Source organism: Carettochelys insculpta, chromosome 10, assembly GCF_033958435.1.
Source record: "Carettochelys insculpta isolate YL-2023 chromosome 10, ASM3395843v1, whole genome shotgun sequence".
In the NCBI taxonomy this organism is placed as follows: Eukaryota; Metazoa; Chordata; order Testudines; family Carettochelyidae; genus Carettochelys; species Carettochelys insculpta.
This window is the reverse complement of record NC_134146.1, coordinates 11,997,508-12,285,865: the sequence shown is the minus strand read 5'-3', so window position 1 is coordinate 12,285,865 and position 288,358 is coordinate 11,997,508. Positions and strand designations below refer to the sequence as shown.

Below are 288,358 nucleotides of genomic sequence, written 5' to 3'. Positions count from 1 at the left end.
AGTTTGTTTGTTTTCACTCGCAACATTCCTGTAGGCCAGCGACTGCAGGATGGCAGTAACCTCGGGTTATCCTGCCGCGCTGTAACTAGTGAAACTGTCCCAGCCAACCTGAACGCTGCTGTGGGCTGCTATTTAATACCGCGAGAAGCAATTTGCATTTCAACACGTAACCGATTGCAGGAGTTCAAGAGCTTCCCTTGGAGCTGGCTGCGATTGCAGATGAAAGAAATAAACCACCAAATGGCGAAGTCAGAAGAAGCGGGTCTGTCCCACCAAAACTCACCTAAGAAACGATTTTGTTCGGCTTTAAAGTGCTCTTTCGTTTGCAACGTGCTCGGTCCAGCTCGGCGCCCGAGGGGCGGAAATCCCGAGGTGGAGAATTCAGTCCAGCCTAGGGAATAAGAAGCAAAACTAAACAGGGTGCAAATGCACCAGGGCAAAGGGGTGACCCGGCCCGATCGACGCGCGTGAGCAAACCCCAACGAATTGCAGCGAGAGTAGGGCCCCCCCGCAACCCGCCGGGCCGTGCGAAGCCCCTTTACACCCGGGCTTGCAGTTTAGCCTCGAGCCGAGCGGAGCCCCGCAGCATCGGCCTGAGCCTGCGCTCCGCGCGTGGGGATCCGCGCAGAATCGGGCCCCTCGGCCACCCCCCCGCTCGGGTCCCTCGCTCGCCGGGCTCTCAGGCCGGTGCCTCGGCGGGGCTGGAGCTGCGGGTGGGGGGCTCCCGCTCGAGCTCGGGGCACTGCGGCTCGCGCACGCCGAGGGGCCGCAGCCGTGGCACTGCCGCGCCGCCCCGCTCGGCTCCTGCCAGTGGCCGGGGAGCGGGCAGGGGGTGCGCGGCGCGGCCCGGCCCGGCCCGGCCCGGCGAGCTGCAGAGCGAGGAGCGCACGGCCCCGGAGCCGGCAGCGGGAGCCCCGGGCCCGGACTCACCCCCGGCCTGTGCGCGGCGCCGGGGAAACCCGCCGAGCTGCGCCCTAGCGCCTGCCTCAGAGGTGCGGCACAGCGGCGGGGCGGGCTGGAGAGGGGCGCACCGGGCGCTCCACGGGCGCGTGGTCTGTGCGCTCGGGAGCCGGGGCGGGACCGCCCTCAGAGAGAGAGAGAAAGTGTCTGTGTGTCTGCGTGTTTCTGTGTGTGTCTCTGTGTGTGTCTGACTGTGTGTGTGTGTGTTTGTGTGTGTCTGACTGTGTCTGCGTGTTTCTGTGTGTGTGTCTGCGTTTCTGTGTGTCTGACTGTGTGTCTGTGTCTGTGTTTGTGTCTGTGTGTGTCTGACTCTGTGTGTGTGTCTGTCTGTGTGTGTCTGACTGTGTGTGTGTGTCTGTGTGTGTTTCTGTGTGTGTGTCTCTGTGTCTGTCTGTCTGTCTGTGTGTGTGTGTGCCTGCGATTACATATATACTGTCAAAGCAAAAAGCAGCCCAGTAGCACTTTAAAGTGGGTCTGTCCCACGAAAGCTCATCACCGAACAAACTATTTTGCTAGTCTTTAAAGTGCTACTGGACCGCTTCTTGTTTTCCTAGTGTATAGACCAACACGGCTGCCTCTCTGTTACATATATACTCTGTGTGTGTGTGTGTGTGTGTGTGTGTGTGTGTGTGAGTGAGTGAGATTACATAGTGTGTTGAATAGTAACAGAGAAGCAGCCATGCTAGTCTATACACTATCAAAACAAAAAGCAGTCAAGTAGCACTTTAGAGACTAGCAAAATGGTTTATTAGGTTTATTATTAGGTTTATTACCTAATAAACCATTTTGCTAGTCTGTAAAGTGCTACTTGACTGCTTTTTGTTTTGATGTGGAGTGTGTGTGTGATTACATATACGGAGGGTGTATGTGTGTGATTACATATACGGAGGGTGTGTGTGTGTTATTACATATACAGTGTGTGTGATTACATATACGGAGGGTGTGTGTGTGTGTGTTTACATATATGGAGGGTGTGTGTGTGTGTGATTACATATACAGTGTGTGTGTTATTACATATACGGAGGGGGGGGGTGTGTGTTATTACATATACAGTGTGTGTGTTATTACATATACGGAGGGTGTGTGTGTGTGATTACATATACGGAGGGTGTGTGTGTGTGTTATTACATATACAGTGTGTGTGTTATTACATATACGGAGGGGGGGTGATTACATATATGGAGGGTGTGTGTGTGTGTGATTACATATACAGTGTGTGTGTGATTACATATACGGGGGGGTGTTTACATATATGGAGGGTGTGTGTGATTACATATATGGAGGGTGTGTGTGTGTGTGATTACATATACAGTGTGTGTGTTATTACATATACGGAGGGTGTGTGTGTGTGTGTTTACATATACGGAGGGTGTGTGTGTGTGTTATTACATATACAGTGTGTGTGTTATTACATATACGGAGGGTGTGTGTGTGTGTGTGTGTGTGATTACATATGTGGAACTGTCTTACCCGCAGGTGACACGATAACTGGCCCTGTGGAGCGGCTCCCAAGGGTACTTTAACAGCCCCCAATCTGAGCGTGCGGATGGCTGTCAGTTAGCGCCGGGCGCTACTGCCCTTCCCGCCCGTTCCCGTCCCGCCGTCACCCCTCTCTGCGCTCGCTGCAGGCAGCTCCGGCCCAGAACGTGCCGAGGTGGTTTTCCTCCCGCTGCTCCCGGCCCCGTCACCGCTGGCTTTCAGATCAAGGCGCTGCGCCCTTGCCCGGGGGCGGACGGGCCACGCCCGTTCCCTCGCCACGCCGCAGCTGCGGCGGAGGTCTCTGCAGGGACTGACCGCCCCCGGGTTCGCTTCGGGCGGGATGTGACTCACGCTCCCTGTCCTTCCCCCGGGGCAGGGGTCGGCTGCAGAGCGGGGGCCGGAGCCGGGAGCGCTGCAGCAGGTCGGGCAGGTTCCCCCCCGGCTCGCTGGCGCCCAGAACCGGGCCGGGATCTGCTCCGGCAGAGGACAGCGCGAGCGAGGCCGCCCTGGTGCTACACTGGCTCTGCCGCCGCCCGGCCGCTCCCCCGCGGGTCCCAGGCCCATTTCTAACCGGGCAGCGGCGCGTCCCCTTCCTGCCCTGCCCGGCACGAGTGACCCTCCCCGCGCCCACACCTTTGAGCCGGGGCCCGGAGACCACCCAAGCGGGGCAGGGCTAGAAAATAACCCCACAAAGAGGCTCCGGGGGGTCGCGCTCTGCACACGCGGGGCGGTGCGGGGCAGGCGGGAGAGGAGCCGTCACGCGGGGTGCCCAGAGGCTCCCGCAAAAGGGCAAAACATGACATGACATGACGGGTGTTCCCCGGACGAGTTTCCCTCCAGCCGCCCGCGGCGCACCGCACAGCTCCGGGGCAGTACTGCCGCAGCGGGGAGCCCAGCGGGGTGGCTGGTTAACACTCGTGCTCTGCATAGGCGCGAGCTTCGCTGATGCGCTGGGACCCGGGGCCAGCTGCGAACCCGGCAGCTGGTGCGGGGCAGGCGGGAGAGGAGCCGTCACGCGGGGTGCCCAGAGGCTCCCGCAAAGGGGCGAAACATGACATGACATGACGGGTGTTCCCCGGACGAGTTTCCCTCCAGGTGTGTGCGCTCGGCTCTGCCGGTACCGGGGCGCCCCGTCACCGCAGCCGGGGCGGGACTCCTGGGGCCGGGAAAGCGTTACCGGGCCCTGCGCGCCAGCGGGAGCCTCTTGTCGCCTTCCCCCGCTGCTCGGGACCGCAGGGCCCGCTGGCCAGGACCTACGCGAAGCGGCTGCGATCCAGCCCCTTGGCTGCGCGGAGCAGCGGCCGGCAGCTCGGCCGGGCTGCGCCGCGTGTCCCGGCCGCTCCCCGGGACTCCTCGCCGCGCTCCGCGGGAAGGGCGCTGCCCGTCCCGAGCCGGTTCGAGCCGCGCTTGCCAGTCGCGCTGCCCCGGGGTGGACTTCCCAAGGCCCCAGCCAGGCCAGGGGCGCAGCCCTGCATCCCGGCTCTGGCGGCTGCACCGCGGCGGGGCGGAACTCGGCCGCTGCAGGGTTGAGAGTCTCGCCCTGGCCGGGAACCGCTCGCAGCGGCCGCGGTGGGTTTGACCCTCTCCCGAGCACAGCGGCCGTTCGCCGGGATCGCTGCATCTGCCGCGCGTGTCTCCCCTTCCCCGGCCGCAGAACCCGTTTTCTCCCGGAGGAGCTCAGCCAGGGCCCGGGACAAACCCTTCCCCTTCGCACGCTCTGCTCGGCGCGAGGTTCTGCGCAATCCCCTGCCCGGGCGCTGCGCCTGGCTGCCGGCGAGCGGGGCTGCGCTGCCCGGGACCAGGCCAGGTCCGCTGCTGAAGGCTTGAATGCGGGTAGAAATGCCCCGCTCCTCCGCCCGGGCTCGGGACCCTCAGCCCGGCCCGCCGCGAACCTGTCCGGCCGCTGCCCCCTTAGTTCTGCCCTTACACAAGCCCCGGCTAACGTGGCGCAGGGGAAGAGCGCGACCGTGGCCGGCGAGCGGCTCTGCTCACCCTCACCCCTCCGGCAGCGATCCGGCCACAGCGAAGGCGCTGGAGGTGCCAGGTCTCTGCCGGCCTCTCGCCAGCGGCTGCGGTAGGCGCATCCTGCGGCCCCGACTGACGCCTCCCAAGCAGCCACCCTTGCTAGGGGCTCACTCGCGCCCAGGGCGCCGGCCTCTCCTTGCGGGCAACCTTTACGCGCATCTCGCAGAGCTGGAAAAGACCTGGGCGGGGGGGACCCAGTCCCCTTTTCAGTCTCTGTGCCCCAGGCCCCTGAAGGGCCGAGCTCAGCCCTGCGCTTTGCAGGCCGGTGCTCTCCCCAACCCTCTGCGTTTAGGAGCTGCCGGCAGGTACCGTGGGCAACGGTGACCCCCGCCTGCGCCAGGCTGGGCGCGCCCCAGGGCTGCTCCGGCTCGGTGGGCGGTGAAATCCCAGCTGGAGGCCCTGGGAAAGAAGAAATGCCCGGGAGAGCCGAGCGCCCCACTCCCGTGACCCCGCGGGGCAGGCGACGACACACAGGACCGCGCTGCTACGCCTGACCCCGCAGCAACCGCCGGCCGCCCGGCCTGGGTGGGCCCGGAATGGACAGCCCGGGCGCCGGGGGCTCAGCGAAGCCAGGCGCTCGGAGCGCACCGCCGTCCCCCGGCTCACTCCCCTCCGGGCCCCGGGAACGCGCCTCTCTGAGCCCCGTGAAAAGTCCCGCCTCGTGGGCTTGGGAAGGCGCCCGAGGGCGCGTCCCGGGGAACCGGATCGCGGGGCATCCTTGGCCGCATGAGCGGCGCAGTGGCCGAGTGGCGCTCCAGCGCACACGCGTGCGTGGCGGCACTGGCTCTGCGGGGTGCGGCCGGGACTTCGCACTCGCCTCCGGAGAGCCGACTCTGGCCCCAGCCCGCGGGCTTGTCCCGAGCGCCCCCACCTCTCCGCGCCCGTGGGCCTCCAGCGAGGCGGGGGGCGTCTCCAGGCCGCCAGCCCTGCGCCTCGCGTGGCGGGGGAGCTGTGCCCGCAGACGGGCCCCGCCGTGGCCGGCGGGAGAGCTGCAGTGTGGACGCCCGGCAGAGCGCAGTCCCCGCAGCAGCCGGCCGCTCCCTGCGCCTAGCTCCCCCGCAGCGCCTTGCGGGTCCCCGCAGGGTCAGGGCGGGAGGGCTCCGCGCCTCTGCCCGGCCCCGCAGCTCCAGCCGCCTCGGCAGCCTGCACACGTGCCCGGGCCCGGGGCAGCGGGGTCTTCCCCGGCCCCTCGGCTGCTGCCCTGCGGCTCCTGCACGGGCGGCGGGACCCCGGCCGGGCCGGGTCCTTCGGCCTCCGCTGGCTGGGCGCCGGGCTCTTCCCGGCCGCGGAGACCCGGGCCGGCCGCGCACCTGCCGGGGGTGCGAGTGACTGAGATGGGCCCCCGGGCGCGGACCCACGTGCGCCCCGTCGGGCCCCGCTGGCGGCCGCGGTTGGTTCCACGGCGGGAGGGGGAGGGCGGCAGGTCACTGCCGGGGGCGCCCCGCGCGGCCGGGCCAGGCCCCCCCCCCGGACCCCCCCGGGCAGCTGGCGGGTGCGACGGGCCCTTCCCGGAGCGCGGCCCCCCCGGTCGGCTCAGAGGCCCGTGGGCGGCGCGGGGGGCGGTGAGGGGGGCCGCGGGGGGACCGTGCTGGGGGCGGCGGGAAGGGGACGGGACAGGCGAGGGGGGGCGGCGGGGGGCGGGGGGACCGTGCTGGGGGCGGCGGGACGGGGACGGGCCGGGCGGGGGGTGGGGGGCCGCGCTGGGGGCCGGGCCGGGTTGGGGGGGGGGGCCGGGCTCCTGACGAAAGCGGAACTCGCAAATCAGAGGCGAGCGCTCCCCGGAGGGCGCCGCCGCCCGAGCCGCCGCGGGCCCTTGAAAACCGGCCGGGCCGGGGGCGGAACCTCCCAGGCGCGGGCACCCGCCTGTCTCCGCCAGCGCCGCGCCGCGCCGGGCCGGGCCATGGCCAGCTACGCCGAGCCCGAGGGGGGCCCTGCGGCGGCGGCGGCGGGCGGCGAGGCGGGCGCGGAGGCGGCGCGCAGCCCGGAGCGGGCGGAGGCGGCGGCGGCGGCGCAGAAGCCGCCCTACTCGTACGTGGCGCTGATCGCCATGGCCATCCGCGAGAGCGCCGAGAAGCGGCTCACGCTGTCGGGCATCTACCAGTACATCATCGGGCGCTTCCCCTTCTACGAGCGCAACAAGAAGGGCTGGCAGAACAGCATCCGCCACAACCTCTCGCTCAACGAGTGCTTCGTCAAGGTGCCGCGCGAGGGCGGCGGCGAGCGCAAGGGCAACTACTGGACGCTGGACCCCGCCTGCGAGGACATGTTCGAGAAGGGCAACTACCGCCGGCGGCGCCGCATGAAGCGGCCCTTCCGCCCGCCCGCCGCCGCCGCCGCCGCCGCCTTCGCGCCGCCCAAGGGGCTCTTCGGCGCCGAGGGCTACGGCTACCTGCCGCCGCCCAAGTACCTGCAGCCCGGCTTCGTCAACAGCGCCTGGCCGCTGCCGCAGCCGCCGCCCGCGCCCGGCGCCTACGCCTCGTGCCAGCTGGGCGGCGGCGGGGCGGGCGCGGGGGCCGGCGGCGGCGGGGTGGGGCCCCCCAAGGGGCTGCCGGCGCCCGCCGCCTCCTACGGGCCCTACTCCCGCGTGCCGCTGCCCGCCGTGGTGGGCTCCTACAACGGCGTGGCGCACCCGCAGCTCGGCCCCGCGCCGCCCGCCGGCCCGGCCCCCAACGGCGCCGGCCTGCAGTTCGCCTGCGCCCGCCAGCCGGCCGAGCTGCCGGTCATGCACTGCTCCTACTGGGAGCACGAGGCCAAGCCCGGCGCGCTGCACGCCCGCATGGACATCTAGGGCCCCGCACCCGGCGGGTCCCCCAGCAGCCGCGGGAACTGGGCCGAGGCCCGGGGATTTCTCCAGCCCGGGGGAACGCGGGCTCCGGCCTCCCGCCCGCAGCGCGATCGCCCGGCGCCACCGAACTGCACCTTCGCCTCCGGCCCGGAGAGACTCTGGCAGCCCCCGCGTTCGGCCGCTGCGCTTCGCTCCCTTCTCCCGCGGGCTCGGTCCCGACGTGAACCCGCCTCCCTCCAGCCGAGCCGGTTCCGAGGTCTGCAAGCGGCTCCCTGCCGCGGGCCGGGACCAGCCTCGCCCTGTTCCTGCCCGCCCCGGCGCGGGGAAGTCGCCAGTACCACCTCCTCCCTCCTCGCAGCATTCCCGCGCCCCCGCGCAGAGCCACCGTCTCCAGCCGCCGCGGGAGTCTTAACGGTCCAACATGCAAAACTTTGCGGGGCCAGCAAACGGGACGGGGCCCGGCCCGGCGCAGAGCTGGCGCCGGCGGGGGCCTGGGCCGAGCGCAGACCCCGGAGATGCGCGTTGTTTGCTTGATGTCGGTACCCAGGGCGAAGGACCGAGCCGTGGGGCGCGCACAGAGGCGCGCAGCGCTTTCAATGTAGCCGAGAGGCGCCGCGCGCGTTTCTTTTCGTTGTTCCCCCGCAGAACGATTAAACTTGTCTCTTTCCCGTAGCCAGAGCCGGATCCTGCCCGCCCGAGCGGGTGTGCAAACGCGCGGGGGCCCGAACCGGAGCGGAAGGGAGCCAGGCGCGGCCGGGGTGCGGGCAGGGGAGCTCGCGGGGCTTTCGTGCCCTGCCCGGGGTTGCTGCTGGAACAGGCAGGGAAGTCAAAGCGCGGCGCGGCGCGGCGCGGCTCGGATTCAGCCCCCGGGGGCGCCGGCGGGCTGCTGCGGTAGCGGAGGTGCCTGGCCGGCAGCTCCCCGCGGCTGGGCCCTGCGGGGAAGCCGAGGCGCGGAGGGCGCAGGAGTTCCCGGGCGGCGGGGAGGGCAGCAGCTGCTGGCGGCCGGGGCAGCGCGAGCGGGGAGCAGCGACTCCCCGACAGTGACCCGGCGGCGGCGGTCGGGGCCGCGGCTGCTTTATTGGTGCTTCCACCAGGGCACGAGCCCCCGCGCCGCGGCCCGAAATGGCAGCCGGGGCGCGACTGGCTGAACCCGGCAAAGCGGCGCGGGCTCCCCTCTCCCAGGCCTCCCGTTTCCCCGGCGCCTCCGCGAGCGGCCCCCTCTCACCTCGGGGGACGTAGCGCCGGCCCCTCGGGAGCTGCCCGCCGGGGCTGGGAGCCTGGTTCCCGGCGTGCAGCCCCGTGGCAGGGTACCGGCCCGCCGCGGGGCTCAGCCGCGTTCGCTGGGCCGCCCAACCTGCCGGCCCGGGGGATACACCCAGCGCAGGCCCCAGTCCCTGCTCCTGTCCCACTGGCTGCGCCGCGGCGCGGCCCGGCCCGGCCCGGGGCCAGCGACCAGCCGCCCCCGGGCCCCTTGGCGCCGCAGGGGCCGAAGGCGGGGAAGGCCGCTGCGGCCTCTGGTGGGGGCGATCGGAGAAAACGGGGGGACAGAAGCCCCGCGGGTGTCACTCCCCGGGCGCGGCCCTGGCCCGGGAGCGCGGGGTAGGAGAGCGGCTGGAGACACAGGCCCGGGGCTACCACGGGACGCGCGGCCGCAGCCAGCGGCTTTTGCAGGATCCCAACGCCCTTCGCTTCCGAAACGGCGCCCGGGCCGCCCCTGCCCGGCGCTGGCTTTGGACGTGAAGCGGGAGAGGTGGGGCTCGATCCCGCGCTTCTCACGCAGGCCAAGCGCCCCGGGCCGGGGGAGGCCGCTCGGCCAGAATCAGGCCCCCCGCTGGGGCTCCGGCCTTCCCGCTGGGGGCGGGGGGCGCACAGCGCGGGGCTGCGAGGAAAGGCCGGAGACCTGGGCGTGCTATGGGCCCGATCCCGCGCCGGAGGGGTCCCGCCGCAGCCGGTTTGCAACGAGTTTGGCCGTAGGCGGTCGCGCCCGGGGCCGCAGAGAACCGCCTGGCCTCGGGGCACAGGGAGCGGGCTCCGGAGCAGCACCGGTGGGGGCGGGTGGGGCTCCGGGGCCCGCGTGCCGCAGATCTGGAGGGGAACAGCCGGGGGGGTGGGGAGCACAGAGGTGCTGCGCTTCTTGCGGGCCGCGCTGCCAAGGGGTCCGGGCAGAGCCGGGGGGGGCCCCAGGGCGCCGGAGGCCACCGAGCCGCAGCCCGGGCCGCCCCGCTTCTTGTGCCCCCGCCCCCCCGCATACACGGGCCGCTCCCCCGGCCCGGCGGCGCTCGCCTGGCTGCCCCTGCCCCACAATGTCCCTCGCGGAGCTCCGGGCCCGCGCCAAAGCCGGCGGCAGCCGGCGGGAACCCCGGGGCGGGACCCAGGCTCCCAGCGCGGAGGAATTCCTCGCTTCGGCCCGACACGCGCGACCGCAGCCCCACGCGCTGCGAGCAGCTCGCCGGGGCCCTTCCGGCGGCGCTTCCCCCTGGCCTGCGGCGCGGGGCCGGGGCCGGGGCCGGGGGCCGCGCAAAGGGCGTCCGGCGCGGGGCCAGGCGCGCACGCAGTGGCCGGGGCCGAGCGGCGCTGGCTCGCCCCAGGGCGCAGGTGGCCGCAGCTTCTGCCTCCAGCCCGGCCACAGGGTCTCCCCGGGAGAGTCGCTTCCCCGCGGCCTTGGCTCCTGGCAGCGCCCGGTGCGGCCCCCGCGCTCTCCCACCCAAGCGCCTGGCCTGGGACGCGGCGCTGCGCCGGCTCGGGAAGCCCCAGGCTCGGGTCAGGGCCGACCGAACGCCGGGGGCCCCGAGACTAGAGCGCGGGGCGCGGCCGCGGGCCCTACCTCTGTGCGGAGCCCCGAGCCCGAGCCGCGGCGCGCAGGTCTCAGCGCCTTCCTGCGCCCGCTCGCGGCTCCCTCGCACCCGGCTCCTCCGCAGACAGAGCCGTCCCGGGCCCCGATGAGCTTTCGCGGGACTCCCCCAGCGCTCGGGGAGCGGCCCAGGGAGGCTCGCCACCGCCTCCCCCCGGCGCCGGGCTCGCCTCCAGCGGGGGTGATGGCGCGCCGGGGAGAGCGGTGGGTCCTTAGGGGCAGCGGGTGGGTCCTGCGGGGGTGCTTAGGGGCAGCGGGGAAGGGGCTGCGCCGCAGGCCCCGCTCGGGCGGGCTGCCCCGGGGGCTGTGCCAAGCCGGGTCCCAGGCGGGGCGGGGGTGAAAGCGGGGCTCTCCTCGCGGGCCCCGGACCTTGCAGCACCCGGGGCTCCCGCTGCTTGGGAAGCGGCACCAACCGCTTCCGAGCCAGGCCCACGCACGGGACGCCCTGAGCCCCAGCCCGGGAGCAGCGCAGCGGCGAGTTCGCCTAGCAGCGGTGACCCGAGCCGAGCCGGGCCGGGCCGGGCCGGGCCGGGCCGCGCTGTGCACCCGAGGCGGCTGGGTCAGTGTGTAGCTCCGAGAGCAAGTCCCGGGGCACCTGATAGAGCGACAGGTACTTTGGGGCAGAAGCGTCCGTGGGCACAGCCCAGGTGCGCGGGGTGCCAGAGGGGTTTGCTGTGCCTGAGTTCTGCAGGGGATCGCGTGGGTCCCTCCTGCCCCGGGAGCTCCCACCCTTTCCCCAGCTGGTGCTCATCGGAGCGGCCGGGCCCGCGGGCTGAGTTCCGGGAGTAAAAGGGGCGAGCGGCCGGTACGGGGGAAGCCCAAGGGGGCAGGGAAGGGGGAGCTCAGGCTGCCCCGGGAGCTCCCTGCGCGGCTGCACTCCCGGGGCGGTGTGTGGCGTGGGCGCCCCCCGCCTCCCTGCAGGGCCTTTGGGTGAGACGCGGCACACGCGGCCTGGCGCAGCTGCGAGGCTGGGGGCTCCGGAGCTGCGGGAGGGGTCGCCCCGCAAGCGGCCTCTCCGGCTCTGCTGGGTCCCGGAGCCGGTCGGGCCCATCTCCGGCCGCTGCTCCGGGCGAGGCTTGTTTTCACCCCCGATTACACCGATCCCCTCCCGCCCCCCGGGATCCCAGTGGCTGCAGCTTCTCCAGCCCCAGACGCAACGCGGGCCCCACTCGGCGTCACCCCGCTTTCCCCGCAGCCCGTTCCCGGCCACCGCCCCGAGTCGCACCCGGGCCAGGCCTTGGCCTGTCCCCTGATTGAGCCGCGGAGGAGCCCGCGGCGTGCGAGCGATCCCCGTTGGCTGAAGCTGAACCCCGCCCCGGCGGCTGCCCCCGCATGGGAAAAAGTGGGAGCCCCGCGTGTGCAAAGCCCCCGCCGCCGGGAAGCGTGACAAGGAAAAGGGTCGGAGCGGATGGGGCCGGGCAGCGGGGCGGGCTGGTCTCGGGGAAATCGCTCCCCACGCGGGGAGGGACCGCAGAAATCCCGCGTGGACCTCAGGTACGGGGCAGGGTGGACCGCTCGGGGGGCCCCCCGGTAGCTCAGAGCCGGGCCTTAGACCTCGTCATGGCGCAGGGCAGCGCCTCTTGGCAGGCGGGCAGGGAGGGCTTTGCCGGTGAAACGGCCCCGGAGGGCCCGTCCTTCGCCTCTAGCCCAGCCTGTGCCCTGCAGCAGCCCGGCAGCCTCGCCTCGGCTCCCCCGCGGGCCAGGGAGCGGCAGAAGGGCGGCGTAAGCCCCGCGCTGCCCCTTGTTACTCCGCACGGCCGGGAGGGATCCCCGCTCCCGTGGAGCAAGTAGCAGAGCCCCGCGGTCCTCGCTCGGGCACGGCTCCCGCTGCAGCCCCGGCGGGCCGCTCGGGCAGTGTTAAACCAGCCCCCGGGCGCGCCCCGCTCTCGGCGGAGCCCCGGCCCGGGCTAGCTGGAAAGCCTAGTGCCAGGGGAGCGAGCAGCGGGGTGAGGGCAGGTCCAGAACAGCTCGTTAGACGCCGCGGGTGGTGGCGGGGTCGTTACAAAGAGAGCGGGTGAGAGGGAGTCAGCCTGTAGCACTCAAAGGGCGTGAAATCCTTTGTCTTCCCCCACGCGGCTAGGCCCAGAGCACCTCTGCAGCCAGCCAGGGAAACAGGACCTGAAACGCTGCTGGAGCGGGAAGGAATGTACTTAAGTACAAGTTAGGCCTCCCTTTGGAGAATACTCGAGTAAACTTTCAGCCGCGGGCAGGGGACACGCTAAAGTATAAGTTACAGCGTCCCTCTGACAAGCTACTGCAGTAAAAGTCCACACAGCAGCTAGTTTGTATTCCAGTCTCCAAAAGGGAAAGCAGCTGCACTTTTACTCGAGTACTGGAGCGGTAGCGGCGTTACTCTGCATCCGCAAAACCCCCCAGCTCTTACGGAGGAACAGGTTTTGGTGGGCATCTGATGAAACGGGTCTGGGCCCTTGACAACGGATGTTCCAAACAATGTTAGTTTACGGGGTGCCACGGGACTGCTCCTTCCTTTTACTCAAGTAACTTTTAGGGTGCCTTTCCCACCACCGCCGAAGGTCTGAAGCTCTTCTAGGACTGACCCCAAACTCCCCTGGAAGCAAGGGGAGTTTGTTCTATAGGAGAACTGGGCTCAGGATAGCCAGGCCGGGATCGGGCCCCAAATGCCTGAGCTCAGCTGCCCCACGCCGGGTACTACTAGCATGAGTGAGGGTTGACACATTGCAGGATCAGCACCCGCCAGGGCAAACCGCCTAGAAGCGGGGCTGGGGCGACGCGGCCCCGGCGCTCCGCAGGACATACGGGGGCGGGCGCCCTCAGGCGCTCGGCGATGCCTCGGATTGACCTAGCGGCGGAGACCAGCTAAGAGCAGACCCGCAGGCCCCCGTCTAGTGACTGCGCGGGAGAAGCCGGGCTCGAGGCCCGATCCCGCTTCCGGCCCGAGGTGCGGCCCCGGGCGGCTAGGAGGTCAGGGCTGGCGGAACTCTCGGTGCCCCCCGCCCGAGTTGGCAGCAGCGGGGGACCGGATCCCCGGCCCCACCCGTCTCCCTGGGCAAGAACGCGAGCGGCCGGGGAGCGCTGGGCAGTGGCGAGACACCCTCCCGCTCACAGGACAGGCGGCGGCAGCTCTGAGCCGCAGGCCCTTCCCTGGCAAGCCCACGAGAACGGGCCGGGCCCCCAGGGCCTTGTGAGACTGGCTGGAGAACTGACTTCACGTGCCGGCCCGCTCCGGCCCTGCCTAGCGCCACACCTCCCCCGGGCGGGGAAAGCACCGGCCGCGCCGGAAGTAGGGCACGTTCGCCTCCAGCTGTTCTGGGAGCGACTCCCCATTGGCTGGGTGGGGTTGATGTCACCGCGAAATTAAGGGCGGGCCTGACGAATCACGTCTCCAGTACGTCAGTCGCTCAGCGGTACGTAGCAGCCTTCTGGGGGGAGGGGCGACGTGAGACCCGTGTGAGCGCCTGTCTGTGCAGAGGGCGGGGCTGGTCCTGCCGCCGGACGCGGCGGGGTGGGTGGGACTCTCGCGGTTGTGCGGCGCCCCGCGGGGAGCGGAGCGTCCCTTGACGCACAGAGGTTGTGCTGGGTTCCCAGCCCCGCCCCCGCGCAGCTGGCGGCCCCGCCCCCGGCGAAGGGCCAGCGGAGCTAGCGGCGGCTTCGCCCGGATGAGGCGGTGGAGGCTCCCCGCGCTCCCCTGCGGCTCGGCCGGGCAGCCAGCGGCGGGTCTCCTTGGTCGCGGCCAGGCCATTGCCGCCCTCCGGGCCGAGGGGCCCGATGCGCGGCGCAGTGCTACCGCAGGGGGCGGCAGAGAGACGGTCCCAGCGGCGGGCGGGGCTCTGCTGTTGTCTGGGGGGCGGGGAGCGAGCCGAGGGGCCCCGGGGTTGTATCTGGGTGCCCGCGCCCGAGCCCTGGCTCCGGCGTCTGCCCCCAGCGCCACCCCGAGCCCGGCGTATGCGGGGGAGGGGGATGTGTGAGCTGTGCGCAAAGGGACCCAGGAACAGGCGTCCGGCGAGATCCGGGCAGCGCGGAGCCCGAGCCAGCCCGGTTCCAACCCAGAGCGCGGGGTGGCGCGGGGGGGGTGTGTCAGGGAGGAGGGTGCGTGTCAGAGAGGGGTGGGTGTAAATGCCTTCGCTCCAGCAGTGTCTCAGTTTACCGAAAGCCGAGGCCCCGGGGTACAGGCATATTCACATATCCCCAGCTTTTTCTTTTAACTCTTTTCGTGCCAAAGCGCAGCATTAGCCCCCCACCCCACTCCTCTTGTTGCAGTCACTTCACTCCCTTCCCATGTCCCCTTCACTCAGGGCACAGAGAATGAATCACCCTCCGCACCTCTGCTCCTCACTGTCCTGCGGGGCAGACGTCCCAGGCCGTGGGGGCTTTCCTGGGGGGAGGGTTCTGGGCCTACGCTCTCTGTTGCCATAGTTCACTGTCATCCTCCATTCCCCCGATTCTGTGCTGTGGGGGGGTGGTGTTCTGTGGGGGTTCCTGAGTTTGCTACTGGTGGGCAATACAGGACAGTTTTCTGTTAGTACTAGTGACATGCCATCAGCCTTCCCTTTGCCTTGCCAGACGGAGTCAGCTCAGCTGTCTTTATGAGGAGTTGTTTCGGAAACCTGAAAACAGATTCTCCCCTTACCCCCTTGTTTTTTCTCTTGCCCCATCTGTTTTCAGACAGAGGTTTGAGAACAATCAAACAAAACAACAACAAAAAGTTGGGCTGTTGGGAGGGGTTGACCCTGATTGTTCAAAGGCTCACTGTTCTCTCAGGGATAGCCCACCCATGGCAGTTGGGTCACTGCAGTTACCTGAGCTTAAGGGATTTAGGATCCCTAGATTCAATTCCCAGTTCTGACCCCAAGCTGTGGTGTGATTTGGGGCAAGTGCATTAGGCCAAACTTTTACACGAGGCCTGGGGTAGAACCATCAAATCAGAATTCTAAGGCTGGAAGGAACCGCAGGAGGTCATCTAGTCCAGCCCCATACCTAAAGCTTCTTCACTGTCCTGTGGGGCAGATGTCCCAGGCCATAGGGGCTTTCTTGGGCTGGAGGGTTCCAGGCCTCGGCTCCCTGTTGCCACAGAGCCTGGAGTTGGAGGCTGATAATTTAGAAATGCTCAGTAGCCAGTTTGTACCCACTGTGCTGAGTTCTCCTGAAAGCTGGCCCTGTTGTTTCTGCTTCCCGAATCTGTGGAAGTGGGGTAACATTCCCTATCTCTTGTCCATTTAGACCTTACCCAGCATCAAACACAATGGGCTTCTAGTCTTCATTCAAGCCTGTACCTGCTACTGCTCCATAAATATAAACAGAATAAGGGTGGGCTACAGAAAGGGTTTGACTCTGGAAATGTCAGGGAATGCTGGCCAAAGGAACCAATATGCAACGTTTAAAATATGGACACATTCCTTTAATTTTTTCCTCTGCTGGCCACCCACTGCGAAGTGGGAGAGGGTGCCTTTCAGAAACAAACACCAAAACAATTACTCAGACTGACCTAATCGAATGATTTTATTTGGGTCCTTGAGCTGAACTGAAAACAACTGCCTCTTGTGATTGCACACAGGGTATTGGGGAAAGTATCACCGTCACCATTTGGGAAAAGTCCAAAGAATTTCATGGGACTAAGTCAATAGGATTCCACAGGCTTGTCTCCGCAGGGCAGCAATGCACACTACCAGGGGTTGTGTTACTGGGCTGTGTGAACCCTGCTGGTGAGCACTAAAGGTTTTCTCTTGTGCTTTACTGCAATATTGTCTGAAACAGAGGTGTGTGTCAGAGACGGGTGTGTTAAAGTATAGCAGGGAACTTTCAAGCACACCAGAAGGGTATATATGGACCAATTCACGTGCAACATGTTAGAGTGCTTTAGAAAACACACGCAGCAGGGTGCATTGCTGTGCTCCATACACAGGTCTTGAATGTCATGATGGAAGATCAAACCAGAAACCTGCAAGCGGGGAGTTCTTATCCTTTACTTGGATGGAGGGTTTATTTATTTATTTTGTAAAGTTCAAAAACCTGATGTGTGTGTATTAGTCAAATAAGGTCCTGCAGGATTTGGACACGGGGTGGAAAGAAATTTATTCAAAATAAACTGCACATTGCCTCTTGCAGAAAGTAGTTTTCAGTGAACATTAGTATTTATTCCAGCCACCCTGGAAAAAATAGTAACTTATGGTTGAGGGCCTTAAAAAATCCCTCGATAAACAGCATTATTTAGACATCAAACATTATGCTCCAAGCAAACTTTAGTGTTTTTCTGATATGTGTATCTTTCAGAATGGACATTCTCTGGTGAGAAAAGAGTTAAGATAGAAATAACATGAATGCACAGTGAAATGTAAGAACTGCCATATTTTCCCTTAGGCTGTCCAGCTCCAGGCATGCATAGGATCCCTTTCAGGAAATCTCATTATTGGGGATTTCACACTTAAGTTAATTTTACTGCTGCCTACAGAGAGCACTGAGCCTCTGACATGGGTCTGCATCCTTGTGGTCTTAAGTGTTTTGAAAAGTGCAAAGAAGTGAGCCAAAATGAATTACATTAAATCAACACTTAGCCAGCTATAAAACTTGCAGGTGGACACGCTTGTTACCCTTTGACGCGCAGGGCCTGATCCAAAGCCCAGTGAAGCCAATGGAAAGATTCCTATTGACTCCGATTGGCTTTGAATCGGGCCAGTGAGAAAGGTAAGCTTTTTCTCTTATGAATAGGTTAGCTAATGTAGTTGGGCATAGATAGCTTCTCTAAATAGAGGAATATTTCAGATTCAGGAAACAAAATAATAATTCATGGCAAAAATAAAATGGTGACTAGAAATGCAATGCTTTATTTCTTGTAAATGATTTTTTTTTTTTTTTTTTGGTAAAGGAACATAAGCTTAAGTAAATTGATTACAGTATTAATGGTGTAATGCAAGATAAGTAGGGCATGTTATGGTAGTATAAAGGTGTGATGCAAGTTAAGTAGTGTGTGTTATATAAGGCTGTGGGGATCACTTTATTGACAATAAAGTTTAACGTTTGTCAGCTGGCCAAGGGTAGGCAAAACACAAGTAAAATGGTTAAACTGTCTTTCAAGGGGGATGTTCGCTATGGAGGAGGAATTTTGAGAGGTATTAAGCAGTTGCCATACCTGAAGTATTTTCAGGTGCTACACCTGCCAATATTTATTATATTACTCACATTTTCCTACTTTTACCGTGCTGCCTTGTCTCCTTTTGTTGTTTTGAAAGAAAACGACAGAGGACACTGGTAAGTTAAACACAGGCTGCTGTCAAATGCCCCAAATCAACAAGTGAACTAGAGACCAATAATTTGTCACTGATCTTTCGTGGAAAAAAATCAGACATAAGTGAAATTTTTTTTAAAGTTAACCACATCCCTCTCCAGGCAAATCGGTTCACCTTAGATATGGTGAAAAGGTGACATAGACACTGTTTGGGGAATAAACCTAATCAGTGCCCTCTGCTGTTTTTCATGGCACCTTACCGACTAACAGACATTTCGGAGCACAAGCTTTCGTGGACAAAGAGCTGAGGAAGCGGCACTTTACCTATGAAAGTTTATGCTCCAAAATATCTGTTAGTCTATAAGGTGCCACAGGACTTGTTGTTTTTGAAGATACAGACTAACTCATCTACCCATCTGATATTTGTTTTTCATGGTGTGTTATTTCTTGTTTATGATTGTGTGGCCAACTACTGTTTAATTCATAAAAATGTTTATGATTTTTAAAAGTTTCATGCACTGTAGCACAAATGATTATTCCTCTGAAAATTCCTGCTTAAAGAGCATTATTCATTATTTTTAGTATAAAATTCTCCTCTTTCAAAATAAACCCTTGCAGCACAGAGGTGACCAGTTGCATTCACTTCTAGCTTGTTTGTTTTAATCACCATTCTTGCTCTGTTTGCTAAAAATACACATGTTTAAAAATAGGTTGCTGGTAATCCCTCTTTTCTTCTCAAGTCAGATCACCGGGAAGTGGGAGGGCCTTACAACTAATTAAGGTCGGCAGCTGGGGCTTCCCGTTAATATCACTTGGAAATGTATGCAACTGGTGCTTTAATTTGTGTTATCATCACCTACTATATTTCCCCGGCAACAATCTAATGTCACCAATGTGAGATTAGAAGATCATAGCTGGATCCAGCAGAAACAGAGCTTTGAGTGCAAAAGCTGTTTCTATAAATCCAAAAGATACATGCAAATTAACTAGCAAAATAAATTACTTTAATGTTCTTTCCCCCGCCATTAAATGTTCTGTCTCCATTTCCTAGCGTGCCTTGAAGATGGTCTGCAAACAGTGAAAAGTAATAGGAAATACTGAAAGCATCGAAGGATTTATTTTTAATGCAGTATCATCAAATGTTTATTTTTTTGCAGCAACAACCTCCTCCCATTGTGCCCTAAATCTGCTGTCCCACAAAATGCCATGTTTTCTTTTTTGACTGTCCCACCAATTACAATCTTCTTTGGGAATCCTCCAAATTCGCCTTTTTTGACAAACTACTGTTCTCCTCAGCCCAGCTGAGTGAAGTGTCGGCTGGGACAGTCACGAGTTATCCTGGAACAGAAATGGAAACCACTTGTTTAAACACCCTAGAGTCCTGAGAGTCTACAAACAATCACAGAAAGGGATTGATTTTTTTTTTTTTAAAGTGAGAAGAGAGTAAGGGGATTATAGAGAAGAATGTCTCTTTGGGCTGCTACAAGCACCATAAGATTTCATTTTATTTTTCCCTATCAGCTTTTCCATTCCTTGAGGAACAATTTTCAGCATCTGAATCAAAGAGCATTATTTCAATTTTGTTTTGTTTTGTTTTGTTTTATTTCAGCCTTTTTTCCTGTTTTCATTTAAAAAGTGACAGATTTGATAAAACCCTCAACTGTTTCCCATTAGAGGGGGAGAGTTCACCAGTGTCTCTGTCTGATGTTCCACATTACGCATTGTAGAGTTTACAGCAGAAAATACTCTAAGTAGTTACAGTTGGTTTCATGTGTAAAGTCTTTATTTCTTTATCTTTCTGAGTTCTGGAGGAGGGATTCGAAGGAATATTCTGGAAAAGGATGAGCAGCTTTCGGTTGCACATACTTACACCTAGACATCAGTGGGCCAAATTTTGCTCTCATTTACCTGAAGTTCATTAAATTTGATCCACCAGGTCCAATTTTTGACTGGTCTATGATGCAAAAGGAAGATTTTCAAACTAATCATCAATGTTCACACCTGCAAAGTGTACAAGGGCCCGTACATTTCTGACTAACGTGGAGCCTTATTATAGCAAAATCCTCTTCTTACTGAAATTACCTCCCTGTAGTCAGATTTACAGTTTGCATACTGTGATGCTCTGAGGTCAAAATCCACTACTCCCGCGTGTGTGCTCCTGCGTACACTTTAGGAAGCATCAACACATTCTAATGAAAAGGGAACAAACTTAAGGAAAGTCCAGCAGTCTGTACTTTCTCCTGTGTTTTTCTGCGAAGTAGTGGTGTGACTTGAGTGCCCACAAGATGTAGAATTCCCTCTTATTCTAGCGTGGACAGCACATGTAGCTGAAATTGAACTTCTCGTTGCAGTCCTACTAGTGGATAGGATGATCTTTGGGTGGTCTCAAGCATAAAGGCTTATTTTGGTGTTGATGTTTTGTTAAGATTTTCTTTATTTTTCTTCAAATGAGTAAGTCTGAAATGTGTTGCCTTCATAATTTTGAACTCAGAAAATATATGTAATGATGAGTTAGTTATAGCCTCTGTCCCAGCCTTTCCCAGACTAATTTGGCCGTGGGACACTTTTGGGCTTGGAATATATTAACAGGACACATACATGCTGGTCCAGGGGGGCGGGGGAAGTTTATATTAAAAAATTGCTGCAGGTAATGCCCAAAAGTTGATTGAAGAGTTAGTTTTTTAAATGTCTTTTGTTTCACAAAGCACAAAAAATACCAGACAAAATTACCTGAATGAAAAACTAATGTCCTTCTGAGAGGAGGATAGTTAGCAACCCTATAATTAAGTATACAAATTAAAAATTAAGTACAAGCCCAAAACAAAACATCCATATCGTAGCCAAAGGGAAGATGGTTAGTGTTGTTCTTTTGTACAAAAATAGGAAGGACTGTTCTTGTTTAAAGCTTTAAAAAATTATGAAAAAGAAACACAAAACAAATTAGGTATGAAAAAAATATTTTGAAATTTTGTGTGTTATTTTTACAGAAACTACTGAAAAATAAAAATAAGTAGCATTTGACAAGGGATTTAAATGGGAAGAGTGTTTTTGCATCTCTGTTTCAGCATGAGTTGCACAATAAAAACTATATAGTAGTATCGCTGGGCAGAGCACCATGTAGACATAGCCATAGTGGGTAGACAGCAGGCTTAATACCAATATAATAGTGGACCAGCATCTAATGAAGTGAGTCTGTGCTCATGAAAGCTGATGCTGAAAACTTTTCTGTTAGTCTATAAGGTGCCACAGGACCCTTTGTTGCTATACTATTATGAATGCATTATAAATATTATCAAAACAAAAAGCAGTAGTATATAGTGTATAGTGATAGTGTATAGACTAGCACGGCTTCCTCTCTGTTATTATAAATATTAATATACCTGAAATCTAAATACTGTTCAAATACCTTCATAGTTTTGCTACACAGCTCATTTCTTATTTAATATTTTAGAAGGAAATTTTTTCACGGCACACCTATTCACATGGTGTGGAACACCAGTGTTCCATGGAACACAGTTTGAAAAACACTGACCTATGCAGACCTATGGGCTGGGTCTACACGGCGCTCTGCCCAGCACTGCTGCCAGCAGAGCTATGCAAAATGAGCTTCTCGGAATTGCAAATGGCGTGCCATTTACATGCTCCTGAAGCTCGTTACCATAGCCCTGCGAGAGTTCGGCGTCGGCAGAAGCGGGGACGCGGCAAAGGCCATGTGGACATGCTTCTGCCAGCTAAACCCCCCTGTGTCACCCGTCCTTTATGACTCAAACATTTGAGGCATAAGGGACTGGCGACGGGGGGGCTTTAGCCAGCAGAGGCATGTCCGCACGGCCTCTGCAGTGCCCCCCCTTCTGCAGATGCTGAGCTCTTGCGGGACTATGGTAACGAGCTTCAGGAGTATGCAAATGGCATAGCCATAGTGGGTAGACAGCAGGCTTAATACCAAGAAGAAGAAATTCTTCTTCACTCATTGCCAGATTAACCCATGCAACCCATTGCCAGCGGATGTCGTAATGGCCAAAAGTTCAGAATAGGTCTATCAGTGGTTATTAGCCAAATTGGTCAGGAATACAATTCTGTGCCCTAGGCATCCCTAAATCCCTGACTGTCAGCAACCAGAAAGGGGAGATAGGGATGGATCATTCCAGGCTCGCTGTTCTGTACTCTCCAACCCTCTTTCCTCCCCTGCCAGCTGTTGGAGACAGGATACAGGGGTAGATTAACCATTGATCTACACCAATATAGCATTTTTTATTCTCTTAGGCTATGTCTACAGTAAAATGTGGTTTCAAAAGGGCAGCTTCGAAAATGCACTTTGAAAGACGGGCTTTCGAAATGGAGCAGCCACATAGCCAAATGCGGATTGAAGGACTGACCCACCTTTTCGAAAAAGACCCTCCACGCATCCCAGGGTGCCCTTTTGAAAGTAAAGGGCCATGGAACACCATAGGCAGGGTCACATGGTGGACAAGCCCTTTCAGGGCCATTGCCAGCTGCTCCTTTAAAAGGCCCCTCCCCAAGGCCCTTGCCCTGCACATGCTGAGGGCTAGTTAGCTGTCCTAAGGCAAGCACAGGGAGAACGTCCAGGGGAGGCACCATGGGTGGTGGTGGTGGGGACCTGAGCAGGTTCTCCCCAGCCACCCATCCAGGATATGGCCAGAGCACTGGCTTCAGGTGGCCACCCTGCTAGCCACCATCCTGGAGGCTGTCCTCAGGGCTTAATGCCCTCCCCGAGTCCCTTGGCCATCCGCCACCTGTGGGGCTAGCCCACAAGTATGGACTGGTGGGACTGGCTGGTGCTGGAGGACTGGAGCGATGACCAGTGGCTGCAGAACTTCAGGATGACCAACAGGACATTCCTGGAGCTGTTCCACTGGCTCGCCCCAGCCCTCCAGCACTGTGACACCCACACGAGGCCTGTGCTCCCCCTGCAGAAAAGGGTGGCCATCACCCTATGGAAACTGGCCACCCCAGACAGCCACTGATCTGTTGGCCATGAGTTTGGGGTGGGCAAGGGGACCGTTGGGGCCATCCTTAATGGGGGAAGCCATGCTAGGATCACACTCCCACCACAGGCAGGGGGAGGCCCCCTCCGAAAAGGAGCACCTTTGGGGACTGGGGGTTCGCCCCCAGCAAGGACAGGGGAGAGGACAGGGATGAGGCACCTGCAGAGGAAAGGGGGAAGTGTCCGGAGGAGGGATGGCCTGCAGGGGATGGGGGCAGGGACAGGGCAACAGGCATGGGGGCGGGTGGGCATGCAGTTCCCCTATCCAGTCACAAGCGCGTTCTCCCCTCACACCCTGCAGGTTGTCTGAGTCATCAACAACATCCTCTTTGGCAGCTCATCCATGTTGGGGGCCTCGACGTTGCTGTCCCTGGGTTTGAGGAGTTGGGCTTCCTTACCTGCTTCAGGGTGCAGGACGGCACCCACATTGCCATCCAGGCCTCGGAGCACAGCCGTGGAGCCTGGGTAAACCACAAGGGCTGCCACTCTGTGGTGCTGCAGGCACTCGTTGCCACCAAGGGCCGGTTCATGGATACCTGCATGGGCTGGGCTGGCCACACCCATGACTTCCGGGTGTTCCGGAACTGATGGCTCGGCCGCTGGATGGGCAAGGGGACCTACATCCCCCCGTGGGAGCTCCCTGCTGGGGACACCCACGATGCTATTGTGGCTGGTGTGATCTACCCCCTGCAGCCCTGGCTCATGCAGCCTAGCCAGGACGTTTTTAGTGAGCAGTTCAACCAGGCCCTGAATACAGTTAAGTGGGTGTTTGACTTCCTCAAGAGACACTTCTGCTGCCTCCTGACAAGGCTGGAGGTGGGACTCCCCAATGTCCCAGCAATGTCCCCAATGTCCCAGCATGCGGCACCCTGCACGACCTCATGGAGGTGAAGCATGAGCCCTTTGTGCAGGGGTGGGCTGCTGAGGATGGCCACTGATAAGAGCAGGAGGCTGCCGCCCTGTGCCACCAGGCCCAGCAGGAAGGGGTGTGGATGTGGGAGGCCCTGCATGAGGCCTTTGCCTGGGAAGCACAATGACCCCCCCCCACCTACACCCCCCACCACACACACACACACACACACACACTCCACCACCATCCCGCAAACATACACAGGGGACACGGCTGAACAAGAGTTAATGTTTAACTTGCCATATACTGGAAACCTGTGCATCTACGTAACATTTGGAACTATGTATGGGGTGGCCTGGGGTGGAGGGGGGGATGGACAGCAATGCCCCAGGTGGGCTGGGGGTTGGGTTGAGGGATGTTAACCCTTAATGGGGGGGTGAGGGACGGGGTCCCTGTTGCCCCCATGAACCCCTACCCCAACCCTGCGCCCAGGGTTCTTGTCATGGCTGGGCTGAGGCTGGGAGCACAGGGAGGTAGGGGCGTTGCTGGGCTTCAGTGTGCGTTGCTTCTCTGGGGTCCACATGTGGGGTGCAGGGGCAGGAGGAGCTGCTCCCACACAGCTAGTCCTGGCCAGTGTTACGTGTGCCAGTTGGAGGAGGCCAGCCAGGTGTAGGTTGGTTGGGATCAGGGCAGCGAGGTTGAGGTCATGGTGGGGCAGTGCGTGGGGAGGAGGCTGCGGGGACAGGACAGGGGAAGGTTGGCAGGGGGAAGAGGGGATGGGGCCAGGTAAAGGCGGGCTTGGCACAGGTGCAGGGGGGCATTGTGGGAGATGCTCATGTGGGGGCAGCAGACAGGGCCAGGTGGGCTGTCACAGCCTGGGTGAGTGCGTCCAGGTTGGCCGCCACCCTGTCCCGGGCCTGCCACTCCATCACGAGCCACTCTAGCAGCATGCCCATGGGATCCCACAGGGCAGAGATGTGCGTGGGGTCCCCCTTGTCCTCCTCCTGGCGCTAGTGGCGCTGGCGTATGACCCAGTGGTGGCTCTGTGCCATCCCTGGTCAAGGTGTGGGCCACTCGACCTTGCCCTCCATGGTGGCGCTCCCTGGCCTGTGGAATGGAGGACCAACTTCGACGGAACGGCCCAGTTCTTTCAAAGTTAATTTCGAAATACCACAGTTTGCGTGTAGCCGCTCCACGGGGAATTTCGAAAGAGGCCCTTCTTTCAAAGTTCTTTCAAAAGTACTGGCTAGTGTAGATGCAGCCTTAAAGCCTATTGGTTCCTCTTTTAATGTTTGAAATCATGTCAAACTTAGCCTACTTTTTGTGTGTGCGTTCAAGTAGATTTATGTACGTCTGACTGTAAAAATATTTTAGAGATTGGAGAGATCATTTTCCAGCAGCAAAAGACTGGATTGTTGCCCATTATGGGACATGGACACAGCTGCTTATAAGATGTTTTGATTGTGAGAAAGTAGTGAGGACTATTATGATGGATGGAAATTTCTTTTCGTCTGCATAATTTTGAAACTTCTGGATCTCTTGGGAGCTTGAATTGTACCTTGTTGCAGTAGTCCTCTCGCGTTCCTAATTTCACCTTCACTTCTTTCACACACCTTTCTTTTATCTTCGATAATACTTCTGGCTCTTGATACTTTATAGCAGGGGTCAGCAACCTCTGGCATCAGTGCCAAGAGTGGCATGCGAGCCAATTTTCATTGGCACGCAAGGCAGGAGCTCAGCCCCGCCCGTCCTCCCGCATGCAGCTGGGAGCTTGCTCAAAGCCATGCCACCTGTGGGTGAACAAAAGACCAGCTAATGCTACCAACCACCACCTAAAAGGTAAAGTTCTTCCTCTTACTTTATTTATTAATGAAGCTGTTGTAAGTAGGACTATTAGTGACTTTAAAAAGTATCACCAGCACTCCAACCGTACGTAGAGGCCCAAAGGTCAAAGTTCAGCCCTCTGCGTCGGAAAGGTTGCTGATCCCTGCTTAATAGTGTTAGGTGGCAAAAATGCACCATACTTGATGATACTCTTTCTGATACTAGGTCGTCCGTCTCACACCCTTTTTCTTGATAAGTAAATCTCTTTTTAAAAACTCACATGTCTTAATCCTAACCCCCTGTCTTTGCACCAGCCACAACATGTATGTCTGTGCTTTAGCAGTGTGAAAGTTTAAGATGGAATTTTCAAAAATGGTGAGTTGGCCTAACTGTGTCCACCTAGATTGCTCTTGAAAATTGCTCGCACAAAGTTATCCATTAACAGAGAGATAGCCGTGCTAGTCTATGTACTATCAAAACAAGAAAGCAGTCCAGTAGCACTTTAAAGACTAACAAAATAATTTATTAGGTGATGAGCTTTCATGGGACAGACCCACTTCTTCAGATCATAGCCATACCAGAACAGACTCAATATGTAAGGCACAGAGAACCACAAATAGTAATCAAGGTTGACAAATCAGAAAAATATTATCAAGGTGAGCAAATCAGAGAGCAGAGGGGCAGAATGGTGGGGGGGGCAGTCAAGAATTAGCTAAAGCAAAGTAGGTAAAAGAGCCCCTATAATGAGCTAGAAAATTCCCATCCCAGTTCAAACCACATGTTAATGTGTCGAATTTGAATACGAAAGAGAGTTCAGCAGCCTCTCTTTCTAAACGGCTGTGAAAATTCCCTCTATTCGGTACTGGTGAGGCCACATCTGGAATATTGTGTCCAGTTTTGGGTCCAAGTACGAAAAAGATGTGGATGTTCTGGAGCAGGTTCAGCAAAGGGCAACAAAAATGATGAGGGGCTGGAGCACATGACCGATGAGGAGAGGCTGAGGGATTTGGGCCTATTTAGTGTACAGAAAAGAAGACTGAGCAGTTATTTAATGAGAGCCTTCAGCTTCCTGAAGGGGTGCTCTGAAGAGGATAGAGAGAAACTGTTCTCAGTGATGATGGAGGGCAGAAGAAGGAGCAACAAAATACAGAATAATCCAACTGCGCACTGACAGTGTAACACTACGCCGGAACCACTCTATTAATTGATATAATGTGAATTCCGATGTTCCCAAAATATAATCAACAATCTCCACTTGCTTACAAGGGAAATTGCACATTGTGGAGCCCAGTGAAACATGATACAGTGAAATCTTATTTATGAAGAAGTGAGATGAGAATCCTTTATTCTTTTGGCCTTAAATTCATCCATGATACCAAGGCCAGAGAAAGGACCTTTGCATTGTTGAATTCCGTTCGGGGCGTGCGACAATTTGCTTGTACACCTGCTTGTGATGGAGACAGGGTCTACGTATCAGGCTGGCTCCCAGAGTTATAATGGGGCGGGCATGGGACAAGCATGGGGAAGAGCTGCAGGTTCCATTTTCTGTGGCTTTTGTGGTTCCAATATCCCATTCAAGGGGCCCAGAGATGCTGCAGCCACCAGTCCTGCATCCTGACTGTTGGGCGAATGATGTCAATTTTACCTTCGTGATGATAAATGTCATATAGAAAGACATATGACTGTGCTCCCAGGTGACCTAGAACCCAGCCACTTGTCATTAATAGAGCCCAATTGCTCAGGTTTTATGCTGGTGTAGTGGATTTCGCTCTCCATGCATTATACTATGGAAACTTTAAATCTGCTTATCGGGATGTTATCTTATGAAGAAGAGGTCTTTGCTATAATAAGGCTCATGTTAGTCAAAATATATGTCTCCGTGTTTTCCCGTATTTACTAACAGTTCTTGATTTCAAAGTTGAGCTGCATAGGGAGTGATTTTCGGAAGTGCTGAGTGCCCACAATTCTAACAAAATAAAAGGGGGCTGGGGGGCTAACACCTCTGAAATTTTGGCCCAAGGCACCATAGTTTGGGAATCCAGGCTCAGAGGTTTCCTTTGAAAAGTTGGCATGCAGGAAATGTTTTTGTTTCTCTTATAGCCATTGTTATTTATTTTTATTGTGGTAATACTATGAGGCCCCAAGCTAGATTGGGACCCCAGTTTGCAAACTTTTAGTGAGAGACACGCACAAGGCCACCACACCTGCAGCTATCCTGGTAGGCTATTGCAGAAGAAGGGCTTGTTGGGGACTTGAACCTAGGACCACTCACCCACCAAGTGAGAATCAGACCCCTAGACCAACAACAGTCCTTGTCCAAAGATTGTAAACTCAAAGTAGTCCTCAAATATTTTTTTCAGCTTATTACTTGTTTTTCAAGTTAAAGGAAACTTTTGCTTATGAGAAACACAAAGCCTACATCTACATGAGAGGGTTTTTCCAACAAAACTGGGCTTTTGTTGAAAAAAACCTGCCGAGCATCTACACACAAAATGCACTTGGTCAACAGACTTGACAAAACCTGGCACATCCGCCAGCAGCGTTGTGTCTCTCTGTGCTGAGGAATAACGCCTTTGTTGCCAGTTTTCTGTTGACAGAAAAGCCATGGAGATGCCCGGGGGGGCTTTTGTCAACAGACAGGGCTCCGGTTTGCCAGGCAGCCCTGTTTGCTGAGCTTCCAGTTGACCATTCTCGTGAGGGAGCAGCTGGACAGTCTGGCCACTCTCCATCAGCAGAGTGGATTGCTCTTTCAATCCTGATTTGTGCACTGGCCTGCTAAGCCCAGGGTTGTGAGCTCAATCCTTGAGGGGGCCATTTAGGGATCTGGGGCAAATAGATTAAAACAAAAAAGGATGGTGTTTGGCCCTGCCAAAAGGGCTGGGGCCTAGACTTGATGACCTCCAGGTGTCCCTTCCAGCTCTACGAGGTGTGTGCGTGTCTGCTTTTGTGTGTGATCTATCAACAGAAGTTTTCTGGGCAGATCTCTTCTGACAATAACTTCTGTCGACAGATCACTGTAGTGTAGATGTAGCCAAAGGGTCTGCTTCTCAGCGGGTATCAGTCACTGCACGGAAATTTACGAAGTTCTACTACATTGGTTGCAGATCTGGGCTTATATTAGTTCATTCCCTTAGCAATGACTCCTTTGCTAGACTATCCTCTGTATCACAGCATTAACTAGTAGAACAGCTGTGATGATAGGTTTGTACTTCCTGTACTGGATCTGCCTTCTCCCGGACAGATGAAGGGCATGATGGTTTTTTGGTGTCTATTACATTATATTCAGAAACCAAAAAGAAGATCCATCTTCTGGAAACCTATTAGGGGGAAAATGCCATAAGAGCAATTGTGTGACATGATTAACGGGAGACGCACATATGTACATTGCGCCCCAGTGGATCTGACACAATATGAGAATTATTTTTCTATATCACTTACATTACAGTCAAAATGTCAAATGAGCTCTATGTGGCAGCAGCCAAAAGGTTGGGAGTGGGAGGAGAAGTGGTCTCAGAAAGTCTCAGTTATCCCTTGAAGCTATATTACAACATCTCCTGCTCCTAATTGAATCAGTGTGAGAACTTTCCCCCCTCCACTTAAATCAGTCCAGGTCTCTGCTTCCCTCGAGACGCATGCATCTGATATGAAGAAGAATGCAGGCGACACCACCACCTCGGGTATGATTTTATCATTCTGCTCAGCACTTTAACTGCTCACAAAAGAAACTTTGCTCCTTACCGTTCCCAATCCTTCCCTCCCGTGATAGCTTTTCCACCAAGGGCTGATCCCACAGGCCCTGCTGAGCCAAGAATGCAATAGATGAGTCAATGTGAGCTTTGCCGGAGGAAGAACTGCTACATCTGAAACTAAATCACAGTGAGGTGGGTAATGTTTTCCAGTAAACTTGCTGGGAGTAGCCTAAGAACCTGAAAAGTATTAAGTAGGCACTGGGAGGGTTGATGATGATGATCCCTCTGCAGGTTGTGGCTGCTAAATAAATGAAATGAGTCACATCCAACTAGCTTGTCAGGAAAGAAAATCTACAGCTCATTCGAAGAGCAGCAAGTGTCAAGGACAGCAAATGAAAATGGCTATGAACTGTCAAAGGTGTGGTTAACTAAAGAACAAAACAATAGAGAGAAGACGGACATCAAGCTGGGAGAAAGGGTTGTTTGGTGCAACACAGGTATCAGTTTTTGGATCTCTGTTGGATGTGACTTTGATGGAAACATCAACTTCTTAGTTAGGAAGAGCACAGCCTGGCTTGTGATCATGTAGAGATAGGAGTTTGGGCTCTGGGGTTCTGCCAGGCTGTAAAGTGGAGCTATCTCACTAGGGTGTTGAGGATTAATTAAAATCCATGAGGGACTTTGGGAACCTCAGATGTCAATTGTTTGATGTATTTTAAAAGTGTCATTATTATTAAGTAACATAAAATTAAATGTCCTCTGAAACCCAATGACAATTGATATCCAAACACACACATCTGTTATATGATGAGTGGGTAAATACTCACATATGCAAAATAACGTATTAGTCACAATAAATATGGTTCGTTTACTAAATACATAGGATGAATCAGGATTATGAAGACTTTGAAAAGGTCCTTGATCTATGTGTATACTGCTCTCTGAAATGTCTAGATACATTTACTGATACAATTAAAAACTGATAGGTTGCCAGGGTCATTAGACTTAATGAAGTATGAACAAAGTGGGTGACTGGAAATAAAATAGAAGAGTTCCAGCAGGAGTAAAGAACACTACATAGATAATGTGCTAACTAAGGGTATGTCTGCACAGTAGCATTGTTTCCAAATAAGCTATTCTGGAAGACAGTGTCTACACTTGCATTCCTCTTTCGAAAGAGGCATGCAAAGAAGGGCAATCAAAAACGCAAATGAGGTGCAGATTTACGTCTGTTGCCTCATTTACACATTCTTTTGAAAGAAGAAAAGCAGTGCAGATGTGTCTCTTTCGAAAGTAAACCCCATCTTTGAAAGACCCCTTCTTCCCTCCTCTGAAAGCGGAATGCAAGTGCAGACACAGCTGAAGAGCTATTCTGGAGTATCTTATTTTGAAATAACGCTGCAACACCCAAAATGCATTTCAAAATAGTATTAGCTATTTCAAAATAGAGCATCTACACACATAGGCTACGTCTACACGTGCACGCTACATCGAAATAGCTTATTTCAATGTAGCGACATCAAAATAGGCTATTTCGATGAATAACGTCTACATGTCCTCCAGGGCTGGTGCTGTCGACGTTGAACATCGACGTTGGGCAGCACCACATCAAAATAGGCGCTGCGAGGGAGCGTCTACATGCCAAAGTAGCACACATCGAAATAAGGGTGGCAGGAACAGCTGCAGACGGTCACAGGGCGGACTAGCGCTTCCGGGACAACAGCTAGCCACTCCCTTAAAGGGCCCCTCCCAGACACACTCAGCCTGCACAGCACGTGGTCTGCAGAACCATAGGCACGCACACCTCGAGTGACGCAGGCATGGACCCCCAGCAGCAGCAGCAGCAGCAGCCAGAGATCCACCCAGCTGCCCCTGTAGAAGCAGTGCTTGCCCTGCTCAGTGCCATGCAGGAGGCAGCTGAGCACATCCTTGCCACAGAGGAGGAGCTGCCCGCAGGGGAGGACGACGCAACCCCAGCCCTGCAGCACCCTGCCCCCACACCCCCCACCTCATACGCCGCCGGCTGTGGAGCTACCCCACCAGCACCAGCTGGTGGAAGCGGCTGGTGCTCGGAGAGTGGGACGACGACCGCTGGCTCCAGAACTTTCGGATGAGCCGGCAGACATTTCTGGAGCTACGCCAGTGGCTCACCCCCGCACTGAGGCACCAGGACACCTTCATGTGGCGTGCACTCACTGTGGAGAAATGGGTCGGCATCGCTGTCTGGAAGCTGGCCACGCCAGACAGCGACCGATCCGTGGGCCAGCAGTTTGGCGTGGGCAAGGCCACCATCGGGGCTGTCCTCATGGAGGTAAGAGGACCCACGGGGGGAGGGGGAGGGGAAGGCAGCCCTGGCAGGGGAGGGCAGGGGAGGGAAGGGGATGGGGGCCCTGGCAGGGGAGGGCCACACACACCCTGCACACCCCTCATTGGTGCTCTCCCATGTCCTTCCCCTGCAGGTCGTCCGCACCATCAACGCCCTGCTCTTCCACAGGCTCGTGAGGCTTCGGGACCCGGATGCCGCCATCGCAGGCTTTGCCACCCTGGGCTTCCCCAGTTGCTTCGGGGCTCTGGATGGGACCTACATCCCCATCCGCGCCCCGGAACACAGTGGAGGACGCTACTTAAACAGGAAGGGCTACCACTCAGTGGTCCTCCAGGCCTTGGTGGACAGCTGGGGCCGTTTCCTGGACATTTATGTGGGCTGGCCTGGCAGCACCCACGACGCCCGGGTATTCCGGAACTCGGGCCTGTGCCACCGGCTGGAGGCGGGGACCTACATCCCCCAGCGGGAGATCCCTGTGGGGGACACCACCATGCCCCTCTGCATCATCGCAGATGCGGCATACCCCCTCCGGCCCTGGCTCATGCACCCGTACACGGGCCACCTGTCAGCCAACCAGGAGCGCTTCAACCAGCGCCTGAACCACGTGCGCCAGGTGGTAGAGTGCACATTTGGGCGCCTCAAAGGGCGCTGGAGGTGTCTCCTCACCTGCCTTGATGTGGGCCCCACCAACATCCCCCAGATTGTGGGCGCGTGCAGGGCCCTACACAACCTTGTGGAGAGCAAGGGGGAGGCCTTCTTTCAGGGCTGGGCTGTGGAGGCCGGCAGGGCCGATGTGCAGCCACCCGCTGCCCCCAGTCGCCAGGTGGACCCCGAAGGGACCAGGGTCCGGGAGGCCCTGCGGGCCCAGTTTGACGAGGCCGCGGGGTGAACGCTAGCAAGCCCCCCACTGCACCCCCCGCATCATCCACAACACTCCCTGCCCCTACGCCCACACCACAGAGCACCCAAGAGCACCCCCCCAATTTTCTTGTAAATAAAAGCAGACATTTGTTTGTCAAATCAAATATCTGTAGAACTCTTATTATTATTATCAAGACTAACTATTTACAGGCAAAATCAAACTTATATAATATATATGTATTATAAATAAGGATAAGATGAAAGGGGAAGACAAGGAAGGGGAGAACTATGTACATGGGGGGGCAAGGATCAGCATAGCAACAGGGGTCTAATATAAAAACTATTTACAAAATAACATTAAACTGGGGGGAATATATACAAAGGGGGAGAGGGGGCTACGTCCTGGGCTCCACACCCCCTAATGTCCAGCGCTGGGGGTGGGTGGCCGCGACCCACGCCTCAGCCTCAGCCCTGGCCGGGGCTGGCTGGGGGCCGGGCGGACCGGTAGATATGGCCGGTGGGTGTCAGCTGGCCCCAGGTCCCCCTCGGCAGAAAGGCCCTCGGTGGCGGGTGGCAGTGCGACGGCGGATGGTGCAGCGGGTGGCGCAGCAGGTGGAACAGCGGGTGGAGCAGGCAGGGCGGGCACAGCAGCGGCCGGCACAGCATGAGGGGCTAGGTAGTCGGCGATACGGTCGAAGGTCCGCATAAAGGCCTCCCATGCCTCCTGGCGCCAGGCCAGCGCCCACTTCTGCAGCTGAAGGCGGCGTTCCTCCACCCGCAGCCGCTGCTCGGCGATCTCCAGCTGCCGATGGTGAATGGCCAGCAGCTGGGGGTCCGTCGCCGTCGGGTGGTGGTGCTGGGTCCACCGTCTTCCCCGTCGTGGGGCTGGTTGGTGCTCCACCGAGGGGCTGGCCTGGAGTGATGGCCCCGGTGGGCTGTCCGGGACCACTGACACCTCGCCGGCGCTCTCCGGTCCTTCCGATGGTGCAGCTGCGGAACACGGGGGGGTGGGGGGGAACAAGAGTGGAGACAGCCGTTAGTGTGGGCCCCGAGCCGTGGCCCTTGTCCCCCCACCCCTCTGCTGCTGGTTCCCCATCCCCGTCCCCGGGAGATGCTGCTGCTGCTGCTGCTGCTGCTGCTGCTGCTGCTGGGTGTCCCACCCCTCCCCCCGGGGGACCCTAGAGGTTCCGTTCCCCCAATCCCCGAGGATGGGGCATGGCACTGTCGTGCTGGGGGGGGGCAGGGGCTGATGCACTCTTCTGGGGGACATGCCACTGCTGTCCTTGGGGCCATGGTCATCTGGGCATGTGGAGGGCCCTGGTCATATCTATTACCCCCGCCCCTCAACCCCGGGGGTGTTCACCAGGGGGGGTACATACCTGATGGTCCTCTCCCATGGTCAGGGTACACCCGGTGGGCAGACGCCTGGCTGGAGGTCCGCGATGGGATGGCGATCTGCAGGCCGGCGTCGCTGGAGGAGGACTCCCCCTCCTCCTCCTCCTCCGGTGGCCCGGGGATGGGCTCCTGGGGGGGTCCCCGGGGTGCGGGGCTTGCCTCCGGGGCGGACTCTGCCTCCATGGCCTGCTGGGGCTCCTTGGCCGAGGTATCAAGAGTGGCTGGAGGGGAGGAGGTGTGCCGGGGGCCCAGGATGTCCCTGAGCTCCCTGTAAAAGGGGCATGTGACGGGGGTGGCTCCAGCTCGGCCGGCCGCATCCCAGGCCCGGGCGTAACCCTGCCGCAGCTCCTTCACTTTACTCCGGACATGATCCGGAGTGCGGGAAGTGTGACCCCGGGCAGCCAGGTCCTCGGCCAGCCGAGCGAATGCATCCGCGTTCTGCCTCTTGCTCCCCATTACCTGGAGCACCTCCTCCTCGCTCCAGAGCCCCAGCAGGTCCCGCAGCTCGGCCTCCGTCCAGGAGGGGCCCCGCTGCCGCTTCCCCGCCTGGCTGCTGGGCTGGGAGCCCTGGCTCCCCTTGGGGGGGGGGTCCCCTGGGGGCGCTTGGGGGGCTGGGGGGCGGCCATAGCTGCGGGTGGGGGTGTGTGGGCGTGGAGGAGCGTGCAGGCTAGCCATGTGGCAATGCTGCTGCCTGCACGCTCTCTCAGCTTCCTGCACAGGAAGGCAGGGGGCGGGGAGCTTTAAGGGGCCGCTGTACGCGGCCACCATCAAGCTCAGGGGCTGGGCAGAGCGTCTCTCAATCCCCTCAGCTGATGGCCGCCATGGAGGACCCCGCTATTTCGATGTTGCGGGACGCGCAACGACTACACGTTCCCTACTTCGACATTGAACGTCGAAGTAGGGCGCTATTCCCATCCCCTCACGGGGTTAGCGACTTCGACTTCTCGCCGCCTAACATCGATGTTAACTTCGAAATAGCGCCCAACACGTGTAGCCATGACGGGCGCTATTTTGAAGTTGGCGCCACTACTTCAAAGTAGCTTGCACGTGTAGACGCGGCCATAGAGTCTATTTTGCAATACAGCCATTGGACACACTAAAACCAAATGGGAAGAAGGGGCTTTCGAAGAGTAGCGGTCCTTTCGAAAGGCCCCTGTGTACACAGGTGGTGTGCATTTTGAAAACGGCACTTTTGAAACACACACTGCCATCATTATGCTAATGAGACACTGCGTATTTATGGTAGTGCCTCATTAGCGTCTGCCGAAGTGGCTCATTACCATGCCCCTTCCAAAACGCGGGGGCTAGTGTAGCCAAGTCCTGGCTAAACAGCCCCTATTTCAAAATAGCTATTTTGAAATAGACACTCCTCCTTGTGGAATGATATTTACCTGTTTTGAAATAAGCCAACCAATATCTTGAAATTATTTCAAAATAGCAGTTGCATTGTGTAGACACTAGGATAGTCATTTTGAAATAAGGGTTGTTATTTTGAGATACCTCTGCTGCATAGGCATCCCTGAGGCTGCATCTACACAGCCCCCTCTCTTCTGGAAGGGGCCTGGTAATGAGCAAAGGGGAATATTCAAAGTATTTCCAAGGTCTGAGGAGTAAGGGGGCTTTCAGAAGTGGGGGTTCCTTCCAGAAGGGCCCCAGCGACATGGATCGGCAGCTTCTGGAAGAGACTCTTCCAGAAGTGAAATCTAATGGGAATGTGCAAATGAGGTGTGAGACATTTAAATCTGCGCCTCATTTGAATATTCCCCTTTGCTTATTACCATACCCCTTCCAGAAGGGAGGGTGCTGTGTAGTTGTGGCCTATAAGAGTAGAGAAACCAAAAGTAGAGAAGGGATGGGCTGCAAGAGGGAAGCGGAAGAGAGGAAAAAGGGAAGAGAAGAGTGGGGGAAAGGAGAGAGAGAGAGTGAAACTAGCAATATTAGTAATATTTTGCACCTACAGTAGTTGGCAGCTTCCTCCAGAGGCTCTCAAAGGCCTTCGCTAGACTGACAGAAAGGGAAGGCCCAACGATGTCCTCTCAAGCCATACACAAAAAGGCTTTTTTTGCCTGGGTCTCACCTGGCCTGGCCTCGAAAAGCCAGAGGAGCTACGTCTGCCCCTTGGTTCCCGCTTTGTCAAGCAGCAGTGCGGAACACCAACTGGGCAGGCTGTGCAGTGTATTACCTTTCCATGGCCCTGTCTTCTCAGGCCATCAGTGCTGCTTGAGGGCCCCAGCTTTGACCCCATGAAAAGGAGCAATGCCCAGTAGAAGAGTGTACAGCAAACTCTGCAACTGGAGCCTCAGAGGATCCTGCCCAGTCACTTAGCTGGGGTGTAACCCAGAGAACAGACCCAGGGAATAGTAGATGAGGCAGAAATGCAACACAAAGTGACGTACAGAGGGCAGTTCCTTTGGAGGAAGCTCTCAAGGGCATTACTTGCCTGTGCGAATTCATAGCCATAAAGCCACTACATTTTTCAGAGTTCTACTGTGCTGCTGCTGCTGAGTTAGCGGCTGCCTGCTGCCAACACTCATGCACAAACGGTTGTTTGTTGGGTTTCCATTCAGAAGCAGGGAAATACACACACAGGTGCAAACATTTGCAGAACCAAGCACCAGCACACATCCAGGGCCTGCATGTGCTCAATGTGCAAAAGTCCCCAGTGTTCCCAGTCCTCCAGGTGGTCCTGGAGTCTCCAGGAATCAAAGATGCACCTTTGAATAAAGAATCTGCCATGCAATGAAGCCTCCATTTGCACTGGCAGAGGTACACACAGAACCTCTCCAGGAAAAAGCCCACCGCAAATAAGAGGAAGACACAGCGTACAGGAGAAGTCTATACCTGCTCGCAGAGCCTGTCACACTTTTATGTGTAATGTGCTGTTTTATTTTTAAAAATTGAACTTCTCTTCAAGAAACACCCACAGCTGTGTGTTGTCCTGGACATTGGTTAGATATCTGACAACCATGGCAGCGATGTGACTCCTAGCCATAGACGTAACCCTTTTGGTCAGTTACACTCTGGAGAAGCTTATGATAAAGTCACTAAAGAAGCCCCATTCATTTCAGTGGGTCTTCCCCTGACACATGCTTCTCAGTGGAAGTATGTGTTTCAGAATCTGCCCTTTATTAGTGGACAATAGAAACAAAATAAACTCTTTCCTGCATTTTTACATTTTGTGGCTTGTGTTTCCAAATCCCTTATGTCTTTCAACCAAGATAATTTCTCTTTAATTTTTGTTTTTCTAATGTGCAAAAATGTCTAGCTTTGCTTGCCCCATTTCTGCTGTGCCTTTAAGAAATGTGATAGAAATATTAGCACTTCCCCTCAACCATCACAGCAGTTCTCACCATTTCCCAGTGGTCCCATTGTGCTGCAAGACAAGAAAGAGAACCTTAGATGTTTAAAATTCAACAAGGTCTCCTTGCTTGTGGGGAACTGAAGAGGAAAAAAACCTCCCATTCAGTTGTAAACAAAGTAAAAGGAAGTGAGTTGACTGTCCACTGGAAAGTCCAGGATTCTCATGAAGTACGCCTTAGTTCAGTTGCGAGAAATACTCCCCTGCCAGAGTACAGAATTCTGCTTTTCAGCTGGCAACGTTAACAGGAGGCTTTATCAACGCAACCCTTTTGTGCCTTCAGTTTCCTCAGTGTAAACCAGGAGTCAATCTCTGGAAGACAATGGAATTACTTCAGAGTTACATTTGGCCCGTAACATTTAAAGTGAGGGCTTGTGCCCTTTGAAGTAATTGGGGCATGCTAGCTGCAAGAGAAAGCATATTAAGCTAACATCTGCCAAACAAAGATCTGCAGTTGGACAAGAGATGGATCAATAGCTGTAGACAAGCTTCTCCTTTACTGGTGAGGTTATTGCTAGTAATAGTGTCTCATAAGCCTTATGAGCCCTTGGTTTCTCTCTGCTCCTTCCTTTCAAACTTTTGGCCTCACCACTGACTCACCCTTTCCAGACTGTGGTTATCTCCTTACCATTTCCCCCTCCACATCCTGCTATAAGGTTTCTACTTCCTATGTCCAGCCACTACGAAAGTTCTTGTGCCTAAGAGGAAAGTCAGTAGGAGTAGATCTACTACCCAGACCCACTACGTCAATTTGGCTGATTTATTTATCCCTAAAAAACAATAAAAAGTTCTAGCTACAAATCATGATAAAGCTGAAGGAGAAGATGGAAAGAAGCAAACAAAAATATTTTTAAATGGCCTTTTTCAAAAACCATTATTAATGTTTGTTTGTTTGTTTTAAAAAACACCCTTAACATAAAAGTTTCAACCAAAAATAACACCACATGGAGACCTAGAGGACAAGCTGTCAAAATTAAAAACGATCTAGGTCTTTAATGAACTGTGGTGTAAAATACAAATAGCAAAATACAATACTGAATTCTTATTCTGATTTTCATTCCTTCACCCAGAAAGACACTGGATCTGGGGAAACACCGATAAACTGACTACGAATAGTTTTAAAATGAAAGGATCAGAGGGGTAGCCGAGTAAGTCTGTATCTTCAAAAACAACAAGAAGTCCCGTGGCACCTTATAGATTAACAGACATTTTGGAACATAAGCGTTCGTGGGCAAAGACCTGCTTCATCAGATGTTGTATCTGTTAGTCTATAAGTTGCCATAGGACTTCTTGTTTTTAAATGAAAGTGTGTAATGTGACTAATATAGTCACTTTGTCTGTGTCTACACTACAAACTTACCTCAAAGTTAATTTCGAAGTAAGAGGCTACTTCGAAGTAGCCTGCAGAGTGTCCACACTCTTTCCCTTACTTCGAAGTTAACTCTGAAGTAAGGGAGCCCAGCTTCGACGTCGCTACTGCATTCCTAGGAGTGAAGTAGTGCCTTACTTCGAAGTTTAACTTCAAAGTAGAGTGTGCGTAGATGTTCTACACCTACTACCTCAAAGTAAGGGGTCCGCCACGGAGGCACCCCCCATCCCCTGGAGCAGGAAGACACTCTGGCCAGCCCAGGCAGGGCTCTATGGTCCCTGCCAGCCACCTTAAAGGAAGCAGCTCCCCAGCAACCCCAAGCAGGAAGTTGACACGTGCCGCAAGCAGAGGCAGCATGAGCTCTCCCTCGGATTGCCCCTGCTTGAAGCACCAGCCAGCCTCTGCACCCCCTGCCCACCATGACGGCACGCCAGGATCCCCCTGTCCTCCCAGGGGTCCCGGACGGGGTGTCCGAGGGCTCACAGTGCCTGGGCAACGGCCATGCCAGGAGGGGCCCCTCCTGGACCAAGGGAGAGCTGAAGGACCTCTTTGTTCTGTGGGGGGAGGAGGAGGTCCTTCGCCAAAGTGGCACCCACCAGCGCAATGCTGAGGCCTTTGACCGACTGGCCAGTGGCCTTGCCACCCAAGGCCACCCCGACCACACCGGCAGCATTTTGCGCATAAAAGTCCAGGAGCTGAGGCAGGCACACTGCAAAGCCCGCGATGCTGCCAGCCGGTTGGGGGCATGGCCCATGCACTGCCTGCACTACAGAGAGCTGTACCCGCTCCTGGGGCCAAGGGAGGCAGCTCCCCTGGAGCACCGTGTGAACATCACTGGTCCCCCCACCGATCCCCCAGACAGCAGCGATGAGGCAGGCTCCTCTGGCACCACCAGCCCCCATGCAGGGACCAGCCCACCGAGACTGGGGGAGATGAGGAGGGCTCCAGGGATGGGACCTTCATCATCGTTCTCTCCTCTGGGACACCACGTCAAGCTTCATCCAGCAGAGCCTTGCCTGAGTCCCGGGAGGTCACAGCTGGTACACACGGGGTGCGCAGCATGTCACAAGGGCTGGGGATGCCCCCCACAGAACAGCCCCGCAGCCCACACGCCTGGGGATGGGGAAGGGGGAGGGAACATGGGCTGACCCTAGTCAGGTGGGAACCTGTGGACATCCAGGATCCCATGGGGCTCACAGGCCATTGGGTGGCAGGGAAACAGGGTGGGGACCAATGGAGCAGAGGCTCGGGCCCTCCCAGGCTTGGGACCCAGCATTCATGGGCCGTCCCCTTGTCCCCGCAGGTCCATTGTTGGGAAGCCGCCATAGTCCACTGGAGTGAGCCACAGTTGCAGGGAGCCTGGAGGCCACCCCATCGCCCCATCCCACATCCCCCTGCGGCCGTGGCCCTGGCCGGGCCTCCCAGAGACAACACTGGAGGGATGAAGAGGTGGCCGCCAACTGGGTGGTTGTGCGGGAGATGACTGGGGTGCTCTGGGACTGGCTGGTGATGGAGCGGGATGTGTGGGTGTGGGTGTGGCTGACTGGCAGCCTGGATGCTTGGCCACCTGCCTCACCCAACCTCCCACCCCCTCGCCAGCCCGGCCCACAGCTGCCCCTCTGGCAGCTGCCCACCCACATCACGCTGGCTCAGTGGCTATTGGCTGAGGCAGCCGCACCTGGCCGAGCCCCACTGCCCCCTTCCCACACACCCTGCAGAGGCTGAGCCCATGGGACCCCCCCACCCCAGGCCTACCTCTCGGTGGTCCCAACCCCATTGTAGCCCCTCAGGGGGCCCCAGATCCAGGGTGGTAGGGCAGCCACGGCCAATGCAGCTTCTGGCCTCCCCTACCCCTGGATGACTGACCCTTGTCCCATCCCAGCCCCTCTCCCAGTTCAGTCCTCTCACATAGCCCCCCTGCTTGCCCCCTGTGGACCGTTCCCCCTGCGCACTGTAAATAGTTTCACATGTTGTTCTGTTTTGTTGTTCAATTACATTTATTGCCCAAAGTAAAATGCATTGTTCCCACCCTAACCCCGTGTCCCTGGTGTGTGGTGGGAGAGTGGTGCCGGGGGGGGAAGTGGGAGGGATGCATTCAATGGAGGAGTGTGAGCAGTGGTGGAGTGGTGGGGCCTGCGGTGTGGAGTGTGGCTGGGAGGGTCAGGTCAGGCCCTGCGTGAAGGCCTGACACAAGGCCTCCTGGACCCTGACCCCATCCCTCTGGACCTCACATCATGGGGCAGTGGGTGGTTGTTCATAGCTAGCTTTCAGGTCTGCGGCCCAGCCCTGGATAAAGGGCTCCTGCCAACCCTCTGCAAGGTTTTGGAGGGCACAGCAGGTGGTGACGACCAAGGGCATGTTTGGGAGGCTGACATCCAGCCTGGTGAGGAGGCTGCGAAACCTCCCTTTCAGCCCCCGCCAAACACCAGCTCTACTGTGCCCCTGATATGGTTGAGGCAACCATTAAAGGTGTCCTGGACCAGCATGGTGTATCCAGTATAGGGCTGCATGAGCCACAGGTGCAGCGGGTACGTGGCATCAGCCATGATGTAGGGGGTGTCCCATGGGCGCTCCCGCAGGGGGACAGATGTTCCCTCCTGAATCTGGCATCCCAGCCATGAATTCCGGAACATCTGGGTGTCATGGGCCCTGCCCTGCTACCCCATGCACATGTCCAGGAAACAGCCCTTCATGTCCGCCAGGTCCTGGAGTACCACCGAGTGGTACCCCTTCTTGTTAATATATGCACCCCAGGTGTTGTCTGGAGCCCGGATTGCTGCATGCCTCCCATCCAGATCTCTGAAACAATTGGAGAAGCCCAAGTCCATGAACCCGGCAAGGGCGGCATTCAGGTCCCCCAGGGTCATGATGCGTCACAGGAGCACCATGTTAATGGCTCGGATGACCTGCAGGGGGGGGAGAAGGAAGATATATTCATGAACACCTGACTGGGAGGCCCTCCTGCCCCCTATCTGCCGCGCTCCCCCTTCCCCCCCCTTAACCCCCACCCCAGGGTGGGGCCATGGTGGGGCCAGACTTACCTCGATCAGCACCACTCCGACAGTGGCCTTGCTGACTCTAAATTGGTGGCCGACAGACCATTGGCTGTTGGGGGGTGGCCAGCCTCCATAGTGCGATGGAGTGGTGGCTGCATCCAGGTGTCCCAGTGCTGGAGGACTGGGTCAAGCCAGTGGCAGAGGTCCTCAAATGTCTGCTGCATCATCCTGAAGTTCTTCAGCCACTGCTTATCATCCCAGTCCTCCAGCACCAGCTGGCCCTACCACTTGGTGCTGGTGGCAAAGGCCCACTGGCACTAGATCAGCAGGGGTGGGCAGGGGAGAGGCAGCAGGGCAATGGCCAGGGCCTGGAGTCTGGGTCCCATGCAGGCGACCAGCCGTACTGCTAAAACAGCAGGGCGACCAGCATGGCCAGCTGGCTAGCCAGGTGGAGTGGACATTGTCCTCAGCGAGGGCGTGAGCAGACATGGTCTCCGGCTCTTCTCCCCAGCATGTGCTCTGCTGCTGTCCACAGCCTGTCAGCCTTGAATACCTGTAGGGTGTGGGAGTTGGGAGGGACCTTTAAGGGGTCGGCTGGCTGTGAGCCCAGAAGGGCTTCTCGGCCATGTGACCCCATGCCTGCATCAAGTAGGGGGGAAGCCTACTTCAAAGTAAGGCAGGGAGCTTTTTGTGTGTAGACGGTCTACTTCGGAGTGCTTACTTCAAAGTTATTTTGTAGTGTAGACATGGCCTTTGTAGAGATTGTTTATAATATCCCCAATATTTTGGTTAACAGAGAAATGCTGTAATTAATTATCTTGTGTATAAAATATGGGGATTTTATCTGAAGTAAAGGTATAATTCAGAATCATATTTTATTTGCTTTCTTTGGAAGGTAAAGTTAGCTGGGCCTAACATGGTTAGGTGGAGAAACCTGCTGTTAGATATCTAATGACACAGATTTATGGTTTCATCCTAAACCTTCTGAACTCAGTGGACGTTTAGCTCAGGAATGTAAAGCACAGCTTGTTCAGCAGCCTGTAGAAATGGCTTAGCTTTGCTATCAGCAAGGTGAAATGCAGCATCCTGGAGAGCACACATAGCTGCTTTCTGCAGGGTGGATTGTGTCCTGCCTGGAGAATATACGACAGCTCAGGTTAAAAACTTGTGTACGTATCAGAAACACTGACGTGTGACATTAGTCATGTTTGCTTGTTAAACCATGAGAAGCAAAATCTGAAATACACATAGTGTTCATGCAGTGTATTGTAATGCCCAAGTATGAAGAAAACCCCATGAGCCTCACTCCTTGGATACAGGAACAGCTCAGAGAGTTTAGTTCTCCATTAGTATACGGTGTTTCTTGGTGAGGGAAGGATGAGGAAGATCTGGAAGTTATATAAGGGACTTAACTGCCAAAGGAAGGAGTAAAAAAATATATATATATATCTCTAGATTGAAAATAGTACAAGATGCAGATCTGACACCAAGGCTGTGTCTACACTAGCACAAAACTTCGAAATAGCCATGCAAATAGCCATTTTGAAGATTACTAAGGAGGCTCTGAAATGCATATTCAGCACCTCATTAGCATGCCACGAGCCACAGCTCTTTGAAATTGCCGCATTTCACTCCTGCGCAGCTCGTCCAGATGGGGTTCCTTTTCGAAAGGACACCACCAACTTTGAAATCCCCTTATTCCTATCAGCTTTTGTTTTTATTTCTATCAGCTGTGGCTATTTATAATTTCAGTATTAGAAAGATGAGGGAGTAAAGCGATATGGTGGGGTCCGCAGGCTGTCTGCCAGTTGAGGTGTAGAGCTGTAGACTGACCATTCACTTAAAGAGATACAATCCAGGCTGTTGACTTCAAGTTTTCCCAAAATGAAAGTCAAAATGTAGGCTGTGTCTACACTTACGAAAATCTTCAAAATGGCCATGCTGATGGCCAAATCGAAGAATACTAATGAGGTGCTAAAATGAATATTCAGTGCCTCATTAGCATGTCACCGGCCACGGCACTTTGCTCACCCGCGGCTCAGCTACGCGGGGGTCCTTTTCGAAAGGACCCTGCAAATATTGATATCCCCTTATTCCGATCAGCTGGGACGCCTTGAAGTCAACAGCCTGGATTTTTCCTTGTGTATGTATCAGCTGATAGGAATAAGGGGATTTCGATGTTTGCAGGGTCCTTTCGAAAAGGACCCCCCCGTAGACGAGCCGCACGCGAGTGAAACGCTGCACTCTTGAAGTGCCGCGGCCAGAGGCATGCTAATGAGGCCCTGAATATTCATTTCAGTGCCTCATTAGTATTCTTTGATTTGGCCATTAGCATGGCCATTTTGAAGTTTTTTGTACATGTAGACACGGCCTTAATGTTTGCAAACATGCCTCTTTCCAAACCCATTGCCTCTCTGTCTTAATTATATGGTAGTTAATTTACCTCTGCATTTTATATTCAGTCTTGTTTATGGGACATGTGATCAGATGAGATTTGTACTCCTGCCCTCATGAGAGCTTGCCCGGACAGTGTTAAGAGCATCACAGACACTGCTGTGGACAGTCTTGCAAAGGCCAACAAACATGGCAGCCATTTCCCTCCTTCCCCCTCCAGGTCTCCTGTAAAAGGAGTCAGCCTGCATGTCCTGCATGGCCCTCCGCAGGGAAAGGCTCCACCTGTCTCCTCAGATGCCTTCTTTTAACCAAGAACATCTAGCCACTAAAGGAGTGGCCAGGCCTGCCAACAGGTCCTTTTGTGGATTAGCATTGGACAACATGCTACAGTTCTCAAGATACTGTTGCCTTGGGCAATATTTACTAGCTGTTTCCATTGGCACCAATGTCTGCATAATATATAATCAGAGTAAGGTAAGACCCCAACAAAGTCATGTGTGTCATAGCATGAGAGAAACTACCTGTACCAGTTGACTTCCTTTAGGCCTCATTCTGCCCACAGTTGGGTTTGCGACTCAATCAAGCCTGGCTGTGAGGGGCAGAATTTGGCTCTGGGTGAGTCAGTCTGGGAGGTGTGGAACGGGGTGTGGCAGTCACAGAGCACTGCAGGTAAGCTACAGTATATAGTGCCTCTTGACCAAAGGCACCCAGCACTATATAGTGAAGTCTACCTGGACACAAATCACTGTACAGCCAGCTGTGTCTGCAAATTTCATACCTCCAGTGGCTTTTCTTATGCCTCCCTTGCATGCTCTATGCCTGACTTCATTTTTCAGGCAGCACACATGATATAGTGAAAGTCACCCAACTTTAGTCATTTTCCCTCAGGCGAAAGTCACTAAATTTGGTGTATGTTGCCGGGGTGAGGAGTCCTGTGTCGTGCTTGCTACCTGTTTGACACCTCCTGCCTCCGACAGAAGTGAGGAATACTTGAAATGAAGAAGTAATGTGAATGTTTGAAAACTTCAAGGTGAGAACTTTTCAGTTCCAGATCTATCAAACTTTATAGTGTCTGTCTAATTGATCATTCCCATCTTTATAGGCTGTGTTGCTTTGAATATCAAGGCACTACACCTAACTAGCCTTATGCCAAACTACTAAGCTTAACAGTTTTTTAGTATTAGCAAAAACTAAAAGCATTTGCGAATGATGGCCAGCTCTCCATAGGTATTGGCACACAACGGCTATATCTACACTAGCCCCCACTTTTCAAAAGGGGATGCTAATGAGCATATATTATTAGCATTATAGCAGCCGTGGCACTTCAAAAGTGCCACTTTCTATCGCATGTGGCTCGTCTACACAGAGTCCCTTTCAAAAGGACCCTGCATGCTTTGAAATCCCCTTATTCCTGTTTGGTTAGAGGATAAGGGGATTCTGAAGCGTGCAGGGTCCTTTTGAGAAGGACCACATGTAGACAAGCTCCGCACGATCGAAAGCGGCACTTTTGAAGTGCCACGACTGCCATTATGCTAATGAGGCACTGCATATTTATCACAGCGCCTCATTAGCATATCCCAAAATATATCATTAGCATTCCCCTTTTGAAAGGCGGGGGGCTAGTGTAGACATAGACATGTCTATCAGGGATGGTCTAGCCAGTATCTGGTCCTGCCATGCGAGCAAAGGGCTGGACTCAAAGGCTTCTCAAGGTCCCTTCCAGTCATAGTATTCTATGATTCTATGTTTGCATTTAAAGATCTTAGCTCTTAGGAATCAGAGCTTCAACTGCAAGCAACTTTCCCCATTTCAACAGTGCTGGTGCAATGTTTGCAGTCAGAGAAGAAGAAAGTTGGGGAGCAATCCCGGCTTTCTCTTTTGGCTGCATGGCTTCCACAGAGGAGAATTAGGACATAGGATCTTGGGCTGCTGTGAGATGATCACAGAATAATTAAGGATGAAGCCTGCACTCACGATGCAGCTGGATAATTTGTGATTTACACCTGGAAATGGCAGGCTCAGAAATGACGCCAGGTTTCTTATCCCTTACAAAAAGTGAGAATGTGAAAGAAGACACAAACCTCTTCATGCCAATCTCCTCTATCTACCAGCAAGACTTCTGGCTGCATCACTCTGAGGACAGAGCATACTGTTTGGCTGCGTCTACACTAGAGGGTTTTTTCGACAAAACCTGGGGGGCATCCACACTACACCTGCGTTCTGTCGATCGTAAACTGATGGAATGTGGCACTTACGCTGACGGCCTTCTGCTCCTCCCCCACGAGGCAGAAAGCCTGTCTTGACAGAATCTGTCAATAAAAAAGCCACGTGGATGCTCTGGGGGTACCTCTGTCGACAGACCGGGCTTCTAGGTCACCGGGCAGCCCTGTCTGCTGTGCTTCCAATTGGCCGTTCTGTCGAAAGAGTGGCCGGGCAGCCTGGCCACTCTGGCTACGTCTATACGTGCAGCCAACATCGAAATAGTCTATTTCGATGAATAACGTCTACACGTCCTCCAGGGCCGGCAACGTCGATGTTCAACTTCGACGTTGCTCAGCCCAACATCGAAATAGGCGCAGCGAGGGAACGTCTACACGTCAAAGTAGCACACATCGAAATAGGGATGCCAGGCACAGCTGCAGACAGGGTCACAGGGCGTACTCAACAGCCAGCCGCTCCCTTAAAGGGCCCCTCCCAGACACAGTTGCACTAAACAACACAAGATCCACAGAGCTGACAACTGGTTGCAGACCCTGTGCCTGCAGCATAGATCCCCAGCTGCCGCAGAAGCAGCCAGAAGCCCTGGGCTAAGGGCTGCTGCCCACGGTGACCATAGAGCCCCGCAGGGGCTGGAGAGAGAGCATCTCTCAACCCCCCAGCTGATGGCCGCCATGGAAGACCCAGCAATTTCGACGTTGCGGGACGCGGATCGTCTACACGGTCCCTACTTCGACGTTGAACGTCGAAGTAGGGCGCTATTCCTATCTCCTCATGAGGTTAGCGACTTCGACGTCTCGCCGCCTAACGTCGAAGTTAACTTTGAAATAGCGCCCGACGCGTGTAGACGCGACGGGCGCTATTTCGAAGTTGGTGCCGCTACTTCGAAGTAGCGTGCACGTGTAGACGCAGCTTCTCTGTCTACAGAGAGATCCACTTTCATGTGTGGCCGCAATCTGTCAACAGAAGTTTTGTGGGAAGATCTCTTCCAACAAGCAACTTCTGTTGACAGATCACTGTCATAGAATCATAGAATCACAGAAGAGTAGGACTGGAAGGGACTTCGAGAGGCCATCGAGTCCAGCCCCCTGCCCTCATGGCAGGACCAAGCACTTTCTAGACCATCCCTGAAAGCCATCTATCTAACCTCTTCTTAAATAGCTCCAGTGATGGAGATTCTACCACCTCCCTTCGCAATTCGTTCCAGTGTTTGATCACCCTGACGGTTAGGAACTTTTTCCTAATGTCCAACCTGAACCTCCCCTGCTGCAATTTAAGTCCCTTGCCTCTTGTTCTATCCTCAGAGGCAAGGAAGAACAAGTCCCCTCCCTCTGCCTTATGACACCCTTTTAGATACCTGAAAACTGCTATCATGTCCCCCCTCAATCTTCTCTTTTCCAAACTAAACAAGCCCAATTCTTTCAGCCTTTCTTCATAGGTCATGTTCTCTAGACCTTTGATCATTCTCGTTGCTCTCCTCTGGACCCTCTCCAATTTCTCCACATCCTTCCTGAACTGCGGTGCCCACAACTGGACACAATACTCCAGCTGAGGCCTAACCAGCGCAGAGTAGAGCGGGAGAATGACTTCTTGTGTCTTGTTCACAACACACCTGTTAATGCATCCTAGAATCACGTTTGCTTTTGTTGCAACAGCATCACACTGTTGACTCATATTTAGCTTGTGATCCACTATAACCCCCAGATCCCTTTCTGCTGTACTCATTCCTAGGCAGTTCTTTCCCATTCTGTATGTGTGACACTGATTGTTTCTTCCTAAGTGGAGCACTTTGCATTTGTCCTTATTAAACTTCATCCTGTTTACCTCAGCCCATTTCTCCAGTTTATCCAGATCCTTTTGAATTATGACCCTATCCTCCAAAGGATCATCTGCAAACTTAATAAGTGTACTTTCTATGTCAATATCTAAATCGTTAATGAAGATAATGAACAGAACTGGTCCCAAAACAGACCCCTGCGGAACCCCACTAGTTATACTTTTCCAGCAGGATTGAAAACCATTAATAACTACTCTCTGGGTATGGTTATCCAGCCAGTTGTTCACCCACCTTATAGGAGCCCCATCTAAGTTGTATTTGCATAGTTTATTGATAAGTATATTATGTGAGACCATGTCAAATGCTTTACTGAAGTCTAGGTATACCACATCCACCACTCCACCCTTATCCACAAGGCTTGTTATTCTATCAAAGAAAGCTATTAGATTGGTTTGACATGATCTGTTTTTACAAAACCATGCTGGCTGTTCCCTATCACCTTACCACCTTCCAAATGCTTGCAGATGATTTCTTTAATTACCTGCTCCATTATCTTTCCTGGCACAGAAGTTAAGCTGACTGGCCTGTAGTTTCCCGGGTTATTCTTTTTCCCCTTTTTATAAATGGGTACTATATTTGCCCTTTTCCAGTCTTCTGGAATCTCCCCCATCTCCCACGATTTTCCAAAAATGATTGCTAAAGGCTCAGATACCTCTTCTATCAGCTCCTTGAGGATTCTAGGATGCATTTCATCAGGCCCTGGTGATTTGCAGACATCTAATCTTTCTAAGTAAATTTTAATTTGTTTTTTTCTTATTTCAACTTCTAAACCTACCCCTTTTTCACTAGCATTCTCTATGTCAGGCATTCCTTCAGATTTCTCAGTGAAGACCGAAACAAAGAAATCATTAAACATCTCTGCCATTTCCAAATTCCCTGTCACTGTTTCTCCCTCGTCACTGACCAACGGCCCTACCCTCTCCTTAGTCTTCCTGTTGTTACCAATGTATTTGTAAAAAGCCTTCTTGTTTCCCATTATGCCTGCAGCCAGTTTGAGCTCATTTTGTGCCTTAGCCTTTCTAATCTTGCTCCTGCATGCTCGTGTTGTTTGCCTATATCGTCCTTTGTAATTTGTCCTAGTTTCCATTTCTTATACGATTCCTTTTTTATTTTGAGATCATGCGAGATCTCCTGGTTAAGCCAAGGCAGTCTTTTGCCATGTTTTCTATCTTTCCTACGCAGCGGGATAGCTTGCTTTTGGGCCCTTAATAACGTCCCTTTGAAAAACTGCCAACACTCCTCAGCCGTTTTTCCCCTCAGTTTAGCTTCCCATGCAACCTTACCTACCAGCTGTCTGAGTTTACCAAAATCTGCCTTCCTGAAATCCATTGTTTCTATTGTACTGTTTTCCCTTCTACCCTTCCTTAGAATTGTGAACTCTATGATTTCATGATCACTTTCAACCAAGCAACCTTCCACTTTCAAATTCTCAATAATTTCACCCCTATTTGTTAAAATTAAATCTAGAACAGCTTCCCCCTGGTAGCTTTTTCAACCTATTGGAATAAAAAGTTGTCTGCAATGCAATCCAAGAATTTATTGGATAGTCTGTCCCCTGCTGTATTAGTTTCCCAACATATACCTGGATAGTTGAAGTCCCCCATCCCCATCAAATTCTGGGCCCTGGATGATCTTGTTAGCTGTTTAAAGAAAGCCTCATCCACCTCTTCCACCTGGCTAGGGGGCCTGTAGTAGACTCCTAGTAGGACCTCATCCTTGTTTTTCACTCCTCTGAGTCTAACCCAGAGACTTTCAACCCGTCCATCTCCTACGTCCATCTCCACCTCTGTCCAAGTGTGTACATTTTTAATATACAAGGCAACACCTCCTCCCTTCTTTCCCTGTCTGTCCTTCCTAAGCAGGCTGTACCCTTCAATACCAACATTCCAATCATGAGTATTATCCCACCAAGTTTCTGTGATGCCAACGATATCATAGTTGTGTTCATTTATTAGTGCTTCCAATTCTTCTTGTTTATTTCCCATACTTCTTGCATTTAGACGTAGCCTTGTTTATTTCCCATACTTCTTGCGTGTAGACATAGCCTTAGTCTTTAAAGGGCTACAGGACTGCTTGGTGTTTGTGTTGCCTGGGTGAGCTCCTTGTTGGATAAGTACACATCCAGGGCCATAGCCAAAACAGGTGAGTATAATCCTGGAATCATCCTGACTAGAGCTGGTGGAAAGGTTTTGGTGAGAAATGCTGAGTCATCAAAACTGATCTGCTTGTGGGAAAGGGTTATGACAAAGTTCCCATTTTGAAAACAATTTGGAAAAAACAAAAAGATTGCTGAAGTATCCCATTTTGACAGTCCAAAAGGAAAGTGTTTTTGTTTGAAATGGCTTATCAGTTAGAAATTTAAGTTCATTTACTAGGGGGAAGCCGACAGGTGTGGAGGCACAGGTGGTTTGGACGGTGGCTTCCCTCAGGGCAGGATCTCTTATTGGAGATTCTCTATGTCCTAATAAGGAGAGAATGAAACATGCTAAACAAAGGTGGTATCTGATGAGGAACAGTCAAGTATAACAGAGTCCCTTTCAATCACATCATGGAATGGCAGGCAGCTAAGAGTGACAAGTTCTTAAAGTGCTTATATACAAATGCTGGAAGGTGAGCTTGAGTGCCTCATGCTAAATGAAGATATTGATATAATAGGTGTCACAAAAACTTGGTGGAATGAGGATAAGCAGTGGGACACAGTAATACCAGGGTACAAGATTTATCAGAAGGACAGAAGAGGTCATGCTGGAAGTGGGTGGTACTATACGTTAAAGAAAGTGTAAAATCAAATGAAGTAAAAATCATAAATGAATGAAACTCTTCCATAGAATCTCTCTGGGTAGTAATCCCATGCTTGAATAGTTAGAATATAATAGTAGGATTATATTACCGACCACGTGACCAGGATTGTGATAGAGACCGTGAAATGCTCAGGAAGGTTAGGGAGGCTATCAAAATTAAAAACCCAATAATAATGGGGGATTTCAACTGTCCCCATATAGACTGGGTACATGTCACCTCAGGACAGGAAGCTGAAGTAAAATTTCTTAACACTTTAAATGACTGCTTCTTAGAGCAGCTAGTCCTGGAACCCACAAGAGCAGAGACAATTCTGGATTTAGTCCTAAGTGAAGCACAGGATCTGGTCCAAGAGGTGAATATTTCTGGACCGCTCGGTAATAGTGACCATAATATAATTAAATTTAACATTCCTGTGGCTGGGAAAATACTACAGTGGGCCAAAACTGTAGTATTTAATTTCAGAAAGGGGGATTACACAAAAATGAGGACATTAGGTAAATGGAAATTAAAAGGTATAGTACCTAAAGTGAAATCCCTGCAAGCTGCATGGAAACTTTTTAAAGACACCATAATAGAGGTTCAACTTAAATGTATATCCCAATTAAGGAAACGTTGTAAAAGAACCAGAAAAGTGCCACCGGGGTTAAACAATAAACTAAAAGAGGCAGTGAGAGACAAAAAGGCATCCTTTAAAAAATGGAAGTTAAATCCTGGTGAGGAAAAGAGAAAGGAACATAGACTCTGCCAAGTGAAGCGTAAAAATATAATCAGGAAGGCCAAAAAGAAATCTGAAGAACAGCTAGCCAGAGAGTAAAAAATTAATACCAAAATTTTATTTAAGTACATCAGAAGCAGGAAGCCTCCTAAGCAACCAACAGGGCCACTGGATGATCAAGAGGCTAAATGAGCACTCAAGGATGATAAGGCAATTGCAGAGAAATGATTTCTTTGCATCAGTTGTCAAGGCTGAGGATGTGAGGGAGATTCCCAAAGTGGAGCAATTCTGTTCAGGTAACAAATCTGATGAACTGTCTCAAATTAAGGTGTCATTAGAAGAGGTATTGGAACAAATTGATAAACTAAACAGTAATAAGTCACCAGGGCCAGATGGTATTCACCCAAGAGTTCTGAAGGAACTCAAAAGTGAAACTGCAGAACTACTAACTGTAGTTTGTAACCTGTCATTTAAATCAGCATCCATTCCAGATGACTGGAGGATAGCTAATGTGATGCCAATCTTTAAAAAGGGCTCCGGAAGTGATCCTGGCAACTACATGCCAGTCATTCTGACTTCAGTACCAGGCAAACTGGTTGAAACTCTCGTAAAGAACAGAACTGTCAGACACATTGATTAACATAATTTGTTGGGGAAGAGTCAACACAGCTTTTGTAAAGGGAAGTTGTGCCTCATCAATCTATTAGAATTTTTTGAAAGGGTCAACAAGCATGTGGACCGGGGGGATCCTGTGGATGTAGTTTACTTAGATTTTCAGAAAGCCTTTGACAAGGTCCCTCTTAAGCAAAGTTAACTGTCATGGGATAAGAGGGAATGTCCTCTCTTGGATTGGTAACTGGTTAGACGATCAGAAACTAAGAGTAGGAATAAACGGACAATTGTCAGAATGGAGAAAGGTAAATAGTGGTGTCCCCCAGTGGTCTGTGCAGGGAACAGTCCTATTCAACATATTTATAAATGAGCTGGAAAAAGGGATAAACAGTGAGGTGGCAAAATTTGCAGACGACACAAAACTACTCCAAATAGTTAAGTCCCAAGCAGACTGTGAAGAGCTACAAAAGGATCTTAATAAATTGGGTGATTGGGCAACAAAATGGCAGACATAATTCAATGTTGGTAAATGCAAAGTAATGCACTTTGGAAAATATCATCCCAAATATACATATAAAATGATGGGGTCTGACTTAGCTGTTACCACTCAAGAAAGAGATCTTGGAGTCATTGTGGATAGTTCTCTGAAGACATCCACTCAATGTGCAGCAGCAGTCAAAAAAGCTAACAAAATGTTGGGAATCATTAAGAAAGGAATAGATAATAAGACAGAAAATGTCATATTACCTCTATATAAATCCATGATACGTCCCCATCTGGAATACTGTGTACAGATGTGGTTGCCCCATCTCAAAAAAGATATATTGAAATTGGAAAAGGTTCAGAAAAGGACAACAAAAATGATTAGGGGTATAGAGCATATGCCATATGAGGAGAGATTAATAAGACTGGGACTTTTTAGTTTGGAAAGAAGATGATTAAGGGGTGATATGATAGAGGTATATAAAATCATGACTGGTGTGGAGAAAATAGATAAGGAATTGTTATTCACTCCTCCTCACAAAACAAGAACTAGTGGTCACCAAATGAATTAAAAGGCAGCAGGTTTAAAACAAACAATAGGAAATACTTTTTCACACAAGGCACAGTTAACCTGTGGAACTCCTTGCCAGAGGATGTTGTGAAGGCCAAGACTATAATAAAGTTTGAAAAAGAACTAGATAAATTCAGGGGGGATAGGTCCATGAATGGCTATTAGCGAGAGGCTGGACACGGGCGACAGGGAATTGATCACCTATTCTGTTCATGCCCTCTGGGGCCCCTGGCATTGGCCACATTCAGAAGACAGGATACTGGGCTTGGTGGGCCTATGGTCTGACCCAGTATGGCTGTTCTTATGTTCTTATGTTCTTCATTTACAATAAAAAGTAGGAAAAAATAGAAAGGTTGAAACCAAGACAAAATGCTTTGAAATGAGTGAAATAACATTTTGCAGTTGAATTGATAGTTTTCCCCCAGACTTTCAGTTTAGGAAAATTGTAGACATCAACTTTTTGTCCTGATTCAGGATGGACAATTTTAGGAAATCACAAAAATTCTTGCAGGACAGGAAAACAGTGTTCCACCCAGCTCTAATTATCCACTTGTGATCCATGTTTTGTCACCTGTTTAGATAGCATATAAGCAAGAAGGCACTTTTTTCAATACAGGAAATAAGAAAGATCCCAGAGGGACCCTACATGTCAGTTCATTGCACATGAATGCCCATCACCATGAATTGACTCAGATATTCTTGGTTGGGGCTTGGCTGTATTGCAGAGTTATTCCAATCACACGAGCATCACCACCAAGGGTATATTTCGGTATAACAAAAGGGATTGGGACTAGTGAAGCAAAGAACCTTTTCCAGTCCCCTCCTGCACTGTCACAGGAAACATAGGGATATTCACCAGCATGAGGGGAACCTCCCCCTAGTTCTGGATTCAGTATCAGCTCTGGAGTGGAGGGGAGAGGGAGAGAAAGAACTGAGTTTACAAACCACAAGAACTGTTCTTGTTTGCAAAATATGCTTCTGCTAATACACAAAGGCTGTGGCCACACTAGCCCCCTCCTTGTGGACGGGGCATGTTAATGAGAGATTTCAGCAGATGCTGATGAGGTGGTGACATGACTATGCAGCACCTCATTAGCACAATACCAGCTATGAGCGATTCGAAAGTGCCACTTTTGGAACGCTGCTGCCCATGTAGACAGGAGCCATTCGAAAGGAACCCGCTGATTTGGAAGCCTATTTGGTTTTAGGCAAAGCTCACCAGCAGTGGGGGCTGCCTCTGGGGGATGCCTGGGAATGAGGCAGGCACCCAGCAGAGGAGCTCCCTGGTAATGGGTCTGCTGCCTTGAGATCCCAGGTGCCAGGGAACAGGAGCCCCACAAATACTGGACAATTTGCCCATTTTCTTAAGAAAGTCTGGACACCTGTGAGACAGCTTAAATAAGGGACCGGCCTGGGAAAAACAGGACAATGGTCACCCTACACTTTTATGGAGACTGACTGAGTTATGTTGGTGGCGCATTGAAAAGAATTGTCTGACCGATCCTTCCCCAAGCCCACAGGCCACCTCTGTGCAGCCAGGCTGGGTGATGACAGTCAAAAGTCTAGCAAGTTTGGGACGGGGCAGTAAAATCCTTTTTTTGTAGACCCACCAAAAATGCTGAGGCTTGTGCTGCTGATTAACATTTCCAGTCCTTTGTGAGGCTAGTTGAAGTGGCTGCTCTTTGCTCAGGCAACGGCTGGGGCATGGTCACCGCTGCGGCCGTTGCAAGGAGGACTCTCCTTCACTTTCCACCAGCCCTGCAGGAATCATAGGGCTGCTCAGGCAGTTCTCAGGCCTGCTGTCCTCCACAGCAGTGTATGCAGAGGAAGGACACTAGAGCCGTGTCTACACGTGCACGCTATTTCAAAGTAGCAGCACTAACTTCGAAATAGCGACCGTCACGGCTACACGCGTCGGGCGCTATTTCGAAGTTAACTTCGACGTTAGGCGGCGAGACGTTGAAGTCGCTATCCTCATCAGGAGATGGGGATAGCGCCCTACTTCGACGTTCAACGTCGAAGTAGGGACCGTGTAGTCGTTGCGTGTCCCGCAACTTCGAAATAGCTGAGTCCGCCATGGCGGCCATCAGCTGAGGGGTTGAGAGACGCTCTCTCTCCAGCCCCTGCGGGGCTCTATGGTCACCGTGTGCAGCAGCCCTTAGCCCAGGGCTTCTGGCTGCTGCTGCGGCAGCTGGGGATCCATGCTGCATGCACAGGGTCTGCAACCAGTTGTCGGCTCTGTGTATCTTGTGTTGTTTAGTGCAACTGTGTCTGGGAGGGGCCCTTTAAGAGAGCGGCTTGCTGTTGAGTCCGCCCTGTGACCCTGTCTGCAGCTGTGCCTGGCACCCTTATTTCGATGTGTGCTACTTTGGCGTGTAGATGTTCCCTCGCAGCGCCTATTTCAATGTGGTGCTGCACAACGTCGAAGTTGAACATCGACGTTGCCAGCCCTGGAGGACGTGTAGACGTTATTCATCGAAATAAGCTATTTCGATGTAGGCTTCACGTGTAGACGTAGCCTAGGAGGCATATTCATGCAAACCTTTTATTAGTGTAGTTCAGTGGTGTCCAAGAGCAATTTAAGAGATTGCCACAGCCCCCCCACCCCACCAGGCGCTGCGCACCCCAGCCACGCACCGCCCCCACCAGCCAGATTACTCACCAAAGCCACGCTGGGCTACACAAGCTGCCGCAGGGCTGATGCCACACCGTGCGAGCTGCGCCAGGGCCGAAGCTACACCAGGGCCAAAGGAGCAGCCTCCAGCACTACCACTACGCGCCTGTCCCACCACATGGAGGGAAATGTGCGTGGAGCGGCCAGAGGGGCTCTCCATGTGTGCAGATCCCAGAGTTGCCTTTGCCAAACTCTGCGGTGGAGCATACTGCACACCACAGGTCTAGTTGTTCGATTTTATTTATTACATCTTTAATCCTTTCACAGGGCAGATTTATGCACTGGATCCTTATGTTGCCTCTGTGAAAAGTACCTCACAGGAGGCTGAAGTAATCAGAGAAGAGCTTAGCTCTCTTTTTACCACTATTTCCAATATTTGTTATAAAATTGTAGTTCTTCAACTGCGTTTCACTTTTCCTCCCGTTTCCCTGGCTCTGCAGGACCTTCTTTTTCCTTTCTTGCCTGGGCAGCTGGCTGCTTCTGCTACAGATTTGGTCTAGTTCCAGAGTCATTTTCACTCCACTTTCTAAACAGTACCAGGAGCATTCCATGTTTCCTGCTGAGGCTCTCACCCTGCAGGAAGCCTGCCAAGGCCGCAAAGAACCCCAATTATTTGTTATTGTAGTTCCAAGTGGTTGCCCGGACCAATCTGCACTTAGCTGTTTGCAACGTCAGGGACTTTGTTTAACTGCTTGGGGCCAACAAGAGCATGTCTTCTCATAGAATCATAGAATACTAAGACTGGAAGGGACCTTGAGAGGCCATCAAGTCCAGCCCCCTGCCCCAATGGCAGGACCAAGCACTGTTTAAACCATCCCTGACAGACTTCTATCTAACCTGTTCTTAAATATCTCCAGCAATGGAGATTCCACAACCTCCTTTGGCAATTTATTCCACTGTTTGATCACCGACAGTTAGGAACTTTTGCCTAATGTCCAACCTGAACCTCCCCTGCTGCAATTTAAGCCCATTGCCTCTTGTTCTATCCTCAGATCCCAAAAAGAACAAGTTTTCTCCCTCCTCCTTATGACACCCTTTTAGATACCTGAAAACCGCTATCATGTCACCCCTCAGTCTTCTCTTTTCCAAACTAAACAAGCCCAATTCTTTCAGCCTTTCTTCATAGGTCACATTCTCTAGACCTTTAATCATTCTTGTTGCTCTTTTCCGGACCCTCGCTAATTTCTCCACATCTTTCTTGAACTGCGGTGCCCAGAACTGGACACAATACTCCAGCTGAGGCCTGACTAGCGCACAGTAGAGCAGAAGAATGACTTCTCATGTCTTGTTCGCAACACACCTGTTAATGTCTTGGAGAGGAAGAGACAGCTTATTCTCCCTTTCCCTTGCAACCTTTGCCTGTTTTTCTCCCCCTTCACACTCCTTTAAAATTGTCGCTACCTGCCCCTGAGCTGTGCAGGTTTAAAGCTAGCCTGCAGCTCACAGTGCCATTCTACTGAAACTCAGCCTGGCGGCTTCATTAGTGCTTCCAAGCCCCATGGCCAGGCTGCAGAGGTAGGCATTACTTTCTCTTTCCATCTCTCTCGAGACAGAGCTTCAAAAGAAGCATTGCTGTGAGGCTCTGCAGCACTGGAGAAGGAGCCGGGCTGAACCAACACACAATGTTACTGCACCCACTGAACTGGGAGCTAACTCCAATCTCCCCATTCAGCTCGTTGCATTAACAGTCTAACCTGAGGCTATGTCTCCACTAGACAAAGAAGTCGACCACCAATATGCAATTTATTTACACCAATTGCTATAACCAACTTATCAGTGGTTGGCTTCAGTGCCTGCCTACATGGAGGAAGGTCAAAGGGAGCATTTGTATTGTCAACCTTCCTTAATCCTCACCATTCCGAGGGATTCCGGGGTCTAGCCCAAGGTAGCTGACAAGAGATGGGACATAGAAGGGCTTCATGGAAATGTGGGTAGACAAGTGGGAGAGGAATACCAGCCTGGAATGTCATTGCAGCTGAAGCCTGTAATATTGTAAGAGCAACATTTTTATATCTACTCTAGCAAAAATGTTTTATAGAAGATGGGGCAAGACAGATAACTATAAAGACTTTTTTGTCTTAACACAACATATTTTCTGCAGGAGAAATAGGGGTTTTCCTTTTCTTTTTGAACATCAGGACTTAGCCATAGAGTTGTTGCAGAGCTGAGGTCACCCAAAATGTAGCTTCAGACATTGGGTCCCCCATCTCCATATTGAAACTATCTAGGCCACCAAATGACTATCAGAAATAATGGCTTTGAATGTTACCATCTTGTGATGCCTTAGAATGAGTAACTGTCAACAGTTATGAATGTGTAATTTGAACACATACCTTTATACTGGTAGATAAAGCTCTGTATTTGTACAAGTCTTTGCAGAATCAGAACCTAAAAGTGGAAAGATTCTGGATCCCATAATTGCCTCAGCCCCCTTCCCCACCCCATCCATAAGAGAATCTCTCTCAAAGAAGTGCTAAGATATCAGGCTCCTTGGACACTGTGTGGAACCCTCTAAAACTGGTACTGGACTGTCACCAATCCAGTTTGACCCAGCACATACCCCTGTGAGTGGCTGTAGTGTTGCAGATCTTACTTGATCTTCCTCTTGCCCAGGGTAACAACAAGGCTAAATAGCCAGTGCAGTGCTCGGGAAAAGCCAATGCAGAATATATACAAAACTTCATCCGCAACATCCCAGCAGAGTGACAAGGTCATTCTTAGTCAATGTCCCCACCTGCAGCCAATGTTCATCTCAACCAAGGCTCCTGCTCTACAGGCCTCAGTTCCAGCCTCTGTCCTGGCTGATAGGGATGAGAGGCAGTGGTGGAGCTAGTGGGCTGCAGGCAGGAAACCATCCCAGAGTGCCCCCCTGCCCTTAGGCATAGTGGCTGTGCATCCATATTATATGATTGACAATGGAGGTCTACTATGAAACACACAATAAAACAAGCAGTCCTGTAGCACCTTAAAGACTAACAGTATTATTATTAGGTAATGAGCTCTTGTGGGTAAGACCCACTTCAGCAGATTTTGGAGCAAAGCCAAGAAGATGGTGTATGTGTGGTGACAGACCACTGCCTGGGGACTACAGAATTCTGCAGAAAGGCAGGTTTAGTGGGTGGTGGAGGAATGCTTTCCTGTTTCCCAATGAAGGCAGACAGCTGGGAGCCTCATTAACCATTGGCCACAGCTGAGTCTAATCAGCGGTCATTGGACAGCTGAGGCCCTGCACTCCCTATAGAAGGCTCCCCGTAGCTGGTTGCATGGGGGAAGGTTTTGGAAGGTGCGCTGAGGAGCAAGAGCGAGAGGTACCTCAGGGAAGCGTGAAGTAGCCCAGGGTTAGGTTGCTACATCGAGGCAGGGGTGAAGGCCCTGCCAGCGGCTTCCTGACCTTGTAGGGACCCTGGGCCAGAGTCCAGGGTAGAGGGTGGGTCTGGACTCCCCCCACCCTTCCCCAGAGGGATTACTCCACTGGAGCAGGTGTGGGTCTGCAAGGGGACTGGCTTTATCCTCCCCACTCTGGACTTGCCTATGATGAGGATGGCTCGCTAAGCGGAGACTCCTGCCTTTGGAAAGGCCTGGGCAGATCAGGGGTCTCCGTGAGTCTCTGAGGCACAACAGAGAAATGCCAGGAAGCGCAGGGCCCTGCAGGGGCTGACAAGGGGCTTTGTCACAGTGTGTATACATAGAGACAGAGAGCCGGGGGTGGGCCAAGAAGAGGGAGTGACCAGTCATTATATAGGACCTGTGGAAGGAGTAAATTATGTGGGTTTGAAGTGGACATCTGTTAATTACATGAGAAACCTCGCACAGATACTATGACACAGATTTCCTTCCAGGGCTGGAACCTGGAATACCACATTTTAGAAACCCAGGAATGTAGCTTATGGCCACGAGATGGCGATAATTACTCTTGGTAAGAAACTGTTCAGCCTTTCAGACAGGTCATTTTCTTAGACTTGAAAGAACTGAGCTGAGGAAAGAAAATCTATTTTTATTTTCAGACACATTGGAAAAAGGTCTGTGTGTGCAGGGCCCAGAGATGAAGTCAATTCTGGTTCAGGTTCAGATACATTTTTGAATACTCTGACTTTTGTTTCAGACTCCTTCATGCCTAGACTAAGGCCACATCTGTACTAGGAAATTCTTTCGGAAAATCTGGCCACTTTTTGAAAGAATGTGTGACACAGCCACACACGCAATGTGCTTTTTTGATCTGCAATGGAAAGAACGCGACTTTTCTCCCAGCAGCCCTCTTCTGCTCCAAGATCAGGATGAGCGCCTCCTTTTGAAAGCTTCTTTCAAAAAAACCCATGTGCAGATGCTCTGTGGGCCCTTTTTTTTAAAAATCTCATGGTGCCAGATTTTTTGATCCCTGGCCCATGCTTTCAAAAGAGTGGGGGCTGTTGGATGGTCTCTATCGAAACAGCGGATCAATCTCCTGATCTGCTTTTTTTGTGTGGCTATGTCTACACAAGAGACTTTTCCGGGCAAAATTGGGCTTTTGCCTGGAAAAACCACGGAGCGTGTACATACATAACGTGCTTTGTCGACAGTTTGTCAACAAAACCCAGCAAATCGCCAGCAGCATTATAGCTCTCCCCATTCAGGTATAATGCTTTTCTCGACAGTGTTCCGTCAACAGAACAGCCATGTAGATGTTCCGGGGCAATTTTGTCAACTGACAGGGCTTCCAGTTCACCAAGCAGCATTGTTTGCAGAGCTTCTGGTCAGCCATTCTGTCGAGAGAGGGCCCGGCAGTCTCTCTGTTCTCTGTCAACAGAGCGAATTGGTCTTTTAATTATGTGTTGATGCAATCTGTTGACAGAAGGTTTGCCAGGAAATCCCTTCCAACGGTGACTTCTGTCGACAGAGGCTTTTCATGTAGGTGTAGCCTGTGTGGATTCACTCTTTCAGTAGAAGATCTTCCACAAGAGATATTCCAGAAGATCATCTTTCTAAAGATCACTGTAATGTAGACGTGGCCTAAGAAAGTACTCCGAGGCAATCCTTCCTCAGCCTGCAAACACATGATACAGAATTTGATTGATGGATAACTATTCTCTACTGTGTGGAAATTTATACTTGGCTGCCTTCAGAGATTACTGGCAGATTGAAACACAGTTAATTGAATAAACCTTTGCACCTGCACTGCCTCACTGTATTTGTTGAGGTCAACACAGCAATATCATAGTAAGTGATGTGCAAAATAATTTTTTTGTTTTGGAAGAAGCTGCATTTTCATTCAAATTCTTTGATTGCATTTATTATTGATTGAGCCTTGGCCATGTGTGTGTAACTGGGGTACTTTATCTTAGGGATGTGAAAACTTCAAATGGACAGGTGTTGATGCTTATCTCTCCCACCCAATTTTTTATATTCCCTCCCTACAGGCTCTGTCTCCAGACCCCGTTGTCCACAAACCAAACTCTTCTCTCTTCAGTGGTGTCCATGCTCTCGTCCTTCAGTCCGGTTCTTTTTTGTCTTCCAGTCTGATCTCCCAAACTGATCTTCTGCCCACCCCTGTTATAATCTATTTTCTGGCTGATACCCTCACTTAGAAACAAGTGACTCTCTGTCTTTATCCCATCATCCCAGCATAGTTGGGGTTGATCTGAAATCTGGGCCACTGTGCACACTGTATTTTTCCTGAGCTACTTTTTAAAAACAATCAAAAAATCCAGGGCCTGTCAGTGGTTTTCCTGTCAATTTCTACATCTAGAAAATATTTTTTTAACTCAACACTCACCCCAGAGGAAAGATTTTTTTTTAACTCTACTGACCACATTTAAGGGCCACGTAAGCATGTATGGCTGTCAGATACGTTCACTGGAAAAACAGGAGCAAAACTTGCTCTCTGTTTATTGGCGGCGCATGCCCTCATTCCTGTGCACATAGCTTTCTACTGAATGAGTTCATTGTGGTAAGCACCCAGAAGCTATGTGGGCATTTAAGCCCACAACTGCACTGAGAATGACACTGGATGTGCTGGAAGAATCAGTAAACACAAATCAACAGTAAAAAGTTAAAAGAGAAAGGGCTCCCCCTGAGAGTTTGTTACTTATAACATTCAGCTTTGATTTGAAAAATAAATTCAGTGGTTTGGCTCTTCATTTTTAGGGACACACAGCTGCTTTGGAAATATTTGAAAACAAATTCTATAGCCCTGGATATAGCTACTTGAAATAAATTGTCATTTCCTTGCACCACATGAGCTAAGAACTCACTTTCTCTGCATTGATTTATACCTCGCTTGGAACTCCATTATTTATGTAGGAAATGTCCTTTTACTGCATCACAGCTGAGATGTACCTTTGATAATAGATATTTCATCTGCTTACACAAAAATATAGCAATGCATGAGATCAGATCAGATCTAGCTCCTTCCTAGATCATGTCCTTCCCCTGGTAGTGGTCATGACAGGACACTTCTGAAGATGGTCCAAGAAGCCTAGCAATGGGAAAATATAGAATCATAGAACAATAGAGCTGGAAGAGGCCTGAAAAAGCCGTTGAGTCCAGCCGCCTGTTCTAAGCAGGACCAAACCCATCAGATCAGCCCAGCCAGGGCTTTGTCGAGCTGAGACTTAAACACCTCCAGGGATGGAGACTCTACTACTTCCCTGGGTAGACCATTCCAATGCTTCACCACCCTCCTAGTGAAAAAGTTTTTCCTAATGTTCAACCTGGACCTTTCCAACCACAACTTGAGACCACTGTTCTGTGTTCTGCTGTCTGTCACCACTGTGAACAGCCTCTCTCCAGCCTCCCTTCAGTAAATTGAAGGCTGTTATCAAGTCCCCCCTCAGTCTTCTCTTCTGTAGACTAAACAGTCCCAATTCCCTCAACCTTTCTTCATAAGTCATATGCTCCAGCCCCCTAATTATTTTGGTCGCTCTCCGCTGGACCCTCTCCAGTGTATCCACATCCTTCCTATAACTGGGGGCCCAGAACTGGACACAGTGCTCCAGATGCGGCCTCACCAAAGCCGAATAAAGAGGAATAATCACTTCTCTGGATCTACTGGCAATGCTCCTCTTGATGCAACCTAATATGCCATTAGCTTTCTTGGCTACAATGCCACACTGTTGACTCATGTTCAGATTCTCATCCACTACAACTCCCGGGTCCTTTTCTGCAAAACTACTACCGAGCCAGTCGGACTCCAGCCTGTAACAATGCTTGGGTTTCTTCCGGCCCAAGTGCAGGACTCTGCACTTGTCCTTATTGAACCTCATCAGATGTCTTGCAGCCCAGTCTTCCAATTTGTCTAAGTCACTCTGGACCCTGTCCTTACCCTCCAGTGTATCTCCCTCTCCCCCTCGCTTAATGTCATCCTCAAACTTGCTGAGGGTGCGATCCAACCCCTCATCCAGGTCGTTGATAAATATGTTGAACAGAAGAGGACCCAGAACTGAACCTTCGGGCACTCCACTAGAAACCGACCGCCATCCCAACATCGAGCCATTGATCACTACCGTCTGGGCCCAAACTTCTAGCCAGCTTTCTAGCCATCTTACTGTCCATTTATCCAATCCACATTCCTTTAACTTGCCGACAAGAATATTGTGGGAGACCGTATCAAAAGCTTTGCTAAAGTCAAGATAAATCACATCCATTGATTTTCCCCTGTCCACAGAGCCAGTTATCTCATCATAGAAACTAATCAGATTGGTCAGGCATGACTTGCCCTTCATGAATCCATGCTGACTATTCCTGATCACTTTCCCCTCCTCAAAATTACTTCCTTGAGGAGCCCCTACGTGATTTTTCCAGGGACTGATGTAAGACTGACTGGCCTATAGTTCCCTGGATCATCCTTCTTCCCTTTTTTAAAGATGGGCACTACATTTGCCTTTTTCCAATCATCCAGGATCTCTCCTGATCTCCACGACTTTTCAAAGATAACGGCCAAGGGCTCGTCAACGACATACGCCAACTCCCTCAGAACCCAAGGATGAATTAGGTCCGGGCCCATAGATTTATGGGCATTTAGCTTTTTTAGATAGCTCCTAACCTGTTCTTTCCCCACCAAAGGCTGTCCACCTTCATCCCACAATGCATCACTTATCGCATTAGTCCAGGAGCTGTCTTTGTCCGTGAAGACAAAGGCAAAGAAAGCATTAAGTACTTCAGCTTTTCCTACATCATGTCACTGGGTTACCTCCTTCATCCAGTAGGGGCCCCACACCCTCTCTGATCACCTTCTTGGTAACATGCCTATAGAAACTTTTCTTGTTATCCTTCACATTCCTCGCTAGTTGCAATTCCAGTTGCGCTTTTGCCTTCCTGATAACTGCCCTACATTCTCGAGCTATATGGTTATACCCCTCCCTAGACATCTGTCCCAGTTTCCACTTTTTGTAAGCTCCCTTTTTGTGCCTAAGTTTTCCAAGGATTTCCCCAGTAAGCCAGTCTGGTCTCCCACCATATTTACTCCTCTTGCTGCGCATTGGGACAGTTTCTTTCTGTGCCTTCAATAGGGCTTCCTTAAAATACTGCCAGTTTTCCTGGACTCTTTTTCCCTTCATGGTAGCATCCCAGGGGATTCCGCCCATCAGGTTCCTGAAGGAGTCAAAGTCTGCTTTTCTGGAGTCCAAAGTGTGTAATTTGCTGTTCTCTTTCCTTCCTTTGGTCAGGATCCTGAAGTCTACCATCTCATGATCACTGCTTCCCAGGTTGTCCCCCACCTCTACCTTCCCTAGTAGTTCCTCCGTTTGTGAGCAGCAGGTCGAGCTGCGCATGACCTCTGGTCAGGTCCTTCAGAACTTGTACCAAGAAGTGATCCCCAACATTGTCCAGAAATTTCCTGGACTGCTTGTGTACCACCGTATTGGTCTCCCAACAGATGTCAGGGTAATTGAAGTCCCCCACGATAACAAGAGCCCGCGATCCAGAAACTTCTCTCAGTTGTCCAAAAAAACCCTCATCTACCTCATCATCCTGATTTGGTGGCCTGCAGCAGACACCAACCATCACATCTCCAGTGCTGCCTACACCACTAAGCTTGACCCATAGATTCTCAACAGGCTTTTCTCCCTCTACGTACTGGAGTTCCAAGCAATCATAGTGCTCTCTTACATACGGTGCAAGCTCTTCTCCTTTTCTCCCTTGCCTGTTCTTCCTGAACAGTTTATACCCTTTCATGACTAATCTGCCCATAGGGAAGCTGTTCCTAATCCCCATTAACAAGCCACAGATGTCTCTTTGGGGGAGGGACCATGGCTGAATATTGTCTCCACTGAAGTCAGTGATAAAATTCCAAGACTTCACTGGAGCCAGGACTCCACCATGCCTTTGAATACAATACACGTTTGCAAGCAGGGTTGCAAATTGTCTTTTTGGGGCCCATGGCAAAATCAGAAATGACTCTTCCAAAAACATTGCCAATGCAAAGGCTGAGAGAGGGTTGGAGAGCAATTCACAGTATTCCAGAAGCTCCTGTGGGGCTGACCCAGCCACCTGCTCCAGGGGCTGTGACCTGGCACACAGGGTTATAGAACTGCTGAAGTTTTGCCAGCTGCCCCTCTGAAGCCCTGCACACCAGATTGATCCTATTTGGGGCCACTGTTGCCACTGCATTATAAATATATTAAATTATTATAACAAATAGTTCAGTTTAATATGACTGGATTCACTCAGTATCTGTATAAATGCCTAATTCTTGTTTGTATCTGACTAGTTCTCAGCCTCAGTGACATCCTGTGGCAATGAGTTCCACAGGTTAGTTATGTGCCACATGAAAAAGTATTTTATCAGTTTAAAATATATTGTTTTTCAATTTTATTGAATATCTCCTAGGTCTGTTCTGAGAGGCTATGTCTACATTAGAGTGATTGTAGACAGAAGTTTTTGTCATGGAGAAGCGGGTTGTAGTTGCCCTCTGGAAGCTTGCCACCCCTGACAGCTACTGCTTGGTGGGAAACCAGTTTGGTGTGGGTAAGTCCACTGTTGGGGCCCTCCTCTTGGAGGTAAGGCACTCTGGGGCTGCAGTCCCTGCATGGGGGGGGTCCTACCAAAGGGGGACCCTCAGGAAGTGGGGTTGAGGGTGTGAGGAGTAGGGTTGGGTGGAGAGAAGCCCCATTGTCGGGGGACTGTGCTGTCCCCACCCTCACAGACCTGTTGTCAGGCTGCTGGGGGGAGGGTGGTCAGCTTCACAAGGAGGATACTGGAGAGCTCAGGTGAAGGGACAGGAGGAGGCAGGGACCCCCTCCCGCCCCCCGGGGCCTAGGTACTCCCTCCCTCAGTCCCTGACATGTTTGTTTGGTCCCCTCCGTTGGCAGGCCATGACAGCCATCAACACCATCCTGCTGTGGAAGGTAGACCATCTGGCAGACATGGCTGGATTTGCCACCCTGGGGTTCCCAAACTTCTTCAGGACAATCGATGGGACCCACATCCTGATCTGTGCCCCAGACCATAGCACAGCCAACAGAAAGGGGTACTTCTCCGTGGTGCTGCAGGCCCCAGTCAGTCACCATGGACACTTCATAGACATTTACTTCAGGTCGTTGGACTGGGCACACGATGCATGGCTGTTCCATAACTCCGGCCTATGATGGAGAATGGAAGCAGACACATTTGTGCCCTTCTGGGAGCTGGTGGTCAAGGATGTGCACGTGCCACTGTGCATGTTGGGGGACATGGCTTACATCCTCATGCCATGGCTCATAAGGCCTTACACCAGCCAGCTAGACCTGCCTCAACTGGGCCTGCATGCAGGTGGAGTGCACCTTTGGCCACCTCAAGGCACGCTTCCGGTGCCTGCTCACCCACCTGGGTGTGATGGTGCACAACATCCCCCAAGTTGTGGTGGCATGTTCTGCCCTGCACAACACAGTGGAAGGGAAGGGAGAGGTCTTCCTCCTGGGGTGAGGGGCAGATGCTGGCCTTGCATATGAGCAGCCAGGTGCAGCTCTGATCTGTCAGGCCCATCAGGATGGGGTGCAGATCCAGGAGGCCCTGAGGGAGAACTTCTCCCATGGCCCCCAATAACTCTCCCCAGGGCCCCCACAGCAGAGGCCTCAGGCCCACAGCCCTACCCTGTCCCCACCACGACCCCTCCCTACACCCTCCCTCACCAATCTCTGCCCAGTAAAGAAAGATGTGGGCATGGTGAACAACTAACTATTTTACTGGAACAAGGAGAAATGTGTGCAAATAAAATGGTGTAACACAAAACTATTTATAAGAAAGCAAAGTTCAAACATCTTGGAACTATTTACACTGGGGGGGCTTGGGACAGGGTGGGGGGCATCAGTCTATGGGGGGGTGGGGGCCCTCAAACCTGAGGGGGAGCAGGACCCCAAGCAGTGTTGCCCTCGGGATCCCCTCCCTCCCCAGGTTCGGGGCTCCCGTCGGGGCTGGGTTAGGGCAGGGAACAGGAGAAGGTACAGAGGCAGTTGGGCTGCAGGGGGGTCTGAGTCATTGGGGGGAGCAAGGGAGCCTGGGGAGCAGGGGAGCAGCCATGGCCCTCAGCAATTGCAGGAGGTCCACAATTCCCTGTGGGATGGCTGATGGGGGCACAGCAGCAGGGCAAGGGGTGCAGCGGGGGTTGTGGGGCAGCAGGAGCAGGGTCAGCAGCCGCTGGTGGATGGGCCATCATGTACTGCCAGATGCCAGTTGTGGTGTCAAAGCGGGACATGAGTTTGTCCCAGGCCCACGACCACTCCTGGTCATCCTGCACCCACTGCAGTGCCTCCGGGACTCTGCTGACTGCAGACCCCACCCCCCAGCCCCAGTTGACAGGTTAGCAGCCAAGGGGGGTGTCCAGCCACAGAGGGTGGTGAGTGGACTGGGAGCACCCCAGCCCTCACAGGGGCCCACACACGCTTGCAGGTTGCAGTGCTGGCTGTGAGAGCAGGTGCTGCACCTCACCTGAGGCATGGCCATGTCCCGGGAGCTGCACTCCTTGGTGTGTCTGGGGTCAGGCCATTGCTCTTGTGGCTCACCCACTTCCAGCCATGGCAGGTGCTGGCAGGTCTTCCCCCGACTCCCCTGCTGGGCTCCTCTACCCCCTCTGAGGCCAGCAGCAGGTTGGCACTGGTGCCCGGGGGGCTGCCTGCTGTGGTATGTGACAAGGAGGGGCCCTCACCCAGCTCCAAGGATGCCCTAGAGGTTGCCTGGCTGGCAGGGACCAACTCCAGGATGATCATGAGGGTGCTGCTGCTGCTGGCCTCTGACTTTGTCTCCATCTCTGGAGGGGGTTGGGTTTCCGAGTACAGCTCCTCCTCCTGCTGAAGCTCCTCCTCCTCAGCCCTGGGGAGGGAGGTGGTGGGCCTCCATCGCTGTGTCGATGGGCTTAGTGGAAGTGGTGTGCCATCCCCCCAGGAACGGGTGCAGCTCCCTGTAGCAAGGGCAAGTGGCTGGTCCTACTTTGGAGCATTAGCTGGTGTCGTGGGCCTGGGTGTAGCTTTGCTGGAGCTGGTTGACTTTTGCCCATACCTGCTCCATGCTCCGGGTGAGGTAGCCCTGTTCTGCGAGGGTGTTGGCCATCTTCTCTACATCATCAATTATTTGACATAGTTTTATCAGGTTCCCTTTTGTTCATCTCTTTTCTAAGGTAAACAATTGGTCTTTTCAATCTCCTTTCTTATGAGCTTTTCCAAATCCTTGAGCATTCGCTACAATAGTCCCTGTCCAGCCTTATCCGAAGAGTCCCCTCAGGAGCATAATGCTGACTACACCTTTTGGTTGAATCCATGAAAGATTGTAGTTTATGCTAATAAATTTTAAGCCTAGGCAGCCAACCAGAGCTGCGAGTTGCAATCAATTTCCAGATGTAAAAGAAGGTGGGTGCACTTTGTGAGATGTTCCATGGGTTCAGGAGGACAGACACAAAACTGATAACATAGTTCCACGTTTGAAATGAGATGGGTGAGCCTGAGACCCAGCCGCTGACTGTGCTGCAGCCTCTTTCATACCCTTCACAGGGGCCTGCCCCCACTTTGCACACCTCTGTATTAAGGAAAAAAATCCAGAAGAACATAGTTGGTGGATATTACTTTAGCACCTAGAGAAGTGGTTGGATGCTGTATCTAATAGTAATGTAGAATTTACCTGATCATAGATGATGGAAGTCAAACCAGTTGCTAATATTTGATCAGCTTTACTTGCATCATACAGAGTGTGCACAAGGAAACTATGCCAGACTGGCTGAATAGTATGAACTTATAGTCATCAGTGGTATAAGTCTATCCTCAGACTGGGTAAATTGTGTCTTCCTTATGGGTATTTCAGAATATGGTGCAACTCAGTGTGAGAAGTGGGAAAATCTGGCCCTTCAGAGCCATTTATATGAATATGTGGGTACAAATAATTGCTGGTGCAGATTGATAGCTGTTGAATGTGTGTGAGCAGAAAAAGGGGTTAACTTAAAAATAAAAATGGTTAAGACCAGAAACACTGAAATCTAAACAGCAAATGCTTTATTTTACATTCTCTTTTACTGTAATGTTTGTTTCAAGGAGAGTGTTGTTAGCATTTTGCAGTTGTATAGGGGCTGTGTTAAATAACAAAGCATGGAAAATGTTAGAGATGTTTGATATTGTATGTTTACAAGTAACTTAAACACTGAAAACAATTCATAATGCAATACATTGTGAAAAACTGACAGAATAAAAGTGGCATAGGGTTAGCACTATCGGCAGTTTTGATTGTTGTAAGTTACAACGCTGGTATTTTCTTCGAGATATTTGTTTCATGGCACTAGGGTATCAGATAGCCACTGAGGGTATAAGGTAGCTAAATATTGTTCTATAAAATTAACCAAGAACTTATGGCCTAGCAATTTCTAGAGACGTTATAGCCGTGGTCACAAATGCCCCACTGATTGTTTTTCCAGATACAATGGCTATGTATTTAAGTATCCTGAAGCTCTCTTCTCAATGACAAAACAAAGTGACTGTCACACATGAGCATTGTCTAGGCCTGGGCCGACAGGAACCTGCCTTGGCAACACTGAAAAGGCAGCAACAAAATTGGAGCCAGTGACTGCAAAACCCCAGTGATATGCTGTGTAACGTGGGGAGGATTTCAATGCAATAGACGGCAATGGAGTCAGCCACAGAACACTGGCACCGACAACCAGCCGGAGCTCTCACAAAAAGAGGGTTTGATGCTATGATGCTTAGCGAGGAGTCTGAAAGCAGCGATTGGGTTTGGGGGGTTTGTTTTGGTTTTTTCCCCCAAGCAGAAATGCAACTCGGGAGTCCCAAACACTGTAGCTATACTGACCTGAATGCCATCAAAACAAAAAGCAGTCAAGTAGCACTTTAAAGACTAGCAAAATAGTTTATTAGGTGAGCTTTCATGGGACAGACCCACTTCTTCAGACCATAGCCAGACCAGAACAGACTCAATATTTAAGACACAGAAAACCAAAAACAGTAAGCAAGGTGGACAAATCAGAAAAAGATAATCAAGGTGAGCAAATCAGAGAGTGGAGGGGTGGGGGGGAAGATCAAGAATTAGATTGAGTTAAGTATGCAGACGAGCCCCTATAAGCCACGTCTGCACGTGCCGGCTACTTCGAAGTAGCGGTGCCAACTTCGAAATAGCGCCCGCCATGTCTACACGTGGTGGGCGCTATTTCGAAGTTAACTTCGACGTTAGGCGGCGAGATGTCGAAGTCGCTAACCTCACTAGGGGATGGGAATAGCGCCATACTTCGACGTTCAAAGTCGAAGTAGGGCACGTGTAGCCGATGCGCGTGCCGCAACATCGAAATAGTGGGGTCCGCCATGGCAGCCATCAGCTGAGGGGTTGAGAGACGCTCTCTCCAGCCCCTGAGCTCGATAGTCGCCGCGTGCAGCGGCCCCTTAAAGGTCCCCGCCCCCTGCCTTCCTGTGCAGGAAGCTGAGAGAGCGTGCAGGCAGGCACCACAGCCACGCGGCCAGCCTGCACATCTCACAGCAGCCGCAGCCCAACAGCCTGAACCCATGGCAGCCAGCGAGCCCCCCAAGCGCCCCCAGGGCACCCCCTGCAAGGGGAGCCAGGGCTCCCAGGCTGGCAGCCAGCTGGGGAAGCAGCAGCGGGGCCCCTCCTGGACGGAGGCCGAGCTGCGGGACCTGCTGGGGCTCTGGAGCGAGGAGGAGGTGCTCCAGGTAATGGGGAGCAAGAGGCGGAATGTGAATGCGTTCGCTCAGCTGGCCGAGGGCCTGGCCGCCCAGGGTCACCCTGCCCGCACTCCTGACCACATCAGGAGTAACGTTAAGGAGCTGCAGCAGGGTTACGCCCGGGCCCGGGATGCAGCCAGCCGATCTGGGGCCGCCCCCGTCACTTGCCCCTTTTACAGGGAGCTCAGGGAAATCCTGGGCCGCCGGCACACCTCCTCCCCTCCGGCCACTCTTGATACCTCGGCTGATGAGCCCCAGCAGGCCCTGGAGGCGGAGTCTGCCCCAGAGGCAAGCCCCGCACCCCAGGGCCCCCCCCCCAGGAGCCCACCCCTGGGATGCTGGAGGAGGAGGAGGAGGGCGGGGGATCCTCCTCCAGCGATGGGGGGCTCCGGATCGCCATCCTGTCCCGGAGCTCCAGCAGGGCGTCCACCCACCGGGTGTCCCTCGACCGTGGGAGCGGACCGTCAGGTATGTACCCCCTCAGTGCACACCCCCCGGGGTTGAGGGGCGGGGCAACAGACATGACCAGGGCCCTCCACATGCCCAGATGACCATGGCCCCAAGGACAGCAGTGGCATGTCCCTCAGAAGAGTGCATCAGCCCCTGCCACCCCAGCACGACAGTGCCACGCCCCATCCCTGGGGATGGGGGAGCGGAACCTAGGGTCCCCCGGGGGGGGAGGGGGTGGGACACCCATCATCATCATCAGCAGCATCTTCCAGGGACGGGGATGGGGAACCAGCAGCAGAGGGGTGGGGGGATAAGGGCCACAGCTCGGGGACCACACTAACGTCTGTCTCCATTCTTCTTCCCCCCCGTGTTCCGCAGCTGCACCATTGGAGGGACCGGAGAGCGCCGGCGAGGTGTCAGTGGTCCCGGACAGCCCACCGGGGCCATCACTCCAGGCCAGCCCCTCGGCGGAGCACCGACCAGCCCCAGGGTGGGGACGACGGCGGACCCAGCACCATCTGAGGATGGCGATGGACCCCCCAGCTGCTGGCAATCCTCCAGCAGCAGCTGGAGGGCTCAGAGCAGTGTCTGCAGGTGGAGGAGCAGCGCCTCCATCTGCAGGAGCGGGCGCTGGCCTGGCGCCAGGAGGCATGGGGGGCATTTATGCACACATTTGAGCGCATTGCAGACTACCTGGCCCCCCATGCCGCACCGGCCGCCGCTCTGCCCGCCCTGCCTGCTCCACCCTCCGCCCCACCACCATCCGCCACTGAGGGGCCATCTGCCGAGGGGGACCTGGGGCCTGCTGACATCCGCTGGCCATATCTGCCGGTCCGCCCGGCCCCCAGCCAGCCCCGGACAGGGCTGAGGCCGAGGCGCGAGTCGCAGCCGCCCACCCCCAGCGCTGGACATTAGGGGGTGTGGGGCCCAGGATATGGCCCCACCCCTTTGTACATATCCCCTTTTACTTGTGTTTTGTATATAGTTTGTATTAGACCCCTGTTATTTTAGGATACCTGCCCCCCATGTAAATAGTTCTCCCCTTCCTTGTGTTCCACTGTTTTTTGCTTATCATCATATAATATATAATATTTATATTTGTTGTAAATAATATAATAATAAGAATTCAACGTTTGGTAGTTTCACGAACATGTCTATTTTTATTTGCAAGAAAAGTTGGGGGGGGTGCTCTTGGGTGCTCTGTGGTGTGGGCGTAGGGGCAGGGAGTGTTGTGGAGGATGGTGGGGGTGCAGTGGGGGGGCCTACCAGCGTTCACCCTGCGGCCTTGTTGAAATGGGTCCGCAGGGCCTCCCGGACCCGGGTCCCTTCGGGGTCCACCTGGCGACTGGGGGCAGCGGGTGGCTGCACATTGGCCCTGCCGGCCTCCACAGCCCAGCCCTGAAAGAATGCCTCCCCCCTTGCTCTCCGCCAGGTTGTGGAGGGCACTACATGCACCCACAATCTGGGGGATGTTGGTGTGGCCCACATCAAGGCGGGTGAGGAGACACCTCCAGCGCCCTTTGAGGCAGCCAAATGTGCACTCAACCACCTGGCGCGCGTGATTCAGGTGCATGTTGAAGCGCTCCTGGCTGGCTGACAGATGGCCCGTGTAAGGGTGCATGAGTCAGGTCCGGAGGGGGTATGCCGCATCTGCGACGACACAGAGGGGCATCATGGTGTCCCCCACAGGGATCTCCTGCCGGGGGATGTAGGTCCCCGCCTCCAGCCAGTGGCACAGGCCCGAATTCCGGAATACCCAGGCGTCATGGGTGCTGCCAGGCCAGCCAACATATATGTCCAGGAAGCAGCCCTGGCTGTCCACCAAGGCCTGGCGGACCACTGAATGGTAGCCCGTCCTGTTCAAGAAGCGTCCTCCACTGTGCTCCGGGGCACGGATGGGGATGTGGGTCCCATCCAGAGCCCCGAAGCAATTTGGGAAGCCCAGGGTGGCAAACTCTGCAATGGCGGCATCCGGGTCCCCAAGCCACACAAGCCTGTGGAGGAGCAAGGTGTTGATGGCGTGGACGACCTGCAGGGGAAGGACATGGGAGAACACCAATGAGGGGTGTGCAGGGTGTGTCTGGCCCTCCCCTGCCAGGGCTCCCCTCCCCTTCCCTCCCTAGGGCTCCCCTCCCCTCCACCCCTAGGGCTCCCCTCCACCCCCAGGGCTGCTTCCCCCTCCCCGTGGGTCCTCTTACCTCCATGAGGACAGCCCCGACGGTGGCCTTGCCCATGCCAAACTGCTGGCCCACGGATCGGTAGCTGTCTGGAGTGGCCAGCTTCCAGACAGCGATGCTGACCCATTTCTCCACGCTGAGGGCACGCCGCATGGTGGTGTCCTGGTGCCTCAGTGCGGGGGTGAGCCACTGGCAGAGCTCCAGAAATGTCTGCTGGCTCATATGAAAGTTCTGGAGCCAGCGGTTGTCGTCCCACTCTCCGAGTACCAGCTGCTCCCACCAGTCGGTGCTCGTGGGGTAGCTCCACAGCCGGCGGCGTGTGCGGCCGGGGGATGTGGGGGGCAGGGGGCTGCAGGGTCTGGGGTTGCTTCCTCCTCCCCTGGGGGCAGCTCCTCTTCTGTGGCTAGGATGTGATCAGCTGCCTCCTGCATGGCATTGAGCAGGGCGAGCACTGCTCCTGCAGGGGCGTCTGGGTGGACCTCTGGCTGCTGCTGCTGCTGCTGCTGCTGCTGCTGCTGCTGCTGCTGCTGGGGGTCCATAACTGCGTCGCCGAGGTGTGCGTGCCTATGGCTCTGCAGACTGCGTGCTGTGCAGGCTCTGTGTGTCTGGGAGGGGCCCTTTAAGGGAGCAGCTAGCTGTTGCCCCAGAAGTGCTAGTCCGCCCTGTGACCCTGTCTGCAGCTGTTCCTGGCACCCTTATTTCGATGTGTGCTACTTTGGCATGTAGATGCTCCCCTGCAGCGCCTACTTCGCTGTGGTGCTGCCCAAGGTCGACTCTGAATGTCGACGGCACCAGCGCTGGAGGACGTGTAGATGTTATTCATCGAAATAGCTTATTCATCGAAATAGCTGATTCGAAAAAGCTGTTTCGATGTAGCATACATGTGTAGACTTAGCCATAGTGACTCAGAAAGTTCACATCATGATTTAAACCATGTATTAATGTGCCGAATTTGAATATAAATGTCAGTTCATCCACTTCCCTTTCTACAAAGGAGGGATAATGTCTCTTCAGTAACACACATACCTTGAGGTCATTAATAGAATGCCCCATTCCATTAAAATGTTGACTAACTGGTTTGTGGATCTGGAGTGTTTTGATGTCTGTTTTGTGCCCATTAACCCTTTCTCTAAGGGAGTTAGAAGTCTGTCCAATATACAAAGCATCTGGGCATTGTTGGCACATGATGGTATATATGATGTTAGTAGAGGAGCATGAGAGAGTGCCTGTGATTCTGTGAGTAACCTGGTTAGGTCCAGTGATGGTATTTCCAGGGAAGATATGTGGACAAAGCTGGCAGCGGGCTTTGTTGCAGGGAAAGGTTCCAGGACTGGTGTTCCTGGGGTATAGACTGTGGCTGTTAGTAAGGATCCTCATGAGGTTGGGAGGTTGTCTGTAGGAGAGAACAGGCATGTCACCCAGGGCCTTCTGGAGTGTAGCATCCTGATTAAGGATAGGTTGTAGGTCTTTAATAATTCGTTGCAGTGGTCTGAGTTGGGGGCTGTAAGTGATGACCAGTGGTGTTCTGTTCTGGGCTTTTTTGGGCTGATCTTGGAGTAGGTGGCCTGAATGCCGTAATCCTCGAACAGTCTGACAAGTGGGGAGACCACATCTCCCTGCCCCAAATAGCAACAGCAGATATGGGGGGAGAGGCGGCTCCTCCTGGCTCCACCACCGCGGGTGCTCCCGGCCCCGAGCTCTGGTAAAGCAGCACCCACGGGCGCTCCTGGCCCCACTCCCAACCTCTGATGGTCTAAGTACGGGACACTTGGTCCCTTTTCTAAAATAAGTCTGGACACCTTTCTGGCATCCCAGACACGGGACCGTCCCGCCCAATACGGGACAGATGGTCACTCTGTGCTGAGGCCTGTGTGGTCAGCTAGGACTAGAGCACTGTCTTCCAAATTGGCGTCCTAGGAAGGGTCTAGGCAGACGGCAGGGCCCTAGGCAAGCACACACATCCCTTGGCCTGGTTGGGTGAACCCAGGGCAGGCCTGTGGGTGCAAACTGCCCCATCCCCACCCCAGGCTGGGGCAGTTGCAGTGGCAGTGGGTATATAAGGCAATGCCTCCCCGGGTCTTAGCACTCAACCCCTTCCTCGTCTTATTCTGACCATCCCTGAAGGCTCCCATACCAGCCGCTTGCAGACTCACAACTCTTCCCCCGAAACTGGCTCTGTTAACTTAAAAGTGAAATCCCTTCCCGCTTGTCAGACCTGTTAGCATGACCTCGGACCTCTCACAGTGACATGAAGTGGTAATTAAAAGACTTTAACTGGCATGTGCCAGTCGTGAATTTACTGACAAAAACTAGCTGTGTATTACATTCACAGGACCTAAGTTTAAAATTTGCTTTAACTATTTCATTAGTTTGTGGCTGATGCTTTTAAAACCACATCTCTAAAAACCCTTGCGTTGATCTTTCAATATGCAACCTGAGCATTCAGCGTTAGCCTTAATGGTCTGGGTGTCCAGCTGCAACAAAAAGTCCTGTAGCACCTTATAGACTAACAGATAATTTGGAGCATAAACTTTCATGGGCAAAGACCCGCTTCATCAGATGCATGAGACAAAACATCTCATCTCAAGACATCTCATGCATCTGATGAAGCGGGTCTTTGCCCACGAAAGTTTATGCTCCAAAATACCTATAAGGTGCCACAGGACTTCTTGTTCTTGAAGATACAGATTAACTCAGCTACCCCTGTGATATTGGTCTTCAGATGTTTTTTTTAAAGAAATTCTTCAGAAGACAACTCTGATCTAAGATCAGTGGCCAGGGAAGATAACCTGGTCCCAGGGTCATCCCTCCTCCCCAGCCCCCCACGCTGTACCTTAACCCCTACTTCCAGCCCTTGCCCTGCCTCCTGTACCCCCCACCCCAGCCAACACCTTGTCCTCAGCCCCTGAGGACCCCTAATGCTTTGTTCTGGGCCCCTCCCATGCCCCAACCCTGATTCCTGAACCCCAATGCCCCCAGCGCCTTGCCCTAACTTCTGCACCCCCCCCACATTGCAACCTCACACCCCGAGCCCCTCATACACCCCCAGACCTGATTCCTGCACCCCCACTTCCCCAGCCACTGCCCTGAGCCTCCCACACTCCATCCCAGAATTGTTTGACGTATTTCTGCTTGACTCATGGAATTGTTTTGCATCTTAACGCTGAGCTCTGGGTGGATAATACGCATTCTGGCATGTTCACTGGCTTGAGTTGTGAGAACGAATGATAATACAGGTACTCCAAGAGTAGTGTTCAGTTTCTTTTTACTTGATTTCATATTAAATACACATGGCAAGCGCTGCTCCTTCTAATGATCCATCATTCTAATATACGGTCTTCCACACCTATGGGTTGTTTTGTATCTGGCTTTTTGGTCTCACTGGTGGTGCACGTCCACACACTCCCAGTGCTGGGGTTGCACATAAGAAATTTGAACCCGCTGCAGAGAAAATTCAACCATCCAAGGATGGAAGATCTTAGCGGGACTCTGTGCCCCTGCCCTGCATGTGGCAGGAGAGCCCCAGTGCATGTGCAGGGGTGGAGGCAGCTAGGAGAGCCCCAGGTGTGGGCAGCCAGGACCTCAGCACCCAGGGCAGGTGGAGTGAGTGAGAGGTTGAGCAGCTGGGGCCCCCGTGGGCACAGGCATGGCTGCAGGGATGCTGGGGGAGGGGACAGGGCCTGATTGGTTGAAGGGGAGGGGGAAGAGCCAGCTGGAGGGGTGTGAGGGGGCAGGGCCAGCTGAAGAGCCAGGCATGGGGGGAGAAGGGCCTGCCAAGGGAGCCTGCCCAGCACTCTCTCCATAGTAGTTCTACTTCTCCAGCAGGACCAGGCAGGTTTCCTGTTCCCAATGTTGCGGCCTGGCACATGGGTTTTCCATGCCCCCCACGTGCATTGGCCTGTTGGGAACATGATGTCCCTTAAGTGACAAAAAAATACCCCCACCCTTCTGCCCACATGCGCTTCATCTCTACTATGGGAGTCAGGCCTGGGCCATGGGCACCTGTGTGCATTGGTCAGCTACCAATTTGCAGCCAGGAGCTGAGTAGCAGAGCCCTGCTCCCAGGACACGGTCAGGCCCTAAGTAAGCAAAGAGAGCTGGGGACAACCCAGGGTTAGAAACCAGAGCTTAAGGCCTACAGTGGATCAGGGAGGCAGCCTGGCCTGTCACCTAGGCACCTCCTGTGCTGGCTTCCTCCTTTAAACACCAGCATGAGGCAACCAAATAAGGGCTGTCTTACAGCATCTCTCTCTGGCTACCTGGTGAATTCCCTTGCTCGGCCAGTTCAGGCCGTGGTATAACACAGCAGGTTGTGCATCTTTCACTATGGTGTGCATTTATTCCCCTCTTCTATAGCTGAGCCATGCCGTGCTGTGCATGCAACAGAAGCTTCCCTGTGGTCCTCATGCCCTCTGAGCTGCCCCTTGAGTCTATTTTCTTCTCCTTATATTTTCCCCAGCTATCTTGTTATCCACTGATTGTCACCCAGGTGCTTACAGGAAGTTGCTCTCTGCTGGGCCAGCAGCCTTCTCCAGCCTGCAGCAGTGTGCTCAGGGTGCTGTCATGGTACGTCCTGCAGAGCCCAGCTTTACCAGGTCCCCCAGCAGAAACCAAGCCCATGTACCCCACAGCCGTACAGAAGCATTAGCCCTCTAGAATTCTCGCCAGGTTTGACTCCTGCAAGATCTTACAACAGGGCTCTGTCGGCATAACCCGCCTCATTTAGCTCTGCTGGTGTAGAAATAGACACTTTTATTAAGTCCAGGTGTGAGTGCTGGCAGGAAAGAACAGTAACTACCCCAGGTAAACATCTTAGAGATGGCAATAGGTGATGAATGTGTGTTTCTAACAAGACTCCAACTCACAGCAGCCCAAGAGAGGAAAGTGAAAGAGGTACCTTGCTCTGTGGGGCTTCCCAGGCCTGCACCTTGATTGCTTTAGTCCAGACCTTTCTGAGGAGTCAATTCAGCATTTGCCTGTAGATACCACCGACAGAGGTCATTCCCTCCATTGGTTTTGCTGTTTTCCTCCTATCATCCTGCTTCAGTGGTTGCTTCATGTCTCCTGCTGACAGGTTCATCCTCCCGGCCGTCACTCTGCAGACAGCCTCCCGTCTATACCTGCCAAGACTTGTGCAGTTTGATGGGATGTTTTAGGGAAATTTAATGAACTGATTTGTATATTTACAAATAACTTGCCTATGAGCACAGAATCCGACTTACGGCCCATACGCCCTTTTCTGAGCAGTGGCACAATATAATGGTGTATTTTAGGCTGGGGCAGGTAGGACAGTAAAGCTACATCTACATGTGTATGCTACATCGAAATAGCTTATTTCAATGTAACAAAATTGAAATAAGCTATTTCGATGAATAGCGTCTCCACGTCCTCCAGGGCTGGTGCCGTCGACATTCAACGTTGACGTTGGGCAGCACCACATCGAAGTAGGCGCTGCAGGAGAGTGTCTACATGCCAAAGCGGCCCACATCGAAATAAGGGTGCCAGGAACAGCTGCAGACAGGGTCACAGGGTGGACTCAACAGCAAGCCGCTCCCTTAAAGGGCCCCTCCCAGACACAGTTGCACTAAACAACACAAGATCCACAGAGCCCACAACTGGTTGCAGACCCTGTGCATGCAGCATGGATCCCCAGCTGCAGCAGCAGCAGCCAGAAGCCCTGGGCTAAGGGCTGCTGCACACGGTGACCATACAGCCCCGCAGGGGCTGGAGAGAGCGTCTCTCAACCCCTCAGCTGACGGCTGCCATGGCGGACCCCACTATTTTGATGTTGTGGGACGCGGATCGTCTACACGTTCCCTACTTCGACGTTCAACGTCGAAGTAGGGCGCTATTCCCATCTCCTGTTGGGGATAGTGACTTCGACATCTCGCCGCCTTACGTCGATGTCAACTTCAAAATAGCGTTCGCCACGTGTAGACGTGGCGGGCGCTATTTCAAAGTTGGCATGGCTACTTCGAAGTAGCCGGCTCGTGTAGACGCAGCTTAAGAGAGGCAGGATGCTCAGCAGTGTCACCCTAGTCTGCTGTTTGCCTGACTCTCTTACTCTCATGACAATGCTTCCTCTTCCCGGTAAGGGAGTGCCCTCCCTCTACTGACAAGATGCTGAGCCCTCTCTGTGACCCTCCCAGAATTTCATGTGACCCAGTACTTTCTATCTAGCTCAGAGAGAAAAGAGCCTTCCACCCAGTGATGAACCAACAATTTCCCTGAAATATTTGGGATGTTGATGTGAAAGAAACTGAGGTAGATGGAACTAGAACTTGGGTAATGTTGAATATAATCTGATGTTAAAAACTTAGGTAATGGCACATTATGATTGAAAACATAATCAAAATAAACCCAGGAAAGATTTGAGAACAACAAGAAATCTTGTGGCACCTTATAGACTAACAGATATTTTGGAGCATAAGCTTTCATGGGCAAAGACCCGCTTCATCGGATGCATGAGTTCGGGGCATGTGTGGTTTCAGAGGGGTATTTAAAGAGTGGAGTCCCAGAAAAATGGAGGGCCAGAGCTGACAAGGTCTATTCAGCAAGGTGGAAATGGCCCATTATCAATAGTAGGTATCAAAAGAGGTAAAAACAAGTCAGATCAGACGGGGATATGAGCCAGGAAAGATTTTGATTTCTCTTTGCAACTGGAGCACTTTCCTGGCACGTATGCCACAATTTGTACTATGGTATATGCTATTAAACGTTCTAAAGGATTTACCTTTCGCCTGAGAAAAACCACATGCATTCAGCTCAAGATACACACTCAGACTCAGGTGATTGTTCTGAGAAGTGGTAAATGTCTGAAAATTAAAATTTGAAATGAAAGTGCCTCCTCAGCCATAACTTGAGCACCACTACCAGGTGGCTATGCCTGCAGAAGCTCTAGAGTGAAGGAGAATCTTGCAATCACTCGCACTGTAATTGTTATCCTATCTGTTTGAATCAGATTTTAATCTGAAGGCCATAGGAGTTACTTAATTGATTTAAAGAAAGTTCATGATACCAGCATATTTTGGCACTTGCGTACTTGGAGCAGCCTTTCTCTTAAGTCTGTATGTGTGCTTGGGTGTTTGTGTGCAACAGGGTTGAAAATATTAATTCAGCTGCTCTACCTTCGTATTCATCCAAGCAGGAAGTCAGCCTGCTCACAGTCTATCTTTCCAACACCCTCCCTTTCTCCCTCCCAGCCAAGAGGAGGAGTTTACTCTTTTACAAACCAGTCAGTGGCAGATCCCGGCTTTCAGAAGGCAGAGAGAAGCAGTGGGTTTAAACGGGCACTCAGGGGGTAGACCTTTGACAGCTTATATTTGTTCACTTGGCAGAAATCAAAGGAGGGAGAGAGGGAAGGCCTGCGTCTTGTGTTGATAAATGGAGGGAGACTGAAGGACTAACTTCAAAGGGAACTGGGTGTGCTGCAGGAACTTAAGGAAGGAATGGAATGCCAGCTGTGCTGATAAGTGGAGCCTCTATGTAATTTGCCTTTGTGTTTGTGCAAACCTGGCCAGAGAACACGCACAAACTAGGACATCCCCATCACATCTGCCTAGAGGATCTGATCCGGAGACCTGAACAAGGGTAGGAAAACAGGTTTTTTTTCTCCCCTCCCCTTCACAAGAAAAACAGGCTTTCAGAGTGATTGTTCAACTATTTATAACGTGTTACATCAGCTGGCCAGGAAACGCTGTCTCCTCACCTCCTGTAGCCTTGTTTTGAAAAGTTACATCCTGACGTGATTTTTGATGTGGCCCATATGCTTCAATGTACAGTCAGCAGAGATGCTCTGCTCAAAGTAAAGTGGGCGCTGGGGAACTAGAACCATGGGGAATTGGAAATGATTCTGCCAGCTGAGTTTGTGTCTACAGTAGCAAAGTATTTTAGATGATGGGAGAGGAGATGAGCTTTGTTTACACTTCTAGGCAGAAGAATCACTGGTCTCACACCATTTTGCAGCACATCAGTCTGAATCTATTTGAATTATTGGTTGAAACCAATCTTTACTCGATTTGAATGGGCTGTTCCAAGGGTCAGCAACCAAACTAGCAAGAAGAGCCTTTTATTTTTTCCAATTTGGTTAAACAATTCAATAATTTAGCAGCTGTAATGCATGTGAATATGAAGATGGTCCTTAATAATTTCAAGCTGTTCATTTTGTAATTCCCATTTCAAGAACAGCGCACACACAATAATTTGTAATGTGATACATGTTTACTGCAGGACATTCAGAAACTTTTTATATATTCTATTTCCTCACAGTTTACATGCATGTTTGTGCCACTGTCTTCCTGACTTTCATTCCTGAACCTTCTCTCTCTCGCTCTCTCTCTGGAGGATGCTAGGGGAAGTTATCCAATGTTTTGAGATCACATATTAGCCGTGTCTACACGTGCACACTACTTCGAAGTAGTGGCACTAACTTCGAAATAGCGCCCGTCACGGCTACACGTGTTGGGCGCTATTTCGATGTTAACATCGACGTTAGGCGGCGAGACGTCGAAGCCGCTAACCCCATGAGGGGATGGGAATAGCGCCCTACTTCGACGTTCAATGTCGAAGTAGGGACTGTGTAGTCGTTGCGCGTCCCGCAACTTCGAAATAGCGGGGTCCGCCATGGCAGCCATCAGCTGAGGGGTTGAGAGACGCTCTCTCTCCAGCCCCTGCAGGGCTCTATGGTCACCGTGTGCAGCAGCCCTTAGCCCAGGGCTTCTGGCTGCTGCTGCTGCAGCTGGGGATCCATGCTGCATGCACAGGGTCTGCAACCAGTTGTCGGCTCTGTGGATCTTGTGTTGTTTAGTGCAACTGTGTCTGGGAGGGGCCCTTTAAGGGAGCGGCGTGCTGTTGAGTCTGCCTTGTGACCCTGTCTGCAGCTGTGCCTGGCACCCTTATTTCGATGTGTGCTACTTTGGCGTGTAGACGTTCCCTCGCAGCGCCTATTTCGATGTGGTGCTGCGCAACGTCGATGTTGAACATCGACGTTGCCAGCCCTGGAGGATGTGTAGATGTTATTCATCGAAATAGCCTATTTCGATGTCGCCACATCGAAATAGGCTACTTTGATGTAGGCTTCACGTGTAGACGTAGCCATTGTTTGCTATTTAGATATGAGTTGTTCATTTTGGGGCTTTTAGATTTTCACTGTTCATTGAAAATAATCAGGAAGGTTTTTCTGTTTACTTTCAATTATAGCATTTGGAGTCACCAAGAAGTCCTTAAAGAGCTGCATGCGGCTCTGGAGTCACAGGTTGCAGACCCCTTGGCTATTAAGTACTTAATAGCTGAGCAACTTGAGAGTGTTGCTGACTTTCTGAGTGTTTTCATGCTTCAAGGCTGCCAAAATGTACATTGTAACTAGTTTCATCTTCCTCTGGATCAGTCACAAATAACTGTGTGCTCTATTGCCTGTGCTTCCCCATTTCTAACAAAGATTCCTCTTTCATTCAGTGCTGCTTTAACAAAAAAGAGAGTTTAAGGTGGGTTGTAGAAACACATTGCTTTTTAGATTGGGCCTATGAGAATCTCAGTTAGGCTTGTCAAATAATAATCTGAATGACTGTAAAATCTGGCACTGAGATACTGGATAGATGACCTCAGATCTACTCCAACGTGTTAATTCCTGTCGTCCTGTGTGCTGGAAGTTTTTTGTTCTGCCGTGTTTCACCACAGATGAAACTTTATTTTAAAGGCGTTTTAAGTAATAAAATTAACAATTTTACTAACCAAAATAATACGATATAAATTACCATCTTATCTTCCTCACTTCCATCTTTTCCTCCACCTCATTCACAATTTCCTCCTCCTTCCTCCCACAGTCTTGTTATTGTGGGTCATAAACACTGATTGACATATGCTACCTACTATTCATTGTTTCTATATTGACGCATCAGGGAGGAGGAAAAAGAATTTGCTGAGCGTTGCTGCTATTTTGTTACTAATTTCTTCCCAACATCATTCATCTCACACCATTTAACATTTCTGTTGAATTCCCTTCATCTCAGTTATCTTTTATCAGGATTTTCCAGATCTGAGGAAGCGGGTCTGCCCCATGAAAGCTCATCGCCTAATAAATTATCTTGTGAGTCTTTAAAGTGCTACAGGCCTGCTTTTTTGTTTGCGAAGATACAGACAAACGCTGCTAACACCTCTTTGAGATATCTCACATCAGTTAAGCCCTGCATTTCCACAGGTGATTAGCCCCCACACTTCCCATTGACATCACTGGGGTCATGGGTGTTCGGCATGCTGAAAATCAGAAGCATAACGTGGCTAAGGAGTCACATTCAACAAGAAGCCCCAGTTATAAGCACAGTTGACTTTAGTTATGTAGTCTTAGGCCTCAAGAGAGTGATTCTCAAACTGCAGGTGTGGATCTTGAAGTCAGTTACACTTCTCAAGAGAGCACTTAAGACAAAGGGATGGGGTTTGTATTTAGGATCCACAAATAGAGTGATCCTGTATATTTTCTGTATATATGATCTCAGTTTTGCTTCTTGGATTTTTAAAAAAAATATATCCTTGTGTAGTCAACAGGAGCTCTGTAGGCATTGAAACAGCTGGGGAAGGTTGTTTATGAACACTTAATTATTTTCAGGCAGCTTGGAAAATGTAATATGTTTGGCATAAATTATAACAGAGAGAAAGCCGTGCTAGTCCATATACTATCAAAACAAAAAAGAAGTCCAGTAGCACTTTCAAGACTAACAAAATAATTTATTAGGTGATGATCTTTCAGGTAATGACCTGAAAGTTTGCATCTTACTGAAGAGGAATTTTCATAACACTTTGGAAGCAGGCTACTGAACTCTTTTATATTCAAATTCGACACATTGACACGTGCTTTGAACTGGGATGGGAATTTTTTAGGTCATTATAGCGGCTCTTTTGTATACTTGGCTTAATCTAATTCTTGACTCCCCCTACTTCTGTCCCTCTACTCTCTGATTTGCTCACCTTGAGAATATTTTTCTGATTTGTCAACCTTGATTACTATTTTTGGTTCTCTGTGCCTTAAATATTGAGTATGTTCTGGTATGGCTATGGTTTGAAGAAGTGGGTCTGTTCCACGAAAGCTCATCACCTAATAAATTATTTTGTTAGTCTTTAAAGCGCTACTGGACTGCTTTCTTGTTTTCATGGCATAAATTATACGATTATCATAACTGGTCTTGGTGGTGATGATAAACCGAAGAACCATCACTTCTGCTTTTGTCAAATTTTATTTGTGGTCTCACCGTAGAGAGGAAACTTATTCTCCAGCAAATTCTTTCGCATTTTTTCACTTGATTACAGAGATTTGCTTAGCTTGAGATACTCAGATGAAAAACACACCTTATTCCAAATCAAATTTAAACATAGCTTCAGTGCTTAAAATGGAGAGGGTCAATAATATAATGTATGCCAAGGGATGATATATTTTAGCTCCACAGACTACTGCTACCACCTGCTTTCTCATCCTTTTTATAAACCAGATGCACAGGAAATGAGTCTATGGAAATAACCACCTATGTCCACTTATTTATTTTCACATGTATGCAACACCAGAGTACAGCTTAGCTTGAAATGTATAAAAGGTATTGTGCTCAGCTTCTTTTTTTTTTCAGTTTAAGGAAGTGTTGCCTCCTTCTTAAGGTGGCACAGTGGCAGTTCGTGCCCGGTGTGCAACGCTGGCCCAATAACACACCGAGAGTGGAAGAAGAATCTTTATTTGGCATGCCAAGTAAGGTGCAGGGGGATCTCTCCTCAAAGCCTGCACACCTTGCAACAAGAGATGAGCAATACTTATACCTCTCTCCTCCTTTGTTCATCCCCGCTCCCAACAAACCAGGGGAGAGTTTCTCATACTCCCTTTATCCATTTCTCCAGCTCAAACTGAATTCTTACTGGTCTTATGCCATTCTGCTCTGGTAATTCCCTATTGAGCAGGAGGTCAAGTACCAATAGATTATTAACAAAAAGTAAATTACAGGAAGGTAGAGTTATTCGGTCGTATAGAACATGAACAGGATCTCATTAACAAAACAATACTGAAAATTAAGGAGGATTCACTAACAATGCTAAATTCAATATTGAACCTTATGAGAACATCAATAAGCATTCATTTACAAAACAATGTCTCTATGAGATCAGAATATAATGTTTCCCGTGCCCACATTTCCCCCCTTTGAGAACACTCAAGATGTCCCATATTGAGTCTTCTCATATTCTTTACTTAAAACCTGATTCATGGGTAGCATTTCCACTTTCTTATCTTTTAATACTTAACCAATAATTTCAGTCCTAAGTCCTCTTCAGCTTCTGGGGTGACACGGCTCACAGTCCACTCCTTTTCCTCAGCCGGTTCGACCTTCTTTAATCGAGTGAAATGGACCCACAGTTTGACTCCTTCTAGTTTAGCAGCAGTTTTTGTGGTCAATAAAACGAGGTGGGGTCCTTTCCACTTCTCTTGAAGGGGCTCCTCTTTCCACGTCCGAAGCAACACGCTGTCTCCTGGCTGAATATCGTGAAGGGATTGGTCCAACGGAATGGGCTGATTGTCACGAACAAACCTGTGGATTGAAGACATAACAGACGACAGCGACAGCAAATATTTCCTTAAAAGCCCCTCCCCTATTCCCCATTCTATACCTGTACCAGGCACCCCATTCAGTGGCCATGATCGCCCAAACAAGATTTCGAATGGGCTTAATCCTAACCTCCCTTTGGGTAATATTCAGGTCCTTAAGAGGGCTAAGGGGAGGGCCTCTGGCCACTTAAGCTGAGCTTCCTGGCACAATTTTGACAAATGTCTTTTCAAAGTCTGATTCCCTCTTTTCATCACTCTGCTGGCCTGCGGTCTATATGGAGTGTGGTATTTCCGTGGAATATTGAGTCCATCTGCTACTTTCTCCACACATCGGGCCGCGAAATGGGTTCCTCGGTCTGATTCAATCCATTCTGGTACTCCGAACCGGGGGACTATCTCCTTTAAGATTTTAGCGCCTGTGTTGGCCGTACAATTTTTACATGGAAATGCCTCTATCCATCCTGTAAAACGATCCACAAGTACCAGTAGGTACCGAAACCCACTGGCACGAGGTAGTTCAGTAAAGTCAATTTGCCACACGAGTCCCGGTCCCGGGGCTGATGGTAGTGGGGAGGGTACCACGGGTCTTCCTGCTCAGGGATTATTTTTCTGACATACCATACAGTCTCTAACCACCCGTCTGGCTTCATTTCTCATTCCATCTCCTATAAAGTACTTCTCTAATAATTGGATCAGGGCTTCCTGACCTGCATGTGTCCCTTGATGAAAACTCATAACCATCGGCCTTATCAAGGGTCCAGGAAGCAACACTTGTCCTTTTTCACTTACATACCATCCTTCTCGCAGGTTCAGCTGTAACTGCTCAGCTAACTGCTGTTCTTGGGCAGAGTATTCTGGCTTTTCATGGGGATCTGGGAGGGTGGGGGTCAGAGGCAAAAGAGCAATAGCCTCTTTTTTTTTTTTTAAAAACAGAACAAGTCTCTGTTACTTTCTTTAACACACTCGTACAGAGGCTTAACCAGTACCCCAAAATCAGGTATCCATAATCTGCAAAATCCTGCTGTTCCCAAAAAGGCATGCAGTTGTTTCCTATTGCTGGGCTTAGGGATTTGACAAATTGCTTTTTTTCGCTCCTGCCAAGTTCATGCCTTTTTCTTGCTTTCTCCCTGGCTTTTGTTACAACCTGGTTACGCTCCACTTCAGACAACAGGGTTCTCATTAGGACCTGACAGTCATTCCAATCAGGCTTGTGACTGGCTAAACACCCTTTGAAAATTGAAATAAAGCGGCTAGGATCCGTGGAAAACTCCCCGGCTTGGGGTTTAAAAGTTGCCAAATCGATCGGATTAAAGGGCACATGGGTCTACACCTGCATAGTAGTAGCCTGTCGATCCGCAGCTCCCAGTCAGTCAACCACTGTTTCAGTCACTAATAGATACAGTTTAACTGAGGGGCCTATTCCCAAATCATGGGAAACCCTTTCCCTGTATGGAGGGGGTGTGGGTGCAGAAGCCGAAGGGGGTCCTGGTGACAGTTTACATTAGGCTTATTTACAGCTGGTTGTACTACACATGATAATCTTAGATCAGGCTTATTTACAGCTGGTTGCCCTGTACATGGTAATCCACACATTTCCTGCAAGTCTTGTCTATTTCTAAGATATTCAAAATATTGGCCATACATATGTTCTTCCCATTTACTGGTATGTTGTAAAAACAAAAGCAGCTGCAATATGGTGTTATAATTTAGGGATCCCTCTGGTGGCCACCGCTCCTGCCCTTCTAGGTTATACTGTGGCCACTCTGTTGTGCACAGTTTTCTTAATCTATATGTGGTCAGAGGGTCCCCCCCTATAATTTTCCAGTGTTTTAAAACACAAGCCAAAGGGGTGTTGTTCTTAGGGATATTCCGACCCTGACCATTCCTATGGGTACTCTGACCCTGACCCATAACCTTTGCCCCAGACCTTAATATCTGTCCAGCGTCCCGGAAGTCCCTTTCACAAAAAGGGACTGGGTCTTACCTGTCCAGAGGTCCGGCTCTCGCTGCTCCACCCTCTAGTTTCAGAGGTCCGGCTTTCGCCGCTCCATCCTCTGTTTCAGTTTCAGAGGTCCGGCTTTCGCCGCTCCACCCTCTGTTTCCTCTCTCTCTTCCACGTTGCTGGGTTGCACCGTTGTGTCGTCCCTGGCAGGGGCTGCGGAAGCTGGACGCCGAGTTCCCCCGGTAAAGTTACTGATGTGCGCACTGGAAGTCTGACGCCGTCTCCCGCCACCCCCGCCAAGAGACGAGCCGGGCAAGGCTTTAATTTAGAGGGCCCACCCAGGGACACCAAAACTGTTGCCTCCTTCTTAAGGTGGCACAGTGGCAGTTCGTGCCCGGTGTGCAACGCTGGCCCAATAACACACCGAGAGTGGAAGAAGAATCTTTATTTGGCATGCCAAGTAAGGTGCAGGAGGATCTCTCCTCAAAGCCTGCACACCTTGCAACAAGAGATGAGCAATACTTATACCTCTCTCCTCCTTTGTTCATCCCCCCTCCCAACAAACCAGGGGAGAGTTTCTCATACTCCCTTTATCCATTTCTCCAGCTCAAACTGAATTCTTACTGGTCTTATGCCATTCCGCTCTGGTAATTCCCTATTGAGCAGGAGGTCAAGTACCAATAGATTATTAACAAAAAGTAAATTACAGGAAGGTAGAGTTATTTGGTCGTATAGAACATGAACAGGATCTCATTAACAAAACAATACTGAAAATTAAGGAGGATTCACTAACAATGCTAAATTCAATATTGAACCTTATGAGAACATCAATAAGCATTCATTTACAAAACAATGTCTCTATGAGATCAGAATATAATAACGTTTCCCGTGCCAACAGAAAACTTGGTTTACAGATACGTTTCTGAAAATCTAGTGCCATTTTATTATGTGCCTCTTTGTCCTGAGACAGAGCGAAGTGGAGGAGACTTGTAAATGACAAGGGTTTAAGTCAAGTAAGTCTTTGTGACTCCTGTGGTCTCGTCAAATAACGTAACAGCCTGTAATTAACAGTACTAATGAAGCAGGTTAAGGCTATATTACAGAGGACAACTTGATGATGGAAGTCTATTAGTGGGCTCGTCCATGATGTAGTTGTGCATTTGATTTTATCGTCCTGCTTGAAGAACTTTACCCTTGGGTTTATTGAATTGCAGCCTGTTTGTTTCAGACCAATTCGTCAAGTTGTTAAGGTCCTTTTGAATTCCAAACCTTGTCCTTCAGAGTCCTTTTAACCCCGCCCAGCTTGGTGTCCTTTGCAAATTTTATAAGCATATTTGACACATGGGGGGGTACACAATGGGGCACATGCCCCCCAGTGCTGTGCACACACTGACCAACACCTGTCAGGGGGACTCCTGGGGAGGCACCTTGTATCTGTCTGGTGGGGCGGAGCTAGAGCAGGGAGAGGGCAGAGTAGGAGTGGGGAGGGGTAGAGCAGGGAGTGTAGGGGGTTGTCCTAGGCATTCCCCAGGCTGGAGGGAAGTTCATGTGGCTGGTGGCCCCCCATCTGCATTCACCAGTTGCCCCTGTTTATAAGCACACACTCTACTCCATCATCTACGCCATTAATGAAAATGTCAAGTATTACCAGCGCCAGGACTGATCCCTCTGGGATCCCACTAGAAACCCTCCCCTGCCCAGTTTGATCGCAAGCCATTGATAACTGCTCTTTGAGCGAGGTCTTTCGCTCGTCTTATAGTAAAATGACCCTTGCTCACATTTTTCTAGTTTGCATAACAGAATGTCATGGGGTAGTTTGCCAAAAGCCATACCTCAGTCACGGTGTCTCACGTTACTGCTTCCCCAGCCACTAGATCAGGAAGCCTGTCAGAGCAGGTGATGAAGGTGGTTGGGCGTGATTTGTCCTTGACAAAAGCATAGAGCCTATCACCCCATTGCCTACAAACAGTTGTTTCATAATTTGCTTCAGTATCTTTTCAATTCCAGAAGTTAGGCTGACAGGTCTATAATTCCCTGTATCGTCCTCATCCCCCTTTTTAAAGAAACCCCAATGTGCCCCCTCTTCCAGTTATTTGGGCCCTCTGCCATCTTCTGGGTATTCACAAAGATCATTGCTAATGCACCTCCCTGGTCCAGCACAGTCAGAACCTGACCAGTCCCCAACCAGAGAATTTGATGGACCTGGGGAGTTCCCCTGCAACCGGCCCCCAAGCCCCTGCTTCTGCTCCCACCTCCACCTCCTTGCCCAACTGCGTGTACTGGATGACCCAGGCTGGCTCCTGAGGCATGGCTCTGGTTATGGCCAGGATTACATATCTGGGCCTCTCACTGCTGCAGGGCTCCCACGAGCTCCAGCCCACCCCATGCTGCCATGAGGCTCTAATTCCAGCCCCCAAACTGCTGCCAGGGGGCTCCTGTCTGCCCCACATGTAGGGCTCCAGCCCTGGCCCCAGGCTTCCCCCTGTGGGGCTCTGACTTTGGCCTCTGGCCCCCATGGAGCAGCAACTCTAGCCCCGGCCCTGGCCTCCAGCTTCCAGACCTAGCTCTCATGGGGTTCTGGCTCTGGCCTCTTGCTGCCATGGGCCGCCACAGGGCTCTGACCCTGGGTTGCCCACCTTGTTGTGGCTGACAGTCTGCCCTTTGGCTCCCAGGGTTTCTGGTCCAGGAGCATACGTGGTGTGGATGTTGCTGGTCCAGAGAGTTCTGGGTTTTGGAGGTGCAACCTGTAGCTCTGAGATTGCTTCATCTAGTACTTCCAGGACCCTGCTGACCTGACCATATCTAACTTATCTAAATACTCTTGAACCTGTTTTTCCCCATTTTGGCTTGTATTCCTTCTCCTTGATTGTCAATACTAATTTTCACAAAACAAGATTAATTGTGCTAATGATCTGGGAAGTGGTGGAATCTGCATCCCTAAAGGCTTGACAAAGCCCTAGCTAGCCAGGATGATTTAGTTGTGATTGGTCCTACTTTTAGCAGGGGGTTGGACTCCGGCCTCCTGAGGTCTCCTCTAACCCTACAATTCTGTGATTCCTTGTAAAAAGAATATGGTGTAAACAACATACGAAACAAAGGGAGTGCATGAGATCTTAATGGCAGAAGTTCTGGAGGTCATTTGGCTTTTTATATCGTTCCCAGTTTAAGCACGAACTTTAAAAGGTACATATGTGCTCATATATCTGTCATATGAATTGTTCATAAGGCTAATCAGTTTTTCCACAGGCAAGATTCTTTATTCCTCTTTCTGATCTGCCATAGCCAATGTTTCTAAATAATTATGATTTAGCAGTGGCAGTGAAAAAAGCCTGTAAGCTAGTCTACTGATTCCATTGTAGCTTCCAGAACTCTGAGCTGGTTTTTCCAGAGGCACCATACCATTCAGTGATTAATAAAAACGTGTGGGAACTGGACATAAGCAATCACAGCCTCCTGGTCTATTGGCAGTATTGGTTTACTGCAACTGTTGGACCAGCAAAATGATACAGGAACATGTGATACTTCTGGAAGAGTGCACCAGATTCACAGCTAATGATGAAGCTTTCAGAATATTAATACAATTAAGAAAAAAAATAGTGCCTGAAAATAGTCTGAGGGTCTGCTCTTTCCCACAGCACAGGAACTAATGGAAGTTTGGCTATTAACTAGAAACTCCAGCGCAATTTTCAAGTTTGAACTTAGTTCATCGAATGATTTTTTTTGGGGGTGGGGGGCAGGTGAGGGGGGGACAGGGGAAGTAACAGGGAACCTTTTCTTTAGATTAAAGAACTTCAGCTGAATTTAAGAGTGTTTTTACTAATGCAACAAAAATCATTTGATACTGGTTTTAAAGCTTACAACAACCACAAATTGGAAAAATAACTTGATAAATGAGGGACCTCTGCTAAATACCTTACAAAAGTTCATATTTAGCAGTTTGGTTTGGCTAAAAGCCCTGGAAAAAATTCACTTCGTATGTTAATGAAAATCCCTTTAATATCGTTCTATCTATTTCAGATAGGAAAAAATGAGTGAGGGGAAAGATGTACACGAAACGTTGGAAAAGGGTAGACAGTTTAGATAATTAGATCAGTTAAACATGGAATGAACTAGGACACAATGAGGTTCCCAGTATCTAAAATAAACAGAGCACGTACTCTGATTTGGAAAGGGCATTGGACAGACGTGTATGAAGCGATTCACAGACTTGCAGTTCTGAAACATAAATGCTCAGAATTTAAGGCAACTGGTTTCTTTCTGTGCAGTAACAATGCAACTTACTTTTCAAGATATTCATTATGCAGCAATGTTTATCCATCATAGAAAAATTCAATGAATCACTATATCTAGGATCTTTCTGATTAAATTACGAGCGCTTTATAGCTCAGAACAACAATAACAATATATAATATTGCCATAGAGGCATTCAATCTGATTTTAGTCAACTTAAATTATCAGCCTTATTGTAGATATGTAATGTGGTCTTCGTGTAGCTTTTTTGCACTCAGCAAATATGAATTGGTCATTTGCTGCTGAGTAATGGTATGATTCAGAAATGTTGATGTGGTTCGGGATGTTGCTGCTTCTAATCAGTAGGAAACATAAAAGATAAAACGAGAAGTTCGTCTTTGGGATAAAAGTTGGGAGGATAATGTTATGATCATTTTTGTGAACACTGTTAAGACAGCAGCCATATTTAACAATCTACAAGAAACTCTACAGATGCCACTCAACGCGTGGAATATGTATAATTACATGTCAATGCCAAGAATTAACATTTTGGAAATGGGGTTTATTCACTTCTTCTCCAGAAGAATTCCTATCAAAAAGGTTTTATTTCAAACTGGATGTTTAGAATACAACAGGAGGTTATTTTTTTTTTTAGAACTACAAAACAAAAGTTTCCTTCAGATGTATTCAATCAATGCAGGAAAACTATATTTCAGTGATTGAAGTATCCCTATGGTTAAAATGCTGCAGAAGAATTGGCACATCTTAGAAAAGTTCTTACATGTCATAATGAAAAGCATAAAGCATCATCTTATGTTCTTCTGTATTATTATTGTGCTTTAATTTTTACACAGTACAAGAGCTCTGCCTCTTTGTAAGATAGCAAATCGTTTCCATATGGATTTTTTGTTATTCTTTGAGGAAAGTTCTCACCTTTCCTTTAAGTGTGGCCAGCTCATGAAACATGGTGGGGTATCAGGAAGTTGCAGTGAAGGCCAACTTAGCAACTACTTTTATGAAAACGAGGAAAAGTGCAGCAGAGCATCCTCAGATAACCTGCAAGCAGGTTAGTCTCTCTGCTACCCCCAATCAGGACTGACCTAAAGCCTTCTGAAGTCCAGAAATCTGAAGGCTTAGCAACTATTTAACCAGACAATAAGCATTAGGGCTGCAGTAACTTCCTCATTCCTGTGGAAAACTCTTTTCTTCACCAATACAGCTCTGCACAGGCAGCTGCAGCTAGCCAAGGGCACATCTCAAAGCTGCCTGTAGGCAGTTCACTCTGTTGTCACACAGCAGAATACCTGTCTCATAGAACTGGAAGGGACCTTGAGAGGTCAAGTCCAGTCCCCTGCCCTCACAGCAGGAGCTATCACCATCCCTGACTGTTTTTTTTTTAAATCTATTTGCGCCCAAGGTTCCTAAATGGCCCCTTCAAGCATTGCGCTCACAAACCTGAGTTTAGCAGGCCAATGCTCAAACCACTGAACTAGCCCACCCCACTTTCCCATCACAGGATGCGTGACTGAAGCAGCACCTAGAAAGCAGCCTTCTTACTGATGCACTCTCCATGGCTTCAAACAGGGAGAGAGAACGGTGGGGACTGATGTTCTGACTATCTCATGTCAAAGTCCCACACATGGGCTACTGTAGAAGCACTGCCCGGACTGAGCCAGGCATGCTCCTTTGGAAGCTGGGTTTACTTTGTTTCTGTGCTGATGCCATTGAAGTATGAAGAAGCACCATCTGCTGCTGAAATGCGCACGGTAACCAGTGGGTGGTTTAGTTCTGCCAACTCTCCCTCATCATGGACTTCTGTTGCATTTATTTCTCTTCCCACTGCCAGCCACCAGCTCCCTCTCTTCTGATGCTTTTTGTCTCCTCTGGGATATGTCTAGACTACTTTTGCTACTTCAGGATACACACGTATCCCAAAATAGCAATTCCTCAGCTGCATGCGGTGCTATTCTGTTTCTGCTTCCCCTCCTCACGAGAGGGGGAGCAGAAACCCCAAAATATCCCCTTATTTCAAACTTTAGTGGTGCTTGGACAGCACTCAGCTGGAAAAAAAGGTCACTCGAAATACCTGATGCAATTCACATTGTGCATATTGCATAAGTTATTTCGAATTATGGCGACAGTAAAGCTGTAGCCCTGGAGAGGGCAGTTATTATGTCTTGAGCAAGTCCTGTTACAGATTTCCAAACACCATCAAGAGATGGAAAACCTGTTGAGGGATAGAGCATAGTGATGACCATAACTTACTGGGGGTACAGTCTGTAGTTACTAGTAAGGAAACTGATACACTTCGTCCAAAAGGAAAATATTTGCCATTATAAGCATACAGATGGGGGTTAAAAAGTTCTCACGGTGGTGTTCACTCGCTGGTACTCTGCCTCTCATATAGAACTCAAGTGGTATGTCATTGTTCATTAAGCACCAGTCTTTCAGTGACTTATTATGTAATCATCTCTGGGCAGGAAGTCTTGTCTCAATACAGTATTAAAAGCCATAGCAACCAGCAAATGTAACCATAAAAGATTTTTTTAAGTGTCAGAACCCCATAAAATAGAGAGTAATACAGGTTGAACCCCTCTTGTCCAGTACCCGTGGCACCAGACCAATGCCAGACCTGAGAATTTTCTGGATGACGGGAGGTCAATATTTTCTAGCACATTACCAACACTTCAACCCAACTTAAAGGGCTCTTAGAAGACATTTAGGGGTAAATTACAGCTAAATAAAAGCCTAGAATGCTGAGAGCCAGTTTAGACAAACTTTATGGGACCACAGGAAACTTGTCCAGCCCATGATAAGTAGTCGCCAGGCGAACTAAAATCATTGCGGATTATGGAGTTTGCCAGATGAGAAAGTTCTGGATTAGAGAGGTTCAACCTGTATTTATTATTATCTTATTTTTAAATTTGATTGTACTTTGAAAAATATTCTGTCAATATCACAGAAGACTAGAACTGGAAGGTTACCTCAAGAGGTCATCAAGCCAAGTCTGCTGCCCTCATGGCAGGACCAAGCACCATCTCTGTTAGTTATTTATCCAACCTGTTCTTAGATATCTCCAGTGATGGAAATTCTACAGCCACCCCCAGCAATTTATTTCAGTACTTAACCACCCTCACAGTTAGGAAATATTTTCTAATGTCCAGCCTAAACCTCCCATGCTGCAATTTAAGGCTGTTGCTTCTTGCTCTATTATCAGAGGCTAAGAAGCATAATTTTTCTCCCTCCTGAAGTCATTTTAGTTGCTCTTCTCTGGACCCTCTTCAGTTCCTCCACATCTTTTCTACCATGTGGTGCCCAGAACTGAACACAGTACTCTACCTGAGGCCTAAGTAACATAGGGTAGAACAGATGAATTACTTATTGAATTTTGCTCACAACACTCCTATTAATGCATCCCAGAATCATATTTGCTTTTTTTTTTTGGCAACAGTGTCACACTGTTGACTCATATTTAACTTGTGGTCCACAATGACCCCTAGATGCCCTTCTGCAGTACTCCATCCTAGGGAGTCACTTCCTATTTTGCATATGTGAAAGTGATTGTTCCTTCATAAGTGGAATACTTTGCATTTGTCCTTACTGAACTTCATTCTATTTTCCTCAGACCATTTCTCCAATCTCTCCAGATCATTTTGAATTCTGACCCTATCCTCCAAAGCACCTGCAAACCCTCCCAGCTTGGTATCATCTGCAATCTTGATAAGCATACTGTCTATGCTATTATCTAAGTCATTGATGAAGATACTGAACAGAACTTCCTCCACAAACTCCACCACATCAACAAAAGCCCCCAGAACACTGTCCTTGCCATCATGGATGTCATCTTGCTATAACCAACATCCCTAGCTATGATGGCAAATTCATCTACTTCATCTCCACTGATGACAATTTTACATTCAACAATAAATGCTTTGTATAAATCCTGGGGAAAACCCTGAGTACTAGGATGACTCTACAATACATTTGTCTCTTTATAGGCAACTTTGAAGAATAATTTCTATGCACCAAGAAAATAATGACATACGTTAGATAGGTGCATAAATGATATTTTTATTGTTGGGGCAGATAACTTAAACTCCCTCAGATTACCACCACCAATCTATTAAACCCTCTTTGGAACACTCCTACACCAGTACCGACTTTGTGGACATCATGCTGGCTACGTCTACACGTGCAGCCAACATCGAAATAGTCTATTTCGATGAATAACGTCTACATGTCCTCCAGGGCCGGCAACGTCGATGTTCAACTTCGACGTTGCTCAGCCCAACATCGAAATAGGCGCAGCGAGGGAACGTCTACACATCAAAGTAGCACACATCGAAATAGGGATGCCAGGCACAGCTGCAGACAGGGTCACAGGGCGGACTCAACAGCCAGCCGCTCCCTTAAAGGGGCCCTCCCAGACACAGTTGCACTAAACAACACAAGATACACAGAGCTGACAACTGGTTGCAGACCCTGTGCCTGCAGCATAGATCCCCAGCTGCCGCAGAAGCAGCCAGAAGCCCTGGGCTAAGGGCTGCTGCCCACGGTGACCATACAGCCCCGCAGGGGCTGGAGAGAGAGCATCTCTCAACCCCCCAGCTGATGGCCGCCATGGAGGACCCGGCAATTTCGACGTTGCGGGACGCGGATCGTCTACACGGTCCCTACTTCGACGTTGAACGTCGAAGTAGGGCGCTATTCCTATCTCCTCATGAGGTTAGCGACTTCGACGTCTCGCCGCCTAACGTCGAAGTTAACTTCGAAATAGCGCCCGACACGTGTAGACACGACGGGCGCTATTTCGAAGTTGGTGCCGCTACTTTGAAGTAGTGTGCACGTGTAGACGCAGCTGCTTAGTTTCAACAATGAAACACTACAGATAACTACATACAAGAAACACCTGGATCATCACACCCATAGATCACACATCATAGATCCAGTAATCCCCTGTGACAGGGTAGACTGGGGAGGGAAACCCCCTGGTAGAGGCTTGCAGCCTTGCCACAACCCATCCTAGAGGAATAAGCCATAGAAAGGTCACCATAGAAAGGAAGGATAGAGAGTCTGAAGAAGGAAGCAGCCAACTGGGGCCAGGAAGGCCCATAAAAAGTAGCTAGGGCAACAGAGTCAGCTCAATGCTGTGGGAGATCTCCAGAGGTGAAGACCAGGCCTGCTTGCCCACCTGAGGGAGCAGCAATACCACTGAATGAAGGGCTGGTGAGAGACCAAGGACTGTCAATACAGACTGACAAACTGTGGTAGAACCTTGAGGTAAGAGCGAGGATGCAGCAGACCCACAGGGAAGTGGCCCAGAGAATCAACAGCTGTAAAACAGACTTAGCAAGCAGCTGCAATCTGTAGGGGAGGGTCCCTGGGCTGGGGACCGGAGTGGAGGGTGGGGACCCCACCCCCAACTTCCACAACCCCATTAGCGACTGGGAAGACATTGTCTGGAAATTGGCACCTTTGGGGAGGGAAGGAATTAGGACACTAGTGACCTGGCCAGAGGGCTTAGAGATCATGCAGACACTGTCTCCAAGAAGGGAAGCCCTGGAAACACCACTTGAGCCGAGCGAAGGGGCTGGCTATGGTGAACTGATGACCTGAGATAAAGCCCTGAGCTATGGTCAAGGAGCTGTCTCCAGGAGAGGAAGCCCTGGGGACACCACTCTCTCTGAATGGAAACCAGCTGATAGGCAGAAGCAGAGGGACAGTCATGGAAGGCACTGGGTTTGGCCCCTGTTAAGTATGTACCCCCCAAAGGGGCTTGCATTTGATTGGCACATGGAGTGTGACTCAGCAGGAGTCACTTGGCCCAGTGAGGGCATTCACTGGAGGTGAGTGCTGTTCTGCCACACCCCCCCCCAAATGCATCAAGAAATCTGTTATCTAGAGTGTGCTCCAAGGAAGAAGTAACAGAGAGAGAGAGACATGTTAGTCTATGTTCTATCAAAACAAAAAAGCAGTAGAAGTCCTGAGTATGTACCTGACCACACTAAAAGTTGCCTTCCCCTACCAACAACCTTCCACCAGAGAAGTAGATTGCATTATAAACTGGGCCATCCACATACCCTCAGAGAACCTGCTTCACTATAGAAATAAACCTTCTTCTGACTGTTTGTCACCAACTACCACACACTGGAACCCATAAAGGCTATCATCAAACAACTATCACCTCTATGCAGTTGGCACCCCATTTTGAAGGAAACCTTTTGGTTTTCAAACATCCATCCAACTTCTTGAATCTCGTCATCCAAAGCAAGTGCCACACAAACCAGGACACACCATGTGAAAGTTTCTCCAGACTCTGCCAGAACAATAGATGCAAAACCTGCAGATGTATCTTCACTGCTACAATGATCAACACCTCTCAGAACACATCTTTCAAGATCCATGGATCCTACATATGCCTCCTGCACTAAATGCCCCTATAGCAGCTATGTGGGTGAAACTAGACAATTACTATGCTTTTGAATGACATCACACAGGAAAATGATAACACAAAACATATCACCTATACATGAAACCATTTAATAGAAGATCACTATCCATCAGTCCTTATCCTCAAACAAACACTGCACAACACTTTCAAAAGATGATCCTGGAAACTTAAACGTATAAGTTTGCTAGACACTAAAAATCATGGACTGAATAGATATCCTGGCTTTATGACTTATTACAAAAATCTGTAAAAGCAACGAGGGGTCCTGTGGCACCTTATAGACTAACAGAAACGTATGAGCATAAGCTTTTGTGGGCAAAGACCCACTTCATCAGATGCAGGTAGTGGAAATTTGCAGAGGCAGGTATAAATAGGCAGGCCAGAGCAAGGCTGGAGATAATGAGGTTAACTCAGTCAGGGAGGGTGAGGCCTACTACCAGCGGTTGATCTGGAGGTGTGAACACCAAGGCTACGTCTACACGTGCCCCAAACTTCAAAATGGCCATGCAAATGGCCATTTTGAAGTTTACTAATGAAGCGCTGAAATGCATATTCAGCGCTTCATTAGCATGTGGGCGGCAGCAGCACTTCAAAATTGACGCGCCTCGCTGCTGTGCGGCTCATCCAGACGGGGCTCCTTTTCGAAAGGACCCCACCTACTTCGAAGTCCCCTTATTCCCCATGAGCTGGAAATCCCCATGAGCTGGAATAAGGGGACTTTGAAGTGGGCGGGGTCCTTTCGAAAAGGAGCCCTGTCTGGATGAGCCACGCGGCAGCGAGGCGCGTCAATTTCGAAGGGCCGCTGCCGCCCGCGTGCTAATGAAGCGCTGAATATGCATTTCAGTGCTTCATTAGTAAACTTCGAAATGGCCATTTGCATGGCCATTTCGAAGTTTGGGGCACGTGTAGACACAGCCCAAGAGAGGAGAAACTGCTTTTGTATTTAGCTAGCCATTCATAGTCTTTGTTTAATCCTGAGCTGAGGGTGTCAAATTTGCAGATGAAATGCAGCTCAGCTGTTTCTCTTTGGAGTCTGGTTTTAAAATTTCTTTGCTGTAGGATAGCTACTTTTAAATCTGTTACTGTGTGTCCTGGGAGATTGGTGCTCTCCTACAGGCTTTTGTACATTGCCATTTCTGATATCCGACGTGTGCATTTATTCTTTTCCATAGGGACTGTCCAGTTCGTCCAATGTATATAGCGGAGGGGCACTGCTGGCACATGATGGCATATATTACATTGGTAGATGTGCAGCTGAATGAACCTGTGATGCTGTGACTGACCTGGTTAGGTCCTGTGATGGTGTTGCTGGTGTAGATATGTGGGCAGAGCTGGCACCGAGGTTTGTTGCATGGGTAGGTTCCTGAGTTAGAGTTTCTGTGGTGTGGTGTATAGTTGCTGGTGAGAATTTGCTTCAGGTTGGCAGGTTGTCTGTGGGCAAGGACTGGTCTGCCTCCTGAGGCCTGTGAAAGTTGGGGATCATTGTCCAGGATGGGTTGTAAATCACTGATGATGCTCTGGAGGGGTTTTAGCTGAGGACTGTAGGTGGTGGCCAGTGGTGTTCTGTTGTAACTCACTCACTTTCCCTTTGGATTCTCCATTAAAGATGATGGATTTAAGAAAGGGTGTGACTTGGAAAGCCAGGGGAATTCAGGCTCTTCATGGCAACCAGTCTTCATCCCTGGGATTCTTCAAGGAAGGGGAATTCATGCTATGTAGAGTGAAAACAATTAATTTGTATGAGTTATACAGCATTACTTCTTAAGGGGATTTCCAGTGGGACAGGCATCGGTTCAGGACACAACTCTATGATCTCACATCTCAGAATCTGGCAGTTAAGTCTTGGAATTCATATAAGCAGCAGGTGAACAATTCATGATGGAAAAAATACACTAGAGCCTCAGGAATGTGTAAAAGAACCTGTCAGTATTCATGATGGGATTAAGTTGTCTTCACCCCACTTTCTCTTGGCATCAAATTTGTAACACGTGGAGACTGGTAATATCACACAACATCCACTACAAAGCCCATCAGAGGTCTTAGAAATTAAAATTCCTTTTGAGAGCTTTGAGAGAGATTTTAAAACCTGTGAAAACAAATATACGGAATTATGGAGAAAGAACCGAATCAGTATAGGTAAAAATTCCTTTCTTAGGTTATGTCTGTGCTTACCCAGAAGGTCGACGGCTGCTTTGTGATTCTTACCATAAATTGACTTTGCAGCTATCATCTTCCACAGCTGTCTTCATGGCAGAAGGTTACGCCTCCTATCTCACAGAACTGGAAGGGAACTTGAGAGGTCATTAAGTTAAGTCCCCTGCTCTCACAGCAGGATCTACTACCCTACCTGACAGATTTTTGTTTTAAATCTCTTTGCCCCACACTCCTAAATAGCCCCCCTTCAAGGACTGAACTCACATCGCTGGGTTTAGCAGGCCAATGCGCAAACCACAGGTTGACAGAAGCACTCCTCCTGTTGACCTTCCTTAATTCTCATGGCTTGCAAGGAATTCCAGGGTCGACATTGACCTCAAAACGTGCCGTTTTGCACACATGGAAAATGGCGCCCTGGATGATTGAATCTAAGTAGTCAATCTTCTGTAGGCAGTGTAGATGCAGCCTTAAAAAACCTTATGTGCCAGGGACTCATGTTCATGAAGGGAGAGGAGCTAGGGAATGTAACCTGCTGGTTTTCCATTTAACAGGAACTCTTTCTCATAACAAAGGAGAGGAGTAAAGAGATTTCTTACTGTCATGTTTACTTGCTTAACAACTTGTTATAAAGTTTATACAGAAACATATATTAGTCAACTTGTATAATTTCAGTTGGGGTGGAATCGGAGAAGGAAGATTTCATATCCTCCCCTAGGAACATTTTAATTTAACACTTCTGACATTTAATGCAATGTGATTTATTTCAAAGGTAGAAAATGTATCCTTCAGCAGTATTGTTATGAGCCACGGGCATGGCATCTCAAGCAAAGGGGATTCACATTATTCAGAGGCAGGGAAACCATACCAGTCTTGCCTTCAGCCGGTGGGAGGAGGGCATAATTTTAACAAAGGTCTTCTGTGAACTGCCTCCAATATATCAGTGTATTCAAGCAGGTGGAAATTTGCTGTAAATTTAAATTGATCCAGTTTTCCTTTTGTAATATAAGGAGAATTTTTTATTCCCAAAAGCTCTGTGAGCAAACCATCTCTGTTCAGCAAAACACTGAAGCATGTGCTTTCACCCCATTGACCTTCATGTGATTTAAGCTCTTGCTTAAGTGTTCTGCTGAATTGAGACCAAAGTGAAGAGCTGTGTTGTAAGAAGGACAAATATAGCTCTGCCACTGGTGTGAATGGTGTTGCAGCAATATGTAGAAAATATTAGGGCGACAGATTGAAACTTTTGAAGCTAAATTAGCACCAATCCATTTGCATTCTGTATCCACTCTCAGAAGCCACACTGTGATTGTATGATTCACCTGTCATATGATTTGTTTAGTCAGGGAGGCCACTATAAAAATAGCAGCATTTTGTGTGGTTGGTTAATTTAAAAGGGGAATGATTCACATAAATAAGACTTTCAAATTTATGATAGATTGCTAGGGAGAGTGGGTGAGAGAAACAGTTTAATGAGTAATTGGAAACACAAGAAGATGTAAAAATGGATGCAACACAAGGCTTGGGGGCTTTGAAACAATTGAGACTGGTTTTTTTTCTGCCAATTTTCTCCTTAAACTGTAATTTATCTATTGTCCCCCAACCAGGTTTCAAAATTAGCCACATTGGTTCTTTAGTTCTGAAAGTCAAGATGATGCATCTATACTTCAAAGGGCCAGTTTAAAAAAGAATTGTTGCAAGTAATGCATGTCTCAGTGATTCAGTACAACTAAGAATATCTATTGAGAAATGTCTATGTGACAAATGACATGTATCAACGATTTGAGGATATAAGTAGAACCTCTGTTGCATTGTTCAACATGAGCAGTGACTATGAGGTGTCAGAGGAATATCTACAAACGTATTTGAAACACTAGCTTTTAGAGATTAGGGTTTGAAAGAAATGGTGTTAATCCCCGATGTTGAAAATGTAACCCTATTATACATGGACAAGAAAGAACAGTTTGAAGCTCTCTAGTCTGCCACCCTCGGGACCTGACTGGTGCCAAATGAGAGAATTTGCTTGACCATGGGACGTCAGTATTGTCAAGCAGCCTTACCAACATTTCCACTGCTTACTGGGGTCTTAGACAGTTAGAGGTAAAAGAGTTAAAGAACAGCACAGAACACTGGGAGCCAGGAGCAGTGGCTGTAAACAAACTTTGAGACCATGGAAAACTCGGTTACATAAGTGAACATCCACCTAACTAAAATCATGCCAGCCCGCTATTGTTTCTGGACAACAGAGGTTCAGCCTGTAGTTATTTTTGATAAAGTGCCAAGTTACTGACAGATTTTAAGAAAAAACCCATAACATTGAGTTTTATCTACACATGTCTTATTGTGCTGAGTGTATTCCACTTCCACAGACATCAGTGGGACTCGGTTTATTGGATCAAGTCTCATGGTCCAATTCTATAGCAAAAGTTTCTACGATAAGAATGCAAACCAGCAGTCATGTGGCACCTTAAAGACTAAAAAAATATAATGTATTATGTGATGAGCTTTTTATGGGGCAGATATATCTCCAGAGCTGAGTAACCATCTAGCCCAGCATCCCGTCTGTCGACAGTGGCCAGTGCCAGGTGCCCCAAAGACAGTGATCAAGCGACTGGTCTCCTGCCATCCATCTCCAGCCTCTGACAAACAGAGGCCATGGACACCATTCCTATTCCTGGCTAACAGCCTTTTAAAGACCTAACCTCCATGAATTTATCTAGCTCTTCTTTGAACTCTTTTATAGTCCTAGCCTTCACAGCCTCCTCTGGCAAAGAGTTCCACAGGTTGACTCTGCGCTGTGTGAAAAAGAATGTTCTTTTATTAGTTTTAAATCTGCTGCCCATTACTTTCATTTGGTGTCCTCTAGCTCTTATCTTATGGGAAGAAGTAAATAACTTTTCTTTATTCACCCTCTCCACACTGCTTATGATTTTATAGACCTGTATCATATCCCCCCTCAGTCTCCTCTCTTCTAATCTGAAAAGTCCCAGTCTCTTTAACTTCTCCTCATATGGGACCCGTTCCACACTCCTAATCATTTTAGTTGGCCTTTTCTGAACCTTTTCTAATGCCAAAATATCTTTTTTGAGGTGAGGAGACCACATCTGTATGCCGTATTCAAGATTCAGGTGTGCCATAGTTTTATAAAGGGGCAGTAAAATATTCTTTTATTCCTTTTTTAATAATTCCTCACATCCTATTCGCTTTTTTGACTGCTGTTGCACAGTTGGATGTTTTCAGAGAACTATCCATGATAACCCCAAGATCTCTTTTTGTTTTGTTAGAATACAGAGTAACTCGGCTACCTCTCTATCACTATGATGAGAATAGATATTCATAAGTTGTAAATAGCTTGTGTACACCCTAGGCATCATCAGTCAAAAATATAAATACTTGAAAGCAAGTTTTATCAGCTTTCCAGGTAGAAGCAGATGAACGTGGAACAAAGAGGAGAAGAAGAGCAGGAGAGTGGGAATCTGTGAAGGGGAGAGATGAATGAACAGGGAATAATCTTGCCATCGTTTTCCTGTAGCTTCCAGTCTCACACAGGGTACATCTACAGAGCCATGTAAAATCCATAACTGACCTCTGCCAGGTAACTTGGGCTCAGGGTGTAGGGCTGTTTAATTGCAGTGTAGAAGCTTTGGCTGCAGCCCAGGCTCTGGGATCATCCCAACTCATGTGGTCCTAGAGGCCTATCTCCTGCCAGAACCCATGTGTCTACCCCACTGCACCAAGCCCTGTGAGCTTGAGTCAGTTGGCATGGGCCAGCCACAGGCTTTTGGCTGCAGTGTAGACATGCTCTGGGATGGACAGTAGGGGATGGAGTGCCCCAGAGCTCAAGTTTAAGTGATTTTTACTGCTCCAGAGCCCAAAACCAGGAGTAGACCTGGGCTTATCACAGCTGCGCAATAGGACTTTTATCAGAAGCAGTGGGATTGCTGCTACTATTCCCATCTACGTGTTGTGCACTCCTCAAAAGAGTTGGGTCAGGAGGGGGTTCTCTACTCAGGGGCTCTTCAAGCAGTGACGCATCCCTGGGCCATGCTGAAGGGCCCAGGTACTCACAGGGGCAGGTGAGAATGAGGTGTCTGGTACTGATGGGGCTTATAGATGGAGGGAGGGGGGCCTGGTATTCCTGGGAGGCAGTGTGACAGGGACAGGGGAGCGTGGCACTCAAGGAGTGTGGGGTCAAGGCACAAGTGGATGAGCCCTGGGGTCCCGTTGAAAGGCTGGGGCCAGTGGTGAGGGAGCTTTGTTCAGCAGGGAAATGGACAGGTGTCAGTACTTCCTGGGTGCAGCTTTCTGCTCCCTGTGGATCAATTGCAGCGGTACTTAGAATCTTGGGGACTGAGACCAGGCTCCCTGTGTGAATGTGCAATAGCCACCAGGTGGCATTCACCCTCCTTCACACAGGTGTGCTTTACTATCTGGCAGGAACTGTGCATGGCAAGAGCGAGTCCCAGGGAGTTCTGGCATTTTCAAAGCCTGGGAATTGTTTGGAGGTTTTTGAACACCCCTCCTCCCCTGCCCCCCAAAACAAGGGGGCCTATATATGATGAACTTTTAAGCCAATGTAGTTGGCCTCTAGCAGCTTTTTGATATTAGATTCTAGTGCAATTAAGTAGCTTAATCAATTTAGATCCCAGAAAGAGGAAGTCTATCCAATGATGAGGTTTTTCTTTGGTGAATGAAGAGTTAATTTGATGGCTACATTTATGGTAGCTGTAATTTAACTTGTTCACTTTTCGATTCCTTCTGGCTTTGTATATCACATGCCATTTAGATGACGTAAAAGGTTTGTGTTAATGTGCAAGTTACACATCATTAAGTGCATTTGAATCCGAGACTAAGTTGGTGTAATTTACATGGGGTTTAGAGCTCCCATGGCCATGAGTCTTCTCTCTTACAGCACTTTTACCTCTATATAAATCCATTATCATGTATTATGATTCCTGCTGCCTTTGGTGGTGGTGTGGGTGACAAGACAATAAAGCCCTAAGCAGACTGAAAGAAGATGTAGGTAATAGCAGTTTCCAGGCACACAAAGCCAAATTCAGAGGTGAGTCTGTTTTTGCAGATTAGGGATATGATTACCTTGTTCATTTACACAACATGCTTCTTCAATTATATGATTTGATTATTACCCTGTTATTTTTTCACAATATTGAATCACAGGAGACATAAAATTCTCTAGATGATCAAAATGGTCTTAAGGAATGGAATAAGCTAGAAAACATATTTAAGAAGACAGAAGAAAAGTGCTTTGTTTTAAAATCCTTCATTTCTTGTCGAGTTTCTTCTATTAATCTCCTGTCTAGTTTTTGTCTTTGCTAAGAGTAGTAATAAACTATTAGCCAGAGGGATATAAAATATGCTGTGGATTATTTTTGTCTTACTGTATTGGTTTAAATTTACTTCTTAGGTTATACTGAAAAAACTTTCCAGTGTAGACAGATCCTTACCCACATCAGCCCTGACTCAGCAAAGGACATTAAAAACATAGGCTACAGTTGCACTGACCTGAACTGCCAGCAGCAGTATGCAAATGGAGGGTCTCAAAAAGCAAATATGCTTATTTGCATATTCACTTACCGGCAGCAGCCTCTGGAAAAAATCAGGCATAAGAGGCTGCTGATAAAGTGGGGGGTTTCGTTGGCAGAACCAATTTACACTGCTTTTTTTCTGATGTCAGCAGCCTCTGCTGGTGAGTGAATATGCAAATAAGCATCTATTTGCATTTTTGAGACTCCACCCCTTTGCATACTGCTGCTGGTAGTTTGGGTCACCCTGTCTGCTGTGCTTCTGGGTGCTTGTTTTGTTGAGAGAGCAGCCAGGCAGTTTGGCCACTTTGTCGACAGAGCCCAGCTTTCTTCTGATTGGCTTTTATACGTGGCCACGCTCTCTCCACAGAAGTTTTGTTGGGATCTCTTCTGACAGTGACTTCTGCTGGCAGAGCGCTGTAGTGTAACCATAGCCCATGAGATTTCTTATGGCAACAGTTACACGACAGCAATCTGTCAACAGAAGTTTCTGTCAGAAGATATCTTCCGACAAAACTTCTGTGGACAGAGTGCAGCCACATACAAAAGCCACTTGGAAGAGAGCTGGGCTCTGTCAACAAAATGGCCAAACTGCTCAGCTGGTTTCTTGACAGAGCAGCTAGCCAGAGCACAGCAGACAGGGCTGCCCGGTGACCCGGAAATCCAGTCTGTCGTCAAAGGCCCCCACCCAGAGCATCCACATGGCTTGTTTTCTCGACAGAATCTGTTAATAAGGTGTTTTGCTTCATGGGGGAGAGACACAAGGCTGTCGACAAAAGTGCCTCATTCTGTTGAGCTATTGAGGGGTAGCCGAGTTAGTCTTTATCTTCAAACCCAAGAAGTCGTCCTGTGGCACCTTATCTATTAGCGTGTAAGTGCCACAGGACTTCTTGTTGTTATTGTTGAGATACTGTCGACAGAACGCAATTTTGGTGTGGATGCTTTGTGTGGTTTGCTGACAAAATCGGGCTAGCAGCCAGTGAGGGGTATCTGGCCACAGAGGTATCCCCACATGGGTGGTGGGTGAGCCAGGCCTCCACGGGGCCCCCTCACGTGCATGCAGCTTGCAGCACTGTCTGTGGGAGGGGGAGCTGAGTGTTGCCTGCAGGCATACCCACGTGCCAGGAGCTGCACTCCTCAGTGGCGTGGTCAGGGTCAGGCTGGTGCCTGTGTGGCAGACCTGCTTCCAGCTGTAGCAAGAGCTGCCTGCTCCCCCCGTGGATGTGGCCTGGCTGGGGAAGGGGCCAGAGTCCAGGGCTATCACTAGCATGCCCTCACTGGCCTCCAACATGGTGTCACCCTCTGGCTCCAGCTGCGTCCCAGGCTCCTGCTCCTTCTGGTGTGGCTCCAGCTTGGGTCGGGGGGCGCTCCTCGGCCGTTTCAAGGGCAGCTGCTGGGGGGAGGAGTCCTTAGCTCCAAGGAGACTGTGCAGTTTGGGAGAGTAGGGGAGGTTGCAGATCCTGCCCCTGATCTCCTGGCTGTGTCCTGTGCCCAGGTGTATCCTGGGCACAGCTGCTTGACCTTTGAATGGACTTGCTCCGTTGTCCAGGCAGCATGGCTCTGTGCTGCCAGGGTGGTGGTAAGCCAGACACAGGCCAGGGTGTTCCTCCTCTTTGCACATGAATTGAAGAGAATGGCCTCCTCAGCCCAGAAGGTCCTGGATCTCAGGCCCAGTACAGGATGGGGTCCAGCCTTTGGCACCTGGGTGGAGGCTCCTGGGACTCCTCCTGTGGCTCCCTTGAAGGTCCCAGAGTGTTGTGGTCTGCTGGCTGTCTGCCACGGCCTGGGAAGATGCTGGGGAGTGGCTCTGAGGGCATGTGCAAAGACGGTGTGCTGCTCGCTCACACTTAGCTTCCTGCCATAGGGTTTGTCTTTAAGACTGCATGGACGTAGAGAGCATAGAGTTGTGCTTGCGGTGGACAGGGCGTCTCCCAAGGCCAGGTGGCTGGCACCATGGAGGACTGTTCTGTCAACAAAGGACTCCCCCCACCCCACCCCCGGAGCGTCCACACTTATTTTCTGTCAACAAAGGCGTTCTGCCGTGTGGGGGAAAGGCAGAAGGCTGTTGACAAAAGTGTCACATTCTGTCAATTTACTGTCATCAGAACACATTTGTAGTGTGGACACTCCCCAGGTTTTGTTGGTAAAATGCCAGTTTTGTCAACAAAACTGTAGCGTAGACATAGCCAAGGTGTAAGGTGCTGTTTATTATGAGAGTGTCAGAAAGTGGCTATCACAAACTATTTACAAGCCTTTTATACTTTGTTTAAAATTCTAACCCTACTACATATTACAGCCACAGTCTTCAAAATCAATTGAGCGATAATAATAGCATTTGATTTTCTTATAATACCTTTCACAATCAATATATTCCAGAAGTGATGAGGTAGTTATTGGTAATACAGATTTATAAAGGCAGATATGGCAGCTATTACATTTTCAGAAATAGCTAACTTATAAGAACCTGCTGGACATTAGAACTGATTTTTAATAAAAGAATAAATGTTAGCTCCATTTTCAAAATGTGTCCTGGGATCTTTAACTTCAGTAAGAACAATCAGCAGAAATAATACAAAGGACCTCAAGTATCAGAGAGGCAGCCGTGTTAGTCTGTAGCTTGGAGAGCAAGAAGCCTTGTGGCACCTAACAGAGTAACAGATATTTTGGAGAATAAGCTTTCGTGGGCAAAGACCCACTTCATCAGATGCATGAGTTTGGCGGGGGGCGGGGGGGTGTTCAGAAGGGCATTTAAAGAATGTGGTCCCAGTAAAAGGGAGGGCCAGAGCTGACAAGGTCCATTCAGCAAGGTGGAAATGGCCCAGTATCAATAGTACTTATCAAAAAGAGGAAAAGGGTGTTAATATCTCCCCATTAGACTCTGACAAAGGCTCACAGCCCCCGGTCTGATCTGACTTGTTTTTTCCTCTTTTGATAAGTACTATTGATACTGGGCTATTTCCACCTTGCTGAATAGACCTTGTCAGCTCTGGTCCTCCCTTTTACTAGGACCTCACTCATGCATCTGATGAAGCGGGTCTTTGCTCAAGAAAGCTTATGCTCCAATATATCTGTTGGTCTATAAGGTGCCACAAAACTTCTTGTTGTTCACAAAGGACCTCAGTTTAATAACTCATCCAAAAATTGAAAACTCCAGTGCTGCTTATTTTTTTAACCAAAGGACAAAAACAAGGTGCAGCAGGTACAGCTTCTCACCTCCCCCACCCCACCAGTTCCCACAGCTAGGGCTGCTAGAGCGGGTACTGGGGCTCCAGATCCCAGCCCCTGCTGCTGCAGGACTCCAGCTTCCAGCTCTGCACTGCTGTGGGGCTGGCAAGGGCTCCAGCTTTGTGTCCCATCGCAGCCTCCCAGCCCCGCACTGCTGTGGGACTGGCATGGGCTCTGGCAGCTGCATGGCTAGAAGTCAGCTGGGGCGCTAAGCTCCACTGGCAGCCCCAGCCACGGGAACCTTGGTGAGGAGATACCAGTATGCAGTACTGGCACATACTGTCACAAAAAAAGCCCTGGTAAACTAGTTTAAAATGCAGCTATTCCTAGTGCTACACAGGAATGTTGGAACTAAGTCTGAGTCCAGGTTACTACATGTGAGCAACTGAATTGAGCTAATGAATGATAGAAGATTACAAAAAAAATGGGTTAAATGTTAAAGTGAGGTTATACACTACCACGTATGGTTCCATGTTTGCTTGCTTTCATTGACCTCTGTACAAAAGGCATGACCTGACAAGCCGCTAAGTGGTAACAGGTGTGGAGGGTACACAGTAACTTGCAGGATCAGGTCCTTAATTTGCTGGTCTTAAAAGTAAATATGTTTTTCTGTAAACAACTTGGCTTCCACAGTTTGTGGTGATGTATTTTCTGTTTTTTGTGCTTCATCACCCGCATCTCAATTAACATCTTCTCAGTTTCTTGAAGTCTGCTCCTTGTGATCCTGATCTATATCCATATTGGTGTCTCAGAGCAAGTGTGGTAGTCATGGTGTCACTATTGAGTGGCATTGCTAATACCGCATTGCGCGGGGTGGGGATGCTGGCAATTCTTCAACACGCTGAAATCTAACCCCTCTTCAAGTTACTTTTTTTTGGTGCTGGAGTACTTGCTATTTAATGCTACACAATCATAAACGTTGCCACCTTTGTGGAAGTGGTTGAAAATACAGAGCTTGTCAATTCCATGTGCATGTGAACATTGCCCCTCTGGGAGATTCCATTCTGAGTTCCAGCATTCTGTTGAGATGACACGTGTCATGGTCATGAATGATATTTGGTTAATCTGAAGTTGAGAGGCATTTATTCTCATACTGGACACATCAGCATCTTTTGAATCCATTCACCATGGGTTGCTGCTTCAGTTGACTGAGTTATAACAGATAATCTGCAAGGAACTACCCTCTAGAGATTCCTTTCATACCTAGCAAGCAGACATCAGTGCTCCCCTCCATCCTTCCTCTATGTTTCTCCCTTTTCCTCCTTCCATTCTCAATTATTTTTCTTGCCATTCCTTCCTTTCCTACTCTTTCTGGGCTTCTGTTTCATCCCCCCTTCCTGATTTCCAAACTATAATTAAAAAAAAACAAAAAAAAACTTACTTTTAAAAAAGTATAGTTAATATCACAGTGCCACTTATTGCTGAGTACAGACTGTGTGCTCAATTCCTTTTTTTCTTTAGTCTTCTGATTTGTCTGTTGTTAGCTTTGCAGGGCTGCCTCAGTCTTTCAGTGTATTTGTAGGGTTCCTATCCTGATCTGAATGGAGCCACCATAAAATGAAAAAAAAAAACAAACAAAAAAAAACCCGGTAATCAGTGATGGGCAACTGTGTGTCTTCACCAAAAGATTTGAACTGGCATCTTTGCCTAGCTGGGCCGTATCAGCATGGATGAAGCTTTTAGTCCAGAAGGCAGTATTCAGGAAGCATTTACCCTTTGCCTTAGTTCCAAGTTTGAAATTTAGATGCTATCAGCTGTTTTAAAAGCTCTTATAATACAATTCTGCAACAATAGAGCTGGAAGAGACCTAAAACAGCCATCAAGTCCAGCCCCCTGCCCGAAGCAAGACCAAACCCATCAGATCAGCCCAGCCAGGGCTTTGTCGAGGTGAGACTTAAACACCTCCAGGAATGGAGACTCCACTACTTCCCTGGCTAGACCATTCCAATGCTTCACCACCCTCCAAGTGAAAAAGATTTTCCTAATGTTCAACCTGGACCTTCCCAACCGTAACTTGAGACCATTGTTCTGTGTTCTGCCATCCATGATCACTGTGAACAGCCTCTCTCCAGCCTCTTTGCAACCTCCCTTCAGTAAGTTGAAGGCTGTTATCAAGTCCCCACTCCGTCTTCTCTTCTGCAGACTAAACAGTCCCAGTTCCCTCAACCTTTCTTCATAAGTCATATGCTCCAGCCCCCTAATTATTTTGGTCGCTCTCCGCTGGACCCTCTCCAGTGTATCCACTTCCTTCCTATAACTGGGGGCCCAGAACTGGACACAGTACCCCAGATGCGGCCTCACCAAAGCTGAATAAAGAGGAACAATCGCTTCTTTGGATTTACTGGCAACGATCCTCTTGATGCAACTTAATATGCCATTAGCCTTCTTGGCTACAACGGCTCGCTGTTGACTCATGTCCAGCTTCTCGTCCACTACAGCTCCCAGATCCTTTTCTGCAGAACTATTACCGAGTCAGTTGGACCCCAGCCTGTAACAATGCTTGGGATTCTTCCGGCCCAAGTGCAGGACTCTGCACTTGTCCTTATTGAACCTCATCAGATTTCTTGCAGCCCAGTCTTCCAATTTGTCTAAGTCACTCTGGACCCTATCCCTACCCTCCAGTGTATCTACCTCTCCCCCTAGCTTAGTGTCATCCGCAAACTTGCTGAGGGTGCAATCCAACCCCTCATCCAGGTCATTGATAAATATGTTGAACAGAAGAGGACCCAGAACTGAACCTTGGGGCACTCCACTAGAAACCGACTGCCATCCCGACATCGAGCTATTGATCACTACCTACTGGGCCTGACCTTCTAGCCAGCTTTCTATCCATCTTACTGTCCATTTATACATTTATCCAATCCACATTCCTTTAACTTGCCGTGTATCAAAAGCTTTGCTAAAGTCAAGATAAATCACATCCATTGATTTTTCCCCATCCACAGAGCCAGTTATCTCATCATAGAAACTAATCAGATTGGTCAGGCATGAGTTGCCCTTCATGAATCCATGCTGACTATTCCTGATCACTTTCCCCTCCTCCAAGTGCCTCAAAATGACTTCCTTGAGGAGCCCCTCCATGATTTTTCCAGGGACTGATGTAAGACTGACTGGCCTATAGTTCCCTGGATCATCCTTCTTCCCCTTTTTAAAGATGGGCACTACATTTGCCTTTTTCCAATCATCTGGGATCTCTCCCCTCTCCACGACTTTTCAAAGATAATGGCCAAGGGCTCGTCAACAACATACGCCAACTCCCTCAGAACGCTAGGATGAATTAGGTCTGGACCCATCCATTTATGTACATTTAGCTTTTTTAGATAGCTCCTAACCTGTTCCTTCCCCACCAAAGGCTGTCCACCTTCACCCCACAATGCATCACTTACCGCATTAGTCTGGGAGCTGTCTTTGTCTGTGAAGACAGAGGCAAAGAAAGCATGAAGTGCTTCAGCTTTCCCTACATCATCTGTAACTGGATTACCTCCCTCATCCAGTAGGGGCCCCACGCCTTCTCTGATCACCTTCTTCTTGGTAACATGCCTATAGAAACTTTTCTTATTATCCTTCACATTCCTCGCGAGTCGCAATTCCAGTTGCGCTTTTGCCTTCCTGATAACTGCCCTACATTCTCGAGCTATATGTTTGTACCCCTCCCTAGACCTCTGTCCAAGTTTCCACTTTTTGTAAGCTCCCTTTTTGTGCCTAAGTTTTCAAAGATTTCCCCAGTAAGCCAGTCTGGTCTCCTACCATATTTACTTCTCTTGATGCGCATTGGGACAGTTTCTTTCTGTGCCTTCAATAGGGCTTCCTTAAAATACTGCCAGTTTTCCTGGACTCCTTTTCCCTTCATGGTAGCATCCCAGGGGATTCCGCCCATCAGGTTTCTGAAGGAGTCAAAGCCTGCTTTTCTGAAGTCCAAGGTGTGTAATTTGCAGCTCTCTTTCCTTCCTTTGGTCAGGATCCTGAAGTCTACCATCTCATGATCACTGCTTCCCAGGTTGTCCCCCATCTCTACCTTCCCTGTTAGTTCCTCCCTGTTTGTAAGCAGCAGGTCGAGCTGCGCACGACCGCTGGTCGGGTCCTTCAGCACTTGTACCAAGAAGTGATCCCCAACATTCTCCAGAAATTTCCTGGACTGCTTGTGTACTGCCGTATTGGTCTCCCAACAGATGTCAGGGTAATTGAAGTCCCCCACGATAACGAGAGCCCGCGGTCTGGAAACTGCTCTCAGTTGTCCAAAAAAAAGCCTCTTTATGGGGATGGTGGTCATTGAACCCCCACCCCTAGGACTACACATCACATGTTCTGCAGTAGAAGCAGTTCCTTTCAGATTTTTTCCCTGTGAGGCTCCTTCCAAAGCATTCACCACCGCAGAACCAGTGGAGAGAGCCTGAAAGCGATTACTTATCTCTCTATCAATGGGGGACTCATGTATGGGCCTTCTTTTTCTTCTAGATGTTACATGCTGCCAGTTTTCCGCTTCATCCCTTAACGCCCTCCCCGATTCTTCCGCCTGCCGTGCTTGCAAGATTAAACGCTCCCTTCTATCAAGGAAATCTTCATCCTCCTTGGTTGGGCATAGGGTCAACACTTGAGCCTCCAGTCCTCTACTTTTTACTTCTAAAATGGAGACCAGCTAGCACTTAGTGCAGATGAAATCCCTTCTTTCCTTGAGGAGGAAGACAAACATGGCACATACCGAGAAGGTAACAGCAGCAGACTTGTCACTATCCATGCCTGCCATCCTAAAACAGGGACTTAAAAGAAAGGCAAGGGTCCCTGGCCCCTTCCACTCCCTTCCAAACTCTCTCTCTAAACTCCCTGTTTGCAGTCCGCTGTTAGCTTGGATGCTGCTTTATAAAGCCCTAAACTGCCTCAAAGTTCCTCCCCTTACTGAGGCTCAGCCAATCAGCAGAGACTTCTAGATATCAAGCTGATTTAGAAGCCAACAGTTTCCAACTGACTCTGGCAGGTGGGGGGGAAGGCAGGAGGAAAAAAAAAACCACATAGAGCAGAAAAACACCACAGCCTCAGCCAGAAAGCCCCAAACACAACACACACCCAATTTATTTGCAATAATTGCAATTTATTTGCAAATTCGACTCCACTAACCATGGATTCAACAGAGACTGGGAGTGGCTCGCAGCTTACAAAGGCAGTTTCTCTGCTTTGGGTGCTAATAGCTCCCCATTAGACTCTGACAAAGGCTCACATCCCCCTGTCTGATTTGACTTGTTTTTTCCTCTTTTGATAAGTACTGTTGATACGGGGCCATTTCCACCTTGCTGAATAGACCTTGTCAGCTCTGGCCCTCCCTCTTACTGGAACCCCACTCTTTAAATACCCCTCTGAAACCACCCCCGCCCATTCACGCATCTGATGAACCAGGTCTTTGCCCATGAAAGCTTATGCTCCAAAATATCTGTTAGTCTATGAGGAGCCACAAGACTTTTTGTTGTTCTCAACACACACCCAGACAGCCTCTTACTTAAGAGTCCTGTATTTGCTTCTGCTTTACCTGGAGAACTCCCTCTCTAACTCCTTGTTCCCTCTTGAATTTATGCATTGATGGTCTGATATTTCTGGTGGAGTTTTGTTCAAAGACAATCTCTCAAATTGCTTGAGCTAATTTCATTGAGAGTTTGAACATGAATATGGAGACCCTGATTTAAAAAAAAATACAGAATTGAATTTAATGACAAGGAGCATCAGGATGATGTGCACATAGCAACCTGAGCTGCTGAGCATTCTGTAACAGGTAAAGGTGTCTGACTTTCCTCTCTCCTTCGCAGACACTGTAAATTTTCAACAATGATGTTGCATTAACAGTGATTTTTTGCAGTGAATTTTGTAATTATTAAATACTTTCATATGACAAAGCACTACCGACAACTTCTTTCTGCAGGCTCTGACTTTGTCAGCCACACTGTACATCCCTTTTCTCTGGCATCTGCATTTTCAGTCTGTCACTGAGCCCATTATTTGCCATTGCCTCCCCCTTCATTGTATTGACTGTGAGAAACAAAGAAAAGCTTATCATAGAGACACATGGTAGTGCAAGGGTAAGAAGAGATCTACATATAATTGTACAGTATACCACCCACATTAACATTCTGGTTAAAAAAAATCTGTTCTTTTGGTTGCCAAGTTTCTCTTTTCATAATCCTTTGTGTTTTAACAGTACACATAGAGATTCATGTTTGCTATGACCAGTTCTGATATCATATTGTTTTAAAATCCTCGTACAGAGAGAAATAATCCAGTGTGTTCTGTTTTGTTTATTGGCAGTATTCTGTGTTGAATTTGGTATTAAGCCTTCTCTCTAGATCCAGCTGTTTCTTTATCTCACTTACAAACTGTGGTAATATTTCATGTGTTGCAATATTTTGAGGTTATATACAGAATTCTTTCATGGGTTTCATGAATATCTACTCATCACACACTGAAGTCACTGGGAGCTGCAGTAGCTGCCAACACTTATTTTAGGAGCCTAAATGGTTTTTTTGGCATGTTTGGAAAATGTAGGCTAAGACTGAAATAAAATTTAAACAAATATCAGGAAACAGGTCTGGTTAATATTTTTATGATTAACAATTTTGAATCACTAACACTTTTATTTCTCCAAAACAACTCGAGCTTGTCCATCCATTGAGCTAGGATATGATAGGTGATTTACATTCTGTGAGATATTAACTAGAAAAGAGCAGAGTTGACATTCCTGGCATTTAAGATAATGAGCAGAACAATCTTCAATAAAAGAAAAAGTTTTCTAAGTTATTTACATACCAGAAGTAAAAAAGGGAACTAGTTCTTAAAAACCTTTTGCAGAGCACCTTTGAAGGGGACAGTTCATTTGTTTCCATTTCCGCTTTTATTAGTTCACCCCTTGTCTCCGACAATGTCCTATTTCTGCAGACTGATGATTTCCTTTTCACCCTAAAGAGATTATAGGCTGGACGTTAATCACCTATGATCTCATGGGGGTGCAACCCCTCTGATATTGATTCACATGTGTAAAGTATAATGGTTCAGATTGAACCTCTCTAGTTTAGCACTTTTGGGACCTGACTGGTGCTGAGCAAGAGAATTTGTCTAATCACAGGAGATCAATATTATCTAGAAGCATTACCAATGCTTTCACTGCTTACTGGGCTCTTAGAAGACATTTAGGGGTAAATTACAGATAAATAACAGCACAGAACACTGACAGCCAGGATTGGTGGCTGTAAACAAACTTTATGGGACCCCAGGAAACTTAACATCTATAAGTGGACCTCCCACTAATTACAATCATGTTGGACTACCAATGTTGCTGGACTAGAGAATATTGGATTAAAGAGGCTCAATGTGTAACTGCCTACCCACCTGTTATTTTTGCAATGCACTCTGAGTTTTGTAAAAAACAGATGCTGTTCAGCTACACGGTATCTTTATTAAAATCCCAGGATGGCAGAGTGAAGACTCTGGATTTCTTGGATTCCTGCATCCTTTTTCAGCCCACTAAAGATTTATGAACCATAGCTGGTTAGCATGTTATAAACACTGCATTGGCACACACAACAACAACCTAAAATTTGCAACAGCCAGCATGAATATGCCTTTTCTAAACAATTTCCACCCAGCTTTTCCAATGGCATTTAAGGTACTACAGAGTAACACTAGTGCCACTTAACAGCCCAAATATTGAGTTTATAGACCCAGATATTTGAGATTTAATATTTCAAAAAATAAAATTAGAACAGCCCTCAAAGAGTCAACTACAGTAAACTTTCAAATCCAGCAGCCATGGGACCAGGAGTTTGCTGGATATTCAAATATTCTGGATAGTGGAGAAGTATACCTATTAATGAATAATACTAAAGAAAAGATATTATGAAATAAATGTATGCAGAGTACTTTATTTAACAACAGTAGTATTGTATACTGTGAACTTACATTGTATGTGCTGTATGTATTTGTATTTACTCACTATACTGTAATTATGGAAAATGTAACTAAAATTTATTTATAGTTAAAATGCTGGCTATTTGAGAGTTCTAGATAATAGAATGCCAGATATGAAAGAGTTTACAGTGTCTCTAACTTTTCACACTGACTTCAGCAAATAACTCTCCTTTGGTAAAGAAACACACATAGAAAACCCTCTTGTATGGATTGGTTTAAATTGGATGAAGTTAGGATAGTGATCAAAGTGGATGTGTTAGTGGTGCCAACTTGGCCTATGGCAAGACAAGTATCTGCATGATCAAAAGTCTTACCTGATAATGAGTTTATTTTTCATTTAAAATATTAGCAGACATTACATTTTTTATACAGAAGCACCTTAATCATATGTCTACAGACTTAAAAATTATGCTATTCAGAAAGAACTGTTACATTTAACCCATGATACTAACGGAACTGAAAATAAGCACTAACAGGAACTATTAATACATACAAACAATGAAGAGTTAGGGTGTGCAAAAGTCTGACATATAGTAGGCAAACTCTATTACTGAGTCATGGATAACTTGATATTTTGTCTAAATATTGTATCACCCGCTGGTCATGCAATATCTTAATGGGAGAGAGTTAGGATTGAAGTTTCTTTCTTTCCAAAAGCTTATAGTGGAACAAACAAAACAAACCTTCCTCTACAATTTTCCAGCTCTAACATTATGCATTGCTAGTGCATGAGTATCTGAAAGTGAAATTGAAGAAAAAATTGAATTGAAACAAAAGTGAAATTGACCGACCTTTTTATTTTCAAAGGTGAAATCTTAAAGGTGTGTGCATGATTCCTGCAGTAAGGAAATATTTAAATGTGCTTACCATGAGTATGTTCCATTTTAGATATGAAAAAATGAATGTACCCAAGCTTCATTCTGCCTTCACTGAAGTCCATAGGAATTTTGGGCATGGAACTCAGTAGGGGTGCCTAGGCTCACTGTGTGCAGAATTCATGTAGTGTGAGTTATAGGTACATAGGAACTGCAGATGTATTTTGTGAGTAAAAAGTACACAAGAACATCATTCACATTTCCTTTTCTTTGATTGTTTCTAAAGACCATTTGTCTACTTTTAAATCCTTTGTGTGGCACAAGCTTCCACAATTTTTTGTAACAGTTCAGTTATAAGATTCTTAAAATGAGGATTTATCATGGAAATCGCTAGCCGTTGCAGGGAAAGAAGCTCTTGTAATAAAAACCTCCCTGCTGTTTTCCAATTGCAAAGATGCAAGCATGGGAGGCTGGCTTTAAATAATATATTACATAAATTGCAGTTTTCCAATGACATCTTCAGGGAGAATACTAACTTAAAATGAGTTGTACTGTAGTAGGTATAACAATTTATTCATAAGGTGATGTTTTGCTGCAATGAATAAGTAATGGATACAAAGTCTCCTTACATCAAGAAAACTATTAGCACAAAAAGCAGCAATACTGTTCAACAATCGGGGCTGCTCTTAAGTAGAATCACACCATAGCAGCTGCTCTGGGGAACACATTCCGGTACACAACCAGGACTGTAGAAGCCTGTGTTATTATGGGCCTCTACCACCCCTACAGTCAGTAGACCCTTGCTGCTCTTTGGTCCACTTTGAGCAATCAAAATTTGGAAGGCAGGGAGGCAGAACACTGCAAATCAGAGGGCACTGGAGTACAGCTGCCACTGTGGAAGAGAACATGGGACAACTCTAGTTACTTCACAGAGGACCCTGCAAAATCTAGGGCCAACTTCACACGTCATATAAAACTAAGGATAAGGGAGATATTTTGTCTATCTTTTTCCCTCCATGGGTGTGCTGGACCCTCTTAGGCCGGACGCTCTGGCAAGGACTGCTGTATGAGCTGATTAGCTTACCAGGCGGTACCCATCTTGGGACATTTCTTGTCCTTCACTGATCCTGGTACAAGTCTTCACCTTAGGGTGCCAAAGTGAGGGTGGCCCCTTGTGCAGCTGGGCACTCACACTCATGCCCTAGTGCTCACATTTGCTGACAACCTAGCCAGGCTGAAGCAGAATGAGTGCATTAGGGGGTCACTGCCATCCCCTCATATTTTCCAGTAAGGCAGGTGTTCAGGCACAGGGTAGCAGTAGGGTGACAACATTGACCTGTGGGAAGTACAGGACCCCCGAGTCCCATGGTGAGGCAGGGGGGATGGTGGCTCCACAGCCTCCAGTGGGAGGTGGGGGATGAGGCAGGGAACAGGGCAGCTCTCTCGTGGTGGCGTTTGTCAGCAGTGGGGGTTGCTCTCATGGGGCTCTGGGTAACAGAGATGCTGCCCCGCAGAGGAGCTCCTTGGCAGTCTGAGCCGCTGCCCCTGGGCGCTGGGGAATGTGGCAGCTGCCCTGCAGCGGGGTTCCCTGGCAGCGGAGGCTGCTGCTCCGGGACACCAGGTGCGGCGGAACAGGAGCCCCGCACAGGGCGACACACTTTGCCCATTTTCTTAAAGTCAGGTCACCTGTGAGCCACTTTACATAAGGGCCTAGCCCGCTGCACGGGGCCGAGTCTTCCTCGGGAGCAGCCGTGACGGAGCCCTCCGCTGCGGGGAGCCACGTTCTGCGAGCACTGCAATAACCTCTCCCCCGCCTCCCTGCGCCAAGCGTCCCCGTCTGGGCTGCTCCCGAGCCGCCGCCCTGCGCCGCTTGGCGCTGTGCGCCAGGGGCGTGACCCTCCCTCCGGGCCACTAACCTGCGCGAGCGAGCGGGAAACCAAGCCCCGCCCCTGGAGCGCCGACGGGGCGGGGAGACACTGGATCCGCGCCCGGCTGATCTGGAAAGCCGCAATCGGATTGGCCGATCTGGAAGGGGGCGGGGCGGCGTTACGGGGAAGCTATTGCCTAGGTAACCGCCCGCCCTCTCACCTCGGACGGCGAGGCCTGGTGCTTTCATGTGAGCTGTGGCTGCCGGCCCCTCAGTTCCTGCCGCACTGGCTGGGAGGCGGCGGCTCAGGGGCAGCGGCCGCGGCCGGTGCTGCCGCCTCCGACCGGGCAGGTGAGTGACCGCGCAGACGGGCGGGAGGACCTTGCACGGGTCCGCACGAGTTCGGGGACGGTGGGGGGGACCTCCCCGGAGCGCGACCCGGCAGTCAGGGGACCGCGCTTGGGCTGCGGCCGGGCTTGTCTGTCTGGGGGGACCCGGTGCCGCCGCTGCAGGGTGGCGTGTGGCTGGGGAGCGGGCGCCGACCGCGGGCGGCAGGAAGGAGGGAAGTGGCCCCAGCAGCGTCTCGCTGGGCCACAAGGACAGACGGGAAAACGCGGGGTGGGGTGGAGTGGGGGGGTGGGGGGGGGGCACCTGTCTCCCGTCTCCCGTCCTCACAAGCCTGAGGCTGGCTCCGTTCGCCACCTGGGGCTCAGCTCCTTTCCGCGGGGCGCTGGCGCGTCCCCGTCCGCCTCGTGGTGGCAGCGAGCGTCCAGGCGAGAGGAAAAGGGCATTTTTCAGCTTCTTAAAAAAATTGCAACACCGGAGTTGCTCAACACCCATGATAAGTGTCTGCCCTCTTCCTGGCACTGGAGGAGTTTAGTCATAGTTTGGTCGTTATCAGTTGGGGCGAGAGGAGAGAGTCCACGGGACTTTTCAGAGGGCTTTGCATTGCTCATTTAAAAGAGTCTGAGAGGTGGCCGTGGTCGTCTGTAGCGTCAAAACAAAGCAAGCAGTCCTGCAGCACCTTAAGGACTAACAATTTTATGCACTAGTATAAATTGTATAAATTTTATTTTATTTAAGGGCTGCCTACTTCATTTGAAATAGGAGGGAGACGTTTGACTTGTGTCAGGAGGTAGAAGTAGTGTTACTTTAAAGTTAACGTGAACTGGAAAGTGTTTTGTAGTATGTGGATCTGTTTAAAATTTCATGAGTAAGTTAAAAAAGGAGACTCTCTTCTTTGCTGCAAAATATCAATATAAAAATACATGGTTGCGTGTCCCTTTCAGCATTTGCCCAGGAAAGAAACAAGTGGCATCCCAAAGTGTGTTACCACGGCTTCATCCACTCATATAGCTGCCACTGAGAAATTTATATCCCTGGAGGATGAAATTAAGTGGACCCATGCTCACTGAAGACACTTGTAGGTTGATAGAGTGATCATGCTTGCACATTTATCCAAATGAGGAGGGGAAAAAACATCCATCACTGTGGCAACATCTAAACTAAGCAGCAAAGCTGCAGCTGTGCTGCTGTAAGATTTGTAGTGTGGACATACCCTTTGAAATGAGAGGGGAAAACGTGCTTTTTCCTCATCACCTATGAGACCATGTGGGCAACTTAACTGCATGATGGCTATTTAAAAGTGCCCTCTTATGATTTGTTATCATTCTACTGGGCCTAATATGTTTGAAAAAAAATCTCTTATGTAGCTTCTGCATAGTCCTGCTTTCTCTGGTGCTCCTGAGTGCCTGGACCCTCTTCAAGAAAAACAGTTTGCGTCAGGATAAACTTGAGCAACCTGCCTTACGCAGCATCAGATATTTTGAGCCAAATTTATGTGTTCATACAGTCACCAACTGCTGTAGTGCCTTCCATTTCATGCCCTTTGGCAGGCCTAGGGGTCTTTACTTCATGCTCAGAGATTTTTTTCCCCCAAGGATCACTTGTTAACCTTGTGGTGGCTCTCTTCTGGGCTGCCATATGGCTTTATGCGGACAGGGGAAACATAGTTTTTAAAAAATTGATAATAGTTTCTATTGCATTTAGATTCTGGGTCTGTCACCAGCTTAACTCTAGGTTGTTCTATCCAGATCTGAAGGGACAAAAACAAGTTTAACAAAATGTTTATTTCATATTCTTCTTTCTTCTGTAGTCAGATGTATGTTATGACAGAATACACCCCTGCGTTCACAGTCTAGATGCTATTGTCATAATTTTTTACAAGGTATGCCATTTGAAAACTTGTAACTGAGTGATCAGTAGTATCATGGTAAAATGTGTGTAACGGTTTAATGGATAAATTTGTAAATTTCCCCAGTATGTTGTTAAAAATACTTGTTCAATCAATCTCATATAGCACAAAACTGATCAAACAGATGTCTCTTGAACAAAGCAGGGTGTACTTGTCTTAACTTTCATTTAAGTCGTGGGTGTCCAACCTTTTGGCTTGCCTGGGCCGCATTGAGTGAAGATAGTCTTGGGCTGCGTACAAAATATATAATATAGTTAATGTATATAAATCACATAATAATGTTAAAAGTTTACGATCTTGTGGGGCCGCATTACTAGCTGTCCAGGGCCACATGTGGCCTGCGGGACGCAGGTTGGACACGCCTGATTTAAGTAGTGAACAGATTCATCAAGTAGAATGGGGAAGGGAGAAAACAGCTTATGCTGCTGGGAGAAGAAAAATCCCAGCAACGAACATCCTTCTTCACAGACTCTGTCTTGTTTTCAGCTAGAAAAACTCTTCCAAAATGGGGATGAAAACTGTAAAAAGGAGAGGTAAACACCCCTAGAGACATCATCTTTGCTCATGTCATTCTTTGCCCATGGGAAGACAAAACGGCTTGGGGACTCTGGAGGGAGGAAAAGCAGGCTCCTGAGCTGAAGCTTTTGCTTAGTAATGCTGTTGGAAGCATTGAGAAACTTTGCTTTAAATCTAATTTTGTTTGTTAGGTAGTGGAATACCTTACTTGACTTGTATGTCTCATTGGTTGTACTCAAAATCTTTTTTTTTTTTTTAATAGTTAATATGTTCATTTTATCTAATTCAGTGTGCTTCTTAGTGTTTGGGTACCTTTAAGGTAACAAGATAGTGTATATAATAGCTATTTCTAATGCTGTGCCTTTATGGCACCAGGCAGTCCTCTTGATTAACTCTGCATTCCAGACTTTTGGATCTATCCTTATGTTGGGACTCTGTTCCTGTGTAAAGATGGAGGAGATAGAATGACTCCAAAAATCGCTTAAATGGGGAAGTAGAAGTTCTTGGTGCCAGGTGCCATGTTATCTAGCTCTAACTCACCTGAGCACTTACGGTATGGTTGTAGGGTTGCTCTAGCATCAAAGAAGCTGGCTTGGTTGGCAAAGTTCATCAGTGCTGGGAAGTCTTCATTGTCAGGGACTTGGGTGCTATCTTTTCAGATGACTGTTGTTTCCCTTAAAATAATGGATACTCTCTGCCATTGGCTAATGGGGCTTTTGTTGGTGCTGAGCTACCTTTAGCTCCAGAATTAGGGCCCAGTGTTTAGAGACAATTTGAATCTGCATAAGGGTAAAAAGAATCTGAGTTTAGAGGATACTGTGGGCCATCAGATGTTAAATAAGAAATGTTACTAAAGACCCAGGAAACTCAGGAACAGCTCTGACTTCTGATTCAGTTTTAAGGGCATCTCTAGTTCCTCTTCAGTGTTCCAGTTTAGGGCTTGATTATGCTCCCCCTTCTTCTGGGGTTGTTGCTAGATCCTCAGTGCCAGAATGCTTCCTTATTCCACAAGGTGCCATCCGAGGATGGAGGCATCTAGAAGAGATCTTCTGTGCTCTGGAGGACATACTTGATCCTTCTGATAGAAAAGCTCAATTCTGAGTACTGTTTGGATTGGCTTTCTATCATCCGTGTTGGGCTTGGAAGTTGACCTCTGTAGCTTCCAATGTAAAGGTGCTTTGGTTTCTAGTGATCCACTGTCCTTTGGTGTCCATTAGGAGTAGCTTTTCTGGAACCTTTCATGTCCGTTGGTAGCTTTATGCAGGCTTAGAAAATCTTACAGCTTGCTCATGCAGAGTGTTGTTGATAATGTGCCTCTATCGCACTTTCTTCATGTAAGTATTCAGAACATCTATTTGGAGTTTACTTCATGCATTTGTGTAGCACCACTTTTCTCAATCTGGCATTTAGATCCTCACCTTGGGAGGGCAGTTCTTAAGTCTTTGAGCTGCTCAGAGCAGGTGTACACTAATAGTGCTACACTGGGAAAGTGCTCTTATACCAGCTAAGCTGTGATTTGCTATATAATTCATTCTAACCCTGTGAGCAAAATAAATTATGCCAACAAGAGCAAAATTTTGCTGGTGTAATTTGTTTCTGCTTCTGTGTAACTCTTCCCAGCGTAGTTACATGTTAGTCAGGGGTCACGCTTCTTCACAACCCTGACTGACATGAGGTATGCTCACAAAAGTATAGCGTAGATATAGCCTCAGCCTTCCTTCCCAGAGTTTGTACCACTACGTAGAACCCTAATTTGACTTTTAAACATTTCCACTTACTGGTGTCTAATATATTTCGTAGCTATGAGAAACACATCACAGGACATGCAATGTTTTTGTGCGCTTTTACTCTGTGCTGTCAGTTTCATGGGGGAACCTAACATTTCTCAAATTGGGGATCCTGACCCAGAAAGGACTTGAGGTGGCCACAAGGTTATTTTGGGGTCAGGGACACAGCATTGCCACCCTGGCATCTGTCTTGCCGTCTGAGCTGGCAGCTGGAAAGCAGTGGCTGCTGGCTGGGTGGTAGCAGCAGTGCAGAACCATGCCACCCTTAATTCTGCCCTGCCACTGGCAGTAGTTATGCCTTCAAAGTTAGTGTACCCACCAGCAGCTGCTTTTCTCCTGCTGCCAAACTCTGAAGGCAGTGTGGCTGCCAGCAGCAATGCGGCAATAAGGATATCAGTACCGCAAGCCTCTCTCCCCCTTGCAATAACTTTGTTACCCTCCACACCTCCTATTTTGGTTATGACCCCTGCAATTACTACTCTGTGAAATTTCAGATTTAAATAGCTGAAAACATGAAATCTACCATTTCTAAAATCCTGTGACTAAAATTTACCATAATGGACTGTTAATTTGGTAGGGCCTTAGTCATATTGAAGGAGGTCAGGTTATTTTCCCAGTAATTGTACTCCCATGAGAATTTTCTCTCTGCTTGTTCTTTCTGGTGTGCTATTCTCCAAGGTTTTTGGAATTTAGCAAGATGATATGAGGTGGGCAGGGAACATTATGCATGGCTCCAAAATTGTGTGTGGCACTTCTGAACTCTTGGAAGACCAGGTACCTTATTTGGAAGGGTTCAAAGCTGAGTGGTGCTGGTTGGTGCTTACAGATATTGTGGAATCATAGAATACTAGAACTGGAAGGGATCTCAAGAAGTCATGAAGTCTATTTCCCTGCCCTCATGGCAGGACCAACCTATTGTTGAATATCTCCTATGATAGAGATTCTGCGACCACCCTAGGCAATTATTCCAGTACTTAAGCAGCCTAACAGGAAATTTTTCCTAAAGTCCAACCTCAATCTTCCTTGCTTCAATTTAAGCTCACTGCTTCTTGTCCTATCATCAGAGGCTTAGGAGAATAATTTTTTTCCTCCTCCTCGTAACAAACTTTTAGATACTTGAAAGCTGCTCTCGTGTCCCCTCTCAGCCTTCTCTTTTCAAAACTAAACAAATCCAATTCTTTTGACCTTCTCTTTTAGGTCATATTATGTAGACCTTTCATCATTTTAATTGCTCTGATCTGGATCCTCTTCAATTTCTCCACATATTTGTTAAAATGTGGCACAGTATTCAAATTGAGTCCTAATAAGTGCAGAATACAGGTTGAACCTCTCTAACCCTGCACTCTCATCTGGTTATCTGTTACCATTTTAGTTAGCTGGATGTCCACTTATCATGGGTGTGGCTACGCTTAGGGCATTCCCATAAAGTTTGTTTACAGCTACCAATCCTTGCTTTCAGTGTTGTTTTAGTTGTGAAGGCTTACAATATCTTTCCTGCAGTCTTATTGCATGTCACTTTGTGGCATTAAGTAAATAACATTGAGGGAGTGGTGTGTGTGTGTGTGGAGGTAGATGTATGTGGGATAAGTAATGAGTTCTTTCATGATCTTATTTGCAAGATTTTCATTGAAGTGTATGGGAGTCTAGCAGGTTTGAGCCATTATGTTGGTGCTTTTTGTGAGAGGGTGAAGCATGATTCTCTTGGGCTGTGATCACATGCAGTTCTGCACTGGTAATACAATACATAACTGTTTTTTGGAATACCGAGGGTGTGAATAGGAGGGAGGGAGTAAAGAAAAAAGGGTTATTTTGTTGGCATGTGAAAATAGTGTGAATCTAAGCTGGTTATGGTGGGGTGGTTAGTGTTCATTGGAACAAAAAAGTAGTAAATTCCATGAATTCCAAAACCTTTGAGCTAGTAGGGAGAGGAATGGTTGTGAGTTTTGAAAAAAATTCCAATTGGAAGCTGAAGCAGAGATCTTTTGCCTAACCTCCATGCAAGCAAAACGTTTTTAAATGTCAACATAAATTATTTTCCCCCTATTTTACTGACTAATCAGCTTGAGAGTTGCAGTCAGAAAGCTTCTTTGAATTCAGTGCAGAAATGAAATAATTTCTTGATTTGCTTTTTGGTGATCTCCCTCTTCTTAATAAAACTTTGAAAATACTCCCTTATTAGAACTATAATCTGTGTATTCTTTCACAGTTGTCTTTACCTTAGTAATTCTTTGCCTTCCTATAGTTCTCACAATTCCTGGATCATAAAGTACTTAAGATACTCATGTCTTTTGCCCTAGGACATAAGTGGTCATACACATTTTATAGATCCAGAAGATTAGGTATTGAGGAGGGCTTTACTCAATTTATGTAAAAATATCAACTGTTAGAATTCTCAGTGTGATGGGTTCACTGCAAGCAGTACCATCTCTGCAGTATTATTAAAGCCTTTATTTTTATTTTAAGTTAAATTGCTTTTATGCTGGCTGTATCAGGTAGTATAATCATGTTTTATGCCAAATAGGTGATAGGTCTAATAGTGAAAATGTGTTGGTTTAGAGCTGGATTCAGAAAACCACCAAAGCATTTGAGTAATCCCATTGACTGCAAGAAAAGCATGAGTTCTTGGCTGAATGGTGGTGGGGTGTGGAGCGTGGGGGGGTTGCTTACCTGAAGGAAGAAAATGCTTTTATATGTCACTCTAACCAAATTTTAGATTGACTTAAATGTATCTGGAACGTCAAATCATGGAAATGGATCAGATCATATCTTTCATAGTTAATAATTAATGTAATAGTCTTTGTTTTTTGTTATCCATTAACTTGTAATTGCTGCAGTACATCACATTTTTCTTTATATTGTACCTGTGAGTCAAAGTGCTCAGGAAGAATAACAGTTGGATGTAATATTAAAGGAGAAAAAAGTAGGGCTGCCAAGGGATTGACAGAATTAATATAATAATAATAACAATAGAAATGCCATTTATGTATGTATTTTTGAATGTTTTCTGCATTTGCAAATATTGGTTTCAATTACAACATAACATAAAACGTACAGGGATTTCTATATTTTTATTACAAATATTTACATTGTAAAAACAAAAAATAGAATTTTTAGTTCACTTAATACGTGTACAATAGTAACTTGTTTTCAGTGCCTGATTGAACAAGTAGTAAGACTAGAGCCTACAAATCCACTCAGTTTTTTATTTTGTTTTTGTGTGTGATTATGGAACAACAGATAATCTTTGTAGGTTCTACTTTCAGGGCAGAGATTCCGCTATAATACTTGTGTGAGGTGAATGGAAAAAAATACTGTTTCTTTAGTTTGTCACTTCATGTGCAGATATTTGTAATAAAGTGAGCATTGAGCACTTCAATTTCAATTACAACAAAACATATTTGGAAATGTAATATCAAAAATATGTAATTTCAACTGGTGTTCTGTTTAAGAATGTCAAAGTTGCAATTAATCATGATTAATTTCTTTATCATGTTAACTTTGAATTAATTGTATGATCAACTAATAATACAGCTCTCAAAGTCAACAGTAAAACTAATTAATAAATGAGTAAATGGTTCTTAATGAAAACAAGCTACTGTATAGGGCTTTCATACATACAAAGGGTACAGTTACGCGACAGCAATCCATGTATAGAAGTTACTTTTGGAAGAGATGTTCCAACAAAACTTCTGTTGACAGATTGTGTCTGTGCCTAAAAGCAGAGCGATCGTTTATCCACTCGGCCTACAAAAGGGCCCCCAGTGTCTACAGAGCATTTTTGTCAACAGTTTCTGTTGACAAATTGCATTTTGTGTGGATGTGCTCCACGAGTTCTGTTGACAAAACTCAGTAGTGTAACTGTAGCCAAAGAGAAATCAAATAATTGTAAGTTATATTAAGAATCAGAGAATAGTGAGACTTTATCTGTCATTTAATCCCCAGAGGAAAGGGGGAGGCTAGGGAAGATAGAGGGGAAAAAACAAAATATTTGTAAATTAACAGGAATTAGTCAACTACTAAAGTTAAACATTACTTGCTTTAAAAGTTCTCACTGTAAGCTTTAAAGTAAGCAAGCTTTACAACAATTACCCTTTTATCATCATTACTGCCTTATCCCACAAAGTGCCATTGATTATACATTTTTATACAATTGTATTGGTCCAGCTGTGCAGTACCTGTGGGTGTACCTGACTTATGCCTTGGTCTTTAGGTTTGCTGAATTACTTGGATAGCTTCACTAGCTTCAGCAAAAGCTGCTTTTCATATTTTGGAATTGGTTCTGTGAACTATATCCTCCCAGGAGTTTTCCCATGCAAATTGGGATTCTTTATCTTTCATATTCTATCTTCAGTTTCCTCAAAATGATATTGATTGTGCTATTATGCAAGCCTTTGTCTGCACCCATTTATAATTACAGATTTATATTTAAGATGCATAGTAAGACTTCCCGAGCCCTTTAAATGAATTGAAAATCTCAACTTTAATTTTAACAGGTGGGAAAAGTTTGTGGTAAGACACTGAACTGGAACTCAGAATATCTGGATTCAATACCCAGCTGTGCCACAGATTATTTTTTTTTTTTAATGATCCTGAAGAATTATTTTAATTTCTCTGTGCTTTTTGTTCATTATTTGGGATGTGGTGGGATGATCATACTTTTAGTCTGCTTATATTTTAAGAGGTTGTGTGTGTGTTGGGGGGGGGGGGTGCTTGGCACAATAGAGACCTAGTCTGAATTAGGATCCATAGGTCATACTACAGTAAACTTTTTGTTTTAATAGGTATTCAAACAGTTGAACTTCTCAGTTAACTGGCATTCTGTCTCGTGTTTACAGCCATCAGCTGCTCTGTCCAGAGTGGCTCCTCTCACAGTGCGTCCACTCAGAAGTTGCCCACAGCAGCTTGCCACGTGGCAATGCACAAGCCACCCATAAGATTCGAAGAGGTCTTCATTTCCATGCACCTTTGGTGTATTAGTGTTTAAACTTGCTCTTTGGGGGCTGAATTCCTTCAGGGTGGTGATAATGGAATATGATCCTTCATAATCTCTAGGTGACCAGTTCAAATCAACCCCAACCTGGAAATAATGACAAGTCAGGACCACTGTGAGAATGAAAAATACATATTGGTCTCAAATGAGTTTATAGTAGGCCTGTATTGAACATCAAGATTCACACCTTTTTGTCCCTCTGCTGGGGCTGCTCCAGATAATTCTGCTGGCAGCCAGCTGCACTAACTGGCAAGCGTAAGTCTCATTTACAGGCTAATGTCAAAGATGAATGGCAAGGAGAAGGAAATACTTGTGAAGGGCCAAGCTGGATTTGAGGTTCACTTGTCAGTAAATGTAACCTTCTTAAACTGTTTTTTGTTTAAAAACATCTTTTGAAATAAAGATTTCAGCTACAAGGACAATTAATTTTTAATGCTTTTCCAGGACAATTTAAAAAAAACAGAAAAGAAAAACCCTTGCTTTGCCCAGTTTTTGAAGCAGAAAGGTATCAGAATAAGGTGTTAAAGCACAATTCAGATTTTCTGGGTAGGTCTGCTGTAAATTGACTTGACTTGAAAATAATCTAGTACCCCTAAATGAAGAACATGCAGGAAAACTATTTCTCTTTTTCTTTGCAGATCATCTTTAAAATTCAGACTGCATCTTCTCAGAGCACAGCCTTGCAGAGTAAACTAATACAATATTCTGTATTAATGAGATCGTGTAGCCTTTCTTGAAAGATTAGAGGTGTGTGGGTATTTAGACTTTTATTTAGAAAGGATTCTTCAGACCACGCTGCATTTATGGAACACTTTGTCCAAATTACTGGATTTCAGTAAAGGAATCCAATTAGTAAGGAGAAGTTGCTAAGATTATGTTTGCGATGCACACTGCCAGAGGAAAGCAAAGTGGCACTATTGTTTCATTTCTGGTATGTTGAATTCAGATTTGGTTCTGGCAGCTATAAGTTTTGATTGGGGCAGAATTTGTATTTGATCTTGGCCCAGCAGAAAAAAAACTTGAGGGAATTTAAGCGAAATATTGGTAAGGAAAAGGCTTGAAAAATCTTCCCTGCAGTAGACAATTAGCTTTTTCTGCTGAATGTCATGGCCTAAGTCTTCAATCATAATGTTGTAAATATATTTTGGAAAAATTAAAAATATTTTGTGTCCTTTTCATATATGGAACTTCTTAAAAACTGAAAAGGAGGTGCTTTCTTGAGTTTACAGACAGTTAACTCAAATGCCTTAGCTTCTTATGGCCTTGTGAAAGAAAAAGGACAGCCATTTTCATTGCCGCTTGTCTTGAGGGCAACAGTAAACAGTACATATTTTTATCAGTTTTCTGTGTTTGTTGCTTGGAAAAAGTGACCAGCAGTGGAGACTAACCCTGAGAGTTGTCATGTAGGAACGAAAATGGAAGCTGTGGGAGTATTAGGTATGTTCCCATTGCACTGTGGCTAGTAGTCTTTGGAGAGAAGAGGAAAAATGCCTTACTTGCAATAGCTAGAGAAGGACAAAGCTTAAATCTGTCAAATACTTATTAGTCAAAGGCTGATGTTAGCATGCAGGTCATTGCCTGGGTCCAGAGTCAGAAATCCCAGCATCCTCACACTTCCAAGGTATTAGGGCTAGCAGGAGGCCTGAGCTGTTCATAGGACATTGCTATTCTGTCTCTTATCTACTGTAATGTCTTGGTTTAGTCCCCTGCTAGCAGAAGTCGCAAAGATACAGAAATTTTTAGATGCCCTTCCTTTCCATGCACAGGGAAGATGTATTGTGGAAATACAGTGAAGCTCATGGTGATTTTTATTTTCGATACCTTTACACAAAGGGGGAAATGTGTAGGTGATCACAAGAAGAACAGGTGGTGCAAGGCCTAGATGTCCCCTATTGCTTCTGGTTCAGTGCAGAAATCAGACTCCAAACCTGTTGCTCCTGAGTCTCAGGGCACGACTCCTCCTTTGCTTAGCATCTTCTGGAAGCTGTGTTGCCAGTGGGTGTCTCCTAAGCATTTGAGCCTTACTTCCAACTTTTGACAGAACTTGAAGGTATGGAAATAAATAAGCTGCTGGTTCTTTCAATAAGCACATTGGATTGTTTAGAAGAGAGCATGCTGTAAAGATTGTTTTGCCATCTTTGCCTAAGCTAAACCTGTGAAGTTGCTGACCATTGGGTTTCTCAAGGGGCATCTGTCATAGTGATGGTTACTGTGTGAATGCCATCCAAGGATCTGCTTTTATCAAGTGTTTTGGCTTTCTCCAGTTCTCTTTGCTCTGTCTCCAGTAAATGGCAGAAAGTTCCCTAAAACTTTCAGGAAAACACAAAGCATCTTCCATGAAAATATTTGAAAGGAACACAGAATTTGAATTAAAAAAAGTTCAATTTTTCTGTTTCTCATTGGAAATAAACTAGAAAAAATTGAAAGCAAAAACTTCATTTAGCAAAACATCCATTTCAATTTTGTTGACATTTTTTAATTAAAAAATATGTTTACATCTCTATAGTTCACCTGTAACATCTTTTGTATTAACAAGTCATGTCTCTGAGATATCAGGTTAGGAGATTGCTTCTCTTGGAGAGAGAAATTAGGTATACATGTTCATTGTTCTAAATCTTAATGTCCTTGGACTTCAGTGACTTTTTTCCCACTTTTCTCCTGTAAATTTACAGTCAAGCCATTAGATACAATTTTATCTGTTCTGATCCTACTGACAGAGACTGAAAATTTAAAGACCTCTACCAAGCATTTATAAAACTTAATTACCCACCCGGAGAAGTAAAAATACAGATTGACAGAGCCATCTGAATACCCAGAAACCAGCTACTTCAAGACAGGCCCAAGAAGATCAATAGCAGAATACCACTTGTCATCACCCATAGCCCCCAGCTCAAATCCCTGCAACACATCATTAAAAAAACCTACAACTTAATCTAGAACATGATGCTAAACTACAGAAGGCTGGAGGTGACAGGCCTGTCCTCTCCTATAGATAACCTCCTAACCTAAGAGAGATTCTTACTAGCAATCACAGGCTATACCACAGTAATACTAATACTTGTAGCTTCCGTTTTATAACCTCCTGCCGCAAGTTCTCTTTCGGCTGTATCTTCCTATATAATTCCTCATTGGTGACCACCTGCATCCATCCTATTCTCAGAATCTTTCTATAACTCCTTTTGAACACCAATATTCGTCTTTTTGAATCTTTCATTATCACCCATGTCTTACATCCCTACAACATGCTGCTGAATACACACATTTTCAAGATGCTCAGCTTCATTCCTAAGCTAATCACTTTGCTTTTCCAGATCGCATCCATCACCTTCAAACTCGCTCTAGCTTTTGCTATTCTAGTTGCTATTTCCTTCTTACAGTCTAGATCATATGTCATGTTGCTCCCCACGTATGTGAACTTCTCTACGTTTTCTAGTTCAGTACTATCTACGCTGATCTTCCTTCCGATTTCCTTATCTCCAGAGACAATTGTTTTTGTTTTATCAATGTTCATAATCAGTCTGTATTGCTTCCCATCTTCATTTAGTACCTGCACCGTTTTCGCTAGCTTCTCCTCATCTTCTTCAATGATAACTATATCATCCACAAACCTCAAGTTATTAATTCTATTCCCATGTACACAGATCCCTTCTACCTCTTCCTTGATCTTGTCCATTGCTCTCTCCAAATGTGTGATGAAGATACTTGGCGATAATGGATCTCCTTGTCTCGTATCTCTACTCGTTTTCAAACCAACTTCCCAACTCCCTGCATGTTCTTACTGCTGCCTCCGCATTGTCATTTATATCCTTCACTTCCCTGGTCTTCACATTTGTTGTAATATCTCTCTCTTCTTCACATTGCTCCTGTAACCCTTTCTCCCTATCCTTTCTGGCTGCTTTCCTTACCTCATTGCATTTCACCCTATATTGTTCTTCTGCTGTCTCGGAAACATCTCTTCTGATCTTCAATGCTTTCTTCTCTTGAACCAACTTCAGTGTCTCCTGAGTAATACATTTCTTAGTGATCTTCTCTTCTTCTGGAGCAGTCTGCTCAATTACCTTTTCTATTGCTGTGGCTATCCCTGTGACTCTCTTAGCTAGGTCTGTCTTTGGCAACTATTTTTAATCTTCTCTTCGAGTGCTGCTCTGTATGCATTACCTGTTTCATCCTCGCCACGTCTCTTCTTTTCTTAAACTTTGTCTTACACTTTTTTTTGAGTTTTATCTTGATGTTTGTGATCCCTAGACTGTGGTCCGAGTCTATATCCCCTCCTTGTAAAGTTTGGCAGTGCTGTACTGATGTTACCCATCTTCTTCTTATCAAAATCATATCTATCATGTTCTTGGACTTCCCGTCATTCGATCGCCATGTTCACTTCCTCCAGTCCTTTTGTTGGAATCTCGTGTTGGAGATGATCATCTCATGTTCCGTAGCAAGCTCTAGAAGTTTCTCACCTTGTTTGTTTCTTTCTCCATATCCAAACCTTTCCATGAATCTCTCACAACCTTCATTATCTGTTCCAACCTTCGTATTCCAGTCTCCACTGATGATCAACGTATCTTTCTTTGGCATGTCCTCCACTGTCTTTGTCAGGTCTTTGTAGATGAGCCCAATCTCTTCCTCCGTACTGTCCAACTTGGGTACATGCACCTGAATGACCTGAGATGTTGAACAGTTTTGCTTCGAATCTCGCTACTGTCATTTTTGCACTCACCACTTTGTATCCTAATAATGCTCCTCTAGCTGTTTTGCTAAGAAGGAATCAGACTGTTACTTCATGCTGTGTTTAGTTTCCCAACCAAATGACTTTGCAACCGCACATCTCTCCTGATGCCATCCAATGTGTCTCTGCCAGTCCAAGTATGTGACAGTATCTCTCCATCTCCTTCCGAAGCACCTCTAATTTTCCAGTTGCCCACAGTGTTCGGATGTTCCATGTTCTAATTGATAGCGTATGTGTTAGTTGTAATTTTCTTTCAGTAGCCAACTTATTGACCCAACCCCAATCACTCGATTAGTGTCATGGACCTTGTTTATCTAGGCGATGTCCGAGCCAACATCTTTTATCATTGGCATTAGATTTCATTTATATGGTTTCACAGTCAGCGCATTGACACTCATCTGACCAACCCTCCTCCTTCATCCAGGCTTGGGACTGGCATGGAGCCCATAGAGGCTTCATGGCAGAATTAACACTTGGTATGAACAGACACAACAATTACCTCACACATTACAAGGACAGCTTCCCTTCTTTTGTTGCTTGTAATTATCTCAAGCTAGACGCTTAACATCCTCCACCTCCATCCCCGTCCTTCAATCCTATGTACTTGATTTGTCAGTTCTTATTGCAATTTTTTAAAACATTATTTATTTGAGATCTCTGTGCTTATAGATGATAGTCTGTACTGGAAATGCTATTGATCCGATGAAGTTGGTCTGTTCTTCGAATGCTCCTCACTGAATAAATCATTTTGTTAGTCTTTAAAGTGCTACATTTTTGCTGATTTAGCTACCTGTGCAGTAACCATTGTTATCTTTGTTTTGCAACCCTCCCATCTCCGCTGGTTAGGTATTACTGAGCAGTGCAAAGGAGCAGAGAGTTGAGGTGGTGGCCACATCTCTTTTATGCCCTCCTTTCTGTGTGCACAAGGATGGCAGGGACACTTGGTTGCCGAGTGATATTTTTGGGCAAAATCTTCCTTTTTCCTCAGGTACATTGGACACTGATGCTCCCATAATGGAATGTACATGTTCACAATGAATCTCAAAGAAGGGTTAGTGTAGAGCAGGGGTCAGCAACCCCTGGCACAGGCGCGAAGAGGGGCACATGAGCTGATTTTTCATTGGTACGCGAGGCAGGAGCTCAGTCCCCACTGCTGCTCCTCCATGCAGCTGGGAGCTTACTCAAAGCCAAGCCACCTGTAACAAAAGACAAGGTAATGCTGCCAGTCACCCCTTAAACTGTAAAGCTTGGCAGCTTAATTTATTAACAAAGCTGCTGTATGTAGGACTACGTGACTTTAAAAATTATCACTGGCACTCGGACCATACATTAAGGTCAAAAGGTGAAATTTTGGCAAGCTACTTCAGAAAGGTTGCTGTCTCCAGTTGTAAAGGTAGGTAGTTTTATTTTCTTCGGCACCATGCTGTCATGTATTAGAGGCTTGAGGACACAGAAAAAAGTTGGGAGTAATGAAAGAGAAGAAAGACGCTGTAGATTTTAATACTTTAGCTCCCATCCATGAAGGGTTTTGTTTTTTTTGGCATTTGGTAGGTAGTCCTAAGGTGACTTTACACTTTTTGGTTGGTGTTAGAATTCTTTGTTCCCAATCACAGCAACAGAAGTCAGTAACTAGCTGCCCTTTTGTACTCCACATTAATGTCCAAAGCCCTATCCAACAGTGATGCAGGTTAACTACCGGTGCTTCTGCTGAAGAATTGGTAACAAAATAGTTGATGCTGTGTGTGTTTAATTTGTACTTCTCAGAGGTGGATAGCAGCAGTGTTTCATGCTGTTAGAACTAGGAAGGTACCACTTTAGTGCACATTTTCAAAGTTATTTTAACAACCATAATAGTTACAGTTTTTTATCTGAGGATTTGGTTATTAGAGTACAGTTACTAGCAACTTCACAGGAAAGGGTAATTATAGTCATTTTGTGTCTCAATAATCAAGTTTATTTGATCTTGCTGTTTGGGTTTCTAATGTGGTTAATGTTCATCAAACCTGCCCAACAAAAAGAAAATTAGGGAACTAAACGTGCAGGATGTTTACTAAAACGTGGTGGGGAAGCGAAAATCAGTGTTGGAAAACACTGAATAATATAGACCATCTAGAAGAGATTTCAGGGAACAGAAAGTAGGAATAGCTTCATTGTGAAAAAAGTTAGCCAGTAACACAAAATATTTGCAGAACTAGAGATGAAGCAAGCAAACTGTGAGAGGCTCTCTGATACTGCATAGGTAACCAAAGCCCACTGACATAATATAGCAAAAACTCCTAATGACTGCTCTGGGCTGTGGATTGGGCCCCTAGTGAGAAGACTGTAGCAGAAAGTTAACCTCCCCCTCAGAAAAGTTTGCAAAATAGCAGTGGTAGGACATATATTGGAGGTATATTAGGCAATAAGTATTTTCACATGATACTTCCTTTAAAAATGTGAAAGAAGGAACTAAAGGAAAAAACAGTTCTTGCTGAACTTCATTGTGTTATAGTCAGAAAAGTGACTATTAAAATGGTGTTTTTACATACTAGTTTCCCCCCCCCCCCCCCCCAAGTATTCGGTCATATGTTTGCTGGCTTTTTAGTGACAGATTTTGAGATTTTAAACTGTAAAGCCAATAAAGCTCTGAGAGAATGAGCAGGTCTCTCTTCTGACTTGAAGTCAAGACCTAATATTTGCTAGTGTTTCATTTGTAGCATCTTTATTCCTTATTTGTGGATTTATAAACATGGAGTTAGGTACAAAAATAATTACATTCAAAACAAAACAATGCATCTCCTTAGAGCTTACAAATCTGCTCTGTCCCTTTTTCTTGCTCTGCCAAACTCTAAGACAAATAAGTATCTTTGCCTCCATGGAGATAATGCTGTCCACTTCTTGTGTACATCACTTGCAAGTGAGAACAGGCTTTCATATGGTGCACTTTTGTAGCCAACACTGCAGGTATTTATGTACCAAATATGTTGACCATTCACATGCCCTGTTCATGCTTCAACCTCTATTCAAGTGGACTTTCATCCAAGCTGGTGGCTGGTTCTGATCAATAACTATCCAAAGCAGAGAGGACTGATGCATGCTCATTTTCATCTTGTGAGTTTTATGCCACTAAAACCGTTGTTTTCCCTTCCCACTTTTGGATGGTTGGGAGTTCTGTTGTTGCCATATTGGAATTTTGTTGCTCTTTTAAGATGTCTGAAAGCATGCTGTACATCTCATCCCTCTCAGATTTTGGAAAGTGCTTCAGATACTTAAACTTTGGGTTGAGTGCTTTCGTTGGCGTTAGAAATCTCATGTGGGTATCTTTGCATTTCACAAATATATAGGGAAAGGGTTCTTAAAGTGAGCACCGTGTGCATGGTCATCTGATATTGCTGTAACATGAAATATATGTCAGAATATGAGTAAAACAGGAGATACAGTTCTCCCCATGGAGTTCAGTCACAAATTTAATTTGCACATTATTTTTTAATGAGCGCCATTAGCATAGAGGTATGTTTTCTGGAATGGTGGATGAAAGATGAAGGGAGCATATGAATGTTTACCATATCTGGTACCTAAATATTAGCAAAGTAAAAATGTTTAACTGATTAACTGTTTAAACTTAAGGCCTGCCACTTAGCCAGCTCCTCATGCTCACTACAACTGCACCTGTGAGGTCCTGCTACCAGTTCTGCCCTATGCCTGAGGTCCTGTCACCTGATCCACCTGCCTCTCTGTGGATGAGGCCGCAGCAACCTGACTGGCTAATGCTGGAATTCAACAATGAGGTCAAGTGAATTGGAAAACATATCAGTAAGCCTCATGATTACTGGTATACTTACAGGTTATTATACTTTAAAAATACCTTGTAATGCTGGCCACAAAAATACCATGTGAATGGCTGTTCTTACTTTCAGGTGACATAATAAACAAGAAATGGGCAGTGTTATCTCTGGTAAGTATAAAGAAACTCATCTGAGAAAATGACCAAAGAAATAGGACTGAGTGGACTTGTAGGCGCTAAAGTTTTACTTTTTTTTTTTTTTTTTATTTTTAGTGCAGTTACTTAACAACAAAAACCTATAGGTTGCATGTTCATGATAAAGAGATTGTAGTAAAGTGCTTGTTGTCGAGGTGAACTGAGAAACACTTTCGTGTAGTTAATTTTATAGCACAAACATTGGTAATTAAATATATAAGGTGAGACTACACGTTCCTTTCAATTATAATTAAAATTGATACTTCTGAAGATGTAGAACTTCCTAAGATACATAATTTCAATTGGTATTCCGTTTTAAGTCCAATTAAAACTATGATTAATTACAATTTTTAAAATGGTGATTGACCACCCTAACTCTCTTCTTCCTTGTGGATTTCTATATGAATAGTTTGGGATTCCTAGACATTCTTGAAATAGTGATTTTTTTTTTTTAAATGTCTGCTTTTAAATTTGTGATAGAATTATTAATTTTGTTTATGCTTGTGATAGAATCATCAGCATATTTAAGTATTTAGGGAGCTGAATTTTAATAAATGGGATTTGTTAGCTGCCAAAAATTACATTTCCTGAAATTTTAACACTTTTTTTAGATCTTTTATTTTTGGTTCCAAAGTAGTTTAATGTGTCCATATTAATTTTTTTTCTTTCACAGATTAATTTTTTTGCTTTACTTTCCCAATGGCTAGAAGGAAGGGCACTGCATCTACGACTGCCAGGAGAGCAAGAGCAAAGGCTCTACCTGTGAATTCATACAATCTGTTAGATTGCAGCAGAACCTGTTTGTGAAAGGTCTGCACTGGCCTGATGAAAGAACTTTTATGGTTTGGAAATGTTGTTAGTGCAATAAAAGGTAAAGTGTCATAAAACTTATGTGCTGGCCTTTAATGATGATTGCATTTAATCCGGTGATGTAATTTATAGAATTATAGGACTGGAAGGAACCACATCAAGTGCAGTTCCCTGAACTCATGGCAGGACTGAGTGTTGCATAGACAATCTCTAATATATGTGTGTCTAACCTGCTTTTAAAAACGTCCAATGATGAAAATCCCACAATGTCACTAATGGCAGATCTGTAAACAGGGCTGCGGAACAACCAGAATCCCTCTGTCTACAGAAGTATCTACACTATACTTATGTCGACAGAGTGTTATGCCTCAAGTTTTTGAGGTAGAAATATGTCTAGGCAAAAGCATGGTTCTGTTGAGACTCTGTCGACAGAAGGCTTTAAGCGTGTAGAGGCTCCTTGACTTCTGTAGACAGAACTCTCCAGTTGTAGACACAGCCATTGAGTTGTCGCCTGCTAAATTAATCTCTTGCTCTACGTATGATTCTTCACGTTTTAGAATACATGTTCTAAGTTAGGAAACATTGGCATCATTTATACCTATTTTATACCATTTTTTGTAGTTACTAAGCTATACGACATGAATATTCTCATAGTATGTTAAAAGTGGAAATGTACTGGTTAACTTGAGAGTTTATGGAGCATGTAAAATGACATTGTTTAGATTTTAATGTTTAATTACATTACATTGTCAAGAATTATATAACTTTTTTTGTTTTGGATTTGGTTTTTAAACTAACTTAAGTGGAAACATTAGTGGTTAAAGAAAATGATGCTTAACAAAAATAAGTAAATTGCGAAGTGAGACTCCAAACAAGAACATATCTCTGAAGAATGCATCACTGAAGACTTTCTTTAATAATTTGGTTTTAGTAGTTTGACTTTTATAATTTAGTGTGACAGTTCAGTATGTCATTAGTGTGGAGATATGTTTGGTAAAACACAAGAGGTCAAATGATATTGATGCTTTTATGCCCTTACATGTGTGAGGTCTCTTTATAAGATCATTGGAGACAACACTGCTATAGCATTGGTAATTCCAGTCCTGTGCAGTGGAATAGCTGTTGCTTCTGCCTAAAGTCTCAGGCGCGTGTGCGCGTGTGTGTGTGTGTGTGTGTGTGGCAGTGAACAGGAAGTGGTCTGGAGCAGACATTGTTGCTTCTTGCCTAAAAGCTGTAGGATGTTACAAAAACTCCGCCTGCATTCGATACTGAATTTGAAGTGCCAATACTTATATCATCACCTTTGGTTTTCCCTAATTATACATATGTTCTAGTTTTTGACAACATGGGAAGTAAAATAGTATTAAAGAACACTGGATAGTGAATATGGATGGTGAATCTTGTGCGGTTTTCCTGTAGACCTGGCAAGATGCCAGCCTCTGCAGGTTCAATGACAGGTGGTTTTTTTTTTTTTTTTTTTTTTTTCCTTTTTTCGACTCTAATTTGAGGTTCTGAAGTATAAATAAAATCCAGACCCAGCCTGACATTTAGCTGGTTCTGGATTGTGGGTGGATATTTCAGAGCCATACTTACTAGCGTAGTCTAAAATGAAATGTCACAATTTGTATTTACTGTAAACTGTCTTTCACTGGCGTTCTCTCATCTGGAAATCTCAAATAAGTAAATTTTAGTTATGTTTGCCATAAATACAGCCTGGTGAAAGTAAATACAAATAAATACATTATGTTTACCATGTACAGTGCTACTGTTATTGGTAAAGTACTCTGCATACATTTTTTTTCTTAACATCTAATCTTGCTTTTCTTTAGTGTAATGCATTGCTTAGGTATACCTCTCTAATCCAAGGTATATGAATATCTGGCAGCTGTGGCTGCTGGATATGAAAGTGTTTACCGTATATCTGTTACTTGTAACCTTTACATATGTGACCCTAAAGATTTACGTCTATTGGAAAGTCCTATTGCAATGGGCAAGTGACATCGGATGCGGGTGGAGGATACCAGTGGAAGCAATTAGTCACAAACTTGCATGTGGTGGTCCAGGTGTGATGGTGTGCTGAACTGGAACAACAGCTGCTTCTGTATCCTGCCTAGGTGACAAAGCATCCCTTGTTAGGGACAGCGCTGCTTGCTTTGAAAAAAAAGAGGGAGAGAGAAAAATCCCTAAGGCTGGGTCTGCGTGTGCCCCTTTCGAAAGAAAGGGGCATGTTAATGAGCAGGTTTGAAAGATGCTAATGAGGCGCTGCAATGAATATGCAGCACCTCATTGGCATAACGGCGGCCATGGCAATTCGAAATTGTGGCTTTTCGAATCGCACGTCGCCCGTGGAAACGGGACCTTCTGAAACGACTCCCCCTAGTTTTTGAAACTAGGTGATCAGAAGAAGGACTTTCAAAAACTTGGGGGGGGTGTCATTTCAGAAGGTCCCGTCTCCATGGGTGGCATGCAATTCAAAAAGCTGCACTTTCGAATCGCCACGGCTGCCGTTATGCTAATGAGGCGCTGCATATTCATTGCAGCACCTCATTTAGCATCTCTTGAACCTGCTCATTAACATGCCCCTTTCAAAAGGAAGCGGCACCTGTAGACCCAGCCTAAACGTAGCTAGTTCCAATTGCTCCCTGTTTGGTTAACTGCAACTGACTGGATATCCAATTTTTGCAGCCACAAAGGAAAATCAACAACTAAACAAAGTACACTTTGCGTCCTGGAATGTGTGCACACTTCTTGATGGCAATGATTACCATGAATGCAGAACAGCAATCATTGGTAAAGAACTTGCACATTATAAAACTGAAGTTGCAGTTTTAAGCAAAACATGTATTTCTGGTACCAGCCAATCCACAGAGGTTGGATCAGGCTATTCATATTACTCTGTGGGCTACCCTGAGGGTCATCCAAGGCAAGCAGAAGTTGGCTTTGCCATCAGGACACCACTAGTCTCCAAGCTTGAATCCGAGCCACGTGCCATCAGTCCTCACCTTATGGCTGTGAAGCTTAGACTGAGGAAGGGACAATGCCTTGTACTTGTTAGTGCATATGCATCTACTTTGCTGCAGATGATTAAAAGGGGGTTTTCTATGCTAGCCTGAATTCAGTAATTTCCTCAGTACCTTTTACATCCAAGCTATGTATACTCAGCGTTTTTAATGCTAGAGTTGGTCAGGACTGCACCACATGTCCAAAGGTGCTTGGATGTCACAGTATTGGAAGTGAGAACTCAAATGATGCTGCTGTTCTTCAAACTTGTGCACAGCATGAACTTCCAACAGGTGAACAAATACAAAGCAGCTTGGATGCACCCTTGGTTTAAGTATTGGCATATGATTAACTACTTCATTACAAAACCAAGAGATCTTTCTGATAAGTTGGTTTGTGCAATGCGTGGCACTGGCTCCTGGTCTAACCACTACATGGTCTGCCAAAACATCCTCATTCTGCTATATGCCAAAGGAAGCTGGATGTTAGTAAACTTGAAATACCCGAGACGCTAGTGCTATTTCAACACAGACTTGATGCTTCCTTGATGTTTAGCAATGAAGGTCCAGCATGGTCACCCACTATTGAGGATGATTAGATTAACATCAAAGAAACAACCTGCAGAACTGCTGTCAAGATCTCTGTTTTCAAAAATACAGGTGGTAGAACTGATTTGACAAAAAGGACAGAAATGCCCACACTTTCCTGGATAAGACAAACATGACACACCCTGCTTGGATCAATGATAAAAAGAATGCCTCCAGAAAATCAGCATATATTCAAACTAAGCAGGAGGCACAAGTCAAATTATGGCAAATGAGGACTGGTGGATATATCAAGCAGCTAAACTCCAAGATGCAGCCGATAGGCGTGATTTTAAAGCATTCTCTGATGGCCTGAAGGGCAGTCTACAGGCCCTGTATTGCTGGCTCTACACCAGTGTGCTCTGTTGATTACCTCACTTTGATCACAGTGCTAAAATCCTTGACCCCTGGGCTGAACATTTTCACAGAGTATTAAACCAGACCTCGACTTCTGACAGCAGCTGTTCTTTAAGAGATTCCTCTGTGGGCTAATAATTTTCAGCTGGTCATACCACTAACTCTTGATGAGGTACACTGTTAAATGGATGAAATCTGGAAAGGCACCCAGCAGTAATGCAATTCCATCTGAAATTTATAAAGCTGCTGGTTGCCAGCTGGTGTACCGTCTCACCTGTTTGTTTAGCACCATTTGAGAGAGAGTCCTCCCAGCAGTGAGCTGGAAACTAAGTCAGGTCAGATTGTCCTGGCGTCAAATCATTGTACATGCTCTTAATTACCCTGAGAGTCAATGTATCCAAGCACTACGGTAGAAGCATCAGCTCTGAAAAGCATGTACAATGCCTGCAGTAAACATTTTTTTTTGTTTGACATCTGTAATCAACTCTGCCAATTGAGGATTGGTTTAGTCGCTCACCAACAGCATCATAGAAGATGAGCTCCATCGATCGACAGCTCAGTCCAAGACAAGATTTGTAGCCACACTGTTTTGGTATTTCGTTAAGTATGGTTCCATCTGAGAAATGCTTTGGATTGCTGACATCTTATGTACAGACCATTAATGCTTTCCATGCTTGGGGGTAATTAAAGAATGTACAATATTAAATTATTTCTGTAACACAACACATTTGTTTAATGACTTATGGAAGTCACATTTTGTATTATCTGTTCCTGGTCAATGTTAATTTGCTATACAAGCCCAAGCTGTTAATAGACTAGGTAGAACAAAATTACTGTTCAATATACTAAAAGGTAGGAAGGACAGTTTGGGGTTATATGTCCAGTAAAGTAAGTCAAGGTTAATTTAGCAAGAGTATTGTTGGCTGAGCCTTAGAGTGGTTTTCCTGAGGTGCAGGAAAAATTGTGGACAGATCAAATTATTCAGTACACCTTAATGATCCATAGTCTGGGAATTGGACTTTTTTTTTTTTTTTTAAAATAAAGGGATATTGATAGGTAATTAACATCTTTCTTAACTACTGTTTTAGTGATTGACTCTGACCAATTCCCTACTTTATCAACCTCCCATGTCAACTTGGCCAAGAAATAAGCTTACCTGCCTTTCAGGATGTAGGCCTGATTTCCTCATTGGCTCAGTTTCTTATCTGTGAAATACCTCACAAAGGTGTTGTGACTGTATTAAATATTGGAGTGCTCAGGTACTATGGTAATGCTGGTAGTATAAGATAACAACTGTGATCACGTATTTAGAGATGGTATAGTAGATACTGTGAGAAATAAGACAAGTATAGAAGAATGTACCTAATCATTTTAATGCTTGGTTGTGATCTCATTGTTAAACACATGACATTATTCCTAAATACTTATACAAGTGCAAGCAAGAGAGGAATCTGGCCATTAAAATTTAAGGAAAAACATTGGCTTTAGTTTGTAGCAGATGTATTTTTGCAGTGCCTGTTCACTGCTAAAGAGAAAATGACTCCTGTCTTTCAGCTTCTTCATATTAAGGAAGTAGGTGGACTGTGAAACTTGGACATGAAAATGTCTGTGCAGATTACTGTCAGACAAGACTTGAATTTTTCTTACTTGGTAATTTTTCTTCCTTATCAAAACCAGAGAAAAATACATTGAGCTGCTGGAGTAATAATCTTCATTTTCATTGCTAATATTTTATCAATTTTTGTTTTCTTTTTGAGGGGGAAAAAAAGTGATTTTTTTTTAATTCTAAATTTTAATACATTTGAGAGAACCAAAATGGATATAAAAATAAACTTGGGGCCAGATCTTAGCCATTATAAATCAGTATGCATAGATTTGCACCAGTTACTGGTCTGTCTCATTTTGTTCGCTGAACTGTACAGATTTAGAAGGACTTGAGAAATCACATAGTCTACCTATTGGTTCATTTAGTCCTCAGGAAAAAGGTCTGGTAGCACAGAAATCTTTGATTATACACAAGCTAAAATTAGAACCAATTCTTTTCCTCATGAAAATCTTTGTCCCTTGTTAGTTTCACATTGGGTAACATAAGAGGAAAACATTTAACAAATCAGCAATTTATGAAATACTACCTGTTTCCCACATGCAGTCTAGTTTTGTCAAGCTAGTTCTGACTAGGGAGGTAAAATCCTGACTGATTAATTAGTTAACCAGTTAAGCTTAACATTAAACTTAACCAATTAAAGGGAGAGAGGTGGTGGTTTCCAGGTGGTATGGGGTTGGGGTGTGTGTGAGGGGGTGCTTCTGCTGTCTGGATTACTCATGTCCATTCCAAAACCTACCTGCCTTTCCCCACTGTTGGAGTAGCCGGCAAGAAGAAACTGAGTGGAGGGTGGGGCAGATTGGGAGGTGAATATATTGGTTGCCATATAGACACCACTCCAGGGGGCGCCACCTTGACCCAGTGGCGACTAGCTAGGGGAAAAAGACTTCTGGCAACTGGGCATGCATGTGCATGCACACCTGGATTGAAATGGACATGAGCAACACATCTCAAATAACATCAGGTACAGAAACCAGTTAACTGTCCTTTCCTACCAATGTTTTGCCTCAAGCCTGATAGGTTGATAGAAGAAAAAAGGTGGCTACGTGCACTGGATGTCAGGAGGGCCTTAAAGCAGACCAAGCGTTTCCGCAGATTGATGCAGCTCTTTGTGGCCATGGCCAATGGAACAAAGGCCCTTCCAGTGTGTGCTCAAACAACTTATCAAACCAGATCACGTTGTACATCTAGGATCTTTTTTGTGATTGCAAGGGTCTCCCCCGCCACCCTTGGTCCAAAGTCACTCAACTAAGGATCAAGCCTTGGCTGCCTTTTTGGCGCACATGCCTATTCATGACTTTGCTGTAGAGCTGTGATGTGGTCTTCAGTCCATATGTTTGTCTCACTATGCCATTACTTAGAAGGCCAGAGATGCTGCTGGGTTTGGCAGTGCTGTGCTACAGTCTACTAGGACTTCAGCTCCTACTCTCTGTCAGCGATACTGCTTGACTGTTTTGGTGTGTTCCCAGCTTTGTTCCAGGGTAGCATCTTCCAGGATAAGGTTTGTCAAAAGTGCATATCTGTTGGACAGATGAACTTGGAAACTGGCTCTTGTCTCTAAATCCTTCAGCTGCTCAGTGTTGAATCTCAATCCCGACTTGGTCACTTTTGTGTTGTACCTCTGGAGCTTGAACTTGAGGTTTATCATGACCAGATGGTGGTCTGAACCTACATCTGCTCCTCTTCTAGCATGGACATCCTGCACTTATCTTCAGAACGAGCTGCTGATACAGATGTGATCAATCTTGTTTTATAACAGATGGTCTGGTGAAACCCAAGTGACTTTATGGATCCTTTGGTGTGGAAAAACACTACCACCTATCAACAAAACCATTGAAGGAACAAAAGTCACTGAAGTGCTCTCCATTTTGATTCATGTTACGTAGGCCTTCTTTTCCCATGGTCTGTTCTCTGCTTTTATTTATGCTTCCAATTTTCGCATTGATGTCACCTATCAAAATCAAGATATTCTTTTTTGCTTTCTGGTTCACAATGTTTTGTAGTTTCTCATAGAAATCTGTTTTACATTGTTCAGCTGGTTTTGTTGGTTGCTGCATAACATTTGCACAATCAGTACCTTCTGCACTTTGGTGTAGAATCTGTCTGTGATGCATGATGATACTACTGTCCATGCCATTAAAGCACCAGATGCCTTTCTTGAGAACATCAAGCCCACACCTTCTGTGTGTGGAGCGCCCTCTTCTTCAAGTCTGAGGAGGTGAGGGTTTTGTTTCTTGACATGCTTAGCTGCCCAGATTGTGTCCATCTTGTATGTCTCAAGCCCAAAACTGCAAGCTGGTACTATTTCATCTCCACTCCAGTCTGTGCTGTCTTCCCTGCTTGATACATGGTCTGAGCATTCCACATACCAAACTGGTTGGTTGTCCTGGATGAGAGACGCTTCTGTGGGGCAGCTTCCTTTCAGCTTTTCCGACCCTGCTTCATGCTCAATCCATGCAGATTGGCAACTCCTCCCAAGAATTGGGTAGGTTTCTTTGTAGTTGTTTACGTAAATTAATTTTTTTTTTTTTTTTTACAAATAGGTTTGTTAACTCCAAGCCACCTCCTTTTACCTCGGGGAGAGATGATCCAGATTTGTCTGTTCTCTACCCTTTGACTTGTCCAGTTTGGGTGACCCTTCCAGGAGCTGTAGCTCCCACTGGCATAGCTTTCTGGGTCATTGAGAGACACAAGTCACCTTATCATAACAAGGAATGGACCTAAATTTTTACTAGGTCTGCAAGTTTCAACATGTACTTGGTTGATGGTAAATGACAACTTCTTCAGTTAGCAATTACCTGAGAGGAATGACGCTTTAGTTGTAAAAAGCAGATACATCTCCACTGTAGGTATGGTAATTACCTGAGTTTCCCTGAGTGATTTACTAGACAGGTATTACCAAGAAGTTCTCACCTGCAAAGCAGACAAGAATAGCTGCACAATGGAGGTGGAACTGTTTTGTGTAGTGTTATAGCGGCTGTGAAGGTGGATGAAGGCTGCTGCTGATAAAGAATTACCAATGGTCATAGTGTCCATGCCGTTGGTTTCAAGTCCTCTGTCTGTCAAGGACAGTGTGGTGTCTGTTGTTCACCAGTCTCCCCTCTTTAAAAGAAGTCCTGCACAGGTATTTTCCAGTTTTAAGGGAAAAAACCCACACAAATCAAAAGTACAGTGGCAATTGACCAGTGGAAATGGGAACAGGGCATTGAGATACGGAAGTTCCTACCCACAGATGGATATTGACTCATCTTGTTCAAGGACTGATGCAGGATGAGCATTTTTTAGCAGTCCTTTTTAGGAAACCCTGTGCTCACCCCACAGGGAGAGGGGACTAGAAAAAAAAACCCTAAAATAGTCTTGTCTCCATTCGTTTTGGCTGGATAGCCACATCCAGTAGGACCACCATCCTACACTCATTTCTGGAAGGGAAGAATCTTGAATGAACCTCGATTGCATAGACTGGGCTCTGCTATAAATAACAAGCTTGTAAGGTGCCTCTCCAAGACAGAGGCTTGCTAAAAACCAACAGGCAACTATTATGAGTGCCCAATGCACCAATGCTGATGAGGATATAAAAAGATTTCTACTCTCAGCTGGAAACCATTTTATCAGAGATCCCTAAAGAAAGTAAGATCATCCTTCTGGACGATGTCAATTCATGTATTGGACGAGACTCAGACCTGTGGAAAGGAACAACTGGGAAAGAAGGAGTTGGCAAAATAACTCAAATGGAGTTCTGCTTTTGGCCAGGTATAGTGAATGTGAACTTACCATGAACACCCTTTTCCAACAATAGGACAAGTTGAAAACATGTTGAAGATATTCACGGTCAAAGCACTGGCCTCTTCTTGACTGTCATAATGTGTGCCTATGGTCTCGGTGACCTATTACTTACAAGTGCAATGACAAGTTCTGATGATTGCTGGACTGATCATCTTCATTTGATCCACAATGAAACATAAGATTGACCTCAAATGGAGCCTGTGAAAGAAGCAGGTTAGGTGCAAGCTGAAGGTTCAATATCTGAAGGGCCCCATTAAGTGTGGCCACTGCCATACAATCCTAAAAGAAAAGCTTCCATCAGTTTCCAGAAGAAATTGAGAAACACTGGAGCCAGATGAATGCAGTTATCAATACCTTTGAGGAAACTATAGGCTACCAAACCAGAAAATATCGGGATGGGTTTGATGAGAATGATGCTGAACCAAGAGCAACTCCTCAATGAGAAGACATTGGCATTTTGCGCTTGGCAAAATGACATAAGTTATTAAGAGAAGCCCATGCCAGGGTGAGTGCATAAAATCAGAGAACTCAAGAACAAACGGTGCACTGAAAAAGCACAAATCACCAGCATCTTATGGCATTGGTAATATACATGGTTTCTTCAGGGTCAGGTTGTTATGGCATGAATCCCCATGGTTTCTTCAGAGCCAGCTTGTTATGGCATGAAGGATGGAACCACACTTGAAGGACAACAAAGCCATCAGTTTTCGCTGGAAAGAATATGAGGTACACAGTGCCAGTAAGCAGATGAAGAACAAAGCAGCAGGTCCAGATGGGATCCCCACTGAAATCTTTAAAGATGGTGGTCCAGAGCTAATTCAGCAGCTGTACCTGTTCATCCTGAAGATATGGATAAAGGAGGAGTTATCCAGTAGCATGAGAGAAGCCCTGATTGTCACTCCCTTCAAGAAGGTGGACTCTGGAAACTGTTATGGTATCTCTCACCTTGCCACTGTAGGCAAAATTGTGGCATGGATCTTTGCAACTTGCTTTCTGGCCTTGTCAGAAGAAATTTTACCACTGGTTTTTGATCATGTTGTGGAACTGCGGATGTGATCTTCACAGCACAGCAGATGTAAGAAAATGGGTGGGAGCAAAACTGATCATTGTATATGGTTTTTATTGATCTAACTAAAGCCTTTAATTCAGTGGATTGTACTTTTGGAAATTGGACATTGTGATAAATGTATCAAAGTCCAAAAGCTGCTTTATGACCTATATGAAATGGACTCTTCTGAATAGTACTGGCTGCCAAAGTGACTCTTTCAAAGTACAAACAGAAGTCAAACAGCATAGCTGAAGTTGGCGTACTCACTGCAGCATCTTCTGTGCTGTAAGGATGGTGGGGTCTGCTCTCAATGTCAACTCCAGCTACTCTTCTCACCTTGTGGAGTACCAGAGTGGGTGGGAGAGTGCTCAGAGATTGAATTATTACATCTAAGCAGATATGATAAATTAGCAGCCAGTGGACTGATTGCTGCACCATGGATACACTGTGCAGTGGAACTCCCTAAGGTACTGATTTTGGTGGCGGGATCACTTAAAATTAGTTAATCAAATAGTCAGAAATAAAGAAGAGATGCTATTGTCCCTTTTAAGGGCTCTTTTTGATAGGTGTGTGAAGGGAGAAAGATTATAGCAGTAGTGGTAAAAGAAAGGACAGGAAGACATTAGAAGCAAGTTTTTGTACTATAATAATTACAATTAAAATGTGTGTTTTAGATCAAGGTGGTGTTTTGAAGAATTTATTTAAAAAAATCTGTCTTATTGAAGCATTTGAGGCTAAAGCTGAATACTCACATTGCAGATCTAAAAAACTGCAAGGTTTTGTTTTGTTATTTGAGAGGTGATTTTTAAAATTCAGGAACAAACTCTTCTCCCTCTCTTGGCAGTCACTTTATAACAAGTAGGATGTCTTCCTGTCACCCTCCTATTTGAGTCCATTGATGGCTGATCCTTGAAAGGGTAGGTATTGGTAGCTGTTGGAGGAGGGTGGGGCAGTTTTTGCTGCTCTTTCCTTTTTCTCCACCTCTCCTCATTTGCATTTCGGTAAGACCTCTCAAATGGTGCCACCCCCTCATGGATTACTGCTCTCCACTGGGGACTGTCCTGGGCATGGTTTTCCCAAGTGTCAGCACTGATGCTATACTTTTTTCATGTGCCCCTTCAACATGTCATTGTATCACTTCCTGTGCCCCCAGTGCTCCTCCGTCCTTCAATGCTTAAAACAAGTTTTAAATGAATGTCCTGTAGACATATTAAAAAATAGTTGTGCATTACTGTCTAAACTCAGAAACTGACTATAGATCTACTGGTTGGCACTTGTCTGTTAAATGGTTAAACAAATCCTGTGGAGAAAATGTCACTAAATTTAAGGGAAGTTAAAAGGCTATATATTTAACAGAACAAAGCAATATGAAAAGCCAACAGTTCTTAATTTTTGTTGCCGAAAATGCCTATTGCGATATTAGACTTCTTTTTCTTTTCAGACTCTTGACTACTTAAATTCATACTGGTCTAACGCATCTTTTCGTACCAATCTGAATGTTACCCAACAATTAAAGCAATATGTAATCTGGGATATATTTTAAATGTATCTACATTTTTTTTGAGGAAGACAACTGCTAATTTTCTTTGTAATTTCATCAACAGTGTGTACTAAAAGAGGCTATCATCTCTTATTGCATGTATTCATTTCTTGCCCCTTTAAATGGACTTCTGGGAAATTAAATGAAATATTTATAGTCAGTTATGATTTAGAAAAACCTGTTCAAGGCAACATTGTAGATGTTTTGAATTCTTAGAAGCTTTGCCATAATTTTGGAATGCTGTGTGTGTATGAAATTACTAAAATGAAAATACCTTCCTTGTTTTTAATCATGCTATTTGTATTTTTTAAATGTCTTAATCATTTAAATTGAAATCGATGGGTATAGCTGAAGATGGCAGAAATGTAGCAAGGCCATGGGCCTGTTCTATTCTTTCCAGGAAGTGAACTTGGCCAAGAAAAATCCACAAATTTGTTGTGTGAATTTGGTCTAGTCACTTAATCTGTCTGTGCCTTTTTAGTTCTTTTTCTGTAAAATGGAAATACTATTGCTTTTTCTTCCATAATTTCTCATGTATAGACTAAAATCTCAGCGTCGGGGACTTCTCTTACACTAACTTTGAGTTTTAAGTGAAGAAAAGGTTTCAGTTCTATATATAGCCCTGAATGTTCCCTTGAACGCATCCCATTCGTACACATCCCATTCACAAACACTGCACAAGGCTTGTGAGGTTTTCCCCTTTAATAAAGAAAATGTTTTGTTTTATTTTGAAAATGTTATAAAATGTAACAAACCACACTTCAAATGTTTCCTTCATGGTTCTTGGTTCATTGTTGGTAGTAATGAATGTTAAGTTATTTAGAAAAACGGTTACAAGATATTGTCAGTGCCAGGTGTAGTCCTTTGTAGTCCTTAGACTACTCCTTACACTGCTGCTCTTTCCTAATATATTACTGTGGTTAGATTGTTTGTTGTTTCATCTGCCATGGACAGTGAGATCTTGTGGCCTTTTCTAAACATCTTATTGGTGCAGGAGTGTTACTTAACCCTTTGACTGCTGCATGACAGAACAAGTAATGCATAGAGAACTGTACTGATGGTGGTGGTGGGTGGTGGTCTTGAAATGTAGTGATTTGTTGCAACTGTTAAGACACTACAACAGATGAAGTAAAATACAGAGCAAATAGAACTTTAAATGGATAAAGTTAATGGGAGCAAAGTATGATAGTCCCTTGTAGATATTTAAATTATGGCTTTCTGTTTGAAAGAGGTAGCTTAAAGCAAACAAACTTAATATCTATAGGGTGACCATCCATCCCGTGTTTGGGACACCAACAAGGCGTCCCTACTTATTTTAGAAAAGGGACAAATTGACCCATATTTAGGCCTGGGAGGGGGAGCACCCGCAACTACTGTTTTCTTGACCCCATTGTAGTAGGTGCTATACAAACAAACCATGTTTTCTTAGCGCACGTTTTGTGCCATTTTTCAGTATATCAATTTGAGGTCAAGTACTGGTATTTCATTTTATAGGAGCTCTGACCATATGTCTCGGCTTTTATGGGGTTCACGGTATACTTCCATATGCACAAATAACAGCTGACTTCAAAATTATATGAAAAATTCATATAGGATTCGTTTGTACCCTTTCCTTTTGAGGCTGCTCAGGAGAGCAAGTGCTACAGGGCATAAGTAATGGTGTCCGAATCAGGCTTGTTAGCATTTTTGATTATACCTTTGTTCGTGGGTTGGTTTTTTTTTTTTTTTCGCCCCCTTTCCTGCATGCCCACATGGTCCTTTATTCTGTTCTGCTGACTAATTTGTAATTCTCTGTTAGCAGATGAGATACTGTATTCTGCGTTAGTTTTCTTAAATTAAAATAAAGGAACACCATTTTCTGCCTTGTTTAAACAATGGAGTTCAGGAGAAAAGGGAAGTATGTAAAACAGTCTTATTGAAGTTAGGAGGGTTACTCCAAGGACAGGGTTCAGGAACCGAAATAGCAAGCATATTGTGGGTTTTTGTGTTTGTTTTTTTTTTTTTCCTGAATTCGAGAAGAAAAAAAAAAGAAAAAAAAGAAAAAGGCTTAATTCAATTTAATGTAATCATTTTTACTAAACACTTGCCCTTGTCTGATACGCCTATATATTTTTCTTAAAAATAATCTAATATCATCCAAAGACTGTAGTCTGTGAGAAATGCCTTGCACTCCTGTCAGAAACCCATTAAATATACAGTATTAAAAGCATGTTTTTAGTATATTATGGTGCCATATTGCAATTAGCTTGCTAGATGATTTCCTAAAGATGAGACATTGCATTTAATGATTCATTTGATATAAACTAATTGTTTTGTGTTCAGTGTTCTGATGGATTTATCAGTGATCGAAGATGCACCAACTTAGACGAAGTGTGGACTCCTTCTTTGCTTCTTGATTCTCCATTGGTCAGTGTTCTAATTTGTTTCAAAATTTAACTTTTAAAGTACGCTCTCTCTAGCCAAAAACAGAGGAATTACTTCCTTTGCTTGTGTTGGCCTCTGAAGCAGTGAGAAGGTATGATAAAATGGGAAACAGGGCTATACCACTTTGTGATATGCAAACGCCCTGAGAGAGTCAGAAAGAATACAGGTTCAGCACCCTGGATCTGCAGGCTGTTTTAAAAGGAAGGTTGTCCTAGAGTCTCCTCTTATCCATTTTTGAATTTTACTGCCACATCAGTTTCTCTCCTTGTGCAGCTAAATGAAATCACCGCTTTCGGGATTTGGTATTTTCACCCCTCTCCTGGGGACTAGTTTGCCATCAAAACGGTTGAATTTTAAACAGAAATTTCCTGTCTCCTACAGATTCACCAGTTAGTTACTCTGTTCTGAAAAGCTTTTTGTGCCTGTCCCTCCCTGCAATTAGTTCCTGATGTGCTTTTCCTCTGATTGATATGGAGAGTTGCTCCCCGGTCTCCCTCCCTGGCCCTCAGTCCCCTTCAGATTCCCTGCTGGACTACTTGCCTGTCCCTAACTGAATTCAGATCACCTTTCATATTATCCCAAAAGGCCTAGTCAGTGAACCACAGTTTTCTGTTGTTACTCCTATATTAATTTTCTTCACCTGGGGAAGGAGGTTACATACAGCTGGCACAGATGTGAGTCTGAGCCATAGGCATCTTAACAGATTAGTTCACCTTGTGCCAAATGTCTCAGCAGGTAGTGAATTAAATAAATTTCCATTGGTTTGGGAGGAAAGTTTCCCATTCTAACTCTTCCCATTGCATGAGTACTAATGCCATTCTCTTTTAAGTGGCAGAATGAAGCAGGGTCAGAATGTAGTTGTGCAGGAGTCAAGGTGGAAGTAAACGTAATGTAGACTCCTAAAAGACTTCTATTTTCGGGGAGAGAGCAGATCTAAACTATCAAGTACATCCACTGATGTGGATATTGCTCAAAGACTTTAGATCCTCTGTCACTTTGAGATATATATTTCTGCTCATATTTCCCCTGGACAGAATATTCTTCACCTGTAGTATTTGTTCTCTGAAGGTACACATTTCATTGCTTTACTTTCTTCTGTGTACGCTTATATTTTAATCCACTTTTACTTAGGAATTTTCTCCTGCTTTTCAAAGGAACTGGTTGTGGTAGGAATAAGGGGTGATCTGTGACAGCAACTCTAGGGGAGCTCAAACTGACGTTACCAGGTTTCTCAGAGATGGAAAACTTCAAAGCTATTGATGTTCCAGCCTGCTTAGGAACTTGGAACTCAGATTCAAATGTATTAATTTACTGAGAAGTGTATTTTTAGAGAACAAATATTTCACAAAAAAGCTGTCTTGTTTAATACACCACATTAGCTGACGTATTATTGCTTGATATGTTGTTGTTGTGTTCAAACAATTATAGTTCAAATTTTTCTCCGTTAACAAGTGCTGCTTTTGATTACAGCTACAAAACTGTCTGGTATCCAAAACTCAATATGTGCTCTTGACAACTGGTCCATCACCAAAAATAAACATTCTGTAGGTCAAATTATGCTGTGCAACCCCAATGTAAATGAGAGCATAATATGGTTATAAGATATAACAAGGTGTAATTAATTTACACATTTTTATTACTGGTGGTGATCTGGAATTAAACTGATTTAGTTTTTATATCCTATAGCGGCATTAGAATTTAAGACAGACGAACACTGTAAACAGTAAGTTTTGATAAATTTTAGCCACATACCTCTATTTACCTCTCTCCATTCTGACAATTGTCCATTTATTCCTGCCCTTAGTTTCTGATCTTTTACCCAGTTACCAATCCAAGAGAGGACCTTCCCTCTTATCCCATGACAGTTAACTTTGCTTAAGAGCCTTTGGTGAGGGACCTTGTCAAAGGCTTCCTGAAACTCTAAGTACACTGTATCCACAGGATCCCCCTTTTCCACATGCTTGTTGACTCTTTCAGAAAATTCTAATAGATTGGTGGGGCATGACTTCCCTTTACAAAAACGGTGTTGGCTCTTTCCCAACAAAGTCTGTTAATCGATGTCTGACAACTCTATTCTTCATTAGAGTTTCAACCTGTTTGCCTGGTACAGAAGTCAAGCTGACTGGCCTGTAGTTGCCAGGATCACGTCTGGAGCCCTTTTTAAAGATTGGCATCGCATTAGCTATCCTTCAGTCATCTGGAACAGAAGCTGATTTAAATGACAGGTTAGAAGCTACAGTTAGTAGTTCTGCAATTTCACATTTGCATTCCTTCAGAACTCTTGGGTGAGTGCCATCTGGTCCTGGTGACTTATTGCTATTTAGTTTATCAGTTTGTTCCAATACCTCTTCTAATGACACCTCAGTGTGAGACAGTTCAACAGATTTGTTACCTGAAAAGAGTTGCTCAGCTTTGGGAATCTCCCTCATGTCCTCAGCTGTGAAGACTGATGCAAAGAAATCAGTTTCTCTGCAATGTCCTTTTCATCCTTGAGTGTTCCTTTAGCATCTTGATCATCCAGGCCGCGTCTACACGTGCACGCTACTTCGAAGTAGCGGCGCCAACTTTGAAATAGCGCCCGTCATGACTACACATGTTGGGCGCTATTTCGAAGTTTGAAATCGACGTTAGGTGGTGAGACGTCAAAGTCACTAACCCCATGAGGGGATGGGAATAGCGCCCTACCTCGAAGTTGAATGTCGAAGTAGGGCACGTGTAGACGATCCGCGTCCCGCAACATCAAAATAGCGGGGTCCGCCATGGCGGCCATCAGCTGAGGGGTTGAGAGACGCTCTCTCTCCAGCCTCTGCGGGGCTCTATGGTCACCGTGTGCAGCAGCCCTTAGCCCAGGGCTTCTGGCTGCTGCTGCTGCAGCTGGGGACCCATGCTGCATGCACAGGGTCTGCAACCAGTTGTCGGCTCTGTGGATCTTGTGTTGTTTAGTGTAACTGTGTCTGGGAGGGGCCCTTTAAGGGAGCGGCTTGCTGTTGAGTCCGCCCTGTGACCCTGTCTGCAGCTGTTCCTGGCACCCTTATTTCGATGTGTGCTACTTTGGCGTGTAGACGTTCCCTCGCAGCGCCTATTTCGATGTGGTGCTGCCCAACATCGACATTGAACATCGACGTTGCCAGCCCTGGAGGACGTGTAGATGTTATTCATCGCAATAGACTATTTCGATGTCGCTACATCGAAATAAGCTATTTCGATGTAGCGTGCACGTGTAGGCGTAGCCCCAGTGACCCCACTGGTTGTTTAGCAGGCTTCCTACTTCTGATGTACTTAAAACAATTTTTGCTATTAGTTTTTGACTCTTTGGCTAGCTATTCTTCAGCTTCTTTTTTGGCCTTCCTAATTATATTTTTACACTTGGCAGAGTTTGTTCCTTTCCATTTTTCTCACTAAGATTTAAATTCCATTTTTGAAAGGATGCATTTTCATCACTCACTGCCTCTTTTACTTCATTTAACCACAGTGGCACTTTTTTTGGTTCTCTTAGTGTTTCCTAAATTGGGGTATACAGTTAGGGTGAGCCTCTATTATGATGTCTTTAAAAAGTTTCCATGCAGCTGGCAGGGATTTCACTTTAGTTACTGTACCTTTTTAATTTCTGTTTAACTAACTTCCTCATTTTTGTTAGTTCCGCTTTCTGAAATTAAATATTACAGTCTTGGGTCACTGTAGTATTTTTCCAGCCACAGGAATGTTAAATTTAGCTATATTATGGTCACTGTTACCCAGAGGTCCAGACACATTCACCTCTTGGACCAGATCCTGTGCTCCACTTAGGACTAAATCAAAAATTGCATCTGCTCTTGTGGGTTCCAGGACTAGCTGTTCCAAGAAGCAGTCATTTTAAGGTGTCAAGAAACTTAATCTCAGCTTCCTGTCCTGAGGTGACGTGCCCAATCTATATGGGGATAGCTGAAATACCCTTTTATTTTGATGGCCTCGCTAATCTCCCTGAGCATTGTACAGTCAGTGTCACCATCCTGTTCAGGTGATCAATATATATCCCTACATTTATATTCTCTATTATTCAAGCATGGGATTACTATCCAGAGAGATTTTACGTCATTTGATTCTACACTTTTTTAACATATAGTGCCACCCCCTATGTAGGAAAATACTCGTGTAGCAACATCACAACTTAAAATACTTGTAACTTCAAATGGTGTAATGAGCTATGCTGTTAATAGATACTGGATATGCCCAGGTTAAGTTCTGTCTTACTTTCTCCTTTTGTATGATAAATTATTTAACCAGTGACTGTGTAAACAGAACTAAGAAGCCTGAAATAACACTGTTTCACTGAAGCTGAAATCTCTTAAATGTTTCCTATGGTTCTCTTTGCTGTCCAGATGTCGTCTTGGCACAATTTCAGTTACTAGATGTGATATTTGTTGGTTAGTCACCCACCACATGTTACACCGAATGGCCCGTGAGTCATTCTTATAACAGTCCCATGTTTGTGACCAGTACTGTTTTCAGTATAAATACTTGCTCTCCCTTGACCTTTATGATTTCTGCAAGTGGCAGAACTAGACTCATGATGGGATATTCGTAAAAGACACTAATATGTTTCACTAATGAACAAAATGTTAAGTAAAAATCTTACTAAATTTTCATCTTAGCTTCTTGAAATGTTCTAACCTGCAATTAGGATAGGTAACTTCTGATTCTAACAAAAATACAAATGGAAACTGAAAGGCTTCTGATAATTTATGTTGACTGTCAGACATCAGATTCCAAATAAGTGCATTATGTGGTATTGGTGTGTTTTTGCTATTTGTACTTTTTTGATTACAAAACATCATCTAGTAAAATTTTCAGTCCTATATTTGTATTGAATATCGCTATTTCAATAGTGCTCAGTACGTTGGACTGAGTCCTATAATTACAAGTAATGTACTTCATATCAACAAGAGGATGGGGGAACAAAATGTTTATAAATTTTCTGTTTCAAATTAAAATAAAGTGGACCCTCTCCCAGCTCTCACCAACCACTTTGTGGCAGATTAAATTAATTTTGTTTGTTGCATGCAGTACCTATAACAGAACCACTCCAGCAATCAACTTTTTAAGCAGACTTAGGGTGTGCGTATAAAACAAAAATAACTTTGTTTAGCATTAAGGTTGCTTAAGTGAATTTCAGGTCACTACAAATCAGGACAGTTCCCAGATACAGTAGCAATGATTGTCTTGTATTTGTTTCTCTCCATCCAATCACTCTCTCATCATCCAATTTGCAATATTGAAAATAAATTAATTTTAAAACTTAATGCACAAGTATAATTCCCATTGGTTTTTGTCACTGATATCTTATTGTATTATCAGAGCCCTGCAAATCCATGGATATAAAGTAGATATCCATGGGTATCTGTACCCACCTAAATGGATACACACAGCTCATTTTTTACAAATGTAGATACAAATTTTATATCCATGCAGGGGTCTATATATAATATAGAAGCTTGTCTTTATAACCGGATGTGCTTGAAATGTAACTTTCTTAGAAGAAAAAAGCATAAAATATTAGCTGCCATGGCAAACTTTCCACTTAACATAGGTAAGTGGATTCGATTAATGTTAAATGTATTCATGCTGGAACCATTTCCATTCTTGGGAAGTGTACTTAATTTTTTGTTTTGATTCACCTCTGGTGGAATTAAAACAATATGGATTTGCTGTGAGGACCACCTGATTAGAAACAATATATAGTAAATGAAAGCAACTCTAGAATGAAAATGGGAGTTCCCAATTTTTTGCCTATATTGAATAGAGTAATAAGCATTTCTGTTCCTGGTGGTGGTGGTGGTGGTGGTGGTGGTGGCAGCTTGGGGCTATTTTGTGTTCAGCCCCTGGAACGTTTTAAAAAAAATTGCCATGTGGCCCCACGTGAAAAAAAGTTGGGCACCCTTGCCTTATGCCTTATAAAGATGGCTTCTGGGTCTTTGATATTCATAGTGATCCCAGGCAAGCCACTTAATTGTCTCTAGCAGTAATTTTTGCCCATCATCCCTCCATTTTGTCCCCCCCCCCCCCATATAGCTGATTTCTCAGTTTTCATTTTTTTTGTTCAATAGTAACAGAGAAGGAGCCATGTTAGTCTATATACTATCAAAACAAAAAAGCAGTCAAGTCGCACTTTAAAGACTAACAAAATAATTTATTAGGTGAGCTTTTGTGGGACAGACACACTTCTTCAGACCATAGCCATACAAGAACAGACTCAATACCTAAGGCATAGAGAACCAAAACAGTAATCAAAGTTGACAAATCAGAAAAAAATTATCAAGGTGAGCAAATCCAGAGAGCAGAGGGACGGGGGGCAGGGAGTCAAGATAATTCTAATTCTTGGGTTGGGTTGTGACCCCAACTCTCTGCCATTGCTGGTGGGGGGAACAGATATTCTAGCTAAGCAGGACAGGGTCGTGGGATGCCCTAGAGGGTAGGTAGTTGGGCTCAGGGTATTTTCCAGGGGATCTCTGTGACTGAACACATCACATTGGTACAGGGTACATCACACATCTGATATTGTACAGAAACTCCCTTTCATCATGTGTACACAACACACTACATTCACAGTATGTGGCATCTTGTAAAGATATTATCTAATGCTAAACATAGAGAGGCTGCCAGTGAATTGCACAAACATATATGCTGCATATCAAGCTAGAATTACAAATCCTGTATAGCCTGGGAGTATTCAGGAAGTCTGATGCAGACTGGAACTATTTATCAGTAAAATGATTACAGATTGAACCTCTGAAATCTGGTATCGGAGGGGGTAGCCATGTTAGTCTGTATCTGCAAGAACAACAAGAGCAGAACAAGTCAGATCAGAAAGAGGCAGTTACAAAGGCAGTTTCTCTGCTCTGGGTGCTAATATCTCCCATTAGACTCTGACAAAGGCTGTCTGATCTGACTTTTTTCCTCTTTTGATAAGTACTGTTGATACTGGGCCATTTCACCTTGCTGAATAGACCTTGTGAGCTCTGGCCCTCCCTCTTACTGGGACCCCACTCTTTAAACCCTCTGAAACCACCCCTTACTCATGCATCTGATGAAGTGGGTCTTTGCCCACGAAAGTTTATGCTTCAAAATATCTGTTAGTCTATAAGGTGCCACAAGACTTCTTGTTGTTGTCTGAAATCTGGGATGCTCTGGTCTGGCGAAAGTCAGACCATGGATGTTTCTGATCAGACAGCTCCAGCGGTTGGAAGTGGGGGGCCAGCTGGAAGTCCTGCATCAGGTGTTGTGAGCAGGGAGCAGAAAGCCATTGACTTCCATGCAGTGGGAAGCTGGAAGTGGGCCAACAGCCTAGAGGGGATCCAGGGGCAGGGGCGGAAGCCAGCAGAGGATCATTAACCTCCCATGGTCTGGTAAAATCTCTGATTTGGGACTCCTGGTTCTTAGGGTGCTGGATCAGGGAGGTGCGACCTGTATATGATTAGTAAAGTAAGGGGCAAGCTTTAGTACCCTCCATCTGGATATTACCCATGTGTATAAGTACTTTTTCTTCAGGAGGGACTCTTCTGGTTTTGATAGTTGCATTTTGCTGTACTCCTGACATACATCTAAGAAGGGCTAGTTAATACTTCAACATTTTGATTTTTATCACAATTGCTGTGTTTTGTTTTGTTTTTAATTCTCCTATACTTAAGTGTATCAGAAGAGCATCGCACTTGAGCCTGCTGCTCTTGCACGTAGCTCTATGGTTTGCAGAAGGAACAGCAGTTGAGTAAAATCTGTATCTTCAGAGGTTGAAATCCCCTTCTCCAGCTGCTGATGTAGTGAAACTGCTTAGTTCTGAAGTAAGATCCCACAGTAAAGTGGAAAAAAAAGATGGAAAAGGAGGATAAAAACAATATTAGCAGTCTAGTCATTGGATTGTGTTTAATCTTGGACAGACACTGTTTCCCTTATCCTGGCAGTGTGGGATTAAAAGGGTTGGAATTCTACAAAGATATGTTCTGTTTGAGTACTTTACTTTGCAGTCTTGTGATTTTCTCCACCCTATAGTAAATGGAGCAGTGTTGGTGAGATCTGGAGGGAGCATTGTCTAGCCTTCTTCAATTGGAAGTAATATCAAAATCATTTATGCTTTTGAGGAGGATAAATAGGGCAGTGTATGGGTAAAGGTGGGAACGATGGAAAGACAGGACTTGAGAAGGAGGGGGGAAAAAAGGTGGAATTGTTGGACAGGTGAAGAAGTGATTCAATACAAAGCTCGGGAAACCAAGAAGAAAGAACTAAGTGAATTGGTTCATCTTAGTGTTGATTTTGTGTGTTTATGTTGTTTAGTAAGTTCAGTTAGATGTGGTAATTAGTTGGATTCACAGTAAATGAGAACTGTCATCCTCCCAAAGCAAAAGAGATGGGCTTAGTCTGCACAATCAAGTTTTGTCAATAAAAACTGTCTTTTGGCAACAAAACGATGAGCACACACACTGCAGTGCAACTTTTGTCAGGAAAAAAACGCCCAGTTTCTGCAACAAAATCTTCCGTTCCACAAGAGTTTTTTTTCTTTTCTTTTCTCCTGGGCAGGCAGATGGAGCAGGGCAGGCTGCTGTGCCGCTTTGACATTCCTCAACACAGAGTGCTCACAGATGCTACTCCTGGCCCCTGAGGAGGCTGGGGGAGAACTCGGAGGGAATCCTGAGATGTGCAGGGATCAGCCCTGCCTTCCCTCAGCACTCCCCTGTGAGAGACCTATCCGCAGTACAGTGCTCACACTGTTGATGATGATGGTCTCAGTGTGGACATGATCTGTTGATAGAGGAAGCTAATGTAAATACTCTCTCTAGCGAGTTTTGTTTTGTAGACTTTTGGGTATCAACTTAAGTTTTGTTTGATGTTTTTTTTTTTTGTTTTTTTTTTTCGACAGAACTTGAAAGGGTAGATGTAGCTTTGGAGATTCCTGCCCCAAGACAAAAGTGACATTAAACCCTAATAAAGGGTTTTATAGACTTGTTGCTTTTAATAATCCTTAATCACACTGTTTCAGATTATCATGTTTTTGAGTAGGCAACAGCTGGTGTCTGAAGAAAAGAAATGCCATTTATATATTGGTGAACTTTGTATGTACAATAGTAACAGAGAGGAAGCCGTGCTAGTCTGTACACTATCAAAACAAAAAGCAGTCAAGTAGCACTTTAAAGACTAGCAAAATAGTTTATTAGGTGAGCTTTCGTGGGACAGACTCACTTGAGTCTGTTCTGGTCTGGCTATGGTCTGAAGAAGTGGGTCTGTCCCACGAAAGCTCACCTAATAAACTATTTTGCTAGTCTTTAAAGTGCTACTTGACTGCTTTTTGTTTTGTATATACAGTGTGCTTTTTACCAGTATTTAAAAAAAAAAATGCTGTTTTGGATGTTGAAAGTGGATGTCTTTTGTGGGATTTCATATTATCTACCTCAGAATTTGTCATTTTTTTATATTTTTAAGAAATCTGAAAAAGGCAGTTTAATTTTACATCACACACATTTTACCTATAGCTTTTAATATAATGTTAATCTCATCAGGAAATATTTTCAATTAATGTATTTCTTGTATGCATCTCAAAACCATATGATTTTCTTACCCCACTAATGCTACAGCTGCTCAGACTGATTCTTCCATTAGTTCTATAGGAAAAAAATTAAATATCCCATGCATATTCTTTTATTTAATATTACACATAATGCTATGATTGATGTAATTTATTTCTTAATCTGTATACATTTTTACATTAATGTGAACACCATATTTAAATACTTTAATTTTCTGCACTGGTTGTGAACATCTACCTACCATAGATTAGAATTAATTCGGATTTAAATATTGTAGAAAAATGTGTAACCCTTCTGCTGGAAATGGTTGGCAGCAACCAGGGCTGGGTACAACATCTGGGAGTTCCTTTTCATCCATCTCACAAAGAAGCAGCTCAGGCCCCCACCCCACCCCGTAGGCCTTAGACAATGCTTCCCCACTGACAAGCACAGAGTCTGAATGTAGAAAATAAACTTTTAATTAATAAGGCAGAGAAGTCACATGGTACTGGCTGGGGAAAATACCACGCCCAGAGTTCATAACCAACCCTCAAGTAACTGTGCCAGCTCAAGTGAATTGAGCAGTGTCCTTTGCCTCTCAGGCGCACCAGTCCATTACTGCAAGGGTCCCATTCACATACCCAAACTTTCTCCATACCCGCCTTCAAATGCCCCACTTACAGCTTTGTCCAGTCCATGCAGACCCTGATACATTCCCTCATTGAGTCTGAGGCAATGCCATCTTTGTGCTGGTCCGGTGTCCTGCTTGCTCCTGCCAGCTGCCCCACTGGCTGCCTGCTGGTCGCTCCTGTCTGCTATGCTGCACTAACTGCTTTTGCACTGTATTGTGGGTTTTGCTGTAAGCAAAACACTGTGACTCCAGCTCATAATGGCTTCAGATCTGGGCCTAGCTACAGCATCTACTAAGGTGGATTCTCGCAAAATAACTATAGACCCTAGCTTTAGATCCATCTTTGAATAGTGAGGGGGAGAACTAGTCAAACCAGTCTTACAATTGTAGGGCCAAAAGGCTCCCAGCCACCTGGTTCAGCCCGTTTCTCCCCTCATTCAATCTCACAATGCTCAGATGTAGGGGAGTCCTGTGCAATCTATATCGTGCACAGCGCTGATGACCCCCACAACAACTTCAAGCATTGGTGAGACTCCCCAATTGTTACACTGGGTAATAGCATAAATTGTGACTTTACAACATGTTGTTTACAATAGACAAAAGTTCATGGCTTCTTCACCTACTACCCATCAGGCTTTGTTTACAAGGTGTTACATATGCACACCTTTTGTATTTTCATGCAAATCATCTCTTAAAGGACACATTCCCCAAATCCTTCAGCAATATTGAGCTTCTGCTGGCGCATTCCATACACATGTAAACGTTTATAATTCCTGATAATATAATTCAGTAGAACAAAATGTACATTCTGCCATATATTACTGAAACAGATTTGATTGGTCTATTTTCCTGTTCATTTGGTATCCTAACAATTTCTAGTCTATACACGTTTTCGGCCATTTCTTTAAACAGAGGTTGGTAGGTATAAGTTCATGGAAAAGTGGGTATATATATAATTAATCATAGTTGGTAATTTCAACCTGATCCTAAAACCCCTCTCGTGCACCTTTACTCACTTTTGTAGTCCTTCTGAGCTCAGTAGGAGTACCTGCCTAACAGATGTTATCACCTGCATATATTTACAGTATCAGACTTCTCAGGCCCCAGTCTTGCAAACAGACCCATACAAAACCTCAGAAGAATTCAAAATATATCTTGACTGTGAAATGCTGAATTTTATTGAATTTTTTCCCCTCCTAGGGCCATGTCGTTATGATACTTAGATTCCATAATGCCTCCTGCCATGACAGACATCCTTGACATCTGGGCAGTGGATTCACAGGTAGGAGCTGATGGCTTAATCTCTGTGGACTTTCTGCTCCCCACTGGAACCTACATCAACCTGGATGTCCCTCGAGATGCCACCATCTCCCATATTAAACAGGTACATTCCAGTTCTTAGCTTGCTATTTTAAATAAACTCTATCACACATTTTATGGAGAAGTTCTTTGCGTCTACAATGTTATATAAGTCTTCTGATAATCTTGTTCCTGTCTGTGTGGAGCTCAGCTATAACTTTAGAAAGTGAATACAGTAAGGTCTCAGAGTATGCGAATCCAGAGTACGTGACCCAGCTCTTACGCAGCTGACCCCCGATTCATACGTATACAGTAAACCTTCGAGATACACTCATGTCGAACGTGTCTACCTCATGTTAGTGGGAGTGGAGGGGGACCCAGAAGCTCCAGCCCTAGGCAGCTGCTGAGGTATGTGTGGGGGAGGAAATCCCAGTGACAAAGGGGAACAGAGCTGGCAGCAGCCAGCCCTTCCCTGTGTGCTGCCAAGGGGGTGGGGTTGGGCCTCCAGCCACCGCCGTGTGCCCCAGCTCCAACCCCCACAGACCTGGCTCAGTTCTACCCCCCGCCCTCCCCTACAGCCCTACCCCACCCCAGGCAACCCTCGCGTATCTTTGGGGATTATTGTAAAATGTAAGCTGAAACAATATCTGACTTAGATTGTAGACAGTATGAAATAGTAGCTCCAAGAAGTAAGAACTTCTCCCATTACCTCTGAAACCTAGTGAAGACGCTTTAAATTTCAGCATGAACTGTTTTACTGCTGGTTGTTTTTAGTGAGTAATATTTTTTTTAATATTTAATTCAAAATAGAGGGGGGTTTAAATTTTACATGAAGCTTGTAAGATTTCCAGTCTGCTATAGAAGCATGGGGCCTATCTACTTCCTTTGTGCTTTTGTGCGTCTTAGATTTCAATGGAATAACTCAAGATCATCCACTGTGGTGGTTGAGAACAGAATTTGTTTCCTGAAGCCTCGTACAGATTTTCATTCTAGTTTACTGTGGCATATACTAGGCTTTGACTATCAATATCAAAATACTTTTAGTTAGCCAACAAAATTTATTTTTCATTCTGTATATATGTTGAGGTGCACATGGGACGTACAGTATAGAAATTCTGAGCTGGATTTATAATGTGAACATGTTTTGCAGTGGCCTTTGAAAATTGAATGGTGACTTTAGGTGTGTGTAGGTGTTTAAGGAAGGAGTGTGTATTGTTAATATAACTTTTGTGAAGGGGTGCTGCAAATTTTAAATACTCTGATTTTTAACTGTTCAAAGCTATATTTAAGATTAAAGAAACTGTTTCAGGATCCAGCAGCATTTCATACCCATATTCAGTTTTTTCCTTAGTGACTCAGCTTGCTATTTGTGTGTGATCCAGAAACAAGAGAGAGAGCTATTTCATATATAGATAAATATGATTGTAAAATCTCAGCTTTTCTGAAGAACTCAGTCTGGTGTAATGTCTGATTTTAACTCTTTTTAAAATTTGGCAATATTTGCATGTAGACAAGGGGGGTAAGGGCAATACCTTTCATTGGATAAGCTCAATAGCTTCTCTTTAACCCACAGAAAGATGGTCCAATGAAAAATAACTGCCTCAATCTCTACTGTCCTGGGACCAACATGAGTACAACAGTGCTGCATACAGTATTTCCATTTGACAGTGTCCTTTTCACATAAGGTCCCTGGGTTCTGTTATGTTTGACAGTAGTAGTAACTTTTGGAGGCTTCTTGGAAGTGCTTTATTAGGGGCATCAGTGTAAAGAGAGTGAAATCCCCTGGAAATATTTGCCGCTGGGGAGGGTGTGTGTGTCAGCCTCCTGTGCTTGGTGAACCCTGGAAAAAGTGAAGTGCAGAAGCCTTCACCCTGTGCAGGGCAGGACATGTTATCTGCTATGCTGCTGTCTGGTCCCATCAGCCAAGCATCCATGAGGTGTGGTGGGGCAGGGGCTAGCCTGCCAGCTGAAATGAGATCCTGGCTCCCCTGATGTCTCCATAATGGGGCTCTCTTCCATGGCTAGATACTATCACCAGGCTAATCAAAAAGAAAATCAATTCAAATTGCCAGGCTGCCAGTTACCTGCTTCCTGTTTACCAGGGCTGTGGCCATGCTACCCCACCCTTTTAGAGGGGCATGTTAATGAGGCAGTTTGGAAGATGCTAATGAGGTGCAGACATGAATATTTGATTTTAGGAAGAAGAGGATTTTGAAATCGGGGTTCTTTCGAAAGGCCCCTGTCTGCACAGGCAGTGTGCGTTCCGAGAGTGACACTTTCGAATCTCATGCAGCTGCCATTATGCTAATGAGGCACTACATATTCGTGCCAGAATGAACTGCCTCATTAACATTCCCCCTCCAAAAGGCAGGGTAGTTGTGGCCACAGCCCTGGAGAGCAGTGGAATTTTAATTTCTAGAAAGCTGATTATGAGAAGTACATTGGCACTGTGGTGGCTTAATATTTTTGTCTTTACAAAATGAGGCATTCTGTGCATTGTGCAATACTTTCATGTGCAATTATTCTCTTGTATTTTAGAGTAAATGCGATAGTGTCAGTAATTGAATAGTTAAATGAAAAGAGGAATAAATGGTCAGTTCTTGTTCGAGTGATTGCTCATGTGCCTTCCAAGTTGGGTGTGCGCTGGTGTATGCGTAGTTGCCAGAAGCTTTTTGCCCTAGCCAGTAGCCCTCGGGTTGGTTCGGCGCCCCCTGGAGTGGCGCCCATATAGTGGCCCATGTATGCACCACCCCCCCCCCCCGCCCTGGCTCATTTCCTTTGCACCATGCTATTGGTTGCTGGAGCTCTTTCTCAACTTCTTGTGTATCGTTGGGAGCCTTTACTTGTAAATTAGTTGATAGTCAGCCTAAACAATGTAAATGGTTTAGATAGTTGTCTTTTACTTGTAAATAGTCCTACTTTAACAGTTAGTGAGCTGAAGCAGTTCTCTAACTCCTCTCTGCACTTCAGTTTCAAAACCTGCTCAAAATGCAGCAAACGAGTGCCCAAGAGTGACCTGCATGAGACTTGTCTGAGCTGCGTTAGTGAGGCTCACCTCCAGGAGCGCTGTTCTATATGTAAGGACTTCACGCCTAGAATGTTGAAAGACAGGGCTCAACAACTAAAGGTATTGCTGATGGAGGCAGCTTTGCATCCGGACATTTCCCCTGTGGGAGCTCAGAGCGGTGCATCATCGGCATAGAGTGCTCCGGCACTGTTGGTGCCGTCAAAGAGCTCCCGGCCCCGAGAGCAGGACTTGGCACCTAGCGCTCTTCAGCATCATAGGAGCCAATCCCTAGTGCCTTGCAAGAAAAAGAGGCGAGACCGAGGTTGATCCCATGAGGGGAGGGAAAAAGGTGACAAGCCTCTGAGGAGTCCACCAGATCGCACCGTGACTGGGGTCACGAAGTGCAGCCATCGACTCCAGTGTGAGGCAGGAGCCTGCGCTCTCCAAGGCTGCTCTCAACTCTGGAGGCTTCAGCGCCGCACAGGGTCTCTTACAAATAACAATGCCGGTGCTGATACCGTGCAAGAAGTCCTCATCACCACATCAGACACAGGTGCCAGAGCAGTCTGTAGGGTCACCAGCACAGTTCCTGATGCCAATTCGACCCTCGCAGACAGTTACCTCCTTTGGTGCCCCATATCACATGGTGCAAGGCACACAGGAACCGGCAGGTGCCATGAGCCCCTTGGCACTGCCATGGCCATCAGCGTCAGAGTTGGCATCGGAATTGGACTCTTTACTCCAGCTCAGCTCGGAGCAGGAGTACATGGTCATCCTGGCACAGTGGACATCAGCACCAGCCCCGGTGCCCTGCAGTGGGGGTTTGGCAGGTGCCCCGCAGTGGCTGTTTTGGACCCTGTGGGCAATCCACAAGGCACAGGGCCAAGCAGTAGGACTCCCTACTAGGGCATCCAGCACTCCCCAGGTGCGAAGATCAGCACCGTCTGCATTGCTAGGGGAATCTCCACAAAAGCAGGCTCAGGAGCTGACGGTGCAGGAGGTGCCCATAGATCCTTCAGCACCGACCCAGATGTGGGCACCGTCCCTGCAGGCACCAGGACCTATGGTGCCGTTGGTGTCTGCACTAGCAGGCCCGGTGCCATTCCAGGTGCTGAGCTATCCTACTTTGATGGCACCACAGCAGACAATGCAATGGCGCGGCCTATCCCAAATGCTAAGCACGGCACCACAGACCATGGTGCCGGGGACTCAAATAGAAGAGATTGAACCCCCTCAGCTGGGAATCCCAGAGGGCGCGGGGCTGTCGTCCTTGTCTTTCCCAGACGAGGCATTTGCTGGGTCCTCAGCATCCCCTGTAATGAAGAGTGGAAGGGTGTACCAGTAGTTACTCAGAGGGGTGGCACAGAGCCTGGGAGTACAGGTGGAGGAGGTCAGGGATGAAACGGACCCGGTCACAGACCTTTTGTCAGCATCTGGACCTACTAGGGTAGCACTGCCCATTATTAAGACGATTGCCAACACGGCAAAGACAGTGTGGCAGACCCCGACCTCAGCCCTGCCCACGGCCAGGAAGAATGAGCGCCAGTACTTTGTTCCAGCCTAGGGTAATGACCACCTGTTTGCCCACCCTCCTCCTGACTCCCTAGTGGTAGATGCGACCAATAACAGGGACATACAGGGATTTCAGGGCCCTTCCCCTAAATACAGAGGTCAAACAACTGGACCTGTATGATAGGAAAGTTTATTCTACAGGTGGCCGTCAGTTAAGGATAGCTAACAAGCAGGCCCTGCTTAGCAAATATGCATACAATATGGCCTGCTCCATGGGTCGCTTTGTGGAACTGGTCCCACCAGAGAGCAAGACTGAGTTTAATGCTATGGAGGAGGAGCAGAGACTCCTATCCAGGGCAGTGCTGCAGGCCGCGCTAGATGCAGCAGATGCAGCCACCAGGCTCGTGGTATCTGGTATATTCATGCAAAGTGGGGCATGGCTGCCAGTCTCGGGGCTCCCCTGCGAGGTGCAACAATCTATACAACACCTTCCCTTCTACGGGCCCTCCCTGTTTTCTGAAAAAACAGAAAAGAGACTTCACAGTATGAAGGACTCAAGGGCCACCTACGTTCGCTTGGGCTACACACACCAGTGACCCAGAGAAGATGCTTTACCCCAAGACCCCAGTTCAGGCAATTCCCACAACAAGATCAGGACAGTAGCAGAAGGGGCCTGTCCAATAGGAGATGTCAGGGCCAAGAGACCCAGGGCCAGAGTCATCAAAACCCCCTCCAGAGTCTAAACAACAGATTTGATGAGACGGTCGGGAGCAACACACAGGCCGCCTCCTCAGTTCCAGCTCAACTTTTATTTTCATCCCGCCTGTTCCCTTTCTACCATGCATGGTGCAACATAACATCAGACCAGTGGGTCCTCCATGTGGTAGAAAAGGGATATGCTATCCAGTTTTCTTCTTACCCCCTCTTCCCACCCTTCCTACCTCTCTCTTTTTTCAGGGACCCCTCTCATAAGACATTGCTCAGGCAGGAGGTAAGGTCCCTCCTACAAAAGGGGGCTATAGAGGAAGTCCCATGAAACTTCCGGGGGCAGGGCTTTTATTCCCATTATTTCCTAATCCCAAAAGCAAAAGGGGGATTGCGACCACTCCTGGACCTGCAAAACCTAAACAGATTTGTGAGAGAGAGAAGCTTTCGTATGATATCCCTGGGCCTAATTACTCTGATGCTGGAACGAGGGGACTGGTTTGCTGCTCTTGACTTACAGGATGTGTATTTCCCCGCAGCAATCTGTCCACCTCATGGGAGGTTCCTCCGATTTGTGTTAGGGAAGGACCATTATCAGTTCACAGTCCTTCCGTTTGGCCTTTCCTCGGCCCCGAGGGTCTTCACCAAATGTATGTCAACAGTGGCAGCCTTCCTGCACAGACAGGGTGCACCTCTTTCCCTACCTGAAAAACTGGCTGATCCAGGGTCGATCGCAGCACCAAGTAGAGCGACATGTGCAGCTGATATGACAGACGTTCAACAAACTAGGCCTCACAGAAAGCAAGTTGAAGTCAGTGCTAGCCCCAACGCAGGTCATGGAATTCATGGGTGCCGACTGGATGCAGGGCAAGTCAGGGCCTTCCTGCCACAGAGTAGGGTTCAAGCCATCATGTCTTGCATCCTCAAACTAATCAGGTTCCCAACCACAATGGCCAGGGGATGCCTCAGGCTTCTGGGTCACGTGGTGGCATGCATGTTCGTAGTCTAGCATGCCAGTTTGCCAATGTGCCCCTTCCAGCTGTGGCTTGCTTCGGTATACAGGCCTGTCAAGGACAATATAGACAAGTTAGTGACAGTTCCCCCCATGCGTGCTAGTGGAACTACACGGGTGGTTGGATGCTCGGTCGGTATGCATGGGAGTGCCCTTCAATCCCCCTCAAACCTCCCTCTCCTCCCTTGTCATAGTTGCCTCAGACTTGGGCTGGGGAGCACACTTGGGGGACTGCCAGACCCAGGCCCTATGGAGCAAGAATGACACTCAGCTCCACATAAACGTGCAGGAGCTCAAAGCTGTTTGGCTGGCATGCGAGGTGTTTCAGAGTGACCTAAGGGGGTGGTGTGTCACAGTCAGCACGGACAACACCACAAAGATGCAAACAAGGGGGCGCATGTGCTCCCCACCCCCCCGTATCTCGAGGCCCTGGTGCTCTGGGACTTCTACATCCAGCACCAGCTTCTCCTGAAAGCGTTCTACCTACCAGGGGCTCGCAACTCCCTAGTGGAGTGTCTCAGCAGGTCCTTCATGGACCACGAGTGGTCATTAAACACGGAAATACTGAATTTAATTTTCCAGAAGTGGGGACGTCACCTCTTCACCACACATCTCAACACAAAGTGCCAGACATTCTGCTCATACCAAAACTGAAGCCCAGGCTCTTGGGCGGATGCCTTCAGTATTCACAGGCCTTTTGCTGTGTGCCTTGCCTCTGGTACCACTCATCCACCGAACGCTACTCAAAATTCAGTCAGACCGAGCATCAATCATCCTGGTGGCTCCAGCTTGGGCTCGACAACACTGGTACTCAACCCTCCTGGATATGTCTGTCTGCTACCCAATGGCACTTCCATCACGCCCAGACCTGCTCACACAAGAGGAGAGGAGACTGCAGCACCCCAATCTCTGGGCACTATATCTCGCAATGTGGAAGCGCCATGGCTGAGAGTGGTCGAGCTTTCCTGTTCCGAACCTGTCGGGGAAGTATTGTTAAACAGCAGGAAGCCCTCCACAAAGGCAGCATATGTAGCCAAATGGAAAAGGTTTGCTGTTTCGGCAGCCCAGAGGGGACTATCCCCAGGGCAAGCCCCAATACCAAGTATTCTAGACTACTTGCTGTCCTTGAGCCAGGAAGGGCTGTCACTACCCTCTCTCAAAGTGCATTTAGCAGTCATTTCTGCTTTTCACCTGGGATGTCATCTGTCTTCTCGAACCCTGTGGTGGAAAGGTTCATGAAGGGAATGGAAATGGTTAAACCGCAGTTCTGCCCCCCTGCCGGTGTGGGACCTGAATTTGGTATTGTCTAAACTTAAGGCGCCCCCCCCCCCCCGACCCTTGAACCCCTGACTACCTGCTCCCTTTTATTCCTCAGTTACAACACGGTGTTCTTGGTGGCCATTACCTTGGCCAGGAGGGTGTCAGAACTCAGGGCCCTGATAGTGGGCCCACTTTATACAATGTTCCACAAGGATAAGGTCAGGCTGAGACCCCACGTGGTATTCTTGCTGAAGGTAGTCTCCCCCTTTTGCGTTAACCATGACATCACCCTACCAGTGTTCTATCCAAAGCCTCATGCCTCCCCTAGGGAGCAGAGCTTGCATACCTTGGATGTTCGGCAGGCGCTGGCCTTCTGTATGGACAGGACCAAACCCTTCCAAAAGTCTCAACAGTTGTTTCTTGCAGTGGCAGATATGATGAAGGGGCTCCCAGTCTCCTCTTAGCAGATCTCCTCCTGGATAGTGGCCAGTATCAGGGAGTGCTACGAACAGGAGGGGGTCCCCCCCACCCCTCGATCAGAGTGCACTCTACCAGAGCACAGGCATCTTCTACAGAGTACTTGGCCAGGGTCCCTATCCAGGTATCTGCAGGGTGGCAACTTGGTCCTCCACTCACACATTCTCAGCACATGATGCATTAACGCAGCACGCACGGGAAGATGCTGCAGTAGGTAGGGCTGTCCTACACTCTGTCCAGGGCTCCAACCCTTTCTCCTAAGCACTGGCTTGCATTCACCCAAATTGGAATGCACGTGAGCAATCGCTCAAAAGACAGTTACCTGTTCCATAACTGGTGTGTTTTGAGATGTGTTGCTCATGTCCATTCCAAAACCCTCCCGCCTTCCCCACTGTCAGAGTAGCGGGCAAGAAGGAACTGGGACGGGGGGGGCGGGGCAGGCAGCGCATATATGTGCGCCACTCCAGGGGGCACTGCACCAACCGTAGGCCTACTGGATAGGGCAAAAAGCTTCCAGCAACTGGGCATGCACCAGCGCACACCCAACTTGCAATGGACATGAGCAACACATCTCGAAGAACACCAGTTACAGAACAGGTAACTGTCTTTTTCCCAACTCCCTGCCACTCAGGACCTGAGAACCAGGCAGCAGGGTGAGCGCTGCCAGCGGTGGGGGTGTAGCAGGGCCTGGTGGGAGGGTGCAGAATGAGGGGCTGAGGGAACTGTGGGATAGGATCCCACAATGCACTGCTGCAACAGTCGATATTTGTTTGGCCATTCAGCATGACAGCACTAACTTGACTTTGTGTGGACTTTGTGGGGAAGTGAGGATACTCGAAATCAAATTTATAAAACCCAGGATTATATAATCAAATATAATATAATCACATTTATCTGTAGAGTAGCTGTACCCTTTGCCTATCTGTGCTACTTATGTGGCCCTATCAGTGTAGTATCTGAGTTACTCACAATGTCTTGATCTTGAAATTGAAGGGATTTTATTCAAATGACAAAGCCTGAGAAGAATGTCAGCTGTCCGAAGATGCTGGGGGAAAAACAATCAACCAACCAACCCTTGGTGTTGCTTATGGTACCTTAATAGATGTCTGTATATTTCTTATTTGCAGCTACTATGGAAGCAGGCACACAGGTATCCTCTTTTTCATCTCCTTATGGAGATAGACTCTTACATGTTCTCCTGTGTGAACCAGACGGCTGTACGTGAGGAGCTAGAGGATGAAACACGAAGGCTGTGTGATGTTAGACCCTTTCTTCCTGTCCTCAAACTTGTGACAAGGAACTGTGACCCAGGGGAAAAATTGGATTCCAAAATAGGTGTTCTTATAGGAAAAGGTAATTTCAATTTTTTCTGTTTTTGTTTTTATTTGAAAAGGGAGGGAGAATTTTATTTCATATTCCTTAATTTCACAAAGGCCAGGATAGCTCAACCTCAGTCCTTCTCTTCTAGAACTTCCCAATCAAAGCAGATAATGCATGCAACTTAAAAAAATTCTAAACACCATTATGCCACTACAGTTGAACCTCTCTGGTTCAGTGCCCTTGGGACCTGACCGATGCCATATGAGAGAATTTGCTGGACTACAGGAGGTCAGTATTGTTTAGCAGCATTACCAACATTTCCACTACTTACAGGGCTCTTAGAAGACATGTAGGGGCAAATTACAGTGAAATAACAGCACAGAACATGCAGAGCCAGGACTAGTGGCTGTAAACAAACTTTATGGGACCATAGGAAACTTGGCCACATCTCTAATAAATGGCTGTCCAGCTAACTAAAATCACACCAGATTATGGATGTTGCTGGATGGGATTGTTCCAGACTAGAGAGGTTCGGCCTGTAATACCAGAAATTTTCACTGAGGTAATTTTAAAAACAAAAATTAATAGAATTATGTAATTTTTTAAAAAAATACCAATAATAGTGTATCTCTGAGCAATTATCACACATCTGGTGAAGTCATAATGCAAAAGAATAAAGTTTAAGTAGCTGGAACCATCTGAAAAGTGCAACAGTCATGAAATGGATTTTCATTAATTTTTGTTAAATTACATTTCGAACAAGCAGTAGGGCATTTTATCCAAGTCACTTCTGATTTAAGGATGGTAAAGGGGTGACATTTACAGCCATTTAGATCAATTTTCTGAAGATATGATCTTTAACAGTTTCTCCTCTTTGGCCTACACTCCTAGCACGAGTCTTAGCAGAATTCCTTAGTTCAAAAATGTTTGTCTTCTGAGACAGAAGAAGCTTAGCACAGACCTCCCTGCCTGCACATTTCATGCTCCTCCAACTGTGGCTATTTCAGCCTTAGCCAGTCCTTGCTTTCCTGCTGTTAAGGCAAGAAGTTTCCTGCAAGGAGACAAAATTAACAGCGATTACACAGCTGATAATTAGTTATAGGTTGCATCTAAGTTCAGTTAGAAAGGAACTGGCATGAAGTTTCTAAGGGTATTGGTGGTGGCTTTTGCTGTTCAGGTATAGTAGGAAAGGATTAAATTTGAACTATTGCTGCCTCAGCCAGCCAGAAAGCTTTGGGCTAGGGGGGAAGTCTGTCCATTTTTATACATGGATCATGAGAGACATAAATTGGAATCCCATGAGCTACTTCCAAAGAAGAGTGAGAGACAAATATTCCCCTGACCCCCTATACCCTAAGTTTATGTGTGTGAGGGTTGTTTTTATTTTCCTTGTGACCCACCTTGCCAGAGAGTAGCCTGCTTGAAACTGTTAGCCCAGAACTTCCATATCACATTAACATCTGTCCAGAAGATTTTTAAAGGCCTGTTTAGTTGTTATATCCTTCTTTCTCTCTCAAAACCTGATTGATAATGCTGGATAAAATTCTTTTTGGAGCCTGTTGGGTTGGGTCCTTAATTTAAAATTCTCCTGAAAGATTCTTATTTTGACTTCAGTCTGTCATACATCAGTATGTGACGCTATGCAAACCAAAAGCAGAAGGACAAGTATTATTAAATTAATGACCGAGTATAATTAGTGATCAGTATTCTACAGGGAAGAGTATTACAGTAAGGATCATAATGTGTGTAAGAGGGTAGAAACCTATTCTTGTTTTGCATAGTTGATGACTTTTTGAGTCAGCAAGCTTGGTATAATTCATGGTTTCTTAATTGCTGCACTGTAGACCTCTTTCAGCATATAATGAAAAGCTGTTAAGCTATTTTGTAGAAGCTTACCATTGCTTCTCTGAATGATCTGCTTTTGCCCTTTTTAATACATGATTTTCATCTTTAAATACATTGTCAAATTATTCACTTGCAGATACAAATGAAGACAAATAGGGACTAATGAGATCGTTATGTTGCACAGCAAGACAATGGAGAATTGTTAGCTCTTTCATACAGGCTGCAAGTTTTGTTTTGGTATCGGCAGCAAACTGTCTGTTTGTTTGTTCAAACAAACAATGGGGCCATAACTGATGCAGCCCATTTAAATGCTCGAGAGATAGTATTCTGAAAAATTCTTTAGTTATGTCAGTTTTTTAACTGCAAGATGTTTAAGTATAGAGCTAGCCTTGGGCTCCTAGTTTTGTATTTGGAAAATGATGCATTCCAGTATGAACTTGTAAGTTTTAAAATTTGGTTCTCAAAAAGTGCTTTAGAGGAATTTCAAGAATATTTTTCAAACTGGTGCATTGAAGAAGTAAAATGGAGATTTTTCTGCTTTTGGTTTGCATAGGTTTAGCAAAGCTACACAGGAGGATTTGTCATGCACCTGAGAAAGCGGGTCTTTGTCCAGGAAAGCTTATGCTCCAAAATATCTATTAGTCTATTAGGTGCTACAGGACTTCTTGTTGTCCCACAAGTGGATTTGGTTTGTGAACATTTTTAATCTTTTTGGTTTTGGCTGAAGTGTCAGATTAGTACTAATTAAAAATCATAAGCAATGTGGTAGGGTAAACGTCTGTTTGCCACACCATTGGCCATGTCTACACGTGCCCCAAACTTCGAAATGGCCACGCAAATGGCCATTTCGAAGTTTACTAATGAAGCGCTGAAATGCATATTCAGCGCTTCATTAGCATGTGGGTGGCCGTGGCACTTCGAAATTGATGCAGCTTGCCGCCGCGCGGCTCATCCAGACGGGGCTCCTTTTCGAAAGGACCCCGCCTACTTCGAAGTCCCCTTATTCCCATGAGCTGATGGGAATAAGGGGACTTCGAAGTAGGTGGGGTCCTTTCGAAAAGGAGCCCCATCTGGACGAGCCGCGTGGCGGCAAGCCGCATCAATTTCAAAGTGCCGCTGCCACCCGCATGCTAATGAAGCGCTGAATATGTATTTCAGCGCTTCATTAGTAAACTTCGAAATGGCCATTTGCGTGGCCATTTCGAAGTTTGGGGCACGTGTAGACACGGCCATTGGCTTCTGGTAAGCAACCCAAACCTTCTTGCTATCCTCTACCTCCTAATTACTTGTGGGATGGAGAACTAGTGGCTTGCAAAATGTTCCTGCTTGATGTTGGCAAAATATGTGTAGCCCACTGTTTTACCTACCATCTGCTGTCTTGAAGGATGGAAGGGAGCAGGGAGGTAAGTGGCTTAGGCTTGTCCAGTCTTCATGGCTATCTTTTTGGGGTCAGGGAAGAGGGCTACTCTATTCTCTAGCAGTGCAGTGGAGAGAGACTTTGGTTACAGCTGTTGAACTGAGTCCTTACCCCAAACTGCATTAACTTTTCTGCTCTCCAAACTTAATTAAAAACTCTGGGATGCTCAATCCAAATAGCCAGTTCACTCTCCGCTGACAGGAGGAGAGAAGAACCAAAGGGAAGCAGCCCAGGGAAGTGTAACAGCAGCTCTGGTAGAGAAGGGAAAGCTACTAACAGCTGCTGTCACAAGGGTGCCTAGGCTTGTACCCGGAATAGTGGGTGGGCCTAGGTTCCCCCCAGCCTCCTCCTTGCTTCATATACAGAGACAATTCCTGACTGGGGGTGGGTGGGGGCAAGACCCCTTTTAGGACAGAAGGCTAAACTGTTCTTACTTAGCCCCGGGGGCAAAAGAGACTGGGAGTTCTCTCGCCAGCTCCTGTTGCTAGCATAAGATGGAAGTGATTTGGTAAGCTGTGACTCTTGCCTCTTGAGAGAGAGAATGGCTACGTTGAGGGTCACAGCAAACCCCTGAAGCGAGCATATAACCCATCATTAAGCATGGGACCCATCGACCCAAGTTTGGAACCTCATTATAGCATATATAAAAGCAGCCAACTTTGTGTGTTTTTTAAAAAGCACTATGGTTTCAATTTGACTTCAAGGGGAGGACTGTGTTGGGATTATTAATTATCTATATGATTACTAAGGCAGAAAAGGCCAAGCTCTCCTATTTTCTAGAATTTTGCATTCAGAATATCTCTTCGAAGTTACTTATCTAAATCCTGTTTGAAAACAGTGGTGTCCCCAGGCAAGATCCAGGGACCGTACTCTGGCAAGAAACTCTCCTTTTTTAGGTGGCCTACCTAGAAAGTAGGGTTTCTTGCCAGGATGTTGCCCTGCAACTCATTTGCCTCTAGCTAGAAGGTGTGATTAATTAGTTAAGAGAATTAGTAATACTATACTTATTCGGCTTGAAAAAATTTAATGTTAAGTTAAAATGTTACAGTGTGAAGAGGAACACAAGACAGTGTTTTAACCACTTTGTTATATAATGGGTGTATTTTCTTCCCAATTTTATGCATCACTTTTGTGACACATTCCATGGAAAATATTAAATATCTTGTACAATGTGCTAGGTTGTGGTATGACTCAATGGCTAACTTTGCATTGCAATCTTCTCTTAGAGCAGGACTAAAGTTCTTCTTTGTATTACTGATTGAATTCCAGGTCTGGTACAAAGGAACTCGAGAGAAGAACAGAATTTTCTGTGTAGTTTTGGAAGTAAAGAAAATTTTACGTGGAAATCCATGTGAACTGATGTTAATGGCATGATCATTTAGTCTTAATTGGTGATTTCCTTTGTCTTTAGTGGTTTTCTTTTTTAAAAAAAGAAGCAACCATAACTCAGTTAACTCAAGTTTGAGGATGAGTGGATGGCAGTAGTTTAATATAGTATTTATGTAATTAAATACTGCCTTGTTTGAATCTTTTTAGGCCTTCATGAGTTCGATGCCTTACAGGATCCTGAACTGAAAGAATTCCGTAGTAAAATGCGGCGAATCAGTGAAGAAAAACTCCTGTCGCTTGTGGGCCTATCTTGGGTTGATTGGCTAAAGCACACTTATCCACCAGAACAAGAGCCCTCAATCCCCGAAAACTTTCAAGATAAACTCTATGGTGGAAATCTTGTAGTGGCCATTCATTTTGATAAGTGCCAGGTAGAGTTACTAGATGCCTTTTACTTTTTGATTTGGGATCACCATTCATTTGTGAACTATGCTTCATTTGCCTTTCATGTGAGATGAACACTCTGCTCTTCACGATGGGTCACAAAGGGATAGAAGAATGGTTCCCCGTCAAATATGTGGAAAAACTGAACTACATTCCTCTTTGGGAGGAGGAATGCAAATGAGGGAGATAAAATGCAAATAAAGTGCTGTCATGTTTATGCAATTGTGTTTCTGGAAGAGGCTCTTTCAAAAGCAAAAACAGTCATGTAGAATGGGGTTCCTTTGGGGGGAAAAACTGTCTTCAAAAGAACCCCCTATTCTCAAAAGTAGAAAATGGATAATGGGACCTCCTTTCAACCAGAGAGAGCAAACTGAAGAATTACAAAAAGGGTTATCTCAAGATCATTTTGTAATTATCCCCAAATTTAGCTGCTTAGAATACACAAACAAATGTTGGTATTCATCAGACTGACTCCTTGACTTACAGAGAACCCTCCTGTCTTACATTTTTAAATACATGTAAAGATACTTCCCAAATAAGAATCTGTAGAACAGCATCAGCAATTGTGGGGGAAGACTGCTTCTTCTTTGAGTAGCATCCCCGTGAGCGCTCCATTCTGGGTGTCAGTGTGTTGTTGCACCAGTGCTCAGTGATTCTTCAATAGTGTGGTTTCCCACGCATGTGCAGTAGCACCTCATTGTGCTATCTGGCGTGTGCGTGATGCAGGCCTTTCAGTTTCTTCTCTGCTGTCCTCGGCTGCCCATGGAGCTTCACACTCTCTCTCTCTCTCTCTCTCTCGCTCTCTCTCTCTCACTGAAAGACAAAAGAGTAAGTTAGTGTATATTCTTCCCTTATTCGAGTTCTCTCCTGTTAAAGTCTGAAAACAAAAACAAAAAAGTTTTAGTTAGGCTTAGTGTTAGAATTAGTTAGTGCATCATTACCATGCTGGGCTTGCTGGGTTTCAAGCATATGGACTCTGCACATTGCTCTATCTCAGTCGGCACCCCAACCGCCAAGGCAGGTCTTTTCCTGGTGTATTCTTGGCCTCTTGCACCATCCTCATGGGCGATGCCAGTTGAAAAGGCTACCATTAGGTCCTTGGCACCATTTAAGATAGCACTGCTCAAGCGGGTGTTCTCAGAGCTGAGCCACCAGTATTCTGCTCTGACACCACCGGCTTCAAGAGAAGGACATTCAGGAGGTGTAGGTCAAGCAGCAGGCTTCTTTGTACCCTGTAGTCCTTTTACCTCCTGCAGAATTGCTTCATCCACAGGCAGCACAATAATGGACCCCGCAAACATCTCTGACAGATGTCAGCATCCATTCCTCCCACCAACAACAGGGCCGATTAAGAGGTATTTCGTAGCCTCCAAGGATGTGGAGTTTCTATTCACCCATCAACAACCAAACTCGCTGGTGGTTAATGCTGCCCATAATAAGTCCAAGTCCTTTTGTTCCACTCCTCAGGATAAGGTGAGCAAAAAGTGGGACATCATGGGATGCGAAGTGTATTTATCTGGCACATTGCTCCTGTAGGTGGCAAACTACAAAGCCATGCTAGCCAGGCAACTCTGACCACCTTGGTTATTCTAAAGTGCAAGAGTTGGTTCCCTCCTTACCAGATCAGCAATTCCTGGCCTTCATAAATGTCATACGTGAAGGGTACGCCATCACCTGTACAGCGCTCCAGTCTGCCATGGACGTGGTGGACACAGCAGTTAGGGTCACACCCTCCACTGTGGTCATGAGACGCACTTTGTGGCTCCACCCCTTGGGGGTTTCCAGAGACCTTCAACAGAAGGTGGAGGACCTAATGTTCAACAGACACCTATTTGCTGGAAAAAAATGATGAGGTCCCGCATTCCATGAAGGACTCATGTATGCCACTGCACACATTGTGGATATATATGTCTCCCCCCACCCCCAGTTCAAATAGGCTTGGTAATCTCCTTACCAGAGGCCATGGGAACAGTTCCAGTAGCAGCTGCAGTACTATGAGTACAGTCAGTGGCATAGGCCCCAATGGCACAAACCTCATAGGCAGCAACACCAGCAGTTCATGGCATCCTACCCTCAGCAGCCCAAGCAGCAGTTTGAGGGTTTGGTAGAGAGCTTGGGAAATCTTCCTGCTCCAGCCATTTCACAGTCTGGTTGCCCTCCATTCCACCACTGCCTCTGCCCATTTTTTCTATAGGTGAGCCACCATTACTTCAGACAATTGGGTTCAGGAACTAGCGTCCCAGGGGTATTCCACCCTGTTTACCTTTACCCCCCTACCCGTCGTCTTAGTTTGTCACTCTTCAGGGACCCTTATCATTAAAATCTACTTGAGGAAAAGGATCATCACTGCTGCCTCCTGGGTGCCATCAAGCCGGTCCCATCAGGGTTTCAGGATTCTACTCCACATACTTCCTAACCCAGCAAAAGAACAGGAAGTGAAGGCCCATCCTTGATCTCTGGAGGCTCAACAAATACATATTCTATCAACGTTTCAAGATGGTAACTCTCACAACCATTATCCCAGCGCTAGACAAAGAAGACTGGCTCTTGGCTCTTGACCTGCAGCATGCCTGTTTCCACATCACAATCCAGCAGGTGCACAGGTGCTTCCTTCACTTTACAGTGGGGTCCCACTACTATTAATACCAGGTCCTCCCATTTGGGTTATCAATTGTGCCCAGGGTGTTCTCCTCCAAGACTGGCAGTTGTTGCTGCCCCCCTACAACACCAAAAGTTAATTATCTTCCCATATCTGGGATTGTCTCATAAAAGGGACCTTGTTTCTGGAGGCCCTTCACATGGTAGAGGTCACCAGAGACCTCCTGCTCAGCCTCTGCTCACACACAAACTGAGAAGTCCATGTTTTGACCCATGCAATCTTTGTTTATCAGGGCCCACATTAACACTATCACTGCCAGGGCCACTCTTCCTGTTCAAAGATTCTGGGTCCTGCAAGACCTTATCCTGGCAGTAACAGAGAGTAAGCCGTGCTAGTCTATACACTATCAAAACAAAAAGCAGTCAAGTAGCACTTTATAGACTAGCAAAATAGTTTATTAGGTGAGCTTTCGTGGGACAGACCCACTTCTTCAGACCAGAACAGACTCAATATTTAAGACACACAGAACCAAAAACAGTAAACAAGGAGGACAAATCTAGTTTCTAGTTTCCATCCTGCACACGTGACTAGATCCATTGTTGACAGTCAAGCTCTTAGGTATAATTGCATTTGCTCTGATCCAACTGACAGAGACCAAAAACTACAAGAACTTTACCAATATTCATAAACCTGAATTACGCACCAGGAGAAGTAAAAAAACAAATCGACAGGGCCAGACGCATACCCAGAAACCAGCTACTCGAAGATCAGCCCAAAAAAGCCAAGAACAGAACACCACTGGTCATCACCTACAGCCCCCAACTCACACCACTGCAATGAATTATTAAAGACCTACAACCTATTCTTAATCAGGATGCTACACTCCAGAAGGCCCTGGGTGACATGCCTGTTCTCTCCTACAGACAACCTTCCAACCTCATGAGGATCCTTACTAACAGCCACAGTCTATACCCCAGGAACACCAGTCCTGGAACCTTTCCCTGCAACAAAGCCCACTGCCAGCTTTGTCCACATATCTTCTCTGGAAATACCATCACTGGACCTAACCAGGTTACTCACAGAATCACGGGCACTTTCTCATGCTCCTCTACTAACATCATATATGCCATCATGTGCCAACAATGCCCAGATGCTTTGTATATTGGACAGACTTCTAACTCCCTTAGACAAAGGGTCAACGGGCACAAAAGAGACATCAAAACACTCCAGATCTACAAACCAGTTAGTCAACATTTTAATGGAATGGGGCATTCTGTCAATGACTTCAAGGTATGTGTGATACTGAAGAGAAATTATCCCTCCGTTTTAGAAAGAGAAGTGGACGAACTGACATTTATATTCAAATCCAGAACATTAACACATGATTTAAATCGTGATGGGAACTTTCTGAGTCACTATCGGGGCTCGTCTGCATACTTGACTCAATCTAATTCTTGATCTTTCCCCCCACCCCTCCACTCTCTGATTTGCTCACCTTGATTATCTTTTTCTGATTTGTCCTCCTTGCTTACTGTTTTTGGTTCTCTGTGTCTTAAATATTGAGTCTGTTCTGGTCTGGCTATGGTCTGAAGAAGTGGGTCTGTCCCACAAAAGCTCACCTAATAAACTATTTTGCTAGTCTTTAAAGTGCTACTTGACTGCTTTTTGTTTTTATCCTGGAAGTGCAATTATTTCCCACTGTCATGGTGCATGTGTGCCTCAAGCTTCTGGGTCACATGGCTGCCATCATGTATGTGGTCAAGCTGGCGAGAGTGCATATGCAGGGCCTCCAGTCCTTGCTGACCACGTGCTATGCCCCAGCCAAGGACCCATTGTGCAAATCAATGGCTGTCCTGCTGTGTGTTCTTGCCTCCCTTCAGTGGTGGACATGTCAGGACAATGTTCTTCCTGGGGTACTGTTCCACCAACTGCCACCTTCTGTCACCTTTACTACAGATGTGTGCTTTATGGAATGGGGGGCCCATTTGGGTTCCCTTATGGTCCAGGGCAAGTGGTCCTTTACTGAGCAAGTGCTCCATGTAAATCTGCTGGAGCTCAGGGTGGTCCACTATGCTTGCCTACATTTCTGCGTGCTCAGAACTGTCAACACCCTCACAGACACCAACACATGGATTTATTATATCAACCGTCAGAGTGGGGTTCAGTCCCCACCCCTTTGCTCAGAAGCCATAAAACTGTGGACTTGATGCCTTAAGCACCACATCACTCCAGTGGCCACATCTCCCCAGGGTACCAAACATGACCATGGATGCCCTCAGTTGCTCATTCAGCAGTCACAGTGCGTGGGAAATCAGCATGGTGGCCCTCAGCCATGTGTTCCAGCTTTGGGGCCAGCTGTCCATAAACTTGTTTGCAACCCTATCAACAAAGTGCCATCAGTACTGCTCCAGAGTGGGTCTGTAGAGGCACTCCCTCGGAGCTGATTTCTCCATCAAATGGTGTATGCACCCCTTCCTTATGTGTTTCTTCCCCTTTCCTTGAGTCACAAGCTTCTGGTCAAGGTCAGACTGGATCAGGCTTGCTTCATCCTGATAGCCCCAGTGTAGCCCAGAAAAACTTGGTATCCTTACCTATACCAGCTTGCCAGTGGCAACTCCATATCTCTTCCCTCCTTGCTGCAATTTTCTGTCTAAGGACTTCAGCTGCATCCTTCACCCTCATCCACTCTGGGTGCACCTCCATGTGTGGCTCCTTCATGGTTCCAAGATGTTGAAATTGCATGCTCTGAGGGGGTAAAAAGGGTTCTCATTAACAGCAGATAGGAGTCCACCTGCAAGTCGTACCTCAATAAGAGGCCATGGTTCTCTTAGTGTTTGGGCACTAATGGCCCTGTGCGTCCTCTCACCTCACCCTTTCCTGTCCTCCTTGACTACCTGCTGCACCTGCATGAGTCAGACCTAGCCATTAGTATCATGCGTGTGCGTTCCACGGCATTGGAGGCATTGCACTGGGCGGAGGGTGGGATCTCCTTCCTCGCTCATCTTGTCATCAAACATTTTTTGACTGGTGTGCAAAACACTTTTCTGTCAGTACATCCACTGGTCCCCATCTGGGATCTTAACCGTATACTCAATTGTCTCATGAAGCCAACCTTTGAACTCCTGGCGATTGTGTTCCTGCCTCCATATGTCAATTAAGTTCTTGTTTTTAGTCACAATTGTGTTGGCCAAGAGGGTGTGCCACTCTGATGGATGAGCCTCCTTATACAGTGTTTACAAAGGATAGAGTACTCTTTGCTCTCATCCTAAGTTCCTTCGTAAGGTTCCCTCTTCATTTCACATCAACAAATCTATCCACTTAATGCATTCTTCCTGAAGCTGGCTTAGATCCCTTGCATGCAGAGTGGCACACTCTGAATGTTTGTTGGGCATTGGCCTTCTATGTCGATCGCATGAAGTCTTAGTGCAAGTCTCCTAGGCTCTTCCTCTCCTTTGTGGAGCAATCCAAGGGCCGTCCCCTTTTGCCTCAATGGCTGTTCAAGTAGATTTCCACCTGTATTCATGCCTGTTATGCTCTTCACTGGAAAGACCTTCCAGGTGCTGTCACCACCCATTCCACCAGGGTTGTATCTTCCACCACCACCACCTTTCTCAAGAATGTATCCCTTACAGACATATGCAAGGTCTGGACATGGTCTTCCAGCAATACTGTTGCACAACACTGTGCTCTTTGATTGCTTTCTCCATTCAAGTGGGTCAAGCAGTTCTGTCAACTGTAGTCGTTACTCATTTTGAAACCCAGCTCCATTGTGTGACTACTGCTTTATAGTCACCCAGAGTGGAGCATCCATGGGGACACTACTTGAAGAGGAGGAAGTTACTCTCATTATGCAGTAATGATAGTTCTTCAAGATGTGTGTCCCTGTGAGTGCTCCACTTCCCTCCTTCCTTCTCCTGCTTTGGAGCATCCTGCTCTGTTTGTTAGGTAGAGAAGGAATGGAGGGGTCTGCGCCATGTGCGTGCCAGATAGCACGAGGAGGTGCTGCTGCTCATGCACGGTGCGGGAAACCACAGCTATGGAAGAATCTCTAAGCACCAGTGCCAGGATGCACTGACATGCAGAGTGGAGCACCCACAGGGGTGCATCTCGAAGAACCTTAGTTACTGCACAGGGTCAGTAACCTGTGCTTCACTTCCTGGCTCCCTCACATTAATTATGGTGAGGAGGCAAAAAGAGGCGTGTGGGGTCCGGCAACAGCTGTAGGAAGGGAGGCTGATGTGGATCGTACCATTCTGAAATTGAGAAAACATTACATTTATTTTCACTCAGTTTAATATGTTTGACTTTTCTGTTTGAGAGGCTTGGATTTGTACCAAGAAGACTGTATAGAACTAAGACCCAAGATAAAAGAATGCAAGCTAGACCACACTTTACATTTCTGAATTGCTTTAAGAATGACTACATCTTTCTAGAGCAGGTGGTGTCCAGCCCGCGGGCTGCATGCGGCCCCACAAGATCGTAAACTTTTAACATTATTATGTGATTTATATACATTAACTATATTATATATTTTATATGCGGCCCAAGACAATTCCTCTTCACTCAATGCGGCCCAGGCAAGCCAAAAGGTTGGACATCCATGTTCTAGAATATTTCAGATGAAAATTGTGCCAGTCATTACAGATCAACTTCTGTATAACATATGCTGAGAAGGAAGTGCAGAGAAGTTTTCTTGGAAGAAATATATTTGTTTTTGAAACTCTTTAATTTCACCATTCTTTGTATCTCTGGTACCACCAGAGAAACTAATTTAGGTACAAAGACTTACATACCATCTGGAGATAATCTCTGAAGTCAGAAATTGAAAATCAGGTTCTTCCAGCATTCTGTACATAATAGCAGGTGTCTCTTTCTCTCTTTCAACCCCTCCAGTAAAAAAGCATAACTTTTAATATAATTCTATTACCATGATACAACAATACATTTTTAATTGCTTGCCTGGTTTGTGCACAATCTTACTTATAGTCCAATCTGATATTGGCCAATAATTAGTGAGTTTGTACATGGTTGAAGAGCACAAATCCTATCAAATGTCTTTAAAGGTCTTTGCGTCTCTTTTGCTTCCTCCCCCCTCCACACCGTTATATCTTGTGTTTAGTCCATAACCATGAAACTGACTTCATGAGGAGACTCCTGACCTAATGCAGAGTCAGTTTCATGTTTTATTGCTGGGTCCCCAGTTGACGAGTTCCATTAAGACTGTGCATGATTTCTGCAGGATTAAGATTTAGGCTAAGACTACACATCCATTTTATTGCTCTGCAACTTTCTGGCTCGTAAGTGTGGAAGAAACACCCTCAGAACACAACAAATTACAGCGCTGTAAGGATAACTGTAAACTGGGCTACAATACTGAGAGCCCCTCTCTCCACATAGTTAGCTACTCCCTTTGAAGAGGCAGTTGACCTAGAGTGCTGGGAGTGCTCTCACCATGCTCTTGCTGTGACCCCACTGCTGCATTAAAATGCTGGTGAGGCTGCACTGAAATTCTGTCCCTTCTTGTGTGCCCTGACCTGGTTGAACCTTTATACATGAGCTTTGTATCAGAGTATGAACCCAGATGTGATGGATCCTTTCTCAATATTTATTAATACAACAAATATCCACTCCACCTGAAATGTACTGAGCAAAATTCTCAAAAGCACCAAAGTAGTTTGGGCTACTGACTCGCTTGTGTGCTTCAGCAAACTCACTGTATGTCCAGCATGCCATGAAACTCGATATTTTTCCTTTTAATGCATTTATATGAAAAGTTGAATGTTAAATAGCCTCTCTCTTTATTTTATTAGGATGTATTTAGTTTTCAAGTATCTCCTAACATAAATCCTATCCAGCTAAATGAATTGGCAATCCGAAAACGTTTGACTATCCATGGAAAGGAAGATGAAGTTGATCCTTATGACTATGTGTTGCAAATTAGTGGAAGACTGGAATATATTTTTGGTGACCAACCATTAATTCAATTTCAGGTATTTGGATTTTTTTGAATTATAAACTTAAGACAAATGTGAGTTTTTCCCAGGAAGAAGAAAAACTAATTCACAATTACATTGGAATATCTTATGGGTTATTTATTTTGGAAGCATTGTTGACTACAAAAATAAATGGTGAAATTTATTTTGAAACATGAATTGTAGTACAGAGGAGCAGAATGTATTTCCCACATAAAGCTATTTTATCTTATTAGTACCAAATTCAGTATTCTATCGATTCAAAAAATAAGGAAAACATTACTATATTAGAAATAAGGATGACTGCTTTTTTTATCTCTTCCTTCCATAATCATGCTACTTTAGATTAAAATGTTTTCATGAGTTTTCTTCGTTTGTCTCAACTTCAAATTACAGGCATAATGAGCCATCTAGTCAGCTGGTGTTAATGGAGCTTTGCAAGTTTACATCAGTAGAGACTTTATAATATATGAACTCAGTTTTAGTTGGATGGTTATTGTGTCAATCAGGTGACAATACCTCTCAAGTTTATAAGACTAATTCATGCCAATGGCTGTTTTTCTTCCTGTAAAATAATAATTAATCCACACAGTTGCTAGCTCATTAAATACACTTTGGGTGCTTTCTTTGCACCTTGCATGGCAATGGGAGAAGTTTCAAATAAGTTTGCAAACTAATACCTTTTTTCTATGAAGTTTACCTAAATTTGAGGGCATAATTGTTTCAAATTTGTTTTCTTTACAGCTTGTGACATTACATAGTATTTAGCAACAACAGATACGTCAGGTTTATCACCAGGGAAACTACAGCATTTTATTAATTGCACGGGCACATGATTTCATCTGAGTCTTCTCAGACTTCTGGAACATTTTGTTGACAAGAGGCATGTTTATATATTTGTAAAGGAGTTGGTTCCTTCTTTAATAATTAAATATTGCTTTTGTGTTTAAGAATCAGAATAGAAGTACGTACAGGTTAGGCATATGGAGGCTTAGTTTATGGGACTTGAATTTCCAGTATGAAACAATTAGGCACCCTGAAAATCAGCCTGAGGTGGTGTGCCAAGATCATTTCATCCTTCATCTGTGGTTATGTTATTTATTGGATACGGTTCTTTTGCATGACCCTTTTTTTTTAAAAAAAAATAAAATAAAAGAAGGCCCTGGCTGCTTTTTGTGGGCATGAATGATTCCTTGGCAATTGTCTTAAGGGTTACATTTTCTGCTTTTATAGTAAACTCTTTCAGGTCTGACACTCTATTATCCAAAACTTTCACATAACCAGCATTTTAACCATAAGTCAACTTTAGTTAGGTTTTCCATAAGTACAGTATAGCGAAAGTAAATACAAATAAATACAGCAAATCCAGTGTAAGATTACAGTGTATAGTACAACTGTTGGTAAATAATATACTCTGTTTCTTAATATCTAATCTTGTTTTTCTTTAGCGTTTTGTATATTGCTCGGTACACCTCTCTGTTATCCAAAATATTTGAATATCCGGCAACCTCCCAGTCCCGGGGCTGCTGTATATCAAAGTTTACTGTATGTCATCCACTATTGTTCATGTTCTCTGCTATGTACTAGTGTGTTGCTTCTTCGCATCTGAGAGTCAAAAAGTTTTTCCTACTAGCTAATGTGAATTTCCCTTGCTGCAGATGAAGGTGATTAACCTATCTTCAGCGGACATGAAGATCATTGTATCACCATTCTCTTTATAACAGCCCTTAACATTCTTGAAGACTTATCAGTCATCTTTTCTGAAGATTAAACATATCCAGTTTTTTTTAGCCTTTTCTCAGAGGCCTTGTTTTTAGAATCTTAGTATTTTTGTTGCTTTCCTTGGATTCTCTCCAGTTAGTCTGCAGCTTTCTAAAAGTGTGGCACTCAAAGCTGCATGCAGAGTTCCAGCTGATGCCTCACCAGTTCAAAATAGAGCAGAATAATTATTTTCTGTCTTACATGCAACACTCCTGTTGATAACACCCCAAAATTACATTAACTTTATTTAAAACTGTATCATATGCAGTACTCATAATTAATTTATCCATTATACCCCCAGATCTTTTTCAGCATTATTTCAGTTATTCCTCATTTTGTTTTTGTGCACTAGATTTTTTTTTTTCTTCCAAAGTATTTTGGAGTCGTCTGTATTGAATTTAATTTTGTTGGTTTCAGACCACCTCTCTAGTTTATTAATAGTCCTTTGAATTCTAATCATGTCTTCTAAAGTGCTTGCAAATCCTCCCTTTTTGGCGGTGTTTACACATTTTATAAGCATACTCTCTGTGCTAATTAATAAACCTTAAGTTTATTCATTTAAAATATTGAACAGATCCAGGACAAACTCCTGCTGGACCCTACAAGATCTGCTCTCTATTTGGCCACAAACCATTAATATCTGCTCTTTGAGAGTGTTTGTTTTTTTTCAGCCAGAGGTGCCACCTTCTAGTAATTTAATCAAAATCACATTTCCATAGTGTGAGAATGTCAGATGGGGCTATGTTAAATTTAATTTGATTTAGTTCAATTAATTATCTGATGCTTGAGAGTCAAATTCAGCATGAGCTAAAATGCGCTCTTAAACAAGGAAAGCAGATTTATGATTTTAGTTTGTAATAACTATTCTCTGTCTGGCTTCAGTATATCCGTAACTGTGTGATGAACAGGACTCTTCCTCACCTAACACTAGTCGAGTGTTGCAGCATAAAGAAAATGTGTGAACAAGAAATGATTGCCATAGAAGCTGCCATAAACCGAAAATCATCCAACTTTCCTCTTCCTCTGCCACCAAAAAAAACACGAACAGTTACTGTAAGTTGATATGGAGAACATTTACTAATAAAAATAACATAAAACACACCATTGGTGACTTTTCTTTATGTATTTTTTCCTCTCTTAGGCTGTGTCTACACTACCTCCCTACTTCAAATGGAGGATGGTAAGTAGGGTGCTGGGAGTTTATTAATGAAGTGCTGCACTGCATATGCAGCACTTCGTGGGGGGGGGGGTGGAATTTGTTTAATGAAGTGCTGCATATGCAATGCAACACTTCATTAATAAACTCCCAGTACTCTACTTACCATCCTCCCTTTCAAGTAGGGAGGTAGTGTAAACAAGCCCTTAGTCTCTTATTTATTTCTCAAGATGTCATATGAGGCCGCCTAGCCTTTACTTCGTCCTTTCCATTTTGATTCTTTTAACCAATGCCTGTTTTCCACCACTATTACTGATGCTGATGTTTACCTCAAGCCAGAAGAGCAAGAAAACCGTGAAAAAGTTACGAGAGACCAGCTGATTCCCCAGCTTCAGCTGTATGCCAACTGTACATCAGCTGCAGTCTTGTCTGCTTCTTCATGCAGATTTGCCATACTGTGCTGCTATTTCAGTAAACACTGAAACATTTTTTACTAATTAACATCACATCTGTCAATTGCATTTTTTTAAAAATGGCATCAATATGTATTAATCAAACGGCTATCCTTACACTGTGATTGTAATTTATATTAAGTATGATTCCTGGAAACAAGGACATACTCTGTTCTGTAATACAATAGTTACTGTAAAGTTTTCTTTTTAAACAGCTTTTGTGTCTGTGAGATGAATAATATGATAGCTTTTATTTATTTATTTTATTTTGTTATGCTGAATTGTCAAAAGCTAGTATTGAATATATTCTGCTTCCATCATACCAGGCATATTTCTATCCCCAGATGTGATTTATGTGGGGGTGTGCATAATATTAGTAGCTTGATTTTTCTTTGGTGTTTAAAAAATCATATTTGTTCATTTAAAAGATTTAATCATGCATTTTTAGCTTTATCCATGAGCATTGCAAAAGTATTTAATACATAAAATACTCGATCACTAAATTGCATTTTAAAAATTACTTGTACCTTCTGTTTTTCCTTGCAGCAACTGATGCAGAATGTATGGGATTTTAGCAACCCTTTCAAGATTATGCTATTAAAGGGTAATAAGTTGAACACAGAAGAAACAGCCAAAGTAAGTAATGTAGAGCCGAACATCAGGAGACATTCTTCTGACAGATTATTTTAATTGCAAAGTATTTACTGAATGTCAACTTATAATGGCTCCAGTTCAGCAAGAGACTTAAGCAATATGCTTAATTTAAGCATGTGAATAGTCCTAGTTGCACTACTACCTGCCTAAAGTAAGACATGTGCTTTAGTACCTTGCTAAAAATCAGGGACAAATTATACAAATGGTTTTCTAATGTTTAGTGTCATCTTGGCATCTTCAGATTGAGCTATTGTGATTATAGGCGTGTTTGTCTTATATCTAACCATAGATTAAATATGAACGCACTTTTGATTCAACACTAGATATAGAATTTTATGTATTTCTGATTAAACTTTATTTTATTTAAGATGTCGAGACTGCATGCTGCTATGCAATCACATGCCGTATGCAATCTATACAGTTTTTAATTTTCTAGATGTGCAAAACATAGAAAAAATTGCAGCAGCACTTCTGATAAAAATATTGATGGCAACATTATAGACCACAAGCCATTGACACATGGAAATTTATTGCACAATCCCACAAGATTACATAAAGATCTTACAAACCTCTTTTCCTCTGAAAAAGAAATGTAGGAATTTTCCTAATTTGTTTGGCTGACTATTAAAGATAAAATAGACTGCCTGGCCTACACCTGGGAGTTAGGTTGATATAAGCTGCCTTAAGTAGCTGCCTTATGTGTACAATTAATATCAGTAGTAAAGTCCTGTGTCAAATTGTGTAGTCTCTGACTCTTCGTTCATTTTAGGGTTAAAATATGGATTTTTCAGACAAATATAAGAGGAAATTTTCTATCCAAAGCAAGAGTTTTTAACAGAAAGTAACTTGCAACTATTCACTGTCCAACTTAGTCCCCATAATTGGCTGAAACGTCAGAAAAGTGTCTGCATTTTATTTATGGAGTTTTAAGCAAAACAGACTTCATTTCTTCATTCTTAACATGAGTTTTTAGTAAATATCAGAAGATTTGATGATATATTGCTAGTAAAATCCTCAAAGCTTCTTTACTTATCTAAATCTTTAGGGCTTGGACTGGAATCAGCAGGGGTAAAAATCTCTTGAAATGCCTGGTGTTCATTTTGGCTATGTCTACAAGGGGCCTTCTGTAGACATAACTTAGGGAGCTTCTTACGCAGAGTTCTGTCAACAGACTATCGACAGAACCCTGCATTGTCTCGACAGAGTTATCCCTCGAAAATTTGAGGAGTAATTCCTGTGTGGAGAGAAGTGCAATGTAGACACTACTGTCGACAGAGAGGGCTTCTGGTTGACCAAGCATCTCTGTTTGCAGAGCTTCTGGTCAGCCATTCTGTGGACAGCGGGAAGGACAGTCTGGCTGCTCTCTGTAAAGAGATCAGATTGCTCTGTCAATCTCCTTTTGTGTGTAGATGCACTCTGTCGACAGATGCTTCGGGTGTAGATACAGCCTTTTAATAAACACAAATACTAAGACAGCAGCTTCTAAGTTGCCTTCAGATAGTTCCATGTTCCTGATTCTGTGCTTCTAACTAATGAGTGACTAAAATGCACTTTTTCTTTAGAAATTTTGGTCATTGTTAAAACAGAATACACCTGAACTTTCTTATAATTTCGCAATAACCTAGGTCATTTCTTTTCACAAATGGAGGCGGCGAAGGAGTTTGCTATTGTTGTTGTGGTAATAACTCAGATTTTGCTGATTCATGCATATATGCACAGTGTTTTATTATATTGCTTTTTTATCACCTACTACATGCGAAAAATACATTTGACGCCTGACAAGGAGACTGGACAGAAGTCTAGATTTTTAAAATTTAAAGCCTGGCTTCTTTAATTTTTTTCCCCCCACAACTTTGATACCACAATTTGTGATGGTCTCTTCCACTCTCACACATTTGGGGTACAATTCTATACCTTCAGTTTAAATGTTAGGAACATAAGGAATACACTCGTGTCATTTCTACTGGCCAAATTTCAGTATCTTGTTCTTCTTCTAGACCATAACGTTTGCTTAGGCTCAGTCATGTTGGCAAAACTTTGCTACTTAGCCATAGCTGGACTCATTGTTCAGTTTTGTCCTTGAGGTTCCAGGCTGCAGTGATCATGAGATGGTAGATTTCAGGATCCTGACAAAAGGAAGAAAGGAGACCCACAAAATACGCACTCTGAACTTCAGAAAACACACTTTTACTTCTTCATAGAACTGATGGGTGGGATCCCTTGCAATGCTAACATGAAGGGGAAAGAAGTCCAGGAGAACTGGCAGAATTTTAAATAAGCTTTATTGAAGGCACAGAACAAACCATCCTGATGTGCAGTAAGAAAAGCAAATATGGTAGACAAGCAGCTTCTCATACCAGGGGAATCCTTGACGAGCTTGAACACAAGCTAAGCTTGTAAGAACTGGAGACTTGGACAGATGACTAAGGAGGAATACAAATATATTGCCTGAGTGCAGGGGAGTAATCAGGAAGGTAAAAGCACAACTGGAATTGCAGCTAGCAAGGATTGTGAAAGGTTTTTACAGGCACGATAACAGTAAGAGGGTGATCAGGGAGTATGTGGGGCCCTTACTGGATGAGGAAGGTAATCTAGTGACAGGTGATGTGGGAAAAGCTGAAGTAGTCAATGCTTTTTTGCCTCTGTCTTCACAGACGAGGTCAGCTGTCAGACCCCTGCTTCAGGCAGCACAGTAAGTGGAGGAGGTGGGCAGCCCTAAGTGGGGAAAGAACAGTTTAAGAACTGTTTAGGAAAGCTGGACATACACAAATCCATTGGGGATGGATCTACTGCATCCAAGGGTGCTGAGGGAGTTGGAAGATGTGATTGCAGAGCCTTTTGCCATTATCTCTGAAAACTCATAGAGATTGGGAGAGGTCCCAGATGATTGGAAACAGACAAATATAGTGCCCATCTTTAAAAATGAAAGAAGGACAACCCAGGAAATAATAGACTGGTAATCACATCCACTGCCTTTCCCATATCCACAGAGCCAGTTACCTCATTATAGAAGACAATCCAGTAATCAGGCATGATTTGCCTTTGTGAATCCCTGTTGATTATTGCTGATCACTTTCCTCTTCTCTAAGTATTGGAGGAGGTAATTATGACAGGAATACTCTCTGGAGGTAAAAGGCAGTGTTGCTCCATGTCAAGGATGGTTGTAGGGGACAATTATCAGTCAGTACCTCTCTGTGGGCCAGGGCTTGGGTAATTGAGATCTAGCAACTGAAGCTTGCTGGGAAAATCTGGTCCCTCCCGTGCATCTATCAATACTCTTCGTGAGATACAGCGTGGCTGTTCTGCAAAACTATAGGGCTTGTCCACTTGTTTTTAAAATCCTTCCCTCCCTCCAAATAAAGAGAGGATGCTCAAAAAGAGGCTTTATTCAGGAAAACCTGGGTGTATGTTAATCTACAAATAGATGTTTCCTGTTTTTATTAAATAAAAACTCAAGCATTATGCTCCACTTCTGTCTTTTGTTCTAGGCTCTCTTACCCTTTATTAGCTCAAAAACAAAGCAACGATAAAATACCATCAGCATTTTTCATCACGTAACCAAATACTTTTAACTTACTATAAGTTCAGCCTAAGACATTTTCCCAACACAAGGTATGCTTGAATACCACTAGCAATGAACACCAGAAATGAGGCAATTTTTTCTTTCAAAATTTGACATAGAATCTTGGACAACTTGTGTCTTTAGGTTAATAAATAATCCTCTATTTTTAATAGACCTGGCCAGGATATGAAAATCCCTTGCGGGGGCGGTATTTGAAATTTAAAAATGTGATTCTAAATCGGGACAAAACATTAAAGTGCAAAATTTCTCATAGGTATGGTTTTTGCTTCTTGACTGCCTGTCTGTGAGACCCGTTTACTTGTGAAATTGACAAGAATTTGGCTGCCACTAAGACAGAGAACCCCAGTGCTTAGCCTCCCTTCCCAGATACATCTTCAGGGCCAAAGAACACTGAACTTCCTTCCTCATTGCTCAGAGAGTGGTAGGAGATTCATTGAATCTATAAAAGATTCAGGTAGGAAGAGACCTCCAGAAGTCATCTTATCTAACCGTCTGCTCAAAGAAATATCAACCCCAACTAAATCATCCCAGCCAGGGCTTTGTCAAACTGGGCCTTAAAAACCTTAATGGATGGAGAGTCCATCACCTTCTCCTGCTTGAATGTCCAAGCTCTCAGTTCCAAGCTTGGAGCTGAGGGGAGACTGAAATGCAGAGTCATGGTGCTTGGCCTAAGCAGTCCTTTGGGAAAGCTTTTTTTCCGTTACACTGTCAGAAAATGAAACGAAAAGAGCCTTCTAGGAGAATAACAGGGGAGCTATCATTTTGATTTTTCTGACAAAAATGAGTTTCCTGTGAAAATGGCTTCTTTTCCTTCAGAAAAACTGTTTCAAAGAAAAGCTTTCAACCAGCTCTTAAATTTTTTTTTAAGTAAATATTTCCAGTTTTGTGAAATGTTTTGGGATACTCTTTTTGTCACACCTCTAATACAGGTTCACGTCAGGGCTGGTCTTTTCCATGGAACTGAGCTGCTTTGTAAGCCAGTTGTAAGTGCAGAAATATCTGGGAGAAGTGAACATGTTTGGAATGAAACGCTGGAATTTGAAATCAATGTCTGTGACTTGCCAAGAATGGCTAGGCTGTGCTTTGCAGTTTATGCTGTAATGGATAAAATGAAACCTAAAAAGTCAACCAAGACAACTAATCCTTCTAAATACCAGACCATCAGGAAAGCTGGAAAAGTGGTAATGCTTTCACTTGTTTTCGTTTATTGTACATCTTAATTGTACTGAGTTGTAGATCTATTGGCCGTTTATTTCCTCATCTTGGAAACCTGAAATACACTTGAAAAACATGGGTACCCTTAACTGAAGCAGGGCTCAGTTGAAAAATCAATATATTTGTGAATGCATAGTCTCTGAGAGCTTGTTTTAGGAGGGGGAAAAAGGGTAATTTCCCTTCTCTTATTAAAGTCTACTGTCTATCTTTATCCTTTTATTTTAGCAAAACAGTTTTTTAAAGGTCGTATTTTAAAATCACATTTTGAAATACTCATGTGTTACTGTTAGATTAAAAGAAAAAAGATTAAAAAAACTAGTTTCACATTTGTTTCTTTTTTGCGTTTTACTAATCAGTTTTTTGTTTTCATGTACAAGTGTACTCAGATCTATGTTGTTTATACTTGAGTTTCCAACACAGCGAATATCCCTGTTCTTATTGGGTTACACAAAACATTTTGGCCTTCTCCTCACTCAGAAAAAGGTCATAAACTTAAATACTTTGTAACGTGTCTTTAAGATGAAGATTTTAAAAATTTATAGTATTTGTGAAATTATATTTACATCTTTGAGCTCTGAACAGGGAAAGGCTTTTTTCTAAGATGAAGAAAGTTGAACATCTAACCCTGATCCAGACAATTGCATATTTAATTTTCAGTATCAAACTGAAGACAGTGGAACTTAAGTAAATGTTAAAAGTTGAGCATGTTTTGAATTACTTCCTTGAATCAGTCTAAGAGCAATTTTTGACTATATTTTTCTAAGTAGTATTTGCCATTTTAATATTTCATATTTACTTCTGGGATCCATTTAAACAGTTACATCTTTTCTTCAACAGCATTATCCTGTGGCCTGGGTAAATACCATGGTATTTGATTTTAAAGGACAGTTAAAGACTGGAGACCTTTTACTGCACAGCTGGACATCATTTCCTGGTAAGATTTGATTTGCTGTAAACTCATGAGACTAAAGAGCGAGCAACATTAGTTTAGGATAATAGAATACTAATTGTTTTTGCCAGCCATTATCACTGTTCCATATAGGGAAAGAGAGAACTAACGTTATTGCATGAAATGCCTACGTACCCTCAGTAGGTTAGCTCTGTTTTCCTTTTGATGTTCTATACAGTCTCCTTACCCTGCTGTTTAGCATAACCTTCTCTACAATTTTCTTCAATCCTCTCAAAAAATACATTTCTTGGGGATATTTTTTTATTTTGTTTGGAAATCCATTATATCCTAGAAGTGTTATCCATTACTTAATAAGGACCCTTAAAAGGACTATTATTTCTAGCAATTTATAGGGTTTGCAATCTTTAAGAAGCTATTAGATTTTCATTGGTTCAAATTCCTATGTCATAACAAGCCAATTTTTTTATTAGAAAGAAATGTGGCATCCAGAGTTCATACTGTTTTGCTAAGCAACCTATGTATCGCAGAGGAGGAAACTTTATTATAATTTTCAGTCCACATGTTCTTGTTGACTGAGAGTTAATTGACTTGTCATTATATAAATTACAGAGAATTTGGGTAAATTAGAGCTATGTGTACATTCATTTCTCTTTTTAATAAAAAATATCTTGTAAGTATTTTAAAAATCAGGCTAAAGATAAAACAAAAATTTAGTCATGTGTCACTTTAAAACTAACAAAATGTATTAGGTGAGCTTTCATGGGGCAGACCCACCTCTTCAGATCTGCAATGTTCATTCTGGATTAGATTTGCAGCTGGTGTAAATTGGCTTAGCTTGATTGAGGGTCAATGGACAATACCAGATTACAACTGCTGAGGATCTGGCCTTTTATTTTGTCCAAATCAGTTACTTTTTTTGTGGAAAATTGGAATTATAATGCTGTGGTTTATGCTGAACATGCAAAATGCAGAGAATAGCCTAAGTAAATCCCAACCATTTTCAACTGCCTGTAAAGTTTTGGGCACCCTTTTTAGTCCAAGTATTTGTGTTTTATAAGAAATTTAATTCAACTTCAGGGCACAGGTTTTGTTTTGTCAATGGAAAAATGAGAGAACTGAATTTCTCAAATGTTTTCATTGAATAAGTAACAGAATCAGAAATAGAACATCCAAAGTCCTGAAGATATCAGTGTGCTGCTCTCTCCCAAGTCCCACATGGTAGTCAACTTTCCATCTGTCAGTGAGGAAAACTGGCTATTTTGAGGTTATTTATCTTGTTCTGTCATTAGAAAAGCAATTCAGCAAAACAAGGTAATCTTGTCTTCAGTAGTTTACAACTCCTGTTAGATGGTGGGTCACTTCTCCTTGGACAAAGTTAAGGCAACCAAATTTATCTATGGAGCTGAAACTGCTGCGAGGAATTGACATGATATATAGGGGCATTTTGAATGCCCACCTTCCATTTTCTCTGATAGGAAATAGTAACAAGGGGAGGGATCATGAGCTTGGCTCCTACCTGTCTTCCTTTCAATGGATGAACCTCTTGGGCTTCAGACATGCAGATGTTAAGAACAGATTGCACGACAGATCCATTTCAAAGTAGGAAAGAATCCTGACCTCTGTGAACAACATTACCAAAATATACAATCAGCTCAGGAAGAGTTTCTCATTATTGCTGCCTTTCCCAAAGGCCTTTGGTACTATAACATGAAATATTTTGATATTTTAGATGAACTTGAAGAAATGTTGAATCCAATGGGAACAGTACGAACTAATCCTTACACTGAAAATGCAACGGTTTTGCACATTAAATTTCAAGAATATTCAAAACAGTCTATTTATTACCCTCCCTTTGATAAGGTAAGGTATAATATACTAAATAAAGAGAAGCTATGTTTGCTATTATATAAATGTCTATCTGATACTTACCTTTTTCCCTTTAATAATGGCTTTTGATTAAACCTACCTATCCTGCCTTTTAGCTTAGACATTATAAATAAGAAACTTGGAATATGTAAGTCTCTATACTCTGCCTTCAGTATCTTTAGAGAACAGGGTGAACTGATTTGATTAAGCACTCTGCACTTCTAACTTTTATAGATACCTTAAATAGTCATGTACTACAGTTGCATTCCTGGAAACTTCCATGTAAGCATATTTGTCAATCATACAGGGTACTTAACCAGGAGATTTATGGTAGCAGTTCCCTTTGCAGAGTGTGGAGAACCTCGATGGCTACTGCACATGCACAGCCCACCAATCCCTCAGTTCCTTCTCTGCTGCAGTTGGCACCAGTTGGAACCCACAGCTGTTCCCTTGAAAATAAGATTCTATTCACAGTTACATAGTTTACTAGTTTTAATAGTTAGTTGTAGTTTAGTTATTGTTCATTATTCTACAGTTTAAAAGAGAAAAAAAATTCTTTGAGTTTGCTGTTGCCATCGTGGATGGATCACCAGGTTTTGAAAGATGCCTGACCTGTAGAATATCCATCCCAGTTTCTGATGGGTGTTCTCAGTATGTGAAGTGCTTGGGAGAACGACACTGTACTTCTAAGTGTCTCCATTGCAGGAAGCTCACGGCTAGAATGAGAAAAGCCAGAGCACTTCAAGTGAAACTTTTTTTCTCATTGAGAAGTCTATGAGCCCAGTATCAGCTCCTGAGCATTCCTCTCCACCTCAACCAGTATATTTGCACATGTCATTTCAAGATGGTTACCTTCACCTGGAGAAGGGAGATAGGTTAGCTAGCCTCAACCTTCAAGATGCATATTTTCCACATCTCAATACCTCCAGCACACAGATGATTTCTGTGGTTCATGGTTCTCAGCAATCATTATCGGTACACTGTACTGCCCTCGGCCTCTCCACTGCTCCACGTATTTTCCAACTTCTGCATGTCGTAGCTGCTCATTTGCCAAAAATAAATAAATAAATAAACATATTCCCATATCTAGATGACTGCATCTCAGATTACACCCAGGAGGGTCCTTTTAGAAGACAATCTCAACATCTATCCACATATTTTTCTCATCAGGGTCTCCTCAACCTCAAAAAGTGCACTTTAATTTCAGCACAGAAGCTGGAGTTCATAGCAGCTCTCATGGACTGCACCGCGGTAGCTGTCACATTCCATTGTGGAGCTGGTCACATGGTCACACAGATCCAGAACACCCCACAGACGACAGTAAAAACATGTCTGCAGCTTCTAGGACACACAGCAGCAGCAACATGTGCAGTCCCACATGCTCATCTCCATGTGAGATCCCTTCAGATGTGACTGCATACCGTATGCATACCATATAGTGTCACAACTTGAACAGAACTCTACGTTCCCCCAAAAGTCAAAACAGCTTCTCTCCTGGTGGCTGTCATCTCACAATCCGTTCAGGAGCGTGCCCTTTCAAAAGCCAACCCCAACTTTAACACTGACGACAAATGCTGGGGAGCTCACCTTGCGGAACACACCACCCACGGCTTCCTGTGGCGCTTTATAGACTACCAGATAATCTGGAGCGTAAACTTTTGTGGACAAAGAACCGCTTCATCAGATGCATGAGCGCTCTGCATCTGATGAAGCAGTTCTTTGTCCACAAAAGTTTATGCTCCAGGTTGTCTGTTAGTTTGTATCTTCAAAAACAAAAAAGTCCTAACTCAGCTACCCCTCTGATACTTGTCACCCGTGGCTTGAGGTCTCTAGAGGAATCCAGGTTCTATGTAAACCTCCTAGAGCTCAGAACGGTCCATAGAGCACGTCCACACTTCTTACACCTGATAAAGAAAAACACAGTACAGGTATTAACCAACAGCATTTCCATGATGTTTATATAAAACAAATAAGGAGGAGCCCAATCCTTCTTGCTGTGCATGGAGGCAGCCTGACTCTGGCAATGGTGCATCCTGCACAACATTGCTACCTACCTGCTAGGCAAGGTCAGCACTTTTGCAGATGATCTCCATTGTCGCTGCAACAGTTGCAAATGGAGATCAATGTGTGCTTCCTCAAAACTGTGTTCAAGACATGGGGATATCCCACCATAGACTTGTTGCTCCTGGAACTAAACATCAAATGCCCATTCTATTGCTTAAGGGCAGGACTGGGTCCCCAATTCCTTGGGGATGCCTTCTCTATCTCATAGACTGCTCCCCCCACCCCGGTGTGTGCATTTCCACACAGACATTAAAATAAAGCTGGCCCAGACAGTGATGGTACTCTTGCCTATGACAGATGGAAATGGCTGGCTGATGGAGGTTTTCTCCCTCCTTCACTTCTCAGCATCTGATCATCAGATCCCAGAGGTACACAAGTTACACCTCAGGGCATGGCTCCTAGATGTCTCACTCCACTAGTGAGCACATACTCACCTGAAATATAGCAAATACTCCTCAGCTCCTGCACAGAATCTGAGAAAGTTTTATCAAAAATGGCATCATTTTGCCATGAGATGCACATCTCTACAGCTCTTTCCCACATCCCTCTCTATTTCTAAAAGCCTACAGTACTGCCCCCATTTATAAAAGGTGGGTATCTCCATTAGCTCCATAAAAATACAGTTGGCAGCCATTTCAACCATATATCCTCCAGTATAGGGGTTTTTGGTTTTTACGCATTCAGCTATTAACAATTCCTTAAGCGCTTGCAGAATACCTTCCTGCCCACCAAAGATCCCACCTTACCATGGAATCTAAATGTCATCCTAACAGCACTCATGGGAAAGCCATTTGAGCCTATGGCGGTATGCTGTTCACTACACTTGTCAGTGAAGACTACCTTTCTAGTGGCAATCACTTCTGCGCGCAAGGTGGGGGAAGTAGGCACTCTGATGCTGGACCCTCCATACACTACTTTCCACAAAGATATGGTGTGGATGGAGCACCACCTTAAGTTCTTATCTAAGGTTCCATCGTACTTCCATTGCAATGAACCCAAATGCCTGCAATTAATTTTTTTCCTGAAACCCCATACATCTGATGAACATAGATGGTTTTCATTCCTTGGAAGTTCATAGGGTGCTTCCCTCTATTTGCAGAGCAAACAACCCTTCAGAAAGACAAACAGGCTCTTCATTTCAGCCACTGAAAGATCCAGAGGTACTTCTATCTCCAAATAGAGACTTTCCAAGTGGATGTCCGACTGTATTCGCTTGTTGTATCAAACTCTAAACAAACAACCACCTCAAGCCATTCGTACCCATTCAACATGGGCAATGGCGGCCTCATCAGCCTTCTTGCAGAACGTCCCTGTTGCTGACATTTGCAGAGCAGCCACATGGACTTCTTTGCACTCCTTCAAACAACATTATGCTATAGAAAAATACGCTGCTATGGGCGTGTAGTTTGGCCATACTGTACTCTAGAACATTTTACAGCACACACCAAAGCTCCCTTCATCTTCAGTGGAAACTGCTCCATAGTCACCTGGGGGAGCATCCACGGGGGGGCGGGGGACGCTCCTCATAGAAGGAGGGTTACTCATCTTGTGCAGTACCTGATGTTCTTTGAGGTGATTGTCCCCCTGCATGCTCCACCACCCACCCTTCTTTCCCTGTGGTTTGGTTTTGTCTTTCATCCAAGCAGAGAGGAACGGAGGGGTTGGCAGGCTGTGCATGTGCAGTAGCCATTGTGTGCAGCGTGTGTTGATCACTGCGCACCCACAGTCTACCAAGGGAACTGCTACTATAAATCTTCGACTGGGGTGCATCGGTGCCGTAATACGTAGGTGTAGTTACTGCACAAGGTGAATAAATTATGAATTTATGTAAGAATGTCATCTTCAAAGAACAAGCGTTGACTGAGAAATTTGTAGAATCAGTCGTAAAATCACAGAGCTGGAAGGGATCTCAGGAAGTCATCGAGTCCAGCTCCCTCCTTCCAGCAGGATTAACATCAACTAAGTCATCCTAGCCAGGACTTTGTCAAGTGGGGACTTAAAAATGTCTAGGGATGGAGATTTCATCACCTCTCTAGGCAACGCATTACATTGCTTCACCACCCTCCTGGTGAAGTAGTTTTTCCAATTATCCAACCTACTTCTCTCCTGTAACTTCAGACCATTCCTCCATGTTCTGCCATCTGTTACCACTGAGAACAGTTTCCTTCCATCCTCTTTAGAACTCCCCTTTAGGAAGTTGAAAGCTATTAAATCACTCCTCAGTCTTCTCTTCTGCAAACTAAATAAGCCTAAATCCCTCAGCCTCTCCTCATAGGTCACGTGCTCCAACCCTTTAATCATTTTCTTCATTGCCCTCCACTGAACCTGCTCCAGCACATCCACATCCTTTCTATGCTAGGGGGCCCAAAACTGGACGCAGTACTCTGGATGTGGCCTCACCAGTGCCGAATAGAAGAGAATAACAACGTCTCTAGATCTGCTCGAAATGCTCCTTCTAATGAACCCCAGTATGCCGTTAGCCTTCTTGGCTACAAGGGCACACTGTTTACTCGTATCCAACCTTTCATCCACCATAACCCCTATGTCCCTTTCCATGGTACTGCTGCTTAGCCAGTCGGTCCTCAGCCTATAGCAATGCTTGGGATACTTCCATCCCAGGTGCAGTACTCCTCTACACTTCTCCATGTTGAACACAGCAGATTTCTTTTGGCCCAATCCTCCAATTTATTCAGGTCACTCTGAATCTCTACCCTCCAATGTATCTACCTCTTTCCCTACCTTAGTGTCATCTGCAGACTTGCTGAGGGTAAATCCAGTCCTTCATCCAGGTCATTAACAAAGATGTTGAACAACACCGGCCCCAGAACCTGGCCTCGGGACACTCCACTTGAAACCAACCACCATGCAGATATTGAGCCATTAATCACTACCCATTGGGCCTGACCCATCAAGCCAGCTTTCTATCTATCTATCTTTATAGTCCTTGGATCCAATCTGTACTTCCTTACCTTATGGGCAAGAATGTTGTGGGAGACTGTATCAAAAGCTTTGCTGAAGTCAAGGTAGATCATATCCACTGACTTCCATATGTCCACCAAGCCAGTTGCTTCATCATAGAAGCTAAACAGATAGGTCAGACATGACTTGCCCTTGGTGAATCCATGTTGACTACTCTTGATCACTTTCCCCTCTTCCAAGTGTTCTAAAATGGATTTCTTGAGGATCCCCTCCATGATTTTCCCAGGGACTGAGGTAAGGCTGACTGGTCTGTACTTCCCTGGATTGTCCTTCTTTCCTTTTTTTAAAAAAGATGGGCACTGCATTTGCCTTTTTCCAATCATCCAGGATCTCTCCCGATCTCCAAGAGTCTTCAGAGATAATGGCCAAAGGCACAGCTATGGCATCTGCCAATTCCCTCAGTGCTGCTGGGTGCATTAAACTCAGATCCATGGATTTGTGTACATCTAGTTTTTCTAAGTAGCTCGTAACTCATTCCTTTCTCCACCGAGGACTGCCCTCCACATTCCAATACTGCATTGTCTAGCACCATAGTGTGGGAGCTGTCTTTGTCAGTGAAGGTTGAGGCAAAAAAAGCCTTGAGTACTTCAGCTTTTCTTACATCATCTGTCACTAGGTTACCTCTCTCGTCCAATAAAAGCCCCACACCTTCTCTGATAACCCTCTTACTGTTAACATGCCTCTAGAAACCCTTCTTGTTACCCTTCACGTCTGTTGCCAGCTGCAGTTCCAGTTGTGCTTTCACTTTCCTGATTTCTGCCCGGCATTCTCCAGCCATATAGTTATACTTCTCCTTTGTTAACTGTCTTTTTACACTTCTTATACACATCCGTTTTGAGTTTAAGCTTACAAAGGATTATCTTGTTAAACCAAGCTGGTTGCCTACCATATTTGTGTTTCTTACTATGCAACAGGATGGTGTGTTCCTGTGCCTTCAATAAGACTTGTTTAAAATCCTGCCAGTTCTCCTGAATTCTTTTTGCCCTTCCCCTTCATTTCTCAAGGGATCCTGCCCATCAGTGCTTTCAGGGAGTTGAAGTCTGCTCTTTTGAAATCCAGGGTGTGTATAATACTGCTCACCTTTCTTCCTTTAGTCAGGATGCTGAAATGTACCATCTCAGGGTCGATGCAGCCCAGGTTGCCACCCAGTTCTGTTTCTCCTGCTAGTTCTTCCATGTTTTTGAGCAGCAGGTCAAGTTGTGCACAGCTCCTGGTTGATTTCTTCAGCACTTGTACCAAGAAGTTTTCCCCGACATTCTCCAGAAACTTCCTGGATTGTCTGTGTGCTGCTGTATTGTTCTTCCAACAAATTTCTAGATGATTAGTCTCCCACGAGAATCAGGGCCTGTAACTTTGAAGCTTCTCTTAGCTGTCTGAAGAAATTCTCATCTCCCTGGTTTGGTGGTCCATAGCAGACACCAACTACATCACCACTTCTGTTGCTTCTGCCTCTAAACTTAACCCAAAGACACTCAACTTGTTTTTCTCCCTCTTTGTATTGGAGCTCTGAGCAATCATACTGCTCACTCACATAGAGTGCAACTCCTCCTTTTCTCCCCTGCCTGTCCTTCCTAAACAGTTTATACCCTTCCATCACTGTGCTCCAGTTCTGTGAATCATCCCACCAAGTCTCCATTTATTCCAATCACCTCATACTACTTTGACTGTGTCAGGGCCTTAAGTTTTCCTGTTTGTTCCCCAGGCTTCTTGCATTTGTGTACAAGCACCTTAGGGAAGTGGCTGATTGGCCCACTTTCTCTTCTTCACCCAGGAATCCTACTTTGTTCCTTACTCCTTCCCCACTTACCTCAGGGCTTGTCACCATCCCCCGACAAACCTAGTTTAAAGCCTTCTTCACTCGGTTTGCAAGCCTGCTCACAAAGATGCTCTTTCGGCTCTGTTAGGTGGATCCCATCTCTTTCTAACAATCCTTGTTCCTGAAATAGAATCCCATGGTCGAAGAAACCTGATCCTTCTCTGTGACACCACCGATGCAAGCACGCATTTACCTCAGTTATTTGACGATCCCTACCTGGACCCCTTCCTTCCACAGGGAGGGTGGATGAGAACACCACTTGTGCTCCCTATTCATTGATCATATTTCCTAGGGTTATGTAATCCACAGTGATCTCATCAAGGTTGCTCTTGGCTATATCATTAGCTCCTACATGGAGAAGTAGGAAGGGGTAATAGTCTGCAGGCCTGATTTTTTTTCAGAAGAGACTCTCTGTAATATCCCAGATTCTAGCTCCCAGTAAGCAGCACACCTGCTGGGATTCTAGGTCTGGACAGCAGATGGATGACTCCATCCCTCTGTGGAGGGAGTCCTCAGTTACCACCTCCCATCTTCTTCTCTTAGGGGTTGGTGGTCATAGAACCCCCATCCCTAGGACTGCACATCCCATGTCTTACAATCCTTGGTCTTCCTCTGATCCATTCTCAGTGAGGTATCTGACCCAGCTATCTCCACTGTATCACCTGTTCAGAGAGGCTGAAAGTGGTTGCTTAACTTCACTGGAACTGGAGATACCAGAATTGTTTGTTTTTCTTCTCCTGGAGATAACATGTTTCCAGTTCTCTTCCTTGTTTTGAACAGCCTGCTATTCTTGCAGTACTAAATGATGCCTTCTATACAGAAAGTCTTCATCTTCTCTGACGGACCTGAGGATTGATATTTGCACCTCAAGTCGTCTAACATTCACTTCCATTATAGCAATGAGCTTGCACTTGGAACATACAAAATTCTTTCTATACTCCAAGAGGAAAACAAACATGGCACATGCTATGCAGATCACGACGGCAGACTTCTCAGTAGACATGTCACTGTCCATTTTTTCTGCTTCCCACCAAGGGTTCCCCTAGCTGTTTCTAGTGCTGCCTTGAAGGGCACAAGAAAAACAAGCCTATAGGTATGGGGCTCCTGCTCGAAGGGAAACTCCCTAGGCGCTGCTCACAGTGCTGGCTGTGGCTGCCTTATTATAAAAGCTGCTGGCTTGCTAGGCCCAGCTCAAAGCCTTGCCTCCAATCTAATCAGCCCTTGAAGGCCCACCTGGAACAAAGCACTCCCAATTTACACCATTCAAACTTATCAAACTGCCAAATATGCTGAAATCTAGGGATTCATGCATTAGTATTTGCATTTTTCACATGGGTAACTGTTATTTAGCACTCCGCTATGCATGCTGTATTGTTTTCTAGACCAGAATCTGTTTTTATTAAATTGGCTAGCTGTATTCATGAAAACCCTTTTAAGGAAGAGGAAAAATACACATTAGTTGATGTTATAACATAAGTCAACACATTAATATCCAATACACTGTAAAGAATCAGAAAATGTGAGTAATTAGCTCTCAAACAAGAGAACTTTGTATTACTTGACTACTTCACCTTTGTAACATTTTTACTTCAAAATGTAGTCAGATTCTTAATTTCAATCTAATGCTTAAATTATATCTTTTTTTCAGATACTTGAAAAGGCAGCTGAGATTGCAAAAAGCAGTGAGAATGCTGGTATGGCAGTAAGTAACCAACCTGAAAGTAGCATCTTCAAGATTTAAAAAAAAATCCTAATATCCTATTTCTCTATCACTTCATGCTTAAGTTGTTCTAATAGAAAATAAATGTATGTATTCATGTAACACTAAAACCCTCTAGAATTTTTGGTTTTGGTTTTGGTTTTTTTTTTTAAATATTCCATTTTTGTGGGACTAAGCCTTTCCTTCGAATAAATACACTCTGTAGTGGGTACTAGTCAGGTAACAAAGTGGACAAGGGAAAGTATGGCTGAATATATTTCAGGGATTATACTTGTCCATGTCTGAAATTTAGTTTCATACAGGATGCACATTTAATTAGTTAGTTGTCACAAGGTAATCTGTCTGGTTGTCAGAAGCTTCCTTGTAATGTTTGTTTTTGAGCTGGATTGATTTGAGAGAGAAATATATTCCTTAAATTTTTTTTTCTTTTTTAAATCTTCTGAAGAAGGTAAACAGCTTGGGAAGAAACCTGCTACTTTTAACGTGAATTCTTTAACCTGAAATTGCTTTCTTCATAATATATACTCATTTAGTGATGGGGGCAGGAAGTGAAATATGGAAAACTCTGCTAGTTTTCCACTGGACAATACCTGTTCTGAATACAGTTCTACAGTGAGAACTGTTTGGTGTTCTAGAAGTACATCAAGCATAATGCAGAACAGAATTCTTTAAACATTACACAGAAACTTTGAAAACTTATCACTTGCTCTGTAATGTGCAACTGTATATGTAAATGATTCCTAGTTGCATAGCAGAATGTCAATGAAACATTATTGTAAACAGGACTTTTTTTTTGTCTTTTAGAAATGTGAAAATTGCTTCCTTGACTAAAGCTTTCAGTTATAATATTCTTTTCAAAACTTTTTGAGTTTATGGTGTGTCTTTTAACATAAAAAAAATACATCTTTTCTTAGTTCACTAAACAAACATTTCAGTCGTATGAGCTATTTTAGTCTTTTTTTTTTTTTAAACAATTTATTTTTAATGGTGGTTTTACTTGAGGATACGTGCTGAAGATAGTTAAGTCGAAAGCAGAGTGTGAAGAGCTTCAAAAGAATTTCACAAAACAAGGTGACTGGGCCACAAAATATTGGTAAATACAAAGTAATGCATATAGAAAACATAATCCTGAATATATATAGTCTCTCTCTCTCTCTCTCTCTCTCTCACCAACTCTCACTCTTTCTCTCACACTCACACTCCATATACTGATGAGGACTAAATTAGCTATTATCACTTAGAGATCTCGGAGTTGTTGTGGATAGTTCTCTGAAATCATCCATTCAGTGTGCACCAGCAGTAGGAAATAGCATATCAGGAATCCTTTAAAAAGGGGTACAGAATATCTTATTGCCACTATATAAATCCATACTATGGCCACATCTTGAACACTTCATGCAGATGTGGTGGCCTCACCTCTAAAAAGATATCTTGGCAGTGGAAAAAGTTGAGAAAAGGACAACACAAATGACTAATAGGGACAGAGAGAGAGACATGTTGATCTGTATTCTATCAAAAGGTAAAAGCAGTCATGTAGCATTTTAAAGACTAACAAAATAATTAATTAGGTGACGAGCTTTCGTGGGACAGACCCACTTCAGATCATAGCCATACCAGAACAGACTCAATATATAAAGCACAGAGGTCCAAAAATTATTATCAAGGTTGACAAATGAGAAGAGCGGAGGAGTGGCAGGAGAGAGATGTGAGGTGGGGAAGTTAAGAGTTAGATAAAACACAGTATGTGAAAGAGTCCTTATAATGGGCCAGGTAATTGCTGTCCTGGTTCAAACCACATGTTAATGTGTCAAATTTGAATATAAATGACAGTTCTGAGCATTCTCTCTATAAACAGTTGTTAAATTTCCTTTTCAGTAAAACACAGACTTTCAGGTCATTAACAGAATGGCCCACTCCATTAAAGTGTTGGCTGACAGGTTTGTGTGTTAGTTTTTTTTGTTTTGTCTGTTTTGTGTCCATTCATTCTTTGTTGAAGAGTGTTTGCAGTCTGTCCTTTATTCATGGTGTGTGGGCATTATTGACACATAATGGCATATGTGATGTGAGATTAGGAACAGGAGAATGTGCTTGTGATTCTATAGATAACATGGTTAGGTCCAGTGATGGTATCTCCAGAATAGATATGTGGACAAATATCAGAGAGGTAGCCATGTTAGTCTGTATCTTCAAGAACAACAAGAAGTCCTGCGGCATTGTTATAGACTAACAGATATTTTGGAGCATAAGCTTTCATGGGCAAAGACCCACTTCGGCAGATGCATGAGTGGGGGGGAGAACTTCAGAGGAGTATTTAAAGAGGGGGGGTCCCAGTAAAAGGGAGGGCCAGAGCTGATGAAGTCTATTCAATCAATGTGGAAATGGCCCATTATCAGTAGTATACATAGAGAGAGGAGAAAACTCAAATCAGTCGGCAGAGGATGTGGCCCATTGTCAGATTCTAATGTGGAGGTGTGAACATCCAGAGCAGAGAAACTGCTTTTGTAACGGCCAGCCATTCCCAGTCTCTGTTTAATCCTTGGTTGATTGAGTCAAATTTGCAAATGAATTGCAAGACAAAATATGGACTAAGTTGGCAATGGGGTTTGTTGCAAGGAAAGGTTCCGGGATTGGTGGTATTGTGGTATAGCCTGTGGTTGCCAGTGAGAATCCTCATAAGGTTGGGAGGTTGTCTGTAGGAGAGAAGAGGCCTGTCACCTAGCGATTCCTCAGCTCCCATCCCCTATTGCCCCTCCTTTACTTATGACACATTGATGACCTCATTATCATTTGGACCCCATGGTAAAGAGACACTAGAAGAATTCCACAGAGACTTTAATAATGTGCACCCCACCATCAATTTATGCCTTGACCACTCCACACAAGACATACATTTTCTGGACGCTACAGTACAAATGGCCTGATAGTACCACACTCTACCAGAAACCCATTGACCACTATACTTATCTACATGTTTCTAGCTTCCATCCTGTACACACAACAACGTCATTTTACAGTCAAGCCCTTAGGTGCAATCGCATCTGTTCTGATCCTACTAACAGAAACCAAAATGTACAAGGATTTCTACCAAATATTCATAAACTTGAATTACCCACCAGGAGAAGTGAAAAAAACAAAAATCGACAGGGCCAGACGAATACCCAGAAACCTACTACTCCAAGAGGGACCCAAAAAGACCATAACAGAACACCACTGGTCATTACCTACAGCCCCCAACTCAAAACACTGCAACACATAATTAAAGACCTACAGTCTATCCTAAATCAGGATGCCACACTCCAGAAGGCCCTAGGTGACAGGCCTGTTCTCTCCAAACTTTATGAGGATTCTTACTAGCAACCACAGGCTGTACCACAATAATACCAATCCTGAAACTTCTTTGCCACAAACCCTGTTGCCAACTTTGTCCACATATCTATTCTGAAGATACCATCACTGGACCTAACCATGTTATCTACAGAATCAGGGGCACACTCTCCTGTTCCTCAACTAACATCATATATGCCATCACGTGCCAACAATGCCCGCACAACATGTATACAGGACAGACTGCAAACACTCTTCAACAAAGACTGAATAGGCACAAAACAGACATCAAAAAACTTACACACAACCTGTCAGCCAGCACCATGTGCTTAACTGAAAAGGAACTTTAAATGTTTACAGAGAGAATACTCAGAACTGTCATTATAGTCAAATTTGACCCATGTAGTTTGAACCAGGACAGTGATTACCTGGCCAATTGTAAGGACTCTTTCACATACTTTGTTTTATCTGACTCTTAACTTCCCCACTCCACACCCCTCTCCTGCCACCCCTCTACTATTCTGATTTGTCAATCTTGATCACAATTTTTGGACCTCTGTGCTTTATATATTGAGTCTGTTCTGGTAAGGCTGTGAGCTGAAGAAGTGGGTCTGTCCCACGAAAGCTCATCACCTAATAAATTATTTTGTTAGTCTTTAAAGTGCTACATGACTGCTTTTTTTGTTTTGATAAAATGATGAAGGGTTTGGAATGGCTGCTTTATGAAGAGAGAGTTAAAAGGCTAGGACTTTTCCTCTTAGAAAAGAGGAGACTAATTGGACATATGATGGAGGTCTATAAAATCAAGAGAGGTGTTGAGAAAGTGAATAAGGAAAAGTTATTTACTTGTTCCCATAACATAAGAACTAGGGGCTTCCAAATGAAATTAGTAGGTAGCAGGCTTAAAACAAGCAAAAGGAAGTATTTCTTCATGCAATGCACAGTCAACCTGTGGAACTCCTCGCCAGAGGATGTTGTGAAGATCAAGACTTCAACAGGAATCAAAAAAGAGCTAGATAAATTCATAGAGGGTAGGTCCAAGAATGGATATAAATGGTATCTAGCTTCTGTTTATCAGAAGCTGGAAATGAGTGACAGGGGAGTGATCACTTGAAGATTGCCTCTTCTGTTCATTCCTCTGGGATACACGTCTAAAGTGCAGGGAACTGTAGGCAAAAGAGACACCAGAGAGGCTTTTCTGACATTTGGCCTGGCCACATGGGGCCAAATATTGGGAAGAACCCCTCTGCCGAGACATGTCTTCTGCCTTCTGGCACAAGGTATTCAGGGATACTGCAGGCGAATGCTTGTTGTGTTTTTTTTTTTTTTTTTCCTGAGTGTGGTCTCAGAAAAGCAGAAGCATTGTTTGGACACAGCAGACTTGTTGGTAGACCAGATGTCTCCTGACAGAAACTTGCAGTCTAGAAATATCCTTCCAGTCCAACATCCTGTCTTCTGACAGGCTATTTGATCTGACCCAGTGTGGTTGTTCGTATGTTCTTATTTACCTAATACTTTTTATCAGAATGCAAACTCAGTCTCTCATCTTTTCTGGTAAAAGTTAAATCTGAAAATAGCATGTATAGTACATCACATTTGAATAATTTTTGGCAATTAGGAACACTCTACAGAGTGCTACTATGAAATGAAACTGTTGGCTACATAAACAATATTGTCTTCAATTTGACCCATTGTTTTGACTGAACTTTTACAAGGAAGCAGAAAGTTTTTCATGCAAAAATAATGCAATTTAAAGAAAAAAAATCTGAACCCACTCTAATTTGACAAGACCCAAGCAAGTTGCCATACAAATTAGTTAATAACTCAACACACCTGGTAACCTATGATAATAATTAACATAGCTTAGTTAAGTAATAGAACAAGTTACCTGTTTAGGTTATGAAATCCCAGTTTAGGTTACGAAATCCCGGCTTTTAAGAACTGGTTAGGAAAACATCTGCTGGGGTAATGTGTGTACACTTAATTCTGTTTCAGTACTGGGGGATAGTAGATGACCTGTAAAAGTCCCTTCCTGTTCTACATGTCTTTTGATTCTGTGATAAAATAAACAGCATGTTATGAGAATTGTGAGACTAAAACCAATCTGCATTACAAAATAAAATGTGTCAATAGATGTGTACAAAACCAATTTTTTTTTTGTTATGGTTGGAAGTGCATCCTTAACTTTTGATTTTAATTTGACTGTACACTTTATAATCCTATGTTACTATCTGAAAAATGGTAAACATGTTTCTCACTGAAACAAGAACTCACTCCCCCCCATTTAGAAGGGCAAACAGCAATATCGCCATCTAGCGTTATTTATGCAAAAGTGTAACTTTTTTTTCAGGTGCTTTTGGAAATTGAATTTTGAGTTTGCTGTATACATATGTTCTGCCATCACCAAAACTGTGTGGTCTGAAGCAAAAGTCTTATACTATTCCATCATGATCCAAGAAATGAAACATTTTCATTTATTACTATTCTCCTAAAAGTAGCTTTATCAGAGAGTATTACAGCAAGGTACTCAGTGTAAATCTTGTATAACTGAAGTTTGGTGATTCTATAACTTACTTTACTAACTTCATTTACACAGGGTCGAGGTGGCAAGAAGTTTTATATTGAATTAAAAGAAATTATGGAAAGGGACCCCTTGACTCAACTCTGTGAAAATGAAATGGATCTTATTTGGACTTTGCGCTATGACTGTCGTGAGAATTTCCCACAATCACTGCCAAAACTGCTGCTGTCTGTAAAATGGAACAAACTTGAAGATGTTGCTCAGGTAAAGCAAATAGCAAAGATAATGTAATAATAAAGCAGGCAAATCACGAGGAGCGTTGTTCTTGTAACAGAAACATTGAAATGTTTGTCATGCTCAACTTTGGTTTATAAACTGGACATTTAGGCTTAGAGCCACAAAGGTATTTATTCCCCTTACTTCCATTGATTTTAGTGAAGCTTAGGAACCTAAATATCTCTGTGGATTTGGGACTTCACTCTTTTGCTTTCAAAGAACCTTTATCTCAAGTGAGATTTTAATAGCAATCTAAAAGTAAAACATGAAAAACCAGTACCAGAACACTTTTTTTTCCTCTCTAAAGTTCAGACAGACAGTATGTTGAATTCCCTCTGAGTTGAAAAAAAAAATTTAAATTATTCCTAGGAAGATGTCTTTCTAATCCCACCAACGACTGAAAAGGAATACTAGACAAACTGTAAGCCTGCTTCTCCGGAAGGGACATGGTAATGAGCAGCACAGAAAATGCTAATAGTATGTGTATGCAAATTTGCCACACCTCATTAGCATACGCCCACATGATTCAGAGTCTGGAAGAAGCTCTTCTGGACTCCAAAATAGTCTTGTAGACGTGCGGCTCACGGGGATCCCCCAGAAGGAAACCCCCATTCCGGAAGCCCCCTCTTCCTCAAAATTTTCTGGGCTGCTCATTACCATCCCCCTTCTGGAGGAAGGGGCATGTGTAGAAGCAGCCTAAAACAGGGAGGGAAAGGACTAAGACTGACACAGTTAATTTATTGTTTTATTTCCCATCCACAGTTTTAGTTCTCTCCATCTCCCAAATTTAGGCTGTGATCTAAGAAACATGTCTGGTCGGTTTTGAGCATGTGCATGAGCATTCCCAGGATCATAGCCTTTAATAAAACTGTAAGTCCAAAACCTTAAAGTCAGGTTGACTGTACTTACTCAGAGGTAAAACCTTTAGAAATTCATAGAAAAACTGATTGTTGAAACTGACTAATCTATAGTTATTGAAGAGAGCAACTAACTTTCACTTAAACATCTTGCTACAAAGTATCCTATAACTTACTTCAGTGGGATTATTTGCTTGAATTAGCTCTTCCTAAAGTTGTTATAGAGGTAATTAGGGCTGCAAGTTTTGATGTTAATATCAAGCTAGGATGGCATTTCATCATAGTGAAGCTATAGAGGGTGATACTGTGTGTGTGTGTGTGTGTGTGTGTGTGTGTGTGTGTGTGTGTGTGTGTGTGTGTGTGTGTGTGTGTGTGTGTGTGTGTGTGTGTGTGTGTGTGTAAAATATACAGTAAGGTATATGCAATGCTTTTTTGTCCCAGTACTTGCCAGTGATGAGTACTGGCACCATGGCGGCCAGTGGGGGCCGGGGAGCCTGCTGAGTACTGGCTTCTTTTTTTACGAAAAGGGCAATGGTATATGAGTTTGTACTGTTACTTGAACTGGTACATCTCCATTTTTCACACTGCCCCAGAAAGAATTCTAGTCCTTTAATGCTTGTTGCAAATAGGTAGAAACCCATGGAACATGTCTCCTCGATTTGCTTAGCAATGTACAACTGGATTCATGACTAACAAACTGTACTGTGGTGGTGTTTAATATCAGTAAGGCATGAAATTCCCCTGAATTCAGTTTCTCTGTCCCCAGAGTTATTGAGGAAGTGATACATGTGGAATTCTGAAATGTCTATTTTTCTAAGGTGATTATAATATGACAGTATTAGTAACAGAGGCCATTTTCATTTTAAAAATGTGGAACAGTGTTAGTAACTTCATCTAGGAAAAGCATACAGCTTTCATAGTTGCCATAATGGATGGAGAGAGGTTGTTCCCAGTAGTGATGGAGGCAGGAAAAGGAGCAGTGGTCTCAAGTTACGGAGGAGAAGGGCGAAGTTTGATGTTAGGATCAACTATTTCACCAGGTGAGTGGTGAAGCACTGACATGCATTACCTAAAGAGATGGTGGAATCTCCATCCTTAGAAGTTTTTAAGTCCCAACTTGACAGAGTCCTATCTGGGATGATTTAATTAGGGCTGATCCTGCTTTAGACAGGGTGCTGGACTCCAGGACCTCTTGAGGTCCCTTCTTGCTAGGACTCTGATTCTATGACTGTATAATGTTCCTTTATCTCAGACTGATTTAAATGTATAAATGTAGCAAAAATAATGGATTTCTCTATTTTTAGTGAAATTCTATCTAGTCCTTCTGTGTATTCAAAAAGCTTATTATTGTAGCAGGTGTGGCAAACCTATACAGCCCCAGACAGCTTTAACAGATCCAACACACAGTGTAACAAAGCCAGATGCTTTCTGCTCTATGTCTGTTTGCTTTAATTTGAAATTGGCTATTACTGGAACCATGCTTTGAATGGCACTTGTGATTTTAGAGGCTCACACTGACCGAATCTGTTTATCTGTGGATATAGTTGACAATATTGTAGTAGACTATCATACTAACCTCCCATGCGAATCAATTGAAAGACAATCTATTTTAATGTTTGTGTTCTGATTAATGTCTGAAGCTAATGTGGTCTTCCTCCAAATTATGGATATAAAACTGTCCTGGGAGAGTGAGAACCTCGTTAATCCACAATGTGGAACTTCTCCCCCAGCCCCCTTGGCATGCACTGTACGCATCATGTGACTTTTTTGATTGGACAGCTGAGATGAAAAACTTTGGTGCCAGAATCTAGGCAGCAAAGAGTGTAAGGATAACAACTACTTTGAGGTCCTGTGGCACCTTATAGGCTAACAGAAAAGTTTTGAGCATGAGCTTTCGTGAGCAGACTCACTTCATCACATGCTGGTCTTGGAAATCTACAGGGCCAGGTATAAATAAGCCAGAGCAAAGGTAGGGATAACATGGTTAGCTCAGTCAGCAAGGGTGAGGCTTACTACTAGCAGCTGATCTGGAGGTGTGAACACCAAGGGGGAGGGGAAGCTGCTTTTGTATTTAGCCAGCCATTCACAGTCTTTGTTTAAGCCTGAGCTGAGGGCGTCGAATTTGCGGATGAATTGTAGCTCAGAAATTTCTCTTTGGAGTCTCGTCCTGAAATTTTTTTGCTGTAGCATAGCTACTTTTAAGTCTGCTACTGTGTGGCCCGGGAGATTGAAGTGCTCTCCTACGGGTTTTTGTATATTGCAATTTCTGATATCTGATTTGTGTGCGTTTATTCTTTTACGTAGAGACTGTCCAGTTTGTCCGATGTATATAGCAGAGGGGTATTGCTGGCACATGATGGCATAAATTATATTGGTAGATGTGCAGCTGAATGAACCCACGATGGTGTGGCTGATCTGGTTACGTCCTGTAATGGTGTTGCTGGTGTAGATATGTGGGCCGAGCTGGCAACGAGGTTTGTTGCATGGATGGGTCCCTGAGTTAGAGTGACTGTGGTGTGGTGTATAGTTGCTGGTTAGGATTTGCTTCAGGTTGGCAGGTTGTCTGTGGGCAAGGACTGGTCTGCCTCCCGAGGCCTGTGAAAGTGGAGGATCATTGTCCAGGATGGGTTGTAAATCCCTGGGGATGTGCTGTAGAGGTTTTAGTTGAGGACCGTAGGTGATGGCCAGTTTTGTTCTGTTGGTTTCTCTCTTGGGCTTGTCCTGTAGTAAGAGGCTTCATGGCACACGTCTGGCTCTGTTGATCTGTTTTTTCACTTCCTCAGGTGGATCGTGTGGTGTGTCTGGGATGGAAGCTGGAGGCATGAAGGTAGGCCTAGCGGTCAGTGGGTTTACGGTACAGGGTGGTATTGATGTGGCCATTGATGTGGCCACACCACATGATCCATTGTCTACAGCCAAGCACTAAGATATAACCGCATTTGCTCCAACCCCTCCGACAGAAACAAACACCTACAGGATCTCTACCAAGCATTCTTCAAACTGCAATACCCACCTGAGGAAGTGAAAAAACAGATCAACAGAGCCAGACGTGTGCCACGAAGCCTCTTACTACAGGACAAGCCCAAGAGAGAAACCAACAGAACACCACTGGCCATCACCAACAGTCCTCAGCTAAAACCTCTACAGCGCATCATCAGGGATTTACAACCCATCCTGGACAATGATCCCCCACTTTCACAGGCCTCAGGAGGCAGACCAGTCCTTGCCCACAGACAACCTGCCAACCTGAAGCAAATCCTAACCAGCAACTATACACCACACCAGTCACTCTAACTCAGGGACCCATCCATGCAACAAACCTCGTTGCCAGCTCTGCCCACATATCGACACCAGCAACACCATTACAGGACGTAACCAGATCAGCCACACCATCGTGGGTTCATTCAGCTGCACATCTGCCAATATAACTTATGCCATCATGTGCCAGCAATTCCCCTCTGCTATATACATCGGACAAACTGGACAGTCTCTACGTAAAAGAATAAACGCACACAAATCAGATATCAGAAATTGCAATATACGAAAACCCGTAGGAGAGCACTTCAATCTCCCGGGCCACACAGTAGCAGACTTAAAAGTAGCTATCCTATAGCAAGAAAAACTTCAGGACGAGACTCCAAAGAGAAATTTCTGAGCTACAATTCATCTGCAAATTCGACGCCCTCAGCTCAGGCTTAAACAAAGACTGTGAATGGCTGGCTAAATACAAAAGCAGCTTCCCCTCCCTTGGTGTTCACACCTCCAGATCAACTGCTGGTAGTAAGCCTCACCCTTGCTGACTGAGCTAACCGTGTTATCCCTACCCTTGCTCTGGCTTATTTATACCTGGCCCTGCAGATTTCCAAGACCAGCATCTGATGAAGTGAGTCTGTGCTCACGAAAGCTCATGCTCAAAACTTTTCTGTTAGTCTATAAGGTGCCACAGGACCCTTCATTGCTGTTACAGATCCAGACTAACATGGCTACCCCTCCGATACTACTTTGAGGCGTGTCCCTGTGGGTGCTCCACATAAGATACCTTTGAACCCCATGCTTACAATTGGAGATTTTTCAGCAGCGGTACTTCTGGCAGAAGAGCATATGTGGTATTTGGCTCATGTTGTAGCAGCCATTAACGGTTGCATGCTACCTTCCATCCCTCAGTTCCTTCTCTACTGCCCTTGGCTAAGGTCAGAATCTCAGCAGCTCCAAGTCTACCTTCCTCCAACATTGTTTTTCCTACCCTAAACTCTTTTTAGGTTACCCCCATTCACTTTTATTAACTTTGATTGCTTTAGGGGGAAATGTTTGTTTCCTCAGCACCATTTGATACTAAGAACCATCAACCGGATTTTAAATGATGTGCATCATGTCTGCTGTCTCTTGCCATCTCAAATGACCAGGCACAATACCTCCACTGCTTAGGTGGGGCACATATATCCCAAAATGTGCCTGCTACAAAAAAAAAAAACAAAAAAAAACCCAACCCACAACAAGAAGATTCCTAAAAGCCAGAGATCTCCAATTGAAATTAATAGTCATGGAGAAGTCCTTTAGGCCCATGTCAGACCCCCAAGGCTAGGTCCCCACTGGGACAAACATCACCGGCAGCCACCTCTGATCAAGAACCATGGCAACAAAACATAGGCTTTCAACTTCACCCCATGGAGAACAAAAAAGCGTTCTCTGTCAAAAAAGATATCCTTTATACCAACAGCACAGTCTGCTCTGGACCTTTAGGCACTGGGCCCATGAGGCCTTCAGATTACCTGAGGGGAAAGGGCTAGTGTGCAGCCAAAGAAGCATGTGGCCACTCTCCCACCTCCAGCACCGAAGAAATGTGTACTGGCTGCTGCAAGCCAAATCAGTGCTGGCACCAAGTTCTCAAACACCTTCGGTACTGGTAGTGGTGAGATTTCCCCCACCCCAATATCATCAGCCTCCAGGATGACAGTGCCAACTGCATCATAGTTGCCAGTACTGACGTTCCAGTACAGCTAATGTGAATGACCCACTTGGACTTAGCGTTAACTTCTGTACCTGGCACACCCCACTTTGGTACCAGCATTACTCCATTATGTCAGGCACCAACAATAATCACCGCACTGCTAGCTTGGTAGCTTTGTGCTTATTTAATGAAGGTAAAGAGCTCAAACCAGCAACGTACACACCTTGACAATATTCCCCAAAGCAGCCCTTTGTGCCTCCACAGGTATCAACGCAACAATGGCCACCATATCCCTGGATGCCTCTAGTATTGATGCCTCCAACTTGGCCATCCTGGGACCTCTGAGTGCAGTACCAACCACAAGTTCAGTCTCCTCCCAAGTAGGCCACATTACAGCCCATCCAACCATCCTCTCCATCTCCTACCTCCCATACTGTCCTGCTCAGATTCTTGTTTCTCTAGTTCCTCTTCTGGTTCAGTATCTTACCTGTATGTATTCTTCCTTACCAGATGAGATGATAATGCCCCACCACCAGCTTCAGGGGACAACTTCAAGTCCTTTCAAGAACTTCTCTTTAAAAGGGTAGCTGACTCTCTTTAAAAATATCTTTAGCTGAGCTACCAGAGTGCCAGCATAAACTTAACAATATCTTACATGCCTCCTCATCCATCAAGGTAGCCCTTGCATAAATGAGGCCACCCTGGACCCTGCCAAAGAAATATGGCAAACTTCTGTGTCAGTACCGCGCACCACTAAGAGGAGTGACAGAAAATATTATGTACCGCCAAAAGGGGCAGAATTTTTATTCACTCGTCCAGTCCCTTGTTTTCTTCCATTGTATCCTTCTTTCCAACATGCCTAGAGTTACTCTTGGAGCTATTAAAGTATTTTGATTTTTGCCCTCTAAATTTGCAGTTGAATGGATTACAGCATTGAACTCCAGACAAGTCATACGCATCACCCCACTCATTCTTCACCCACTTGCATTCCTTTGTACATATGAATTCTCTTACATTGTTTACTCATTCCAATGTGCTCTTGCACGTCTACTACTGTTCACTTTAGGGTATGTCTATATTTATGGGGGGTGAGGGTTGGCACGCTTCAATCAGTCTTCTGGGGACTGGTTTTTGCTGCATGTGTGAAGATGCAGCAAAATTGATCTCTCTGGACTCGGTCATCAACTCTGATACTGCACGTTGAAGTGCTGAGTAGGGGATGTTGGTGTGAGCCCGAAGATCCCTAATCTAAACCGGGGAAGAAAGATGATCCTGATATGTCGATTCTAGCTATGCAAATAGCGTGGCTAGAATTGCGTATCTGGGGTGGACGTTGATCCTTAGTGTAGACCAGACCTAAGGCTTTTGGCTTGTTTTTACTAAGTAAACAGGTAAATGTTTCCCCATAAAAATGAGAATGTCAGTCATGGTCTTTGGGGTATGTTTACTACCAGTCAATAACTAAACAGTTGTAGGAAATGAATTGACAGGCCTACATTGTTTCTTTTTTTTTAATTGAAATATTGAAGAAAATACATTAAATGATGTTATGGCTGTTAATTGCAAAAACATTTTAGAAGAAAACCTGTGATAACCTTGTTTTTTATATATTTATCAAGTATCTTAATGCCCACTTTCTGGAAGTAATGAATTTTTCTTTGCTATAGTAGAGGGAGATGATTTGATAATTGAGTAATGTATTTTGGCAACATTAATAAGTAAGGAGTTCAAAATTCCATTCTAAAATGTTATTTCCTGCAAGCACTTATGCACGTGAGTAGTTCCATTTAATTCAATAGGAGTGTTTGTGCCTAAAGTTACTCATTGGGTAAGTGTTTGTTTGAAGAGTCAGGGGCATATTTTGATGTGAAGTATGTAAATTTTTATATTACTCTGTTATGTGTTTCTATTAAGAATGAGAAAAGAGAGCAGATTCTGACCCCCAGGGCACTCTTAAATCATGGTTAATGTAGTGGAGTCCTTTAGAGTGAGAGGGAGGAATATTCTAAGTCATACTGTGTGGTTTCAGTATCATCCACAGTTCTTGAACCATACGTCCATGAAGAATAGCTCAGAAATCCATAGAGCATGTGGTCTAATATTTCACTCACTCCCATACCTTCCTTTTATCCTTTTCTAACCCTTATGGATCTAGCTTCTTGGCATGCAGAGGTCAAGGTCTCCCCTGCATGTAGCCCCAGAATCCTACCACCTTATCCTCCAATGCAATAGAATCATATTCATCTGTTTTAGCTACACCTGCCTCCACCCAGTGGTGCAGATGTAGGAAAGATTTTAGCCATGTCACAGTGGCTAAATGCAATTTATAAACTAGTCCTTCATGGGGCCACACATGATTTATAAAGTGTGGCATTCATGAATGTTGGTTACATGTTTTTAAACCTATCTTATGCATTGATAGTAGGGGCCTTGTACTGTGGGGGAAAAAATGACATTGCTTTTGAAGCTAATATAACTTCATTTTATATTTTCAAAATGAAAGTTATTTGAATTAGGATCATTACTTGATTAGCATGTAATAGATCCCACTTAAGGGAACTGTACAAAGTTTCAAGCACCACATAAAGGCTACAGTTACACTAGTGAGTTTTGCCAACAAAACCCTGGTTTTGTCAACAAAACTCCTGGAATGTACAAAGACAGTGTTGTGTTGATAGTTTGTTGAAAAAACTCAGCACTTCTGCCAGCAGTGTTCTGCCTCTCAGCCATGAGGCATGATGTTGCTGTCAACAGATTCTGTCAAGAAAAAAAAAGTGCGTGGATGTTCTGGGGGTCCTTCTCTCAACAGAGAGAGCATCCAGAACAATAGGCAGCCCTGTCTGCTGTCCTTCCGGGTGCCTGTTTTGTTGAGCAGAGCACTCTTGTGGCTGCGCTTGTTGACAGGCTGTGTTGGGAAGTCTCTTCTGATAGTGACTTCTGTTGACAAAGTGTCTTTAAAGTGCTGCTGGACTGCTTTTTTGTTTTGTAGCCAAAATGCTGATTAAAGGTTTGTCACCCTTAAGTGATATCCAGGACTTTGTGTGCTCTCTCTGCGCTCAGATCAGAAGGATCTCATTCAGACTGTACACACTATATTTTAAGATCACTATGTGCGTATAATAGATTTCCAAAGCTGTACACAGTAAATACATTTGTACAAAATTAGGGAAGAAATTGTAGGTTACAGTACTAGCAAGGTGGATAAATAAACCAGATATCCTCTCTTTGTGTAGCACATTTTAAAAAATGAAGCATTTTGGATGAACATCTGAATTTCCAATTTGTTGATTTAATATTAATATTAACATCAAATTGTTTAATATCCTGTATTGAGTTTTGGAATATAATTGAACTAAAAAGCAGGATTAATGCACCCCAAAATGTATTTAGTTTAATTTCACATTTATATTTTAGTATTGATTGTAATAATTCATATGTTTAGTAAATATACTATAGCATATTTTGAAAAATATTACTTGATTACTCATTAGTCCAATATTATTAAATCTGTTTAGAGGCAAGAGACTGCCATTTTTGTATAAATTATAAATTCCAAAAAGCAGAGTTTCTACCATACCTAAAAAGTTCCATCTTACAGTAGTTCATGCTTCCAGATTTTAAAATAACTATTTAAATAAATCGATGTTATGGCTGAGGACCATCACAACAGCATCAACTATTTTCTCTGGGTAAAGCACAGTATTTTTACCCTTTAGAGATTTGAATAATTTCTTTAACTGACAACAGACATTGCACTGTCTACGTGTGCCAAAAATATTTTAACCATTGTAGTCACAAAATATGATCAAAATCATTTGGTTGTTTTTTTTGAATGCTATTTGCCAACTTAATCGAGTCTCAAGAAATTGTGTAATACTTTAACAGCAGAACATCTTACTCCAATAAATTATTTCAGATATTCTTAAAAAGGGCAAATAAAATACTTTGGACCAACAGCAACACTCAGAAATTAAAGTAATTTTATTTGTTAAATATTTCTTTTACATACTACATTATGGTAACTGTTACAGCAGAGCAATCATTTGGAATCAATATGTCTAAGTCAGTGTTTCCCAAATGGTGTTCTGTGGAACCTCAGGGTTCCACAAAGTGAAAATAGGGGTTCCGTGAGAGAATTCCATCACAATAGCTGAGTCCGTTGCGGCGCTCTGCCCTGCCACCTCTGAAACAGAACTAAATTTAATTGGTTTAACAGCCGGCAGGGTGGCAGGCGGGATCCAGACATTAAACCAACCAATTTAGTTCCATTATTTCAGTGGCGGCAGGGCAGGGAGCCGCAGAGAGCCCCTCGCTCGCCCCACTACCCAAGTGGCCACACCCCTCCAGTGGGTGTGACTCGGCTTACCCTTGACTGCAAAACACCTCCACACCAGGCTTCCTTCTACTAGGCACATGGCCACCCAGTATAGTCTCCCCAGCCAGCGCCACAGATGGGTCAAGTATCAGAGGGGTAGCCGAGTTAGTCTGTGTCTTCAAAAACAACAAGAAGTCTTGCGGCACCTTATAGACTAACAGATATTTTGCAGCATAAACTTTCATGGGCAAAGACACCCCCCCCACACACACTCACGCATCCGATGAAGAAGGTCTTTGCCCACAAAAGCTTATGCTGCAAAAATCTGTTCATCTAGAAGGTGTCACAAGACATCTTGTTGTTTTTACAGATGGGTTAGTCATAAGAGCCAGTTTCGGGCTGAGAGGGGCAGTTAATCCTGGGAATGGCAAGAGGCTTGGGGTTGAGAGGAGTTAAGTCTGGGGATGGGAGGACGGGTTTATGCGATATGGGGTAGAGCTTGGAGATATGGGGGCAGATATGAGGGCTGAGGCGTGTAAAACCTGGAGATGGGAAGGGCGGGTTTGGGGACCAAGGGAGTAGAGCCTGGGAATGGGTTTCTGCAAAATTGTTTTGAGTTTAAAAGTATTCCGTGGCCAAATAAAATTGGGAAAAGGTGGTCGAAGTTATCACTCATATCATTGTTGCTGAGGTGCTTCATCGGTACCAAAGGGCTCTGACTTTGACTTTGGTCCAGCAGCAGAATGAGAGGACGCAGTTAAGTGAGGGATTCGTAGAAAATGGATGTGGAAAGCACATCTCGGATGGTATTAAACAGATTAAGGAAAGCTATTCACTCTCATTCACTGCTCCAGCTGGGGGTCGGGGGACAGCCAAAGTCTGAGCTCCTCTGCTCTGGATGTTGATGCCAAAGGTGAAACTCCCAGCAACAGGATCTGGGCTTCAGCCTTAGGCCCCAACAAATCTAAGACAGCTCCAGTGACCACATTAACATGAGGTCACAAGTCACTATTTGAGAACCATTGGACTAGTGAAAACCAATCAGATTTCAGGTGTCATTGAGTTCTTTCCGCTATCTGTTCTAGAACCTCAGCAGGACTGACAGTTGGGAAGCCTCACTTCCTTGTGTAATGCTTTTGGTATCCTCTTCATGTGCTGCAAGATTCTAAGGCATGTCTGCAATGCAGCAGGGAAGTTTGATTCCCAGCAAGGGGTAGACAATGACTCAGTGGCTTATGTTGAGCTAGTTTGCTGGTGTGGACGTTGTGACATGGCTGGTGGCTTAGGTTAGCTGCTGAAGTCCAAGCCTACCTAATCCCAGGGGCCTACGCTTGGGTTGGTAGCTTGAGCTGCTGCCAGTTCAGCAGCCTCCGTGCTATTTTTTCTTTTTTGTGCAAACTCCAGCTGAGCTACTGTGAGTCTGTCCACCCACCCTGAGAATCACACCTCCCAGCTGCAGTGTAAATATAGCATTTCTTTCACAGGGTTAAGCATTTAATCTTTTACTTCCCATGCACTCATTTATATTGATTTTAATTTTTAACCTGGTTGATACTGAAAAGTGTAGGTTGAAATAAAATATTGTAATCTAGATGTAATGATTCTTCATAAAATGATTTAGAAAACTTTCAAATAAACTTCCCTATTGCCTTGTTGTGCTTTTAAAAACAGATTTAAGAAAGGAAAAGTTTTTAGCCAAATAAGACAAGTACCTTTGTCTTTTGACTTTCACAGTGTGATCAGCAGGTGCTCATTTGGGGCACTGAGCTAGCAGGTCTAAAGGTCCCTCCTAATGAAAATGTAGAAGAGGAATGTAAACAAGAGCAAGCTGTACTTTAGAAACTCTCTGGGCTTTTTTGCAAGTTGTTTAACTCTTGCTTCCTTGGAGGTCACATCAGTTACTGTTTCTTGCTTTATTAACCTCTGTCTTCTAACTTTTTAACAATTGAATGCAATCATAGCCAAAGTGGTATGAAATTAATATTTTAAATTATTACTTGAGCTCATATTTGGATATAATAAGGCTATAATTTAGTTGTTAAAATTGATCACCTAAAAGCATATTTTTATATTTTAATAAGTGTCCTGATTTTCAGAAGTGCTGTTGAGGTCAGCATTCAGCCATGGCATATCAGCATCTGGAATTTTTGTCTGCTTCAGCTTGTAGATCTCTATTTTGATGGTTCAGCACCTGCATTGGTGCTCTGGCTTATTTGTTTTGGTTTTTTTAAGTGTTGAAGTGCCTATGTTGTTAGTGTTTCTGTATCTGCTTTTGTTGTGTGCATGGGACGATCCTTGCTGCATCAGCTTAGTATATTTTTAGAGTCTCAGCACAAGTCGTTATAGTACTTTAGCTCTGTCATGCTGCTCCCATTTAGTGTAACTGGATATTACCATCTCTGGACTGAATATGTGGTGCATCAGGTAGTATGAATATATGTTTGTCTAGCCAAGTGTTATTTATATGCCACATAGTGCAAAGATTATCTTGAAATCTTTCTGAAGCCTACAAATGTAATTTCTTTTCATAGGTCTGTGTAACTGATGATAACCTCACTGACTGACTGAAACTGATTTTCTTCTCGGGGATTGTAACATGGGCATTTGAGTTAGTTTTGTTTTTATTGGTCTGCATCCTTGACAAGCCCTATCAATGAGATTGCACAGGATATAAATCAGCACAGAAAATGGACCCTTAAATTTTAAATAATGGCCTTGGGTAGTAATTAACATTACAAAATAAGGGTATATGTGGCTGAAGACATTCAGCTCTGGATTGGCATGAACTTGGTGAATTGTTTTCCCCCCACCCTGAAGCGCTGCAAAATGAGACCTTCTCTGACAGGTCAGAAGCATGTGGCAATAGCTCTTTGGAAGCTGGTAATGCCAGTTACCCTTTCAGTGGGCAATAAATTCGTAGTGGGCAAAGCTATACTGGGGACTGCTGTGATCCAGATAGCCAAGGCAATCAGTACCCTTCTTCTATGAAAGACAGTGACTTTGGGAGATGTGCGAGACAGAGTGGACAATTTTGCTGTGATGGGGTTCCCCAGCTGTGGAAAGGCAAAAGATGGAGTGCACATCTCTATCCTGGCACCAGACCACCTTGCCATAGAATCATAAACTATCAGAGGTATTTCTCCATGGTGTTGAAGATGTTGGTGGATCACAAGGGCCATTTCACCAACATCAGCCTGGGATGGTAGGGAAAGGTGCATCTTTAGGAACTCTGGTCCATTCAGAAAGCTGTAGAATGGAACTTTCTTCCCAGACCAGAATATCACCATTGGAGATACGGAGATGCCGACAGTGATCCTGGGTAATACAGCTTACCCTTTGGCTACTTTACCGAAATTTTTACTTAAATAATCAAAAATAAGATAAATGTTCCAAATTATCTGATTTTTGTTTTGTTTACTTACCGAAAACCAGATTCTACCAAAAGCACCCCAGCAGAACAGCACAAAATTGGAACATTTTCACGGTTTTTCTTAGTCGATTCAACCAGCTAGCCTCGTAATCTTCTCCTTTTGTTAACGTTGCTGTTTCAGATAATTATCACCAGGAAAATCTGCCCATCTAATTTCTCAACAGGGTATTGAACAGGTGACTGACTATAGATATTCTTGCTTTTAAAACAGCTTCAGGCTCTTCTTCAAATATGGTCAAAACTGCCCCCTCGAGAAGCTTTAGAGTTGCTGGATTTCAATTATCCAGACCAGTATGTGAGAGAATATGCAGTGGGCTGCTTAAAGCAAATGAGGTAGGTTGTGATAATTGTTTAGTTGTTTAAGTACTGTTGGCAAAAAATTGCATTCTATTTTTTTTTAACAAGAGAAAAAAGGATTCAGAGTCAATAATAGTCTAATAACACATTCTGTCCTCTCACGCATCTGCAAGTAAAACAGTACATACAGACAATAACCCTATGTCTACATGTGCCCCTCCCTTTCGAAAGGGACATGTTAATGAGTGGGTTTGAAATATGCTAATGAGGCTCATTAGCATAATGGCAGCTGCGGTGATTCGAAAGTGCAGTTTTTTTCGAATCTGGTGATCAGAAGAAGGGCTTTCGAAAACGGGGGGGGGGGCGCGGCCTTTCGGAAGGTCCCATCTCCACGGGCAGTGTGCGATTCAAAAAGCTGCACTTTTGAATCGCCATGGCCACCGTTATGCTAATGAGGCACTGCATATTCATTGCAGCGCCTCATTAGCATCTTTCAAACCCGCTCATTTACATGCCCCTTTTGAAAGGAAGGAACATGTTTAGACCCAGCCCTAAATAAACTCTTTTTGAATGTGTCTCAGTTATAATCTAGTCTGGTGTCCATTAATACCTCTGCCATTCTGGGATTGAAGTTCGTGACATTCCCTTCCAAGAAGAGATCTAGTAGTATCCTCTTCTTAAAGAAAAAAAGTGTCTTTCTTCCCCTCTTAGTCAGTGGAAGTCTCTGTAATGTGAGGCCCTTTGGCATTAGGGAGAAGTACAGACTGCCTTGTACCTGAAAATAGACTGGTCCAGTTACTTACTGGACCATTTAATAAAAAGGTAAGTTTTAATAGCTGTTGATTTCAGTTTCTTCTCAAAGATAATGTCTCCTGCTTGCAATTCATTCATTATAGAGTAGATTTCTGCTGTTGTGTGATTTTTTTTTTGCTCCAGAATAAGTTGAACTTTATTATCATTTGCAGAATTACTGCACTTCTCCTGTCCCTGACTTCTGAACTTTTTATGTGATGAATAGCTTTTTATTGTCAAAGCTAGGTTATTGACAAAATAGTTTGACTTCTTTTAAATGTAAACAAGCAATTGCTCTGTTAACCCTGGTTCACCTAATAATGCTGAAATGGTTCATCTGGAATGATTACTAAGAACGTCTCCAAAGCAAAATTCCTTTCAACAGGATGTCAGGACTCAATTTCTGACTTTTTATATGCCTTATAGAATACATTTTCTTGCATTTTTACTCATGTTAATCTAAATGGTGGTAATCATAGGGATGTAAGGGACCTCGAGAGAGCTTCTAGTCAATCTCCCCTGCCCTGCCCTTGCTGAAGTAGGACCAAGTATCTGTAGACCATCCTTGACACAAAACAGATTTTGGGTGTGTATATGTGTGTCTCCCCTTCCCCCCAGGAATTGATTAATTTATTTATCAGGATATTTAGAAGATTTTATTATCTCCTTCCAGTGATGAAGAACTCTCTCAGTATCTTCTTCAGCTTGTGCAAGTTCTGAAATATGAACCTTTCCTTGATTGTGCCCTCTCCAGATTCCTGGTCGAGAGAGCACTTGCTAATAGGAGAATCGGGCAGATGCTTTTTTGGCATCTCAGGTAAGAATTGTCCTTTTCTGTTAGTGTGAGTGGTGTGTATCATCAGCAGGCAAAATAAACTCTTTCGTACCAAATATACCGTCTGGAGATTTTTCATCTTAGTTATTTCACTGTTACCCAATATTGTATGTTTCTTTATCTTGTGATGCCTTAATTTGATGTTAATGGTATGAACTTCATAACATCAGAAAACAAATTAACAATAACAGTCTCTAAAACAAAAGCTCATTTTAAAAAATTACAAAATTGCTCCATCTAGGAATTAATACTGTCATACATTCAGAAATCATATTTCTCTAATTTGTTTCATATATAAATTTAAATGTTATAGTTTGATTTTATTTTTGTGTGTGCGTGGGATCATTAGTTTTTGTTTGAATACTTTTTAAATGGTTTGTTCTGGAAGCAGGGGGACTTATTTGGAAAATGTACCTATTCCTCATGATCCCTTGGGACACCCTCCCTTTTTCCTCCCAATACTCCACTCTAGTTTAACTGAAGCCTAGCCAGCATTGTTCCCTCCTTAATTTATCAATACCACTGCTAGCCAATGAGGTACTGACAGCTGATATAAAAGAATTCTTTCCTTCCTAGAGATTTAAAATGCCTCTGGAATTTCTAGGCCAAAGAATGAGGAAATAGCAATTGCAGAGCTGGTTGCTATTACAGACTCTAGCACCTGGCTGCTGCATTATACGATCCTTTGGGAACGTGGTTCTTAATTAAGATATTGTTTTTACAAATGTAGGTTTTCATTTTAGTTGTCAGAGTATTATGTTTTGTCTTTAATTACAGAAACAATAAGTTCCTATTTTAATAGTTTGAAGATATCTGTAAAGTAGATACAATCTGTCTTTGCAACTCAGCGTTTTTATTTTTTTTCTTCTGTTTTCACATGATGCTTTCTCTAGGTCAGAAGTGCACATACCTGCAGTCTCAGTGCAGTTTGGTGTCATTCTTGAAGCTTACTGTCGGGGAAGTATTGCTCACATGAAGGTGCTTTCCAAACAGGTATTGATTGTTCAAATATTTGTCTTCACTTGTTCCTGGCTTGCAAGTGAAATACCTATTCCATTGATGATACAGGGGTTAGCTGCAAGCTCCTTTCATAAGAACATGGCTAAAGAGTAGAAAGGGCTAATGAGAGAGACATAGGAATGGGGAGCCCTGGCCCTAGGCCACAGACACAAGAAGCAGCAGGGGAGCCCAACAGGAGGAAAGCAACCTTGTATGGCAGCTATTTGACTATTACTCATATTTGTAAATAGGGTGCATTCATCTTAGGAGGAACAATGGACATAGGTAGTTACTCTAAAGGGTCACTTCCTGCAGCTTTGGCTTTTGTTAGGAGGTGATTCAAACTGTTTCTTTAATAAGGAGGCTGAAATTGTAATGGAATCTTCATAGATCACTAAAATGAGAACACAACAGATGTAATTTTTCTACCTCTATGGAGGTACCAGTCAAGATGAGCGGTGAGGCTCATTTTTAAACATGACAGTAAGCTGCTGTTAAATGATCTGCCAGTGTTTTCATTTCCAAAGCTTGTTCTGAAGAGTTTTATGTGTCAAAATTGCATAAACTTAAGACGTGAGCTGCTACAGTAATATGTATTTCTGAAAAAGAAGTAATAACACTGTTCAGTTTACATAATGCATAGTGAAGAGGAGAACGTGTGGCCAATCAGCCATTTCCCTAAGGTGCTTGTACACAAATGCAAGAAGCTTGGGAAACAGGAAAAATTAGAGGCCCTGACACAGTCAAAGAAATATGACTCGGCTGGAATAACGGAGACTTGGTGGGATGATTCACATAAGTGGAGCACGATCATGGAAGGGTATAAACTGTTTAGGAAGGACAGGCGGGGGAGAAAAGGAGGAGGTGTTGCACTCTATGTGAAGGAGCAGTATGATTGCTCAGAGCTCCAGTATAAAGAGGGAGAAAAGCCAGTGGAGTGTATCTGGGTTAACCTTAGAGGCTGAAACAACAGAGGTGATGTTGTGGACACCTACAACCAGATTAGTGAGATGAGGTAGATGAGGATTTCTTCAGACAGCTAAGAGAAGCTTCCAAATCACCAGCCCTGGTTCTCAGGGGAGATTTTAATCATCCAGACATTTGTTGGGAGACCAATAGATCAGCACACAGACAATCCAGGAAATGTTTGGAGAATGTTGGGGATAACTTCTTGGTACAAGTGCTGATGGAACCGACCAGGGGCCGTGTGCAATTTGACCTGCTGCTCACAAACAGGGAAGAACTAGTAGGAGAAATAAAAGTGGGTGGCAACCTAGGCTGCAGCAAACATGAGATGGTAGATTTCAGGATTCTGACAAAAGAAAGAAAGGTGAGCAGTAAAACATGGACCCTTGGTTTCAAAAGAGGAGACTTTGACTTCCTGAGAGAACTGATGGGCATGATCCCTTGGGAAATGAAGAGGAAGGGGGAAAGAGTTCAGGAGAACTGGCAGTATTTTAAAGAAGACTTACTGAGCACACAGGAACAAACCACCTTCTTCGAGTGTCCCCGTGGGTGCTCCACAATAGGTGTTGGGCTTGCCCGGCGCCGCAGATCGGAAATCTTCCAGCAGTTTCTCCTGGATCACGCATGCGCCGGTGCGCGCTGCCCCCCTGCACGCCCCCAGCCGCGTGCGCGATCCGGTCCCCGCCAGTTCCTTCTCAGCCGCCATCGGCTGCAGATGGAATCTACTCAGGCTAAGGCCAGAGTCAGATTAAATAGTGGTTTTTTTCTAAGTGTCATTTGTTGTTTTTGGTTATTTAAAAAAAAAAAAGAGAGAGAGAGAGAGAGAGAGAAAGCGAAGACAAAGAGAATATCAAAAAAAAAAAAAAGAGAGAGAGGAGCGGAGAAGAGAAGAACGGACGTGAAGGCCATTTAGGCCGCCCGCTGCCCCGCAGGCCGGTGATCACTATTCGGGGTGGAAAGGCACGGATTAAGTGCTAAGTACCCTATTAACAGTAAAGGACTCACCGCAATGGCCTCTTCAGGTTTTAAAAAGCATGAGTCATGCCGTGAAGCTATGCCGGCCTCCGTGGGGCATAGCGAATGCATCCGATGCCTGGGGGAATCACAGGCTACCCAGAAGTGTTCTCACTGTGCTAATCTCACAGCCAGGGCCAGGAAGGACAGAGCGATGAGGCATAAAATGCTCTTGTTGATAAGGCTCTCCAGCCGGACTTGCCGGAGAAGCCTCACCCAGAAGGGCCCTCTGGGTTGCATAAGAGGAGGGCAGTTTTCTCTGACCCCTTAGGTGCAGAAACGGAGGAAACTCTCCCTGGCTCAGTCCTTGCCGGCATTTGCGGTGAGTAGGACGAGCGGCGCACACAGCCCCCAGCCGCATACTCAGGCAAGCGGCAGCGCACGTGGCAGAGGCTGAGCCTCCGGTTATACAACAGCCGGCACGCACGGCGCCTAGAGTGTCAGCGAGGCAAGCGCCGGACCCGGCGGCACCGCCACAGGTGGCACCGGCCCCCGCGACACCAACAGTGCAGGGGCGCCAGGCACGGAGCCTGCAGGCACCGGAGGAGGATACCTGCACGGCACCGACAGCGGGGCTGAGATCCCCGGCACGGAAGGGGGCGGTGCCGGCCCCGCAGGGGAGGGGCAAGGCAAAATCAAAAGCCCAGCACCACAGTCCATCTCCGGACAGGGCTGCGCTGCTGTTAGCACCAAGCCCTCCCCCTGTGATACACACACCACACCGAAGGCCTGTCTCTCCACCGGCCCATCTGGAACCTCCTTCTCCGTTCCTCCAACCAATGTCACCATGGCTTGGGCCACCTTCACCATTTCTGGGATTGGATCCCCTGGAGTACTATCACAAGCCAGTTTCACCTCTATCTGTGTCGTCGCGGAGGTCTCGCTCTCCCAGACATCGGGGGTACACACCCCATGAGTGGTCTAGGTCTCCATCCCCAGACCCTTGCCCATGCTGCCATGGTCGTCCTTATCACGCTGGACACAGACACCACAGGCCTACACCCAGGGGCAGGTTCCCCCCGGCCGCTCAATACCCCGTGGGCACTCCCGATTGGGGACGGAAACACAGTTGTCTCAAGGGGAGTTAATTTTAGAACCCCGAGACTTTCCTTCACAATCCTCCAGCGAGCAAGTGTATCATCGACCGTAGGAGCCTGAGGGTTTGAGGGAGGTTTACCCTAGTGGTTCCTCCTCATCCTCCCCAGATGAGGCCATGGCCCCCGGGGATATCTCTCCCCCAGATGACCTTAAACAGTTTCAGGAGCTGTTTAAAAGGGTGGCTTTCACGCAAGACATTCAAACGGCAGAGGTGCAGGAGAAACATCACAAACTCCTGGAAAATTTGAGACCCCCGGCTTCGTCCAAAATTGCTATTCCGCTGGACGAAGCCATTCTGGAGTCAGCCATTACTATATGGCAGACTCCGGGCTCTGTTCCGCCTACGAACAAGAGAGCGGATAAGAAGTACTTTGTCCCGGCAAAGGGCATGGAGTTCCTCTTCAGTCACCCACAATCAAATTCTTTGGTGGTCAAGTCGTCCCAGCAGAGGTCAAAGGCTTCTCAATACAAATCGGGGGGATCGGACAAAGATGCTAAGAAGCTAGAGCTGTTTGGCAGGAAGGTATACTCCTCTTCTACCCTGCTGTTGAGAGTGGCAAATTATGGGCACACCTAGCAAACCATAATTTTGATAATTACTCCAGGCTTACTCCCCTCATGGATTCACTTCCAGAAGACAAAAAGCCGGTGTTAAAGGCGATTATTCAAGAGGGCTACACAGCATCGCGGACGGGAGTCCAGATTGCCCTGGACGTGGCGGACACAGCGGCACATTCAACGGCTACAGCAGTGGTCATGCGTAGAGAATCCTGGCCCCAGACGTCAGGTATCCCGAGGGACCCACAGGCGAAGATCATGGACGTTCCCTTTGATACATAAAAGCTGTTTGCAGACTCAACCGACTCAGTCCCTCACTCCAGTAAGGACTCGAGTGCTACACTTAGAACCTTGGGCATTTATACTCCCCCATACAGGAGGGAAAAACTTTATCCTCAGCAAAGACGCTACACTTACAACCACAGCGTGCTCAATATCAACGGGGCTACGGCCACGGGTGCTATCAACAGCAGCAACAGTACAGAACTCCTAGGCGACGTTCTCAACAAAGCCGTACGCCCTCGGGTCAGGCCCAAAGGCAACAAGTTTGATGGGTATGTCGGGGGCTGCACTATCAATACCCTCGCTCAATGCCACTCTCATCTCATATTCCCTCGCTCAATGCCACTCTCATCTCATATTCCATCATCGCCTCCGACCATTCCACTCCCAATGACAAAAGATCACCACAGACAAATGGGTGCTGGAGATCATAGCCACGGGTTACACGATCCCCTTCCAGTCGCTTCCACCGACGAAGCCTCCCACCAGGCCTCACCTCAGCGACGCTGCCACGAGGCGAGGCTCAAGCAGAAGGTGAATCACCTTATGTTCATAGGTGAGGTGGAAAGAGTGCCGGAATAATTCCAGGGGAATGTTTTTTTATTCACGCTACTTCCTACCAGAGAAGAAAACAGGAGACTGGAGGCCCATCTTAGATCTTCGGGGCCTCAACCGTTACTTGCGCAAGCAACATTTTCGGATGATCACAGTTGCCTTGGTACTCACGGCACTGGACGATGGAGACTGGGTTGCAGCGCTCGACTTGCAAGATGCTTACTTTCGTATAATAATCCACCGGGCACACAGGCGCTTCCTCCGCTTCACGGTCGGCCAGGAGCGTTTCCAGCACAGGGTTCTTCCGTTCGGCCTCTCCTCGGCCCCCAGAGTCTTTACCAAAACCCTGGCAGTGCTGTCAGCCTACCTGCACAGACAGGGGGTGTTTATTTTTCCCATATCTGGGCTACTGCCTGCTAAAAGGGACCTCGAAGGCAGAGGTCTCACGCATGATACGCGTCACAGTGGACACGTTTTTCTTCGCTGGGCCTAGTCATCAACCTCGCAAAGTCAAAGTCTGAACCCACACAACATGTAGAGTTCATAGGGGCACGCATAAACTCTATCACAGCAAGGGTGTACCCACCCGACACCCGCTTCCGCGCCATCAGTTTGCTGGTGCAAGTCATCACATACAGCCCCACGGTGCCAGTCTTAACGTGCTTACAGCTGCTGGGCCACATGGCAGCAGCGACGTTTGTGGTACAGAATGCCAGGTTGCACATGTGAAGCCTGCAGCATTGGCTGGTGAGTGTTTAAAAACCGGCATCCCACACTGTCCACAGGGTGGTGTCGCCCGCGACAGAGGTGCGCAGATCCCTGGCGTGGTGGGAAAACCCTGAGAATCTGCTAGTGGGGGTGCCTTTTTCACCAACCACAAATTTCTATTTTTCTTACTACCGACGCCTCCCACATGGGATGGGGAGCGCACATCGGTGACAAGGTAACGCAAGGGGTATGGTCCCCTGCGGAACAGACACTGCACATAACCATGCTGGAGCTCAGAGCAGTGTTCAACGCCTGCAAACATTTTCGAGATTACCTACGTGGCAAGGTAGTCAGGATTCAATACCGACAATACCTCCACTATGTTTTACATCAATCGACAAGGAGGAGCACGATCCCCATGCCCTATGTGCGGAAGCAGTCCAGTTGTAGAATTGGTGCATCGCCAACAACATAACGTTGAAAGCCTCATACTTGCCGGGCACTCACAACGTGAAAGCAGATCAGCTGAGCAGGCGCTTCACAATCATGCACGAATGGCAGATCTGCTCCGATCTGCTACGGTGCATTTTTCGTACATGGGGGTTTCCCCAGATCGATCTGTTTGCCACAAGGTCTTGCACAAAGCCAGAAGGGAGGGAGCTCGCATGATACTCATAGCCCCGTTTGGGAGCGGCAGCAATGGCTTCCCTTGCTTTTGCACATGTCGGACCACCCACCGCTCCCTCTACCGGTGGCGCCGGACTTACTCACGCAGGCTCAGGGGGTCCTTAGTGCACTCGCACCCTCAGGGTCTGCACCTACAAGCATGGCTAATCCATGGCTCAGCTCTTTAAAGAGCACGTGTACGGAGGGAGTACAACAAGTCCTGGAATGTAGCCGAAGGACCTCCACCAGGAGGACTTACAAGCAGAAATGGACTCGATTCACAGCCTGGTGTTCCGCCAAGCAGTTAGCTCCCCTTGACGTTCCTATACCTGTAATACTAGAATACTTATTGGACCTCAAGAGAGGCGGGCTTTCTCTATCCTCGCTAAAGGTCCACCTTGCCGCTATATCAGCCTTTCGGCATACAGAGGAAGGGCCCTCGGTATTCACCCATCCTATCGTAACCAGGTTCTTGAAGGGGCTGGTAAACCTGTACCCCCCTCGGAAACCGCTTCCACCATCATGGAATTTGGACTTGGTGCTCAGCACGCTATCGGGTCCACCTTTGAACCATTAGCCACAGTTCCCATACGTCTCCTTACGATAGGAGAAAAAAAAACAAAAAAACCAACCTTCCTCCTTGCAACTACGTCAGCCCGCAGGGTGAGTGAGCTCGCGGCAGTGATGGCAATGCCGCACTGCACAGTATTCTCAAAGGAGGCGGTAACCTTAAGGCTGCACCCAGCCTTTGTTCCAAAAGTCTTTTCGGAGTCCAATCTTAACGAGCCAATAGTTTTACCCTCGTTTTACCCAAAGCCTCACAGCTCCAGCAAGGAGGCACGCCTGCATCTCCTGGATGCGAGGAGGCCGTTGGCCTTCTACATAGACAGAACTAAGTCCTTCCGGAAAACGGACAGGCTCCTAGTCTCTCTCTCTCTCTCTCTCTCTCTCTCTCCCAGGTCAAAAGGAGAAGGTCTCTCTTCACAGAGAATCTCTAAGCACATTGTGTCCTGTATAAAAATGTGTTATGAGCTTCAAAATGCTCCTTTGCTGGCCCCGCCCAGGGCTCACTCCACCAGGGCGGTGGCAGCGTCAACAGCCTTCTTCAAGGGCATCGCGTTAAAAGACATCTGTAGAATGGCGAGCTGGTCATCTTACGACACCTTCGCCGAGCATTATGCCCTGCCTCGGGTATTCGAAGAAGATACCCATCTGTCGACAGCAGTCCTCTCGGGGGCAAGCTGCACATAAACGGATTACCCACCTCCTTACTTGGGTTACTGCTGGGTAGTCACCTATTGTGGAGCACCCACGGGGACACTCGAAGAAGAAAGAGAAGTTACTCACCGTAGTAATGGTGGTTCTTCGAGATGTGTCCCCGTGGGTGCTCCACCACCCGCCCATCCTCCCTGCTTTGGATCTCTGTCTAGTGTTTTTCAGGAGCATCCAAGGCGGTTGGTCAAGGAACTGGCGGGGACCGGATCGCGCACACGGCCTGGGGCGCGCAGGGGGGCAGCACGCACCGGCGCATGCGCGATGCAGGAGAAACTGCTGGAAGATTTCCGATCTGCGGCACCGGGCGAGCCCGACACCTATTGTGGAGCACCCACGGGGACACATCTCGAAGAACCACCGTTACTACGGTGAATAACTTCTCTATCCGACTGCATAGGAAGAAATGGAAATGCAGTAGGCAACTAGCTTGGCTTACCAGGGAAGTCCTTTGTCAGCCTAAACTCAAAAAGGGTGTGTATAAGAAGTGGAAACTTGGACTGTTGACTGAGGAGGAGTATAAATATATGGCTGAGAATGCCAGGCAGCAATCAGGAAAGCAAAAGCACAGTTGAAACTGCAGCTGGCAAGAGATCTGAAGGGTAACAAGAAGGGTTTCTAGAGGCATGTTAAAAATAAGAGGGAAGGTGTGGTGCCATTACTGGAAGACAGAGGTCACCTAGTGACAGATGTTGTAAGAAAAGCTGAAGTACTCAATGCTTATTTTGCCTCAGTCTTCATGGACAAGAACAGCTCCTACATTGTGGTGCTAGACAGTGCAGCATGGACAGGTGGAGGGCAGCCAGCATTGGGGAAGGAATGAGTTAAGAGTTACTTGGAAAAACTAGATGTGCACAAATCCATGGGCCTGGATTTAATGCACCCAACGTTACTGAGGGAAATAGCAGACATTGTTGCTAAGCCTTTGACCATTATATTTGAAGACTCTTGGGGATCAGGAGAGATCTTGGATGATTGGAAAAAGGCAAATGTCATGTCCATTTTTAAAAAGGGAAAGAAGGGCAATCCAGGGAACTATGGACCAGTCAGCCTTACCTCAGTCCCTGGGAAAATAATTTCTGGAGCACTTGGAAGAGAGGAAAGTGATCAAAAGTTGTCAGCATGGATTCACCAAGGGCAAGTCCTGCCTGATCAATCTGATTAGCTTCTATGACTGGTTAACTGGCTCTGTGGACATGGGGAAGTCAGTGGATGTGATATACCTTGACTTCAGCAAAGCTTTTTACACAGTCTCCCATAACATTCTTGCCCATAAGTTAAGGAAGTATGGATGGGATCCATGGTCTATAAGATGGACAGAAAGCTAACTTGACGGTTGGGCCCAGTGGGTGGTGATCAGTGGTTCAATATCTGGATGGCGGTTGGTTTCAATTGGAGTGCCCCAAAGCTTGGTTTTGGGGCTGGTGTTGTTCAACTTCTTTATTAATGATCTGGCTGTAGGACTGGATTGAATCTTCAGCAAGTTTACAAATGATACTAAGCTAGGAGGAGTGGTAGATACATTGAAAGTTAGAGGTAGGATCCAGAGTGACTTGGAAAAACTGTAGGATCAGGCCAAAAGTCATTTGATGCAGTTCAAAAAGGAGAAGTGTACAGTCCTGCACTTGGGACGGAAGAATCCCAAGCATTGTTATGGGCTAGAGACTGTGTGGCTAAGCAACAGTACTGCAGAAAGGGACCTCGGGTTTATGATGGATGTAAGGCTGGATATGAGTAAACAGTGTGCCCTTGTAACCAAGAAGGCTAATAGAATATTGGGGTGCATTAGGAGGAAAATTTCGAGCAGATCTAGAGAAGTTGTTGTTGTTCCCCTCTATTCGGCACTGGTGAGGTCCTGGAGTATTGCATCCAGTTTTGGGTCCACAGTATAAAAAGGTTGGGGATGTGCTGGAGCAGGTTCAGTGTAGGGCAACGAAAATGTTTAAGGGGCTGGAGCACTTGAACAATGAGGAGAGGCTGAGGGATTTGAGCTTATTTAGTTTGCGGAAGAGAAGACAGGTGTGACTTAATAGCAGCCTTCAACTTCCTGAAGTGAAGCTCTAAAGAGGATAGAGAGGAACTCTGCTCACTGGTGACAGATGGCAGAAGAAGAAGCAATGATCTGAAGTTACAGAAGGAGAGGGGTAGGTTGGATATTAGGAAAAACTGCTTTACTAGGAAGGTGGTGGAGCACTGGAATGCGTTGCCTGGAGAAGTGGTGGAATCTCCATCCCTCTAGGTTTTTAAGTCCTGGCTTGACAAAGTCCTGGCTGGGATGACTTAGCTGGGGTTGATCCTGCTTGAAACAGGGGGCTGGACTCGATGACCCCTTGAGGTCCCTTCCAGCCCTATTAAAAATGGTGTGATGAAAATTTCCTTCCAGTGTGATCACATCTGTGTTACAACTATGTCAAGAAGTAAATGAATTAGGAATGCGCCATTGTTCTTTTTTTCTTAGTGCTGTTGACAAAGCATTGAAAAAAACATCTCTTACGTAAATATGATTATTAGTATTGTTTAAATCATAAAAGCCTAGGTCATGAACTTCTTCAGGTCAGTGAAATTTTCTGTGCACTTCTCAGGAAACAAATCTCAACACAATCAAAAGGGAAAAAAAAAGTCCAACTATTTAAACATGGAAGAAATTCAAACTAGAAATACTTCAGAAGTTCCTGTTTATTCAGCACAGGTTCAATTTTCTCTCCTTGTTACTGGTGTTTGTACAGCTCCTGCAATTGTGGAGAAGCAGAGTGCTTTCGCTCTTGATAGAGGGCTGCCCTGTCAGGTTTCCACTGCCTCAGTTTTATAATCAAACTGCCTACAGTTCCCACAGCTTCTTGCTTGACAGCTTATGTATAGAAGTTTTCAGCTTTAACAGCACCTTATGGATTAGGCTGATGGTTCCTTGTATAGAAACTGTTGCAAATGTGAAGGCCAGGATATCCTGAAGTGAACTTGATTATTGATCAAGCTAGCTTTGGTTTAATGAGGATTTGTAATAAAGATCTATTTTATAACCACTAATTGCTAGTTGCAATTAAAATATAGCATGCACATGTTAATATATTAATCAGTACCAAGCCTAGACAGACTGTAGAAAGGGCTTTGCTATATTCACTTTAGGTGCACTCAGAAAGATTACCACAAAGAAATGAACAGTTCATTGAACTGCACAAGGCGTAATATTATATGTATTGGCTACAAACAATTTCAAGTTACAAACAACAAAATTAAAAGTTACTGATTAAATAGCATTAGCCTCTTTATAGACCCCTTTCAGTCAAGGAATTTAAGTATGTGCCTAACTTGCTCATATGAGCAAAGTCAGTTGAAGTTAAAGGGACACCTAACATGTAAATATGTGGTTAACTGCATTTACTTTTGAGACATATAACGCTTTTCAAGCTATGGTTCTGAAAGCATCTTTCACTCACTCTTGGTCAAATTAGTTTTGCTATAAAAAGTATTTAATTAAAAAAAAACAGCCATTTAATTTACCACAGATAATCAGTATGCTTTATCTGTGTGTCTGAGGTTAGAAAATTATGATCAGACAACCAATTTCTTTTTCTCCTGATTATTTAATTAGGAAATATTAAGTTTCACTGATCTTTGCCATGTAAATATAGGAAACAAAATAATCACTACATAAATGAACTTTTGCTTGAAGTGACCTTATATAATAATATAGCGGTCAGGTCTCTTGAACAGGGTGCTACCGTACTAACAATGTGAGCATTACTGCACCACCCGATGTCATTGCCAGTGATTTTATTAAACTGAGTGATAACACATACTGAAGAGATAAGACATGTCTATCAAATGCTAATATTCAAAAAAAAAAAAAAATTGGACCAGTGCGGTGGGGTTTTTGCAGGTGACTGTAACGTTGAGTATTGACTAAAACTTAAGCAATTATCTAAGTACCTGTTTAATTTCTGGGTTTTTTTCCCCCGATTATGTGATTGGTGTGCTAATTTTTCCATATTCTCCACTTCCCGTATTTTTTGAACCATTCCTCTATACTTTTACACATGAGATGCTCTCAGTAACTGACCAGCTACTAGCAAATGAATGAGTATGTGCTCTCCAGCCACAGGAAGAGGGAGCCAGCTGTGGGCCCTAAGAAGTTTGGAGCTCTTTCTCACCTCCATGCGGCTCAGGGAAGCCAAGAGGTGCATGGGCGGCACTGACACCTCTTTACAATACTTTTATTTTGTTTTCTGATTGACCAGATATATTGAAAGCACTGGTATTATTGAAAGACTAGAGTCATTAGTTTTCGATCTCTCGGTGAATTAGAAAAGTTTCTTTACCAAGTAAAACTGGAAAACTGTATATTCCTTAGCCCTTCCAGGCATTACATCTCTCCTGGTTTATGATTTGGATTTGCATTATTTGCAAAGAGTGTCACTGACAAGGAAAAAAAACAACTGAAATGAACCATTGCTAGCAGGGTAACTCTTCGCATCCGACCCTCAGTTTATGTAAAAGTGAGTCCCCAGCTGGAGTAAAAAACTAACAAAAATATTTAGGGTGCATTTCTATTCCCATGTAAATTCAATGACAATGGCCTATTGACTGCGGGGGGGCGGCGGCAGGATTTCACTTTTTACGCTGTCAGTGAAGATAGGAAAACCAAACAATTAAGTCTTGTTTTAGTGTAATTTTCAAGTGTTTGCTATGATGGAGAGGTTTAGCACATTTTCTTAAAGCGTTCACTATGGCCCCAGTCCTGCAAAAACTTAAACATAAGCTTTTGCTTAACTTGTTATTGCATCAGTGGTATAATTGTACTAAACTAAACTGTGATAACACACTTAAAGTTGAATGCATAAAGCAAGTTGCCTGAATCCATTTTAGACACAAATATTTTTTTCCAAAGGTGGTGAATTTCCACTGCTTCCTTTGATTTCAGTATGACTTTAGATGCCAAATTTTAGTCACCTAGTTTGAAAATTGGCCAGAGTTCTTAAGAAGTGGGTCTGTCCCACGAAAGCTCACCTAATAAACTATTTTGCTAGTCTTTAAAGTGCTACTTTACTGCTTTTTGTTTTGATATTGTATAGACTAGCATGGCTTCCTCTCTGTTACTATACTGCATATGAAAGAGATAATGCATGCATATAGGCCATGTGCTAAAATAAGTTTTATGAGAGAAATTTAAAAAAACACTTTTTTTTTTAAAAGTGGTTTAGGAGCCTGACTAGTTGAAAGTCTGTGGGACTTAGACTGTATCTACGCTACAGCATAAAGTGGATTTTAAGGCAGTTAGTGACATTGTAAAATTGAACTGTCTTCACTGCAAGTACCATTATGTCAATTTTGAGAGAGTGCTAATATCGACATTCTTACATCGACCATGCGAGTCGGTATAACTCCAAGTTTGAATTTAAAAGGTCGGATTAATGCTAGTGAGGAAACAGCACTACTTTAAATTGATTTTATTGGCCTCCAGAGGTGTCTCTCATGTCCCAAAATGCCCCATGGGTGTATGTTCTGTCTGCTTTCACCTCCCTTGCCATCAAGAGAGCTGGGGTTTCAGTTTGGCTAGCAGGCTAGCCCCTGCCCCACCACACCACATAGTGGCTGGGCTGTGGGGGTTGTGCTTGTAGGAGAAGCCAAGAAAAATCTTTTCTGCACTACACATTTGTACTGTGGACTCCCCTCCCTGCTTCTCCCACAGGCACGATGCAGCTGGTGGGCTAGCCCCCGACCCCACTGCACAACGTGCTGGCTGCGCAGTGCGGACCATGCTTCCAGACAGCAGCATGTCCTGGTCTGCATGGGGTGAAGGCTTCAGTGTGTCACATTTTACAGGGCTGGCTGAGTGCCAGAGGCTGCTCCCCCACACCCCCACAATGATTTCCATGTCATGGCCAGACCTGTAAGTCAACATGCACTGGGGGTGGCTCCCGGCAGTATTTTTGGGGGCTGTGACCAGGGAGATGTCCCCTCCCCACCCCCATGGCAAAGATTTATTTTCAGGAGCTGGCTGGCCCTTGTAAGGCAACATGTGCTGGGAGGGTAGCTAATAAGAATCCAAGTGACTGTACCATGTCAACAGGAGCCTCAGCTTGTCCATGCTTCCATTGGCAGGCTGCCCCCAGCTAGGCACACCACTCCAGTATTTCTTCGCAAATGTGTGGTTTGGTGGCCTGTCTTCTGCATTTTTACCGGGGAAACACTGGGTACCTGTTGATGTGATTCCTTCCCTACCTTTCTGCATATTGTCTGGTTTTAACTCACTGTTGTAAAATTACGTGGGATTGAAGGTTCCCTGTCTTGTGAAAGTTGTTTTCACCTGGGGAACACTGAGGTACTTGTTGACATGGCACTGTCAGCTGTGTGTTCCCAGAGCACATTCTCGAAGAATGCTTCCGCTTCTGAAGCGCACTGCCTGTTTGGCTTTCTGTCCCTTGAGATTTTCTTCTCTGTGAATAATATTTGTCTTTGCCTATTCACATGGATCCAGATTCTTGGTGTTTGGTCTTCTTTCACCAGAAGAACACTGTTGACATGGTTCTATCATGGTTTTCTTTCCCCTGGGATTCCCTACTTTTCTTTCTGAAAAATGGCTGTTGCCTTTCAGTGGGAGGGGAATGAGCGCAATGCAGTCTGGGACGATGACAGTGGGTACTCTCAGGATATATTTGGTTAAAAGGTCTGTAATGTGCACAACTCGCAAAGTATCGCTCATTGGGGAAAGAGACTTCTGAAAAATGGTGGTTTGCTTTCAAAGGGAGCGTAAAGGGGGCAATGACACCACAACCACTTGCGGGGCATTTGTTTCCCCATGACGCGCCAGTGAAAAAATGCAGAATGCTGAGAGGCTGAGGGAACTGTGGGATAGGTTCCCACAGTGCACTGTTGTAACAGTCAAACTTTGACAATTCAGTGGGTCCACACTAAGTCAACTTTGTAGGGAGGTGCAGATATTCAACTTCAACTTTATAAAACCCCAGTGTTAAAAATTTGACTTCAATAAATTTGACTATTTTGCAGTGTACATGTAGCCTTAGGCTCCTGAGTGCCTTTGTCACTTTTGAAAATACGACTTAGATGTCCAAGGCACAGAGATGCTCTAGAAAATTTGATCTTCTTCAGAAACAGCATTTTCATTGCAACCCACTCTTAGGCTGTGACTAGACTGCAGGGAACTGTCAGCAAAAGATATGCAAATTGCACACTGCAATTTGTATATCTTCTTCTGACAGCTAGCTTGGGAGAGGCTTTCCCAGCTTTTGGCCTGTCCACATAGGGCCAAGTGTCAGGAAGAATCCCTCTGAGACATCCCTTTTTCCTCATGTAACGAGGTGTATAGGGATGTTGACAGAATGCTCCCGACCGGCAGATCTCTTCTGAGAGCGCTGCCGTCTGGACATGTGCCCTGTCAACAAAACTTCTATCGACAAAAGTTTTGTCGAAAGAAGCTTGCAGTCTTGTGATAGCCTTGCTGTATTAAAAGAAACCCGATGCTATTGCTGGCTTTAACATTGTAACCAAATATTTATTGGGCCTTTTCTTTTTAAGATGATGCTTGGTGGTAGTTGTATAATATGGATTTCAACTTATACTTTTATTTAGAATTTCATAAATGTTTATGAAATTGGTATTTTAACTATCTATTTCAGGTTGAAGCACTCAATAAAATGAAGACCTTAAATAGTTTAATAAAATTGAATGCCATGAAACAAAGCAAAGCAAAAGGAAAAGATGCAATGCATACCTGTTTAAAACAAAATGCATACAGAGAAGCACTTTCTAACCTCCAGTCTCCTTTGAATCCTTCTGTTATACTCTCAGAACTATAGTAAGTTACATATGATCTTCTGTTTACATTTTCACCATAACTTTAATATTCTCAGCACACACTTTGACAGAAAGTTCATTTGTACACTTGGGAAAAGGTCTGTCTTTCTGGTATCAGTGTAGCTAAGTAAGCAAATTTCTGCTTTTCCTAAGGTTACAATGTCAATTTTAGTTGAGGAGTGAAGATTTTTGCTGTTCATCTTAAAACTTAAAGTTCTTTCCAATCTCTTAGTTATATATATACTTAAAAGTAAGAGTACAGTCTTGGCTTCTGTTCGCAGCAATAAACACAGTAGTCATTTAGAATACTGTGGTCAGCAGTTAAATACAAACATAAAGCTATGTAAGATTTGGCTGGGTTGGATTTAAAGAAGGTACTGTATTTTCTGAGAAAATACAGGCAGCAGTTTCCAGCATTGGATTTATTAATTTCCCGGTACACATCTATAAAGCTATAGATAAATAAGTACCATGTTAATTTGCCAAGTACAACTGATACGATAGTACTGAAAGTATGGACTGGAGTTTGACCTAGGTATAAATGCAATTCCACACTAGAACTCTAAAACTTTTAATTGAACTTCATTCTTGCAATTTTAGAGTCTTTATTTAGTTGAGTAAAATATTTGTTGTATTTCCCTCCAGTGTTGAGAAGTGTAAATATATGGATTCTAAAATGAAGCCTTTATGGATCGTATACAACAATAAGATGTTCGGAGGGGATCTTGTAGGGCTCATCTTTAAAAATGGTGATGGTAAGTGACATGAAGAATTTACATTTTTTTCTTCTTTCTTTTTTTACATTTAAACTGTATGAATTTTTATTGCAAAGAGTAACGCTTTCCTTTCCATAGCTAGATGAAAAGGTACAATCAAGCCTATCCCATTACAAAATCATCTAAGTGCCAGGTTATCTGTTAGGGCTCCTATTTTCTTACCTCTTTTTAGCCTTTGGGACTGAAATAGTATTTGATTGATTAGCAGTATTCTTTGACTAATGTTTTATAACGTTTACTAAGTACATTTTGATGCAAGTGGCTGCTGTTTTTTTTTTTTTATGCCTTTTATACAAATAATTGGAAATTGTTGAATTAAAGTAGCATTTTTTAATCTTTTTTTTGCAGATCTACGACAAGACATGTTGACACTTCAGATTTTACGTTTGATGGATTTACTTTGGAAGGAAGCTGGTCTTGATCTCCGGTAAGAGTTTCTACTGAATCCAATGTAGATATAATCCAGTTTCCTTAAGTAGGCAAAGTAGTCTGTAATGTGGTACATTTTCACTTCTCGTATTAGCAGTGACATTTGACTAATAGGAAAAAATTCTGTAACTTCAAGGTTTTGGACCTTTTGTTTAACAAATAGGCCTGCAGTTATTTTTTCCACATGCAGTGGTTTTAACTGTATTCACAAGTTAAATGCATATTCATGCAATTATCTGATTGTGTCTTTTTGTGCAGTCAGACAGGGTCTGAAGACCACTATAAAGGCCTGAGGCCTTGTTCCGCTGTGCACAGTCTTTAACCTTAACTATTACATTGTTTCCTGAATTCTCCGTGTTCATTTTCTTGCAGTTCAGTGTGCTGATAAAGACTGATAAAGTGTAGAGGGCTTTGAAAACAACAGATTAGTGCTGCTCTTGTGGCAAAGTGGTACAGTCACATCTGACTGAATTGGTCTTCTATGCCAGAAATCTTCATTATTTCTGCAAGCTTAGAATCTGGGAACCACATACCTCAGTATTAATTAAGGGAATTAACCATTGGGAATGTGGCTGTTTTCCTTTTCCCTACCTTACCTTCTCCACTGGACAAGGCCTTTTTAGTGTCAAGAATGCATCTGACTTAAACAGTGTTTGCTCACTGAGCACTTAAGAAAGGTTCATCATTAAAAGCCAGCCTACCTTGCCAGCTAGGATTGTATTCATTTTCTCAGTCTTTTTTCTGATAAGATTTTACTGGCTAGTAATTAAAATCCAGATGACCTTTCCACTGTTCTTTGTCCTGGACTTGTGCAATAAATAGTCAATAAATAGATTAACTTTTTAACTAAGGGAAGAGTCCAAGAAAGCATCCCCAACTATTTTGTATGTTTTGTCCTCAAAGACAAACAATGTTGTGGTGTTACAAAGAGACACCACAAAATTAACACTGACTTGCACAGCTCTCCTCAAAGGTCCTCTCTGTAGATTTCAAGGAGGATAAACCTAACAATGCTGCACCTCTCCACCCAGTGTATCTAGAACTTGATTCATAATAGTCAAACACTTCCAGGCTTCCACTTAGCTCAGTGAGCCTCTCCAAAGTGTAGATTTCTGGAGGACAGGCACAAATTTAAGGATTATCTCCCATATAAAGGTGAATTCTGCACTGACCAAAAGTTTTAGAAATTCCATCTTTGCCAGAGAAATTAGTGCTCCCTTCAGGAATCTCCTAACCATTGGTTCTCATCTAGGCTTTGTCTACACTAGCCCAAAACTTCGAAATGGCCGTGCAAATGGCCATTTTGAAGTTTACTAATGAAGCGCTGAAATACATATTCAGCACCTCATTAGAATGCCAGCAGCCGTGGCACTTCAAAATTGACGCGGCTCGTGGCTGTGCAGCTCGTCCAGATGGGGCTCCTTTTCGAAAAGACCCCACTGACTTCAAAATCCCCTTATTCCTAACAGCAAATAGGAATAAGGGGATTTCAAAGTTGCTGGAGTCCTTTCGAAAAGGAGCCCCGTCTGGACGAGCCACGTCAATTTCGAAGTGCCGCAGCTGCCGGCATTCTAATGAGGCACTGAGTATATATTTCACACTTCATTTGCATGGCCATTTCAAAGTTTTGGGCTAGTGTAGACATAGCCCTACAGAAAGAAATAATCAAAATAGTGCAGTGAATGGAAAATTTACATGCTTTTTTTTTTTTTGTGTTGTTTTGTATCAAGCAAACACTTGCTACCTTTGCCATAGTGACGTTTTGTTGTCATGTTATTGACATGCATTTTGGTCTCTCATTTGTTTGACTGCTTTCATGCCATCAGTTGTCTGTTTGGCTTTCCTTTTCAACTTAGGCTCAGATTTTTAAAGATATTCAGGTATTACTTCATTCAGTATTAAAATGCCTAACTTATTTAGGAGCCTAAACCCCATCAACTGTCAATGGGATTTAGACTCCTAAGTGTCTAAATCAGTATTACAAATTAGATTTAGCCTTCTAAATTGTCCAGGTTAATAGCTGTCAGACTGCAGATTATGACCCCATTTTAATAGGGTTTCCAGGGCTGGCTTAGACTGGCTTTTATCCAGACATTGTCCCTGGACACTAGGAATCAGGTTCAGCTTTAGCTTTGGCCCCACCACTGTGGTCTTGGTCTGGCTCTGACTTTAGTTCCCAATCCCCCTTTTTGGGGTCATATAGTAATTTTTATTGTCTGAAAGGGGGTTGCATGTACAGTGACATTAGAGAACCCCCTAGTTGCTGTAGCACTGAACACAGAAAGGCCTAGGTACTTTTAAAAGTCTTGGACCTTAGCCTTTTGGTAACAAGAAATACTTGAATGATGTGCAGCAGACAATTTTTATGGTTCTTTGGTTTGTATGCTGAGTGTTCTGGAAAACATTGTGATACTGTATCACGTAATGAACTTGTAGATAAACTGTTAACTTGGTCTCTTAGGACTAATACAAATGTGCTTCATGTTGTGATCTAGGCAGAGGCAGTCCTAGTTAGCGTTCGGTGGTGTGCATGTCCAAGTGAGGTGAAAATTTAGAAGGCAAATCTCTTCTGCTAAGCCAGAGTAGAGAATTTTGAACAAATGGCAGAGTTATGTTTGTCTGCAGCTAGGAGTTTAGCCATTGTCTGAGCCATGAATTTTCCAGTGGTCTAGCAGCTGGTTGAGCTGTGAACTAATGGGTGGTAGGGCTAGCTACCGGATTGAGTATGTGGATCTGGAATGCTACTTTGCAGTTCTCTAATAACCAGACCTAAGAGGTAGGCAGCCAAGGATTGGAAATTAGAAACAGTAAACTATTCATATGTAGATGTCCATATGGATCCCTTACAAAAGGATTTCAATATCAAATTGACAAAAATCTGTGGAACACCCAAAGGCTACAGAAGAGAATACAACCACTCTTCCCCTGACCTTTTTTGAAAAAAATTCTCAAGGTGGTGCGAATTGCATCTTTTTGATGTATCACCAACTTGCCAACTTCAGGGCCAAGATCCAGGCCTTTTTGGACCTAGGGGAGGAGGAGGAGGAGACCCTCCAAGACCCCAAAGTGAAGTGCTGCAACACCCCCATCTACACCTGGATGGCCACAGCCCTGGTGAAGTGGGCCCCACCCCGAACCATAGAGCATGTCAGAGTGAAAATAAAAGAGCTTTGCTAGGGCTATGTCAGGGCCTAGGATGCTGCATGATGCTCAGGGGCAGGACCTGTCAAACTGCACCTATTACAGGCAGTTGCGTGGCATCCTGGGGTTGGATACGGCAGTTGAGGCCGCCAACCTCAGTGTGAGTCCTGAAAGGAGGAGGCGGCAGCCACCAAGCATCAACCCCTGCCAGAGCCGGATATGGCATCAGAAGCAAGCAGCAGCCTCTTAATTGTCCTGGAAACCAGTCCCTGCCAACCAGGCCGGTTCCCAGGCATCTTTGGAGCTGGATGAGGGTCCCCCTGGTGAGTACCCCACACTTCACAAACCCCTGGGCATGGGATATAGGTGCAGGTGAGGCCTGCTGTGAGCATTGTGTGTCCGGCTTGGGTGGGACCTCGCACTGTGGTCCCAGCACATGTAAGCATGTGCTAAATAGTGTGCACCACACAGACTGAGCCTGTCGCCAGGCTCATAGGAGGCCAGATGAGCCCCAGGCATGAGAGGTTTGGGGGGTGGGGCCTGCCATCACCTGCTGTATCTGGAAGCAGGCTGACCACAAGGGCTCCGGCCTCACCCCAAACACACCAAGGAGTACAGTACCCAGCATGCAGACATGCCTGCAGGCACAGGGTGGTACTCAGTCCCACAGACAGTGATGCCAGGGTGCTCCCGGCTCACCCACTATCCATAAGGGGCGCCTCTGTGGCTGGACACCCCCATTGGTCACTAGCCTGTCTAGCAGAGGGAGGAGGGGAAGGAGCACTGCGGTCAGCCTGGTCCCAGAGGCACTGTGGAACCCCTGTGTTGCAGAGTCCATTGTGCAGGCCACACGTACCTTTGCTCACAGGACATTCCCATCCTTTGGTCCAGGGGGAGTTGGTCACCTCTCACTGTGTGGGGCAGGACCCTAGGGGCTGTGTTGTATGAATGACTTGTTGTTTCTCCTGCTTGTCTTCCTTACAGCTGCACCTACAACATCCAAAGGCCAAGACAGTCCCACCTTACCACCAGGGCAAGCCAGCAGCCAGAGAGGCCTTTGACATGTCCAGGAGGACCACCACTGGGATGGACCACGATGCCACCCTCAGGAGGATGACCCAGCTGACAGAGCAGTGGCTGAAGGCCAGCATGGAGTGGCAGTTGTGGACCTGGGACCAACTCATGTCCCGCTTTGATGCCACAATCTCCCCCTTGAATTTGTGGATGCCCACCCATGCCATGTCCCAAGTCCCTACCCTCCCCCCACTGTACATAGTTCAAAGATTTTTGCACTTTGCTTTATTGTAAATAGTTTGTTATTACACTGTTTCTTTTCAACATGGGTTTTTTTTGGTTAAGTAAAATACTTATTTGTTCACCACACCCACGTCCAAGGGGTCAGGAAGGGGTGAGCAGGTGAAGGGGGGGGGGTCGTGTTGGGGATGGAGTAGGGCTGTGAACCTGAAGGACACCACTGGGGGGGGATACTGAAGAAGGTTACTGGAGGCCATGGGAGAAACTCACATTCAGGGCCTTGCCAGTCCGCACCCTGTCCTGATGGGCCTAGCAGCTGGTAGTCGTGCCTGGCTGCTCATAGGCACAGCCCTCATGGCTGGCAGCCACCCCTCACCCCTGGAGGAAGGCCTCCCCTTTACCCTTAACAATGTAGTGGAGGGCATAATTTGCTGCCACAATTTGGGGGATGTTGTTCTCCCCCATATCCAGTTGGGTGAGGAGGCACCTAAAACATGCCTTGAGGCGGCTGAAGGCACACTTGCCCTGCATCCTGGCCTGGTTGAAGTGGGCAGTGAACCATTCCCAGCTGGGGTCCAACTGGCCAGCATTAGTCTTCATGAGTCAGTGTGAGGAAGTAGGCCACATCCCCCATGATGCAGTGTGGCATCTGCATGTTCCCGAACGCCAGCTGATGGCAGGGGGATGAATGTGCCCACCTCCATGCTTTGGCACAGGCTGGAGTTGCAGAATACTCAGCTGTCACGTGCCTGGCCCAACTACCCAACGTAAATGTCTGTGAACTGTCCATGGTAGTCGACCATGGCCTGCAGCACCATCAAAAAGTATCCCTTGTGGTTGATATACTTGGCTGTGCTATGCTCCAGGATGTGGATTGGGATGTGGGTCCCATCAATGACCCCAATACAGTTTGCAAACCCCAGGGCGGTGAATTCAACCATGATGGTGTCCATGTTCCCCATACAGGTGACACTCCACAGCAGGATGGTGTTGATGGCTGTCACAACCTGTGGGGGGGACTGAACACATCATGGACGGAGGGGGAAGGAGTCCCTGAGTCCTGGGGGGACCTGTCCTTCACCCATCCGAGCTATCCAGGATCACCCCTGTGAGGCTGCCCCCCACCCCAACAGCAGGGCTGGGCAAGGGTGGCACAGCATGGTCTTCTGAGGGCAGGGCTCCCCTCCCTGTTGGTCCCCCTTGGCGGGACACTCCCTCCCACCCTACCTGTGCAGGGACTGCAGCCTGGGAGTGCCTTACCTCCATGAAGAGGGCCCTAACGATGTAATTCCCCACCCCGAACTGGTTACCCACCAAGTGGTAGCTGTTGGGGGTGGTGAGCTTCCAGAGGGCAACTGTGACCAGGGAAATGGCAAGCCTCAGGGTGGCTCCTGGGACCCCTCAGGCTGGTCTCTCTAGGCCTGGGGGGGCGGGGGGCAGTCACAGGCTGCCTGCTGCTCAGCCATAGGAAATGCTGGCTGCGAGGCTGTGGGACATAGCTGCGTGTTGCTGTGCTGTTCACATACTCCATTTCCTGCCACAGGTTTCCTGGACTCCTTGCAGCTTTAAGAGGCGACAGAGGCGGGGACCTTAGAGCACTGCTTGCTATGGGCAGGGTGTCCCCCAGGACATCTGTTTGGTGCCCTGGAGGCCTTTTCTGTTGACAGAAGGCCAGGTGGAACATCCAGAGCTACACTTTGTTGACAGATGTCTATCGGCAAAGGTGGTGTTCCTCATAGGAAGCGGGGTGCGGCTGTCAACAAAAGCACTGCTTACTGTCGACAGCATACACTTAGTCATCTGGATGTTCCCCAGGTTTTGTAAACAAAATGACGATTTTGTCGATTAAACCCCCTAGTCTAGACATAACCTAAAAGAGTATTAGATCACTCGCTTGTATATGCAACTGCTCTGCCACTTCCCCCAGTGCTGCGGATACATAGACAAGCACTCAAATATTAGTTTGAGTTCTCTGTTCCTCCACTCCCACCCTCCCCCCGCAACCAAAATACCCCACCCTGATCTGTAAGAACATCTTTGAAACAAATATTTGAGTCTTGCAATTTAGCATTCCATGCTCTGTCGTAGTTTTAAGTCATGGATAATTTGAAGTCCAAAGCTGTAATCATTACAGTTTGTGGTTTTATTTGTTATACCTTATACATATTTTTGTTAAGCTAGAAGTCGGCATATTTTAAAATAATATTCAGGATGCACCAGCTGGAAAATTTGATCTCATCATTTCAACATTTTTAGTTGAAGACTCATAGTATGATTTGCACAGGCACATCATACCAACCCCCACAGATATGGAAAATTGCAAACAAGTTACCCATCAGAAAAATGTTACTTATGCCAAGATTCCTGTAATAAAGTTTCAGATATAAGAAGAATTTAAATCAACAGATTACCTCTGGAAATGCATATTTGCTTTAGGATAACTGAATGTTTGCTTAGTTGCTGTCAAATTGAATGTTGATCTTAATTTTTTGTCAAAAAGAAAACTGTCTTTAGATACTTTATACTATTCCACATTGGCTACAAGGGACTGCTGTAATACTTGGGAGCAAAGACTGCTCTCCAGCTGCCAGGAAGACACCAGATTAGGCATTCCTCAGTTACTCCATTCTCAGTGGGGAAATGTGAATGCAGCCCAGCCCACACACTGCATCTGGCAATTGGGCATTAATTTAGGTGGTCATCAGATGTGCTTTATCTGATTGAGCTCCCTTCTGAGTTCACTAGACGGAGGTGAAGAAAGATGCCGTGTAGTCCAACGTCTGCCCTCTATAAGGGGTCATAAGGAGAAACCCCCAGGAAGAGCCAAACCATAATGGAACGTAGGGCTTGTGCAGACACACTGATGGTCTCCTTTGGATCTGCTGAATTGGGAACCCCTCTCCCATCCATTATCATTTATGCCTATAAACAATATTCTGACGGGGTGCAGAGGCTGCAAGAATTAAGTAACATGCAGGCAACAGCATCCAGATGGTGATAGCCGAAGTGTATGAAATAGTCTTAGTGTATGACGGCATCCAGCCCCCACAGTGGCATGTGCTTGTGGCAGAGGAGAGAACCATAAATCGCCCCTGCTGCAAAATCAAATGTAAATAGCCTCATTTCTCTAGCACATCTCATCAGGACATATGAAATATCCAGGCTGAGCCCATGCAGAGGTCAGGGATTGTGTATGTCTGCTTCAAGAAAGAATGAGTGAATCGCAGACTTGGAAAAACATGTCCCCAGTTTATTTGCTTGAGGACTAAAGCTGTTAACACAGGTGAAAAATACTGGTATGTTCTCTCAATCAATGTCTAACCATATTTAATTTCCATGGACACATCTTCAGTTCTCCAAAATAATTCAATCTGGATGAAAAAAATCACACCTACCCCACCTATCAAGTCTGTTCTGCACCTTTCCCCTCCATTCATCCTGCCTTCGTATCTTTGAATTATATTTGTCCCTTCTGCTGCTGCTGCCCCCTCTGGGGGTGCACAGAAGGCCCTAGGCTTCCATGCTTCTTCAGCTTCACTTAAGACTTCTGGATCCTTAGCCACCACCCACAGGCCTGTGAAAACAGTCAGGGTCCAGTTGCTCTATTACTCCTTTTCAAAGACCTGGAACACTTGCTTACTGCCTCAGCCAATGTTCTTGTGGAGCCTTTTCCAGTCTGGTGCCTCCTGTCACAGTAGAGTTTGCAACTTCGATGAACTGATCCTGTTGCAGGAAGCCCTATGCAGCAGATGAGCAGTCTGAGGTGTGGGGCTGACCAGAACTGGCTTGAGCCTCCCTGATCCCTGCCCACTCAAAAGAGAAGTCAAAACTATACAGTAAACACTCGATTTAACGGACTAATAGTGGAGAAGGGGTGTCTGCTGTTTCCAAAAGTCCATTAAATGTGAGGGTTTAACTGCCCAACCACCCCCTCCAAGTCCCCCAGCCCCATCCTCCCCCACAGAAGAACAAACAGAATAACAACAAGAAGTCCTGCCACTTACCAGAGCCGCTGCCTCTGTAAGACTGCTGGACCCTACCAGCACGGCTGGAGCAACCTTGCTGCCCAGCGGGAGGGACCGCTGCCAGAGCCACCACGCAGTCCTCCCTCCAGGGATGGGGCTTGCACACGAGTGCCAGTCTGCCTGTGTACGTGCCCCACCCTTGGTGGGCAGAGCGCGTGGCAGCTCCAGCAGAGGAGATGGTGACTTCTCCAGGCTGTAGCAACATAAGTCTCAATTTTGGGAGCGGGGTGGGGGATGTGATTCTATGGACCCGAGCAGACTTTGGGAACAACAGGGTTTGGGGGTGTCTGTTCCCAAAGTCCACTAAATCAGGGTCCAAAAATATCAAGGGTTACTGTACCAATGCTCACGACATCCCAGCCGACATCCACAAGTTCCACCTTCCCATTTTGGGCTCTGCAGTTTTTATAGTATGTTGTGGGGGGCACCAGAAAGAAAGAGGCTGAACTGAGCTGTGGAAATCTCAACTACCGCATTTAACTTGCTTAATTAGTATATTGGTAGGCAGAGTTGGTTATATATATGAACTTGATTGCCAAGATGCCTAAAGTGGATTTTCATTTTTACCTTTGTTGATAGGTGTGAGGTCAGATGTATAAGTAAATGAAGAGAAAGCGTACTAAAAATAAAACAAAATAAATAAAAACCTTTTTCTAAAAGTCTGTAGGATATTAATTATTTAATGAACTGAATGCTGTTCCTGAAAATAGAAGATCGTGCTGCTGTAATGAAGTACCAGTACTCATCCATTTATTTGGAAAAGATCCTTTTTGAAGAATTAAGCTTTTGAAATAGAGATTGAAAGATACTAGAGAAAATGTAGTGTGAAAAGAAAATTATATTTATTGCCAAAGATTGCTTATAGACTTGAGTGGTCTTTATTTGGCTTTAAAAATGAGGAAGGTATCCCACTGACAGATGGTGAAGGCAAAAAGGCGAGAAAGGAGATGGACAGAGGCCTAAGGATTTGTCCCCAACTTGACTCCTGTCAAACTGTCTCTCTGACAGGAATGTTTTTTCCTCCATTTGTAAGAACAATGTCCTCCAGGGGCTGAATAGCTTTCATCATTGCTTGCTTTTGAAGGGGAAGTTGTTGGACATGTGCCAAGTTAAGCTGCAAATAGGGTAGGTTGAAATGCCATGGAAGAGTGCCAGCCTGCACTTTAACCTGACAATACTTGGCTTATGTTTTCATGTCATGGTAAGGAGGAACAGTGTTTCCTTGAACCAAGACCATCGTGAACAGAGTGGTCTTAAGTAGTTGTTAGAGGTATTACTTAATTGCACTGTGAAAACTGTCTTAGGTTTGTTTACTGGTTTTTGTTTGTTTGTTGATTTTGGGAGGGGTGTGGGAGGGAGTTAAGACTGGAATAAAAAAAAAATTACATATCTGAATTATTTTGTTTCTTAAAAAAACCCGGATTTCTGAAATACTGAGCAATTATCTGGATATACCATATAACCAAATCATCTCCCTTTAAATGTTTTGTTTTATGGGTGTCAGACATATTGGATTACATATGTGTGGTCCTGTTGTTCCACCAAATGGTAGAGATGGAAAAAGAATAAAACAGAGTGGATTACCATTCTTGAGTACAACGTAATTATGTGCTAAATAAATGTTCATTTCTAGATGGACTTTACTATCAACATCAGTGCCTGTGGCATGCACTAACTTGCCTTTAACAATTTCCTTGATTAATGTGGTGGTAGTGGTTGAGGGAATGAAAACCTTTTGGTATCTGTAATAGAAATTTCAGTTTAAGACTTTTGTTTGTAACCAAGAGTCCAGAATGAAGTAGTGCACCAGTTCTCAGAATCCTAGCTTACCTATGATGCACAACTTGTCTGTGTCCGTGTGAAAAGCACATATATTCTGTTAGATATGTTCAGTTTTCTATCCCTTTGCCATCCCTCACCCAAGAATCCTATGATGGTCTGTCCTAATTAATTTCTTGAAACTTATTAATTGTTCTAAGAATGAAAATCTGTTGTATATCATGTTTAAAGCATAGAGGGCTGCATATTAACTTACACTTAGCTAACTGTAAACCAATCTGATAATATAAAGGTACCTTAAAGTGAGTTATGAATGTAATTTACTTTCTGTTCATGGCCCCTTTATACTATAAACTGGCAATTGAAATGAAATGGCTCCCTCTATTGCTCGTCTAACAGAACTACACATCAGAAAAAGCAAACTGTTGCATGTTTCCCATACAGTACAACTCCTACTTTACAAACATATTGGAGACTGAGGAGTTTGTAAAGTGGTCATAGAGTTAAGTGTGTAGTTAGTGCACAATCCTACTGCCCATTATACACTATGTTGCTTTATTTTGTTCTTCCAAGCACTGCAAAGTAATTTCCAATGCACTGAGGGCATTTAAATGTTCCTCATCTACATGATTTTTCTGTGATACCCATCCTTCTCCTTTAAAAAAAATCAGGAAATTGCTTCATATAAATGATCATTTGTAAAATTGGTGTTTTGTAAAAATGAGCTTCTACAGCTGTTTCTGTATTTATTTAGCAGATGGAAAGAACTACATAGTCTGTTTCTGATTATTTCGCTCTGGAAACATGTCAATAAATTAACTTCTGATAGATTAACCTTAACATGAACATGGACATTCTGGCCATGAATGCTTGTGTTAAAAGAAACAGTCTTCTTAATTTTTAATAGTGCCTCTGTTTTGTTTCAGGATGTTGCCATATGGCTGTTTAGCAACAGGAGACCATTCTGGCCTTATTGAGGCTGTTTCTTCTTCAGAAACCATTGCAGATATTCAGTTAAATAGTAGCAATGTTGCTGCTGCTGCTGCATTCAACAAAGATGCTCTCTTAAACTGGCTAAAGGAATACAATTTAGGGTAAATTTTAAAGTTTTTCTTATAACTTGTTATACCAACACAAATTTAATGTTAAAAAATCATAAAGAAAAAAATCATAAATCCTGTCTTAAGGTCCAATCCTGCAAGGAACTGCAATAGCATCCATTTTTCATGTAAATTTTCAGAAAATTCTCTGCTCAGAATTAAGAGGATACACTATATTTGTCCATAATAATGAGGTTTGATCCCTTCTTTAGATGGAAAGCAACCTTAATTCTGGAGCCCCCATTGTAGCAGGTGTGAGTAGAAAGCAGCTTTATTCACCTTTGCACAATAAGGTACCTGTAGGTAATCAATTCAGCTGTATTTTCCTATGTATCCACAGTTATGGCCACTCACAGCTCTCGTTAGCCATGGATCACTGTTCCTGGCCAATGGGAATGTTGGGGGGCAGCATGGATCAGGACACTGCTTCCCACCACTCCTGTTCCTGCCACGTGCAGACACACAGGTGAATAAAGCATCCAGAGGGCATTCCAGCAAGAAACCCTGGCAAACCATGTGAAGCCCATGGGAAATTTATTGCCCATCCCTACATTGTCATTACCATCATGCATATCCAAAAGGTTTGGATGAGATTCTGCATTGTATCTATTGGAGGCTTAGCAGAACACTCAGCCCAGAGACTGGGATAGGCTAAACTGCCTGTATGATCTGCACTCCCAGGTGTAATTAAATAGCCCTTGGGACTCACTGGGCCACAGTGCTGCCCAGAGTCTCCAAGCACTGCGCTATAGCCCTGCCTCCAGCACTCCCTGGATGTGAGCACTTGCCATGAAATCTTCAGATAGCATTCTCATTGCTGTTTTTCACTGTTCCTGTGCCTGGGGTTTTTTCCCCTGGCTGGATTCAGGGCTGCTAGGTACTTTTATGTTACCTATTGCCCAATGAAAAATGGCAGAGCAGAATGAGAATCTCATCCCTTCTATGCATGCTTGTATGCATAAGTACACACACAGATATCTATCTTTGCAAGTGTTAACTTTATATTTTTAGATGCTAGATTCAGATCGAGGATGCTTTTGGAGTTCAAAGAGCAATACGAACACTTAATTCTAATTCTGGCAGCATTCTGAGCGCTGTCTCATTGGATAAACTAGGAAATAGAATTTATAGACAATGATTTATAGACAATGTCTACTACAGGCCCCCTAGCCAGGTGGAAGAGGTGGATGAGGCTTTCTTTAAACAGCTAACAAAATCATCCAGGGCCCAGAATTTGGTGGTGACGGGGGACTTCAACTATCCAGGTATATGTTGGGAAACTAATACAGCAGGGGACAGACTGTCCAATGAATTCTTGGATTGCATTGCAGACAACTTTTTATTCCAAAAGGTTGAAAAAGCTACCAGAGGGGAAGCTGTTCTAGATTTGATTTTAACGAATAGGGAGGAAATTATTGAGAATTTGAAAGTGGAAGGATGCTTGGGTGAAAGTGATCATGAAATCATAGAGTTCACAATTCTAAGGAAGGGTAGAAGGGAAAACAGTACAATAGAGATAATGGATTTCAGGAAGGCAGATTTTGGTAAACTCAGCCAGCTGGTAGGTAAGGTCCCATTGGGAGCTAAACTGAGGGGAAAAACGGCTGAGGAGAGTTGGCAGTTTTTCAAAGGGACATTATTAAGGGCCCAAAAGCAAGCTATCCCACTGCGTAGGAAAGATAGAAAACATGGCAAAAGACTGCCTTGGCTTAACCAGGAGATCTCGCATGATCTCAAAATAAAAAAGGAATCGTATAAGAAATGGAAACTAGGACAAATTACAAAGGATGATATAGGCAAACAACACGAGCATGCAGGAGCAAGATTAGAAAGGCTAAGGCACACAATGAGCTCAAACTAGCTACAAGCATAAAGGGAAACAAGAAGGCTTTTTACAAATACATTGGTAACAAGAGGAAGACCAAGGAGAGGGTAGGGCCGTTGGTCAGTGAGGAGGGAGGAACAGTAACAGGGAATTTGGAAATGGCAGAGATGTTTAATGATTTCTTTGTTTCGGTCTTCACTGAGAAATCTGAAGGAATGCCTGACAAAGAGAATGCTAGTGGAAAAGGGGTAGGCTTAGAAGTTGAAATAAGAAAAGAACAAATAAAAATTTACTTAGGAAAAATTAGATGTCTGCAAATCACCAGGGCCTGATGAAATGCATCCTAGAATCCTCAAGGAGCTGATAGAAGAGGTATCTAAGCCTTCAGCAATCATTTTTGGTAAATAGTGGGAGACGGGAGAGATTCCAGAAGACTGGAAAAGGGCAAATATAGTACCCATTTATAAAAAGGGGAACAAGAATAACCCGGGAAACTACAGGCCAGTCAGCTTAACTTCTGTGCCAGGAAAGATAATGGAGCAGGTAATTAAAGAAATCATCTGCAAGCATTTGGAAGGTGGTAAGGTGCTAGGGAACAGCCAGCATGGTTTTGTTAAAAACAGATCATGTCAAACCAATCTAATAGCTTTCTTTGATAGAATAACGAGTCTTGTGGATAAGAGGGAAGCGGTGGATGTGGTATACCTAGACTTCAGTAAAGCATTTGACACGGTCTCACAAAATATACTTATCAATAAACTATGCAAATACAACTTAGATAGGGCTACTATAAGGTGGGTGAACAACTGGCTGGATAACCGTACCCAGAGAGTAGTTATTAATGGTTTTCAATCCGGCTGGAAAAGTATAACTAGTGGGGTTCCGCAGGGATCTGTTTTGGGACCGGTTCTGTTCAATATCTTCATTAACGATTTAGATATTGACATAGAAAGTACACTTATTAAGTTTGCAGATGATACCAAGCTGGGAGGGGTTGCAACTTCTTTGGAGGATAGGGTCATAATTCAAAAGGATCTGGATAAACTGGAGAAATGGGCTGAGGTAAACAGGATGAAGTTTAATAAGGACAAATGCAAAGTGCTCCACTTAGGAAGGAACAATCAGTGTCACACATACAGAATGGGAAAGGACTGCCTAGGAATGAGTACAGCAGAAAGGGATCTGGGGGTTATAGTGGACCACAAGCTAAATATGAGTCAACAGTGTGATGCTGTTGCGAAAAAGGCAAACATGATTCTAGGATGCATTAACAGGTGTGTTGTGAACAAGACACAAGAAGTCATTCTCCCGCTCTACTCTGCGCTGGTTAGGCCTCAGCTGGAGTATTGTGTCCAGTTCTGGGCACCGCAGTTCAGGAAGGATGTGGAGAAATTGGAGAGGGTCCAGAGGAGAGCAACGAGAATGATCAAAGGTCTAGAGAACATGACCGATGAAGAAAGGCTGAAAGAATTGGGCTTGTTTAGTTTGGAAAAGAGAAAATTGAGGTGGGAGGGGGACATGATAGCAGTTTTCAGGTATCTAAAAGGGTGTCATAAGGCAGAGGGAGGGAACTTGTTCTTCCTTGCCTCTGAGGATAGAACAAGAGGCAATGGACTGAAATTGCAGCAGGGGAGGTTCAGGTTGGACATTAGGAAAAAGTTCCTAACCGTCAGGGTGATCAAACACGAACGAATTGCCAAGGGAGGTGGTAGAATCTCCATCACTGGAGCTATTTAAGAAGAGGTTAGATAGATGGCTTTCAGGGATGGTCTAGAAAGTGCTTGGTCCTGCCATGAGGGCAGGGGAACTGGACTCGATGGCCTCTCGAGGTCCCTTCCAGTCCTACTCTTCTATGATTCTATGATTACACTTACCTAATGGCTCAGTGTCATGGCTTATTGTAGTAATTTAATTCCTGGTTTAATAATCCTGCTGTTGGGCTATTTTAAAATGCCCATATCGGATCCTAATTTAAGCAAATTTTTGTTTTCTTAACACAAAAGTAGAAGGTGAATTATTGCTAATGTGCAGAATTGTTTGCCTTCGTATTTTTAGTGATGACCTGGATCGAGCCATCGAGGAATTTACCTTATCTTGTGCTGGCTACTGTGTAGCTACTTATGTACTGGGTATTGGTGACCGACATAGTGACAATATCATGGTCAGGAAGAATGGTCAGGTAAGGATTTGTTAGCAGTTAGATGAACTCTATTACAAAAAAATCTTTGTAACTGTAGTTACTTACAAAGTTTTTTTTTTCTGATTTTTTTTCGGTTACATTTATTGCATAGTTCTGGTGTTTTATTAGAGTAATACATAAATGTGGAATTAAATATAAAATGGGAAATGAATCTTAAAGAAGGATTTGAATCAAGAGATGATAACAGCTTAGAAATTAAAGTAAATTAAATTAAGTAATTATGCATCAGGTAAGATTGTCCTGTATAGGTAATCGTTTTCCCAAAATCCAATAAATCTCCTTACTAGAGCTGGGCAATTTTTTGTCGTGCAAATAAGTTTTTCACTGAAACATGCTGATTAACTGAGGTCTACATAATGACGTGGACAAATGCTTCATTTTCACCATGGCTACTGTGTAACATTTTAACTTACTTCAGAATGAAAAGTTTCAGAATTTCACTTTGTTTTGTTTTAAAAACAATTTTTTAAAGTAACTTTGAAAACAAAACGCTTTAGTTTCAGGTTGAGCTCAAATAGAGATTCGACCCTGAAAAGGTAAAATTCCAGAGATTACTTGAAGTTTAGAAGGGAAGACACGATTGCTGTAGATTTCATGTGGACGGCACTTTGATACTGTAATGTTGGCCTTCATGGTAAAACCCTAACAGTTAAATGTTTGTGGGTATACCTTGGAAGCTTAAAAGTTGAATTTCCTTCCTGACTGACAGTACCACGTGTATGGATATTTTATACTCTCTGGCTATGTCTACACTAGCATTGCTCTTTCAAAAGAGGCATGCAGATGAAGTGCAGATTTAGGTTTCTGGCACCTCATTTGCATATTCTTTTGAAAGGGAAAAAAAGCTGTGTAAATGCAGCTCTTTCAAAAGTAAACCCTATTTTCAAAACCACTCTTCTTCCTAAAACAATTGGGAAGAAGGGTGCTTTCGAAGATGGGCTTAACTTTCAAAAGAACTGCGTCTACACTGGTTTTATGTCTTTCAAAAGAATATGCAAATGAGGTGCCAGATATGTAAATCTGCACCTTATTTGAATGTTCAGTTTCCCACATTTCATGCCTCTTTCAAAAGAGCAATGCTAGTGTAGACGCAGCCCCAGTGGTAACAAGAGCCAGGCTGCTAGCACTGATATTTTTTTTTTTTCTATTCAGCTTTTCAAAACTGAAAATAAAAACCTACACAGGGAATTACATACCCTTCAGGAAGACAGAAAAGATGAGGGATTACTGTGACTTTCCAGATAAATAATTTTTATTCCTATTTTTGTTTAAGCTCTTTCACATAGATTTTGGGCATATTCTTGGGAACTTCAAGTCCAAATTTGGAATTAAAAGGGAACGAGTGCCTTTCATTCTGACCTATGATTTCATTCATGTGATTCAACAAGGCAAAACGGGAAATACTGAAAAATTTGGTCGGTAAGTATTATGATGTGTAAGATATAAATTTAGAACTTCTCTCTTCACCCTACAGCTGGAACAAAGTGTGTTGATCAGTTCCAGCAACCAGTCCTGTACATAATCAGCATGCATTGAAATAAAGGGATCACCCATGTCAAATAAAATACACCTGGGCAAACTTGAAACCCTTTTCCTTTTTAGAAGAGAATTAATTTTAACTGATTTAATTTTAAAACAAAGTGTTAAGGTATACTAAATGACTATGATATGTAACCTATTGGTTAAGTCAGCATTTATAATAGGTGAGTGGCAGATAGCTGATTTTTTTTTTAAAAATACTGCACAGGTGATCCTGGTAATTACAGGATATTGGTGATAAGAATAAAATTTATTATGAGACACACAAATTAACATGATATCTTGGGGAAGAAAGAAAATGGCTTTTGTAAATGGAAAACATGCCTCACCAATATATTAGAATTCTCTGATTGCGTCAACAAATATATGGACAAAGGTTCTCTCTCTGTCTCTGTTTATAGGTTGAACCACTCTTGTCCAGCAACGTCTGTAATCCAGCATGATTTTAGTTAGCTTGACAACCACTTACCATGGTTGTGGCCAAGTTTTCTGTGGTCCCATGAAGTTTGTTTACAGCCACCAGCCCTGGCTCTGTGTTCTGTGCTGTTACTTAGCTCCAGTTTACCTCTAAAAGCCCCATAAGCAGTGGAAGTGTTGATGATGCTGCTAGACAATATTGACCTCCTGTAGTCTGGCAAATTCTCTCATCAGGTCCCAAGAGTGCCACTCTAGATATGTTCAATCTGCAGTATACCTGGACTTTCAGAGAGAATTTCACAGGGTCCCTCATGAAAGGCTCTTAAGTAAAATATAGGTACTACTGGGATAAGGAGGACATTCTTCTCATAGATCAGTAACTGATTAAAACACCAGGAGCAAAGGGTAGGAATAACTGGTCAGTTTTCACGGAGGGATGTGATGAATAATGAGATCCCCAAGAATCTGTACTAGGGCCAGTTCTGATCAACATATTCCTGAATGAAGTGGGAAGAAGGTAAATAGTGAAGTGGCAAAATTGATAATGATACAAGATAGTTAAGTCCAAAGCTGTTACCACTCAGTGAAGAGATTTTTCTTGTAGGATAAGCAGTTAGCTCACAGTCCCCTTTGATACTGTCTGTACTGTATATTGGCAAACAAATGCAGGGCTGGAAGCAGAACAGCTGGAGGATTAAAAGTTCACAAATGTTATTTCAGGCAGTAATCAAATACTAAGCCTAATTTCTTTTGCAAAGTATGTGTTGTGCTGGATGAATTCTGAAGAACTAACCCACTGTATCTTTTCTTGCTTCCTGTCCATTGCATGTACATTTTGTGATGGATGGTCAGGTTCCGCCAGTGTTGTGAAGAAGCATATTTGATTCTGAGAAGACATGGGAATCTGTTTATCACACTCTTTGCATTGATGCTAACTGCAGGACTTCCAGAGCTAAACTGTGTCAAGGATATCCAGTATCTCAAGGTAAAAAGCAGCATTACGAACTCGCATTTCTTTTGCACATGATGAATTCATGGTCACACAGTGAATGCATTTCCTCACTTTTCTAAGCCCTAGGATTCTATTCTATATAATATGCAGAGGAACCTCTCTGCCACCAGGACTTAGCATGCGTGCTTGTATATGCCTGCTGTTGGTCGGTTCCCCAACTCCACCAGTCTCTGGCAGCACAAACACTGCCTTCCAGGCCTCTGTCAGCCCCACTTTCCTTTCTCCCAATCGGTTAGCTAGTACTCAAGCCCAGCCCAGCCCCACCCCCTCTGAATGACCCTCTAGAAGGCACAGCCTGTGATGCACTGGACACTTAGGCTGCATCTACACAAGAAGCCTCTGTTGACAGAAATCACTGTGAGAAGGGATTTCCTGGTAAAACTTCTATTGACGGATTGCATCTATACACAAAAGTATATTGATAGAGCAATCCACTCTGAGAGAGTGTGGCTGGACTGCCCGGCCCTCTCTCGACAGAATAGCTGACTGGAAGTTCTGAAAACAGGGCTGCCTGGTGAACCAGAAGCCCTGTCCATTGACGAAAAAGCCCCAGAGCATCTATGCATCTGTTTTGTCAGCAGAATACTGTTGAGAAAGGTATAACGCGGCTGGCGGATGTACCAGGTTTTGTTGACAAACTTTCAACAAAGCTCATTTTGCATGAAGACACTCCACAGTTTTTCCTGACAAAAACCCAGTTTTGCCAGGAAAAGCCTCTCGTGTAGACATAGGCTTACAGAACTGCCAGATTCTCTGTTCACAAAGGAACTGTACAACCCAGCTTACCACTTATATTTTAGCCCGTGGATCTGCTTACCAGATGGTAGTTTGACATGTTTATAGTAAAAACAAGAAATCTGTGTAACACAGAATAGCTTCAAGAACCTATAGGTTATATAAAATATACAAATATATAAAATCAGAACAGGTCTTCTAAGCCGAAACTTAACAGGCTATTACTGTGGCTTATAAAGGTTAGGTCACTAAGGCTGTGTCTACACCAGCACAAAACTTCAAAATGGCCATGCTAACGGCCATATTGAAGAATACTAATGAGGTGCTGAATTGAATATTCAGCGCCTCATTAGCATTAGGGCGCTTCGAAAGCGCTGCTTTCGAACGTGCACGGCTCAGCGTGGCTACACAGGGGTCCTTTTCAGCAGGACCCTGCACATTTTGAAATCCCCTTATTCCATTCAGTTGAAACCCTATTCAGCTGAACGGAAGAAGGGGATTTCAAAATGTGCAGGATCCTTTCGAAAAGGACCCCTGTGTAGCTGTGCCAAGCTGCACGCGTTCAAAAGTGGCGTTCTCAAAGCGCCGCATCCAGAAGTGTCCTAATGCTAATGAGGCACTGAATATTCAATTCAGTGCCTTATTAGTATTGTTCGATACGGCCATCAGCGTGGCCATTTCAAAGTTTTGTCTTAGTTTAGACACAGCCCAAGAGTTTCTCTCCTGCACTTTGTCAGCCAGACTCGTTGTGATCCTCCACTCAAAAGACAAGTGTGCCAGCAGCTTGACCTCTCAGCACAAGATAACTGGGTGCATCTCTGCACCTCCAGATATAGTACCAGTGATTCATTATCTTCACTTGTAAAAAGATTTAAGCCCACTGCTTGAGTGGCTCCCCCCACCCATGTGGAATCTCTCTTGAAAAAGTTAGTATCCCTTTATTTGCATTTCTATGAAGCACCTAATGCACAACGTACATACACGTAGCCAGACAGGTAAATAAGCATCTACTGCTTGAAAGAAACTTGTTTAATGCCTTTTGGTGACCAGTCCCAAATTAGAGACCTTATGAATATCATTTGCATTTTATATATAAAAAGCTGCTAACATATGAGCCATTCATTAATTTTGCAATGATTGTATGGACCAATATGACATCGGCTCTCAGTAGAAACCTTACATGACACACTTTGGCAAACTAGTGTGTAGATTGCACCTATGGTGCGTCTACACTTGCATTCCTTTTTCAAAAGAGGTATGCAAACAAAGCTAAATTTGCATGTTTGGCACCTCATTTGGATATTCTAATTTCAAAAGCGTTTCTTTTGAAAGAAGAAAGCCAGTGTAGATGCTGCGCTTTCGAAAGTAAACCATCTTTGAAAGAATCCTCCTTTCCGTTAAATAAAGGGAAGATGAGTTTACTTTTGAAAGAACAGTGTCTGCTCTGGCGTTCTTCTTTCGAAAGAAGCTCTTTTGAAATTAGAATATGCAAATGAGGTTCCATTTATGCAAATTTGTACCTCATTTGCATTTTCAAATTGTCTCATTTGCATACATCTTTAGAAAGAGGAATGCAAGTGTAGATACCCCTCTAGAGGATCTCTGTGACTCTTCTGAATTCTTGTGCACGGGGCCAGTTGGCACAAAGAGGTCAGATTCTGACCCAGTGGAAGTGGAGGATGCTTGCATCCCATCAGAAGTTTGACCTCACAGATTCTTCACAGCACTGTGTTCCTGGGCCAAAAGGGCTCTGCTTAGGGCGACAATAGGGGACAGGGCAGGGGGGCAGCTCCTCCTGGCTGCACTAAGCCCCAGGGAGCAGGTACTCCCCACCCCTCCGCAGCCCTGGGGGAGCAGCAGCCACGGATGCTCCCCACTTGGAGCTCCGGAGAAGCAGCAGCCATGGGCATTCCTGCCCCAGCTCCCAAGGGCCAAAATACGGGACAATTAGTTCCTTTTAAAAAAAGATAAGTCAGGACACCTTTTCGGCGTCACAAATACAGGGCCATCCCTCCCAATATGGGACAGTTGGTCACCTGAGCTCTGCTTAATTTCTGGGTCAGAATAAATAGTTTTTAAGTGTTTTAACATCATATAGGTTGGTAGCTCATGTGTATGAGAGAACTAGTGGAATGTTTTGCACAACAGACCAGTATAGTATGATGCTTATTCTTCATTCATTTCTTTTTTGCCCACTTTGAATGCCATCTTGTCTGTATATTTTCTAGTTACTAAACTGCAAATTAGTTCCATGTTCTTCGGTACTTGCTTTGTTGCTTTAATGGCAAACACTGTCCATAGTTGGTTAGTTTCTCAAAAAAAGAACCTGTGATTTCTTCTTTCTTTTGAATTTTCTCAAGTGCAGAAAAATATCACTGTCGTGATAAATGAATAATAGGTGTAAAAGGGTTAGAATAGAGAAGAAAGAATGTGATTTAGAAAAATGAAAATACATGGGGGTGCTTATAACTGGATTTTAAATTCCCACCACTACACTTTTTTTTCCTTTTTGGTTTTTAGGACTCTCTTGCCTTAGGGAAAAGTGAGGAAGAAGCACTAAAGCAATTTAAGCAAAAATTTGATGAAGCACTCCGGGAAAGTTGGACTACTAAAGTGAACTGGATGGCTCACACTGTTCGAAAGGATTGCAGATCCTAGATGTCTTTTAGATTTGCACTAAACTTGAACATTACTTTGACAAGAAGTGCTTTTAAAAAGGAAACTGTGGGCTTGACCACCAAAATGTCCTTCAAAACAGAAAAAAGGAAGTGGCCTGAATGGCTGATTCTTTTACACTCTGCTTCTGAACTCTTGATTCTAAGACTTTCTGTACGATAGTAAACATCCTGGATAATCAGTTTCTGCTGATTTTGCACGCTAAGAGCTACTAGATATTTTTTTCTTTTTTAAAAATTCTTTGGTACTTTAAGACAGTGTAAATATTTTGGTTTTGTATATTGGGGTAATGTACTCTACGCACTCGGGAGATTTGGAGACCTCTTATGAAACTGCCCATAGTGTTAAAATTGAGGCTTAAAAGAAGAGTGAAAGTTTTTGATTTCTTATTTCAGGCTAAACATGCCCATGCTGCATATATTTTTCATTTGAACGCTGCCATACTTGCATACATGTATTAATTAATTTTACTGAAAAGAGTAGCTACAGTTATGGCGCTACAGGGAGCTACTTAAAGTCTCATGCCGCCGCCGAAAGAATAGTCTGTAGATATTTGTAAGGATTCTAATGGGGGTTCTTGAGAAGCATTTAGTGTTGGTCTGTTTTTGCTCCTACTGCCTGCCCTGGGGGCAATTAGGCCAATGCTGAAAGCTTTCGAAAATGCCTCCCAAAAGAGGTGGGATTTGATGCATTCTCTTGGCAAAATGCAAAATAATTCAACTTTCTGCCAAGAATCGCTTGACTCTGTCTTCCACTGAAGTTCATAACACAAACACAATATAAAGTATCTATATAGACATTTTTACCTAAATACAATATAGATATTAACAGAGAAAATCTACCAAAATAATAAGGAAATTGTACTGCTAAGTAGGTACGTAAGATTAAAAAAAAAAGAATCCATACTTTAAATTCAGCATGTTCTAGAACACCACTTAGGGGTCATAAATCTGTTCCTACTGTATTAAGTCTGCAGTTTTAGTTTTATTACTTTTCCAGGATTTTTGTGTTCAGTTTAAGATGGTTGCTAAAGAAACTGGATTTTTTTTTAATTTATTTAGTGAGATATCAGTTTTTGTGTTCTCAAAAGGGAGGGCGATTATGATATGTGCAATAGAGACTGCTGGTTTAAAGGTGTAACGTATACTGTTTCTGAGCATTAGCAAGATGGAACTTAACTATTGTTTGTTCTCCAAAGACCACTGATGACTCTCAGTTTGAGTTGACATTTGAAAGAGAATTAAATATATATTTACCTTTGGACTAAACAATTTTTACACAGGAATTTAATTAAAGATAATTTTACTGTGTCCATAGAGTGAATTGTTTTGTCCTCTCTGAAGACCAAACACCAAATCGAGGCAGGTTAGAAATACACCTGTGCACAATTGCTTGGTTTGGTTTTCTTTTTTGTCAGCTATTAAAGGACTGACGTGTTGTGATTGTCCCAACAGTTGGGTACACTCTGTCTTCTGTGTTCTGTGTTGCTTCTGTTGTTTCCAGTAAAGGCTGTTGAGTTAATATGCTAATAGATCACTTGTTTTAATATCCTGTCCATTTTTGGTAATTGTTTATCACATCATTCCTCTGCTTTTAGCATTAGACAGGAAACGGGGAGAAGCAAAACTACTTCAAGGGCCACAAATTTGTCTTTTAAATATTGCTCCACAGAGTCAGTACAGCTATTGCAGGGTGTTTCATTTTGCTAGGTAAGTTACCCAAATTACTCAGGGCTAGTGCAGGTCTGACACGAGGTAAAGGCCTGCACTGGAGATCATGGAGAGCCATAGAGCAGCGCCTCTGAGAGGGATTGAGCTTCAGAGAGGTGCAATCTTCTCTAAAGCTCCCGGGAGCACAGTGGGGAATGCGCATATTGCATCAGTCCTGTCTGGTGCAGGAGGAATGATAGCCCACTGAACAGAGTACTGGCCTGGGATTTGGGAGGCCATTGAATTTCCTGCTCTGCAGCAGATTTCATGAGTGATCTTGAGTGAATAATTGTTTCTCATTTCCTCATCTATAAAATGTTAACAGCATTTCCCAACCTCATGAGGATTTTGTGAGCAGATATCTATTAAAGATTGAGACACTCAGATTTACTAATGGAGGGCACATGAGAAACTGTGATGGCGAGATGATTCCATTTGTTCTGTTTTCTTTGGTGTAGTGAGCACCCCAGGGAGCAACAGAACTTTTACTGGTTGTTGTGTTGGGGTCCCAAATGGGACCCCAAACCCACAGCAGGAGGGGATCCTGAGACCAACATGGTTCAGGGTCCCAATCCCCCATGGGTTTGCAGTCTCCTGCCCGCTCCATGGACTGAGGTCCCAAGCTCACTCTCCAAGTTCTGATGCCTCCACCCCCATCCAAAGTCCCCTCCATGGCACATAGTTCATTGGTTTTGCACTTGCCTTTGTTGTAAATAGTTCTTTATTGCACCATTTCTGTTTTCCACTGTTTTTTATTTAAGTAAAATAGTTATTTGAGCACCATTCCCATGTCCCATTTTATTGGGAGGGGTTGAGGAGGGGTTAGGGGTGATGGAAGGGGTTGTAGTGGGGACAGGGTAGGCCTGTGGGCCTGAGACCCTCTCTGGGGGGGCCCTGGAGAGGGTTATTGAGGGCCATGGGAGAAGTTCTCCCTCAGGGCCTCACAGATCTGCAGCCCATCCTGATGGGCCTGGCAAGAGGGGAGCTGCACCTAGCTGTTTACACCCAAGGCTGGCATCAACCCCCCCCCCCACCCTGGGAGGAAGGCCTTCCCCTTCCCCTCCATTGTTTTGTGCAGGGCAGAACATGCAGCCAGAACTTGGGGGATGTTGTGGTCCTCCACATCCAGACAGATGAGCAGGCACCTGAAGCATGCCCTGAGGTGGCCGAAGATGCTCTCAACCTGAATCTGGCCCGGTTGAAGTGGCCATTGAACAGTTCCCAGCTGGCCACTATAGGGCGTCATGAGCCAAGACATGAGGGATAGGCCACATCCCTCACGATGCACAGTGGCATGTGTACATCCCCAGCCACCAGCTCATGATGGGGGACAAATGTGCCCGCCTTAATCCTCCAGCACAGGCTAGAGTTGCGAAACACCTAGGTGTCATGTGCCTGGCCCAACCATCCAACGTAAATGTCAGTGAACTGTCTATGGTGGTCAGCCAGGGCCTACAGCAATCCTGTGTGGTTGATGTATGTGGCCGTACTATACTCCCGGGTGTGGATAGGGATGTAGGTCCCAGCTATAGCCCTGATGCAGTTCGCGAATCGATCCATGACTGTGTCCATGTGTTCCCATATGGATGACCCTCCACAGCAGGATGGTGTTGATGGCTGTCACTCCCTGCAGAGGCAGGGAGTTCCTTGGACCTGGGGGGTCCCCTATTCCCCTCCCATCTTCTTTTCCCCCCAAGTGTTCTGGGTGCAGCCTCTGTGAGGCTGCCCCCCCCACTGGCAGCAGGGCTCTGTTCAGGTGGGATGGCATGTTCCCTGGGGCTTCCCCCCACCCCAAACCCATCCTTTGCACTGCCAGCCCCACTTTCTGAGCACCCCCCTTGGGTAGGATGCGCGCGCGCGCACACACACACACTCTCTCTCTCTCTCTCTCTCTCTCTCTCTCTCTCTCTCTCTCTCTCTGTGTGTATGTGTATATATATATATATATATATATATATATATATATATATATATATGTGCAGGGACTGCAGCCCGAGAGCACATGAGTGAAAAGTTCACTGTGAAGATGTCCCAGAAGGGATTATCCCCCTTCCAGGCTGCTATCTCTGGCACCAAAGTTAAGAAGGACTGGCCCTCTCCTCCATTAAGGTGCACTTGGTGGCCATTTCCACTTTACATCCTGGCCTGATCTTTTCATCGATGTTCTCAGACTTGGTCAAGAGATTCATGAAAGGCTTGGAAAGAACTAAACTACAAATGCTGGACCCCTTACCTCAGGGGACCTTAATCTGGTGTTGTCTAAGCTTATGGGGGGCTCACTTTGAACCCCTCACTTCCTGTTCCCTGTTGTTTTTAAGGTTACAAAACAGCCTTTTTGGTGGCCATCACATCAGCCAGAAGAGTGTCTGAACTTAGAGCCCTGACCGTGGACCCACTCAAGAGGGTGTTCCACTAGGGCTAGGTTTGACTGAGAACCCATCCAGCCTTCCTGCCAAAGGTGGTCTCCTCTTTCCATGTCAATCAGGATTTTTCTCTACCTGTGTTTTATCCCAAACCTCAAGGGAGTGCGGTTTGCACAACTTAAATGGCTGTAGGGCATTAGCTTTTTATATAGATAAGACCAAACCTTTTAGAGAGTCGCAGCAGCTCTTTTTTGCGGTAGTGGGCAGGATGAAGGTCTGTCTGTTTTCCTCCCAGAGGATCTCCTCCTGGATAGTGGCTTGAATTAAGAAATGCTACAAGCTGGTGCGAGGGGGGGGATCCCCTCTTCTGATTAGAGCTCATTCTGTGAGGGCACAGACATCCTCGGCAGCATTCCTGGCCCATGTCCCAATTCAGGAGATCTGCAGGGCAGCCACCTGGTCCCCATACGTGTTTACGGCCCATTACACAACTAGACAGCATGCTAGGGAGAGCGCTGCAGTTGGCAGGGCTGTACTGCAGTTGTTCCAGGGCTCCAATCCCACCTCCTAACATCAGCTTGCATTCACCTACGTTGGAATGCACATGAGCAATCACTTGGAGACAAGTTACCTGTTTCCGTAACTGGTGTACCTCAAAGTGTGTTGCTCATGTCCATTCCAAAACCCACCCGTCTGTCCTCACTGTCAGAGTAGCCAGCAAGAAGGAACTGAGCAGGGGGGAAGTCGGGTGGTGTATATATTGGTTGACACATTGGCACCACACCGACCTGATGGCTACCAGCTAGGAGAAAAAGACTTCCAGCAACTGAGCATGCGTGTGTGTGTGTGCACAGCTGGATTGGAATGGACATGAGCAACACATCTCAAACACCACCAGTTACAGAAACGGGTAACTGTCGCTCCGTGAAGTTTCATGTTTAAGTTGATGTTGAGGAAGGTACTTATAAGAAGTTACTTTGTTCCCTTTCCAGCCAAAACCCATCCCGCCCACCTCCATTAAAGCAGTCCTGCAGCTGCCGTCTCTTGTTTTGTGGAAGGGACAATGTACATAGAGCTAAAATAAACTGTCCACGGCATCTGACACGTTGCTTTGTCATCGCCGACCTTTTTTAACTGTGTAACTGTGTGGTGGGAAAGCTGCTCCACCTGCTGCGTGCACCACCGTGCTTTTGTGCATTACAGAGAGAGGAGCCAGTACACAGCTGGCTCCTTGGCCCCTCCCTACAGCCAATCCCACAGCTGGGGCTGCTGTGGTGCCGGTACTCTGTATTGGTGAGTCCTGCTACCACAACAACACTGGTTGTCTATTCCCTCTCCTGCTCCTGCACTATCACTGTGCCCATTTATATCAGTATTCCAAGGAAAACTGCTCCCCTTGCAAGCATCCACTCGTACACAGCTGTGTCATTAATTTCACAATTCTTACTGTGTATCATTTTTAAACAATCTATTTTCTAGTGAGAAACTGCTACATATGCTTATTCTTAATATAAGCTACCCCTGTCACTTAATTTCTTTGACCCACTGAAATCAGATGGATAGTACAGATGTGAATTATTGTGTCAGGAGGTGATAACCATTGTATTTTAAAAATTAAAATGAAGGGGTGATTTCAAATGTCGCTAAAGGGCCATGTCTACACTTACAAAAATCTTCCTAATGGCCAAATCAAAGAATACTAACGAGGTGCTGAAATGAATATTCAGCTCCTCATTAGCATGCCGCTGGCCATGGCACTTTGAAAGTGGCGCAGTTCACTCACCCAAGGCTCTTTCACACGGTGGTACCTTTCGAAAGAACCCTGCCAACAGCGAAATCCTCTGATTCCTATCACTTGAAGTAACAGAAGGAGAGGAGGAGGTTGGCTATTTGGAAAAACTACTGATAGGAATAATAGGATTTCGATGTTGGCAGGGTCCTTTTGAAAAGGACCCCCATGTAGATGAGCTGTGGGCAAGTGAACCACAGCACTTCAGAAGTGTTGCGGCTGGTGGCATGCTAATGAGGCATTGAATATTCATTTCAGAGCCTCATTAGTATTCTTTGATTTGGCCATTAGCATGGCCATTTCAAAGGCTTTTGTAAGTGTCGATGTAGCCAAGATGCGCAGTCACAATCTTTTGGAATATCTGGTAGCCATCTAACCTAGTTTGAGCTCTTTCAAACTAAAGATGAAAGCATATGTTCAAAATTGTATCTAATCATAGACTCAGAGCTGGAAGGGACCTCGAAGGCTTATCAAATCCAGCCCCCTGCCCCAAGCAGGATCAACTCTAACAAAGCCATCACAGCCATGACTGTCAAGCTGGGACTTAACAACCTGTAGGAACGGAGATTCCACCACCTCTCTAGGCAACACATTCCAATGCTTCGCCACGCTCCTGGTGAAGTAGTTTTTCCTAATATCCAACCTACGCCTCTCTTTCTGTTACTTCAGACCACTACTCCTTATTCTGCTGTTTGTCACCAGATAACAGCTTCTCTCCATCCCTTTTAGAGCTCCCCTTCAGAAGCTGAAGGCTGCTATTAAATCATCTGTCTTTTCTCTTCTGCAAACTAAATAAGCCCAAATCCCTCAGCCTGTTCATAGGTCATGTGCTCCAGCTCTTTAAATCAGTTTTGTTGCCCTCCACTGAACCTGCTCCACCACATTCCCATCCTTTTTATACTGGGGTGCCCGGAACTGGACACTAGTCCAGATGTGGCCTCACACAGTGCTGCACAGATTTGAACAACCACCTCTCTAGCTCTGCTCAAAATGCTCCTCCTAATGCACCCCAATATGCCACTGGACTTCTTGGCTACAATGGCACACTGTTTACTCATATCCAGCCTTTCATCCACCATAACCCCTAGGTCCCTTTCTGCTGTACTGCTGCTTAGCCAGTCGGTCCCCAGCCTATAACAATGCTTGGGATGCTTCCATCCCAAGTGCAGGACTCTACATTTCTCCTTCTGGAACTGCATCAGATTTCTTTTGGCCAATTCTCCAATTTATCCAGGTCACTCTGGATCCTCTCTCTACTCTCCAACATCTCTCTCCCCCTAGCTTAGTGTCATCTGAAAACTTACTGAGGGTGCAATCCAGTCCCTCCATCCATCTCACTAAAAGATGTTGAACAACACCAGCCCCCAAGAACTGAGCCTTGTGGCACTCCCCTGGAAAACCAACCACCATCCAGATACTGAGCCATTGACCACTACCCATCGGGCCCGACCATCAAGCCAGCTTTCTATCCATCTTACTGCCCAAGGATCCAATCCAGGCTTCCTTAACTTGTGGGCAAAAGTGTTGTGGGAGACCGTATCAAAAGCTTTAGTGAAGTCAAGGTATATCACACCCACTGACTTCTCCACGTTCACAGAGCCTATTGCCTCATCATAGAAGCTAATCAGAGTGGTCAGGCTTGACTTGCCTTTGGTGAATCTGTGGTGACTACTTTTGATCACTTTCCCTCTTCCAAGTGCTCCAAAATGAATTCCTTGAGGATCCCCTCCACTATTTTTCCCAGCAACTGAGGTAAGGCTGGCTGGTCTATAGTGCCCTGGATTGTCCTCCTTTCTTTTTTTTCTTTAAAAAGATAGGCACTACGTTTGCCTTTTTCCATCATCCAGAATCTCTCCCTATCTCCAGGAATCTTCAAAGATAATGGCCAAAGGTTCGGCAGTGATGTCTGCCAATTCCCTTTGTATGCTTCAAAAATAATTAACCTGGAGTATTGCTACTGTGGCCAGTAGAGTTATTTTCTAGCCCTAGCCTATGGTAGAGCAGATGTAGCAGGGACCCTGCTGGCGGGGGCAGGATTTTTTTTCTGGGGTTCTAGTCCCACTCAGGCTGTGCACCTGGGTTTTGTGGCAAGTCCCTGTGACTAGGCCAAGGGTTGGTATGCAGGCAGGAGCTTAGCCCTGCTCCTCCTCCCTTCATGCAGCATCCCACAGCTGCCACTCTGCACCCCTGGCCACTGCGGCTCCCTGACTGGGCCTGGCAGCAGTGGGGCTGCCTGCTAGATTGGCTGAGCCCCTAGCAACCTTGCTGGCTGGGGCTCCCTGGTTCAGCAATATTTGTGGTCCCACCAGACCACTAATGCTGCCAGACCGAATCTGGGATAAGAGGTCCAAGTTGTATTAAAATCCTGGACATTTTCAGATATTTAAAAAACCTGGCCTGATGGAGATTAAGACAAAAGGCAAAGCTCTGCATCTTTCTTTATTAATGAAGCTGTTGTGAGTAGGACTATTTGTGACTTTAAAGAGTATTATTGGCACTTGGATTCTACATAGAAGTCAAAAAGTCACATTTCAGCACCGTGCCGCAGGAAGGTTGCTGGCCCCTGGCTTAGAGCTTCTTCTGACTGTGTGCAATACACGAGCATTTGCAATTTATTCTATATTATGGATTGTTTACTTAAATATTCAAGTTTGAGATATTTTTGGGGTGGGTTAGAAACATGGAATTGGAAGTTCCCTCTGACTACACAACTCCCTCTAGTGTCACTGGAAGTTGTGGAATTAAGTCACACTCAAACCCAGCCCTGAAATTCTTAGGCAGGATAGCAGCAAGCCAGCCATAAGGTTAACATGGAACATACAGTTGGAGCTTTTACATATTGTCTAACAACTTCTCACAAGCCATTTAAAAGCATCATTCGGGATGTGGAGTGAGGTATTTATGTATCATACCAGAAGCCTCCTGTTATGAAAAGTGTAACAAACCTTTTTGAAATGCTGAATTACAAATTGAGATGCACACTCAGGCTTCAGCTTAATTAAACATTTTAACTTAAGTACAGCACTGATTACTGGCTGCTGGTAACACGTAGAAGTGACAGCCTATATGTCTGAATCTCCCTCACACAGTTCTCAGCCATCCCTATTAGTGTTTAAAGTCATTTCTTTACAAGGGTAGAAATTAAGACCATTCTCTACCTTTTCCTGTTGTAGAGGAGGCGGCGGCAAAGCCACTCAGCTCCCTGCTGGGATCGGATAGTTGCAAGCTGCAATTCTGTATCAAGAGCACTATCATACAAACTGTAGCATTAGCAGCAGCTACAGGTTCAAAAGGAAGGCTGCATGCTGGTATGTTTCGTCTGCTCTAACAACTACCAAGAAAGCTGGTGTCAGAGTCAGGATGCTCCCTGCACATCATGTTATGTTTTAGAATCTTTTCTGTTTAGGAAGAGAAAAAAATTGATAAGTTGATCAGATGTGAACTTATTGCTTGGCTATATAATCCTCAGACTAATCTTCAGAGACTGGACTAATCTTCAGAGCTGGGATCCTTAAGCCTACATCCACATAGGACATTAGATCACTCAGTAGAACTTTGCACAGATGTCCATGTTACCCCACTAAAGCTAAGCTGATCCAAAGCTGGAATGCTCTAAACTCCCACAGACTATGGTAGCAATGCACAGGGTCTTACAGGTCCAGGATCAAGCTTTAAGTGGCTGATAGGAGCATCCAAGAAGGGATGGGACTATCCTAATCAGACACTGGCAACTGGGCCCTGGCTGTAGTTTGTTTCACTTCAATAGACCAGGAACACTGGTTAAGGTAGAGGCGGCCTTTGGCAAAGCAGGGGATGCTTTATGCTCACTCATATTTGTCTTTCTGCCATCTAAGTTTTGAAAGCACATCCCATCACCTGTGATTTTTAATAGGATGTTTAGGGCAGCTGCGACCACGACCTACTTTGCTGGGGGGAGGGAATGGATGACATAGAAAGTGCCCCCTGCTCAGCAGAACTACAGGTTCAAGAACTTCTGCCATTGCGTACGTTTGTGTTCATGTTGGTGCAGCTCCTAATGCCGTGGGATCCTGTCCACAGCTAGGGCTGTTGGGTACCACAGTAATGGAACCACCACCTTGCCCCATAACCACCCCAGCCCCTCTGCCTGTGCTCCTAAGGGAGGTTAATACTGGCACAGAAAGGAGATGCACACTAGCGAGGAGAAGGGGCGGTGCTGCTGGGGCACAGAGTGGGAGACCTTCTATGCGCAGAGGGGAAGGAACAGCAACTGTGAAGTGACACAGGAAAGTGGGGCCCCCACTGCCGCTGACACGAAGAGGAAGAACGGGTAACATGGGGGGGGGCTGCCGGGGACTGGGAGGAGGGTGTAGACAAAGTCTCGTGCCTGGGAAAAAGGGAAGAGAAGCTCTAGAGAGCCCCTGCAACAGAGGGGAAGAGGAGGCTGGCACCCAGAGAGCTGGTGCGGAATGGGAGTTATGTGAGGATCCTGGGAGATCAGAGGACTTTGGCCACTGAGGGGTGCATCTGTCTGTCTCACACACACACACACACAAAGTTTAAAAATAAATAAAACCGTTTAATATGCCAGACCAGTAAGAGTCCCCTCGGAACAGACCTACCACTTACCACCCCGACTAATACAAACCACAAGGGTTCTTTGCTCGCTGTTCAGTGGCGCGTTGAGGGCTCTGCACCCCAGCGGATGACACTCTTCCCTTGGGAGCAGCACTCCCCGTGGAACCCGCTGCACAGGAAGGGTCCACTGTCACTGAGCACGCTGGGCTCCTGGCAGGCCTGAAAAGCCTTCAGCTCACACACGTGAAGCGCTCGCAGCACTAGTTATTCAGAGTGCCCCAGGCAGATGTAGCTTTAGATCCACACCAACTCCAGCCTGAGTGGATCTGAGCATAGGGTGGGGTTTAAATGTTTTGAAGCTGCCAGGTCTCTCATAAACAAGGGTCTCCTGGGAGCCCTCCATCACCCCTACATCCACGACTACCTGCGAGGAATACGGTACCGCAGCGGGAGGCTCCTCTGTCGTAGTGATCCAGCAAGCTGTGGGCAATGAAACTGCTTTGCGAGTGCAGCGTCTCACACTTCCGGCAGATGACGATTTCGCATTTGGGACACATTTTTCCAGAGTGCAGCTGCCTGAGAGAGCAGATCTCCTCCCGGGGCAGCTTTGTCTTTTTGGACCCTTTCCTGTGTAAGCCTTTCCTCTTGTCTTCAAAAGCCGGAGGGCTGAAACAACAGGAGGCGACACAGAGAAAGGTAACAGACAGCAAAATGTCAGAAGCAGCAGTTGGGGTCCTAGTCATAAAACCACCCCGGGCTGGCCTCTGCGACAGTGTAAACAGGTGTAGGATGTAAGACCTCTGAAGAATGCATTGAGGAGGAATAATCAGAGTCTGGGGCTTACAGTAGGATACGGTCTCAGGCCTTTGCTTTGTGGAAGTGGGAGGATTTTATCCAGCTGTTTTAGATTGTAAGAGAAACCTGGTTTGAATGTCACCTTTTAGCGATAGCTATCTTCGAAGAGCTTTTACCGTAGAACAGCAGCTCCTCTTTGGCACTACACACAGCCCACAGATGTGCTTTGCCTGGACCTGATCCTACAATGAGTCCCATGGACCCAGAGGGAGGCTCCCTTAGGGCTCTGGGCAGGTGCAGGGCTCTGCCTGCACAGAGATTGTCGCAGGCAGCAGGCTCTGGCGAGTAAAACAAAATCCAGACATTATTATGCGACGTGCGTTTGTCTTTCTGAACTCCCACGCAGCAGCCGTGACTAGAAAGAAAGCATGGCCATGCTCTGGCCTTGAACACAGACAACAGGAAGGCTTACAAAGGCCAGTGCGATCACTCACAAGAATAAAGGATAATGACTTGAGTATCCCTTTGTAACAGAGCCCTTTCTCTGAGCTGGATGCTAAGGTCGCCACGCGCAAGCGATCATGAATAGTCTCCAAAAGGTGGTTGTGGGATTGGGACCCAGTGCTTTTTTGTGCCAGTATTTCCTGGTACTGAGCACTGGCAACTCTGCAGCCCCAGACATGGGACTGGCTGGAGGCAAGGGAGCAGCAGTCAGCTGAGTACCAGCTCCCAGTGTTGGGGCTATCAGTACTTCTGTGCACCAAGACAACAGGATCCCTAGAAACACATTTAGCCCAGATGAGGACTGGTTCCGCTATGTCAGCTTGTTGGTGTAGTAAAAGGCTCCCTCATCTTAGCATGCATGATTTTCCTGTGTTTACCATATTTTAATTGAATTCTTACCCTCTTCTATCGCCAGAACAAGCTTCTGGGGAGGAATGGAGAGTAATAAATTTGTAACCCACCAAATCTGTCAATGTTTCATCACCCCTCATGACTCAGAGCCCAGTTCTACTCGAATAACCCCACTGGCATTAATGGAATTGTTCCATATTTGAGCCAGTGTCATCAAAAACTGAGTTTGGCTTGCAAAGTCATTTCTGGCTAGTTGATTTTAATCTATGCCAAGCATGTAATAAGATGATGTGGCTAATCAAACCTAATGTAGTAATTGCAGATATGTGCATGCTCTTCTTGCTAAGATCATGATTTCCTGGGTTTAATTACCTAAGACATACTGCTCTTATCAGAGCTGTAAAGAAACCAGATTCTGGCAGGGATTGGTCTTTTTAAAAGTTAATTTATTAGCAATCCCCAATAACTTCTGCAATGTGCATACGCTGACTTTCTCTCACCTAAGAGGCACCTGGAGCACATGAATATCACTAAAACATGTATGGAATCTCAAACACGTACTAACAAGGAACATTCCCTGGGGCTAGCACATTTGCAAAGAAGAAGGAGTTAAGAATTTATTTTATTACTGAGGTGATCAGAAAAGTCTGTGCATTCACAAGGAGCATGCCTGCTGAGGAAAAAGGCATCCGTTTCACACGATCATATTTCAGAGGGAAAAAAACTGAAGTTTAAAGCCTCAATTCAAAATGTAGAATCAATCACACACAACTCTATAGGAACTTGGAATTTACATTGGATTTCAGCTGCTACCCCTGTGTTGCTATTATACCATATCTTCTAATGGGATTCCAGAATACAACCCTGGGCAAATGCCGATTCATCATTTTAGTAAAGATATTCCTGCAAGTGATTTCCAGGGCTCTCTGTGTTGAGAAGAGCAGAACAAGAGTACCAACAAGTAAAAATGTTGATACTGGGAAACAAATTTCCACATATCATTCAATCTTTCTGAACTTCAGTTGCTTAACGTTTAAGGAAAGGTCACACGGTTGTTTGTAAAGCTTTTGGAGGGCATTGGTCGGAGGATGCTCTAGAAGTGCAAAGTATTACATATAATTAACTGTCCCTGAAATCACGCCGTTCTGGAGCACCTTAAAGACGAACAAATTTATAAATCAAGGTGCTACAGGACAGCTTGTTTTTTGTGAAGCACCTAGGACAGCTGCTTATCATAACTCAACCCTTGGAGCATTCAGGCTCAGCTGTACTTACAGTTTACTCTTGGAAGACCCAGAGAAGAAATTCAGTGCAGCAAATCTTTTCTTAAAAGGACGCTCTCGCTTTTTCGTTCCGCATTTCATCTCACCTACACTGTTGTCTTTACTTTCCCTCTTTGCTGTCCGCCAGCTCATCTTACCTAGAACAGCAACAGGAGAAAAGTAGGTGAGCGTGGGAGACAAAAGCAGCATCTCTGCCACTTTCACAAAATGACATGGGTAACAATGAATTAAATTATACAGAGACACATCTATACTAACCTACAGGTGTTCCTGGAATGCAGGTGGTTTTGTAGAGTTCAGACAGCAGGAGCTTTCCATCTGATGGAGCAAACACTTGCTTTGGAAAATCCTAGGGAAAGAAGAAGAGGCAGGTTTGGCTGTTCTTACTTACCTAAGCTATGAACACTCGGCCTGGCTCTTAACTTAGATAAATATCTCCCATCTAGATAGTACCACATGCTACTAAACTAAATTTCCAAAAAAATAGGGAGATGCTCACTTGATAAAAGCCAGCAGTATGAGACAATAAAACAATCCTCTGCAGAGAAGGGAAAACAGCAAACTGAGTTGTTGAGATGGCACAAACATAAAGTGACAGGCAGGAAGGGCACGTGGCCATGGCTGGAAAATAGTTTCTTCTTTCTTCCTGATAAAACATTTGATTAATCTTAATTTTCGCGTTGTGCTGCATTGTCTCCAAGCCCTGTCCTGGTGGCCTCAGTGATTAAATTAGTCTCCCTGAACTACATTTGATATTCAGTAATTGTATTTCCTTTTGGTGGATTGACTCATATGGTAGTTTTCACTTGTTCCAAAATGCTGGGAAGCAGCTTTGTCTCGTCCTAACCATTTGTTATAGTTTGAACTATTTCCCAATAATTGTTTTCTAAAATAAAGCACAACCCTAATTTTTAATAATAAATGCAAATGATGCAGCATTCTGCTGAGTTAAAGGGTGATCAGAAAATCCATAATGACTGGGCTATGTATTTTCTTTAAATTTTAGCCTTCTCATCCTCACATACAAACACCACAGCTCAGGAGCTACAATGAGTCCCATTACCAGCACAAAGATCTCTGTGTACAGCTGTTATTGCAAAATCAACACCAAAATAGCTGTCACTTTCAATAATACCACTTCAATTGTGAACACAGAATACACTAGGCCGTGCATGACTGAGGCAAGTAGGAAGAGCTCAGGAGTAGCACAGCTGCTGAGCAGTTACCTCCACCCTTGCACTCACCGGGCAGCTGCCCACATTTTTTGGTAGAGTGGAGGGAAGCCCCGCCCCTTTCGTGGATAGTTTGGGGTGGTGCGTTTTCTTTGTGCAGAGAGAGCAGAGATAAAGCTGCTCTGAATAACCCTGTGACTGTCTCATTAAAATGCACAAGGAAACAGCCTCAAAAATGCACTCCAAGGTCAACAACAAGAAGAAAGCTGAAGGTGTCAGAAAGTTCTACATCTTACCATTGTAAGGTCTGTCTGCAGCTTTGAATGCTTTCCACAACCTTCAAATTCCAGGGCTAGCTGTGGACAAGGCAGTGTGTGTTTTCTGGAGCAGGGATAGAGCAGCATCAATTTGAAGCTTCTCTATTAAACCAGCTTTGTAGAGTGGATCATAATCCCTACCTAAGTGGTTACAGGTGGAGAGACAGCAGTTCCCTCTACCTCTCAGTGGTGAGCTCAGAGCCCTGCAGAGGGAGCTCTATTGATTTTATGCTGAAGTCAAGGTGCTTGTAGGGTTAACAGGAGAAGGAAGAGAAATGTAAGGTGGAGGTGAGCAATGTAAATGTAGCAGACGGTGAGTAACGAAAAAGCTGCTCTGCTGAAAGTGGATCATGCTGAGGTCAGTGCAAAGGTTCCCCCTTTAGAAGGGAACACTTTGGTCAGGCTTTATAGGCTGAGTTTTTACAGGACTGGGCCCAGTGAAGTTAAACTGCCCTTACTCTCTTTACTGTCTAGAGTCAATAGTCTAATCAGCTAGTCCTTCAGCTAGAACTGTTCTTGCACTTACAGTTAAATATGTGGTTCTGTGCTCTCTTGAGCCTATGCCCTTAGCTGTTTTCCTCGGCTCCATTTCTATTTTGGGGTGTTTTGCTTTTCACTGCTTTTAACCCTTTAATTGCATTTTTTTAACTAACTTACAAATACATGGTATTAAATACTTGATTACTGCAGAGGGGCTCTCTCTCTCTCTCACACACACACTCACTCACTCACTCCCAAAATGTCATAACTCAATTAGAGGGTAGCATTTAATTCTCCCAAGTATATCTAATATCTGGATTTTACTTAAAAAGATCTAGGAGAAGACTAATGGTCTTCAGGTGGAGCAGCTACAATTTGGTGGCGGAAGTAGACCCAGACCAGCAGTTCCAAGTATTTAAATGCTATAATTCTGCGTTTGCCCTAAAGACTGTCCATGGTGCAATCAGAGCCTTGGAATGCTGTTTGATCGCTCTGTCACCATTGATACTTTGTGTTTCCATCTGAAGGCTTCTTTTAGAATTCCTGGTAGAGTTGCTTTGGTGGTTCAGGAGTGCTATCAAGGTATTAGTTTAGGGAAAACTAGGAACATACAGCTCGGAACAGATACGTAGTATTCGGTACTGCCTGAGGCAATGTGATGCAGATCAAACTGGTAAGTCTTTTCGGTCTCTGGAGCAAAATACGGGAATGAATGGCTCTATACTAGCACTGCAGGATGTGTGTGTCAGACTCATCTCTCTGAATCTATTTAATTAGACTGGTACTGCTGTGCTCCTTGCGTAGCCTGTGCGCTGCTAGCATTCCCATTATTAAGTGGCCTTCACCCTGCCATCTGGGCACAGGCGGCCTCAGTTCAGGAAGGATACAGTTCTTCATGTGAAACTGTCACAGACCACGTTCACCACTGTTGTTACCTAGTATGATTTAACACACTGGAGAAGATTGTGAAGATGGCAGGAGAGAAGACTGCCCTACAGACACAGCTCTTCTGCCTTTCCTCATGCAGAGAATCCTAGGGCTGGAAGGGACCTCAGGAGGTCATCGAGTCCAGCCCCCTGCCTAAAGTAGGATCAATCATCCCAGTCAGGACTTTGTTAAGCTGGGACTTAAAAACCTCTAGGGATGGGGTTTCCACCACCTCTCTAGGCAACGCATTCCAGTGCTTCACCGCCCTCCTGGTGAAATAGTTTTTCTTAATAGCCAACCTGCACTTCCCCCTCTGTAACTTCAGACCACTGCTCCTTGTTCTGCCATCTGTCACTACTGAGAACAGCCTCTCTCTGCTCTCTTTAGAGCACCCTTCAGGAAGTTGAAGACTGCTGTCAAAGTGCCCCTCAGTCTTCTCTTCTGCAAACTAAATAAGCCCAAATCCCTCAGCCTCTCCTTGTAGGTCATGTGCTCCAGCCCCTTAATCATTTCCATTGCCCTCCTCTGGACCCACTCCAATTCATCCACATCCTTTCTGTACTGGGGGGGGCCCAGAACTGGCACAACATTCCAGATGTGGCCTCAGCAGTGCCAAATAGAGGGGAATTATAACTTCTCTAGATCTGTTCAAAATGCTCCTCCTAATGCATCCCAACATGCTGTTAGCTTTCTGCAAACGTATTCTCATCATTTGTAGAGCAGTAGCACTCAGAGGCCTTCAACGAGGTAAGTGCCCTACTGTGCTAAGAGCTGCATTTGTACAAAGTGAGAGTCACTGGCCCCAAACAGCAAATTAAAGGGTATGAGACTCTCCTCCTCAGTGGGATAAGCAAGAGTGAGGAAATGAATTCCTGCGATGCGGAGCAAGTCTTCCCTTAGCCACATAATCATCCTTTCCCGTCAGTCTAATACTTGATTTGCCATATAGTGCCTTAAAAAAAAAAGCTATTTGTCCAACTCTTCTCATATATTTTCAGTCACCACAGGGGTGTCTCTGCATCTCTTCACAGGGAGTCAAACGCCTCTAGTAGCCTGGCCCACAGTAGCTAGGAGTACCACACCTTTGAAAGAGGGGGGGAAATGGCACAAATCTTTTACTGGATCAATTTCTGTTGTTGTGCAAGACAAGTGTCCATGGTTCTTCCACCTTTGGAGCACAGTGCTCCAACCCTCCCAGGGTTTTTGATGCAATTTAGGTTTCAAACAAACAAAACTGCCATGAACTTGTGTGGGGATTTTCTTGGCCTACAGAAAGCTCTGGTTTGAGAGCCCTGTTACAATAGGTAGGCTTCTCACTGAGCACTGATTTCCTTTAGGGGGACAAAGTGCTTGAAACCTGGAGGTGTTTTGGTAGAGTGGCTGCTTGTCGTTGTGTAACAGTATAACCAATAGGGTTTCTCCAGCCATTTTGAGAGGCTTATAGCTTGTCTGCAGCCAGACTAAAGAGCAGCAGCCATCAACTGTGAGGGTACAAGTCACATACTCGTATCCCACCTACTTTTCAGCACAATAGTAGCATATCAGGCTGTTAAGAAGAAGACCACATCCTAGTGCCACCCACTGTTAAACAGATCTCAAGATGGGTAAAGAAAACTTAATTAACAGCATTTCATCTGGCAGGCAATGGCTTATCAATGGCTGAGGTGGAACCACCATTCTCTGATTGTCTTCACTTCTCTACTGTTTTCTGTATGTTCTCTGTCTGTTTTGTAATTGCCCCTGGCTGCTGTATAATTAATTCTGTTAGGTGTAAATCAGTTAAGGTGGTGGGTTATGACTGGTTAGGTAATTCTGTTTCTGTGGGCTATTATTGGTTAGTAAAATTGTACTAACATAATTGGTCAACGTAGAGCTGAACAAGACTCAGGTTTCACTACTTAAAAACTGGGGCCCAAGAAGAAAAAGGGAGAAGGAACTGAACATCAAGAGGGGAAGAAGGAAGAACAGAACATCTAACAGGAGGGAAGAAGGAACACCTAAAGGACTCACCCCCAAGACCCTGAGGTGCAGCAACCAGCATCCAGAGAGTGACTTTGTCCTAACAGTGGAAGTCTGTCTGCCTGCCTGACTTATCAGGACTGGTGAGCATGATACTGTGTGCTTAGCATGTATTCTGCTTTCTGGTAACTTTCAACCAATAGAGAATAAGAATATTGCTGTGTAAGGCTTTTTCAGTGGCACAGGTCCTGCATACCTGCAGAGAATTACACCCTGAGCCCTAGGAATTGGGTAAGGGTGGGAGTTTAAATTAACAGGGTCACGCCTTGAGCCCTATGGATTGGGTAAAGCTGTGTACGTCCCTGGGTGTGGAAGGGATGAGAAATTTGTGCGGGTAACAGTTCATGATACAAGAATGATTCGATTTCAGGTATGTGGTCAGACATCTTACTTTATGTGGGCTGTCCTGTGTATTCAAGAGCAGAACCGAGTTCTCAGTGTCCATGCTTATGAGGGGCTTGTGTTCAACAGAATGATCAGCTTTGCCAGGGTAATGGAGCTAAGTGTTAGAAGATCTGTTCCATTGTCCTTGACAGAGGCTGAAAGTGACATTTATTTGCAGTGAAATGAAGCCAAAGGGCAACCAAGTGACTAAGCAGTTGGCTGGTACAGTTACATCTGAACTTTCCACCCACCTGATGTTGCTGTAGCTTGAGGCACTTCTGGGTGGCTGGTTTCATTTTAAAAGAACATGCTTCAAAAGATGTAATGGTACAAACTGGGTCAATTGTTTGGGATAAAGCATGCAGCATTCTGGACCAACCTCAAAACCCCAGTGCACAGGGGAGTCTGCTTGATGCTTTTAGAAAAGGCTGACAAGTTTTTTTTGTTCTGAATTGCTTTTCTTTCTCTCTACATCCTGGTCTTCAAATCAGTGCCCAGCAGGGATTTCAATACTGAGATATGGGGAAAAAGAGGCTGTGGCTGATAGGTCCGTTGGTACATGGCCCCCTAGCTGAAACACGTGACATTTGGGGTAGAGAATTTCACCCCCTCTGCTTCCTGGTAGGTCCCAGGCACAGGGTGACACTGTGGAAGCTTTCTGTTTTGAGAACAGGAGTTGGCTCTAAGCATCTAAGATAACCCTGAGGCTGGGCTTTTTCATAGCACCCTATTTCCCTTGGATTGTATCCTGGTGTGTTTATCTGCTCCCAGTCTGTTTCTTTAGCTAGCTGTTATGGGGCATGTATTGCTCCACTCACTAGGAAGCAGTGCAGGGATACAAACGGGCACTGTTTAGCTGAATAGCAGGGAGATGGCTGGGTGAAGACCTCTACATTTTCCCACTACTTTGACATGACAATGAGCCTTGGTAAGGTCCTGAATCTGAAACTCTTCCTCTGGAGTTCGCCACCACCACCGGAACAGCCAGATACTATCTTAACTACAAGCCCATCCAGCTCCAAGGTCTAGAGTCTCAAATTACTCTCCTGTTCCTTCTGTTTCAAGGTTTCCCTTATCTGTTCTGAGCCAGCTCCCTCCAGCACGAGTGGAAATACTCCAATTGGTTATGCTGAGTGTCGGATCACCTGCCAGCTAAAATACAAATTCATGCTCTGGGGAGACAGTACGTCTAGACGTGAAGCCTACATCGAAGTAGCCTATTTTGATGTGGCGACATCGAAATAGGCTATTTCGATGAATAACGTCTACACGTCCTCCAGGGCTGGCAACGTCGATGTTCAACATCGACGTTGCGCAGCACCACATCGAAATAGGCGCTGCGAGGGAACGTCTACACGCCACAGTAGCACACATCGAAATAAGGGTGCCAGGCACAGCTGCAGACAGGGTCACAGGGCGGACTCAACAGCAAGCTGCTCCCTTAAAGGGCCCCTCCCAGACACACTTGCACTAAACAGCACAAGATACACAGAGCCAACAACTGGTTGCAGACCCTGTGCATGCAGCATGGATCCCCAGCTGCAGCAGCAGCAGCCAGAAGCCCTGGGCTAAGGGCTGCTGCACACGGTGACCATAGAGCCC

At 45.7% G+C, this 288,358-nt stretch overlaps 2 protein-coding genes across 5 annotated transcripts; both read left to right on the top strand.

Annotated features, from left to right (window-relative positions):
• The first annotated feature begins 6,339 nt into the window (after positions 1-6,339).
• FOXL2 (forkhead box L2) lies at positions 6,340-7,783 on the top strand. The gene has a single exon (XM_075004192.1). It carries the CDS (start codon positions 6,365-6,367, stop codon positions 7,250-7,252), a length of 888 nt encoding a protein of 295 aa, XP_074860293.1. The 5' UTR covers positions 6,340-6,364; the 3' UTR covers positions 7,253-7,783.
• Positions 7,784-80,320: 72,537 nt separating this feature from the next.
• On the top strand, positions 80,321-269,574 carry PIK3CB (phosphatidylinositol-4,5-bisphosphate 3-kinase catalytic subunit beta). Of its 4 annotated transcripts, none has more exons than XM_075004356.1 (23): positions 80,321-80,612; positions 164,500-164,683; positions 173,699-173,924; positions 178,690-178,913; positions 187,336-187,515; positions 190,141-190,311; positions 191,413-191,502; positions 196,033-196,284; positions 197,156-197,252; positions 198,958-199,088; positions 207,602-207,655; positions 213,594-213,782; positions 227,556-227,677; positions 229,107-229,250; positions 230,162-230,261; positions 245,021-245,199; positions 245,844-245,953; positions 246,323-246,401; positions 257,529-257,696; positions 261,583-261,706; positions 263,001-263,146; positions 264,536-264,668; positions 267,951-269,574. In XM_075004356.1, the coding sequence occupies exons 2-23, from the start codon at positions 164,531-164,533 to the stop codon at positions 268,086-268,088; spliced, it is 3,210 nt and encodes a 1,069-aa protein (XP_074860457.1). In that variant the 5' UTR covers positions 80,321-80,612; positions 164,500-164,530; the 3' UTR covers positions 268,089-269,574. The 4 variants fall into 4 exon arrangements, with proteins under 4 accessions (XP_074860457.1, XP_074860458.1, XP_074860460.1 ...); XM_075004357.1 differs by lacking the exon at positions 80,321-80,612 and adding an exon at positions 119,990-120,112 and having other exon boundaries at positions 196,033-196,281; XM_075004359.1 differs by lacking the exon at positions 80,321-80,612 and adding an exon at positions 119,990-120,112 and having other exon boundaries at positions 229,188-229,250.
• The last annotated feature ends 18,784 nt before the right edge of the window (positions 269,575-288,358 follow it).

Excerpts from the sequence above, each read along its gene's own strand:
- FOXL2 (XM_075004192.1), top strand. The coding sequence starts at position 6,365 with ATGGCCAGCTACGCCGAGCCCGAGGGGGGCCCTGCGGCGGCGGCGGCG.
- PIK3CB (XM_075004356.1), top strand. The coding sequence starts at position 164,531 with ATGCCTCCTGCCATGACAGACATCCTTGACATCTGGGCAGTGGATTCA. Across the intron at positions 196,285-197,155 it reads TCAGGAAAGCTGGAAAAGTG|CATTATCCTGTGGCCTGGGT; the intron begins GTAATGCTTTCA and ends TTTCTTCAACAG. Across the intron at positions 246,402-257,528 it reads GAAGCTGGTCTTGATCTCCG|GATGTTGCCATATGGCTGTT; the intron begins GTAAGAGTTTCT and ends GTTTTGTTTCAG.